The 230,658-nt window shown below is 41.8% G+C and overlaps 2 protein-coding genes across 2 annotated transcripts in view; both read left to right on the top strand.

The window, feature by feature from the left end:
* Window positions 1–44,568: 44,568 nt before the first annotated feature.
* LOC116519563 (solute carrier family 35 member F4-like) lies at window positions 44,569–208,619 on the top strand. The gene is given in 12 exon segments (XM_032233514.1): window positions 44,569–44,671; window positions 181,880–182,068; window positions 191,888–191,971; window positions 191,974–192,072; window positions 192,075–192,119; window positions 192,122–192,182; window positions 195,836–196,055; window positions 202,991–203,063; window positions 203,066–203,115; window positions 206,239–206,431; window positions 207,125–207,214; window positions 208,378–208,619. Coding segments are annotated over 12 exon segments (1,449 nt in total).
* Window positions 208,620–227,953: 19,334 nt separating this feature from the next.
* LOC116521658 (uncharacterized protein CCDC198-like) overlaps window positions 227,954–230,658 on the top strand; it is a 16,522-nt gene continuing 13,817 nt past the window's right edge. Inside the window, exon 1 of the mRNA XM_032236319.1 lies at window positions 227,954–228,604. Coding sequence (XP_032092210.1) covers window positions 228,394–228,604 — 211 coding nt within the window. The 5' untranslated portion in view covers window positions 227,954–228,393. The remainder of the gene's footprint in view (window positions 228,605–230,658) is intronic.

Genomic DNA, 230,658 nt, shown 5'->3' with positions numbered 1-230,658 from the left:
GGGCCAAACTAGATAGTTACATATCCAAGAGACATGTGCTTTGTTTTGTTCATTGTGAAACAAGTGGGAGTGGAAGAACAGTGGGGAGAGGGAAGGAGAGTGCTTTCATGAGCTCAGTGGGGGACCCATAAAGATCAAAGTACTAAGCAATTGTGACATATGCATGGCATACTTCACATGACTATTTACTCAGCTCCCAGCTAAAAGCCTCTCCACTGTCTGCAATGTTCCCAAAGTGATATGGAAGTGGTCCATGTACATTTGATATGGGAGAGATCATTACTTGGTGCTGTAGTCATCAAATGATGGCAATGAGCCAGTGGTAAATGCAGGTAAATGTGTGACAGTGGTGCCCAAATTCCTGACACCTTGAGGCAAAGCACTTTTTGATCTGGGTTAAAATTTAGAGTATACTTTTTGTGCACTCAGAGAAAAGCCAAGAGCTCGGGCGCATGTTCTTTTGCAGCTGCTTGAGTATTGAGCAAAGTTATTCAGCCCTATTTATTTATTTGGAAAATGTATATAGCTGCGTGGAGTCACCTGTGAGTGATTGGGTAGCAATATAAAATTTCCAAATAAAATAAATAAATAAATAAATAAGACTGACAGTTCCGTATACAACTTTGCTTCCATAAAGCACCCTGCCCAATTTCACTTCCTTTTCATTTAGCACTTCCAGTGAAGGCTGGCATTCTGTGGAACCACCCTCTAGCGTTCTATTTTTTTACAAAAATAACTCTAGATTCAATAGATATTTTCATTTCTGTTCTTGGAAAATAAACATGGTGGCCGCATGTCATTTCTTTTTCTTTCTTTTTTGGAAAAAAATGTATCTATTGGCTTAGGAAAGAAAAGATCCAATTGGGCACCACATTTTGTGGAGCATAATAAGAACTATCCTCATTGGCCGTGTCCACAGCAGAAGCTGTTTTGAAAATAGGCGAGCCTCTAGTAGCCATTTCAAGGGAGCTCCCTCCAAGATGTTCAGAATTCCAAATATGCAAACTAGCCAACGCATTGCCCAACCTAATCTGATTTATCGGATCCTCTCCACTTGAGTCAGATAATCATTCCCATTCTTCCTAGTCAATAGGGATGATAGGAATATTTCTATACAATCTGGAGGGAGTTAGAGGTGGGGAAGGCTGGTCTAATTAATTGTTCAACTTCCTTGGGAATAAAAATGTGCTTCTGACTTGGAGTTTTTCCAACACCAGTTAACTCAACTAGTAAAGAACTCTTGTCTTGCTTTTCATTAAAAGACAAGAGGCGTGTATTAAGCTAGACCTTTGGTTACTACTCCCAATTATTATCCACCCTGAGCTACTACAACTGTTAGGGGTTTCAGGAAGAGGTCACACTCAGCAATATTGGCTAAAGCCAGAATTTCTGCATACTAAACAAACAACCTTCTGCTGAGTTCTGGCCTTTTTTTCCCCCCAAAAGAGAGAGAATGAAATTAAAGCTATAACAAGAAATCTTTAGCTTTATTAACAATTAAGTGATTGCCGTTTCTGATATACTCTAACTTAATTTTACCAAAATGCTTTGCCTCTTTGGCTCCAATGTTTTGGGAATCATTGTCTCATCACTTTACCTGATGGAAGTATGTGTAAATACATCCTCTATGTAGGGTTTCAATTTGATCTTCCAAAACGTTTTGGAGGATATTTCTTTAATGACCCTCCTTAGGGTTATGTGAAGGTGATAAAAAAGGAGGGCAGTTCAGAGTAGCAGTACACCACAAAGTAAATAGCAGGTAAGCAGGAAAGAAGTACGAAAACAGTTGATATGTCTCTAATTTCAGGCTTCTAGTCCATAGAGAGTGATTTGTTATCTTAAGGATATTAAACACTATTTTTGTAGAAAACACACACACACACACACTACATAAACAAGAAATGTCTTAATAAGAATGGCTTCCTAGCATAGTATCCCAAAACTGTAGACAAGGGGGTCCTAAGACTTCCAGCCAATTGTAAACAAAGCAATATGGCTGCAAGGAACAGCAAACTGGGACCATGGATGCCCAAACCAGAAGCTCCCAAGACCAATGACTGCCAACAAGGGCTACAATGTGATGTGTAGCACATAATATGTTGGGCTGCCTTTTTTGATCTGGCAAGGGCTGAAGGCCATAGCATGAAGTTGAGATGATAGAGATGACAAAGATGATTCAGAAGCAACAGAATGGATGAGGTGCTCTAGACCAGGGGTGTCAAACTCAAAGCCAGTGGACTGGATCTGGCCTGTGGGGCGCTTAGATCTGGCCCACATGGCCACTCTGGAAACAGTGAAGGACCAGCCCGCGGTGCCTCTCCAGTGAAAATGGAGCTTAGGAGGGCCGCACACTCTTTCTGAGATCCAATTTTGCTGGCAGAGGGCTGCAGGAGGCTGTCGGAACTGAAAACAGAGCTCAGGGGGTGGCATGCAACCCTTATGAGCTCCTTTTTCGCTGGGAGAGGGCTGGAGGCAGACACGGCTAAAAACAGAGCTCAGGAGGCATGTGGCCCTTCTGAGCTCTGTTTTTACTGGCAGAGGGCGGCAGGAGGCCGTTGTCCCCCTAGTCTTGCCCAGGCCACCACAGGTGCCCCTGACATGAGTGACGTCAAGCTGGCCAGGCTCACCCGTTCCCTGAAGTCAAATATAACCCTGATGCAGCCCTCAGTAAAATTGAGTTTGACATCACTGCTCTAGACTAAAGATGAAAGATCATATTTTGGATGCTTCCAATTCTCCCCCTCCCCCCAACTCTAATAAAACCATAAATTCGCGGAATCGAAACTTCTATCCTCGATCTGTCAAGGTACCTTTTTTTCAAGAATGCCCATAAAATAAAATAGAGACACTCTTTGCCTCCTCCTCTTCATGCCTGCCAGTTCAGCCGTACGGAATAGCCAAGCCCTCTCTGTATCTTCTAGTGCATGTTCTCCTCCCACCCAATGGCTCACTACAGCAGAGTCGAAGCAGCCAGTCCAAGAAGAACAGTTCTGCCCCTTGCAGTTTCTCTAATGGCTCTTTTTGCTGGATCAGATATGGCAGGCCCCAAATGTCACAGGCCAGAGCTTGGGACTGATCCCTCTCTTCCTGATTCACCCCCAGAAAGGATAGAATGTCTCAAAATGCAGGGCATTCCAATAGGAAAGGGAGTGATACTAGATGCCAAGCGTAAGAGTTTAGATGTTTAACTCAGCTTTGATTGCTTTAGCCAGCAAGAGCCCTTAACTAGAGCCCAAGGATAGACGGGGCTTTAGTTAAGGCAGGGATAGAAACCGAGCCCCATTGCATGCCAGGCGATTCCTCTTCCATGCAGGCTCAGTCTTCCTGCATCTCACAACACAAAAAGCTGGCTAAAACTGGAATTGCTTTTGCATTTGGGAAAGATACCCCTGCAGATTTCAGGGCTCGAAGAGAAATATTTTGCGTTTGTCTTGTTAGCATTCTAACCTGTGTAGAACTGGATTCTGAAAAAAAGCAACTAGGAAGAGGAATATAGTGCAAAGTAGATAGAGGGTAGAGCTTGAGGTGCATCTCAGGACTCCTAGTCCTGCATTCTAGTTATAGACCAGCCTTCCACAACCTGGAACCCTCTGGATGTGTAAATGTGTTGGTTGGGATGAAGAGTGGTAGTCCAAAATCCGAGCTGTCCAGTGGAAGCTATGGCGATGTCATGATGTGCCTAAACAGTTGGAGTGTACCAGGTTGGGGAATGCCGCTTAGGGCCTTTGGTGAGTCACTTTGGTCAACCCAATTCTTCATCTTTTGGGTAGGAATAAGAGACCTACCTCACAGGGTTGTTGTGAGGGCAAGCCAATAAAGTTTTGAAGCACTTGGCCATTAAATGTGTCCTGTCAGAAATATGTGCGCATAAAGAAAACAAAACAGTGTTGCTTGTTAAAAAAAAAAACCTATCCAGCAGCCATGTGGGCATAAATGATTAGCGGCAGATAAAAAATGTAGGAAAGATTAAAAAAAATGGGCTTCTTTTCCTGGGAACATTTGATTTATCACGGCCTTGTCTGAGGAACACATTAATGAACAAGTGATTAGTTCTGGGTGATGATTTTCTGATTTTCTGCACTTTGGCTCTGCACTTTGGCTTGCTATGAAGTTCCCCTAATTGGAAGAAAAGATGTCTGGAAATACCTTTGCTTTTAACGACCAAAAGAGAATCAGGTTCCCTCCTGGCTACACTTAAAACACTGTGGTGCCATTTTTCGGCCCCTCTGGATGATGGACATCCAGGCTTTCATAATGACCACAGCTGGACTGTTTGGGGAAGAGGCAATCCCAGGGGATCAAACTTTGTTTTTGCTAGAGGTGGCTGGCAGAGCAAAGCTGAAAGCAGCAGGGAAAGGTATTCATCTTGGCTTCAGAGAGCAAGGAGTAAAGGATAAAGGAGGGAAGTTTTCAAGTGCAAGGAATGTTTGTTTAAGGAAAGCTGTGCTTAAACACATGCGGCATAAAATGCATCTTTAAATTTCATATATTGGCAGGATGCAGGTACAGTGATTAGCGTTGCAGCAGCAGAAAGCAAGGATGAAAATCTAATCTGAAATCACTGCCTGCTGTGAATATATGTCATTTAGAATTGAGCTGCAAGAGTCTTGGTGATCTGATCTTCTTTGTTTTCTTGCACACATTTCATTACCTGACTAGGTAACATTGTCGGTGCTAGTGAGTGTGGGTGGGTTTGCTCTTTGTTTCCGTACAGGAGCATGTCCTGATGTGGTCTTCTCCTTGGTAGTTCCTTGAATAGGATATTATTGTTTTCTGCGTAATACCTTAGAAAAGCCTAACAATAGTGCATCCTAACAATATTATAAATAGAGGAATTACTAAAGAGACAAATTAGTAGACAAACAAGCACAAAACAGTACCTTAATCAAGGAGCTACCAAAAAGAAGGGACACAATGGCTCAGTGGCTAAGATGCTGAGCTTGTCAATCAGAAAATCCCTAATGCACATAGCGGAGTGAGCTCCCTTCCTTGTCTCAGCTTCTGCCAGCCCAGCAGTTCGAAAGCATGTAAAAATGCAAATAGAAAAATAGCAACCACATTTGGCGGGAAGGTAACAGCGCTCCATGAGTCTTCAGCATGCCGGCCACATGAGCAGGCCACATGAGCACGGAGATGTCTTCGGGCAGTGCTGGCTCTTCGGTTTTGAAACAGAAATGAGCACCGCCCCCTAGAGTCGGGAATGACTAGTACATATGTGCTAGGGGAGTCTTTACCTTTACCAAGGAGAAAATCACACTCCCATCAACACTGGCAGGACAAGTTATAGTATAAAAACGGAGTAAACCCCATTCTCACTAATACTGATGATGTAAACTAGTTGGGTAATGAAACATTTGCAAGCAAACAACCAAGCTCAGAGAGCGCCAAGGATTCTCATTGCTACTTACACAATTAGATGTTGCTTTTTGGCACTAATGATTCTTTCCACCAGCGCAGTTAGAAAAATGTTTCTCAAACTTAGCAACTTCAAGATATGTGGACTTTAACTCCCAGAATTCTCCAGCCAGAATTCTGGGATTTGAAAATCCACCTGTTTTAAAGTTGCCATGTTTGAAAAACACTGGGTTAGAAAGAAAACAAGGAAAACAATTCTTCAGCAATAGGAGAAAAAGTTAGATTCATTTTTTTGCTCCAATCTCTAATTATCACCATTCCTCTTTTACTTGCATTTGCAAAAGGGTGCATTTAAATGCAAGAAGTCAAACTTCGCTTTCAATTTTCTTCTTGAACCTGGCATTTATACTCAGAGACATACAATGACCACAATTTCTTAGAAAAATAAAAATAAAGGACAAACCTGAAAAAGGGAAAATTTTGAAAGAGGTTCATAAAGATAGCATTGTTTATAATTTTGCTTCACAATAGAAAATTCAAGAGCAAAACCAAGAAAATAAATAAATAAAGGACATATGATAAGTGTAGCTGATGCATTGAGTTAGAGATCCATGTTTCAATACGAGTTATGAAATCCTGCTTTAATTTAATCTGGAAAAGGGAAGCCAAACTAACAGAGTGGGACAAAGGAGGATATTATCTAACATGAAACTGTCGGCTGTCTCAGACTTTAAGTGAAACAACATTTTCAACCTGTCTTTAGTCCAAGAAATTCTGGAAATGAATGCAGAATTGGTCCATCTGAAAAACCACATTCAGTGCAACCCTGTCAAGTGGACATAAGATACTGACTATCCTGGGAGTATCCAGTGTTTCCTGTAGCTCATTGGAGATTTCCCTCTTATTCCCAATCCTCAAACATTAATAACCCCAAATAAAACACTGATTTTTCTGTAAAATATGCTCCTGCTTTATTGTGCCCTTGCAGAGAAATCCAAGACTACTTTCAGTTTGGCAAGGCTAGGTCTAATCAAATAAAGTGAGGCGGATAATTAACTAACCTAAATTCTCCTGAGTGGGGGGAAGGGGGAGAAGAGTCATGAGATAAAAAAGATCAGATGGGAGAGGCATTAATTCTTCTAAAAGTGAAAAGGGCTGGCCACTTGCCAAGAAATAGCATTAAGACAGACTCTGCAATGCAGAGAACATGATATCCAAAACCCCACCGATCAATTGGAAGGAGATGTTCCATATTTTTTTAAGGTGGAATGGAGACAGAGGTGGGCTTTACATACTGTAGCAACCATTTCGCCCAGAACTGGAAAATGTGAATGAGTGCATGCGCACGCTCAATGAGTGAATGTGCATCTGCGCATTCAGGCAGCACCATGGCGATTATATAAGACAGGATAGTGCTGGGGTGGTGGTGGTGGTGGTCGGAACTACCAGTTTGCCCAAATTGGTCTGAACTGGCAGCAGCCCACCTCTGGATGGAGGCATCTCAAAGTATTGCTATTCACGGTATCTGTCCCTTTGTTGCCTCCAAAAAGCAAGTTTTATAGATGATGGAGATGATCACAAGGTTTCTAACCAGGCTCAGTCATCAAAAGCAACTGAGACTGGAGAAATGTCTTATCAAGCCACAAATGGTCGTAGAGTCTCTTCTATAGTTTTCCTTCAGGGCTTCTTAATGATTATCTTTTTGTACTAAAGACAAGGGCTGTTGGAAGATGGTTTTGATCAGTATGCTTCTGCACCCTCAATGCTAAAGAGGAAATGGAAGTGAGAGAATACTTATAATGTGAATTACCATTCTGTCCCATTACATCCTGATAGCAGCCAAGGTCTTAGAACTTAGACTTAGAATAACATATTGTCACTTTGAATGCACCCTAATTGGCATACATTAAAATGAAATTTTGTTGCATACAGCTCTCAAAGGGTCTCCACCTCCAATATACACTACATAAACATGACAAAATAAATACCATATTTTTCGGAGTATAAGACACACCATTCCCCCGCCAAAAAAGAGGGTGAAAACCAGGGTGCGTCTTATACACTGAATACAGCATTTTTAGCTTCCTGAAACCCCACCCCCTTTGCAAAAATGGTTGTGCATAGCCTTTAGGAGGCTTCCAGAGTGCTCCTGGGGGCTGGCGAGGGCAGAAATGAGTAAAAAATGGACCATTTTTGGCTCATTTTTGCCCCCCTTACCCCTAGGAGCACTCTATAAGCCTCCTAAAGGCTATGCATGCCATTTTTTTGATAAAAACATGCCCGTTTTGATGGAAAATCAGCCATTTTTCAGAGTGCAACTTTTTAAAAAAAATTTGCCTCTTCAAAATCTTGGTGAGTCTTATACTCCAGTGCGTCTTATACTCCGAAAAATACAGTAAATACAAAATTATGCATCTACTCACATATATGGCACAGAGAAATAATGCAGTCTAGATCAGATGTATATATGTACATGGTGAGAAAAACAAATCTTGCGAGTATACCAGACCCAATCCTTCTCTAAGGATTCTTCTTCCTAAGTGCTCTAGCCCAGTGTTTCTCAGCTTCAGTCAGGGTGGTAATGAGGGACTCTGGCCTTCCCCAGTTTCCTCCAAGGCCAATGGAGCTGCCTTTCAATCACTGTCAGTTCTTGTTCCAACTCATCTTTCCCCCCGAAGATTCAGATTCCGACGGGGCCATGACACCAATGGAACTAAGGATGATTTGTCCTCACATATGGAATAAGGATGATATGAAGCACAAGGAGGAAAAAATGTTTTCAATCCATGATCGTGATATGGATGGATCCAAGTGGGGACACATCCTCTGCTTTTGAGGAGCATCATTTGGGACAAGAGCTTCTCCCATACACATAAAAACCTTGCATGCAGTTTTCAATCCATTTGTTCACGGAGTAATGAATGAATTACTTTTCAGTCATACTGATTCCTACATTTGAGTGGTACAATCAAACAGGATGGTCCCTTCCATAAGAATAAGGCCTCCCATATTAGAACAAGAATACAATCTGAAATTTCATCAAAATTGCCTTCAGAGCGATGGAATCTTATTTTAAGAATTAAGTTATTTTGAGCTTGGTTTCAGTTGACTTTCTTCTTGTGGTGTTTTGCTAGACTACTTATCTATTTTCTAGGGTTCAAGCATAATAAATAAGGGTGACGATTAAGGGAGGGGGGTAGGCAAAAGAAGGAAGAACTTTTACCCAAGACTGGAAGGCCTTATGGAGCATCGTCCAGTTTGCAATTTCAGGATATTTATGGAAATTTACTTTAAGGCAAGATTTACATTCCGTTTCACATGCTCTGGCAAGAACTTTTGGATCAATTCTTTCCATGTGCAAGAAAGAAGGGATGGTAGACACAACTGGTAGCAGAGGTTAGAACAAAGCCATATAATTACCAAGGACAAGTCTGGTGGTTGGACTTTAAAAAAACAATTTTTGTAAATTTCAGTTATTTACTCATTTGAGTAAACATCTATAGATGACATAACTGTCACCCACCCCTCACACACAAACAAGTCCCCATTTTGCTATGCCCGGCTTCAAAGGCAGTTGATATATAGTGATAAAGGTCAGAATGATATCAAAGGATTGATTTATCTGAAATTTTACAACATCTCACAATATTTTTTTTAGTTTATAATTTTATTAGGATCAAACCAAAACAAAAGTGTACAAAATAATTCACATGTTTTGTAGGACTCCTGTTTGAACCCTTTATTGTAATAAATTAAAATAGCAAAAGGAAAACGCATTAAGGAACATTGAACATAACCTCAGGCTGTAATTTCAGAATAGGAGAATTAAAGAGGATTTTATTTTTCTTTCCTAAGTAATCAGATAGAAAATTGGAAGAATACATACACAAACTTCCCTTTGGGGGGCATCTGCAATAGGGGGCAAAAAAGTCAAGATCCTAACTATAGTGATGCGATTGAAGCCCTTTTTTAAGAGCACACAATCACACAATCGTGACTATGATTTTAGTCTTTCTTGATTCCCCCTGGCCCAGAAGCCCTGCTTTTCCCTAGACTCCCTGAAATCACTCTTTAGTTTTCCTTTCTCCATTCTTTGCTTAAAAAAAAAACATGTCACATGTCAAGTCCTGCATTTCAGAGGTGGGTTGCTCCCAGTTCAGCCCAGTTTGGGCAAACCAGTAGTGGCATTTAGGCCTGGGTCGCAGAACCGGCAGCGGCCCAGGCTGGCCATGCCCCAGAACCGGTTCCCTGGTTGCCGCTCCCATTGTTTAGTAGTGCGGATGTGTGCGCAGTTCAATGTAAATTGTTCTGCACATGTGTGAAGAACAATTTGCAGTGAACTGCGCACACGCACGCAATGCTCATCAGGCGTGCACACGAGAGAAGTGAACCGATAGTAAACCCGTAGCAATCCACCTTCACCTTGCTTCAAATCATGGCTTCCTGCAATTTAGGGAGGCACAGGGAAGTTTTTTATGTTCCAGGTCAGCTAGGCAGAGGCAGCCTTCTGTAGAGTCCTTTATTTCTCTGTTAAATTGTACATCAACCAGCTGGTAAAGCTTCACCCCAATCTTCCCTGAAGGCAGTCACTCACAGACCCACAAACAAAAGCTAGTATACAACAAGCCAATTTGCAAAGGCAGAGAGGAACAAGGTGTAAGTTCATGGGGTAAAGTCCAGAGTTAAGGTCCCCAGGGCAAGGCAAGTCCATGAAGCAAAGGCACACAAGGCAAGAAACATGAGTCAAGGCTGAGTTTTTCCCAAGGCTGGGGAGTGCATGCCAAAGGAAATAATTGTTCCTGGCAAAGACAACCTCTCCCCCAGCCTCTGCAACCTAAGCCAGGTGTTCCTTATGAGGAGGGGTGGAGCGACCTCCTCGCAGACCTCCTTTGAGGTTGCCTCCGCTCTACTCTCCATACCCTCCAATTGAGTAAGGGATGAAGCTGTTGCTCATCTGTGGGGATCTGTTGCCTCTCAACACCACTGCCTACCTGCAGCCGACTCTCCCCTGTGTCAGGCAGCTCCCCATCCAGTTGACCACCTCCGCCAATGCTTGAGGGACCTGGGACAGCATCGTCCTCAGCCCCTGGCCTCTCCAAACATTCCAAGGGAGATGTGTTATCCTTGTCAGGAGATCCTGGTTTCAACTCCTCCTCCTCCGAGCATCTGATAGGGCAGGGGTGAAATTCAGCAGGCTCTGACAGGTTCTGGAGAACCAATAGCGGAAATATTGAGTAGTTTGGAGAACTGGCAAATACCACCTCTGGCTGGCCCCAGAGTGGGGAGAGAGTGGAGATTTTGCAGTACCCTTCCCCTGCCATACCCACCAAGCCATGCCCATAGAACCGGTAGTAAAAAAAATGAATTTCACCACTGCGATGGGGCCATGACAGAAGTGTTGGATGGGAAAGATCAATGAGTCTCCTAACTTGCAATATACCCGCAAAGACAGCCTGTTGCCAGATTTAGAAGCCCGAAGAATGATTGCCCTGCCAAACTAGCTTCAGTATCTTTTGAGTAGTGAAAGGAGATAAAGGATGAGGGAGCTCACCTTGTCCTTGCAGGCAGCAAAGTGTTTCCAATTCCTCTGTGTAATTTGAAAGAACCTGCCAGCTGGATCAGAGCCTCGAGGGTTAGGGTTAGGGTTAGAAGTAGAAGGACTTGGAATCCTGAATGCCCAAGCTGAAGTTGGGGCTCCTTCCCCGTTGCCTGTTCACCAGGGGTGAAATGCTACCGGTTCGGACTGGTTCATCCGAACCGGTAGCAAAGATGCCAGCTGTTTGCCTGAACCAGGAGTAAAAAAAAATGCTATAGGTTCAGGTGAACCGATTTTTTCGATGATCAGCTGTGCCACGTGATTTAGATTAGCTAGAAAGCAGGAAATCCTGCTTTCTAGCTAATCTAAATCACGTGACACAGCTGATTCCCCCCTCACTGTTCACTTCCCTTGCTGTTTGTTTACTCGCTTGCCCAGCCCGCTGAGTAGCAGGCCCTGCCCACCCACCAGGACATCATTTTGATGCTCTGTGCAAACGCGGAAGGTTCTGCGCATGCACAGAGGTGCCATTGGTTACCGAACTGGTAGCAAAGGTAAGTGGATTTCACCCCTGCTGTCCACCTCTTTGTCTCCCCTCCACACTTTGGAATTTGATAGAAAGGGGCCCAAAGCAATATCCAATTAACACAGTTTTTTTCCTTTTGAAGGAAAGCTATGCCTGTTGAATTTCTGCCTGGTGAGATCTTGAGGGCCCTGCTGAAACAAACCCACAAGTGTTTGTGGTGGTGAGATGATTTTGTCTTGATGTATGTACCCCTTTCTCTTTCTTTTTTTAAAAGCTGCCCAGAGATATTTTTTTTATTTCAGTGACCTTCTAAATACTGTAAAAAGGATAAAATAAAATATCTGTCCTTCAGGAAGCCCTTGTTCCCTCATGCCCCTCCCCCTTGATGTATAATGGGCTGCATAAGAAAGGCAGGCACCCCCATCTGGCAGGAAAGTTTGGGGTGGGAATTAAGGCTAATTTGATATATTTCTTTGGTGCTCCTCTCACTCCAACTCTGCTGGTAAAAGTGGCATTTGGGAAACGCCTAATTGGGCTAATGCTGGGCCTAAATCCCAGGACTGAAAATGCATTTAAACTTCATAAAAGATTGAAAGACAAGCCACACATCACCATGACGGAAGGGTCACCTGCCTTAGCATCTTTCTTCAGTCTTCATGAATAAAGAGAATGGTTATGATTAAAGAGAATCTTGGGAATTGGTGCAATTCTAAAGCATCTGAACATGCCGGATTGGGGCAGGCTGGTTTTAGAAATTCTTGTTTCATTATTTTAAAAGTTTCTGACAACAAGGAAAGCATTCTCTCCACCCATCCCTGCATCTCTCCATCCATCCATCCATCCATCCATCCATCCATCCATCCATCCATCCATGTATTTCTCCTTTCCCCACAGCAATGTACCCATAGCACAATAAAAACAAATGGATCAGGTTTTTGCTTGTTGTTCTTTTATCTTAAAGTAAGCCAATAGAAATAGTGCTAAAAGAATTCAGTCAGCATTCATTTGAAGGAGGCAATCTAAACGTTGAATCTAAAAGTTCCGCTTTATTCTGTATTTCTCATACTGCCCATCTTGAGCATTGCTTCTAGTTCAGAGAATCGGAAAAACTGGAGCAAGGCTAAGAGAAGGGCAAAGAAGCCAACCAGAGAACTAGGAAGGAACTCCATTCTATGAAAGGAGAAATTCAAGTGATTGGGGATATTCAGTCTTGGGATAAGTGAAGTGTGATGGGGCATGAAAGCTCTCTTCAAATATCAGAAAAGGATCTCACTCAGCACCATGCCCAGAATATCCTTTTTCTAACATTTCAGAGGGACAGGATGCAGATTAGTCAATTGAAGTTGCAGGAAGGCAGATTCTAAGGGAGTATTTGATAAGGGAACCAATTCAGAGGTGGGTTCCTACTAGTTCACACTGGTTCAGCCAAGTAGGTAGTAACTCGGCTTGCCACGCCCCTGAACTGGTTCTCTTGGTGGCGCCATAGGCGCTGCCATCTTGTTTTTTGCTTCTGCGCATGCACAGAAGCCCTTTTCTTTAGTATTGTGCATGCACGCCTGTGCAGCATGTCCCTGAGTGAACTAGCAGCAACACCCCTGAACCAATTATCAAAAAAATGCTTGGCTGCCGTTGAATGGGTGTCTTCCAGAGGTGGTATTCAACCAGTTCTGACCAGTTCTGGAGAACCAATAGCAGAAATTTTGGGTGATTTGGAGAACTGGAAAATAAGCTGGCCCCTCCCCTGCTGTCTCCCAGCCTCTCAGCTGATCTTCTTTTGTTGATCTGAACAGGAGAACTGAGCGGGAAAGCAGGTTAGTGTGGTAGGGAGGGAATGGGGATGTTGCAGTAGCCTTCCCCGGCCACGCCCACAAAGCCATGCCCACAAAGCCACACCACACCCACAAAGCCACGCCCACAGACCTGGTAGTAAAAACTTTTGAATGCCACCACTGGTGTCTTCAGGCAGTGACTGGGCATCCATCTTTTGTGGGCACTGTCACTTGGATTCCACATTGAGCAGGGCATTGGACAAATGGCCTCTTGCCAGTGCTAGGATTCAAGAGTTCTGTAATTTAATACTTGTCTACCAGCCAAAGGGAAAAAAAAGGCTCAGTGGATTTGCACTGGTGGTGGGTGGGTGGGTGGATATTCTGCTCTCCAAGAGCCTCCATCCAAGCAATCTCCACTTAGGTTTAAAAACAACATCTCATAGTCATCCAGATTCCAGTCTGCTTTCCAAAGAGCAGTAATTGGTGGATGCTCACAATTGGTCCTATCAGAACCTATCCCGGGATCAGCCAACTGGAAGGGGGGGCTGATTCAGCAACTTGTGCCAAGCAGGCTGTCTATCTTGATCAACTTATTGATGATTCTCCCACCTCCCTGCCAGCAATGCAGTACGCTTGGAGTCTTGGTAGCTACAGTAGGCAGGAAAGTGGAGGATTTACAGTCCTGTTTTTTAAGAGGCAACTTAGTTGCTTTATATAATAGGGAATACGGGAGAGGATTTGGAAGGGAGCCTCTCGCTTCAATTCCAGTGGCCTCGCACACGTCCGCCTTCTGCATGATCAGACCTTCAAGTCAGGAGAATCCTAAGTGGAGAGAAGCCTCTTAGATGAGACTCTTTGTTCTCATGGCAGGGTCTTCAGAATGATTCTCTTCTCTGATTCTGCAAAATCTGCAGTGCAGGGAGCCCAGCAATTGAAGTCACAGGGTGAAATGGGGGAACCCTGGAATGCATCTGTCAGCAAGAAGCCTTTCTTCATCCATGCACAGAACAATTTACAGTGAACCGCGTATGCACAGTCACTGAAAAAACAAAATGGTGGTGGCCAGCAGTGGTGAGGGAATGGTTCAGGGGTGTGGCAGGCCTAGATCGCTGCCGGTTCTGCAACCCATGCCTGAATTCCACTACATGTTTGGCTGAACCGGGCCAAACAGGCAGCAACCCACCTCTGGCTCCTCCCCTCTCCCCCCAAAAAAAATCCCAGAAAAAAAGTTTAATTAGAGAAATGTAGGTATTTTGTGTTTTATGAATTTTCCCAGTGTCTTCCTATAATTCTGAGGCTATAAGATAATTTTCTCCAACCCTGTGCCCTCAAGGTATTTTGGACATAAATTCCCAGTCTCCCTAGCAGAACAAGAGGACCAGTTTGGGGAAGACTGTAATAAGGCTACTACCAAATACCATATTTTTTGGAGTATAAGTCATACCGGAGTATAAGATTCACCAAGATTTTGAAGAGACAAATTTAACAAAAGTTTTTTGCACTCTTCAGACCACCCCAAAACAGCCCATTTTTCATGAAAAAGGGCATGTATAGCCTTTAGGAGGCTTATAGAGGGCTCCTGGGGACTGAGGGGAGGGCAAAAACATTTTAGCTCTCCCCAGCCCCCAGGTGCACTCTGGAAGCCTCCTAAAGGCTATGCATAGCCATTTTTGCAAAGGGGGTGGGGTTTCGGCAGGCCTAAAATGCTGTATTCAGTGTATAAGATGCACCTAGATGCACCTCTTTTTTGAGGGAAAAAGGTGCGTCTTATACTTTGAAAAATACAGTAATTTGTAGCTAAAATTGCACATGAAATGGCATAGAAAAGGACCCACTTATCAACACAAGAGCTGTGTATTTATCATATTTTGTTAGAGATGGAGAGGAATCTCATTTATATAGATCATTATTTCTCATCCTTAGCAACTTTAACATAAATGGACTTCAACATCAAGAATTCCCCATGCCAGGAACTGGAAGACCAGGTGGCCAGTGTAGCATGCAGACTGGCCAGCTGGCCTTAGAGTTTCCAGGGCTCCGGCGTGCAAGCGCACACACATTTTGGTTTGGGCACTCAATGCCGAAAGTGATGCCGAAAAGGTTCGCCATCACTTTCCTAGAAGTTGAAAAAACTACGCAAAAAAAAAAAAAAAATTCAGAAGTTGATCTTGAATTATATAGTTCCTCAATTCTCCAAAATTGTAAATTGAACTTTTGGCTTTTAAATCTTCAAGAAAGACTTTCCCATGGTCTCACCTCTTTCCCCTTCAACTTCCCGGATTTACTACCCACATTTTAGCTCTAGCGATATCTGCCTTCGTGATATTATTTTGTTAGTATTTAAGGACTCAGAAGTTTGAATTTGAACAGTAAATTCACAGTCTCTCTGATTTTCTGACATCTGGATCTACATTCATATGTTGATGTTTATTATACTTGTATGCCGCCCTATTCCCGAGGGACTCAGGGCGGCTAACAAACAAGTGGGGAAGGGGGAAATACAAAAAACATTTCTTTCATTACTTTAGAAATGTAAAGATAAAGGTTCCCCTCACACATACAGTATGTGCTAGTCATTCCCGACTCTAGGGGGCGGTGCTCATCTCAATTTCAAAGCCGAAGAGACAGCACTGTCGGAAGATGTCTCCACAGTCATATGGTTGGCATGACTAACGCTGAAGGCACACAGAATGCTGCTACCTTCCCATCAAAGGTGATCCCTATTTTTCTACTTGCATTTTTACGTGCTTTCGAACTGCTGGGTTGGCAGAAGCTGGGACAAGTAATGGGAGCTCATTCCGTTATACAGTGCTAGGGATTCGATCCGCCGAACTGCTGACTTTTCTGATCAACAAGCTCAGCGTCTTAGCCACTGAGCCACCTTAGAAATGTAGTACTTCTCAAACTTTTGCCACTAAGAAATCTAAAAAAAAATGATACAGGTTCACAACTTCAGAATCTGCAAAATCAGAAAAAAAAAACCTGCTATTTTCTGAACATCTGTCTTGTCAGCCAACTGACTAGCTACTGAAAATATTTGCAATTCTTGCTTAAATCTTTCATGAGCGAGTGAAAGGCCAAGGAACCTTCACATATTCCATTTTATCTAGTTATATATTCACTTTCAACAGGATGTGCTAAATGTTATTAATGCTCTTGATTAATAAGTAATGAGGCAACTATTTTTAGTGGTTTGTCTTTGAAGTGTCAGTCATAGCCAGTGGCCCATTGCCAACAGACGGCTCCAACTCAAAATTCTGAATCCTCAAATAAATACTAACAAATCATAACACAGACACAGATATCACTACATAGACTCAAGAAGTTGAAGAGGAAAGATGTAAGACCACTGGGAATGCTTTCAATTATGCAGCCATTTATTTTAAATGATCAAAGGCAGAAGTACATATAAATGCTGCTACATGCACCTTAATCAGCCAGGATAGAGGTTCAAAGTTGGATTTTGTTCTTGGGCCTTCACATCAAGGAATATTTTTCATAGATATGGAGAGGTTGCTAAAATAAGACTCGATTGTCACTCTGGTTTAAGAAGGAATTTCTACTACTGGAAACCTTTTCCAAGAATCAGCAGGCTTGGCCTACGCTGCAGCTTCATCGTTGAAAAGCATAACAGCACTGCTGCTGAGATAATAGCTAAGCTACTTTCAAAACACTGTTTGTTGGTTTAAGATAGAAAATGGACTTATGCAAGATGGTGCCTCACTCCCAAAGGAAGGAAGATGCTTGCCTGGGTCAACTGTACCGACAAGAAAAGCTCTTCTTTGCTCTCTAGACCTCAGTTTTCAAAGCTTTCAAATGCCCAGATGCTTATTCCCCTGTTGGAAGAAATGTCCTTCTGGGTTCAGTTCCAAGTGAGGAAAAAGACATTGGAAATACAGATGCTGCTTGGAGAGATCGTTTAATGGCGGACAGGATCACATGGCTTGAGCTCCTGAACAGAAAAGAGGGATCATATGCTTCCAGATGTTGGGTGAAGAAGAAAAGAGGCAGAGATGCTGAAAGTCCCTGGTTTTATGCCCTCTCTGGCCTTTGATTTGATCTTGTATTCTGATTGGTTGTCAGACTCGCATGGGGTTCATGCAGGGGCAACTCTATTGGCTGTGCTTTGAGTCCAAGTTTGGTTGGCTTGCTGGCTGATGTAATTTTCCTAGGTGCCTTGTGGTGAGTTTCTGTGGAAGGCTAATCCTACCTTTGTTATGTAGAGTAGACTAGCTCGAGTTTTAATGGCTCATTAACAAAGGTTGGGGGGGAGGAAGCTGCAGAGAGCTACTTTAAGACATGTTCTCCTTTTTCACATCCAGGGAAATATAATATTCTGTCTTTTTAATATTTCCCAGGATATTTCATTTTCCTAGGAGAGGGGTGGGTTTTAACTTCCTACATCCCAAAGTCATCACCTTAGATCAGGGGTGGGGAACGATGGCCCTTTTATGACTTGTGGACTTCAACTCCCAGAATCCCTAAGCACCCAGGCTGGCTCAGGAATTCTGGGACTTCAAGTCCACAAGTCATAAAGGGGCCATTGTTCCCCACCTCTGCCTTGGATGGCTGTTCTTATAAATGGCAAGGCAGAATGTTTCCCCCTTTCTTGGTTTTAAAATCTAGATGACAATCATGTTGCAAAATCTATGGAAAGGATGGTAGTAATGCCATGTGGATAAACAGCTGGCTGTAAATCAATGGAATTACTAACCAATTTTTTTTTTTTTTGATGAGGGAAGCAAAAGACAATAGTTTGGAACAAAAAAAATGTCTCTAAAAGCACTAGAGTAAGGAAACTGGCTGAAAAACTGAGCAAAAACTGCTATAAGGGGAGAATAAAATATGACCAGGAAATGCTAGGTCATTTTTCTGGAGTTTTTTGTCAGAAAGTTTTCCAGCTCAGTCAGCCACAAATTAAACGCTTCTCTTCAATGCAGAGACTGAAGAACTGAGAAATATTCTTTTCAACTAATGATGTTTGCTTGAAAAAGCAGGACAGGTCTTTGGTGGGTCACTGGTCAGTTGTACAAATAGGGGATATTTTTTTTTGTTGCAAACGACGTCAACCTGAGCCTAGTGGAATCTGGCAAGCTTCCCTTCTAAAGCAGAAACCTGATTAAATACTTGCTGTTTTGTATGTGCTGTGTTTATCAGCATAACCTTCTGCTTTGATGGTGAGAGTTGGTTGCTAATGGGATTTTCATTTTGATGGAAGCATCAGCAAAACATGCTGAGGGCGCCTGGCTGGTGAGGAAAGATGTTGTTCTTCAGATCTTTGGCAAAACTCAGTTTTAAAAAGTTTGAACAGTCAAACCAAAAGAAACCATGTGCATCTTACTTTTACAATTCAAAGAAAATGGTAAGTGAAGAAAGGATCTTTACTCCTGGCCATGCCCTCCTGTGTTATTTTAATTATTTAGAGCCACATAAGTGTGACAGGCAGTATAAACATTGGATAAATTAACCTGTGTAAATTGATTTCACATAGGTAAACATTGATAGGTAAACATTGATAAATGTTTACCTATCTGGTGGCAGGACAAGGTGCCAGTCACAGAAATCCTGTCCAGAGTAGCTCCAAATTTTCAATTTTTTTTACTACCAGTTTGGTAGGCATGGCTAGATGGGGGGCATGTGACTGAGTGGGGCATGGCCAGCTTGATGTCACTCACGCACACTCAATCACATGACCCTCTCACCAAGCCATGCCCACCGAACGGGAGGGGGGGAGGGCTCCTCGCTGGAGCTAAGGGAGTGCCTGCAAACTACCCAGTAACAAAAACAAGTTTTTATCCTCACTGGCCCCCAGGAACACGCTGTAGGCTTCAGCAGGGCTTGGGGAAGGGAAAAACATCCCCGTTTTTGCAAAAAATGGCCCGTTTTTTGCTCGTTTTTTGCAAATGTTTTTGCGAAAAATGGCCCATCTCTGGGACCTCTCTGAGACTGGCATGTGCACATCATTGAAAAAGGAAAAAAATACATTTTTTTCAATGACGATTGTTCTGTGCATGTACAGAACAGAAAATAAAGATGGCGGCACCCAGGATAGAACTGGTACGATCACTTGTCCGACCGAGTTACTATCTATTCAGCCGAACTGGGCCAAACTGGTAGGAACCCACCTCTGATTAGCTCACACAATGCTGATGAAAGACCAGACACAATGGGCAGGCCATGTTGCAAGGATGCCAGACCACCACATCCCTAAACAGCTCCTCTATGGTGAGCTGTCTCAAGGAAAGCGATTGCACAGGGGACAAAGGAAGTGATACAAAGACACACTGAAAGCCTCTCTCAACTCCATGGATATCGACACCACCTCCTGGGAAACCCTGGCATAAGATCGACCAACATGGCGCAGGTGGATCCACCAAGGCTACCAAACATTTGAAGAAGGGCACCCATAGCACAAGAGAAGCGAGCACTCTTAAAAACCAGAGCTGCAAATCCTGCAGCAATGGTGCCCATGCATGTCTGCCCAACATGTGGCAGAAGAACATTCCATCCCTGCATAGGTCTTATCAGCCACCTGCGGACACACTGTGGACAGCCCACAACCCGTTAGATGTCAAGGTCCTCTTCAAATACGATTGACGAACAACATCAATTATTAGAGTCATATAAGTGTGATAGGCAGTATAAACATTGATAAATTTACTTATGTTTTACCACACTCGTATCCTGTAATTTATTCAACTACTCCAGGTTACATGCATCGTTCTCCTCTTTTCCTCCCAAAATAATCTTCCAAGGTAAGTTATTTTGAGATAAAACAATTGGCCCAAAGTATATTATCTTCCCTCTTGCATCTAATTTAAATGCAGAGAATCACAATGATCTGCTATATATCAAGGCAGACTTCTCCTTCTAGTGTTACATAATAATTCATTTAGTCAACACTCATTCCTGAAATACATTCAATTATGGATAATCTGATACAGTCCCAATAATGGGAATATAGTTAGATCGCACAACTCTTTAACATAACAGTCACATCCAGAGGTACATCACAATCCCACCAATTTCAGCTCAAAATGTAACAATAATTGGTTCTCCTCCCAGGAAAAAACCTGAAACGCACAGATAATTTCCAATTCCTCAATTGCATCTCCAACTGTAAGATGATTATTAAACATTCTTTGAAACGGCTAAGTCAATTGTTTCTAGTTGCATAACTTCATTTTAAGATAATTGGTAACCAATTTCAGGTTATTTAAAGTAATCCTCCATCTGTTTCCCTAGACCTCGCGTTCAGTCTCATTACAATTTCATTAACTTTCCTCAATTTCTTACAGAAAATATTGTTTCCACTATACAACTTTAGAAACAGTCTCTTCTTGCTGGAAAGAAAGTGACTCCATGAGATAACCAAATTCATAGGAATACAGCTCCAGTTTCTGTCTTTCTCTGCAGCAAGGTCACTCATGGCAAGAGCCATCTTCTGCCCATCCATCAGGAAGCAAGACAGCAACTTCTGGTTGAGCTCCCTCAGTGCATCTGCCCCCCAAACACAATACAACGTACAGTGAAGACAGAAAATCCCTAACCCATAAATCATATTACAATACCATGCAATACAATAGCAGAGTTGGAAGGGACCTTGGAGGTCTTCTAGTCCAACCCCCTGCCTAGGCAAGAAACCCTATACCGTTTCAGACAAATGGTTATCCAATCTCTTCTTAAAGACTTCCAGTGTTAAGGCATTCACAACTTCTGGAGGCAAGCTGTTCCCCTGATTGATTGTTCTAACTGTCAGGAAATTTCTCCTCAGTTCTAAGTTGCTTCTCTCCTTGATTAGTTTCCATCCATTGCTTTTTGTTCTGCCCTCAGGTGCTTTGGAGAATAGTTCGACTCCCTATTCTTTGTGGAAACCCCTGAAATATTGGAACATTGCTATCATGTCTACCCTAGTCCTTCTTTTCATTAAACTAGACATACCAAGTTCCTGCAACTGTTCTTCATATGTTTTAGTCTCCGGTCCCCTAATCATCTTTGTTGCTCTTCTCTGCACTCTTTCCAGAGTCTCCACATCTTTTTTACATCGTGGTGACCAAAATTGGATGCAGTATTCAAGTGTGGCCTTACCAAGGAATTCGAAAGTGGTATTAACACTTCACATGATCTTGATTCTATCCCTCTGTTTACATTAACAAACACCCAGTCCTATTTTCACCAGGGTGGACATGTTGCACATTGCACCAGCCCTGCAAGTCCATTGTATTAGATAGTTATGATGTTATTCTAATTCAGGAGTCTGACAGCCCACAGATAAAAACTGTTCTTCAGCCTGTTTGTGCGTCTGGCTATGCTTCTATATCTCCTTCCCGGTTCACCGACAAACGAGCGAATGACAAAACCGTGCCGGACTAAAGTGCGGTGACAAAACCACGTGTTCTAAAGCGCTCCGACGAATGAGCGCTGAATCGCGCCGACAACAGCGTGGCGACAGAAGTGCGCTGTAAAACTAAACCTAACCCTAAACCTAAACCTAACTCTAAACGTAACGCTAACCCTAACCCTAAACATAATGCTAAACCTAACCCTAAACCTAACCCTAAACCTAACCCTAAACGTAACGCTAAACCTAACCCTAAACGTAACCCTTACCTTAACTTAAATCGCCCCTCTGTCAACTGAAATCGCCCTTCTGTCTCCACGCTGTTGTCTCCGCGCTGTTGTCGCCGCATTGATGATGTTGCGGTTTAGCAATGCAGTTTAGTCGGGTGCGGTTTTGTCGTTCGCCGTTTGTCAGGTCACGCTCCTTCCCAATGGTAGAGGGTAAAGAAGTGCCAGGAATGTCTGCAATCTATAATCAGAGAAGGAATAAATGACAGCTTGCATTCAGGTTGCCCATACTGCCAGCTGGATGGTCACATTATAGGTAGTCCTTGACTTACAACCATTCATTTAGTGATGGTTCAAAGTTACAATGGCAGAAGCAAGGAATTATTGGACTAAAATAAGAACATGGTTAGAGAAATGTTACAATAAAAAATAGAATTAGACCAGAGACATTTTATTGGGTATCCTTCCAGAGAACACTACAGCAGCGAGAATTGTATTTGCCCAAAATTGGAAATCAAATAAGTTACCAACAGACGAAGAGATAATTTAAAAATTAGACCATGCAGAGATGAACAGGTTGACTTTGAAAATAAAGAGGAATCGGTGTACTTCAGACGTGGGAAGATTTTATGACTGGCTAGAGAAAGAAACTCAGAAAAGAAAGTAAGGGGAAGATATAGAACCTAGAGGACACACTATTAAATGGAAAATGGGGGGAAGGGAACAAAGTACCAATATACAAGTATATGTGAGATATAAAGGGAAAAAGCATAGTTAGGCAAGAATTAGCAAAGGAAAAGGAATAAGAAATGATACTAAATCATATTTGGATTTGCGTAAATACCACCCCAAGAAAACATAAATTGGGAGCCGAAAGAGACACCCACAACAACAGAAAAAGAAAGGGAGGTGGAGAAGAGATGAGAGGAAGAGGAGAGAAGGAAGAAAGAGGTAAGGAGAGGAGGGTTGGAAGGGAGAGAAAGAGAAGGAGAGAGAGTAGGAAGGGGAAGAGGAAGAGAAGGAATGGGGAGAGGTAATGGAGAAGGAAGGGAAAGGAGAGGAGGAAGGAAGAAAGTAGAGAAGGGAGGAAGGGAGGAAAGAAAGGGAAAATAAGGTAATGTTCAAACAGGTGGATGGGATGGTAAATAAAGCAACCCAAACTGTATATTATAACCTTTTAAATGGAATGTTCAAGAATGACAAATGTAAAAAAGAACTATGTGAATGTATACCTATAATTGTATGTAAAGAATAAAAAAATAAAAATAAAACTTTTCAAAAAAAAGTTACAATGGCACTGAAAAAAGTGACTTATGACCGGTTTCACATTTATGACTGTTGCAGCATCCCCATGGGTCACATGATCAAAAAATTGAGTGCTTCATAACTGGTCTATATTCATGATAGTTGCTCTGTCCCAGGGTTATGTGATCACCATTTGTAACCTTCCAAGCTAGCTTCCAGCAAGTAAAATGAAGGGGGGAAGCCAAATTTGCTTAACAACCACATGATTTGCTTAACAATGCAAAAAAAGATAGTAAAATGGGGTGGCAACTCACTTAACAACTATCTTGCTTAGCAATAGAAATTTCGGGTTCAGTTGTGATCACAGGTCAAGAACCACCCAAATAGTTCTTTTTTATCTTTTAGAAAAATCGAGGTTTTCCTTCTGGTGTATGGATGTTATCATTTTAGCTGATGCCCTTGGAGAATTGAAATCACTACTAGTATACATGATTTATAAGCAAGCTTTTTGAAAAATCCTATCAAATGATGCACAAAATTAAATGCATAAACATTTATCAATAATATTGCATTGTTTTTACAGTGGTTTTATGCCAGCCCAAATTTAAAACTCTGGGCAGAGGATCAAAGCAATAAAAACATCATAAAAATACCACGAAACCTAATATACATAACACATTCAAATAATTATAATAAAACATAATCACCAGAGGCGATAGATACTGGCCACATGACTATCGGTCTGCCTTCCACAGGCCAGCTGGTTTTTTATTTGTTTTATTAGCAAAAGCAAAGAGAGAATATTGCAATGTATGTAAGGCAAGGGTAGCCTTGGAAAAGACAGTAAATCACAAGACAGGAAGATTTTACTTGTAGAAAGTGGCTCTAAGTAAACAAGGATCCGCCCTATGAAGGATGGAGATGTTCTGCTGGGTATCCAAAGATTGGTGGTACTTCACCCGGAATGGATGGAAGATCTGTCCCAGAGATTTCATGTTAACTGTTGATGGGCAGGATGATAAAGCAAGGTCATGGCACACAACTTGAAAGTCAATCAGGAAGACTGTAATTGGGTTGTGTGTGTCTGTCTGGCAAGAACAAAGAATGCTTATCAACAGGAAATATGCATGTGTAAAGCTTGTAGCAATTATGGGTAGTTAGAAAGTTGATAAAAGTAATAAAAATTAGACAACTTGCAGTCCTCAGCTAAAAGTTAGAAACAGAGATGGCCGGCAGCAAATGAAGTGTCCTATTAGATAACTCCTGGGCATTCATTAGCCAAGGCTTAGGAATGGGGAGCTCTAGACCAATAGAACAAAAGGTAGAATTGTTGCTAAAATGTTTATTAGAGGATATTTCTTATTATTTCACCTTGTCCCGCCTTCTCCTTTAGTGAAAATGTATAAAGCTTTCTTAATCCTTTGTTCTTGGTTCTTGGCCTTTTGACCAGGAACCCTTTTCCTTGGAGTACTCCAATTAAAAAGCAATCAGAAAACCAGCACCTCATGTCTGGAGTCCATCATTGGCTTCGGCACCAGCTCAGACCCGAATTGGGGACAACACTGTTAAACAAAATGGGGAAAAGAGCTAAGCATTGGGGAATCCCATGTAGGAGTAGCCAAAGGTTTGGTTTTCATCCCCATTAACTTGATTGCACCCACTCACTCAGGAAGGAGTCAACTCCTGTAGGGCTTCCTAGATTTCAGAAATTGTTCCTGAATCATAGAATTTTTTAAGAATAAATTTTAATAAAAGATAAAATTGTGTTCCAGTCCAGACTCTACCCATTTATTTGTCCTAGATCTGCTCATTTTGGGAAGGGAGCATTAGTATGCCACCTTAAATGTCTATAAAAAAGTAGGATATCAGTCAAATTGTAAAAAAAAATGATTATCTCAGTTGGTGTCAATAGGATGCAATTATTTTGGCAACAAGTTGGAAATGGGCTACCATCTTGTTTTTAATTTTCTATCCTAAGAGCCATAGTGGAACAGTGGTTAGGATGCAGTACTGCAGGCTATTTCTTCTGAGTGCTGACTGCCTGCAATTTGGCAGTTTAAATTTCACCAGGCTCAAGGTTGACTCAGCCCTTCATCCTTCCGAGGTGGGTAATATGCTGACTCTGTAAACTGCTTATAGCGGGCTGCAAAGCACTGTAAAGCTGTATATAAATCTAAATGCTATTGCTATCCTGCTCCTCTTGGAACCAATGAAAGATAAATACATGCAAATAGATTTCTTACTCTATTAATAATGATTTTCCTAATAGATTACTTTCACTTGTACAAACATATTTAAAAATGTGTGTTTCTTCTCTATTTATTTATCCAATAATTGCATTTTTCTGTTCTTTTTCCCATTTGTTTTAATTGTATTCTTAATTCTATTTGTTTTAATTTCACTTTAATTTAGGAATATTTAGAGATGGAGAAGGTGCAGATCGTGTCAACTAATCTGATTAAAGAGCCAGAGCAGCTCCTGATCCTATAAGAGGTGGCACAAAGCTAAGATGCTTTTTTTAACCTGAGCAAAGTCAGGGAAAAGAAAATATTAAACTCAATAAACTCTTGAATAGTATGGAAAAATGTGGCTATGAAAAGTATTTTTCTGTTTCTCACAATATTAAAACTGGAAACATTCGCATTGTATGAGTATGCAAAATAATTTTCATAACACATTTAGTTGTGAGACTTATTTCTTATACTAATACAATGACTGGCAGTTAAGAAAAGAAAGATATAATGAATTAAGAAATAAGTTTTGTCCCCTTGATACTGAAGGGGCAAAATGAAAAGAGTTTTACCAACAGAATTGGCTACATATACAGTAGTGGGGTACCCAGCGGTTTGGTCTGGTTTGGCTGAACTGGTAGTGGTTTTGGCGGCCTGGATCACTGGAACTGGCAGTGACCAGGCCTGCCATGCCCCCAAATCGGTTCTCTGGGCACCGCCGTAGGCACTGCCATCTTGTTTTTTGCTTCTCAGAACAATTTTTATTGCAAATGCATATGTGCGTGCAGCGCACATAAGCGCATGCAGCACGCATCAAGCATGTATGCAGCGTGCTCACGAGCAAACCAGCAGTAGTGCCTGCCGAAACTCACCGCTGATATATATGCATATCTCATTTAAATATTGGGTTTAACCTTAACTTCCTTCTAATAAATACCATGAATCAGAGCTCGGATTCTTATTCCTTGGACTGATTTTTTACCGATTAGATTGCACAGAGGGAAGTCTGACATAGAGGGAGATTCAGGACCGTAACACAAAATACTTTTTAATATAATGCTCAGTTGGAATTTGCTGCCATCAGATGTGGTTCTAGCCACCAATGGAGACAATGTTCATTGTTCAAAGGAACTTGGGCAAACCACAGAGGATCAGGTTATTAATAACTATTAGTTTTAACAGCCCTGATTATTATTTCTAGAATCACAGGCAGCATGAATACTAACCCAATGGCCATCTGTTCATGCTTGTGAGTTGCTTGTCTCTGGTTGACACCATGTAACCCAAAATGCTGAGCTACCTGGGCTGTTTGCTTGTTCCACTGATTTCCTCATATATTTTTGTAGAAGCAATCCAATTCCCTGCTTTTTCTGCTGCATTATTCCAGCTGCTTTGCACAGGTTCTCTTATTAAATCCTTGAGGTAATGATTTATGTTATAATTAAATCCCCAGTAAGGTGCTAATTTATTATCGACTCTACTATGTCAACAATGGTATGATTGAGTTATTGCTCTGTGATTTATGGTAACAGAGTTAACACTTCAAAAATCAGGGAAAATGTATAGTGTAGAAAGGGCAGTAAAGAGAGTTTTGATTAAAATGTTCTGGAGGGAAAATAAGCCCACAGCCTCAGATAGTTTTTAAATCATCAAATTCCTTGAGGCCTGGTGGAGAAGGAAATTTATTCATTGATATCGTCTTCTCCCTTCCTCCTCTTCCTCTATTAGATTTATTGCATAGTCCCCTCATTTCAGAAGACTCTGGGCAACTGACAATATTGTGTAAATATAGCTTAAAAGTTTAAAAGCATAACAACTGCATATAATTGCCTAACTATATGGCTAAGATGCTAAGCTTGTCGATCAGAGAGGTCAGCAGTTCGGCGATTCGACTCCCTAGTGCCACATAACGAAGTGAGTTCCCGTTACTTGTCCCAGCTTCTGCCAACCTAACAATTCGAAAGTACATAAAAATGCAAGTAGAAAAATAGGAACCACCTTTGGTGGAAAGGTAACAATGCTCCATGTGCCTTCAGCATTTAGTTATGCTGGCCACATGACCACGGAGACATCTTTGGACAGCACTGGCTCTTCGGCTTTGAAATGAAGATGAGCACTGCCCCCTAGAGTCGGGAATGACTAGCACATATATGCAAGGGGAACCTTTATCTTTATGTAAGTGGGCTATGAGAATAACCTTTGAGGAACTGATGAAAGAATGTCCTTCTGGGTTCGGCTCCAAGTGGGGAAAAAGACACTGGAGACATGGAGGCTGCTTGAAAGATGGTTTATTGGTGGACAGGATCACATGGCTTGAGTCCTGAACAGAAAGGTGATCACATGCTTCAATGTTGGTGGAGAAGAAGAGAAGGGCTGAGGGAGGGGCTTGCTAGGCTTTTATAACCTGTTCAGTCCCACCTCTCTGTTTCCTGTTCCTGTGTAAGAAATGTATTCTGATTGGTTGTCAGACTCCCATGGGGCCATGCAGGGGCAACTCTCTAGGCTGTGTTTTCAATCCAGGTTTGGTTGAGTTCTCAGATGCCATGTGGTCAGTTGAGTAAAGGGCCAATATTATCATGCTTTTACTCCCATCCCCCTGCAGCTGCAGTGAAGAAGCCTTTATTATGTAAAGTGGACTAGCTTGCCTTCTTAATGGCCCATAGACAAAAGTGGGGGATGAGCAGGAAGCTACAGGCAGCTATTCTGTCTTTTAAAACATGTTTCTTTCTTTTCACATCCAGAGAAATATTCTGCCTTTTCAATATTTCCTTGGATATTTCATTTTTCTGGGAGAGGGCTGGGTGAGAACTTCCTACAGAACAAAGGGAAGACAACAATGAGATGGGAGGAATCTTGAGTTCGTCAGAAATGTAATTTTTTTAAAATAGTTTTTTTTAGGATAAAGGGGGGAGTGGGGTGAGGCACATTCAGAATGGTGAGATTTTGTTATTGTACCTGTGTAATATAGTAGCTTTAGTATTCATGACTTTGGTGTTCAAATCTGTTCTACCTTGAAGAGGTCTGGACTCTAGAACAACTTGAAGGGCTGACACCATAACAGTTAAAAAAACACATCAGGGACTCTACTAATACTTATTGTTATTAACTTTAGGCCTGGGAACAGACCAAGTTTAAAGGTTCTTTTGGAAAGTTTAAGAGAGTGACATCAAATGCATCCCTGGAGGGTTGCTACTCCAGAGGGCAGTGGATGTTACCACTTTCTTTGGTCTCTCAACATTTAATTGATGGGACCTGGAGCTCTGCCTGAACTTGCCAGACGAACAGAAATGGTTCAGTTCTCCAATGCATTTTCCTTGTTCCCAAGAAATCTGGCATGGCTACATGGCTACAAAGACCTGGATAGCAAATAGAATATAGCATTTCTGAATGTAGCTGAGTAAAATTAGGAACATGCAAAGTTTTCAAATTATAGCATGAATGGAATAATTCCCGCTGGCACCAGGAACAGATTCTTTCTTCATGCAAGTATATTCTTTGACTGGCTGTTTATTACTTAAAATGTGGAAAAAGGTAAATTTGTTCAATATTTCAAGGATTTCCTGCCTCTTATTAAGGATTAAATGTAATGTTTATTTTGAAGTAATAAGAATACCATCTTTTCCCACCCCTTTTCTCTCATACAAAACATAACGTAAATTTTAAAAAACTCCAGATTTAATTTAACCAAACATCTTTTTTATGAAGTACCATTTGCAGGGTGTTATTTCCTACGAGAAGCATGATTAAGAGAATTAGCCATAATGACTAACATGTCCATTAATTTTAAAGGGGTTAAATTAATTAACTGGTGTACAATATGAAGTTGTGCAAAAACCCTCCTAGCCACAACTGCCACTTGCCATCATTAATTTCATTTAGTTAATGTAAAGCAATATATTAACTAAATGAATGTAATATATTACAATATTTTCTACAAAGTACACTTAATACTTTATTAAGGCCTTATAACGGTGCAAATATTAAAAGGCATGAATTAATAAATCAGATTGTGTCTGTGAACAAAGAAATATGTCTTTTGTTCACATATTTGAAAAGAGAAAACTGTAACAAATTTGAAGAAGGCGGCTTGGTTTTGTGGAGTGAAGTCAAGAAATAGATGCATGGAAGAGACAATGCAGACTTCTGCACCCCAACAAGACAGACACAGACTTCAGAGGATAATTCGAATGGCAGAAGAAACAATTACTTCCATTGAGGACCTGTACACTGCATGAGTCAAAAAGAAGGCTGTGTAAATATATATAGGCCCTCTCACATCCTGGACATAACTGTTTCAACTCCTATCCTCAAAACAATGCTATAGAGCACTGTACATCAGAACAACTAGACACAAGAACAGTGTTGGGAATATAATTTAATGGTTGGGTTGGCAATATATAAATCATGTAACAATGTTGTACCTGTTTCCTTAAATCATGCTGTAAAATGTTATTGGTTGCTGTTTCCCCAATTGCCATAAGAGGGAGCCAGAATGACTGTTAGCTCTCTGTTTGTTAGATGCTGGGCTGATCTGATCTGAGTGTTTTGGAAGCTGGCTGTTAGAAAGTGCCATGAGCTATTGTAAGTTTTGCAACTGCTAGCAAACTTTGAGTACCAGACTGTTTGTATGATTATGGACTATGTTATTTGGATTATCCCTTAAACTGAAAGACATTGATGACTGACTGTCTTATCCGTGTATGACTTGGACTGTTTGATGGACTCTGATACCTCTATTTCCACGGAAAGTAAAAGCCTATTTAACTGCAGTGTCTCTGTATGCGTGGTTTGTGTGTTCTCCAACACAACTCTCACAATGCTTCTCTGAATGCACTCGTTCTCCCAACGGGGAACTTACCTAACACTGGTTAGGGCCCAGAGTGTACCAGACGTAGCTAAAGGGGAGTTGGTGTTGATACGCAATACCGTATACAGACAGCTGTTATTGTTACTATCCTGGAGAAGATGGCGAGTGACCCATCAACAAGTCTATCGATGATAACCTGGTTGGATGGAACAAACTATCTTTCCTGGTCTATGAAATGGAGTCTACTCCTGCATAGGGAAGGTTTAAGGGATGCTGTATGGAATCCACCAGATGTAACTGCTTGGAATCTAGATAACGATGATGATGCCAAGAAGATAGCAATTTTCAGCGATGCAACGAACGGGCATTGCGTATAATTGGTCTAACACTGAATGACCAACAGCTAGTACATATTCAGAGTACACATTTTTCTGAATGCCATCACTCTGCTAAACAAATAATTCCCTTACCACTGTCAAACTATTCACTAAGGCTGCACTACTATTAATCTTCTCATTGTTCCTATCACCCATCTCCTCCCACTTAGACTGCATGACTGTAACTTTGTTGATTGTATTCTTACGATTTATATTGATTATTTCCTATATGATTTGATTGCTTATTTGTACCCTATGACTATCATTAAGTGTTGTACGTTACGATTCTTGATAATGTATTTTTTCTTTTATATACACTGAGAGCTTATGTACCAAAGACAAATTCCTTGGTGTCCAATCACACTTGGCCAATAAAGAATTCTATTCTATTCTGTTCTGTTCGGTTCTATTCTATTCTATTCTTCTTGATGAATGAATGAACGAATGAATGAAAGAAAGACTGACGCTAATAAAAAAATGAATTTATGTCATCTAGATTAGCATTTCTCAATCTTGACAGTTTGAAGCTGTGTGGACTTCAAACTCTCAGAATTCTCCAGCCTGCTAGCTGAAGCCTACACATCTTCAGGTTGCAAAGATTGAGAAAAAAACTGATCTAGATTGTGGTGGTATGTATGAAATGGGAATCCATAGGTTGATAATAGTTGAGTGCTATATACCATTGAATTGTAAAAAGGGAAGAACTAAGGATGAGAATTGGGAAAACTGTAAAAGGTTGCAGTTTATCCAAGTCTGCTATTGTTACGGAAGCCTATTACTGAGGCTTCCTGAGTGTGAGTGGTATGCTATTATCTCCAGTATGGCCATCTTTATTATTGTTTAAACTGTTTATTTTACATTTTTATCCTTGCAAGCCTCCTGCATGTGTGAGGCGATAGAAGTTATACAATAACACAACTGCAAATGTATCTGATCCACGGAAAAAGGTTACTCTGTTGTGAGACAAGAAAAAACAATGATTGCAAAAAAGGGAATAAATGTTTTGACAGTGCTGAAAAATGGTACGGCTGTAGGTGTAGATGGGGTGAGTTGATGTGAGTCCTGGCATGAATATCAGTCTGTGAAATTTGCTAGATCAAATGGTCAACTGTTTCATTCTTATCTCTACAAAGGCAATATTTGCTGCCTTTGTCACATGCTGTATTTTCGCTTTCATGTAAGTGAAAGTTGGCAAAGCTTGTTCTTGAGCTGCTAAAATAAAGCCTTCAGTTTCTTTCCTTAACATTCCTGATCTTACCAACTCTAGGTGCATTATTACTGTCTTTCTCTCTATGTACTTCAAATACTGATTGTGCATTGGGTTGTTCTTTCAATTTACGAACCGGTTTCAATTGTGTTTTTTCCCCTATACTCAGTCTTCACATTTGCTGTTTTCAAGAACTATCTTTGATGGACTTCCTTCCTTTAGCAAGGCTTTGTTGGCTTTTCTTCATGTAGTCTTTCAAGCCATGTTTTCCTTCCACCATAGTTCATTTCACTTGTAGGAGCCCTCTGCTCCCTTCGGCTCTTGTAGGTACAGCCAATCATAGCACTTTTTGGGGTTTAAAGCATGGTGCAATTGTCACTAGTTTTCTTTTCTTTTTTTTTTCTGATTCAAGTTATCAAATTCCATCTTGGACCCAGTCACTATTTCTGTGCATATTAAATAATGGGTATTGAGATTGCTTTGATGATGTTCCCACCATTTTGTTATGATTTCAAAAGTTCCAAACTTATTGATCTATTTGGTAGAAGTATTTTCTTTGAATTTGTTTTACAGTAACCGGAAGCTTCCAAAACTGCCAAATATTTGCAGCCTTCGTTCTGGCACAACTGCTTTGATCAAATCTTCATAGTTAAGCTGGATTCCATCATTTTCAACAGTTTTGGCCTGCCTTTATGGCTATGCCTGCACACTTATTAATGCCAAATTGCATTGCAGATCTTGCTGAATTCTTCTCTGCTCTTTAGCAGGGAATCCATTCCAACCTGTGTTTTCCTAATATTTAAAATAATACACATGAGGTAGTGCAAAAGTTGTACTCTTTGTAAAGCCAAATCATATCCACAGGTTGTTTTGTTCAAATTTGTTATTGATGGGGCTATTGAAAACATAAAGAGTAAAGGCGATGAGTCACCTTGAAAAATTACTTTAAATTTTCTTCTCCTTCTCCTTTTCTTCCTCCTCCCCCTCCTCCTCTTCCTCCTCCTACCCTACCCCTATCCCTCCTCCTAACCCTACCCCTCCCTGAATTGTCTGGCCACCTATCTTGGGAGACTCATATTAAAGTTCCTTAGTTGTATGTTATGTGATTTATGCCGTTCCTATATTACATAGTACATCTATTATTTTTAAATTGAATAGCTTTTCATGGCAAAATGGTTCTTTCTGAAATATAGCACTCCCACAATAGCAATCTGAGCCCTTCAGTGCTGCTCTTCTTGGGCGTGCTGTTGCATTTTATGATGTATTCCTGAATATCGCTGTAAATAAATATCTATTATAGTTGTCTTGCTTCAGCCTGTAAATCTTAACTCTCCAGATTCTCAGTCTCTTATTATAGAATTGGCTGCCTTGGCAGTAGACCATCTGGATGTGACCGGCTAGCTTAGATCTTTTATTGTAGACAAGATCCATCTATTGTAAACTATAATTTTCCTATGTCCTACACACAGAAAAGTGCAACTCTACTTCCCCCTCCCCCCAACTCCAAGGCTTAAATTCTAGGCTTTCTCTTCTTGCCTTTCCAACAGTGGTGGGTTTCTAACCGGTTCTGACCAGTTCAGGCAAATGTTAGCTCTGACTTCAAGCTGAGAGTGAACCTGTTCTCTGTTTCCTTAAAAGTGGGGTTTGCCCGACTGCCCCCGGGTTATATTGACCTTTATGTCTGCTTTTGAAGCCCAGCTGATCAGTAGCGGCAGATTGAATTGCCACCCCTCAGCTGTTTTCCTTGCTCCTTTCCTTGTTTGCAATGTGGAAGTTCAATTTTTGTTAAACTGTGCATGTGCACGCAACACACATCTGGCATGCTTGCAATGTGAACCCATTGTTCAGCTGTTGGAACCCACCCTAACCCTAACCCTAACCCTTGCTTTCCAAGATATTGGATATTTGATTAGTATCTTCAAAGTAATAGAAGGCAGCTGGGTATTGCTGAAAATGGCTCTCACTAATTGGGAATTACTGATCCTTGCTGTGCCAGCTTCATTCTGTTGCCATCTTCCTTTTTTTTCCCCCACCCCAGGGCAAAAGAACTTCAAATAGTACAATCTTTCCTCCTAGGAGAATTTTTCTAGCCACACTCAAAAGATCATGTTATTGGATTGTATCTCTTCTTTTCCCAGTTCTATAATATCCTTTTTTCATCGATCATTTTGATTGATCAGAAGTATAGCCAATATTCCACACATGGGCACCTTGACACCTAGCGGGCCACATCTGGACACTAGCGGGCCATGTCTGGGCTTGGAAGCAAAGCAATGTCTATGTAGATTAGACATGCAAGAGGGAACCACTAAAGTATTCCGGGGCTGTAGGTTGAACTCAGAAAGTAAAAGAAGAACTAAGGCAATGCCAAACCAGTTCCAGGTATGAAAGTTCTGTGGATGTATCCATGCAACTATCAGGACAAACATTACTTTAATAGGGAATTGAGAATTTTTAATTTGCATTATTTTCCGCCATCTGACAGCTGATCAAATATCTAGCACTGCTACGGCAGATTTCTTTTCCCCATATAAACATATGGAGAATAAAACCCACAGTCTATTTTACCAAGCCAGAGCCTCTCACATGGAGGCCTAACAGGAAATAAAATGTTGCAGACGATGCAATGAAGATTGGAGCAATAAGAGATCTTTGTAGCAGACCCTTGCTGGGATAGTTGCCAGCAATGTTCAATTAATGACCCTTGTAGAAACCAAGCTGGTGTGGGCAATTATTCTTTATGAAGAAAACAGGAGATAAAAATTTATTAAGAGCTGTCTCATTTCTCAGAAAGCTAATAAAGTAACTACCAGCTTGCCCTGGATTCGTGTATAATTTACAGGCTTGCCAAATTCTGTACCCATTGGGTTCACTCCATTGTCCATTCACATTTAAAGAGGATAAACTAGATATCACTGCAGATCCCAGATTGAAGTCAATTAACTAGCCAAGCTAGTGTAATGTGATGGTAAAAGGTTAAAAGATCACGTGAAGTGGTTAATACCACTTTATAATGCCTTCCTTGGTAAGGCCATACTTGGAATACTGCATTTAGTTTTGGCTGCCCCAATGTAAAAAAAGATGTGGAGACTCTAGAAAGAGTGCGGAGAAGAGCAACAAAGATGAATTAGGAGACCGGAGACTAAAACATATGAAGAACGGTTGCAGGCACTGGGTATGTCTAGTTTAATGAAAAGAAGGACTAGGGGAGACATGATAGCAGTATTCCAATATCTCAGGGGTTGCCACAAAGAAGAGGGAGTTCAAGCTATTGTCCAAAGTACCTGAGAGTAGGACAAAAAGCAATGGGTGGAAACTAATCAAGGAGAGAAGCAACCTAGAACTGAGGAGAAATTTCCTGACAGAACAATTAATCAGTGGAACAACTTGCCTCCAGAAGTTGTGAATGTTCCAACACTGGAAGTTTTTAAGAAGAGCTTGGATAACCATTTGTCTGAAGTGGTGTAGGGTTTCCTGCCTGAGCAGGGGGTTGGACTAGAAGACCTCCAAGGTCTCTTCCAACTCTATTATTCTAAAGTACACCCTCCCTCTCCTGTATATGTGAAGCCCTCAAATATTGTAACTTTGCTATCATGTCTCCCCTGGTCCTTCTCTTCACTAGCCATGCCCAGTTCCTGCAACAGTTTTTCATATGTTTTAGTTTCCAGTCCCCTAATCATCCTGATTGCTCTTCTTTGCACTTTTTGTAGAGTCTCAACATTTTTTTTTGTAGTGGGGTGACCAAAAACTGGATGCAGTGCTCTAGGTGTGGTCTCCAATGGCCATTGGCGAATGTGGGAATGGAGGTATATTCCATGCTAAGACAGCAATACAAGTATCTCACAGTGGCTCCAAAAACTGTGGTTGCTAGAAAACCAGGAAACTGTGCTTAATTGCTCCATCAATCCAGTAATGTTGCCATATTGAGATTTCAAATATTCTTATAGGTCTCTTTGGAGATCCCCTATGCTTCTTAAAGGTACTATTTTAAAAGCAGGACATGCTCACGAGGAAAAAGAAGACGATCAGAATAGCAATCCAACTGTTCCTAGAAACAGGAAAAAGTATTGTATGTTCAGCCCCTTATGAAATAAGCAATTCAAACCCACTTAGAAACTATTTCTTACATTTAGAAAGTTACAACAATGGTTTTTGCCTCAATAGGCGTCACTGTACATTTATTTCCACCGAACAGCATCTGTCATTTTATTCATTATGTTCATCAGCACTGAACCTGTTCAGATATTTTACAACCTTTTAAAAAAAAAACCCAAAACCCGACTCTGTACAATTGGGTGTCATCAGCAACTTAGCTATTCCAAGGCACAGATAATTCTAGCTCATTTATGAAGAAGACAAAAAGTCTCACGTCAGACTTGATAACTATTAGCTCGTCTTTCTGTCTTCTAATAGATTATTCATGTCATCCTACCTCACGATTTACTCACTTTAGAGGTTACTAATTTATGTTTCAAGATGCTCACTGTGCCATTGAATTAGGAGTCTTTTTATGCAGCACTAAAGCACATAACAAAACACATGTAGGGGATATGGGCCTCAGACTGAAGGATACTTTTCTACTTGATCTTCTTTATTCACATGCATTGAGCACTCACGAAGAACTCTAAAAGATGAGTTCAGGGATAAATAACCATTTGCTAAATTCCTTGCCCCACCCTTAAATTCGCAGAATTAAAAGAAGGAGCAGAAACTTTACAGATACAGTTGAAGAGCAAACCACCAACATCAGATTATCTCATGTTCCCCAGCATCAGAAAGCCAGTTTGAAGTAGTGTTTAAGGCACTGAGTTAGACAACTGTGAGTTCTAGTCCCACTTTAGGCATGAAAACTGGCTGGGTGACTTTGGGCTACTTTCTCTCTCTCTCCCTGTCCAACCCACCTCGCAGGGTTGTTGTTGTGGGGAAAAACAGGAGGAGGAATGAACATTGTGTGTTTGTTGCCTCCAGTTACTTAAAATTTAATAAAGGCAGGATATAACTTTTTTCTTTTTTCTTGTATTTGGTTTGTCAAGCATGTAGGAGAAAACAAGTATAAGTATGAATATAACATATAAACATATATAGCAATAGCAGTTTAGACTTATATACTGCTTCATAGGGCTTTCAGCCCTCTCTAAGCAGTTTACAGAGCCAGCATATTGCCCCCAACAATCCGGGTCCTCATTATATGTATAAGCAGGTATAAGTATATACATAAGAAATGAGTACAAATAAATGGGGACAGAAGGACAGGGACGGCAGGCACACTGGTTGCACTTATGCATGGCCCCTTATAGACCTCTTAGGAATGGGGTGATGTCCACGCCAGACAGTTTAAGGTTGAAGCTGGGAGGGTTTGAGGATGTAACAATACAGGTAGAGTATTCTAGGCATTGACCACTCTGTTGCTGAAGTCGTGTTTTCTGCTATCGAGTTTGGAGCAGTTTACTTTGAGTTTGTATTTATTGTTTGCTCATGTATTATTGTGGTTGAAGCTGAAGTAGTCATTGATAGGTAGGATGTTTTAGCAGACAATTTTGTGTATTAAGCTTAGGTCAGACCGTAGGTGGCATAGTTTTAGGTTGTCCAGGTCCAAGATTTCGAGCCTAGTGGCATAAGGTATTCTATTGCGAGCAGAGGAGTACTCTTCTCACGAAATACCTCTGGACTCCTCAATTGTATTAATGTCCATTACACAGTGTGGATTCCAGGCAGATGAGCTGTATTTGAGAATTGGTCTGGCAAAGGTTTTGTATGCCCTGGTTTGCAGTGCAATGTTACTGGAGAGGAAGCTTCACAAAATTACATTAACAACTCTTAATGGCTTTTTTGCAATGCTGTTACAGTGAGCTCTGGGGCTTAGATCTTTTGAAATGATGTTATCTTGTGCATGTTTGACAAACAAACAAATAAATAAATCCCACCACTGGGTTTAGCCAATAAAGGAGTGGAGGCTTGAGGTGACATTCCTCCTGCTGGCAGATAAACATGAGAACAGCCCTAACGAACCTGTCCAAGATTCATCTTAGCCCAGTTATTTTATTTTCACAGTGGCCAACCAATGCCTCTGGAGAACTCACAAGGAAGATTTAAAAGATATCCTCTCATTACCATTGTGTTCCCTGTGACTGGCATCTGAAGGCATGGTCTATCCTAACCCTAAGTACTCAATATGGATTCTTCAAGACTAATAATGTTTGAACCTTCCTGAGGCTCCCCATTTTTCTTTAAGGCCATCCAAATAAGTGGGTCATCATCACATCAGGTGGCAACGAATTCCGTGGGTTAATTATGCACTGTGCAAAGAAGCATTTTCTTGGTTTTTTTAAAAAAAATGTCTTTCCAAACAGCTTTGCTGAATGACCTTGAACTTTGCGATTTTAAGAGAGGAACTTCAATTTCCTATTTTATGAAGTGCAGTTTTAATTACTATTCAGAACAAAAAAGAGACATGCAGCTAAGATCAAAAGACTTCTTAGAACCCTGAGTATTATCATTTAGTTCCAACTTATTTTGGATATTTAAAATCCCAACAGAATCAAAGGCTTGTAGAAATATTCTGTAATCTTTTTTAGTCAGATCTTTGAACAAGGCTGTCTATAGCCTGGAGATTACAGAAGTGATAGGGAAGTTTTTTTTATATAGCACCTTTCACTGATGTTACATTAATTACATTTAACACATTTTCATTTCACCTTAGTGTGTTACACACTAAACACTACTAACAGAGCCTTTAGTAAGATTTCAGAACTTGAAACAAGTTTTAAGGCTTAATTTATTAAAGCATCCTGAAGTCTAAAGAAAGAAGTGAGACTACATAAAAAAAAAATGATCCACACCCAGGTGCTGTGACCAAAAGGACCCTTTGTGTGGTTGGGTTCAGATTCCAACAGACTTGAGTGTTTTGGTAAAGGTAAAGGTTCGCCTAGTCATTCCGGACTCTAGCAGGTGGTGCTCATCTCTGAAGCTGAAGAGCCAGCGCTATCCGAAGAAGTCTCCGTGGTCATGTGGCCGGCATGACTAAATGCTGAAGGCACATGGAACGCTGTTACCTTCCCATTTTGGTTCCTATTTTTTTCTATTTGCATTTTTACATGCTTTCGAATGGCTAGGTTGGCAGAACCTGGGACAAGTAATGGGAGTTCACTCTGTTATAGCAGTTAGACTTATATACCGCTTCATAGGGCTTTCAGCCCACTCTAAGTGGTTTACAGAGTCAGCATATTGCCCCCAACAACAATCCGGGTCCTCATTTTACCCACCTCGGAAGGATGGAAGGCTGAGTCAACCCTGAGCCGGTGAGATTTGAACAGCCAAACTGCTGAACTGCAGTCAGCTGAGTAGCCTGCAGTGCTGCATTTAACCACTGTGCCACCTCGGCTCTCTTACACGTGCTAGGGATTCGAACCACCGAACTGCTGACCTTTCTGATCGACAAGCTCAGTGTCTTAGTCACTGAGCCACTGCATCCCCTTGGGTGTTTTTTTGGGGTGGGGGAGAGGGGAGGTTTCTTTATTGTGTGTCCAAGAGTTTACTTACTAACTCTGAGGTGGCCATTTAGATTAAACTGAACAGAATGCATCAACCTGATTTCACATGAAATATTCAAAGATTTGTGTTCATGTTTTTGCTTCCTTCCTGATCCTTTTTTGCTTTTATACCTTGACTTTTAGATTGTAAGAATGTATATTTTTAATTGATTATTGATTCTAACTGCTCTGAAGCCTTTTTTTTTAAACTGAAGAATGGAATGAAGATGTTAACATTTATCTATTAATTGCATTGAGTATTTTTGTATATCTGTGGATTTGGAGATAATCATGATTGATAATACAAATTACTATACATTCTTCTAATGGGAAACAAGGCGATCCATAGACATGTTGTGCTTTCCCCCCAGCTTCTGCTTCCTATTGATGGACAAGTTTTGAAACACCATTTTCTCCCTTCTGATGGCTCTTAATCTTGAATCAGATGTGGAGCTTACACCTTTCCAAAGAAAAGTCATGGATTGTATTGTAATACAGTAATAACCTACTAGAGACAGTTGTATTCTGGAAGACAGTCAAAGGCTTTTATTGGGTGTATGAGGTAGGAAAGGACAGTTGGAGAGGAAAGGCTACAACAGTTGTATATTTCTGTCAGCCCTGGAAGCGATCTTTTTCATTGGAGCTTGCCACATTTAGTGCCTGGGAAAATGGGAGGGGAGAATTGCAAGGAGTGGTAGATGAGCCATAACAACATTCCTTTCTCTGGGAGTCAAGGACATCAGGCCTGCACTTGGATGGGAGTGACCGGGGATTTGTCTCTAGTTGGGTCAGTGAATTGGTTGGACCATGTGATGAACTGGTGGGTGCAGGGGATGGATCTTTGACTTTCTTTTGGGTGGAGAAAACCTGGAACTCTCAGATTTGGGTTTCCCCAGATGTGCCAATATGACATCTATAATAAAATGGAACTTTGAGGAACCCCAAACCTCGGAGTCTTCTTTCATTGGGGGTGTTACTTGGAACCCTGACATGTGAAGCTGTTGATGTGATAAAGGGTACCATTGCCTGGAAAAAAAAAAGAACAAGTATAAAAGGAAACTAAGAATATATTTTATTTCCTTTCAGAATAGTATGCATGATGTTTCCGAACAACAAGAATGAGAACAAAATAGCAGTGAGATCAAACGTTTGAAAACACACCCACACCATTTCTTGACCAAGTGTGTGGGATGTTTCAGGGGCATTAGAAAGGACAAAAGAAGTTACCCACTTCTGTTGGTATTTTTCCAGATTCCTCATCTGTCCACCTGCATGTTTGCTGTTCTATCTACAAACTCTATTCCAGATTGGCTGATTATATAACCACGTAGTCTTTTTTAAAAAAAAATCAAAACTGCTGTTGCAGGAAGTCCTCGTGTTGTCACATAGGTGTATGTTAAAATCAAGATAGTTTTGTTTACATACATGAATACCTATCATTGACAGAATTTTGGTTTGACCTTATTTTCCCCCCAGAGATATTCATTCCAGCTTATATTTTGTAAATATGTATTTATTAAACAAAAATAATCACACATCTGAAAAGTTGTCAAGGTTACCAAATAATGTTTTAAAGGACTGGAGAATTCATAATTTAAGAGCCTAAGGAAAGGGTACTACTACTTCAGACTCAAATCCATCCAATCAGGCAGACAGATTTCATTAGTGATCGATTAGATACTTCTGGGAAATCTTCAAAGAGGGAGTGAAAGTAACAGGCTTCTAACTGCTTGCTCCTTTCAGTTAGTACTTGTTTGTTCAATCAATCAATATTTATACTGTAGCTGCCTACCTCACACAAAGCAAATTGTAGGGTAGTCTACAATTGCATTGTTCAATGTAATTTTAAAAATATACTTAAAAAAAATCTTGCTAACTTCTTGGCAAGGACTGAGTGGCTAAGATGCTGAGCTTGTTGATTAGAAAGGTGGGCAGTTCGGCAATTTGAATCCCTAGCGCCAGTAACGGAGTGAGCCCCTGTTACTTGTCCCAGCTTCTGCCAACCTAGCAGTTCAAAAGCATGTAAAAATGCAAATAGAAAAACAGGAATCACCTTTGGTGGGAAGGTAACAATGTTCCATGCGCCTTCGGCATTTAGTCATGCCGGCCACATGACCCCGGAGACGTCTTCGGATAGCGCTGGCTCTTCAGCTTTGAAACAGAGATGAGCATCACCCCCTAAAGTCAGGAATGACTAGCACATATGTGCGAGGGGAACCTTTACCTTTACCTTAACTTCTTGGCAGGGAGCATCATAATTACACATTTTTTTATAAAGGAGAACATTATGATATACAAATGGAAGGTCCCTCCTATCAATTTCAGTGGATGATTCATTATTTATTCCCAGATGTAGTTTAAGAAAAGCAGATGAAGTACCATAATGGTTGCATTTAGACAATATGGCTGACTGGCCAAATGTTATTTTTAAGCAACTGACTAATTCCTGACTAATTTTGGAGGACACAATTTGTTATTTTGGTCTCATGGTTAAGGTATTAGCTTAGAAATCAGGAGACTCTGAATTTTATTCCTGCCTTAGACATAGAAATTGGTTGGGTGACTTTGGGCCAATTTCTCCCTCCTAATGCACCTCACCTCACATGATTGTTGTTGTGAGGAAAAAGGGAAGGAGTATTAGGTATTTGCCATCTTGAGATTGATAAAATAATAAAAGTCAGGATAAAATTAATTAATTACATAAATATTAATTCAATAAATAAAGTACACTTAGGCAAAACTGTTAAACTGGAGCTACTTGATAACCCTGGAAGAAAAGAAGTGGGAAATAAAAATCAGGTTGTTGTTTGCGAAGTGTGAAGAAAATTAATATATGGGTACAATTTAAAAAGTTGTTTATGTTAGAAAATGCTACTATCAGTAGAAAGGGAGAGCTTGGAGGCAGAGGTGTCCGGTTCAGGCCAAAGTAAGGCCACCGCATGTTGTTATCAGGCTCTTCATTCCTATAAATAAAATTTATAGCATAAATTGCACAGCTCTTTAAAGACCCATGTATCATTTCCGAAGAGTATAATCTCCCATAACCTTGTGGGCCTGGGCACAGACAACACTGTAGTTGCAGAGGTTAGTTAGAAGTGACCACTTTTGGAACCTTTTAGGCTTTGCAAAGGAGGCAGTTACTTCCTTTGCTCTTTTCCTCCAGAGAAAAGAGAACCCATAGCAAAATTGTGTTTAATGAGAAGGATAGCAGTTGAGGGGATAGCAGTGTTCCAATATCTCAGGGACTGCCACAAAGAAGAGGGGGTGGGGTCAAATTATTCTCCAAAGCACTTGATGGTAGGACAAGAAGCAATGAGTGGAAACTAATCAGGGAGAGAAGCAACTTAGAACTAAGGAGAAATTTCCTGACAGTTAGAACAATTAACCAGTGGAACAACTTTCCTCCAGAAATTGTGAATGCTCCAACACTGGAAGTTTTAAAGAAGAGATTGGATAACCATTTGTCTGAAGTGGTATAGGGCTGGGGTGTCAAACTTAATTTCATTGAGGGCTACATCAGGGTTGTGTTTCACCTGGGGACCCGGGGTGAGTATGGCCAGGGTGGGCGTGGCCAGCTCGCTGTCACTCGTGTGGTGCCTGTGGTGGCCTGAGCTCTCTGCCCACAAAAATGGGCTCCTAAGCTCTGTTTTTGGCTGCCACAACCCTCTGCCAGAGAAAATGGACCTTGGGAGAGCCACACATGGCCCTCTGCAACTTTGTTTTCATTGGCAGAAGCACCACAGGCAGTTCTTCACTGTTTCCAAGATGGCTCCATGGGCTAGATCTTACTCCGAGGGCCAGATTTGGCCCCCGGGCCTTGAGCTTGGTATAGGGTCTCCTGCCTGTGCAGAGGGTTGGATTGAAGACCTTGAAGGTCCCTTCCAACTTTGTTATTCTATTATTCTTTGTGTGTCAGGGGCCTTTATCTTTTGTCCCTCCTCCTCACGTAGCTGCAGCAACTTTGCACGGAGTGTCAAATGGGAATACCATGGCTCAGCCTCAAATACCTCACATTGAATTGTAATTATTACAAGCATTCCTTGACTTACAACACTTCATTTAATGACCGTTCAAAGTTACAACTGAAAAAAGTGATTTATGACCGTTTTTCACAGTTATGACCTTTGCAGCATCCCCATGGTCACGTGATCAACTGTTTCACATTTATGAGGGTTGCACAGTCCCAAGATCATGGGATCCCCTTTTGCGAACTTCTGACAAGGAAAGCCAGTGGGAAAGTCACATTCACTCACTTAACAACTGCAGTGATGCACTTAACAACTGTGGCAAGAAATGTAAAATGGAGCAAAACTCACTTAATAAAGGTCTCACTTAACAACAGAAATTTGTGGCTCAATTGTGGCTGTAAATCGAGGACTACCTGTATATAGGATCAGATTGTTCATAAATATCTCACTTTCTCAATGTTTAACACATTCTTCCTTACCGTCCCAAAGGTGCTTTTTCAAGAGGCAACTGGACTTTCTGGTTTTTCTCATCCAAGAAACTTGGCTGAGAAGAGAAAGGTCTTCAAAGAAAAAAAGTCCAGAAAGTCCAGTTGTCTTTTGAAAAAGCATCTCTGGGACAACCATGACCTGGATGTCTGAGAATCTCCATAGACATCCTTCCTTACCCTTTCCCGGTTTCTCTGACCTCGTTTCATTAGGTTTTGATACAACCAGCTCCAGAGAGATTCTGTCACTTGGGCGCTTCCCAAACGCCCTGGACGGGAACTCCCATCCAGTATTATTATTATTAGCCATGTTGGCTGAGCGTGAGAGTTGTGGTCCATTGGCTGAGCGTGAGAGTTGTGGTCCAATATTATGGAGAGGAATCGAGGAGTTGAAAAGGGTCCGAAATCCCAAAGAATTTGGTATGGAACAGAACAAAATTCCCCTCACCTCTAACTGGGCGGGAATGATGGGGATTGTGTTCCGAAGTCTCTGCCGGGCTCCAGCTCTTCCCTCGTCTGGAGGGAGCGCGAATCCCGCTCGCGCCCCTTCCTCGCTTCGGTCCGCGCCCATCGACTTAAGTTTGGCCGCTCGCGGCGTGGAAGTACTGGCCGCGAAGGGACCGCGCGAAAACTTCGCGGAGGTGGGAGGGGGAGGAGGAGGAGGAGGCTGGCTCTGGGGAAGCCACACGGGGGGCGGCGGCGGCGGCGGCCTCGGCGATCATGCAGAGGAGCCGCTCTTTGCACCAAGCTGTGGAGAAGGTGCGCCGAGGAGCCGCCGTGCCACGGCCGCCACGAGCACAGCACACTGGCCCACGCTGCAACCGCAGGCGCGGCCAGCGACCCAGCCGAGCCCAGCGTCTGCCCAACGCTCCGCGGCCGGCTCCACCTCCTCCTCCTCTTCCTCCGCCGCCGCCTCGGCCGCTACCCCCCTGAGGAGCCCGGACGGGCGGTCCGAGCCCCTCTGCATGGATGTCAAGGCGGCGCCCAACGGGGTAGCCACCATCGAGGACCGAATCCTTCGAATCACCGGCTACTATGGCTACTACCCCGGCTACTCCGGCCAGAAAAGTAAGGAGAAAGCGGCGCCGTGGGCAATCCGCGTGTGGCTGCGCTGGGTTGCGGGATGGCTGGCTCCCCCCCCCCCCCTCTCCGTCTCCTCTAGCGGGAAGGTGTCGCTTCATCCAGGGGTCTCGCAGGAAACCTGCGCACAACTGAGCCGCTCGTTTGGGGAGCAAGGAAATGTCCTCGCTTCCTTTTTTAACCCCCTCGTGCCCTGCGCGACTTTGCTGTCGCTCCTCCGGAGATGAGTCTTTCAAAAAAAAAAAACCCCAAACCACCCCAAAAACCGGGTAGCAGCGGATAGGGCAAGGGGGAAAGGGGGAGAAGGGGGGATGCCGGAGAATGTGCGCTGGATTCCGGGGGTCGAGGGTTGGGGGGAGCGGAGGACGAAGAGAGGAAGAACATGCGCCCCCTTTCCACGCTCTGCATATTAGGCTGGGGAACGTCCACTTGCCTCGGGCTGTTTCGTGATTTGCCTGTGGATGGGCGGTTGTTTCTCCTCCCACCTCCTACGAAAATGGTGGGCTCGGCGAAGAAGGGGGTCTCGGGGCTTGCGTGGCGTGTGCGCGCGCGTTTGAAGGAGCAAAGGGGCGCCCGCGCGAAAGGAGCGCACTGGCTGCGCATCTGCACCTTGCAGCTGCGGGAGAGAGGGAGGGAGGGTGAGGGAGGGAGGGAGGGAAGGAGAGAGAGAGAGAAAGAGAGAAGGGGAGAGAGAGAAAGAGAGAAGGAGAGAGAGAGAGAAAGAGAGATGGGGCAAAAGAGAGAAAGAGAGGGGGGAAGAGAGAGAGAGAGGGAGTGAGGGAGAGAGAAAGAAAGAAAAAGGGGGCGGGAGGGGGGGAGAGAGAGAGGCAGAATCGCGCGCACGCTTTGAGGATTGCTGCATCGAGTCTTGCCCGGCCTGCCTGTTAAGGGGTGGGTAGGTTCGGCAGCGGGATAAAGCTGCAGTCATAAGCGTCCCGCGGCGTCGGCGCGTGTGGGAATCCGACTACGGGTTCGCTGCGGTTCAAAGACGACTAAGCAGAGAAGGTGTCGCAAGAGAGCCTTAAAACTACGAAGGCGCGGAGAGAGGGAGATGTTTCATATGATTAAAACTGGCTTTAAAAAAGGGGGGATTGCAGAGAGATTCCAAGTAATGGTTGAAGGAAGGTGTGGCTGCTGGACCTGCCTTCCTGGGGTGGATAACCTGTGTACCAGTTTCTGAAATAAACTTTTAATAACTTGTTTCCCATGTTCAGGCGAAGTGGTTAATAAAAGGAGAGAGGGCAAGGCCCATTGGCCCCTTTGTTTGAAAACCGGTCTGAGTTTCAAACACAAAATGAAGTTGTCCCTAACAAAGTATGCAAGCATGAGCAGCACTTGGAGCTATGGCCAGACACTGAGAGCATTTTATTTCTGACCATTTGCGGTGGCTATTAAGTGGAACAAATCATGTGCAGAGGCAATAAGAGCCTTGGTCCTCCTCCTTTCCCACTACCTCTGCAAAGCCTTTTCTTGGATAGTGGCCAAAGTATTCATCTTATGTGGCTTCTTAAGTTTGCAGCAATGCAGCTTTTCTGTGCATATCTCACATATTTCCAGGTGGTCTGTTTGATTTAAGCATTTATATCACCGCTTTGTAGAAAGAGAACAATTGTCTGTCAAGTGTAAGGAGAATGTTATTTCATGGTGACAAAGAACACATGAAAAGTTGTGTGGCAAGGACACATTGGCTTCCACAGCTGTGCTTCCTTCAGAGAAGCCCAGGACATCCTGATGGTGGATTTGCACAGTTAAAATTTAGAATTTAGAAGAACAGAGTTGAAAGGGACCTTGAAGGTCTTCTAGTCCAAGCCCCTGCTTAAGCAAGGAACCCTACAACACTTCAGACAAATGGATATCCAACATCATCTTTAAAACGTCCAGTGTTGGAGCATTCACAACTTCTGGAGGCAAGTTGTTCCACTGATTATTTGTTCTAACTGTCAGGAAATTTCTCCATAGCTCTAAGTTGCTTCTCTCCTTGATTAGTTTCCACCCATTGCTTCTTGTCCTACCCTCAGATGCTTTGGAGAATAGCTTGACTTCCTCTTCTTTGTGGCAACCCCTGAGATATTGGAACACTGCTATCATGTCTCCCCTAGTCCTTCTTTTCATTAAACTAGTATACCCAGTTCCTGGAACCTTCTTCATATGTTTTAGCCTCCAATCCCCTGATCATCTTTGTTGCTCTTCTCTGCACTCTTGCTAGAGACTCAACATCTACAAATACAATAGGCTTGGAAGGCATTGAATTGGTATCATACTTATACATATATTTTTTAAAAGTACAGCAGCAACTTGGTCTAGGAATATGAAGAATTGGTTTCTTCAGTCATGATTCTTTCATGGTCATATTATTTTAAGTCCTTGACAGTTTTTCACCCTACCACATATACATTATACATGGAAACTAATCAAGGAGAGAAGCAACTTAGAACTGAAATTTCCTGACAGTTAGAACAATTAATCAGTGGAACAGCTTGCCTCCAGAAGTTGTGAAAGCCCCAACACTGGAAGTCTTTAAGAAGATGTTGGATAGCCATTTGTCTGAAATGGTATAGGGCTTCCTGCCTAGGCAGCGGGTTGGACTAGAAGACCTCCAAAGTCCCTTCCAACTCTGCTATTGTATTATTGTACATTCTCCTGACAGATGCTGGAGACCATCTGGCTGTGATAAAGATAAGTTCTTCCTCACTTTGTAGGTGGGCGCTGAGAATGAACTGATCCAGCTTCTAGATCAACAAAGTAATGGGTAGTTCAGGAGCTCATTTAACATTTTAGAAACTTCCTTTGAGTTGGGATGGATAGGAGCAAGGTAGTGCTCGCTCCACAATTCTGGGATATTTGGTACATTCCTATATAGGGAGACTCCATGCATTCCCAATGGGCAGCTTCTATTATTGAAATGTATTAGAATATAAGCTCAGACCAACAGCCCAGCTTCTATTATGTTTTTTTTAATATAGTTCTCTTCTTCAAGCACCCTTTTATTTGGAAGTTACAGAGCTTTTACCTCTGTAGCCCAGAGCCAGTTCTGTGGACCCAAGGCCTTCATATCTTCTCTATAACACATCAGTGGCTGGGATTGAGCTGGGCTTCTTCTGCCTGCAGAGCATCTACTCTGCCATTGAGTGATGGTCCTTTCTTAGTTTTTAGTTTTTTAAAAAAAGTTTACTTTATTGTCATTACACCTTGTACAACAAAATTAAATGCCGTCTTTTTTATTTTATTTATTTTATTTTGTTAAGCATGAATTACACAACATATGTATAGATATGATTATGAATCTATGAAATGAATATGAATAAAAGGGAACATTAGGACAGGGCACACTGGTGAGCTTATGCATGCCCCTTAAAGACCTCTTAGGAACGGGGTGAGGTCAACAGTAGACAGTCTAAGGTTAAAATTTTGGTGGTTTGGGGAAGAAACCACAGAGTCAGGTAGAGCATTGACCACTCTGTTACTGAAGTCGTATTTTCTGCAATCGAGTTTTGAGTAGTTTACCTTAAGTTTGTATCTATTGTGTGCCCGTGTATTGTTGTGGTTGAAGTTGAAGTAGTCCTTGACAGGTAGGACATTGTAGCAGATAATTTTATGTACTAGGCTTAGGTTGGATCGAAGGCGGCAAAATTCTAAGTTGTCTAAGTCCCAAATTTCAAGTCTGGTGGCATAAAGTATTCTGTTGTGAGCAGAGGAGTGGAGGACTCTTCTCGTGAAATATCTTTGGACTCTTTCGATTGTATTTATGTCTGATACGCAGTGTGGGTTCCAGACAGATGAGCTGTATTCAAGAATTGGTCTAGGAAAAGTTTTTATGCCCTAGTTTGCAGTTCAATATTACTGGAGAAGAAGCTACACAAGAATAGATTAACAACTCTTCAGTGTACATTATAGCTATTATAAAAATAAAACACAAACACACGTCCTTCACATTCTATACAATTGAATTGAAAACCCCGGATATTGCATTAATATTGCACTATACAGTATAATTTAACATAGTTACTGCTCTGGGATAGAAGCTGTTTTTCAGCCTATTTGTCCTTGTTTTTATTATCTCACTTAGGACAGTGGTTGAGGGGTGTCTATTGCATTGCCTGACTTCATACCCTCAACATCATCTCTTCTGACTCTGCAAAAGGCAGACATGAAGCAAGAGATTTGCAGGGGTGTCTTGAGGATAGAGTTTTGGGGCAAAGGCCCAGACTCTGACATAATAGGAAACATTTTGAAGGAAGTGAACACACATTACTAGCTAAAAGTCCTTACTCATTAAAGTGGGATATACAGAATTTAAATAGCTTCACTGCAGTATTGGGTGGGGGTGGTGGTGTCTTTGTTTTGTGGCAGACTCTGATTTTCTCATTGCATTGACCAGGATGAATTGCATACAATTCAGGATTCAGCTAAGAGCAACACGAGATAAAAAGAAGTGATCTGGGAAGAGAAGCTTGGAAAATCAGTGCAGTCACTGCAAATTAAGAGTCAATCTGGTGCCCACAGATCCCTCTCTTGGTACTTGCCAGGTTCCTGTCCCACCCAAACCTCATTATTATTAATGTTATTATTATTATTTTGAATTTCTGAAGAGAAAACCCCATAACAGCATGGAGGGACCCCATTTTCCTGTGATTTTCTAAAGCTATGGAGGTTGCATGAGAGCAGACCTAATTCTTACATGGCCTCTGCAGCCTCTGAAAATTATGCCAAGTGTGCTTTTGAAAATAGTTGTTGTCAGGTATTGGTGTGTCATCCAAAACGTTGTGGCATGTCACTTTTGACAAATGGGTCATTGGTTTGCCATCAATGGTGTAAGCAGTACTGAGCTAAACAGTCCAAATAAAATATCTATTCTGCATAGAAGTTTTAGCCTAAGGCTTTTAGCCTTAGCAGGGGTGTCAAACTCGCAGCCCATGGGCTGGATGCATCATGCATTGGCCATGCCCACCCTCATTTTAGCCAAGGGGGAAAAATTGCGGTACGTCATGTGACAACAACGTGTTTGACACATGACGTACCACAGTAGGCTTATAGGGTTCAGTTTTCCATCCTGGATTTAGACTAGTGTTGGATCATTCATCAGCAAGTGAATGACTGGGGATTGTCTGTGTGTGTATATGTGTGTGTGTGTCTTCTCTTCTATGAGCCAGAAGGCAAGCAAATGGTTTTGTTGAAACAGAATATTTCTGCATTGGAAACTTTCAATTAATGCTGGCGCCCAGTGGCAATTGGAGCAGACCAATCTATTGAGGGCAGCAGCACTTTATCTGACTGGGATAGATCAGATGACCTGCTGCTGGTTGCTTTTTGGGGTTGTATTTTTAAAGACAGAAACAGCATGCGTCTAATGAAAAGAGATTTCTTTTTATACATGGTTGGGAAATGACCCAATGCCGTTTTTATTATTTCAGCATGATTTTTCTATTTAGCACAGACTGTGAGAGCCCTGGGCATTAACCTTAAACAGATGCTGATTTAAGTCACTTCCAGGGCAAAAACAGAACTTAATTTAGTCAGATGGGGGAAGGGAGAAGTGAGGAGTGGGAAATTGCAAAAGATTGGGCTTCTTTTGTTTTTGTTTTTCAATGAATATTTAAACTCTTTAGAAAGAAAAGACAGGAACAGAATAATAGAGTTGGAAGAGACCTTGGAGGCAGGGGTGAAATTCAGCAGGTTCTGAACTGGTAGAGGAAGTTTTGAGTAGTTCAGAGAACCGGCAAATACCACCTCTGGTTCCCCCAGAGTGGGGTGGGAAAGGAGATTTTGCAGTATCCTTCCCTGCTGTGCCCACCAAACCATGCCCACGGAACCGGTAGTAAAGCAATTTGAATTTCACCACTGCTTGGAGGTCTTCTAGTCAAAACCCCTGCTTAGGTAGGAAACCCCACACCACTTTAGACAGATGGTTGTCTAATCTCTTCTTAAAAACTTCCAGTGTTGGGGCATTCACAACTTCTGGAGGCAACTTCTGTTCCACTGCTTAATTGTTCTGACTGTCAGGAAATTTCTCCTCAGTTCTAAGTTGCTTCTCTCCTTGATTAGTTTCCACCCATTGCTTCTTGTTCTACCCTCAGGAGCCTTGGAAAACAGTTTGACTCCCTCTTCTTTGTGGCAACCCCTGAGATATTGGAACACTGCTATCATGTCTCCCCTAGTCCTTCTTTTCATTAAACTAGACTAGTGATGGTGAACCTTTTTTGTCGGGGATGCCAAAAGCAAGCACCCACGTCTGCTCGCGTGCCCACCCCCATATGTTATTGCCTCCCTGCATCGTACCCCCTGCATATGCATGTGTGACCCCCCCCCCGCTGCCTCGCACATGTGCACATGGCTTTTTTGGAGCCTGGGGAGGGCAAAATCGGCCCTCTGGAGACTGGAAATTGCACATTTTCCAACTTCCGGTGGGCCCAGTAGGCCTGTTTTTCACCCTCCCCAGGCTCCAGAGGCTTTCTAGGAGCCTGGGGAGGGTGAAAATGGCATCCTCTCATGGAGGCCTTCCGGAATGCGAAAAACAGCCAAAAATCAAGACCGAATAGCAAATGTCCAGGTTTCCGAGGAGAGGGGGAGAGACTGCCTCCTGCCACATACCTCCCAACGGCCGATAAGATCTCACAGGTTGGGCCTTCTCTGGGTGCCATTGACCGGACAGTGCCGGCTGGTGACCCCTCGGGGGAGGGCCTTCTCTGTAGCTGCTCCTGCCCTGTGGAACGATCTACCCGTAGAGATACGGACCCTTCCTACTCTCTCGGCCTTCCGAAAAGCCATTAAGAGCTGGCTGTTCCGGCAGGCCTGGGGCTGTTGACTTCATGAATGAGGTCCAGCCCCACTAAGATTGAGTGTATGGTGTGTTGTTTTAAACTTGTTGTTTTTTTCCCTATTTTTAACTTTTTATCTTTTAATCTTGTTCTTGTAAGCCGCCCGGATTGGGCGGCATATAAATTTATTAGATTACAATTAAATTACAATTGCACGCATGCATGCTGGAACTGACAGACAAAAATGGCTGTGCATGCCACCTGTGGCATGCATGCCATAGGTCCACCATCACGGAACTAGAAATACCCAATTCCAGCAATTGTTCTTTATATGTTCATATGTGTTTATATAAACATATATGTTTATATGTTCATCCAGTCCCCTAATACTTGTAATTGCTTATATCAGTGATGGCTAATCTTTTTGTCCTCGCGTTCCAAAATCGTGCCACATGCAACAATGAACTCACACCCATAATGCAATGTGCCCCACCCCTGCACATGTGCGCATGACCCCTCTGTGCTCCCTCAATGCATGTGTGTAACACACCCCTGTGCCCCATTTTGGGCTTAGCAGGCCTCCTTGGAGCCTCCTGGGACCAAAAACAGGGTGCGGGGATGCACCATATCCCCCCGCGCTCCCCCACCTCCTGCACATGTGTGCGTGACCCCCACCCCTGTGCATGCATTCCCCCCCAAACATGCACGCACGTCTCCCACATGCATGGCAGAGACCTGCAAATCAGCTGGCAAGTGGGAGACGTGCATGCATGTGCAATGGAGTTGAACTGGGGCGCCGGCTGGCATGCCTATAGAGAAGGCTCCATGTGCCACCTGTGGCACGTGTGCCATAGGTTTGCCATCGCGGGTCTATATGATCAGCAAAGTTCACTTTCAATAAATTAAGCAAGGATGATAAAAGGTAGTGTGGAAAGGGAACCAAATCCTTTCTGCCATTAAAATCTTCCCTTTGTTCCTTGTCATTCAATCTTGCTGCCATTTAGAAATGACATTTGTAGCAAAAGGTAACAGGCCTGACCCTTGATAAAAGACACCAGCCTACACAGGTAATCATTCCATTCAGAAGGCCAGAGATTCTCCCATTAATAAATAACAGATCTTTTCCTCCACAAGTTTGCTGCCTTCATCTGTAATGCTAATTAAGTGGGAGACTGCGGCTCAGTGGGATGCCTACTCCAGCATTCCCTTTAGGAGAACCGGTCAATTACACTTTCTAAGAATTTCTAGAAAGTAGGTTGTTTCTGCTTGCTTTCAAAGAGCAAAGGCAAAACATTTCCTCTAAAAGAAAATGCCAAGAGCCTCTTCAGACCTCCTCTGAACGTCTGATCTGATTCTTTGTTTGTACTGTTCAGGAATTATTGAGTCTGTCATCTGTACCTCTATAACTGTCTGGTTTGGCTCTGCAACCCAACAAGACAGACACAGACTTCAGAGAATAATCAGAACTGCAGAAAAAACAATTACTACCAACTTGCCTTCCATTGAGGACCTGTACACTGTATGAGTCAAAAAGAGGGGCTATGAAAACATCTACAGACCCCTCACACCCTGGACATAAATTGTTTCAACTCCTACCCTCAAAATGACACTATGACACCAGAACAACTAGATGACACCAGAACAACTAGACACAAGGACAGGTTTTTCCCAAATGCCATCACTCTGCTAAACAAATTCCCTCAACACTGTCAACACTGTTTACTAAGTCTGCATTACTATTACTATTAATCTTCTCATTGTTCCTATCACCCGTCTCCTCCCACTTATGACTGCATGGGTGTAACCTTGTTGCTTGTAGCCTTATGATTTATATTGATTGTTTCCTAGTATGGTTTGTTTGCTTATTTGTATCCTATGACCAGTGGTGGGTTACCACCGGTACACCCCGGTACGAGTCTACCGGTGCCTGCCGGGAGCACTGTGTACTGTTCCGGTATGGTGCTCCGGAGGGCCCACCCACCTGCCCGTGCTCCTTACCAGTATTTGAGCTCTTCGGGGCTTCCGTGCACGCACATGGAGCGTACGGCGCCTGCGTGATGCTCCGCCGAGCATCTGCAGCATAGTGGAGCGTCGCGGAGTGTTGCAGGCGGTAAGTACGCATGTGTGTGCTGCACGCATGTGCCCGCGCACTGAGCAGGTTCATATGGTGGACACTGGGCCCTGTTGCACTGTACTGGTTGCACTGGGATCCAGAACCCATCACTGCCTACGACTATCATTAAGTGTTGTACCTTATGATTCCTGATGAATGTATCTTTTCTTTTATGTATACTGAGAGCATATGAACCAAAGGCAAATTCCTTGTGTGTCCAATCCCATTTGGCCAATAAAGAATTCTATTCTATTCTATTCTATTCTATTCTATTCTATTCTATTCTATTCTATTCTATTCTATTCTATTCTATTCTAGTATTTGTCCTGCATTCTTTCAAACCTGGCTCCGAACGGACCTAATTTTCCTTCCAACAGTAGTTAAACTTTGATAACTTTTTCAGATGGTGAAGGTGGCATTGGATTGTTGTTGCAGCAAACAGGCAAAAATCTATAGGAAACAATTATCTAAGGCAATCTGAAAACCTCCCATTTTTTTTTCCTCTTCCTAACTTTGGGCCCTTAAAGCAGATTCTTGAAGCGCAAGATGATGTAATTTCTAAAAAAAGAAGTCTGCAGGAAAGGACACAAATCTAGCAGTCATTTCCCAAAAACCTCTTTTAAACTGGCCCAAATCTTTTAGATGTTCCACCTGAACAGAGACTTATCACCACCTCATCCCAAACGCTAGACAAATTTGAGAAGGAATGGGCATAGAATTTGCCGATGTGTAATTCATGAAAAAGCTACCCAAGCTTTTAAGCTTCCAGTTGCTGGGAAGATTGTCAACATTTCTCATTTGCTAGAAGTTAGGCGGGAGGATGGCAGCTTGGTAATAGCCCATCAATTTCAGACAGAAAGTTCAACCTTCCATCTTGGCAGTCTCCGAGCCGAATGGCTCTCAGTAGGGATGTGCATAAAACAGACAGTAGGTTTTGTTTGAAACCTGGAATAAACCAGCATGTCCTGAGAGTTTTGCTGCACCATCTGTTTGGCCCCAGTAGAGCAGAAACAAAACCATTTTAATTGTCCTCAGTTTTGAAAGAAAAACAAATCCAGAGGATTTTGAGCATGAAGGGTTGCTAGCACTGAAGAGGTTACCTAGTTTGGGTAATGAAATGTATGCAAGAAAACAACCAAGCTCAGGGAGAGCCAAGGATCCCTCATTTCAACCCCGAGCTATGAATATTATTTATTGATCTTAAGAGGTTTTTTTAGTTCTTTGGTCGGTTTCCTCCTCCTTCATTCTCCTCTCTTCCTCTTAACACTTCACTGTATGGAGTATCCCTCTGTCCTCATCTTCTCTGGGTCTTCCTTCCTTTCCCTTTTCTCCCTTCATCCCCCAATGTGGTTCGGGTTTTCTCTCCTTCCCATGGGCAACATTTTGTTCCAGAACAAAATCGCTCTGTTTGATGCTGTATACAGCAGTGTTTCTCAGCCTTGGCAGCTTGAAGATGTGTGGACTTCAGCTCCCAGAATTCCCCAGCCAATTTGCAATACATGCCAAAATATCTGAAGCCCTCATGTTTTACGTTGGGTATGAATCACCTGAAAGCAGTTGTTGCACACTCATCCTGACCAACAAAGAAGAGTATTTGTAGCTCAGAATTGAAATGATAGGTCTTTGCTGCTCTCAGAACTTAGTTGGTTTTTTTGGAGATGGTTCATTATCTGAATTAGCTAACATCTAGACAATTGTATCTGAAATACTTAACACGTCTCTTTCCTTAATCTGAGTCAAGTTCTACTGGAGATGTTGTTCTTTATATTCTATTAGTAAGAGATGTGTGTGTTTTTCATCTGCAGAAGAAAGGGTTTCCTTTATGGGGGCCCTCCTACCACTTGATATCTATTTATTTATTTTTAACAGGTTCTCTGTTATGATATAGTAATAGATAATATATCATGTCCATATTGCTGTAGACAGTTTAATCTTTTATTGAAATAACTTTCAAGGTTCTTGGCTTAAATAGAGAGATACTTTTAAATATTTTTTGATCGTTGAAGGTATCAACTTGAATTCATATTTGGGATATTTACATATTGTTAAAGCAAGTAAATAACTCAGTTGGTGGACCAGTTTTTTTTACTTCGTAGGTCATCTGTTTTTCTCATCCTTCCTACTTCACTGCCAATTTATACTTTAACACTGTGTCTGTCTGTGTTGTTAAATTCTGTTTTGGGTTTCAGATTTTTTGTTCCAGCGTGTCCTCCTTCTATATTTATACAGAATCTCATTTGTCATTTTGTCTCCTTTTTTCATATTTTAGATGAACTTGTTTATCAACATGCCCTGCTTGATTCTCATTATCTTATTGTTTGATGCCATCTTGCCATCACTTAAGTGCTCCTACCTGATTTCAAATCATTGATAAACCAGGAATAATAGATCAAAAAATTTGCAAATCTGACCAATACCTCCTAGTCCATATTCTGACAGCGTCAAGGATTGTTTACGCACAGTGCTGGAAGAGTGAAAATGCCCCCACCAACACTATGGTGATGAATAAAATTTTAGAACTAGCAGAAATGAACAGACTGACGATGCGAATTAATGACAAAGAAGACACAGACTTTTATACAGTCTGGGAGAAGCTATACAAATGGCTTGATGAGTCAGTGAAGACCTAGACATAAAAAGAGATAGCTAACTAACCTATCACGATTAAACCAATAACTCAAATGAACAATATACAACAACTGAGAGATAAACGAAAGGAGAAATGTATCAGGGGCGAGAACCCACCGTCGAGCAATTTTGTCACGCTACAATGCTGGGAAAACTTTAAAAAGCTGATAGGAAATTCGCTATAATTACCTGCATGAAATTAGTGATCAAACTTCATTTTAGATGAGGCGAGAAGACGTATAATCCTTGCCTCTTCAAGCAAGGAAAGGGAAAGAGAACCAGATTGTCCTCAGCAGAGGAAAATACGCAAATGTAACAAAGGTTAGAAGGGAGGGAAGGAGGATAGTAGGGAAGTCTGGATGGAGAGGAGAAAGGAGAGGAATAGGAAAGGCAGAAGAAGGGGGGAAGAAAGAGGAGGAAGAGAAAGAAGAGAAGGGAAAGAAGGTGGGAAGAAAGAAGGAGAGAAGAAAGAGAAGAAACTGGGGGAGGAAGGAGGGAGGGAAGAAGAGAGGGTAGTAAAGAGGGAAAGAGGGAGGGAAAGAAAGAGAGAAGGAGAGTTGAAAGGAAGGAGGGAAGGAGGGAGGAAAGGAGGGAGATTAAGAGAAAAGGAAGGAGGAGGGAAAGAGGCAGGGAAGGAGGGAAGGTATGTGTGAAGGAGGGGGGGAGCGAGGGAGGGAAAGGAGGGGGAAGGAAAGGAGAAAAGGAGAAAAGAAAGGAGGGAAGGCAGGGGAGAAGGAAGTAAGGGGGGAGGGAAGAAAAGAGGGAGGGAAAGATACCTAACCTTTGATGTTTATAATGATTTGATAGTATGGGAATATCTCGAAATGTAGTTGTATTGTTTTGTTACAAGTTATGGATGTTGTATTTTCTTTTTACCAATAAAATCTATATAAAAAAAAAAAAAAAAGATAAACCAATTAAGGTATTGATACAGGGAAAACCTCATTCAATCCAACTGCTGATTGTAATATTCTTGCTGGTCCGGTTTGAACTAGTTATGGATCAGTTTCTTTAGGAATTTTGCAAAGATGTACAAATTCTGCTATGATATGCAGAGTGAGTAGAATTGTAAGACAACTGGACTTTCTTGATATTTTCCCCTTGAAAATGTTTCGCTTCTCACCTAAGAAGCTTCTTCCATTCAGAACTGGGTGAGAGGTGAAACATTTTCAAGGAAAAAGCCAAGAAAGCCCACTTGCCTTGTGAAAAAGCACCTTTGGAATAATCATGACCTGCATGATTGAGAATCTCCATAGATTAAAGTAGCCAAATATTTTTCAAGAGGGACTTTTATACACTCAACAAGCAGAAATTGTGCTGATGGCATAACATGTGCACTAAAATATGATCTATTTATTTACTTTGTGCACTGCCAAATGCAGCTATAATTTAATAGACAAAGTAAAAATGGCAAAGAAAAGAAAGCAGAGACACCCGAACGATTGGATAATTTTGTTCTGGGAAGAAAGAAGTTCGGATGGAATTAATCTGAGCAGGAATAGGTTTGAGGTTTGAGGTTTGAGGTTTATTGGGATTTATATGCCGCCCTTTTCCCTGAGGGGACTCAGGGCGGCTTACAACCACAGGGGAGGGGAAGTGCAAGGTCAAAACAAACAATTAGTGAACAAAAGAAAAATGATAAAACACAACTTTCATTCAGCAATGAAACACTCGGGCGGGTGATTGGAAACCTATTCCCAGGCCTGCTGGGAGAGCCAGATCTTGAGGGCTGCGCGGAAGGTCTGGATCGTGGTGAGGGTGCGGATCTCCATGGGGAGCTCGTTCCATAGGGTCGGGGCAGCAGCAGAGAAGGCTCTCCTCCGTGTGGTCGCCAGTCGGCATTGACCAGCTGATGGAATTCGGAGGAGGCCTAGTCTGTGCGATCTAATTGGTCGGTTTAGGGAGGTAATCGGCAGAAGGCGGTCTCTCAAGTACCCAGATCCACTACCATGGAGTGCTTTAAAGGTGGTCATTAGTATCCTGAAGCGCACCCGGAGACCAACAGGTAGCCAGTGCAGCTCGCGGAGGACAGGTGTAACGTGGGCGAACCGAGGTGCGCCCACTATCACTCGCGCGGCTGCATTTTGGACTAGCTGTAGTCGCCGGATGCACTTCAGGGGCAGCCCCATGTAGAGCCCATTGCAGTATTCCAGTCTGGAGATCACAAGGGCTCGAGTGACTGTTGTGAGGGCCCCCCGATCTAGGTAGGGCCGCAACTGGCGGACCAGGCGAACCTGGGCAAATGCCCCCCTGGTCACAGCTGACAGCTGGTGGTCAAAAGTCAGCTGTGGATCCAGGAGGACTCCTAAGTTGCGGACCCTATCTGAGGGGTATAAAATTTGACCCCCCAGCCTAAGCGTTGGTGTATTAGCCAAATTATTGGGGGGGAAACACAACAGCCACTCGGTTTTATCCGGGTTGAGCACCAGTTTGTTAGCACTCATCCAGTCCTTAACGGCCTCCAGAATAAAGATGCTTTTGTCATCGCATATCTTCTGAGGCCACCAAAACAGAGTTTTCCAGGTGAAGTTTTTCTATCAGATGAGTGGAATATGGGGTTGGGTGGAAGAAGGTAACTTACTGTACTTTCAATGACACATCTAACTATGGACAGCATCAAAAGATTCTCACCATTAAAAAGTCTTTCTTCTGCACACTTTTTTTCCAAAGAAGCACCAGGTGATTATTTTCTAAATTATACCACCATGAAAAAACTTGTAAATATAGGTTTTTAGTCTCAAGGGATGAATAATTATGGCACAAAAAGCAAGGCATAATCTTAAATCAGAATTTCTTAACGTGGTACCCCTGGTTGGATTGTACTAAAGCTAACCATAGACCATGTGAACTGAGAATGATATACAATACAATACAATACAGTACAATAGCAGAGTTGGAAGGGACCTTGGAGGTCTTCTAGTCCAACCTCCTGCCTACGCGGGAAACCCTATACCATTTCAGACAAATGGCTATCCAACATCTTTTATGGTATGATTTGTAATCCTGGATATCTGGAGGACACGAGGCTGGGGAACCAACTTTCTATTTTAATTGGGGATAGATGATTGTCTTGCATACTATTTTGAGAGACCATGAGTGAGATTCAAATTTGCACATTGAAATTCCAGAAGGCAGTCACCAGAAACAAATAACAGTCTCAGAGAGAGAAAAAACAATGCACACAAAGAAGCATTTTTTCTATTTCATTCAAAAAATCCAGGATGTTTAGAGTCCTCGAGCGCCTTTAAATAATGTCAATATTACCCTTTCTGTGACATGCAGCTTTTCTCCTAATCTTTTATTCCAAGTATAAAATCTTTATTTTCCAGCAGTTTCATAAGAAGAGTCTCACTGTTTTGACAGATTTGTAACAAAGTGTTTCCTCTTCTTCTCACACTATATTTTCAAAATCTAGTAAATTCATTTGGTCAGTTCATTAATCAATTGAATTATTTTTAATGCACTGGAAAGCTCCAGTGATCGTATCTTTAAAACATGATTCTTAAAAGAAGCCAGTACTGTATTAAAAAATGAGGATGGGAGCTGTTCTTTTTGTAAAACATTGTCACGCACCATTGGAAAAAATGTGATTAGTTCCCTCAATTTATGTTGATTTGATTGAATTAAATTAGTTTATATACTGGATAATGTTTCAGTGATTAGTTGGAATTTTGATAGACTTCAGCTAGTCACTAGGATTTTGTCTTTTCTGTGTCCTATCATCGTGCATTGCTTCTCTGATCTTATGAAGCTGCTGAATTATTCAGTTCAGTGATGACTCTGTCTTGGATGCTTTGACTTTCTGGGGGAGGTGAGGTTAACTGGGGACATGACCATTTTAATGGGGGAGATCCAGGTATCAGAATACTCTTTGCCATACATGTTTCTTGGTCAAGAATGACCTGATTGTCTTTTAGATACTGGCTTAAAGAATCATGCAGGGTTCTTCAGGTTTTGGATGAAATTGTCTTCAGTATTTTGTTAGTCAATTGTCAATAAAGTAATTAGTTTTAAGGGATGCGGTGGCTCATTGGCTAAATGCTGAGCTTGTCGATCAGAAGATCAGCAGTTCAGTGATACAAATCTCTAGCACCGCGTAACAGAGGGAGCCCCCATTACTTTATCCCAGCTTCTGCCAACCTAGCAGTTCAAAAGCATATAAAAATGCAAGTAGAAAAATAGGAAATACCTTTGGTGGGAAGGTAACAGTGCTCTGTGCCCCTTTGGTGTTGAGTCATGCTGGCCACATGACCACAGAGACGTCTTTGGACAGTGCTGGCTCTTTGGCTTTGAAACGGAGATGAGCACTGCCCCCTAGAGTTGGGAACAACTGTGCAGGGAAACCTTTACCTTTACCTTAGCTTGTTACTATTTTGCCTTCCTATCTCCTGGATTCTTGTTGTTTTATGATATTGTGTTCCAATCACTTTTCTCTTCGGTCCACATTCATTACAGCATTCATCTATTCTTGACTCTGTATTTCTTGTTTTATCATATGTATTTCTTAACTACTTGATCGCCATTGCATACAGCTTGCTTTTATGGAAGAAATTGGGCCAGAGAGCACAGCCATTTTCATTTTTGAACAAGGCTTTATATCTCAAAATTGGAAATATTCAAGGCCAGCCAGTTTATCTTTTTGTTTCTACATTAATGAATGCAAAATCAATTTTCTTTCTTACCTTCATAATACAGCTAGTTCTTGATTTACAACAGTACATTTAGCGACCAAAATTACAATGGCACGACAGTGGAAAAAAGTGATTTATGACTATGGGGATGCTGCAGTGATCATAAATGTGAAAACTCTTCATGTCAAAATTTCCAGTGCCATTGTAACTTCGAATGGTCATTGAATGAAATGTTTTAAGTGGAGAACTACCTGTATTTATGTCTATCCAGCTTTAATATCCATTGAAAGAGAGCTGATCATTTTCTTAATTCATGCATGATGGAATTAGGTTTTATGCAGTGGTGGGTTTCAAAATTTTTTGGAACCTCTTCTGTAGGTGTGGCCTGCTTTCCGGGTCCACTGGTGGAACCTCTTCTAACCGGTTTGGTAGATTTGATGAACCGGTTCTACCGAACAGGTGCGAACAGGTAGGAACCCACCTCTGGTTTTATGTTAGGATTTTATTTCAAACCTTCGGCTGCAATCTGCTTTCCTAAAATTTAAAATGATTAATGCACATAAAAAAAAAAGAAAATAAAGCAGGAGGAGCTTCAATCATACTATCAGCACCAGAGGGCAGGACAAGAAATAATGGTTGGAAACTAATCAATGAGAGAAAAAACCTGGAATTAAGGAGAAACTTCCTAACAGTGAGGACAATTAACCAGTGGAACAGCTTTTGCCTTCAGAAGTTGTGACTGCTCCATCACTGGAGGTTTTTAAGAAAAGACTGGACAGCCACCTGTCTGAAATGGTATAGGTTCTCCTGCTTGAACAGGCGGTTGGACTAGAAGACCTTCAAGCAAACTCCCTTCCAACTCTCCTGTTCCTGTTCCTGTTCCTGTTCCTGTTCCTGTTCCTGTTCCTGATTCTGTTCCTGTTCCTGTTCCTGTTCCTACTCTACTCTACTCAACTCTACTCCCTGCTGACTACTAAATGACAGCAGAGTTTATGCTTTCCAATTTCTTTGCTACAGTTTTGTGCTCATTTGCATATTTGTAATTCAGGCCTCATATCCAAAATAAAGCAAATCTAACCAAGATTAAAACCAGCCATGTTTAGTATGTTGCATGAAAGCAACAGATAGACCTTGAACAAGCCAGTTAAGCATATTGAGTGAACCCAAGTTCAAAAGTTGGTGTCACTAATCTTTTATGTATAACATTACTTTTCAAAAATGGATGGAAGATTCAGGTTCGGTCAGTCACTTCCTGTTCTTGCTCTGAGAAGCTTTTAATACAAATTTCTTTCCACTGCTTTGCTTTTCCTTATCTCCTCTCTGCTTTGTATTGTGGGTGGTGGGCAAAGACTGTCCATGTATTTCATTTTGTCTTTCCTTCTCAGTAGAAGGCATTGGGAAGAAGAAGAAGAAATAGGAGATAGAAGTGAATTCCACAAACAGAATTCACAGGGAACTCAGCAGCATCTCAATAAACAAATGTTTTATAAGTTATTTTGGGAAGTTTTTCTTCTAAAGAGGGATTTTCTCCACATAGACAACTGCATGTTTAGCCTGGTTCCCAGAGATTCCATGCATTGTCTGAAATAAACTGGGATTTACAAAAGCTTTTTGTTGTTAGTTGCAAAGTCCTGTCCGACCCATCGTGACCTCATGAATAATGTTCCTTCATGCCTTCTTGTCCTCTACCATCCTCTGGAGTCCATTTAAGCTCAGGCCTACTGCTTCGGTGACTCCATCCAGCCACCTCATTCTCTGTTGTCCCCTTCTTCTTTTGCCCTCAATCTTTCCCAGCATGAGGCTCTTCTCCAGTGAGTCCTTCCTTCTCATTAGGTGGCCAAAGTATTTGAGTTTCATCTTCAGGATCTGACCTTCTAAAGAGCAGTCAGGGTTGATCTCCTCTAGGATTGACTGGTGCAGTCCAAGGGACTTGCACGAGTCTTCTTCTGCACCATAGTTCAAAGGCCTCAATTCTTTGGTGCTCAGCCTTTCTTATGGTCCAACTTTCCCAGCCATACATTGCAACTGGGGATTTGCAATGTATGGGAGTCTCCTGGGGAGGAAAGCTATGGCAAATCTAGACAGCATACTAAAAACCAGAGACACCACCCTGCCAACAAAAGCTTACATGATAACAAATTTGCTAATCTATGATATGTGGTAGTGCAGTCTGGTCACCAAAAAGCTAAGTGGCATGGACCTGACTAGTATTTCGGTGAGAAACCCCTTGGACGTTGTAGCTTTTAGGCTAAGAAGTGAAAAAAATATGTTCCCGAGAGCCTATATTTTGATACTGCTGCGAAGAAAACTATATGGATATATGCCTCAAAACACCAACAATTCTTTACTTCTTTGACGAGTACAGTGTCTCTTGATTTGCTGGCTTATACATCTAATACTTCTAAATAAACAAAGAGTGCCACATACTCTTATTATCCTTTGATTTATCTAGGATAGTAAGCGGCCTTCAAGTATCATGTTTGTTTGTCAAAGGCACTTATTGGCTAATGAAGCAACAACAACCACTAAGATTCCAGGACTAAGGTTATAGGATCTCTCTCTCTCTCTTTCTCTCCCTCTCCCCCGCTCTCACACACACTAGTTAAGCCACATTTTTTCCCATGATCTGGAGCATTTAGGTTTGAAGTAAACCATAACAAGCCTTTTGTTTTCTATTATTTAGCTTGCCACTTGCAGCTGGGACTTTTTGTGCTGATTTAGCAAATTGCTTGTGATAATGAGCCAAATGCATTTTTTAAAAAAAATATACAAAGTTTGCAGAAGGCGGCTTTTGGGACACAAACCTCACATGCACCAACCAGCAAATGCCAATGCAGAAAAATGGTATACAGTATAGCCCAAATAAAAGGGCGAATTTAAATCAGGAAGAATAAATTTTCTATTAGAGAGCCCGGGAAAAGTCTGATGAAAAAACCCTTATAAGGTACAGACCAGCTGAGAGGTTGCAGAATTGCCCACTCAGTTCTGAATTCAAGGCACTTGACTTAGGACCACAATTGGGGCAGGGATATCTATCCCTAAGCATGTGATTAAGTGATAGAATCTTCACCAATTTTATGACCTTTTTGCCATGGTCGTTAAGCAAATCACATATTTGCTTAGCAAATCTGATTTCTCCCATTGACGTTGCTTGTTGGAAGCCATTGCCAAGTGCTTAAATTTTGATGGTGTGACTACATATGAGATGTTGTCCATCTGAGGACTGGTGGTAAGTCACTTTTTCAGTACCTTTGTAATTTCAAATGGTTGTTAAAGGAATAACCGCAAATCAAGGATTACCTGTGGTTGTATAAGGCTCCTGTTGAGCCGGACCAAAGATCCACCACCCTACTTCTATTTAAATAGTTGTCAGCAGGACAATTCCAGCAAACCACAATAAAGTGTGATTGGTGGCACCTGAGGGTAGGATTTGGGAGCAGGTCTCCAGGATTCCTTTCTACAGAATAAATAGGAAGCACTTCAAAAGCAGCAGGACTGGCTTGCTATTTTGTAAAATAAGCCAAAAAGACTGTGTTACCATTTTACCAGTTCACTCAGTGAAGCCTAAGTTTAAAATTAAATGTAGATTCTTAAAACTACTCTAAAATGATGGTCTCAAAGGTGCTATTTCAAGAGGCAACTGGACGGTGGTGGGATCCTACTGGTTTAACAACCGTTTCAATGATCGCTCGTTTTGCGTGTGCACACGCATGTGCATGGTTTTGAGAAAACTTGCCATTACTGCTGGGGAGGAAAACAGCTGAGGTATGGCAATCCACTCTGCACGAGATATAGGTCAGTATAGCACAATGGGCAGGTGGGCCCACTTGATTGTTGGAGCTACCGGTTGACTCGAACTGGTCCGAACCGGTAGAATCCCACCCTTCAACTGGACTTCCTTTGTTTTGCATTGAAGACATTTTGCTTCTCATGCAAGAACCTTCTTCAGTTCTTGGATGAGAATTGAAGGAGAATTGAAAGAGTTTCTTGGATGAGAAGTGAAACCTCTTTAAGGAAAAACAAAAAAGTCCAGTTACCTCTTGAAAAAGCACCTTTGGGACAACCATGACCTGGGTCAGAGGTGGTGTTCAGCCAGTTCTGACAGGTTCTGGAGAACCAGTAGCAGAAATTTTGAGAATGGGGAGAGGAGGGAATTTTGCAGTATCCTTCCCCTGCCATACCCACAAAGCCATGCTCACAGAACCCGTAGTACAAATTTTTGAATCCCACCCCTGACCTGGATGACTGAGAGTCTCCATAGACACTCTAAAATGACCTGTCATTGACCTGAAAACAAGGGCTCTATTGACCCTTGAAGTCAGATATTCTGTTTAGCTAGTCCCCACTGATAGGCACAGTGATATAGTGAGTAGAATTAGACTTGGACCTAGAAGGTTCATACACGTTGTCCTTCATGTGCTGTTCAGCATTTTGGGGCCTCTACTTGTATGTCTTCATGGCAACTCTGTTTGAATACCTCCCTTCGAACCATGCATTAGATCATCTGTGTGATTTAATAGGGGAACCTGAAAAATGGTAGTGAATCTGTGACCATGTTCACTTTTGTTCCACTCTCCTTCTGAGCAACCAGGAAAGATATGGGAAAGGGCTTCAGAAGAAGGCGAGAATACTGAGGACTTTACCAAGACCTATACAAGTTTCATTGTGTGGTTGAACTCGGGAGCCTGGTGCTGATCTCAGATCTGGAGAGCCTTGGCATATGGAAAGGGGCCTCAACGCAAACCCCCACTTAAGCATTTTGAACTTGCTGAATGAAAATGGACCCTTGGCCCGGTCCAGTGTATCTCCTCTTTTTGTATTGCTATAAACTTCCCCATTTTTCACTGAAAATGATGGGGAATTCCACCACATCTGCAGATATGTTTATTTCGTCCTTCTTCCACTTGTAGCACCTGCATTTCCATTTTATTGTCTCTTCCCACATTTTCACTGTTTGGACTCGACAGGAAGCCCATCTTTCATCTACTCAGATTTGCTTATTTTCACTTTAGTTCTGTAGGCTGTTTTTCAGCTGCATTTCTGACCCTTCAAAGGTCAACTAAAAGCAAATGAAAGGAATCTTAAAAAAAGAAAAAAAATTGACAAAGAAAGGAAGAGATTCTTGGATTTGTTTGGAACCGTTCCATTGTAAATATATATATAATTTTTATTACTACATTGTAATAGTTATATTGTAAATCATGTTGAGATATGATTAACTGGGAAGGGAAATAGAAATGTATCAAGTAAATAAATCTTTCCATGAACAAGATGGGAGGATGTCTTGTTGGTCTTTGAAGAAGTGGGATAGAAATAAATAAATTTGATGTGTTTTGTTGTGAAAAGAGCTTTGCTGGACTCAATCCCTCTTTATTATAAGCAGTACATTATACGGACATAGAAGGTAAATTGGGGACTAAGACCACATGAAATGCAAGAAATAATGTATAGACTTTCTGTGCACAGTAAGCAGAAATTTCCATTTGCTACTCCAGTAATTAAAAGTTAATCTAATTCTCTAGCTGGCAAAGCAGAACTGAAGAAAAATGAGGCAAGAGGACTGTAAGTTGCATTGGGAATCTCTGTGCACAGCATCCTTGTTATGACAGGATGATGTTTGTTGTTCGAGAAAATTCTCTGTTCAAATAAGAACATTTTAATAGCTCTTCTTACCCATTGGCTGGCCTGGATTCTGCTTGAGTAAAAAACATTTTCATGTTAAAAATGCTGTACAAAATTCCACAATAGGCATGCAGAGAACTAGAGGTTATTTGTTCTAGAGGTTCTTAATCCTAATTATGCTCAATTAATTTGTAGTGGACAAGACCAGTTAATTTCTTTGAAGGTCTTCAGAAAAGATCCCCATTGAAAAAATTTAATAGAATAGATAGAATAGAATTCGTTATTGGCCAACTGTGATTGGACACACAAGTGCATATGCTCTCAGTGTACATAAAAAGACAAGATACATTCATCAAGAATCATAAGGTACAGCAATGATAGTCATAGGGTACAAATAAGCAATCAGGAAACAATCCATATCAATATAAATCGTAAGGATACAAGCACCAAAGTTACAGTCCTGCAGTCATAAGTGGGAGGAGATGGGGGATAGGAATGATGAGAAGACTAATAGTAATAGTAATGCAGTCTTAGTGAATGGTTTGATAGTGGTGAATTATTTGTTTAGCAGAGTGATGGCGTTTGGGAAAAAACTGTTCTTGTGTCTAGTACTGGTGTGCAGTACTATATAGTGTCTTTTTGAGGGTACAAATTTATGTCCAGGATGCGAGGGTCTATAAGGTAGGTTGATTTCTGATGAAAATCATGTCAGGTCTAGGCTGCTCTGCCTACAGTAGTCCCAGGAAAGACCCTAAGTTGCACTTAAGGAACATCCACCTGTCAACTCCTGGCCCAATAAAGAGAATCATAAGGCTAGAACCTTGTAGGTTTTCTAGTTCAACCTACTGCCTAAGGCAGAAGTCCTTATGTAGAAATAGAACTTAGACTTATATACCACTTCAGAGTGCTTTACAGCCCCCTCCAGGCGGTTTACAGAGTCAGCGTATTGCCCAGTGGTGCTATTCAGCCGGTTTTATCTGGTTCTGACGAACTGGTAGTGCCAACGGCGGGAGGCTCCGCCTACCCACCTGGACATCACATTGTTCCATTTTTGATGCTCTGCGCATGCACAGAGGTGGCGCGTGTGCTCACATTTGCGAACTGGTAGCGAAGGTAAGTGAATACCACCCCTGATATTTCTCCCCACAATCTGGGTCCTCGTTTTACTGACCTCGGAAAGATGGAAGGCTGAGTCAACCCTGAGCCTGGTGAGATTCGATCTGCCAAACTGCTGGCAGCCGGTGATCAGCAGAAGTATCCTGCAGTACTGCACTCTAACCACTGCACTATCGCGGCTCATCAAATGGTTGCCAATATTGCCCAAATCTCCAGATTTACCCACAACTGGGAGGCAAGCTGTTCCATTGGTTAATTGTTCTCATTGTCAGGAAATTCCTCCTTATTTCCAGGTTGGGTCTCCCTCTGATGAGCTTCCACCCATTACTTCTTGTCCTGGCCTCAGCTTCTATGGAGAGTAAATCAGCACCCTCTTCCCCTGTGACAGCCTTTCAGGTGTTAGAAGACTACAGTTATGTTTTCCCTAAGCTTTTTCTTTGTTAGGCTAAACATAACAGACCTCTTACTATTTTTGTTGCTCTTCTCTGCTCTCTTTCTAAGGTCTCAGCATCTTTTTTGCATCATGGTGAGACTGTATTCAGCTCAATAGACTGTAATCTATTAGAGTTTTTATGATGCTAAATGAGTTCACAGATAAGTAGGTCATGGTTTGTTTCAACCATGATTTACATAAGTTATTAACTGAATCACATGGTGGTTAAGTGAATCTGCCTCCCCCCCCCCATTGACTTTGCTTGTGGGAAGGTCACAAATGGCAATCAAGTGACGCAGGATACAGCAACCATCGTAAACACACGTTGGTTACCAAGTGCCTAATTTTGACCACATGATTGTGAGGGTCATTTGTTGTAAGTCACCTTTTTTAGTGCTGTTGTGACTTTAAATGGCTGCTAAATGAATGATTTTAAGACAAGAACTAAAGCAGTGTTTCTCAACCTTGGCAACTTGAAGATGTCCGGACTTCAACCCCCAGAATTCCCCAGCCAGCGAATGCTGGCTGGGGAATTCTGGGAGTTGAAGTCCGGACATCTTCAAGTTGCCAAGGTTGAGAAACACTGAACTAAAGTAAAGGTAAAAGTTCCCCTCAAACATATGTGCTAGTTGTTCCTGACTCTAGAGGGCGGTGCTCATCTCTGTTTCAAAGCCGAAGAGCCAGCACTGTCAGAAGACATCTCCATGGTCATGTGGCCAGCATTAAGCAAATGCCAAAGGCGCACGGAAGCTAGAGATTCGAACTGCCGAGCTGCCGGCCTTTCTGATCAACAAGCTCAGCGTCTTAGCCACTGAGCCAAGCCAGGTCCCTTAAGACAAGAACTATTTGTACATAATTGGGCATCATCAGCATATTGATGAAACCAAACCCCATACTGACAGATGACCTACCCTAGAGGTTTCATGTGGATATTAAAAAGGGGAAGAAGTAATTACGCTTTGCTGGCCTTTTCACCACAAGAGAAGTCCTAATATAGGCCCTCAGTGAATTTATCCTTCCTAGCTTCCTTTTTGAGAATAAGTTCTGATATTGTGCGTATTCTAGAATGCCTGACACTTTCCGGCAAGCTGTTCAAGTGTAAAAGAAAGTGAAAGGTTGAAATGATGGAAGAGAGCCGGATGGTTCAGCATGGTGGTTCCCTTAATGAGAGATATACTATATACTCTTTGCTCAGTCCTCGCTTAATCAGAAGCAGTCTGTCTTCCCAACCAACATGCTGAATCGTGGATCACCAGAGAGGTATCGCTCATGTTGCTTGTTTGCTGGCAACAACAAGGAGGAAAAAGGGCTGGGACGTGCAAGAGATATGCAATTAGTAGGTCCTTGCCATTCCCAAAAGGAAGGGAACGTAACTGCAAAAAGGCAGGTGTGCTACGGCTTTTCTTGCAGAATTTTCCAGATTCTTAAGCTTGAGAAACAGTACGCAACAGCAATCATCATTAGAGGAAAAAGTAGAGATAATCCGAGTGTACAGTTACTTCTGCTCTTGTTCTCGATCTCACCCTCTCTTTTCATCCATATTTCTATTCAGATCCATCTCCTGCATCCACCACTAGTAGATGCGATCTTTGGATTTGGCATGGCTACCTTCACTGTATTTGTTTTCAGATATGCTGGATCTGAAGCATCTTTGCCCATTTTGGATTAATATATTGCATATTGCACCCCTCTTCCACAAAATTAGTGATATATAGCCCTTGTTCCCATCCCCTCATTCCCTCCATTCCTCCACAAACAGAAAGCTTTTTAAAGATGCCATCAGAAAAGTCCCAAGATGGGCTTGATAATAGAGGGTGCCTGGATGGGAGAGGCATGAGATGGGAGGTTTAGAAATGTCAATAAAAAAATAAATACATCTACAATTTAGCAACCTTGTAATTTATTTGAAGAAGGGCTTTTTAGAAGTCTGTGAGTGCTTCTCAGATTAAAAATAGTGACTTCCAATTGGTCCATTCCCTGTACAAATGATTCACTCACAGTATGATATTTATCTCTTACATCTACTTCTACCTCTACCTGTCTGTCTATATCTATCTGTCTGTCTCTGTCTCTGTCTTTCTGTCTCTCTCAGTCTCTCTTTCTCCCTGTCTATCTATCTCTATCTGTCTCTCTATATTTTAATTATATAGAAAGTAAAGGATGTATGTTTGTGTTTTTATTTTTATAGTTATGGTGTAATCTGAAGACAGCATTTAATTTTGTTGTACCATGTGCAATGACAATAAACTAAACTAAACTAAACTAAACTAAACTAAACTAAACTAAACTAAACTAAACTAAACTAAACTAAACTAAACTAAACTAAACTAAACTAAACTAAACTGTATCTATCTGTCTGAATGTCTCTATCATCTACACTACATCATCATCTATAGTTCCCTTAATAGCTTCCAATAAAAACATTAAACATGGTCAAAACCAAAAATGTCAGTAAGAATTAAATCTTTGGTTTTTTTAAAAAAAATCCGAGAGCCTTTTAAAAAGGAGAAATCTCCTAAAGACACAGGGAGCCTGTTTCAGAGGCCTTGAGATACCTAGAAAACGCTTATGTCCTGAGTGGTGACTGGCAAGAGAAGTTATGGGGATGATAAGACAGGCGGACCCTCCTCTCGTGCCAGAGGAGGGATTCTCTCAGATGACTAGGAGGACTATCAAGGTCATAAAGTGTAGCAAAATACTTGGTGAGACAGGGAGAAGCATAGTGTTTTGCCTAATGAGGAGGTTTCTTGGAAATGCTGCACGAGAGAGACAATTTATGAGAAAGGCTAGCTCCAAACTAGCCACCACTGCTCAGGAATTGGTCTCCTTTCTCAAACTCCATCATCAAGCTCCAGGCTAGAAAAAGCTACTTCTTTCATCTGGCTTTAACGGGACCGCAAAAATCTCACTTATTACAAAGCTGAATTTTGTTTCTAATTCTGGGCAGTTCTATAGGATAAACTCCCAGTGTTAGTAGCTTGCATCTCAGCATTGAAGTGAGTCAGGCATTGCAGGGAAGAATTACAAAAATGCTGCATTCAAATATTCATGAGAATCACCAACGCTTATTTGAAACGATAAATCCCCACATTTCTTTTGTGCATACGTAACAGTTTCCTTACAGCATCTCTTCTTTTAATCTGGGCTTTATAAAGACAATAGCAGCTCACATTTATGCAAGGTTGGCATTACGTACACAAATGATGGTGGTGGTGGGGATGATGACAGTATGAGAACAAAGACAAAATGATCCCACTTCCCCAAGTTCTGACCTTGCACATATGCACCCTAGAGATTAGTTCATTTTGGACGGGAACCACAGATCATTCTGTCCTGATATTATTATTATGGTTTCCTCGATACAGTCTCACCATGCTGGCTGATCTTAAAAAAACTAAGCATGGTTGGGTATTGCTACTACTTGGATGGAAGACTGTTCTGACCCCACTCGTCCCACATCAACACACTCCGAGTCAAATATACTTTATGGAATTTATTAACAGACAGACAGGTCCTTGGCAGCAAACCGGCACAGATAAGCCTTAGCAGCAATCCAACACAGCAAAGCCGTGGCAGCAATCCAGCCCGCCAGGCTCACAATACTGTTCTCCAACATTTGTTAATGCGTTGACTTCTGCAAAAGGGGTGTGTGCACAAGCATTCCTTTTATAGTCTGGAGAGGAGCCTAATTACCAGCAGCTGAGTGCAATTTCCTCCTGTAACTGCGCAACTGTTCCTTACACCTATTAGCTCTCGGGTGCTGGGCATCCAGGAACAACTCTCTGCTGACATCAGGATCACACTCCCTTGTCTCCTCCCCACTGGTCCAAGGCTCATGCGCCTCCTGGTGGCCAACCAGCCTCTCTGCGCCCTGCTCAGAGTCGGAACCCTGTCCAGGGTCCTCCACATCCTCCAGAGCCGACTCATAGGGCCCCTCGCTGTCGGAATCTGGTGGCAGCTCCAACGGCTCCTGCTGGGCCACAACAGAAGACTACCAGAAATTCCCAGGACTATGTACTAGACCAGCGGCCCCCAACCGTTTGGGCACCAGGGACCAGTTCCATGGAGGAAGGTTTTCCTGTGGAGCAGAGGGGGCGTAGTTTTGCATACTGCCTGCATCCCATTGACGGGGCTTCGCTTGTTTGTGTGGTCTGGTTGTTGGCATGCCACGGACCGGTGCCAGTCCATGGACCAGGGGTTGGAGACCCCTGTACTAGACCAGAGCTCTCCAAACTTGGCAACTTTAAGAGTTGTGGGCTTCAATTCTCAGAATTCCTCAGTCAACCATGCTGGCTGGGGAATTCTGGCAACTCAAGTTCAATTTTGGAGACTGCTGTACTAGACTGGAAATATTCTAGATAGAAGAAAGCCATGGAAAACCACTTGGAGCCATGGAGGGCACACTAATTCCTCCTGAGAGTGATGAGTTTTAAAGGTTGGGGAATTTTCACATTAAGGGAGTGGAATACCTGTGTAGCAACCTTACCAATAGGGTGAAATCACTACTCCCTTTTGTCATTAATTCATTTCAGTGCAGATTCCCACTTCCCCCATAGCTTTGGTCTGATAGCTTATTCGTCTCTTTATTATTTATTTTCCTCCCACATCTCCAAACAAAACCCACATGCCTGCTGATTTGATTCTGCATCGCCACAAAACAACAGCAGGAGGCTTTTTAGTTGCCATTTGATGATGCCATATGAAGTCTGACATCTCTGAAGAAGGTTACTATTTTGGTTTAAGGAGGTTTTTCCTCTATTCTCACCCCCCCCCCCACTGCATTTCATTTTCAAGAAACCCAACGTTTGCTGAAATGTCTTTTGGGTGGGGTTATAGATGGTCAATCAAGGTCTTTATTGCAGCTTTTCTAGTAAATGTTCATTATACCAGTTCATTGATAAATTTGATTGTAAATAGCTTTAAAACACAAGACATTTTGCTAGCTTGAATATCTAGATGGGTTTCCTTGGATGCCTGGATTACCTCCCAACGACCAACAAGATCGCACAGGTTGGGCCTCCTCCGGGTGCTGTCAACTGGACAATGCCGGCTGGTGGCCCCCCGGGGGAGGACCTTCTCTGTAGCTGCGCCGGCCCTGTGGAACAATCTACCCGTAGAGATCCAGACCCTTACCATCCTCCCGGCCTTCCGTAAAGCCACCAAGACCTGGCTGTTCCAGCAGGCCTGGGGCTTTTGATCAATATCCAGCCCCACTTAGACAGAATGGATGGTGGAATTTTAATAATTGTATCTTTATCTTAAATTTTTAAATGCTTCTTTTGCCTGTAAGCTGCCCAGAGTCCCAAGGGAGTGGGCAGCATACAAATTTTATTAAATTGAATTGAAATTGAAATTGAGTGTTGCAAAAGGAAATACAGGTACCTAACTTATAACAGTTCATTTAGTGACTGTTCGAAGTTAAAAGCACCTGAAAAATGAGGCATATGACCATTTTCCCACAATGACAACTGTGGCAGCATCCCCATGGTCACATGTTCAAAATCCAGACACTTGGCCACTTACATGTTTTTATGACTGTTGCAGTGTCCTGGGGTAATGTGATCCCTCTTTGCAACCTTCTAACAAGCAAAATCAATGGGGAAGCCAGATTCACTAAACAACTCTGTTACTAACTGCAGTGATTCACTTACCAACCATGGAAAAAAGTCATAAAATGGGGCAAACTCATTTAACAGCTGTTTTGCTTAGCAACAGAAATTTGCAGCTCAATTGTGGTTGTAAGTGGAGGACTACCTCTATGCATTTTCTGTTGCAATTACTACTATTTTACTACTACAAGCAGTACAAGTAATCTCCAATTTACAACAGTTCACTTAGTGACTGTTTGAAGTTACAACAGCACTGAAAAAAAAGACATGACCATTTTTCAGACTTATGACTGTTGCAGCATCCCCATGTGTCACGTGATTTACATTCGGATGCTTGGCAATTGATTCACACTTATGAAAGTTGCAGTGTCCCGGGGTCATGTAATCATCTTTTGTGACCTCACAAGCAAAGTCAGTGGACAAACCACTTAACAATCGTGTTACTAATTTAACAACTGCAGTGATTCACTTAACAAATGTGGTAAGGAAAGCCATAAAATGGGGCAAAACGTACTAAGAAATATCTCACTTAGCAACATTAATTTCGGGCTCAATTGTGGTCGTAAATTGAGGATTACCTGCATTTACAACCTTCGCATATTATCTCCTGGACATGTTGTGAGGTCTCTTCCACTCCAACCAACAGTTTCTCTTCTGTTGGATAGAACGGCCTTCCCCAGTCCGGTCCCTCTGAAATATTTTTGAGCCCCAGATCCCATAAATCCTAATCATTATGTCCAATGGACATATTTCCCCTGCCTTATAGGAACTATGGCCTAGGTCAGTGATGGCTAACCTTTTTGTCCTCGCTTACCGAAACCCACACCCATAATGCAATGTGCAGGCTCTCCCCGCTCCCTCCAAACCCCTGCGCATGTGCATGTGCCTTATAGCAATAGCAATAGCAGTTAGACTTATATACCGCTTCATAGGGCTTTCAGCCCTCTCTAAGCGGTTTACAGAGTCAGCATATTGCCCCCAACAACAATCCGGGTCCTCATTGTACCCACCTCGGAAGGATGGAAGGCTGAGTCAACCCTGAGCCGGTGAGATTTGAGCAGCTGAACTGCAGAACTGCAGTCAGCTAAAGTAGCCTGCAGTGCTGCATTTAACCACTGCGCCACCTCGGCTTTTCCGCATGCGCCCTGCTCCACCATGCCTGTGTGGCAGAGACCCAAAAATCAGATGGCTGGCAGGAGTTGTGTCTTCATGCGTGGTGGAGATGAGCTGGGGCGACAGCTCGCGTGCCCACAGAGAGGGCTCTGTGTGCCACCTGTGGCCCACATGCCATGGGTTTGCCATCACAGGCCTAGGTGAAGAATGCAAGATTGGGGAAGATAGAAAGAAAAGGATTATAGCTCAGTTACGTAAAACAAATTGGGTGAAGTTTGGCAGTGAAAAGTGACGGGAGATGCTGTCAATGTCATGCAAATGTGTAAAAGCTGGATTTCCACTGGGTTTTTTTTAATTTGGGTTTTTAAAATACTTATTCATCTTAGAAGATGGTTGGAGGCTAAAACACATGAAGAACAGTTGCAGGGACGGGGTATGTCTAGTCTAGTGAAAAGAAGGGCTAGGGGTGACATGATAGCAGTCATCCAATATTTGAGAGGCTGCCAGAAAGCAAAACACCACAGTACCAGAAGGCAAAACAAGAAGCAATGGATGGAAACTAATCAAACTTCCTAACAGTGAAAACAATAAACTAGTGGGATGGCTTGCCTTCAGATGTTGTGGGTGCTTCATCACTGGAGGCTTTTTAGGAACAGACTGGACAGCCATTTCTCTGAAATGGTATAGGGCAGGGGCCTCCAACCTTAGCAACTTTAAGACTTGTGGACTTCAACTCCCAGAATTCCGAGAGTTGAAGTCCACAAGTCTTAAAGTTGCCAAGGTTGGAGACCCCTGGTATAGGGTATCCTGCTTGAGCAGAAGGTTGGAGCTAGAAGTTCTCCAACGTCCATTCCAACTCTATTCTTCTGTTAAAGGTGACTTTGCAAGAGTCTACATTTACATTCTGTTAGTTTGCTTGGGGGAATTGAGAGAAAACAGGGCCTTGGTTTTCTTGCGATTTCTTTGAGTTGCTGAGGACATGAGGCATGATTTCAGCCATTTGCTGAAGGTTAAGGTGACCAGACGTCCCGATTTTGGCGGGACAGTCACAATTTCGCACAATTTGTCCCGCGTCCCGCCGCGTTCTTAAAAAGTCCCGATTTTTTTAAAAAAAATATCTTTACCAATGTAAAGAGGCTGCAAGGCCATGGCAGATAGGGGCCGCCAGCAGGTCTTACTGATTTTCTAGGATACATACAAGTTGCCTACTATGTCCTCCATATTCGGGGAGAGACACTTGCTCCCGTGCAGCACGATCACGCTGTAGGTTTTCAAAGCCACACTCTTGATTGGCTTGCAAACGTCATGAGAGACGGCTTCCGAAGGAGGACAAAAAGCGCTGTAGCTTCGCCTAAAGAATACCCGTCTCTGTAGGAACGAGAATGTCACTCATCCCAATCTGTTGAGACAAATATTTAATCTCTCAGTTCGATGCTTTTGGAAAGCAGAAAGCCTAGATATTCAAGGGAAGACTTATCCTACTCGCGATAGCATCGGGATTCTGCATTATAGCTCACAACGTTGCTATGCAGTAGTAAATTGAAAAGATATAATATGGAAAAACCGACGTCATTAAGCTGTAAGTCCTGAATTAATATATTAAGGAGTAAGTCTTAATGAATTGCACATGGTTTTCTTGCCGCCTCACTTAGAACTACCCACCAGAAACAAAGCAGTCTTGCGGCCCCCAGTGGCCCCTTTGCTCGCGGGGTGCAACAGCCCACCCTTCGACTTGCTGTTTCCTTCCAGGTGGCTGGAGAGCCGCTTGTGACAAGGCGCGCCGCCTCGAGCTACCTGCAGCGACGCTTCCCTCCCTCTGCGCCCTGCCTGCCTGCCTGCCTGCTGGCACCGTTGCTCCAGGTGTCTTCTTCACCGGGCAAGCCCTCCGCAGGGTAAGAGGGTGTGACCGGGCAAGGTGGAGTCGGCGGGGCAGATAAACTCCATGCCCGCCTCTTTCTTCCAGCAGTGCCGAGAGTTGCTGGTGGCAAAGAGCTCGGTGGCATCGCCCGGCTGGAGGTGAGGGCATGGGGTGCGGGAGACCAGCCTCCGGGAAGCTCGCCTCTCCGGATAGCCCTGTAAGCCCCACACACCCCCTCCGGCTCGCTCCGTCCCATCTGCCAGAACTTCTTGCATGTGCAGTAGATCTCTGTAGATCTGCCTCTGAGGAGCTTTCCTTCCTTCCTTCCTTCCTTCCTTCCTTCCTTCCTTCCTTCCTTCCTTCCTTTCTCTGTCTCCTCCTCCTTCTCATCTTGTTCCTTCCTTTCCTTCCCTCTTTCCTTCTTATTCCTAACACCTTCCTTCTTTCCTTCTTTTCTTGCCTCCTTTCCTATCTCCATCCCTCTCTCGGTCTCCTTCTCCTCCCTCCTTCCTTCCTTCCTTTTTCAGGAGGGGACGAGTGGAGGGCGAAAGGGCGACAGGCTGTGGATAGCCAGGGACCCCTCTCCTTTGGACACAAGACGAGAGACCATGAGGGGAGGGCGAGAGGTTGGCAGAGCCACAAGCGGTGGTAGTTGTCCCAGGCAGGGGCGTGGCAGAGGTGGTGTGGGTAAAAGGGAAGCGGCGGGGGCTGCGGGGCCAGCGGGGATCGGGCAATGGAGGTGGCCAAACTCCATGCACGCCTCTTTCTTCCAGCAGCACCAAGAGTCGCTGGTGGCAAAGAGCTCGGCAGCGTCGCCCGGCTGGAGGGGAGGGCGTAGGGTGCGAGAGACCAGCCTCCGGGAAGCTTGCCTCTCCAGACGGCCCTGTAAGCCCCACACACACCCTCCGGCTCGCTCCGTCCCATCTGCCAGAACTTCTCCCATATAATATGCATAACTCTGCAGAGCATAATTGGATCCTACAGTAAATACATTCAGTAGTATCAATGCATTTTCCAACCTGGCAGAATGGAGACTACAACGCCCAGAATTCCTAAACAACAGATTTAAATGCCTGCGTGAGAATTTTTGGAATTGAAGTCTCAGTACAGAGGTGCAGATCTTAAGCAAATTGGCTTGAAGGAGGCTAGAAGACAACAGGAGCCTCACTGAATTTAATTTAATTTAATTTTGTTGCTGAATCAAGCAGACATGCTTCTGCTGATTAAACTATTTCAGTGTTTTCTCTATAATTCCTTTTACAAGATATAATCTTCCTTGAGTCTAGCTCGGTTCCTGGAGAAACCATAAACATATTCAAAAACTGCCAGGTTATTTTTGAAACTCTTGTTTTTCCCATTTAGCTTTCAATTTGTAGGGATGTAACCTGGCTGTTTTTGCCTGCTCTGAAAAAGATGAGCAGGGTTGAACCTGGCTAATAATTGGAGGGGAACCCACCTGGGAATCTCAGTACTGCATATTTAATAGGAAAATATTAAAAATTGTCCAAAAGCAACAATGACAATTTCCATACTACTGCTAAGAAAATTACGACACATCAATAAAATTATAGGAGCTGAGTTTAACTCAAGAGAAACTTTTCTAAAGGTAGACAGTTATATAACAATTCCACAATTCTGAAGGAACAAGCTTGTTCTATATGAAATTTAATGCTACAGCAGAATGAAGTAACACTGAAGATAAGTGCAGGTAGTCCTCAATGTACGACCACAATTGAGCCCAAAATTTATGCTGTTAAGTGAGAAATTTATTGAGTTTTGCCCCATTTTACAATTTTTCTTGCCACATTTGTTAAGTGAATCATTGCAGTTAAATTAGTAACATGGTTGTTGAGTGAATCTGCTTTCCCCATTCTTTGCTTGTCAGAAGGCCACGAACGGGAATCACATGACTCCGGAAAACTGCAACTGTCAGTTGCCAAGCATCCAAATGTAAATCTCGTGACCATGGGGATGCTGCAATGGTCATAAGTGTGAAAAACAGTAGAAGTAGAAGTCCTTTTTCTGTGCCGTTGTAACTTTGAACTGTCACTAAATGAACTGTTGTATATTGAGGACTGCCTATATTACATTTAATTTTTTAAAAATAGCCAATAATTTATATCCTTCAATAATACTGCATTTAATTCATATAATTATATTTTATGACTATTTACAGGAAGGTTCTTGGAGTGGGGATGAAAAGTCCCGATTTTTTTTAAAAAAAATTAATCAACCCCCCTCACCCCTGGTCAATGGTATCCCTCTTTACCAATGTTAAAATCTGGTCACCTTACTGAAGGTGCAATGTCAAAAGTTGTTCAGAAGGGGAGGTAGAAGCTACAAATGGTCTGTAAGCATGGATTGCCCACCCACAATATATACAAGGGGTCAGGGGTGAAATGCTACCGGTTCGGACCTATTCACCCGAACTGGTAGTAAAAATGCTACCTGTTCGCCCGAACTGGCAGTAAAAAAATGCTACCGGTTTGGGCAAACCGATTTTTCTGATGAACAGAAAACCATCCTTTCTAGCTAATATAAATTGCGTGGCACAGCATATTCTGCCCCCTTGCTGTTCACTTACCTTTTCAAGCATGCTTGGTAGAAAGCTCTGGCCACCTGCCCGGACCTCATCATGTCCATTTTTGATGATCTGCGCATGCACAGAATGCCTTGTGCTCTGCATGGAGGTGGAGCATGCGAGCAAATGTACACATGCGTGCTCACATTGTTACCGAACCAGCAGCAAAAGTAAGTGGATTTCACCCCTGCAAGGGGCACATTTTCAAACCACAGTTAGTTTATCTCCAATAAAAAGGCTCAAGCAACAGGCTGTTTTTTTTTAGCACTAATGGTCAAGAAACTTTGCATACTTTGGCGGGGCCTTTTGTAATCTTGATTTCCTGGTGAATTTACCTTCCCCTTGAGAGGGTGTCTACATTAGTGCTCTTCTCTCTAAAAAAAAAAAAAATCTGTTCCTCCATTCCATAGTTCCTCCTCAACTAGAATTTAATTAGCTGTTGTCCCTTGGACAAGACAAGAACTTTTGCAAGGAAAAGGATTTGGAAGGTCTGCCTTTTGTCTGCCCTGGCATTATTAAAATTGAGGGAGTCTTAAAAACTGGCCCCAAATATCATTTATTGAAAAACCAAGGAAGCCACTTTGTGAAAGCCCCCCCCCCCCCGGCAATTAACTGATGAATAAACTCTGTCTTTGTGAACTGTTTGCTCAGCTCTAATGAAAATTTCAGATTTCCGTTCTGATGCCAGCAATCCATTAAAGCAGGCTAAATTACGAGTCCTGTCCTGTCCACCATCCCTCCCTCCCCCCTTCCCCCCTTTTTTTGCTGTAATTTGTTGAGGTTGCTTTTTACTGGCGCATAAGGAGAATCTATTTTGAACTCATCTGGTTTGCAGGTATCTGTCAAAATTCTGGATTTAACTAATTATTTTTTATTTGTTCAGTCATTCTGCCAAGCTTCATTTGCAAAACTGAAAGCAGCAGAAGGGAACCAGGTCATTCATGTTTAGCCTTTCTTTAACTTGAGCTCTTTCTCTTTTGTTTCCCCCTCCTCCTCCCACCACCAGTGATGAGTGTTTATGATAAAAATGCCTCCTATATAAAACATAAATAAGGAGAGGAAACATTTAAATCCCTGGATGGAAGGGATGGGAATTCAACATGGGCTTGGCAGGACCTGGGCAGGAATCCTCATACCGTCCCAGAAAACAGCTATCTAGCATAACCTTCAGCATACTAAAAAGCAGAGACATCACCCTGCCAACAAAAGTGCGTACAGTCAAGGATATGGTTTTCCCAGTTGCAATGGATGGGTGTGAAGGTTGGACCAGAAGAAAGTTTGAGCGTCAAAGAATTGAGGCCTTTGAACTATGGAGAAGATTCCTGGAAGTCCCTTGGACTGCAAGGCGATCAAACTGGTCAGTCCTAGAGGAGATCAACCCTGACTGCTCTGTAGAAGGCCAGATCCTGAAGAGGAAACTCAAATACTTTGGCCACCTAATGAGAAGGAAGCTCTGTCAACGAAAGCTAAGTTTTCATTGATGGCTGCAGGAGGCCGTCACAACCAAAAATGGAGCTCGGGAGCCCGTTTTTGCTGGCAGAGCACTCGAGCCACCACAGGCATCCCCGACATGACTGATGTTGAGCTAGCCATGCACACCCTGGCCACACCTCCTGATGCAGCCCTCAATGAAATCGTGTTTGACACCCCTGAGGTAAGTGGACAGAGATGGCGAAGAGCAAGCAAAACTTTTGCTGCAAAGCTTAAGGTCATACCCTATCCTTTCAATATGTGGGCTAGGCTTTGCCCTGAATTTTACTTCAGCACTGCTACAGGTAGTCCTCAAATTACAACCAGAGGTGGGTTCCTACTGGTTCGGACCAGCTCGGCTGAGTAGATTGTAACTCGGCTTGCCACGCTGCCGAACCAGTTCTCTCCCCGGCACCATAGGTACCGCCATCTTGTTTTTTGCTTCTGCGCATGCCTGAGTGAACCGGCATTAGCAGCAACCAGAATGCACCCCTGATTACAACCATTTCTTTAAAGTTGTGATGGCACTGAAAAAAGTGACTAAAGTGGAATAAAAACCTCTCTGCACATAAAGAATTCGCTGCAGAGAACAGAAGATGTTATCCGGTCCCTTCTTTAATAATATGTGTATAGGGTCCTTTTAGTTTGTTTGAACATGGAGAAGCATTTCAAACCATCACATCACACACTTTTGGTCTTAACTAGTGCAGATTTTCCATTCCTCATTCTGCATGACACTTGAAAAGCTCACATACAAATGGTAATGAGCAGCTGAAATACATGAAAGGGGAAGGAACTGAAAATAAAACTGACAGAATCATCACTGGGCCTTTATACAAACCGGTGGTACAAACGGTTGTTGCAGTAACACTAGAAATACTATGTACAGTTCTGGTTTTGACACTTCAGAGAAGATACCGCAGGGCTGGGAAGGATGCAGCAAAGGAAATCAAATGATAAGAGCAAATAAACCAACCATTTCAGACAAATGACTCTCCAGTCCCTTTTAAAAAGCCTCCTGTGATGGAGCATCCCCATTTTCTGGAGGCAAGCTGTTCCACTGGTTTATTGTTCTCACTGGCAGGAAATTTCTCCTTAGTTCTTGGTTGCTATTCTCCTTTATTAGTTTACGTCCATTGCTTTTTGTCCTGCCCTCAGGTGCTTTTGAGAATAGCTTGACTCCCTCTTTTTTGTGGCAGCCCCTTAGATATTGGAACATGGCTATCATGTCACTCCAAGTCCTCCTCACATACTACATGATCAGAATCCACCTCTTTTTAATGGGTGTTCATAAGGCTGAAACTAATGTCTTGGGGTTTTCTTTGGAGCTCCTCTATAGATGCCTCTAAGTAAGAGAACAGGGACGCTGTGGCTCAGTGGCTAAGACACTGAGCTTGTTGATCAGAAAGATTGGCAGTTAAGTGGTTCGAATCCCTAGCACTGTGTAACAGAGTGAGCTCCCATTACTTGTCCCAGCTTCTGCCAACCTAGCAGTTCGAAAGCATGTAAAAATGCGAGTAGATAAATAGGGACCACCTTTGGTGGGAAGGTAACAGTGTTCCAATCACCTTCGGCATTTAGTCATGCCGGCCACATGATCACAGAGACAGTCTTTGGACAGAGCTGGCTCTTTGGCTTTGAAACGGAGATGAGCACCAACCCCTAGAGTCAGGAACGACTAGCACATATGTGCGAGGGGAACTTTTACCTTAAGTAAGAAAACAACCATATTTAGTACCTGGATAGAAGAGAGGTGTGTATGAGAAAGAGAAAAGGTTATGTTGGCATGAATATCAGTATATTTTGTCATCTTTACTACCTGCCAGCTTCCCAGAATAAAGAAGAGAAATATTTTTTTAATAATATCTTTATTTCATTTAGCTGGGCCTCTTGTATGGTTCAAAGTTCAGAAATCTATTCGTTTTAATCCTGTTTTCCCATACAGACCCATTGTTTCGGTTTCAAATTTGTGATGCTGATGATACCAGCAGTGCTAAAAATACAATCCTCCACGGAACTTACTTATTTCATGCTCTGAAGCGCCAATCATGTTTGTTTGAAGCAAGAAAACATTATGAAGTTAGCACTTAGGGCTGCTCAGGCACACTTTGGAAATAATTTACCGCAGGAAGACAAATAATACTCACGAGAGATTGTGGGCTCCTGGCATGAGCAGTAATATTTATCAGCTTGCATTCTTTAAATATCCAGGTGTTGCTGGCTGCCTTCGGTAATTGCTTCCTCACCTACATCTTAAAAAAAGATTTCAAAAGGAACCACTTCAGGAAATTGGTGCCCTATGACATTTTTAGATGGGCTGTAGGAGGTTAGTGGTCTTCCTTTTTAAAAGCAGGATCCTGTAATTTTAAATGTCCCACCTTGTTCCCAGTGTTATGCAGACCAGGAAGATTATTTAATGTATATCTTCACAAGGAAGGGCACCATGTCTTTGCCCCATGATGCTCCACTTAGATTGTGTTACTGTTGTTCAGAGGGCCACTTCAGCCTTTCTTTGGAGGAAATTTCTCTTTTTTTCTCCTGATATTTAGTATTTGATCTAAAGCTCTTGCTTACTTGTACTGAGATGCAGAGGTATAGATATTTCTGTCCAAACAATAAAAGCAGCACCCTATCATTGTGGTGCAAGATCTTCCCCTTTTCTATGCATGTGATGTCATAGCACACATTAAAAGGTGAGGTGCTTTAGTTTGGTGTTGCTTTCCTTATTCCTATCACCCCCCCTCCTCTGGATGTGACGATATAGACCATGGCAGAGGTGGGTTGCTCCCAGTTCGGCCAGGATTGGGCAGACCGGTAGTAGGGATGGTGGGAGGTTATGCCCACCCACCCAGACATGCATGCATGCATGCACAAGCGAACTGGTCATAAAAAAATGGAAACCCACCACCACCGGACCATGGAGTGGGAGCAACTTTCAATTCGCTATCAGCTTTCCCTTTGAGTTTGTGAGAATCTGCTAGGGAACTTTGGAAATCCCTTCCTTCTTCCCTCCTTCCCTCCTCCCGTTCCCAAATGACTGCTGTTGGATGGGGGAGGGAGCAAAGGATTATGAGATTGGCTGGGAAACTGTCACAGAATGTTGAAAATGAAGATCGCGGCATCTCATCAGTGTAGCAGAAGCCAATAGCACTGAAGCAGCCACAACTTTCCCTTGAGAGTTATTGGTCCTGTATTTTGAACACATTCTGTAAGTTAGTTCATCTGAGGTATCTTGATTCAAAAAATGTTGCCCCTATGATGCACCATTTCACCCATTTAAGGGTAATGACAATGAGAGTTTTAGTAGCATATAGATAATCTGAATTGGTGTTATTAAAATTCACTTCTTTTTACATCTTATCTGTTGTTCACATCTTCCTCTGCTGGCTGGCTGAACATCTTCCTCTTCTGGCTGGCTTAAGTGACCTTGGGATAGAGACTGCAAGTCTGCTCAGTGCAAACTAAACTGAACGATACCAACGATAGTTTCCCACTGTTTAGGGTTCCTTCTGTATTGAGGAAATTCTGTAGCCTTGCAACTGAAGATGAAATCACACTCTGAAAAAAAAAATCATACAAAAGTGTATTGTACTAAATCAGGTAATCTCCTTATGTAATTCAGTATTTTCAGCTCTGCATTGATATGCTGCAGTTCTGCATGCATTGTTGTGAGATGCTGGAAAATGAACTTAGCTTTTATGCAAGGAGCATAAACCGTACCGTTTCTCTGATTCCCTTCTCCATGTGAAAGTGAGCAGTGATGGAAATGAATACAAACACAGCGTGTGTTGCTTTCCTTCCCAGCAGTAGTCGTGGGGGGTAAAGAGTGGATACAGGAAGCACAGCTATATAAAGCATATCTGGCTGCATTCAGTGATGGCTGGGTTCATATAACACGCTAAAGCTCATTTGCTTGATTATGTGCCATCAAATTGTTGTTGACTCCTAGCGGCCACATATTCCCCCCAGGATGATCTATCCCTCACCTGCTCCTACAACTCTTCCAGTGACGGCCCCATTGTCATTGAATGTATCCAACTCCTACCATCTTCTGTCCATTCTGTGGTTTCCTGACCTGTATAAAAGTTTATCACAAGGACAATGAGATGTTCTGGGACTCACATTTTTTCTGAACACTTTCCAAAGCTCGACGTGATCGACACAACCAAAGGCTTTTATATAATCAATGGAGCATATAAGGACTTCTTTTTGATATTCTTCGGCTTTCTCAAATATAGAAATAATGTCTTTTGTCCCTTGGCCTTTTCTAAAGACAGACTGAACATCTGGCATCTCTTTTTTCATATAGGGCTCTAATCTGTGTGGATGATCCCAAGCATTATTTTGCTAGCATGTGGAATTAAGGACATTTTGGAATAGTTTGCACATTCTGTTAACTCTCCTCTTTTGGTAATGGGATGTACATTGACCTTTTCCAACCTATTGACCACTGTATCATTCTTCAGATTTGTTAGCAAAGCTCAGTTAGAACCTTGACTGTTTTCTTTTCTTTTGTGGCTTGCTACATTTTAGTGGGTATTCCATCAGTTCCCACTGTTTTTCAACTTGGTAATGACCAGAGTTCTGATCTAACTTCATCTTCTAGTAGTAGAAGTGTAAGTAGGGAATATCTTCTAAGGTATCTTAGATATTGACATCTCTACCATACAGTATTTCAGTATATTCCTTCCATGTTTGATCTCCTTTGAATTGATCACTATCCATTCATTGGAGTACTTTAGCATAACATTTTGGGGTTAGACTGTACTTCTGGGTTCATATACCTTATTAACTATAATTTTAGCCCCTCACCTCATATTGTCTGATGTCTCCATTCAATGCTTGAAGAACCAAACTAAACAACAAAGGGGACAAAGGACTACCTTTTCTTGTCCCATTCTGAATTTTAGGTGATTTAGTTGGACCATCATTAACCATAATTCAAGCCTTCTGAGATGTATATATCAGCATGATCTAATGGTCTGGTCTCCTTGCAATGGATGGTAGCATCAGATAATCTCATGTTAATCAAAGTGTAATCTGACCATGACAAGGAGGACATCATAAGATCTCCCAATTTTGGATCATATAGCCACTGCTCCAATAGAAACACCAGACCCAGTATATGACCATTGTCCCATCTCATGTTTTGGATGACATGGAAAGGGGCCATGAACTTCAGAGCCCCCTCAGTCCCCATCCATAGAGAAGGCAGAACAGGATAACGAACAAGATTTCACATCTGGTAACCTTTGGATGACTATTGCCACACCTCCACCCTTGCCCCAAAGTCTTGACTGGTGCTACATTTGAAATCCAGCAGGGCATATTTTAAAAAGGGCCACCCCACCACTTTCAGCTCAGTCCAGGTCCTGGTGAAACATGCCAGGTAACCCCTATCATCAAGGCTTAAATTGCAGATAAGGGTGGCCTTATTACAGACTCACCTGACATTTGGAAGCAGTAGCTGAAAGCCAGGGCCTCTGAAGGGGCTGAGATCAAGGGCTTCAGATGTTCCTTAATATTCTCCTTGAAAATATTGGGTGTATGTTCAAGGACTCACTGGAGAAGAGCCTAATGCTGGGAAAGATTGAGGGCAAAAGAAGAATGGGACAACAGAGAATGAGGTGGCTGAATAGAGTCACCGAAGCAGTAGGCCTGAGCTTAAATGGACTCTAGAGGATGGTAGAGGACAGGAAGGCCTGGAGGAATGTTGTCCATGGGGTCACGATGGGTTGGACACAACTTCGCAACTCAACCACAACACGTTCAAGTTCAGATTTTGGAAACTCAATGGCTTTCTTCTTTAACATAGCCTGGAGCATACACATGTGCAGTTTGTGATTTGTTCCACAGTTAGCATCTGTCTGTTTCTTTGATACTATAATTGAGCTTCTCCACCTCCTTTTAGTAATGTTAAACCTTAATCATGATTTAATAAAATATCACCATATTCATATATTCATGTGTCCAAATATTCCAATAAAGTAATCATATCACAGCTTCATGTGATGTATGGGTTTACATAACATGCTGAGACATTATAATACACTGTACCACAAGCTACCTAATCCTATTTTAGCCTAGTATGTGTGCTAATTTCTTCTATGATTCCTTCCTGGATAAGAAGAAACAGAACTAATCACTCTGTTTAATTGCTTTGCTTGCAAAGATGAAACAATCTTTGCCTTTTGTTGTACAAAACTGTCTGGGGAGGATAAATACCAGAAGATTAAAAGAATGTTTTCAGTGATATTAGGAAGGAAGCTTGTAAGGCACATCTAAACATTATGAAAGGAAGCAAATCTAACCCATTTGCGTGGAGAAAGAAACTGTTTATTTCCTGCTGCCTTAAACCTTCCTTCCCTTTGTGTCTGATATAATAAATATATAAATCAAGAGAGTTGGAAGACTTTCAAAAGATTTTCCTCATTCATTCTTTCTCTATTTTTAACGGTCATTCTTATTCATTATTCATCCTTATTCATTCTTTCTCTAACTTTCTAAAGTTCGGTTTCATTTTGACAACAAAATTTAGGAAGCCCTTGACGACTCTTATTCAGGTAACCACTGTGGCTGAGTAATAAAAAGAGTTATTTTCTTTGATACAAAAAACTTTTTTTTTTTTAAAAAAAGTTTATTTTTATATATTTATATAGTGTGGCATCTGGGCTCCATAAATTCCAACACAAACAAAACTGATAAGGTTTATTATTAAATTCAATCAATTTATGAACTTCCCATTACAATACACATCTATATTAGCTTACAATCTATCATTATTCAATTATTCCACCTATTTCTCTTAGTACTTCCATTTTATCAACTAAAAGTGTAATACATTAATATTCCCTTTATTTCTATCTCTTACTCCAGCTTTTAATCATATAATCCTATATTCAGAACTTTTTTTCTTTCCTGTCTAACTTGTAATCAAATCATCTGCCTACAAGAAAAGAAAAAGAGAAAGAGAGCAAAGAGGGAGAGGTAGGGAAAGACAGTTCAAAACAGCAACCAGGAGCAGGAATCATCCCTCCATCATCTCTTGCCCGCTTTATATTTTAATTGCTATTCTTTAGAAAAAGAGGGCTGAAAGGAAAAACAAGTCAAAGCAGCCATAAAGAAAAAGAAGTCCTCTACCCATCATCTTTTGCCCGCTTCAATACTTCAATTGCTATGCTTTTAATTGTAACTTCTAATTGTTCACATATCACTTTCAGTACGGTAATACTCAGATGGTGGTCCCAAATCCCAGAGCTACTGGTTCGCTCATGCTCGTGAAGCGTCCGGGGATCCGGGGGGGGGGGGGGCAGAGCCTCCCACCACCACTACCGGTTTGGCAAATCCAGGCCGAACCGAACCGGGAGCAACCCACCTCCGGTAATACTTAGTTATTGGTTGAGTATATGTACCGTATTTTTCGGAGTATAAGATGCACCGGAGTATAAGACACACCAAGGTTTTGAAGAGGCAAATTAAAAAAAAGGTTTTTGCACTCTACAAACCTCCCAAAAACAGCCCGTTTTTTTTGTGAAAACGGGTCTGTTTCCCCCTCCAAAAAGCCATGAATAGCCTTCAGGGGGCTTGTAGAGTGCTCCTGGGGGGGGTGCCCCCCCCAAATGAGCAAAAATGACCCATTTTTTGTGAAAACGAGCCCGTTTTTTTGTCAACAAAATTGCATGCATAGCCTTTAGGAGGCTTATAGAGTACTCCTGGGGGTTGGGGGGCAGAATTGAGCAAAAAAACGGTCCATTTTTCACTCATTTCTGCTCTCTCCAACCCCCAGGAGCTCGCTGAAAGCCTTCTACAGGCTATGCCTTCTACATGGCCATTTCTGTAAAGGGAGCGGGGCTTTGGAAGGCAAAAAATGCTGTATTCAGTGTATAAGATGCACCCAGATCTTCAGCCTCTTTTTTGAGGGAAAACAGTGCATCTTTTACTCTGAAAAATATGGTAATTATTTCCATAGAACTGTGATCATATAATCATGAGAAAAAATGCCCTGATAAAACTCATCAGATTGAGCAATGATCAACTGTAGCAGAGTTTGGAACAATCTGAAACCATTTTACCTTCCAGAACATTTCTAGTAGGTTTTATGTACCCAAACTGCATAATTTGTCCTTTGAATATTAATTACTTTATAGCTCCAAGAGCCAGAGTTTCGTTCTATAGAACTAAATCCAACATCCGCTTATGACAGCCTACTAAAGACTCCATAAATGTCATGGATTGGATCCAGAAGGGTTATTTCAGAATAAAATGGGCTTCCGTGATCAGGAGTTTTTAAAATTATTTTCATGAAAAACAGGCTGTTTTTTTGCTCGTTTTTGCCCTCCCCAGGCTCCAGGAGCACTCTACAGTCCTCCCACACCCCCTGCATGCCCCGTTTTTGTGACAAATGGGCCTGTTTTTCACCTCCCAAACTCCCCATGCAACATGTTTTTGCCCTCCCCGGCCCCCAGGAGCACTTTGCAGGGCTCCCAAACTCTCTGCCTCCCCCATTTTTAGTGAAGTGTGCAGAGGGTTTGGGAGGCCTGCAGACTGTTCCTGGGGACCAGGGAGGGCAAAAACCTTTTTTTTTAAAAAAAAGTTACCTCTTCCAAATCTTGGTGCATCTTATACTCCGGTGCGTCTTATAGTCTGAAAAATACAGTAATCTCATTGCAGGAAATATTGTATTTATTTTCTCTGTCTAAAATGGAGAAACATTTTAGAAGCTGTGCTCTTTCATACTTGCATCATGATGTCACATTGCAAGTACATAAAGGATGGAATTTGCATTGCAGTGCTGTGACCCGTTTTGAACTTCCCTCCTTGTCCCACTGCAGACACTTGTCTATTTGTCTACTCTGGATCTGCCTTTTTAATAAGGAAGACCTTCCCTTTTAATAAAAATAAAGTTGCTGGGCTAGCTCCCCTGGGGAATCTTTCTAGAAAGGCACCACTGGAGACTGAAAGCTGCTCCCTAACTGTATAATATTTACATAATGAGCAGCATTTTCAGCAAAAGTCAAAAAGGGCCAAATGTCTTTGAAGGCCTGCTTACAATTGCTGAAAATGTGAGGCAGTCAATTATATACCATGCCTTCCCAGTATATTCATGGGAGCATGATTTCAGATGACAGCAGAATCAACCTTTCCCATACTATTCTAAATAAAGAGTCTAGTGTTTGTATGAACACACAAACATAAAAAGGAGGTCAGTTGACCCAGTCAGCCTCATCCCTGGGTCCTAAGCACATTTCAGTAATGCAGCGGCATCCACATCATTCTACCCAGCAGTTGTAATGTTGGCCTATATACAATGATATTGTGGGAAGCCACCCACTCTCAGAAGAATGAAATATTTTGAGAAATATTTCAAAAGGCAGAATATTATATTTCCTGTTAAAAGAGAAATGGAAATCTTAAGGGAGACAGAAACTCAGCCTCAGCTCCCTGTCCCCAGCAGATATTTGGTGCCCATTAAGAAAGACTGTTAAAAGTCAGTTCAGTAAGAAGAAGCTAAGGTCAATCTAGAATGTCATTAATTTCTTTATTTCTTTTTTCTCAATAGATTTTAGACTGTGTTAGTTAAAAATCCATACCGTGTACGGGTTCTGGGAAGTCGGGGGGGGGGAAGGAGGAGGGGGGTGGGGGGGTGGAGGGAGGGAGGGGTACACATAACAACAACAAAAAAATTGTACTTCAATGTCTTAATGATTGACAAATGATGACATATTTGTGTTTTTTTTAAAGAAAAATAAAAAAGTTCTGTTCAAAAAAAAAAAAAAAAGAAAGACTGGACCAGCCTATCTACAAGACAAAAGACTTTCAGCTCCAGGGTGATGGGTTTAAGACATTACCCTCCAGGACATTATAGGATTACCATATTTTTCGAAGTATAAGACGCACCTTTTTCCCTCAAAAAAGAGAGTGAAAATTCAGGTGCGTCTTATACACTGAATACAGCATTTTTGGCCTACTGAAACCTTACCCCCTTTGCAAAAATGGATGTGCAGAGGGTTTGGGTGGCTTGCAAAATGCTTCTGAGGGTTGGGGAAGGCCGTTTTTGCTTGTTTTTGCCCCCAGCCCCCAGGAGCACTCTTAAGAGCCTCCCAAAGCTCTGCACACCCTTTTTCTTTGCAAAAAACGAGGCATGCAGAGGGTCTGGGAGGCCTGCAGAGTGGAAAATCTTTTTTTAAAAAAATTACCTCTTCAAAATCAGGGTGCGTCTTATACTCCAGTGCGTCTTATAGTCTGAAAAATGCGGTATCTACCAGCAGAGCTCACCACATGGCACAATCACCTGGAGACATTGCATCACTCTCCAGGCTTCAACCAAACTTGATTCATACAAACATGACCCTACATGGTCCCGTGGGAGTCTGACTATAGCCAATAGAATACATTTCTTGCACAGGAACAGGAAGCTCAAGGGCAAGGCCCAAGAGAAGGTATAAATAACCCTCACTCTCCACTCCTTATGCCCAGCTGCCCAAGACCTCAAACCCATGTGCTCCTATTCATCAATAAATCATCTTTCCAATCAGCCTCCATGTTTCCAGTGTCTTTCTCCCTGCTTGTAACTGAGCCAGATGGATATTTCTTCCAACAATACCACAGGCATGTATTCTGATCCCTGATACAAGCCTGTTAATTGCAGCATTTGTATGAGGGGGTCAGAGAACATAGAATAACAGAGTTGGAAGAGACTTGGAGCTCTTCTAGTCCAATCCCCTGCTTGACCAGGAGGCCCTATAACAGTGATGGCGAACCTTTTAGATACTGAGTGCCTAAACTGTGCATGCATGCATGCATGCATGCCCAAACTGAAAGGCACATGCATGTGCATGCACGCATGCTTGAATGCACACATGCACAGACATGCATGGACTCATGCATGCATGGACATGCACCGACTCACACATGCATAGACATGCACACATGCATGGACATGCATAAATGCATGCATGCACAGCAGAAACCCGAAGACCAGCCAGACGGTGGGAGGCAGGGCATCCCAACACCCGCAGTGTGGCAAGAGGTAAGATTATCTAGATCCCTTTCAGTCGGGATTTAGGCCTGGCTATAGCACGGAAACCGCCTTGGTCGCACTGACCGATGATCTCCGGAGAGCCAGGGATGGGGGTCATGCCTCCGTCCTAGTGCTCCTTGATCTCTCAGCGGCCTTCGATACCATCGACCATGGTATCCTTCTGCGACAACTGTGGGAGGTGGGGGTGGGAGGCACCGTTCTACGGTGGTTCTCCTCTTACCTCTCGGACAGGTCGCAGTTGGTGTTGGTCGGAGGGCAGAGATCGACCCCTAGGCCCCTGAATTATGGGGTGCCACAAGGTTCAGTCCTGTCCCCCCTCCTGTTTAATATCTACATGAAGCCGCTGGGTGAGATCATTCGACGGCACGGGATAAAATACCATCAGTATGCGGACGATACACAGCTGTATCTGTTCGCCCCGTGCCAACTCAGTGAAGGGGTTGACATGATGGGTCAGTGCCTCGAGGCTGTTAGGGTCTGGATGGGGGTTAACAAGCTTGCACTCAATCTGGAAAAGACCGAGTGGCTGGTGTGTTTCCCTCCCACTAATTCACCAAGTTTGCATCTCTCAGGCTGGGGGGGGGGGTCAAACAGTATGCCCCTCAGACAGGGTTCGCAATTTGGGAGTCCTCCTGGACCCACAGCTGACTTTTGAACACCACTTGTCAGCTGTGACCAGGGGGGCATTTGCCCAGGTTCGCCTGGTGCGCCAGTTGCGTCCCTACCTGAACCGGGAGGCTCTCACAACAGTCACTCGTGCCCGTGTGACCTCTAGACTGGACTACTGCAACGTGCTCTTCATGGGGCAGCCCTTGAAGAGCATTCGGAGACTTCAGCTTGTCCAGAATGCAGCCGCGCGAGCGATTGTGGGTGCACCTCGGTACACCCATGTTACACCTATCCTCCGCAAGCTGCACTGGCTGCCTATTGGTCTTTGGATACGCTTCAAGGCACTAGTCATCACTTATAAAGCCCTTCATGGTATTGGACCTGGGTACTTGAGAGATCGCCTGCTGCCATTTACCTCCAATAGACCGATTAGATCCCACAGATTAGGCCTCCTCCGAATTCCATCCACTGGCCAATGCCGACTGGCGACCACCCGGAGGAGGGCCTTCTCTGTGGCTGCTCCGGCCCTCTGGAACGAGCTCCCCATGGAGATTCAGACCCTCACCATCCTCCAGGCTTTCCGCAAAGCCCTCAAAACCTGGCTGTTCTGACAGGCCTGGGGCTGATGAGTTCCTGTCCCAGCTCGAATGGTGTGTCTGTTGAGTTGCTTTTAAATTGTGGTATTGTCTGTCCATGTCTTTTTCTTCCTATTTGTATCCCCTACCCCCCCTGACTTGGGTTGTGAGCCGCCCTGAGTCCCCTCGGGGAAAAGGGCGGCATAGAAATATAATAAATTCAATTCAATTCAATTCAACACCCGCAGTGTGGCAAGAGGTAAGATCTTTTTCTCTCGTGAGCTTCTGTTTCGTTGTTTGCAGGGAAACAGAAGCTCACGAAAGAAAAGCCACGGAGATCTGACCTGGGGCGACATTGTGCATTCCAGCAGAGAGGGCTCTGCATGCCACCTTTGACATGTGTGCCATAGGTCTGCCATCACAGCCCTATACCATCCTGGACAAATGGATGCCCGTCCATTCTCTTCTTTAAAACCTCCAGTGATGGAGCACCCACAACTTCTGGAGGCAAGCCATTCCACCTCATACATGTGCCATCATTTGCCTTCTCATGGATTGCCATGCTGAGTAATGTCCTTTTAATGTCCAGTTAATTCTACCAGGTTAATTGCATAGTGGGGATGCCAAAATGCTAAAGTACTGTTATAACTCTTAAGTCATTAAAACGATTACTAATAATTTAGAAAGCCAAAGATCCAGGATTCAGAGGTCTCCTTCCATTTCTGAGGGAAAAATATCCTTGCTACATAAATCTAATCATATCCTTATTTTTAGAATTTTCATTTTCTTTTTAAACCAATGACAGTTGTTATAATTTTGGTGTTGCTAGAACCAGTGAAATACAGATTCTAATTTTCTTAAAGGTTGCCTTTCAAAACTTATAGGTACGATCTGATCTTACTTTCCGGAATGTTCCAACATAAACTGAAGAGCAGAAACTTTTTGATTTTTTTTTTTTTTTTTTTTTGCTGGGTTGATGTATTATACCAACAAGATACAGTATTCATTTCAGTAAATTTCCCCTAATTCTACAGGAACACATCTTAATGGTTTCTGTTGCCACAAGGAATTCACTTGATCTTTGTAACAAGTTCCTATTCACATAATTTGGGAAAATAATTTGAAGTTGCATTCTAGAATCCTTTAATAATATAGTTCAATATCACATTCAGATCTTTAACTGCACATAGTTCTTATTATGTAATTGAGCCTGCCCATTGCAGTTATTTCAATAGTTGTATACAATTGTAGAATAGGTCAGTTACATGACTGACCTGATTTTACCACTTTTTTGCAGCAATTGTTATGTGAATGCAATGGTCGTAAGTGTGAATGTGGCAATTGTAAGTGTGAAGGCTGCTTTGGCTAAGCAAATCTAGTGTGATTTTGCTGGAAACCAGAAGTTCTGGGTTTTGGAAAACCATAATGAAATGCTTTCGGGGGACCATGGATGCTGTAAACAGCTGGTCATGTGGTCATGTGACTGTGGTGGGGAAGCAACCATTGGACATCTGATACATGAATGCTAACTTTCCTTTAATTTTTTAAAGTCATAAAAATGAATTGTTAATTTTGGTTTTAAAGGCTGCATCTCTGAAAGATCCTAAAATTGCAGGTCACCAAGGAACATGCTAGAGCTGTGATGGAGGACCTACGGCACGCGTGTTGGAAGTGGCATGCAGAGCCATCTCTTTGAGCACGCCAGCTGTCGCCTATTGCTTTTCTGGGTTCCAGTGCACACATTGCGCCTGCCAGCTGGTGCCAGAAATCAGAATATCAGGTGATTGGTCTTCTGGTTTCTGGTGCTCCCATGCACGCGTGCCGGGGAGCTGCTCTTTTGGTTTCCGGCGCTCCCTCGGGCCCGCTTGCTTACTCCCGTTTCAGCAACACTGTGCTAGAGTATCAAGACCATACTGTAAGTGATGGCCAGACTGAGCCTGAGGGTGGAGTCAAACACATCATCAGTCTGGAGTCCCAATGACCTCGAAAGAGACCTAAATCTGGTCCTCTTTGAAGTCTGTTGATTTTTATCTGGCGCCAATTCGCCTTGATCATTAGTAGAACAGATTCTTGTACAGGTAGTCCTCAACTTACAACTGTTCATTTAGTGTTAGAAGTTTGACAGTTTGAAGTTGCAACGGCACTGAAAAAAAAGTGTCTTGTGACCCCTTTTCACATTTACGATGGTTGCAAGCATCCCCACGGTCACATGATCAAAATTCATATGCTTTGGCAACTGACTCATATGGATGACGGTTGCAGTGTCCCGGAGTCATATAATCCCCTTTTGTGACATTCTGACAAGCAAGGTCAATGGGAAAGTCAGGTTCATAACAACTGTGTTACTAAATTAACTGCAGTGATTTACTTAGCAATTGTGGCAAGAAAAATCATAAAGTGGGGCAAAGTTAACATTTAACAACTGTCTCGCTTGGCAACAGAAATTTCGGGCTCAATTGTGGTCATAAGTCGAGGAATACCCGTACAGAGGTTGCATAGAGTATATTCACAGTGCATGTCTTAGTTGTGTATATTTCCAAACAGATATTATAGGTAAGTCAAACTCAACAGATCATCTCTGAAAGCTTTAAAGTAACCATTAGAAAGTAAGTGACTGAAAGTGTCGATCCCTTTTTCGCCCAAACTTTCCAGTAAAATAATCTTCCTTGCTATTTTCAAATTTGGGTTATTCCATAGCAACATTTTCTCATGTGATGAGGCATCAAAATGTAATCACTTACCTATTAATAACAAAATATGCCTGCTCGCTTTTAAAGCTACAAAGATCCCTATAGTATTTGGAATAGATCGATCCTAAAACTTGCAAAAAACTCTGAAGTGTTATATACTTGCTGTTCAAATAGATCCAAAGAGGGGACTAATCATGAAATGTTTGCAGTTTGTTTTTTTACAAGTATGCCAGAACTACAGTCTACTGATTACCTTCCATATGGGGTAAGATCCTGGGATTCAAACAGAGGTGGTATTCAGCAGATTCTGACCAGTTCTGGAGAACCAGTAAATACCACCTCTGACTGGCCCCACCCCCATCTATTCTCTGCCTCCCGAGTCCCAGCTGATCAAGAGGAAATAGGGATTTTGCAGTAACCTTCCCCTGCTATACCACTAAGCCACGCCCACAGAACTGGTAGTAAAAGGTTTTGAATCCCACAATACTACCAAACAAGTTTATGACTCCAGCCTTCCTTAGCTTTTCTTCCCTTTTTATTATTTTGTTTTATTTTAATACATCTTTTAAAAAACATCCAAGAAAGAAGGCTAGAAAGGAGAAACCGAAATAAAAAGAGATGTACAAGTCATGTGAAACTGAGCAAGAATGTTCAAAGTCACCTTAGATTAATATTATATAAAATGCATTCATAACTGTTAGTGGAATCAATTCAGTGACAAATATCATCAATATGTTAAGAATTGCAAATCAGACTAATTAAGTAATAAAAATGTCTGTCTTTAAGAAGAATTTTTGTTATAAGAAAATATGCAAGATACAATGTTTTAAAACCTTTTTTTATGAGTAACTCACTTTTCAGATGTGATGCAAATCCATGTTCAGAATTACTATTAATTATTACCATAGATATTTATCCTGCCTTTATCACTTTATAGGTGGTGCACTGACTCAGTGGTTAAGATGCTGGGCTTGTGTGCTTAAAAATCCAGCAGCCCAGGTTCGAGACCCAAACACCATGTTGACAGGGTGAGCTCCCATCCTCTCCCCAGCCAACTTAAAATTTCGACAGCACACAAATGCAAGTAGATAAATAGGTACCATTTTGGTGGTAAGGTAACAGCGCTCCATGACATAATGCTGGCCACATAAGCATGTAATGTCTACAGAATGCACTGCTCAATTACCTTGCAAATGATGTGCACCTTCCCCTGTAGTTAGCAGTGTCTAGCAGAGTAAAATCCACAGAACTCCTTTACCTATTTTTAAACATTACTTTATAAGTAACTCAAGGTGGTGAGATAGTTAACACTCCTTTCACTCATAATTTTCCCAACATCAACAATCCTGTGAAGTAACTTGGGCTGAAAGAGACTGACTGGCCTAAAGCCACTCAACTGGAGATGATGGCTGGATAGATAGATAGATAGATAGATAGATAGATAGATAGATAGATAGATAGATGGATGGATGGATGGATGGATGGATGGATGGATGGATGGATGGATGGATGGATGGACGGACAGACGCTAACCGTTTCGAGGTTAAATTAAGTTCGATATCAAACTTTTAAAAAATACAGTTATTTTTGATATTGATGTGTACTCTTCCACCTTAATCTCTTATTCCTCTAAAGAAACAATTCACAGGTCTGCGACTAAAAATCTCTTTGATTATTTTCATCTAATTTCCATGTATTTTGGTGTGCTGAAAACAAATAAAACATTGAAAAAACTCCTAGACGTCATGATTTGCCACAACATGCAAAATTGTCTTCAAATTTATCATTTTTTTCAATTTTTGGCATTTTTTTTATATTATAGGTTTTTAACCAAATTTAAAGTCCAAATTACTATTAATTAATTCACATAAGTGCATTTAAGAAATAAAATGCCAAAAAACCCTTAAAGGATTTGTCCGAGTTATGTAAAAAAAATATAGCACTGTAAATCTGATGGTCAGCAATATATACATAAGCTAAGCAAGTTTTAAGTCTGTGCTTCTAATGGTAGAAGGGGTTAATCTTTCCTGAAGAATCCAGTGGGAGGGAAACACAGGGCAGATAGCAGCATCTCCGGTCAGTGCAGGGAGTGTGGCCAGCACTGTGACGTCTCGTATCGTGTACAGACACAGAGCTACTCTCTCCTGCATGAATACACTTGTGCATGAATCATCATCAGGTTCTTGGTTCTAGGCTGTTCACACTTTTTCATCGCAATTCATGTTAGTTCATCATTCTTCAACCGTTGTGTTATGGCTCCATGAAAGGGTATTAATTCGCCAGACAGTTTCTGTTTCATCTGTGGTGAATATACGGTGTTGAAGCAACAGCAGAATATTACAGACTTTGTGAAAAAAGTATACTTTGCATACTTTGGACTAAAAATTGGAGATCAAGATAAAGTTTGGCCACCTCATAAAGTGTGCAAATAGTGTGTTGAGGACCTCCGAAACTGGTTCAAGGGTGAGATAAAATCTTTCCGTTATGGGATTCCTATGGTATGGCGAGACCAAAAGAACCATAGTGATGACTGTTACTTTTGTTCATGCGATGTGAAAGGGTTTAATTCCAAATGGAAGCATTCCATTTCATACCCCAATCTTCACTCAGCAATTTGTCCCATCCCCCATAGCACAGATATACCAGTACCCAAGCCCCCTGCTACCTTGGAAGAGATACCTAGCTCCGATGAAGGTGAAGTCATATCTGAACCAGATGACGAATCAGGTTCTGACTTTGAAGATGATACAAGACCAAAATTGTTTTCTCAGGAGGAGATGAATGATTTGGTAAGAGACTTGAATCTTCCCAAAGATGCCACTGAGTTACTCAGATCAAGGCTGAAAAGCAGGAATTTATTGTTGCCAGGAGTGTCATCTTCATGGTTCAGACATTGTGAAAAGGAGTTCGTTCCTTACTTCGCCCAGGAAGACAAGTTGGTTTATTGCATTGATGTCGAAGGTCTGATGGGTCAATTTAAAATCCAATATGATTCAGAGCAATGGCGTCTCTTTATAGATTCTTCAAAAAGAAGTCTCAAAGCAGTTTTACTCCACAATGGTTTTTACGCTTCCATACCTGTAGGTCATTCTGTACACTTGAAGGAAACCTACGAGAACTTGGAATTGGTTCTTCGTAAACTTAAATATGAAGACCATGGTTGGCAAGTGTGTGGGGACTTGAAGGTCTTTGCATGCTGCTCGGGCAACAAGCTGGGTATACCAAATATCCTTGTTTTCTGTGTCTATGGGACAGTCGAGACCGACAAAATCACTGGACCAAGAAGAGTTGGCAGCTGAGGGTGCTAACAGTTGGTGAAAAAAATGTCCTCCGAGAAACTTTGGTACCTTCCCATAAAGTTCTTCTACCACCTCTCCACATAAAATTGGGATTGATGACGCAATTCGTAAAATCACTTCCAAGAGATGGAGAATGCTTCAAATACTTGGTCACCAAGTTTTCATGCCTGTCGGAGGCAAAATTGGAGGAAGGTGTGTTCGTCGGATCAGACATTAGAAGGCTTATAGTTGATCAAGAGTTTGTCAATACCATGATGGATCCTCAAAAAGAAGGGTGGATTGCATTTAAAGAAGTCGTACAGAAACTTTTAGCCAATAACAAAAATCCTCACTACAAAAAGATTGTTGGAAGAATGCTGAAAGCATTTCAAGCTTTAGGTTGCCTGATGAGTTTGAAAGTGCATTTCTTCCAGTCCCACCTTGACTACTTTCCTGAAAATTTGGGAGCTGTGAGTGAGGAACAAGGTGAACGATTCCACCAAGACATTAAAGAGATGGAAAGGAGATACCAGGGAAAATGGAGCATTACAATGATGGCAGACTACTGTTGTATGCTTCAGAGAGACATTCCAGATGCTACTCACAAGCATAAATGCACCAAGAGGAGCATCACAAGGAAGAAGAATCGAGTTTAGTGTGTGTAGGTGAGCTCATTTCAGTTCAAAAAAGGATTTTCATGAAAATATTGTAATAAAACTTTAATTTTATAAGTCTATTTCCATTTATTTTGAGGTATTGCCTTATTTAACATACCGTATATACTCGAGTATAAGCCGACCCGAATATAAGCCGAGGCACCTAATTTTACCCCAAAAAGCTGGAAAAGTTATTGACTCGAGTATAAGCCTAGGGTGGGAAATGCAGCAGCTACCGGTAAATTTCAAAAATAAAAATAGATACCAATAATGTTTTTGAATAAATAAATAAATATTATTTATTTATAAATAAATAACTAGCTCTGTAAGTGGAAAAGAGGGTCAATAAAAACAATATGGTATCAACAATAACTTTAAATGTACAAAAACCTTAGCTCATTCAGCAACCAAGCTAAAACATAAGAGTTAAAATCCTTCAAAACTGGATTCCTCCCCATCATCTGTATGTCCAAACAGAGCTTCAGCATTAGCTAGTGTGAGGTTATCAGCATAGACATTGTCATCATCACTGAGTTCACAGTCATCACCATCAGAGCTGTCGTTTCTCTCTTCCCTCCTCTGGATTCAATGGGATTTTTAGAAAATCCACACTCCTGTGCACACACTTCTTCTTTCTTTCTTTCTTCCCTCCTCTGGATTCAATGGGGTTTAGGAAATCTCCCACCCTCATACACTCCTTCTTTCTTTCTCTCTTCCCTCCTCTGGATTCAATGGGATTTTTAGAAAATCCACACTCCTGTGCACACACTTCTTCTTTCTTTCTTTCTTCCCTCCTCTGGATTCAATGGGGTTTAGGAAATCTCCCACCCTCATACACTCCTTCTTTCTTTCTCTCTTCCCTCCTCTGGATTCAATGGGATTTTTAGAAAATCCACACTCCTGTGCACACACTTCTTCTTTCTTTCTTTCTTCCCTCCTCTGGATTCAATGGGGTTTTTAGAAAATCCACACTCCTGTGCACACACTCCCTCTTTCTTTCTCTCTTCTTTATAGCTAAATTTGATACCATTAAAAATTAAATAGGATTAAAATCTGTGGTTTATAATTTACCAGTTGTGTCCACCCCACTCCTTTCACCAGCGTTAGCCCGCTGCACCAAGGAGGGCACGTAAGAGGAAGGGGAAAATACAAGAGTGCAAGCAGCACTGAGACAGGGCATAAAAAGGGGGGAAAAGGCTGATTGGACCCAGCTCTGTTTGGGGCGCAGGCGTGGCGCGGCAGCAGTTTTTCAGGCTGCTCCCAGATGGGAAGGGAGGGGGATTGTAAACCCCTTCTACACCCTGGCTCCTCCTCTTCCAGAGTTCAGGCTCTCTTTCTTTCTTTCTTTTTTTCTTTCTTTGAAAGAGAAGCCCAAATTAGCCAAAGGGGGGAAAGCGAGCGAGCAAGGGACCCCAGGAAACTAGACTCGCTTGGCTGGACTACGTACGCTCCTTGGCTTAGTTGCTTTCCGCGCGCCTGTTAATATATTCAAGGAAACAAACCGCGGCAGTTTTCCCCAAGGGCAATGCCGAAGAGCAGAGCCCGGAGAAAAACCAAGGAAGTCACGGAGGGCATTTGCCACTTTCTCTAGAAGGTGATACGAGCTTCCCTTTCGAATGGGAAGGGACGGGGGGGTTGGCTGGGCTCTTCCCAGCAGGAAAGGGGGTTGTTTGAAACATTGGGACCGGGGGAGGGGTTGGTTTTGTTTTGTTTTGAAAGGAAATCTCAACCTGTTACAATCGTCCTTCCCAAATGAGCTGAGGAGGACAGCGGTGAAAAGTTTTCTCCAACATTTAGGGGAAAGTCGCGAGCAGCATTGCCCTCACAACTGAGGGGAAAAAACCCGCCCTCTTCCCCTTCCAGGTTTTCTTTAAAAGCAGGCAGCGCTCCTTGGCCGCAGGGCTTCACAGGGACCTTTCCCCCTCCCACTGCTTCGCTCGCTCGCTCGCTTTCCCCCCTTTGGCTAATTTGGGCTTCTCTTTCAAAGAAAGAAAGAAAGAGAGCCCGAACTCTGGAGGAAAGAAAAGGAGCCAGAGTGTGGAAGGGGTTTACAATCCCCCTCCCTTCCCATCTGGGAGCAGCCTGAAAAAACTGCTGGTATGCGGTTCCTAGGTCAGCGGCCCCAAGGAAAGGAGAGGCTGAGCCACGGGAATGAAAAGAAAAAGGGAGGGGGGAAAAAACCCGCCCTCTTCCCCTTCCAGGTTTTCTTTAAAAGCAGGCAGCGCAGGGCTTCACAGGGATCCTTTCCCCCTCCCACTGCTTCGCTCGCTCGCTCGCTTTCCCCCCTTTGGCTAATACAATCCCCCTCCCGTCCCATCTGGGAGCAGCCTGAAAAAACTGCTGGGAGGTATGCGGTTCCTAGGTCAGCGGCGCGTGGGATCAAACTAGGAAGAAACTGGAGGTGGGGGGGAGCAGTTCGAGAGACTATGGAGAATATGGACTTCAGAGGCGGACCAGAAAGAGGTCCGGACAAAGATCCAAGGCTGAATTCGGCAGTGTTTATGGATCAGGGTCAGCCCCACCAGCTGGCGACAGGAGAGCAGAGAGGAGCGGACGGAGCAGAAGCAGCCCCAGGGCTCCGCTGTCGCTCCCCGCATTTTCTGGACAGGGATCCCTTGGAGAGGGGATTCCTTCCTGCGAGACCCCGTCCACAAAATGCAGGGAGCGGCAGCGGAGCCCCGGGGCTGCTTCTGCTGCGTCCGCTGGACTGTGGGGCTTGGAAGGGGGCGGGAAGAGCGGCGGGGTGGCGGTGGCCGGCGGTGGCAGGCTGGTTCGCCTCCTCCTCCTCCAACAGGCAACAGCACTGCCGGATCCAGTTGTAGACTCGAGTATAAGCCGAGGCGGCTTTTTTCAGCCCAAAAAGTGGGCTGAAAAACTCGGCTTATACTCGAGTATATACGGTAGTTATCTAAATTGTCAGGAAATGTGATGCCCTATGACAAAATGGAGGTCATTTTCGGATTCAGCGCACTAAAAAACATAAAGATTACGTGGAATAGCCAAAACAGCTCTCAAAATTTTTTTTTTTGTAGACCTGTGTTATGTGTAATTTCCAGTAAAAATCATAGTATCCTGGCAGCTGTTATATACAAAGCCATATACCACAAAAGGCTTTTCAATTGCAAAAATTGCTTCAACATTCATACAATGCCCTAGAGTAGGCTAAAAATATGTTGGGTGGTTTTTAATTCAATGTATTATGGGAAACATAGCCATGCGTTGGCGGATAAAACCGACTATCTCAGTAATTTGTAATACATTTTGCTTAATACAGCATATAGTGTTAACACAGCCATTACATTTGGTAACTCAGTTTAGGATTCATCCGTTGTACAAGCAGCCAGTGTAAAGAAATGTTTTTATAAATCTCATTATACTGTTTTACATTCCTTCTGATCAATGGACTGAAATTTGTAAAAATGCTGGATGTTTTACTGGAACAAGTATTGCTCCCCCACCCCTAAAATCTTCTCCATGGCATTTTAGATTGGAAGCAGGGCATTTTGTTCTCTGATTGCATTTTTAAATAGCTTTGCATGGTACTGGCATCAATTAAACATTTCTGTCAATAAATGCCTTCCACATCTTAAATTCTGCCCTGAGGTTGCCCACAGTTTTTTTCTGCCAGGCTTCTGTATCTTTATCAACTTTGGCTGTAGGACGAATTCACCCGATGCAGTAAGGCCCAGATTAATTAAAAAAAAAATACCTCTATGTATTTTGCCCTGTTTGTCGGCTTTTGTTAAGGATCAAATCATGCATCATTTCAAACATTTGCTCTCCTAAAGCATCTCATGAGTTACATTGAAGAAAATTTTATTCAAAACAATGACCCGTGTGCTGCCCCAGCAGTATATAGATAGTGTAGGAATTAAGAGCTCTCTCCTTTAAGAAACTACCTCCTGGGAAATGTAGGCAGAGACTGCCTTATGGGAAATATAGTTCCATGACATATGATCATATCTGTGTTTCTGATTGGCCACTGGGCATTCTTCCTGCGCGCAGAACAAGCCGGTCATTTTAAATGCCATTGTGAACCAGAGAAGCAATGCACATGCCTCCTCTCAACATGGGAGCCAATTCATCATCTTTTTACACCACATGATGGGACAGATTATGGAAAGTCAGAAGTAATGTTTATTGTTTGAAATATTTATTCCATTTGTATGCCGCCCTATTCCCGAGAGACTCAGGGCGGCTAACAAGCAGGGGGGAAGGGGAATACAAGTATCTTAACACTGAACTGTAAGTTTTGTTATTAAGAATGCCTGATAATAACCTTGATCTGAATGAGATTCCTACGCATGGAGTTAATTGCATGCCCTGAATGAGCCTACCGTGCTTGAGGCAGAGCAACCCATATGCTTGGAAAGCAAAACCTAAAAGTTCAGCTTTTATATTTCTGGAATCTGAAAATTTTACAGAGAAGGCATATCAGAAGGAAAGATAAATATCCCTTAGCTCTTAGCAATAGCAGACTTATATATTGCAGCATAGTGCTTGTACAGCCCTCTCTAAGCGGTTTACAGAGTCAGTGTATTGCCCCCAACAATCTGAATACTCATTTTACCCATCTCGGAAGGATGGAAGGCTGAGTCAACCTTGAGCCTGGTGGGATTTGAACTGCCAAACTGCTTGCAGCTGGTGAACAGCAGAAGTAGCCTGCAGTACTGCACACTAACCACTGCGCCACCAAGGCTCCCTGCGGCTCCTACCAAGGATCAGATTTAGCATTCTGTATTAAAAATTAAACCTTTTGAAATATGACTGGGCAGGGATCTATAGGAACTTTATCCCACTGAGCAAAATGTCCCTCTGACAGTTTGCAAAGTTTGAGTGGTTGGGAGCAGTTTCAAAGCAAGAGTTTATGGTGAGCCTGATGATGCCGGCCAACTTCCACCAACATGAAGATTTGCATTTTTAGGGTGATTTGGAAGAAGAAGGCAGTGTTGTCATAAATTTCTCTCAACATATCCACCATTGAATTCATTTCCTTCTGATGCCCTCTAGTGACTAACCTTCAAAGTCATCTTATCAGTTCAGATACAAACATAGAAAGTTTCCTATGGGAAGGATTCTTGCAATTAATTTCAAAATCTTGATTCAAGTCCTGAATCTTTAATTCATTTAAAACTTTCTAAAATCAGTACTTTAATCATCCTTTTGCAGTATAGTCACAAAATCTTAAACTCAGATTGAAGAAAAACATATCCAGTGTATAAAATAAAACTTGCAGTTCTGAAGGTTCTCAATTTTTAAAAAGCAGTAAAAAAAAAATCCAAAGTAATTAAGAAGTGAAATTTGAACTTTGCGTCCATAAAGGCTATGTTTATGGAAGTTCAGTTCAAGTTCAGTGGAATCCCATAACTTCTAGTTGTTTGCAAATCGACAACAAAAACCTCAGCTCCTGCTGTCTACTTCATAAAAAGCATCTGTCCAGAGTGCTGATGGGTAATCTAAAAATGTTCTTCTTTCTCCAGAGAGATTTCAATGTTCTGAATCCAACATCCAGTTGCTGTTTTCAGCCATGATGTCTTCTGCTCTCCATTTCCTAACCAGAAGCCTCCTAACCTATGACCTCCCTCAGAGCTCTGTCTTGTTTTCTATGTCTTGTAATATCAAAACGAAAATACTTGTAGCCTCCAGAGCATTAGAACTGGGTGCCATCTAGCTTTACTACTCTGTAGTTACTAATTCAGGGGAATAATCAGCAATCTTGAACAGTGCTAAACCCAAATAATGAGCTGAAGAAGCTGAAATTGAATCCAGACAGGATGGGATATTGTTAACAAGAAAAACAGTTGGAGTTGGGATTTAATTGATGCCTGTTCTATAAGGAATGTTATTTCCACAGAAAGATCAGATTTTCAGTTTGGAAGGACTCCTTGATCCCTTACCTTCACTGTGCAAGGAGTCCTCGACATACAGGAGTTCATTTAGTGACCATTCAAACGTTAAAACAGCACTGAGAAAAGTTACAATCTTTGCAGCACCCCCATGATTGTGTGATCAAAATTCGGATACTCAGCAACTGGTTCATATTTGATCATCTTTTGTGACCTTCTGACAAGGAAAGTCAATAGAGAAGCCAGATTCACTTAACAACTGAGTTACTAACTTATCAACTGCAGTGATTCACTTAACAATTGAGGCAAGGAAGGCCATAAAATGGGGCAAAACTCACTTAACAAATGCCCCACTTAACAACAGAAATTTTGGGCTCAATTGTGGTTGTAAGTTGAGGATTACTTGTACTTGCATGTCTGGCTGTTGCAAGGAGTATGTTTGTACATTACAGTTAGTAATCCCTACTGAACTAGCCAGACTTTATCCACACCTTGATTGCAACTTGTCTTGTGTCTGGAAGCTGCAGTTGGTTCTCTGACTAGTGTAATTTACAGGCATCATGTGGTTCCCACACTGAAACATCTGCACAAATGTCCAGTAGTATACTGGACACAATTCAGAGTGTTCATACTGACCTTTAAAACCATACATAGCTTAGGGCCCAACTCTCTGTGGGACTGTTTCTCCTATTAGTAACCTGCCTCCCAACTTAGATCAGCAGGAAAGCCTTTGGAAGTAATACCAGTACCATATTTTCCCGAAAATAAGACAGGGTCTTATTTTCTTTGACCCCCCCAAATAAATGCTTGGCCTTATTTTCGGGGAGGTCTTATTATTTTTGAGGTGCAGTAGGTGGCAAGCGTGGTCACCTCATGGTTGTTGCTGTGTTTCAATATTTTTGGGGAGGGTTTATTTTTGGGGAGGGCTTATTTTAGCACATGCGCTCAAAAGCTCTATTGGGCCTATTATCCAGGGAGGTCTTATTTTTGGAGAAACAGGGTACCTATTGGCTGGTATGCTAGGAAAGGTCTATTCTTATGTTCTCCCAGTACTCTGCAGGGAGATTTATTTGCTGAATAGAGAGACAATATGTATAGACAATATATATAGGGACATAATTTCCATAAAAAAGAAGTATCAAACAAACAAACTCCAGTTAGCTTAGGATATTTAGCACATTGTACAAACAAAACCAACAAATAGAAATTATTTTATAGGCTTATTACAACTTTCCTCCTTCTGTTCAGGGAATTAATATTCCAAGAAAAGTCTGCATTGCTGCTCTCTTGGGTAAATGAACAAGTACCATTCTCTCCCCCCACCCCAAACCTTCTTTCTTTGCAGTTTAGCTTGGAAGTCTGCCAGTTTGTTCTCTGACTACATTTTTAAAACAGCTTTCAGCAGAACTGGCAACAACTAAGCTCTTCTGTCAATAAATACTTTTCACATTTAAAACTCCGCCTGGAGATTGCCAATTTCATTTTTGGGCAGGACCTCAGCATCTTCATAAATTCTGAGCAGAGGAAAAAGTTACTTGACCAATAAGGCCCCAAATAAGTTCGAAAACCCTCTGGGCATTTGGCCCCATTTGTCGGCTTTTGCCACAGATTAAGTCATACTTCGTTTGGAATGTTTCCATCCCCCACCTCAAACCAGTGGTGGGTTTCTACCGGTTCGGACTGGTTTGGCTGAACAGGTAGTGGCTTGGCGGCCTAGATTGCTGGAACCGGCAGTGACCCAGGCCTGCCGCACCAGTTCTCCGGGTGGCGCTGTAGGCACCGCCATCTTGTTTTTAGGTTCTGTGCAAGCGCATCATGCACGCGCAGTGTGCATCAAGTGCGTGCGCATGCAGGGCGCATCTACGAGCGAACTGGCAGTAGCAGCTGCTGGAACCCAACCCTGCCTCAAACTGATTAGGTCCCTTAAATTACGTGTATCTCAGGTAGAAGAAAACTTTATTCAGAAAGATGCCATTTATGTCTGAGAAGAAAAACAGGAAGGTTATGCTTTTGTCCCTGGTGCTTTTCTCCAAATAGTCTGAAAATCTGGCAGAGAGGTCTCAGCACAAGGAAAGTTGAATTTACTTAGAATTGTTTATTTTATACCAGTACTGAAGATTGAACTTTTCAAAATAACTTTTAAAAGAGATAAAGGTAGGCTGCATCTCTGATAAAACTTATTCCAGTTTCTTAAATCCCCTACCAATGCCCTTACAGATGTTGAACTCCAGCTAATATTCTTTTCATCACGGCTAGCCAGCTTGTTCCTTCAGATGTGTGGGCAGTCTGCAGAATAGCTTCATTTTTTTTCCTTGTCAGAGGATCTGTGTGCCATTAACTATTCCGTTACAGATGGAAATTTACAAAGGTGGTTTAAAGAGTCCTTGGGGCTCTCTAAGCTTGGTTGTTTTCTTGCAGATGTTTCATTACCGAAACTAGGTAACATCATCAGTGCTTGTAAATCAGTGCATCACCTTCTGTACAAAAATTAAAAGAAGTGCAAGCAAGGCAAACAGATAAAAGCACTGTTGAAAAACTGAATTTAACCAGTGGTGGGATTCAAATAAGCTCTATGGTGGACGCGGCACCGGGACTTTAAAGTCCTGCCGCCGGGGCCCTGCCTCCACTTTAAAGCCCTGACGCTGGGGCCTGAGTGGCCATGATTCCCCCCTCCCCAGCCAGCCAGCCCACCCAGCCCGCCCACCCAGCCCATTCCTCCCCCCGCCACCGCTGTGTCCAACAAGCCAGGCGTCTCGCGTTTATGGTGGACATAAACGCAAGATGCCTGGCCTGTTGGACACAGCGGCAAGAATGACCCTGCCGCTGCTGCACTCCACCGCCTTGCCCCCCCGAAACACACGCACACATGCACAAACACACACATACACACAAATTCCTCACAATAAAAAATACAAATTAAATTACAATCATTTTGAATCCCCCCTCCCTCCATCCGATCCACATACCTTTTCCAGCTGTGATTTCAACTCTCCTCTTGTCCACCCGCCATGATGAAAATATAAAAAAATAAGTAAAAAAGCAACTTACTTATGCAAGGCATGATTTGCTGCTCCCAGATCAGGAGGCGGGAGAATCACGTGCCTCCTTAACTCTGAGCAAGGGTTAAAAGGCGAAAAATTCCTTATGCAAAGGAGGCCCATAGTTCTCTTGCCTCCCCCTACAGTTAGCACTAAGCAGACTCAGAGTCACTGTGACTCTGGAGTCTGGCAGCAACTACCTTAGCCTTTTTAATTATTTTAAAAATTCTTTCCTTTTCCTCATGAGACTGGTGAGGCCCCTGACTGCACGTCCCTGCCACTGAGTTTAACTAAGCTTCTTCAACTAGTTGTGTGGCCCCATCCATCACCACCAGATTATGTTTGCTATTGATTAAGGGTGCTGTTATTCAATAGCTTCTGTCTAAACTACGATGGAAAAGCATGACTGAAAATATTAAAGACAGTGACTAAATGGCTAAAAAGAACAAATATGATGTAAAGGTAAATGTGTTGCACTAAGTGTAGGGAAACCTTAGACAGAGGTATCCAGATGTGGTTTCAAGGGGGCCAATAAAGCAGAAATTGTACATCATTGCAAACAAACAGCACTTTTCTGTACATACATTATGATATTGCATGTGCACCTCCAAATGACAGAGTTTATGTTATGACAGGGTGACATTGTTTTCATCATTGTGAGAAAAGTCTGCAATCTTGTAACTACGTCTAGTCCTATTTTCTGCTACAGAAGCTCCCAGGTGACTTAGATTTGGTGACTTTCACTGAGCCAAATTTATCTTATAAGATTACTTCGGAAGGATAATATTGGAGAAAGAAATATCATTTTCTTGGCAATTATAGACAGAGGGGACTTGGAGGGCTTCATAAACCCTACAGATTAATATGACCCCTTGAAACTCTAAAGTTTTTTTTTTATCAATAAAAATGTGTTCTGGATATAAGTCATTTCTTTGTTTAGCTTACATTTGACTTGAAACATATTTAATTTTGGAGTTCTTAGTGCTCTCATAGTTTGATTGTTTGATTGTAAATGTTTTATTACCTAACTAGGTAATACCACTAGTGTGAGTATGTAGTTTGCTGCCTGTTTATATGCAGTAGATTGCCCTGCCAGTTTTGGTGAGGATATGATTTCCTTCTTGGTGGAACCCTGAATATTTTCTGCCTGATTATTTATCTGTTGCTTATTCCTGAATGTGGGTTGCTCTCTGTGTGTGTGTGTGTGTGTGTGTGTGTGTGTGTGTGGGAGAGAGAGAGAGAGAGAGAGAGAGAGAGAGAGAGAGAGAATCTTTTTGTTTCCTTCCTAGATTTTTTAATTGTCTCTTTTAATTGGTATGTAAATGTGGTTTATCTCTATGTGTCTGTTGATGGCTGATTTCTCTGAATGCTAGTTCCAGGAATTCTCTAGCTGCTTTGGCTCAGTCTAAGATGTTAATAGTTTCCCAGTTGTTCATCTGTGGTTAAATCTGTCCATGTGTTGTTTTATTTTGCATTTTTGAAGAAATATACCATTCAAAGCTGTTATCTTTTAAAAAGAGAACATCTCCAAATGTCATCAGAAAAATATGACCCCTTTGTATTGGAGGAACTTTCCTTCAAGTGCATATAGACATAACAGTATTTAAAAACATGTGTATTCATAGAAATTAAAATACATATTTGCAGGCAAAATTGCAACAGTAATGGATATGTTTTTGGAAATGCAAATGGGAGCTTTTCTCCCCCCTCCCCAAAATTCTCCAATTAATACAGAAACGGGGTGACTCAAACTTAAGGATGGAAAAATAAAAACTGAATTTGACAGATTCACAATGAATGAGAAATTGAAATAGACAGATTCCTCCATTTCTAGTTTAGCTTTCATACTTTATGCACGATTCTGTGCAAGTCTGTCAAAAGTACGAGCTGCCAAATTCACTTAAGTATATTCTTAAGTAGGTGATTTTAATATTAGACTTTTAGTGCTTCCCAACCTTGGGCCCCATTGACTCCCATTATTTCAAGCAGCAGGGCAATGACATTTCTGGTTGGAGGTGTGGGATTGTAGTCACAAATGAAGACCATGGTTATTATCTCTGTATTATATATAAGAAAGACTCCAGAACAAAGAGCCTCTGCTTTGGGTTCAGTGACGTCCCAGCTGAGAAACAGTTTGATCCAGAACCGCTTACTCTTTAAATTCATCACACTGGGTCTTGTATAAACAATTGTTTCCTCCAGCAGAGCTGCTGGTTTACCTTAGAAATCATATTTCAAAAATGTTTTGGCCAGACTCTGCGCAGCTTCCTTGGTGTGAACTAACTTGACAGCTGGAGACGGTCATGTTGTGAGAAATGGCCAAAGCTGTTCTGCTTCAGGTCCCACGGCTATCAAGTTGGAATTCTTTTATTGATGTTCTCTCTCTCGTTCAGAGTAAAAAATTATATCTTTACAACGAAAGGGGAAAATATACTGGAAATCTTTGCAACGTCTCTAAATTTCTTGCGGTTGGAATCTTCTTTTTTTTTTTTTAAAGAAACCAACGAATATATCAATGATGCATTCTATTAAATTTGATGCCTAATAATAAATTGCATCCTGGTTAAATTGCATCCTGTATTATATAGAGAACTGAGGTGGTGCAGTGGTTAGAGTGCAGTACTGCAGGCTACTTCTGCTGCCTGCCGGCTGCCTGCAATTTGGCAGATCAAATCTCACCAGGCTCAAGGTTGATTCAGCTTTCCATCCTTCCGAGGTGGGTAAAATGAGGATCCAGATTGTTGGGGGCAATAGGCTGACTCTGTAAACTGCTTAGAGAGGGCTGTAAAGCATTGTGAAGCCATATATAGGTCTAAGTGCTGTTGCTATTATTGTGGGAAAAACCTTTCTTCCTTTGTTATTAGATTATGAGAAATAATATTTCTGTCGCTCTTAAATTTTCATTATTTACTTTTTTATCAAATTTATTTGCTGTCCATCTTGTGAGTCAGTTAACTCTAAGAGAAAGGACATGCAGTGATGTTAATCTGGATTGTAGTCATATTGATTTTTTCCCCTAGCAGTTTTTCTACAAATGCAGGATTCACTTTTTTTTTCAGATCAACCAAGTGTTGATCCACTGATTGCAACAAAAATTGATCTACTGGCTCATTGCTCAGATTTGATGTCCAGGACTGAGAGAGTGACTGGCCCAAAGTCACCCAATCAGCTTTCACGCCGAAGGCTGGACTAGAATTCACAGTCTCCTGATTTCTATCCTGGTGCTTTTACCACGAAACCAAATTAGCTCTCAAAATTGATAGTAATGTGTTGTGGCCCGGCAGGAGCTGTTGACCACCAGGTGGCGGCAGAGCCTTGGATTGGGGTGTGTGTTCAGGGAAACACTTGGGAGTTGTTGCAGGATGCACCCTGTCGAAGGGTTACTCGGCGGAAGGAACAACTGAGTACTTACAGGAGATGATTGCGAGCAGCTGTTGCTCATTGGGATCCTCTCCTGAGTATAAAGGGAACTGTTTGTGCCACACCCTGGTTGCAGGAGTCAACGATCTCATTCACATTCTCATTCGTGTTCACAAATCGAGAGAAACCAACTTGGATAAGTGGTTTGCTGTGAGAAGCCTGTTTGCAGTGCTGCGTGAGTTTATAGGACTTTTTGCCAGAGCGATTATCTATTTGTTTATTTTGGGCTCGCAGCCAACAATAGTCTGGACTGATTAAAACATTCTTTTGTACATCTGTTTTGGCTTTCGTTCCTGGACAGAGAAGGGAGGGAGGTCAGAACAGTAATGTATAATTTAGTAAAATATATATTGCAGAATACAAATAGTCTCCAACTTTATGACCACAAATGAGCCTAAAACCTCTGTTGTTAAATGAGAGATGTTAAGTGAATTTTGCCTGTTTTACAATCTTCCTTGCCACACTTGTTAAATAAATCACTGCAGCTGTCAAGGTAATAACATGCTTGTTAAGTGAATTTGGCTTCTCCATTGACTTTGCTTGTCAGAAGGTCGCAAAAGGTTATCGCATGACCCCAGGACATAGCAATCATCCTAAATATAAACCAGTTGCCAAGCATCTGAATTTTCATCATGTGACTATGGGGATGCTGTAATGATCCTAAGAATGAAAAACAGCCATAAGTCACTTTTTCCAGTGCTGTTGTAATTTTGAATGGTCACTAAATGAATTGTTGTAAGTGGAGGACTATCTATACAGACATTTCTCCTTACCCCTACCAATATGAAATGGAAGATTCTGATAAAGGCAGCCTTTAAAACAGATACAAGTGTTGCACCACAGTCTCGATTATCCTTGTGTGGAAACTTTCCTTTGAAACTTAGACATCAGGAGTCCTTGGAGTAGAACAGCTTCTTAGTAAAATACGCCTACGGTTGTTTCATGGTTCACTCAACTTATATTTCCAAGTGCTGCATTTTTAGCAATTTATTCGTCACATGTGAAGTTCCAAAAAGGCCCAGTTACCTTTTGTGGCATTCTGTTCCCCAAAATAGTCTCCAAAGTAGTCACATTCTGGGAAGCAGGGCAGTATAAGAATAGCTACTTCCTCCTGTTTGGGCAATTTCAAAGGTACACTGCTTCTGACTCTGGAAGCTATTTCAAAACTATTTAAAATGATCTGGGTGGAACAGATACAAGAAGACTTGGGTGGTAGAATCAAGGAAATATAATAGATGAGAATTAGCAAGTTTAACTACAGCTATTTATCTCAATTGTTTTTTAAATGTCACATTCTGTACATTTTAATCCATAGTCACGTACAGTCTGATATTAATATTGCTTACGGTAATGTACGGTAACGGTAAGAGGGACGGGGTGCCTTAGTGGCAAAGATGCTAAGCTTGTCGATCAGAAAGGTCAGCAGATCAGCGGTTCGAATCCCTAGTGCCGCGTAATGGAGTGAGCTCCCGTTACTTGTCCCAGCTTCTGCCAACTTAGCAGTTCGAAAGCATGTAAAAATGCAAGTAGAAAAATAGGAACCACCTTTGGTGAGAAGATAATAGCGTTCTGTGTGCCTTCAGCGTTTAATCATGCTGACCACATGACCATGGAGACATCTTCGGACAGTGCAGGCTCTTTGGCTTCGAAACGGAGATGACCACCGCCCCCTAAAGTCAGGAACGGCTAGCACATTATGTGGAGGGGAACCTTTACCTTACAGTACATATTCTTATATATCTATATACCTGTACTTATTTCTAGTTTGTTGATCTCTTTTCATTATGAAGTTCTAATCTCTGCACCTGCTATCTAACCATTTATACAATGTCCCATGTTGAGTAATACTCTGTTCCTCTTTATCTTTAAGTTCCATCATTAACCTATCCAGTTCGGCACATTCTAATATTTTCTTTATTATCATTTCATCTGTAGGTATACTTCTGTTTTTCCAATTTTGTGCCTATGTAATCCTAGCTGCTGTTATTATATATAACATTAAGTATATGATTCTTTTATTGTATTTCCCTGGTAGTATACCTAATAAAAATAGGTGTAGTATTTTTATTATATAAAAAAAGGTTTATCTCAATTTTAGAATGCATTAGTTTGCATTAGAGAACCTTCACCAGTCAGGGATAAAACATGTGTGAATATTATTGGCAGTGGTGGGATTCAGCTGGTTCGCACCTATTTGGGAGAACTGGTTGGTAACTTTCTAAGCAGTTCGGAAAACCGATTGTTGGAAGAAATCTCCTTTTGTTTTTTCCCACTTTACAGGGCTAATCCTGTAAGGAAGGCAGGAAGGAAACATTTTGGTGTTGTTTCTAGCCTAATCTTCATTGCCCTGCTTACAGAAACTGCCTCTCTGGTTAACCCTTATTACATTGTAATAGCTAAGGTGAAGCGCCCATCGACCTGAGTGATCTTGAGTTGGCCACCCCCACCCAGTCACATGACCACCGAGCCCCACCTACCCAGATGGTCATTAGGGCAGAGAACCGGTTGTTAAATTATTTGAATCCCACCACTGATTATTGGAAATGGGCAATTGCAATTACTATTGGGTACATTCCCTCATTCAGCTTTGAGCCATATCAGGACAAAATTTGCAGACAGGAGTCCCCTAATGCCAAATTGTTTTTTTCTGAAAAATTTAAGTTGTTGTTGTTGGGGGGGCAAATGTGGAAAAGCAGAGTTTGAGAAGCTGTAATAATAGTTAAGGCAAGTGAACCATGGGCCAGATAGCAATGCAGCCTTTTCTGTTGCTTTTCCTTCTGTACGTATCAGCTTTTTGTGTGTGAAATGGAGTAGAGCTACAGACTTTGCAAATGAGCCTATTTTAATCCCAAACGGTTTCATAATTTAGAAATGAAAAAGAGACATTCTCAGAGATTATGGGTGAGTTGTCAACCCTCACTGCCTATTGTAACTTAAAGGATATAGATGTATTTTACATAGGTAACAGTACTATTTTTTTTTTTGCATGCTGAGGCTAAAAAAGGTTTTGTTGTCTTTGTAGCATTGCTGATAAACTGTTTTGCTTAATTGCACTGAAGTTTAGAGCTGTCACTGGAATGGCGATTTCATCCTAGAAGTGTCTCTCTCGGTTTAAATCTTTTCAGAATTTCCTTTGGTCTGGTCAGTGAACAAAATAATATGTATAAATCTAAAATCAGGCTCATCTAAAAACTGGAAAAATAGCCCATGATCAGACTGCTTGTTCTTATAGGACAATAATTGCAGGCTGGATCCAGCCCATGGGGTACTTAGATTTGGCCCACGGACCAATCTGGAAACAGTGAGGGACCAGCCCATGGTGCCTTTGCCAGTGAAAACAGGTTGCTGAGCTCCATTTCCAGCTGCAATGGCCTCCTGCAATCCTCTGCCAGTGAAAACAGAGTTCTGGTGGGGGGGCAGCCCCGTTTTCATATTGTTATTAAAACAGATGGTAGCATGACATGGGGAGTTAAGCCATTATTTAGCAAACCCTTCTTCCCCAGTAGAAATGGGAAAATTACATAATAATTTGGTGCAAAACCAAAAAAGACTCTTGAGATCATCTTCTAGATCAACAAATTCTTGGCATGCCACACTTTCTATTATTCTACTATGCATTTTCTATTGTGGGAAAACGGGAGGAGGGATTGTATGGAGTTAGATGATATGTAGCCATAACAAAATTCTTTCTAGAAAGCCAAGGTCATCCTTTCTTTTTGCACCTCTGTACCTGACCAGAACTGGATGGATGGAACTGCCAGCATGGCAGTGGAAGATTGGACCATTGATTGGCTTGTGGGTGTGGGGGCAAGATCTTTAATTTTCAACTGGCTGGGAAAACTGGGAAGCCTACAGATTCGGGTTTTCCCAGATGTGCCAACATGGCTCTCTTAATAAATTGGAACTTTGAAGAATGCTTTGCCTCAGACTCGGATTTAATTTTGGATGCTATTTGGAACCCTGACATTCTATTTTATAACATAAGCTTTATCAAATATGCATCTTAATGGAGAAGTATAACCCCTGGGTGAGTAAAACAATAAGGAATAAAAGAGAAATGAAATTTGGAGCTGCAGTTAATATTAATTACCTACTGGGGTGGCTACTCACACATGTTTAAAGGCTAAAATAGACATTTTTACATAATGTAATTGTGGCTGAATTGCAGCCCATGATTGTTTTATTAAATGTCACTATCAATTGATAATTATCAATATTCTTATTCTCTTTCTCACAGCCATGTAATTAAATATATTACTCTGTTAGACTAGTCCCATGCACCTGGTAAAATGGACAGTAATCATGAAAACACATGCTTTGTAAACACATTTGTTTGATTTTAAAGGATCATCAGATTATTAAAGAGCTTTTGCTGCAATTTTCCTGTGGAATCCTATACAGGTTTACACTGAATTAAGATTTATAATATTCAGCAGGATTTATTCTTTGGTAAATCTGCTATATTTATTTCTAAAGCAACAGAATATTGGCTTACAAAGTGATCACTAGATTTAGAAATCCTAGTTTGCACAGAATAGCTGCAGGAGAGGTGGGGGCAGAATTAAATACGTCATCAGCTAAGAGTCATTGCATTCTTACCAGTGCTCCAAGCCCAACCCCTCCTAAATTTTGTTGACCCTTATCTGGAGCCAATTTAGTATTGAACTTTAGTTGACTAGATATTTGTATAGAGACTTGACTAAATTTTCTATGCTGCAACCTAAACTGGTGCTCTTTATTTTTTATACCTGACAATAGCATGAGCATACCTGATAATGGCACTGGCTAAGGTTTAGCCTGTCTGGCATGTGTTAAGATTGTGATTTGCAGTGTATTGACAGCAGGAACATAATTAGGAACACTTGCAAAACACTTTCAGTCAATACCAAGATACTCAAGAATGGAATTTAAATCTATGCTCTAAAGTTAGAGTCCAAGAGGAAAAACAGGGGTAGAAATGAAGTAAAAAATGCTTGAAAAATGTTTGAAAAATGGCAAGGCTGCAAACAGAGATGGTGAAATTGGAAGCATTTGAAAATAAGTATGTGGTTTGCTTGTAAGTTGCTGTGTGGCTTGTTTAATGTGTGTGAAGATGTCCCCTGACCCTCATGAAGTGTTGGCTTGTGCAAAGGGAAAAGTAATAAGTGTGAACGCAAAATCTACAGGGGTGATTCATTTATAAAAGATGCTTGGCACAATTCTTCTTGAAAAGGAAGAAGGGGTGATTAAATATGGGAGTCTCAACTTGGTTTTGAAGGAACATGTTTACTTGAACGAAACAGAAATTCAGTGACAACAGCTAGAATTTAAATCTAACTGATGTGCTCCAGAATTATTGGATTATTGAATTCCATTCCTCCCAGCCTGCCCCACATGTCTGAAGAATACCAGACCTAGATGTGTCTGTTTTATATCCATGCAAGCTTCTTTCAGGCATGACTTGAGTGTTATGGAAAAATAATAAAAGTAATTTATTTGTCCAACAGGTATAGTTTTTATTAAACAGTCTTCAATTATTCTGGTATTGGAAATGCTAAACAGCGGTGGTGTCAAACTGGATTTCTTCGAGGGCTGGATCAGCTTTGTAGTTCTCCTTTGCAGGCTGGTGGGGGAGACAATGGGCAATGGTGGGGGAAAGATGGGATGGACACCTCTTACAGCACCCTACCGGCCAAAACGGGGCAGGGGGTGGCCTGCACGCAGCCCCCTCTCCTGTTTTCAGCCTGAATGGCCTCCTGCAGCATTTTACTGGCCCCCATGCATCTCATTTTCACCCTCCATGGCCTTCTGCAGCATCAAAAATGGGCCAAGAACATTTTTGGCTGGAAGAGTGCTGCAGGAGGCCATGGAGGCAAAAAATGGGCTGCAGGGGGCTGCATGCGGCCTGTTTTACCTGGCAGAGGCACCTTGGGCCGGTCCTTTGATATTCCCAGGCCAGCCCCTGGGCCTTGAGTTTGACACCGCTGATGTAGGGATTTCAGGCTGATCCAGTGGTGGGTTATGACAGGTACGCCCCAGTACGGGCGTACCAGTGCCTGCTGGGAGCATCAGGTACTGTTCCGGTATGATGCTCTGGAGGTCCCACCCACTTGCCCTCCTTACATGTATTTGAGCTGTTTGGGCTTCCGCGCATGTGAATGGAGTGTATGGTGTCTGTGCGATGCTCTGCTGAGCAGCTGGAGCATCACGGAGCATCGTGGGTGGACACCTGGCCCCGTTGCACCGTACCGGTTGCACCGGGATCCAGAACCCACCACTGGGCTGATCCCTCTTTTAACTTCACCCCCAGGTTAACCCAGGTTGACCATTCCTAGTGTAAATGCAGTTTTCTCCCCTTATTCCTGTGAAACCTAAATTGGCTTCTGTCTTGCATGCCAGCTGGGGAGCTTTCCAACATAAGCAGCTCCTTGACGAGAGAAAGGGAGCTGCTAAAACAAGGATGTAAGCTTTAGGAACTGCTGTGCCAGCAATCTGATCATATATGAACAACTTATGGTTGACTTGGCTGTTCCTTTTGCTTCTGCAGCTCTATTCTGCTTTCTTATCTGGAGCAGACATTCATTCTTTTCTTCTCCATTTGAGTAGGGATAAAGGATGGGAAGTTTTAGCATTGCCAAATGAATCTAGCATCTTCAAGCATGGGCTTTGGTACAAATGTGCCAAAGTCTATTCTTCTTTGCTCTATAAAAAATACTGGTGTAAGAAATTTAGAAGTAGATGTGTATGTTTCCCACCATGAATATGAAATCCTCCTGTTTTTGCAGTCTCCAGAGCAGAGGTGGTATTCAGATGGTTCTCTCCAGTTTGGGTGAACCGGTAGGGGTGGCTGCAGGTGACTCCGCCCCCCTGATGTAATGTGAGATCACTGCGCATGCGCAGAAGGTGGTGCACATGCGCAGATGAGGTATGTGTGCTCACATTTGCGAACCAGTAAGGAAGGTAGCTGAATCCCACCTCTGCTCCAGAACCTTTTAAGCTGTCCACCAAGGTATCAATGGTCTTGACTAAGCTAGGAACTTGCACATGGAAGAGGAGGAGGAAGCTAAAATCTGACTCCATATAGTAGAGGGAGTATGGGTCCAAAAGAATGCTGATGGACAACATGGTTACACATTTTGCATTCCTGTCCTAAAATGATGAATCTTAAAGTCTATCTGACAGGCATTGATGAACTTCTTAGTTTTCCTTTCCTTTTTTTTTTGCAGTTTCAGATGAGAATCTTACAATAATTTGTAGACATGCAAATACAAATTTCCCATGACATTTTAATTCAGTTTACAATCCATTAAAAGAGAAGCATGGCAGCCTCATTAGCAAGAACACAGGACATATGTTTTCAAAACTCAGACATATGGCAGGTTTCATAAAGGAAGAAAAGTCCCTCTTTGCCCATTTGAAGACAAATGTTTTTCTCCTTAAATAGCCATTGAGACTATTTAAGGTCATTGAGACTATTTATCTTACCAATTCATGGTAAAATAAATTCACACAGTGTGTGTGTGTGTGTGTGTGTGTGTATGTATGTATGTATGTATGGATAGATAGATAGATAGATAGATAGATAGATAGATAGATAGATAGATATAGATTAGATATAGATATAGATGATATAGATATAGATATAGATATAGATATAGATATAGAGATAGAGATAGAGATAGAGATAGAGATAGAGATAGAGATAGAGATAGAGATATAGATATAGATATAGATATAGATATAGAGATAGAGATATAGATATAGATATAGATATAGATATAGATATAGATATAGATATAGATATAGATATAGATATAGATATAGATATAGATATAGATATAGATATAGATATAGATATAGATATAGATAGAATTAGGATTGGAATTAATGTCTCCAAGTGAGATGGTTGTTAAGTAAATCACTCTTGATTTTACAACTTTTTGCTGTGGTTGTTAAGCAAATTGTACAGTTGTTAAATGAATCTGGCTTCCCCCACTCACTTTGCTTGTTGGAAGCCAGTTGGGATGGTCGCAGATGGCGATCACATGACCGTGAGATTCTGTAGCTGACCATTAGTGCAAAGATCAGTCATAGGTATCCAGTATCATCATGATTTCAAACGATTGCTAAATGAATGACCACAAGTCAAGGACTACTTGTACTGTGTGATTTAGACTCAGTTTGTGGGAGTTGAGGATGTTGTGCAGAAACTTAGGGTGAGACTAGAGTGACTTGTGGTCATATTGAACGGCACGAAATGGAGAAGGATAGAAATACACAGATACAAATCATCAAATGCAACAACTGAATTCACACATTACCTATGCTCGTGATGGCGAACCTATGGCACACATGCCAGAGGTGGCATGCAGAGCCCTCTCTGCTGGCAGGCACACTGTCATCCCAGATCAGATCCCTGTGGCGTTTCTTTCATGAGCTTCTGTTTTCCTGCAAACAACGAAACAGAAGCTTACAAAACAAAAAGATCTTACCTCTTTCTGTGCTGCTGGTGTTGGGATGCCCCGCCTCCTGCCGGCCAGCTGGTCTTTGGGTCTCTGCTGTGCATATGTGCATGTTCACGGATTTCCAAGCATGGGTATGGACATGCATGTCCAGGCATGCATGCGCACACCTGTGCCAAAATTTGGGTACTCAGTGTCTAAAAGGTACGCCATTACTGACCTAACCTTAATGAGATTTGCTTCATTTTGGCTCAGTTTATTGAAAGAAAGGATCAATTATGGCTTAGGAGACACGGTGTATATATATATATATATATATATGTATGTATGTATGTATGTATGTATGTATGTATGTATGTATGTATGTATATATTTATATGTATATATGTTGTATTTGTGCTGATAAATAAATAAAGGGAGCACAAATACAACACAAATATAACAGAGGCAACAGTAAAAATATTGGGTTTCTGTCTGGATGGACTCTTATGATGAGCCAATGGACAGAGAATGGAAGTAGTGAACTTCCTCCTATATTTGGGCATACCAGAGGTTGTGACTTTAAATATATATGTATATATGTGTATGTGTGTATGTGTGTATGTGTGTATGTGTGTATGTGTGTATGTGTGTATGTGTGTATGTGTGTATGTGTGTATGTGTGTATGTATTATGTATGTATGTATGTATGTATGTATGTATATTTTACAATTTAGCTCATTAAATAAACACAGGGAGTTGTGCTTTTTGGTAAATCCTGGTTAAATTGGCTGAGCACATCATATGACCCAAGTCAGTTCAAATGAATCTATTTATCTGATTTATGCACTGCCTTGGTATATATCAAGACAGGTAACAAAGTCAAATCAAGTCAGAATATACCAAGTAGAGTGGAGTGGAATGGAACAGGTAAACAGATTCTCAATTCAGCTGTTTAAAAACCAGCTCTTTGATAGCTCTACTAAGACAGTGGAGAGCAACTGTGGACCTCTCTATGAAGAGCATTACAGAGTGTTAGCATCTCAGAACCTCCTTGGGCCTTTCTTACTCTCATTAGCAAAAAGAACAGAATCACCTTGATTTAGGAGACCATGATCCAATAAAGTAATGAAAGATATCTTGCTGATGTTCTCATGCCAAAATCTGTTCAACTATTTTAAAAACTATTGTTCCCCCTTAAGTTGAGAATTCTTTAAACCAAATGTTAGAAACAGTGTCAAAGTAGCTTGTCATTGCCTTGCAGATGTTTTTAGACTTCCCAGTCAAGTCTACAGCAGTGGTATCCCCTGGAGTATTTCACCCAAGTATTAACAGAGCTTAATATTTCTTAGCTTCCTAAATCAGCCAGGTGCTGCCATCTGCTGATACCTCTTTGTCCTTTTTCTTCTCAAGTGGAAATCAAAACGATCACAAAGGCAGGTGTGACACTGCAGTGTGTGTGGCTAATAAGTCATCTTAGTCCAAAAGGATTCGATATTAAAAGATTTTTACATCTGTGGCCTGTGTCTTAGAGTTTGTTCTTTATGATTGGTTAAGAAGCAGAAATTTGAAATAAGAATAAATGGACAATTCTTTTAAGGAAAGGTAAAAAATCAGATAATCTATTACAGCATTCCTTGTTGTGATCTGTGTTTTTAAATTTGTTCATAAATGGCAAAGGATTCGTGGTGAGCAGTGAGGTAAACACATTTGCTTGTTACACAGAATTATTTAAAATCACAGCAAGGAACCTAGGAATGGTTTCTTCAAAATGTGTCAGTAGGAAAATATATTTCAGCATTAAAACATTAGGTGCCATGAGTCAGGTTAGATTCCTACGGTTGCAGGGTCAAATGATCGTCATTTTGACTTGTCTACGGTAGTAATAACTTGCAAGTCTCTTTCAAAGACTTGCAAGTCTCTTTCAAAGACATTCCAGCAATCTGTTCAATTCAGCCACTGATTTTACCCATTGTCTCCTCTTGCATTTGTCTCAATATTGTCCAATGTTGTTGTTGTTGTTTCTTGTTAGTTGCAAAATTGTGTCCAACCCATCATGACCCCATGGACAACATTCCTCCAGGCCTTCCTGTCTTCTATCATCCTCTGGAGTCCATTTAAGCTCACACATACTGCTTCGGTGACTCCATCCAGCCACTTCCTTCTCTGTCGTCCCCTTCTTCTTTTGCCCTCCATCTTTCCCAGCATGAAGCTCTTCTCCAGGGAGTCCTTCCTTCTCATTAGGTGTCCAAAGTATTTGAATTTCATCTTCAGGATTGTCCAATACTATCACTTTAAAAAAAATCCCACTCATATTACACAATGGAAGTGCGTGTGTTTCTGCTTGTTGATCATGGCCTCAAGGAAACATTCATTCCTTACTTGTTGTGGGACTAATTGGTTCTCTTTGCAGACACAACCACAACTCAGAAGTATCTGTCTTCTTTTATTTTTCTGTGTTCAGCTTCCACAATTTTATAAAAGTGCTGGGAAAACCATATTTTAATTTTTCTGATCTTTGTTGTCACTCAGATGTCCCTAACTTCATGACCTCTTCTAAATTCCTGACAGACTTCTTTTGAATTAATATTTAGTTCTCCGCACATTATCTGTTTTTATTGATTCTTGAGCCCAAGAAAAGAAAGCTATCAATCAGCTTCATTTCTCTTCTATTAGGTCAATAAAGTCTTGATAATGTATAATATAAGTCAGTCAACAGGAATGCTGATTTACCACTAGCTTATCAAGTACTTAGGTTGCTGAGCGCTTGGGAACATAAGGAAACAACAGCCAATGACTTAATAGCCTGTCATCAATGTGCCAATCAACAACTAAAAAGCCACCTACAACAGGCATCATATAAACTCCACACGCAGACTAGCCCAAAGCACACATTCTGCTATAGAGAAGGTCTCTGAGGATGGACTTCAGCATGAGTCCGAAAGCTTGGAAGACTAAACCTCTGGTTCAACCCAGGTTGGATCCAATAATATAAGTGTTTAACCCTAAACTGGATTTTTCACTTTCCATTTTTGTCTCCTTAATTAGTTCAGCTAAAAATACACACAGTGGTATCATCTGCATATCTCATGCTTCAGTTTCTCATTTGCGGTCTAGTTCTCATGCGTCCCATTGCTGCCATACTTACCAGTCCTATACATTTTATTAGAAACAATAGTAAAGCAATGCCTATGCAATGCCTATTGGGCAAAAAGGGAGGTGGTTGAAGCCAGAGCCAGGGTGGTGCAGTGGTTAGAATCAGTGGTGGGTTTCAAAAAAATTTGGAACCTCTTCTGTAGGTGTGGCCTGCTTTCTGGGTCCACTGGTGGAACCTCTTCTAACCTGTTTGGTAGATTTGACGAACCGGTTCTACCGAACCAGTGCGAACCAGTAGGAACCCACCTCTGGTTAGAATGCAGTACTGCAGGTTACTTCTGCTGACTACCGGTTGCAGTTTGGCAGTTCAATTTTCACCGGGCTCAAGGTTGACTCAGCCTTCCATCCTTCTGAGGTGGGTAAAAGGAGGACCCAGATTGTTGGGGGCAACATGCTGACTCTGTAAATGGCTTAGAGAGGGCTATAAAGCACTGATTTATAAGTCTATGTGCTATTGCTGTTCCTAACTTCATTGATATGCTGACAATGGCTGATAAAGAAAGGGGACTTGCAATACAGCAGAGAGATATATGAAAGAGCAAACCTGTGTGCATTTGCTAGAAGAAAATTACAAGCTATGGGTCATTTAGTAAGAAATAAAAATTTAAACTGTACAATTTGTAACATACTTACTCAAATTTATGCTGATGCAACATCAGTTGGAACATTAGTTCTGGTTGCTGCTCATAAAAGTTACTGTAAATTGGGGGGGGAGGGGAATGACAGAAAAGAGCAAGCAAAACTAAATTAAAAGAAACTAGTTATGAGTTACGATAAAGCCTTTTAAGATAGGATAGAATCTTCTAATTTGCCTAATGGGGATGAGACAAGTAGACATCATACAAAGGGAGCCAATTCTGCATTGTGTGGAGAAAATAGATGAAAATTGGAAAGATTTACATAGCTGTCTTTCCTCCAGTTTTCTTTTTTACATTAATAGTCCGATGGGGTATATTGGGCTCAAAGGGGGAATGATTGGTTCAAAGACTTCTGAAGAATTTCCAAGAGGAAAACTTTGACTCTTCCAAGTCTTCGCCCAACTTTTAGTCACCACATCTCACAGGTGCCAATCATTTTCTCTATCAAGCTTCTTCTGTTTTTTCAAACCAACTTATTAGTTTATTTTTCAGGATGGGAAAAACAAATATTTTAGTAATCTAAAGGGACACCTAGGATTGGCTAGACTTGTCTTTTAATTTTCTGTAATGGCAGCAATTAAATGGCTTTAGCTGAGCTCTCTAGATGAGGTCTACATTTTCTTCAGAAAATACTCCTGCAATTATATTATAATGTGATATTATATTATTCCAAAATGAAGGGAAACATTGTTGGTGTTAAGCAAAGCTTCAGAAAGGCAGGGTGATGTGTGTGAGAGAGGCTTTGATGCTGCTCCCCCACCAATAGCGTGTGTCAGGCGTGCCTCCTTCAGTAACCAAGAAAGAAAACTCCCAACTCCATTGTTTGTGGAATTAAAAAGTACTTTTACTGGTTATGAAAAGAAAGCAGTGAAAGTAAAGCAAGATCTGAGCCAGAAAGGCACGAACACATATATATCAAACGATTACCCAATCCCCTCCCTCCAATGACCCCCACCCCAGTGTCCAATCTGCAACTACCTAAGGTGTCATGTGGGTGGCATCTCCAAACAACATCATTATGTTAGTATGGAGGACGGTTGGCCTTGACCAGGTCCAAACACCGGCCATCAGCATGCGCAGAAGATGGTGAGAAAAAACCTCTCTTTGCCACATCACCTCCAACACCATTTATTCCCATCCCAAATACCATGCCCCCATCCTCCCCGTTTCTCTGGCAGCCGATAGCAAGTAAGCAAAGCAGAGGCTGACAGTGTGCTTCTAAAATTACCTCTTTCCCCAAATTGTCTTTCCTTCCCTTTCTGCCTACCTTTGTTAATCCCTTTAAACACCTTTTAGCCTAAAAGTTAAAGCTGTGAACCTGTAGCACTACTCTTTTCCTTCTCAACCATTCATACGTTGCAGAATCACTTACTGGAGATCCTGTGTTGCGGCTTTCTGGAGCATCTGCAATGGAGTGGTTCCCCCCCCCCCAAACAAAGTTTTTTATTTATTTATTGTTACATATTTTAATTTCTTTTATGAACCAAGTGTTGTCCTGGTTCCCCCCACCCACTTTACATCTTCTAATATGCACATTACATTTTACATCGTATTTCCATTTTACATTTCAGTCATCTTATTTTTATTCCATATTCCATATATTTTTCTTAATATATAAACAATATCCTTTTGCCTCTCAAAGTTAATCAAAATTAACATATCATTTCCATCTATTATTTTGTTTTACTATTAATAACACATATCCTCTGGATTGTGCTGAAATGGACAAACTAATTAAAGAAATCCAGGGAAAAGAAGAATCAGAATTCTACCAGATATGGGATAAATGGTATAGGTGGATGGAGGAAAGAAACAAGAATCAATAAAGGAACATAACAAAACTCAAAAATAATAGCTATGAGTAAAATAAAAGGGTTAAGAATGGTGAAATCCAAATGAAATACAATAGAAGGGGAAATAATATAAGGTGAGCGGTATCGATTGATAATTGCTATTAGAAAGAACAGGGAGCTCCTGTTCGTATTGTATTGTGTAAATGTGGTGTACGTCTAAGTTTTGTGTTTGTGTATTTTACATGTTTGTTAATAATTTTTTAAAAAAAATAATACATATCCTCAAGTTTAATTTTATATAGTAAACATTTCATTTAATTAGTTATCCACAAGTAGCAATTTTAATCTGTATCCCACACATTTTATTGAATATATACTGTTGGCTATATTTAGTAAGTTTCATTCTATTCTACTAGTAAATCATTTTCTTTCTTTCCTTCTTTCAACTATTTTCTCTTAGTCTCTCAGGAATTTCATTTCTCTCATATTCTCTTCTCTCCACCCATTTGTCTAGTTTTTTTTCTTTTTCTTGATCTTAAAATTCCTGTATTTTCCCTTTCCAATCTTTTTTCTCCTTTTTAATTTTTTTGTTTCAGTATCCCCCTTCTTTTCCCATTGATCCCACCTTTGCTATTTCCCTTTTTTGGGGCCACTTCTCCCTTATCTCCTTTGGGTATATAACTGTATATCCCAGTATAATCATCTAAGTTCTATTCTTTTTCAATCTCTTTTTCTTTTATAATATCTTCCTGATCTTCATACAATCCCTTTTCTTTCTCCTTTTCTGGGATGGAGTGTTTTGTTAAGATGTTGCCTATAATCCTTTTCCTCCATCCTCCTTTTACATCATCATAAGAGACATTAAAAAAACAGCAAAGTTTTGATTGCCTAGTTGTGGCCAACATCTTGACTGATTCTGCTGTCAGATTTTTCTACCTTGCAATCAGAATCTGGTTGATTACACTACTACCTATAGTGAACTATGATTTTCAAGGGTTAGGAAGGGCATCTTCTCAATCAGTGCAGCAAAAATTCCATCTTCCCTGCATCATGTTTAAGGACTAGTCATTTCTGATCACCAGAGGAAGCATAGAACTACAGTTACTGGGTTAACTAATGTGCCATGCTTGTTTTAATTTGAGTTTGTATGAAACTACCATTGTGTTTTTAACAGTGACTTAAGGCTCAGTGCAAGATGCGATGGGTATTCGATAATTGATAACCGGGAAGGCAAGACATTCAGGAGATAGGGTAAATTCACTTGTAGGCTTCTTTGAAACTGTGAGTGTGATTTTATTTATCTATTTATATTTTATCACATTTTCAAGATGGTAAACATACCTAATACTCCTTCCTCTTCCTATTTTCACCACCACAACAACCCTTTGAGATAATTTGGGCTGAGAGAGAGTGACTGGCCCAAAATCACCCAGTCAGCTTTCACGACTACAGGGGGATTAGGACTCATGAACTCCTGTTTTCTAGCCTAGTACCTTAACCCTACATCAAACTGGCTAAATTAAACAATTCATTCATTCATTCATTCATTCATTCATTCATTCATTCATTCATTCATTCATTCATTTATTTTCTTGCTCTCTCTGGCATTTTCCTTCTGTTTCATCTGAAAATACTTAATGTGTATGTTCCTTGTGGGGATGCAGTGGCTCAGTGGCTAAGATGTTGATCACAAATGTTGGCAGTTTGGTGGTTCAAATCCCTAGTGCCGCATAACAGGGTGAGCTCCCGTTACTTGCCCCAGCTTCTGCCAACCTAGCAATTTGAAAGCATATAAAAATGCAAGTAGAAAAATAGGAACCACCTTTGGTGGGAAGGTAACAGCGTTCCGTGCGCCTTTGGTGTTTAGTCATGCCGGCCACATGACCACGGAGACGTCTTCGGCCAGCGCTGGCTCTTTGGCTTTGAAACAGAGATGAGCACTGCCCTCTAGAGTTGGGAATGACTAGCACAGATGTGTGAGAGGAACCTTTATCTATGTTCCTTGAGCAATAACTGATCAGTTCCCTATGCACATATCATGGTTGTTATAATTTCAAACTTATAAACATTCTGTTTCCTTTAAAAAAAATATCAACCTCATATATAATGCCTGTAACAATCTCAGTTGACTAACTGGTGCTGGATTTGAAATCTTCCATATGCTCTGTTTGAAAGACATTTTTTTTTTTTAAAAAAAAATTAAAGTCTTTACCAATCTTTGGTGGTATACTTGCTTTGAAGGGCCAGACATTTCCATTGTGAAGTGTTGTCCAAAGGGGATGGTCATTAACCAAAGTGTAATTCCACAGTCAAGTCCCAGTTTCACTAAAATGCATTAACTTTTGCATGCTAAAGAACTCTATCACTCAAGTAAGCTAAATGTTTGGGTTAAATGTTCTTAAGTGCTCGCAGCAAAGAGGTGATCATGGCAGATCATTTTCCTAGATTGAAATATTTCCAAAGGCAGCAGTGAATTATTTTCAGGGGGGAAAATGTGAATATCTGGAAAAGCTAAATGGTTACTGGCAATACCAGCACTATCAATTGCTTTGTATCCTGTCATTAATCTTTTAAAATGGATTTCTTTGGCCAGCTATCTTGTGCACACTTATAATAAGCTTCATTAAGAGTTGCTGTAATCCACACAGGGATTTAATTAGGAGTAGAAGGGCATAGGATTGCATTACTATTAATTTAAACTGCCATTTGTTTATTGTTTGCCATGCAAAAGAGCTCAAAGAGAGGTCTGTACAATGATACACTCACACACACCTGTAAGCAATAAAAGGATTAAAAATCTTGTGGTGCAGTATTCATCCTTACACTATACAGAGGAAGGAGATAGCTGACTATTGCATTGCTGGACTTTAGACATTTTATTTCAATATGGGATTGTTCACCTGTAGTTTTTTTTTTAGAAATATTTGGTCAATAGTGGAGCAGCAGGTGAGTGACTGAACAATAAGCAGAGTTAGACAGAGAAGCTGCTCAGTCAGGCTTAAGGATTCAGGACGCAGCCCAGTGGAGGCTGTTACTTTTATATTGCCGGACCCCTGGAATAGCATATCATTCCCCCTGAAGATCCGGGCTTCTCCCATCCTGATGTTGTTCAGGAAAACTTGGCAGTTCTCCCAGATCTTGGAGGAGGGTAAGTGTTGAGCCCTGTAAGATGTTTTGTAATGCATGGATTTTCTTCTGGAGTTTTATAACCTGTACCTTTCATTGCTTGTTACTTTAAAAAGTAAAGTGTAGACAGTCATTTGAGGTTGGGGTGGCCTCTAAGTCACATTACTAAAATGAATAAATATAATGTAAGAAGCTCCACATTTTGAAAATGGGCAAATTTAAAGTTGTGAGTACATTCCACTCATAAAATACTGTAGGTATTTTGGCCCAGTTTAGCCAAACAGGTAGTGGAATTCAGGCCTGGGTCACTGCTGGTTCTGCGACCCAGGCCTGCCCCACCCCTGAACTGGTTCCCTCGCCGCCGCTGGGCCGCTGCCATCTTGGATTTTAGTGACTGCATGTATGCAGTTCACTGTAAAATGTTTTGCGCATGCACAAAGAACAATTTACAGTGCCTGATGCACGCGAGTTGCGAACTGGTAGTAAAACCAGCAGTAACCCACCCCTGATCTATATACTGTAGGGAAGGTGTGTATTGGGTTACTGTAGGGAAGGTAGGACCTTGGGTTGAGCCATAATAACTGAGGCGGAGATGGGAATAAAGAGGCTAACAAGTTTATTCCCTAAACAGTAACAAGCTAACAGAATGGAACCAGCTTCAGACAGGAACGACAGCTGTTCGTTTGACAGCTCCCTTTTTATACTCTGAGCTGTCAAACGACCAGCCAATCAGCTGTCGAGTAACTCCCGCTTAAATGCAACTTTATTGAGCATGCTCAGAACGTGACAGTGTGCTATTCTTAAAATAGCTGCCACAGTAGGCATGGCTAATCAACAAACATCCATTTGCCAGACACATGGTTCTGACAAATGAAGGTAAATACATGTGTCCCGGGATAATGTCCCAGGATCAGTCTGGGTTGATCATTGGGACCAGAAGTTTAGTCTTCTGAGTTTTTGGACTTGTGCTGGAGCCCATCCTCAGGAATCTCTTTTCTCAATAGAATATGCGAGAGAGAAGTTCCCTGGGGATGGAAGCTTTGAAGACTAATCTGTTCTGTCCCACTCTCCAAACACGAGAAACCCTCTGAAGTTAACTCAAAGATTCCTTTAATTAAGAGTGCCGGCAGCTCCAGCAAAATGCTTCTCTCTGACTGCTAACAAGTCCGTCCGTCCGGAAGATGAATAATTGTCTGCCACATCTATTCATCTCCGCCCCCTGCCTTTTATTCCCAGAGTTAGGGTGGAGCTTTGCTCTTCTGTCCCAGGGATCGGCCCACAGATTTCCACTGCTCTGCTCTCCTCTGCCTTCTGTGTATCAGGCACTGGGCCCAGCTGTTTGTCCTCTTCCTCATCAGCCAGTTCCAGACCTGGAGGCTGTTGACTCTCCATCTGAGGGCTGACAGACAGCCCAGGCTCCACCTTTGTCTCTCTCTGACAGCTCCATTCCTTCTTCCCCCTCAGAGCTCCCAGGTTGCTTTGATGCTGACCCTGACTCCCACACCTCTTCCTCCTCTGATTCGGCCGCTGGAGGGGCCGACAGGCCACAACAAAATCTTTGGTTCTGGTGATCAACCTAGATTGGATCCTGCAACATAGCTCTGAGGTTGATCCTCATCTTCCAAGATGCTTCCTACTGCCCCTGTTTTGCTCTGCTTTGTTTTGCATTGCTTTGCTTCTGGGTGGATGGACCAGAAATCTTCTGAGAAGTAAAAATGACCCTGCAGGCTGCTGTTCTGCTTTGCAACCTTTTGGCTTTCCTTTTAATTATAGCATCTATAATTAAAACCATCTTGAATAAGTCATGAAGTCAGGCATGCAGGGAGCCTACTAATGCCAAACCTTACATGTTGGAGATCATAGATAAAATGTGTTAGGAAGCAGGCAAAAAAAATAATCTCAGAATCTCAGATGCTGCTGCAAAGTTATCAAGCACCAGCTGATCTACTTGAAGCAGAATGAAGATCACTTCAGAATTTTCTCTAGCCAGGGGGGTCTCTGCTCTGTCTGTCTCTGCTCTGCTCTGTATGTTCCCCCTCCCCTCCCAGGAGGACATAGACAAGGCCCAACTGCACAAGACTAGAGATAATAAGATTCCACCACCTCTTCCATAGGAGGCTGGTTTTATTTTCTTGTTGACTTTGATATGGTGACTACTTTTTTTTTTTTTAGTATTAACCTGCTAAATTGTCAAAAATAATGTCTTAATGTTGAAGTCAGCTTCCTTCTAGTCAAGAAGCAGAATGCAGATCTGAGGATATCTAGGAAATGTAAATCTAGTAGAATGTTGTAAATCTCACAAGCAACACTGTGCCACAAGATTTGCCTATGCAAATATTGGGTCTGAAGGCAGTTTTTACTCCCTGTCTTTGGTCCCTTCTACATTGCCAAGAAATAGAAATAGCTTTAAATGGTCACGATAACCCTCCATATTGCCAACTGCACGAAGCTGCCCCCAAGGTATATAGATTGTTAAATAATCACTGTCCTGCCTTCACCTCACCCGCCACAGGTCCTCACGTGAAATATATTTTTTGCATTCCTACACATAGACACTGCATTCGTCTAAATGCAGACAAATATCTGAGCAGTTGATTTTTAAAGCCATCAAGCCAAATTCCATGGGAAGTATTTCCTAGAGCAGTCAAAGCACAGGAATCCAGGAGGGGGAGGCAAGAACCCTCTAAGGGTGAAAATGAACTCTATGGAGTGACAGCATTAATTTTTTTTACACTGCTGTTTCAACTAAACTGCAGCTGTACAGTACTAGAAATAAATTGGCTTAGCTCTACACTGCTTCTAACATCAACCAAAGCTGCTTTCAGATCAGGGCAAAATCTGGGTATAGAGATGCTGTCTGTTTTAAATATGAACTTGGTAGCCAAATATCTTACCCAAAGTGTTTTGGGGTGTGGGAGAGTGTGGCTATGCATTGCAATCAGCTTGGGATGTTCACCAAATCAAATACATACTACCAGAAGCTCAGTCCCTCCCAGCACTTAAAGTTTTCTTGCCTCTTTATATTATCTCTATTTCAGTTAAAATATATAAATAAAGATGTGGAGACTCTGGAAAGAGTGCAGAGAAAAGCAACAAAAATGATTAGAGGTCTGGAGGCTAAAACATATGAAGAACAATTGCAGGAATCGAGTATGTCTAATCTAATGAAAAGAAGGACTAGGAATGACATGATACAGTAGTAATGTTCCAATATCTAAGAGGCTGCCACAAAGAAGAGGGAGTCAACCTATTCTCCAGAGCACCTGAAGGCAGGATAAGAAACAATGGATTGAAACTAATCAAGGAGAGAAGCAACGTAGAACTAAGGAGAAATGTCCTGACAGTTAGAACAAGCAGTCAGTGGAATGATTTGCCTTCAGAAGTTGTGGTGCTCTAACACCAGAGGTTTTTAAGAAGAGATTGGACAACCACTTGTCTGAAATTGTATAAGATCTACAATTTGAGAAACTAGTTGGATTAGAGGTCCTCTAAGGTCCCTTCTAACTCTATTATTTATTGGTTTCTTTGTTCCCTCTCCAAAACAAATGAAAACAATGAAGCCTAATGTTAACACTATTTTGCATGTATAACAGTGGTTAAATTCAATTTTTTTTACTACTGGTTCTGTGGGCGTGACTTGGTGGCAGGGGAAGGATATTGCAAAATCCTCATTCCCTCCCCACTCCTGGGGAAAGGATATTGCAAAATCTTCATTCACACTCATTCTGGGGCCAGCCAGAGGTGATATCTGCCGGTTCTCCGAACTACTCAAAATTTCCACTATCAGTTCTCCAGAACCTGTCAGAACCTGCTGAATTTCATCCCTGATGGATAATAATAATTACCTGGAACCACAGTGCTCAACAACAGCATGCTTCTAAATACTAAAAATAGAGTTTGCAAACTGTGAAAAAAGAGTGTTACTATCATGTCTTAAGTTTGGGATCCAATCCTTCATGTATCCATCAGATCTAATAACTTGGCAATCCCTTAGTTATAATACAATAATACAATAGCAGAGTTGGAAGGGACCTTGGAGGTCTTCTAGTCCAACCCCCTGCCTAGACAGGAAACCCTACACCAGGGATGGCGCACCTTTTTCGCCTTGGGTGCCAAAAGCACACACGTGCTATTGCACTCACTATTGCGTGCGTTCCCATGCTCACCTCCATAATTTAATGCCCCCTTTGCCGTGCCCCCCCTGTGCATGCATGTGGATGTGTGGATGGCTTTCTTGGAGCTTAGGGAGAGCAAAAACGGCCTCCCCACCGGAGGCCCCCCAGAGGCCGGAAACAGCCCGTTTTCTGACTTCCAGTGGGCCTGGCAGGTCGATTTTTCCCCTCCCTAGGCTCCAGAGGCCTGGGGAGGGCAAAAAACAGCCCAACACACAAACCGGAAGTCCATTCCCAAACTTACAGTTTGCGCATTGGACAGTTTTCTGCTCTCCAGAGGGTGAAAAACAGCTGAAAATCAGCTAGCCAGCACCTGCATGTGCACTGGAGCTGACAGAACAAGGCCTCACATGCCCTCAGAAATGGCTCCTCATGCCACCTCTGGCATGTGTGCCATAGGTTCGCCATCAAGGCCCTACACCTTTTCAGACAAATGGTTGTCCAACATCTTCTTAAAAACTTCCAATGTTGGGCATTCACAACTTCTGGAGGCAAGTTGTTCCACTGATTGATTGTTCTAAATGTCATTTCTCCTCAGTTCTAAGTTGCTTCTCTCCTTGATTAGTTTCCATCTATTGCTGCTTGTTCTACCCTCAGGTGCTTTGGAGAATAGTTTGACTCCCTCTTCTTTGTGGCAGTCCCTGAGATATTGGAACATTGCTATCATGTCTCCCCTAGTCCTTATTTTCATTAAACTAGACATACCCATTTCCTGCAACCGTTCTTCATGTTTTAGCCTCCAGTTCTCGTCCGTGAATGAAACTCATCCTGAGTATGTTGTGCAAGAGTTTGCTCTTGCCTCTGTTGCCTTTCTCAACTATTAAACAATAGCTTGTAAGTTGTTTTGGGAAGGCCCATCTCTGTTTTGCTTTTAATATTACTTTGGTGCATGTCGTAATCAAATACCTGGGACAAGTAAAAGATAACTTATTAATAATAAATACTAGAGTTGTGCACACAACTGGGAATATGTGTCGTGTTTTAAGCATACAACGTTTGTGGTTCTGAAGCTTGATTGGCCTCTTCCAGGCAGGTTTCAATCCAGCTGAAGTGAAACTTGGGGCATTTTGGTTGTTTCAGGTTTCATTTGAGAAAAATCTGGAGAGGGTCTTATGGTTGTGTAAAGCAGGATTGGTATGCTTTGCCCCACTGCTGTTTTGTTCTTCTCTTCATGGTTAGGGCGCCAGCCTCCTGCAGTTCAATTCAGTCCAATATACCTCAACACCTCAGTCTGATCTTCCTTCCCTGTAGACCATAGTCTTATCTGGCTGGTCCACTCATTCTTTTCTCTGATTTACCTGTCCTTTCCCTGGCTTCATAGAGCCTTGATGGCGCAGTGGTTAGAGTGCAGTACTGCAGGCTATTTCTGCTGATTGCTGGCTGCCTGCAATTTGGCAGTTCAATTCTCACCAGGCTCAAGCTTGACTCAGCCTTCCATTCTTCAGAGGTGGGTAAAATGAGGACCCAAATTGTTGGGAGCATTAGGGTGACTCTGTAACCTACTTTGAGAGGGCTGTAAAGCATTATAAAACAGTATATAAGTGCTATTGCTATTAACTTCCCTTACTTTTCCCAGTTCTCTCCTTCCCCTTAGTTCCTCATAGTCACCAGTGCTACTGTCCTTAAAAGAGAATTATACTCAAGCAATTTCTTCCCCCACATTTTCCTTTCCCTCATCTACACTTAGCTGCTCCCATCATCCTGTGTCACCACTTAAGGCTTTGAATTTCCCTTGATCTTTCAATCCTGGAACATTTTTTGCTTGGAACGAAACCAAAAACACATGCTTCAGGTTTGCATTCAGGACTCTGTAGGCTATCCAAGCTAGGTCTACTACTGAACGTCACCAAGAATGTTCTTAAAATTTCCAAACCTAAACAGAAGGGGAAAACCCATTGTCAATACAAGAATGAATCTAAAAGTTGGTTTCTTGTTGTGAGATGATAAATATTCTTTAGACACAAATGCTTAATAAGCCATCCCAAAGGTCCTTTTCCAAAAGCAACTAGACTTGCTTGGTTTCCCTCCCCCCCCCCGAAAATGTTTCGCTGAACTGAAGAACTTTCTTGGGTGAGAAGCAAAACATTTTCAAGGGAAAAAACCTTAGTCATCCCAGTTGCATTTTGGAAAAACACCTTTGGGACAGCCATGACCTGGATGATTGAGAATCTCTGTAGGACCTTTGTGTAATAAGTCATTTGAAATGGGTCAGTTTGAGGTCTCCATCAAATGACCATTTGATGTTTGCCAGAAAAAATTCTCTTTGAGCACAGATATTGTCCACTCTTCTTAGTATTGCATGTTACCGATGAGCGTCATTCATTTAAAAAGATGGTAATGGTGCTTGGTGTATGTTGAGAGAGTTGATCTACCCATCTTAGAGATTGGCTTGAAAAAGAAAGAAATCTAAACCAGATATTAAAGAAGCTACCCAAGTATCCAAATATCCCTTTAGATCAGGGGTGTCAAACTTGAGGCCCGTGGGCCAGATTTGGTCTATGGGCTGCTTAGATCTGGCCTGCAGGACCACCCTAGAAACAGTGAAGGATTGGCCCACGGTGCTTCTGCCAATGAAAATGGAGCTTGGTAGGGCCATGTGCAGCCCTACTCAGCTTCGTTTTCGGCTGCGATGGCCTCCTGTAGCCAAAAATGGAGCCTGGGAGGGGTTCCCCTGACATGAATGAGGTTGAGCTCACCACGTCCACACTGGCCACATCCACCCAGCTCCCTAGGTCAAACACGATGCAGCCCTCATTGAAATCGAGTTCGACGCCCCTGCTTTAGATATTTTGGACTAAAGCCTCCACAACCCTTTTCATTTACTGTATCGATAAGGGTTGAAAAGAGTTGGTCCCACATAGTGCGTTGCCTACTTATGACCTAGAAAAGGAATTGATGTATGGATATGCTTGTCAAATTGTACATGATTCAGCTAATCTTGTTCACTAAGAAAAGCTCTGCTTTTCTGATACTTCTACTTGGCCTCTTTAAATAGGTGATCAGCACAGTTTTTGTCTGAAATAAAAGAAATGCTATGTGTTGTATTCCAATGCCGAGCTCACCAAATGAATGGCTTATTTCCAGTAAAAGGCGATCTTCTGTTTTCTTGTGTAAGGCAAGCTACATTGGATACATCCAGTAAATCATCCACAGACCAGAATTTCAACTAACTTTGGAAGGGCAGCTTTGCTGCTAAAATAAAAAAGGGAAAAGACAGTGTGGAGGTCATTAAATCCAACCCCTGCCTAGTGCATAGATCAAATTAAAGTATCCCTGGCAGTTAAAAACTATTAGGAAAGATTGTGAAACATACAACACTACTACCAGGCAAGCTACCCTACCTATTGTGTCTGGACTTAAGTTAAAATGCTTAAACTCCTTTAAACATCCTATAAAGTTCAGGACCATGTTACTTGAAGGGTAGTCACAGCTGAGAAGTTGATGAGCAGTTTTCTCTTGTTCCAGAGTATGGGGCACAACATAATAATTGCTAAATGAGGGGGCAAGTCCTTGCTATCATATGATTAAGCCATTTTATTAGATCTTTGGCAGAAATGTTTAATGCAATTTCCAACGAAGGAGAGCAGGAAAGATCAAAACAGTTCTCCTTTGCATTTTTGCAAGGAGCATAAATAATTATTTAAACTCTGGAGAATTTGCCAAGAGAAGCAGCTTTCATTAAAAAGAAAGTGGGTTTTTTTCTAATCCCCTTGAATTCCCTAATGTTGTGTTAATTCAAAGCCAAAGCATTGATTTTAATTGCAAGCAAGCCAGGATGTCCTCCCCAAAGCAGGTTTTAACTGCATGTCTGGGTCAAGGTTTTTCCAACCTTAATTACAAAGCAAAGCATTGAAGTGCTGAACTAAAACACTCCCATGATTGCTGCCATAAGAAAGTAAAGAAAAAAAAGAGGGGGGGGAGATTCAATTGGCTGTCGGCTAGAGTTCAATGAATCACAGCCCTGCTAGAATTTATTCAGAAGAGAATGGTTCTTCTACCTGTGTTCCTTTCTAGTAATTGAGTTCAAAAAGCTAATAGTGAGCACTAACTGTACAACTTCTTGAACTTCTTTGCCCATTTACTAATATCTTCACATCATTTTTTTCTTTTTATCACTTGTTCATTTTCTTTCTCTTTTAATACAGTTGATCGAAAATGATTTTTAAAAACCCACACAAATACTCTACCGGTCTCTAACCAGCATCACAGGCTTGGAAGATCTTGTGTTTCAAGGAGGCTGGAAATCAAAGTATGGCTTGGTAATTTGAACTCAAGCAAATGGAGTTTTCTGCACTCTTTATGAACTTTAGTTCTGTGATGCCCCCAAAAACTGCTATTTCTAAACTTGTCTTCAGTCTGTTAAATCCTTGCTGATTTTCCCTTTCATAGAGAGGTTTTCTCCTTATCCGCCTGTTCTTCCACATTAAGGTCAACTAAACAAAATTCACAATCAGAAGAAACAGTAATGGCCATGGCCTTGGATGACTTTTAAATCATGCTAAGCCCATTCACAGAGGGCAGATTTATCAAAGGCACCTGTGTGAAACATCCATTGTTCAGCCACTGTATATCACACACAGTGTACAAGGTAGAACATACATTGTATTGGAGGCATTGGTGGGACAGTAAATGAAAGATGGATGTAGGAGATGACCAGGTTGAGCCCAAGGAAGGGGTCAAAGGCAGTTATAAGTTATGAATCCCTTTGCACCCACAAGAGATCAAAGTTCAGCCCACCTTGAATTCCTTTGACTCTTCCACCACTAATTGGCTTCAATCGGTTAGTAGTTCAGATTCTTATAGGGAGCTTAAGCTTGCAATAAATCTTTATATCCATTTGAACTGCCTGGATCTTCTGATTTCCCTGGGCTTGACATTGGACCTATAACTTCCTCATGACAAGAATGCAGAGTTTGTGACCCCCACATTGCACGGGTCTCTCCAAGCTTTGGATATGACATCTCAAACCTCTCCAAAACTTGCATGAAGATAATAAAAAGAGAACTTACTGAGTGTGTGAGCTTAATCATAACATTTAATTTGTTAATAGGAATATGAAATTAATATAGATATTTTCCATGCACACATCTCTGCTTCAGAGTTCAGATTTTATGTATGTTTTGGAGGGAAATCCCCTGGGACTGGACTGCAAGGCTAAGGGTAATCCACAGGCTAAGAAATTGTATGTGCCTTGCTGTATGGACCTGAGGAAAAGAACAGTAGCTCTAACTTAAACTAAAATAATTGGGTGACTAATCATTTTTTCCCAAGACTCTAGGAAGCTGGTGTGAAAAGAAAGTGCTGTTAAAAGACAGCCATGGGCTAGAGAGATTTGCAGTCCAAAGAATGGTAGCATTTTGTTTATGCCATACTATATCTTCTAAGCTGGAAGGGCTTACAGGGCAGGTTATACGATCAGTTTAATAAGAATGTCCCTGCTTTTAGGGTTATACTATAAAATGGATGCAGAAGAGGGGAAAGGGGGCATGGAGATAAAATGGAAAAAAGAACATCCAAGAAGCACTTTTCAAGTTAAACGGATGACCAGAAGCAAGGTGGATGGACTTGATTACTGCTGTTAGAAGATCTGAAAGGCTCAAGTGAGGACGGATCATCCTGGGGAAGACCTACACCAAGGATGCCAACCTTGACAATTTTTAAGACTTGCAGACTTCCACTCCCAGAATTCTCCAGCCAGCCATGCTAGCTGGGGAATTCTGGGAATGGAAGTCCACAAGTCTTAAAAGTTGCCAAGGTTGGCATTCATGGTCTATATAGCTGCTTAAGAATAGTCACTGACTTGCTAGCATATGTTCAGTCATTCAAATATTCTAACTGATCATCAAAACATCTCAGAGAGAGGAAGAGTCTGAATGGAGACAAGGAATCTGATGGAGGTGGTGAGCAGAACAGATATCATCATTCTGCTTCCTGGCCAAATTGGGATTTGGGAAATATATGTTTAATATTGACTACAAACATGAAGTTTTCGCCCTCTCAGAGGCTTGAAGAAGGTGAAAATGCCCCCCCTGCCATAGTGCAGGAAGCAGACTAGGCCACGCCCACCATGGCCATGCCTACCCAGCAACCGGGCAGAGAACCCATTGCTGAAATTTTGAAGCCCACCCCTGGATTCACTTAACAACTGTGGGCAGAAAAGGTCATAATATAAGGCATGGCTCATTTAGCAATGGAAAGTCTGGACCCAATTGTGGTCATAAATCAAGGATTACCTGTTAATCTAAGCAGTTACTCTATAACAGAGAGTTGGGGTTGTGGAGGGATAATTGCTCCCCTGCGTTTCAAGATGATGTCGAATCAAATGGCATTACCTGGACGTGCTTCTTGCATATGCAGGAAGCAAGCATATTTATAACAGGCAGAGTGTTAAATGCATCATCAGGGGAGAAATGCATTGTCTGTATGTAAATGCAGCTGAAACAAATGTCAGCTCTACTTAAAACCGAGGAATGTAAAACCTTTTTCACATCATTCTTCATTCTACTCTAAATCAGCCTGTTTGATGATAGACTGTCACTCCGCTGGGATATTCCCTCTCCAGTGCTAACAAACAGGGTGTGGGGGGCGGGAATAGTCTCACATGCAAACACTGATGTGGTCCTTCCAGCCAGATGTTTTGACTTCCTCAGAACACTAAAAGCTTGTCAGGCCTGGGAATTGTGGTTCTCCATCACAGCCTTGTCTGCATGGAAATTTATTCCAGGATTAAAATATGCACATGTCAGAGAATTTTCATGAAACCGACTTTTTTCCTAGTTTGGTGCCAACTGTGAAGGCAGCCCTGAGGCATTAAGAATTTTAACCATGCAAATGTATAAAAAACATCTCACATGAAGAGGGGGAAAGTAGTTTTTTTTTAAAAAAAAATGTAGTTCTGGTGTCTTGCTGATACTTTCTGAGGTGAAAGGTTTATGCTTATATTTTAGAGGCCCCGATAATGCACAACTAACTATATTTGTAAAGGCTTAAGAATTTTAAAAAAATATTTCTGAGTGATTGCAAAATCTGTATAACTGACGAACTAAAAGAACATTCAAGCAGTTTTAGCAGCAAGAAAGTGAGCATTCAACAATCTAGCCTGCCCAAATTCCTTGAGGGAAACAGAGGTTGTCAGTTTGGCTGGCATTAAAATCCTAAATGCAGGGAAACTTTGCAGAGCATGTGCTGAAGGGAGTAAGGTATCTATATACAGCTTGACTTAATGACAGTAATTCTAGAGGCAGGACAGTTGAAGGAAGAGGACAGAGGAGGCATTTGCAGAGAGGGGGAAGTGGGGGAAGCAGAAGATGAAATATAAAAAGGTTCAGATTTAAGGGCAGGTAAACATCAAAAGTAAAGTGTATTCAGATGACAGCAGGAATCAAGAGGTATGGGGTTGATTGCTATGAAATGTAGACCATGATAGGAGAAGAAAGAATAGGATGATAATGATAGTTATTGCTTCTTTGTCAGTGCAACCTTGTGAACAAGCAAATGGATCAAAATGATAGTGAGACTGAACTTTACAGATTTAACCAAATAGACCAATTCTTTTTCTGTGGAATTCTACTGTTGCTGAATGTTGTTTACTATACATAATCAAACATAGTCTTTTCATTTAGAATGATAGAGTATTATGCTTATTTGAAAGGCTGGGCTATTTTTTTTTTTGAGGGAAAATCTTTTCAAATAGAGTCAGTTTGGCCTAGTAGTTTTGGCACCAGGTAGAATCTAGTCCTGCCTTAGGCATGAAAGCTGCAAAAAATGACCCTATAAGCAAACCGGAAGTCCGTTACCGAACTTCCGGTTTGTCTGTAGGGTGAAAAATGGCCTCAAAAGAAGGCTGAAGTCAGCTGGCCAGTGTGCGCATGTGTGCTGGAGCTGACAGGGCAATGCCTTGTGTGCCCTAACAAATGGCTCCATGTGCCACCTGTGGCATGTGTGCCATAGGTTCGCCATCACAGCCCTATACCATTTCAGACAAATGGCTATCCAATATCTTCTTAAAGACTTCCAGTGTTGGGGCATTCACAACTTCTGGAGCCAAGTTGTTCCACTGATTAATTGTTCTAACTGTCAGGAAATTTCTCCTTAATTCTAAGTTGCTTCTCTCCTTGATTAGTTTCCACCCATTGCTTCTTGTTCTACCCTCAGGTGCTTTGGAGAAGAGTTTGACTCCCTCTTCTTTGTGGCAACCCCTGAGATATTGGAAGACTGCTATCATGTCTGCCCTGGTCCTTCTTTTCATAAGACTAGACAAATCCAGTCAGTGGTGGGTTCCTAATAGTTCAGACTAGTTTGGCGGCTTGGGTCACTGGAACTAGCAGCAACCCAGGCCTGCCACGCCACCGAACTGGTTCTCTGGGTGGCACCATCTTTTTTTAAAATTGCACTGTGCATGCGCGTGCACGAGCAAACCGGCAGTAGTGCCTACCAGAACCCATCCCCGTATCCAGTTCCAGCAACCGTTCTTTATATGTTTTATCCTGGAGTCCCCTAATTATCTTTGTTGCTCTTTTCTGCACTCTTTTTAGATTCACAACATGTTTTTTACAACGTGGCAACCAAAATTGGATGAGTATTTCAAGTGTGGCCTTTTCTGTTGAGAGGGAACTAGGAGATAGTTGTATCTTTAAATAGTCATCATGTTTAAACTTATTTTGGTTTCATTAGAAAGGAGCTAAATGTCTGATCTAAATTAATAAGATGCAAATGTATTTAGTTAACTCATTTTCTGTTTGAGAACAAACTGCTGGGGATAAGAAACACTGTGAGGTTTTAGATTTCTCACAAATAGCCATATTTTTTGGGGGTGAGAAAGAAAATGTTCAATCTGCCGATTGATGTCCACTGAAGTGCAAGAACAAGTGAGTGACATCAGGTTCATAATGAGCTTCTGGTAAATTACATCTTATTTATCATTTCTCTCATTAACAAGCACAAGATACCTGTGAACTCATAATCCTGATTACTTCTGATCTTCCTGGTACAAATAGGAGCCTCTTCCCATGGACATGAAGGATTGGTACCTTCATAAAATGTGCATGCCTGTCACATTCTGGTTACACTTTCATGAAATCTTAGGTACCATAACATCCATGTGCTTTTCTTGTGATCAGCCTTTCACAGAAGACAATGTGCTTGAAGCCAGTAACACTGTACAGTGGACAGCTAGGAAAAAATAGCTTCAAGTAACATGACCTTGAAAAACATCTTACCACAAATAATGACAAATAAGGAGAAAATTGACCTAAACAACACATGATGTGTTTGGAAGTAAATATAGATGCTACAAAAGGCCTGGAACTCAGACAAATTGGCCATCAATAGGCACATAGGGACAAACAACATCTACATACCACTCAAAAGAGACAATCAAAAAGCCCAAAATGAAATAAAAAGACCAAATAAAAAGGCCCGCTATCTACCCACCAGAAATCAACACCCATATGAGCAGAGTTTAACACCAAGATTAACACAAGACTAATAAGTAAACAATACCCTAATCAAGGAATTGCCAATGCAGACAAAGAAGCTAACAGTAGACAACAACCTAATTAACGAATCACCAAGAACATTCCCACCAACACTGACAGGGCAAGCTACTAATATATAAAATTAAGAGCAAAGCTCACTCCCTTCTAGCACTGATGATGTTACCTAGGTAATAAAATATCTGCAAAAAACACCACTAACTTCAGAGAACGAAGGACCCCACAGTTCAATCCTGAGCTACAAACAATCTCTTCTATTGGCAATTGGAGTGTGTTTACTTAATTTTGAGCATATGTCTGATGGTAAGACTTACAACAGCAGCTGATCAAGTGATTAGCTAATGAATATAGTTACACTCCTGTCCCCAAATCTCAGTTCCAGTTTGCACTTTTTGAAAAGAGAGGCGCCTGAGAATCTGCAAGTACAGTGAATAAACAGGTGGGCAAACAAGCAATGCAATGCTGGTGCAGGAAAATCAGAGACAAACCGAATAAGTGGCTTTTTATTGCAGATCCTAAGTAGCCCTAGTGGCTATGCTAATTAGAATTCAGCTCTAGATATCTTTAAATGTTTACATTCTAATGGTTTTCTTGTACCCATTTGCCAGAATGGCTTGCTTGCAGCCCGTTTTGCAATCTGCTCTTGAGGCCACACCAAGATTGGGTTGACTTTCCTTACTTTTGTTTCTATTTGTATTTTTATAATAAAGTTTAATTTAAAAAAAAACCCAAGCATGAATGATTGGAAGCTGTTCATAGAGAAAAATTAGAGCGTTGAATTTGTGTATCTTGCTGAAACATTAATGGAAGTGGGGCGATGGATGTAGATATCTGAAATCTGAAGACATGCCAATAGCAGGAGAAATATAATGAATACGAATAGTATAAATCAGTGTTTCTCAACCTTGGCAACTTGAAGATGTCCGTACTTCAACTCCCAGAATTCCCCAGCCAGCGAATGCTGGCTGGGGAATTCTGGGAGTTGAAGTCCGGTCATCTTCAAGTTGCCAAGGTTGAGAAATACTGGTATAAATGTTGAAAAAAGAAATGGATAATAAGAATATGCTTTGGCCCAATTTCTTATATACATATGAGAGCTGGATAGATCAGGAGATATTGAATGCAGTGGGAATGAAGTACAGGTAATCCTCGCTTTACAACTGTTGACTTAGTGCCCACTCGAAGTTACAAGGGCACTGAAAAAAGTGACTTATGACCATTTTTCACACTTATGAACGTTGCAGCATCCCCATGGTTGCATGATTTGCGGATGATTGACAACTGACACACATTTATGATGGTAGCGGTGTCCCGGGGTCATGTGATCAACTTTTGTAACCTTCTGACAAGCAAAGTCAATGGAGAAAACCAGATTCACTTTACAACCGTGCTACTAATATAACAACTGCAGAGATTCACTTAACAAATGTGGCAAGAAAAGTCATAAAATGGGGCAAAACTCACTTAACAAGTTTCTCACTTAGCAACATAAATTTGGGGCTCAATTGTTGTCGTAAGTTGAGGTCTACCTGTACTTGAGAATTTGTGTTATAAAAAGAGAAGAGAGAGTCAAGAATGAATGGTTGAATATGGCAGAGCAATGAAAACAATCAGTATATTTATTTAATAAACAAACAAATAAATAAAAAGTACAGTAAGATGGTTTGATTATATAGAGAAACCAATTAGCTTCCCATTTCAAATGACTCAAGAGGAGGGAGAAGACTGAGAAATTGTGATTGGTGAAATCCTGAAAAAGAGAGATGAGAAGTTTAATGAACAAAAAGCAATGTGTAGATGTGATAGCAGCAATGATGATTTGGAAGGATAAAAAAATGTGAAGAGTTAGTATAAACTAGTTTTAGCTAATTTCCTTTAAGTTCTTTAAGCTGAAAATTTAAACTCCTTTAATTGAATATTTTAAGTCCTCTTCTGTGCTTGGCATAGCACTATTTATTTAGAAAGGGGATAGAATAATAGGTATGTGTGTGTGTGTGTGTGTGTGTGTGTGTGTGCCTCCAACTAGAGTGGATCTTCCTTGCTAAAAGTTTAAAGTATTACTTAATAAATCAATACTAGGACTATGCTTCAAAAATAATTTAACTCAAATGCTCAGTAAAAAAACTTCACTCATTAAAGTTAATGTAACTCTTAAAACAGCCGAACTTGGTTTTCTGGCCCACAAGGAAGGCTAAAAATGTCAGGCTGCTTTAATTAATAGAAGAGAGATGCTGAAATCCAAATCATTCAAATCCTGAATGATTTTTTTAAAGTGTGGCATCACTCTAATTGAAACATCCAAAGGATTTAAATGTTGCCTTACGCAATTGGCTGGGGAGAGTAGATGGCCACTCAGTGAGAACTTCCAGCCAGGAGGAATACAATAAAGCATTGCCTATCCCAGTTCAGCATACTCCTATAAATAAACATGATATAAATAGAAAGCATATAAATGGAGGAATGCAGCAGCTCATGCTCCACTGATTGAATTCCTCTGCCTTACACGTATCACAAGGGCAAAGGGTTGGTGAGGTTTTTTTTTTTTTGCGTGTGTACCAGCCTGTTAAAAATGCTAGTGGCATAGCTTATGTCTGGCCAGAAGAAATGTTCCCTGTTGTTTTTGTATGTTGATTATATAACAAATAAGCAGCTGGCACAATGCTGCTTTTATCACTCCATTCAGGAAATCCCTTGTAGGTCAAGATCTTTTTAGACCAAGATGTGTTCTTCATACTCATATCCTGGATCTTCTTTATATTTAAAGAGGTAATAAACCCTCCTCTCCCCAGGCCAAATTTAGGTCCCCCCCCAACATTGGTCTCTATACTTCCAGAGCTAAGTCACCAGCATTCACCCCACTAAATGCAAAGCAGCAACACACCTCTGGGCATCGCCCAATGATTGCTAACATGTACGCAAAACTAAACCATTTCTGTTAAAGTATAATGGGGTAGATTGAAATATATAGTAACTGTGCCACTCCTTGAGCTTTGAAAACTTGGAGTGCCTGGGTGGATAAATTGTCTCATGCCTGTCCTACCTGCCTGTTTTTGGAGGCATCAGTGGCACTCATTGTGTTTTCAAGTGAATATTTAAAGTATTCATTGCATATGTTCATAGATTGGAAAATAGCTCCAATGTACTGTATGATCTAAGCTGATTGCCATCTGTTTACCAGCTTGGCATATGTTTTGGTTCGCCTTGTAAAGACGGCAACTTTCATGTTCTGATAATTAATTGTGAAGCCCTGTTTTTAGTAGACGTTAAGTGCATGTAAATCCCTTCTCAACGAATAAAACTATTGTTAAATCAACTGAGTATCGATGTAGAGCAAGAGATAATTTAGCTGAAGTAGGAGGCTGGAAAAGCAGTTCATTGAGGATTTCAGTTGCAAAATTATTATAAAGTAGCAGCCGAGAACACTCATTTAACAAAACCATAACCAAGAAATAGGCTCACCCATATATAGTTTGATGGCACCCAGGCTTGATGGCAAAACCATTTTTAATGTTTTACAAAAGGATTGATTGATCAGTGGGATTGTGCAAATCTAATTTCTGGATGAAGTTCCACAGGCGGGCACAATGGAAGAAAAAGCTGTTTTCCTTGTTATTGTTGTTAGTTACGAAGTTGTGTCTGACCCATTGTGACACTATGGACAACATTCCTCTAGGCCCTCCTGTCCTCTACCATCCTCTAGAGTTCATTTAAGCTCAGGCCTACTGCTTTGATAATTCCATCCAGCTACCTCATTCTCTGTCGTCCCCTTCTTCTTTTGCCCTCAATCTTTCCCAGCATTAAGCTCTTCTCCAGTGAGTCTTCCTATGCCCTGTCAAATGACAGTCACTCATAGGGCCTGGAGCAATTTTAAGGTGACCCATAATGGGTCACGCTACTGCATTCTAGACCAGCTGTAGCTTTTGAATGGCTGTCAAGGGCAGGACTATGCAGAGCGCGTGGTGATAACCCAGACAAGAGATCACCCAGGCATGAGTGAATAAGTGTAGGGTCTCTCCATCTAGAAATGGGTGCAGTTAGTATACAAAATAGTTTTGAATAGACATTCAGAACCATGGCTTTCTTTAAGTAGGAATCATTCATTTGGGACAACTCTCAAATTGCACACTGGGTCTGTCTGGGGCAGTGTGTCTCTTTGCATACCATATCTGCCAAGGCAGGGGTATCAAACTCAAGGCCCGGGGTGCTTAGATGTCACCTGTGAGGCCACCCTGGAAACAGCAAAGGACCGGCCTGTGGTACCTCTGCCAATGACAATGGAGCTTGGGAGCTCAGTTTTCGCTGGCAGAGGGCTGCAGGAGACCATTGCAGTCAAAAAGGGTGCCCCAAAACAGAGCTCTCCCTGGTTTCACCTTTGTCTGTTGGAGACAATGGATCCCCCAGCCCTGCCCAGGCCACCACAGGTGCCCCCAACATGAGTGACATCGAGCTGGTCACACCTACCCTGGCCATGACCACCTGCCCCCCCCAAGGTCAAACATAACCTTGATACGTCCCTCAATGAAATTAAGTTTGATACCCCTGGCCTACGGCAATGTAATCCTAATCAGAACCAAAGTTGGAAAATTTCTAGGTGTGTGGCACCGCAGAAGCCATAAGCACTTGTTCTTGGTAAAGTTGCACCATCCAGACTCCCATGGTCTGAGAAGGAAACCTAGAATAGATGTATAGTGAGATTAATGGTCTTATAAAAAGATCCTAGACCAACTGTCCCCCCTTAAGGATCTATATCCATGATTGCAAACATATGGCCCACGTGCCTGAAGGGGCACATGGATGGAGCCATATCAGCTGGAGTGCACAGCATTGTCTGTTTCTCTTCTGGGTTTCTGGCACGCATGCACACGTGACGATCAGCTATTTTTTGCGTGTTCCACAGTGCTGGAAACCAGAAGAGCTAATCTTCCAGTTTCCATTGTGTGCATGGGTGCCAGCCAGCTGATCGTCATGCGTGCATGCATACCAGTAACCAGAAGACAAGCTGGCCGGGGCGCCTGTGCATGCCGGTAACTGGAAGTTCATTTTTCAGGGTGCGCATGCCCATTAGGCAGCTTCTCTTCCAGGAGATGTTCTTGATGTGCACTCGGTGCCAAAGAGGTTCGCCATCACTGATCTATATCGATACCTTAAATTACGCCTGGCAAGAAACTGGCAACCAGCGTAGGTCTTTCAGCACAGGCATCATATAATTCCCTCGCTTGCACTGATTAGCAGTCTGGCTGCCACGTGTTACCAACCAGTCACTTTCAAAGGCTAGCCCATACATGTTATATTTGTCAAGATGGAATGACAATCCCCAAATCAGATAATTTCAGGAAAGGACGCAGCTGACATACCGAATGTGCAGTCTTTTGAGGTGCAAGAACTAACTTTTTTTGTGCAATCTAAACCAATATTTTCCAAACTTCACTTCCTGATGCATTCTGAATGCCAGGCCATGTTAAACCAGCAGTTCCTTCCCAGCCTTGCCCTGGAAAGATAAAAGCGATTCTTTTAAAGTCCCAGGAAGCAATCACAGTTATGCATATCTGCCTTTTGCTGGGAGCATTACAGGCCAAGGTTTTATACTGCCAGAAAGCAGGTTTCTACAGGCGGCACCAAACGATGCAGTGCTATCTATTTGGAAGAAGTGGCAATCTTCTTCACAGCCTCTATTTTTCATATGGTAAGTGAAAGTTGTATGCACTTACAAATGAACATTCAGCAGCACTGCCCAAAGTACCAAGAGTTGCATTAGCACTTTGTAAATCAGCTTCTTTAAGCTCAAAAGTTTGAAAAAAAATAGAGAGGGGTTGCTTTAGTGAATAAAAAGAGGCGCTGTGTCCCTGCAAGGTCTACTTTTTTCATAGCTTTTGTTGGTGTACCAAATTGAAGACTTCTCTAATGTTGATGAAGACCAATATCTAAAGCTTCTTGCATCTAAGATGTTACCTAATTGGATACAGCTTAGATAGAGATTTGCTGCGTCAGTATGAGCTGGTCTCAGATCTTCTGCCATGTTCAGGTTCTGTCTCCATCTAAGATTTTGCTATGGTCTCTCCAGTCTGCTAACCTCCAAATTTGATTTCAATTTCCATTATTCCCAGCCACCATAGCATGGAAGATCAAAGCAAATGAGTTAGTGGGATTATGCATAAACAGATTGTTTCAGGGTTTGATTCCCCCCCCCCAAAAAACCCCAAGACAATGCTGGGCTGAAATGGAAATATATATATATAGTATAAACACCACTTCTTTAGTCCCCAGAAATAAAATCTCCTGCGTGCACATGCAGTGTTATCTGTACAGTGTGCATATGTAAATGCATGGCTACGGCTGTCATATATCATGTGCAGCCAGGCATAATGCAGCTGGCAAGATTTATTTCCAAGTATTAAATAATATTTAATCAGTTTTCTGGCACATTTGTAACCACGCATCCAGCAGCTTCTTTGTTTTTCAAAAGGTGAGGAGGAGGTTTTCTGCATCGTAAATGAACTGGTATGCAGTAGAGGGGAAAGGATCTATTACTGGGAAGAGATTATCGAAGCCAAAACGTTTAGCATTATGCAGGACTGCCTCTGTTTTTATGCAACGCAGCATGGTGATGGTGTGTGCGTTTCAGTTGCTCACCACAAAGCGGCAGAGAACAACGTCCTAGCTGTTGTGTTTGCCTGTGCCTTGAACTGTTCACCGTTTCATCAGCAGTCAAGTCACAGCCATGCATGTCTAAGTTTGTTCCAGAGGCAGGCTCCGTAGCCCATCCAGCATCTTTGCTGGAGGCGGTTTATACTGAGATGCAGGGATGATGTGTCAAGAGGAGCAGATACTCTCAGCCAGCAGCATCTCATTGTCTTCGCTCAGCCATACAACGGCCAGCTTATCAGCCTAGGCAACTATCAGACTTAGTACAAGGTCAACATGGGCAAGGAGACATTTCTGCTCAACTGTGCTGGGTGCAAAAAGGATTTCTGTAGCTGCCTCTCTGTGATCCCGTTTTCCAGGCTTGTTGGGTTTCCAGTTGACCCAAAGTCTGCATTGGACATGCAGTTGGTTAACAAAACATCTGTAGGAAAATGATCAAACTTAAGATAGTGCCAAGGATCCCACAATTTATTTGGTTTTTTTTTTGTTTATTTAAACATTTTATACATTTATATAGGTGCTCATCTTATATCAAATTCTGGGTGGCTCCCTATTTGCAAATCATATGAATAATAAAATACATAAATGTCTCGAAGGTGCTTTTTCAGGAGGCAACTGGAATGTCAGGGTTCCAAGTAACATCCCCAACAGACGGGAATTCCATTCTCCACTATCCTGTCAGAGCTGAAGAAGCTTCTTGGAAGAGAAGCAAAACGTCTTTAAAAAAAAAGAACAAGAAAGTCCAGTTGCCTCCTGAAAAAGCACCTATGGGAAGACCTGGATGACTGAAAATCTTTACCGATACATAAATCTTGAGCTATATATGTCCTCTTCTGTTATCATTTACTTTTACACAAAATTAGTGTCCAGAATGGTGGGGAGGGACAGATTTTCAGAAGGTAGCCAGTCTTGCAAGATGATCTGGGTGTTTAGCTTGAATCCTTGGGGGCATTTCTCTATTTGTGTAGATCGTCATTTCACTAAATTTCTTTCTGGATTTTTCGACTGCAAAATGAAAACTTCATGTGCAAGAACAACTGAGGTTGGAAGTTTTATTTTCTTGTGGTGACGAAGATTGATTTCCTTTTTTATTTTATCCAATTCATTTTCAAAAACATTCTAGGGATAGCAAATCTGATAAACCAATGAAAGCCTCCAACTTCGCACTTTGTGGAGGGGAAAAAAATTATATAGGGCAGCATATTCAGTTGAACCTGTGAAGGGATCCATGGATTAGATTTTTGGATTGATGAACAGCGTTGGAAATACTATTCTTTCTATCATGATTAAAAATGGAAAATATATTCCTTCTTCTTCTTTAGGAGAATAAAGCATCATTTTCAAATATTGATCGATCAAGAGAGATTGAACTCTGAACACCGAGACAGGAAAATTCATATCACTTCCCAATATTTGGGAAGTGTTGCTGTTAAGAAAGGCTGGTCTTTTAACAAAGTAGGCTCTGCTGATTTAATCGAATGAAACCTTGCGGACTATCCCTGATTTATGGCTGTAGATCCAAGAATCATCCATTCAATTTCATGCCTTGTCCAACAAAATTGACCATGAACTCCTTGAGGTGAAAAGTTGATCTTTAAACAAACTCACAGACTCTGACCAACGTTTGAGAGAAAAAAATGGCATGGGAGAAGAAGCAGTAGTAAAACTGATTGAGAACATCAATAAGTTTGTGTATGCGTGTGTGTGATAACCTCGATTAAACAGGGAAATAGAGCCGAAGATTTTGGATTGTACATCTCCATTCTGACAGGGAGAATACTCCTTTCATTCTGTCTAAGACATCAGACAGAAAATATATATGATTGCTTCTGCCAAAGTTAAAGCCTATATCTGCCCTTCAGCTGTGCTATAAATGTCTGGGCAAGATAATTAATACATTTTGAAAGGGGAACATAGATTAGTATTAACATAGGGCTTTGCAGAAAAGAATCTTTTGATATTTTCCTCTATCATTTTGAAATGTGTTCCAGAGAGAATTAGAATTTTGATGACATTCTGATCAAGAGATTTTTTTGTTTTGTTTTCATCAGTGGATTATTTTATGCCCTTACTCTCAAATTCGCAGCTGCTCATGTGGTGGCTGTGAGTGTCCTTTCTTTCTTTCTTTCTTTCTTTCTTTCTTTCTTTCTTTCTTTCTTTCTTTCTTTCTTTCTTTCTTTCTTTCTTTCTTTCTTTCTTTCTACAATCATCGCTTACCAGTTTGTGGCTTTCATATTTTCTTGTGTTCTTATTAAATATTGACTCCTTCCATGAAAGTTTTTCAATAGTCTATTGAGATTCTCAATCATTCAGATCATGGTTGTTCCAAAAAATGCTTTTTTTAAAAAACCGGCAACTGGACCTTCTTGGTTTTTTTCTTAAAGACATTTCACTTCTCATCCAAGAAGCTTCTTCAGTTCAGAACTGAAGCTTCTTCACAACTGAGGAAGCTTCTTGAATGAGAAATGAAATGTCTTCAAGGAAAAACAAAGAAAGTCCAGTTGCCTTTTGAAAGCAGAGGAGAAAAGGTAACCTTTGGGGGTTTTCAGTAGGGGTGGTATTCTCACTAATAAGGGTAAACTTTATCCTGAGAATTTGCTTGAGAATTTCTCCTTCCCCATGGAAAAAAATCAGAAAAAACTAAACCCACGATTTGGGAGAAAATTTCAAAAAGCCATTGTGTGCTGTTCCAATTTTGGCTGCCCTTGAGACCTTGGAAACTCGTCATTTTAGAGTTCATCTGTTCCACAGCAAGAAAACATGTATAATACTGTTTGTGTGCATGCATATGTGTGTTTTAAATGGAAAAAGATGTCATCTGCAAAGCTACATGAACGGAGCAGGGTGATTGCATAATATAATCCCAATCCGATCTTTTTAGTGGTAGATGAAGATGTTTTTATTCTCTCGGGCCCTTTCTTTTTAATTTTATCATTCAGCTAAAATCAGTTTTGCTGCCTCACTCTTGGGATTTGGGAAGCTGCTGCTACAGTTTTATTGGGCTGCTTTTTCATCTTGAGGTTTTTGCGTCATTTTGTAATGTATCCTCTGTGTTCACAACAGATTATCCTGGTTTGGTAGTCCCTTTGGGAAACTAGTCAGAACCTGGGTTCTTACTATTTTACAAGGAATGGAAGCACAAATCAAAGCAGGAGGCCATTGCTGCTAATATGCCTCTTTCTACCCTGCATGTATTAATGGAAACTCTGAATGATTGTAGAGATTAAAGTATTTGGTCTGCCAAATGAAAGCCAAGGGATTCCATTAAAATCAGGACTATATCCAGTCAAGTTCAAACATGCATATGACTTGGGTAGAACAGCCAAAGGGAAACCAAGGGGCGAGGGGAGGGCGGAGACAGGCAGACTTCTTAGAGCAGTTTCTCATATGAGTGTTAGGTAAAAACTACAACGATATCTGCACATCAGGACAACAATGTACAAATTATTGTAATTATGCATTTTTTATATAATTACTAGTTTGCATCATGTGCATGGCAACATCATGACACAGGACATCATTCTTTCCTTCTCCTTGGTTACTTGCAGAAGTTTATGATAAAACTTCATATAATTGATTTGATTTGGGCTTAGTATGTGTGAAGCCTGCCGTTGTAGATTGCAAAGAATTGTTTATCATTTAAGTTATCCGTGAACCCAGGTCTTGGGGCTTTGTCAACAAAATATGGTTAAGTACACCATCATTATAGGACGTGAGTGAGCTCCTGTTACTTGTCCCAGTTTCTGCCAACCTAGCAGTTTGAAAGCATGTAAAAATGCAAGTAGAAAAATAGGGATCACTTTGGTGGGAAGGTAACAGTGTTCTGTGTGCCTTCGGCGTTTAGTCATTTGGGCCACATGACCACGGAGACCTCTTTGGATAGTGCTGGCTCTTCGGCTTTGAAACGGAGATGAGCACCGCCTCCTAGAGTTGGGAATGACTAGCACATATGTGTAAGGGGAATCTTTACCTTTACACCATCATTTAGTTTGGTTTGTGAAGATGTATTTGAGGGTTAAAACATGGTTTCTTGACGCAACCATAGTCTGCATAAGTGTTTGCATGTGAGGGCACTGAAAAACTAAAGAGAATTAAATGAAATGCCAGTATGTGGTTATGTATTAAATTTTGGTATATTTTATGATGAAGGACGTTTAAATAATTACAGTCAAATATAAATGGAGGTACAAGGGTAACATGTATAAATATTTGAGTTAAAATACTTGAGTTACTATGAATTATGTTTGATGATTGCGGAAGAGATGCACAAAAACCTTTTGTAGCCAACTGATACACTTTCTACAGTATGTAAGGAAGGAAGATTTTATGTGTTGTGTTTCTTTTGAAAAAAAAAATATTAAAAAAAGAGAAATCTTTTTCGTAAAGATCTAAAAAGACTTTTAAAATTAAAATTTAGGGAAAGGAGGAAAATGTTAGAGGTACAGCCTATACCCCACATTGGTTTCAAGTCAGTGGTGGGTTCTGGATCCCATTGCAACCGGTACACTGCAATGGGGCTGGGGGTCTACCACGTGCACATGCACAGCACACGTATATGTACTTACCGCCCGCGATGCTCCAGCTGCTCGGCGGAGCGTTGCATAGGTGCCGTACACTCTGTGTGCATACACAAATGCCCCAATTAGCTCAAATAGAGGTAAGGAGGTCGGGCGGGCGGGCGGGTCCTCTGGAGCACTGTACCACAATAGTACCTGGTGCTCCAGCAGGCATCGGTATGCCCGTCCCGGGGCGTACCAGTTGTATCCCACCACTGTTTCAAGTGTACCTAATTTATGGCTATTGATGCTCCTCATTCTGTCTTCCACACCGCCTGCTCATAACAGAGAATTTGTGGAATAGAAAAGAGAAATTTGTTCCTATCTTTAGGAGCAGGGAGCTTCTCAAACTGCTAGTCCCTCATCTCCAAGTGGGAAGAGAAGATGTCTCTAATAAAAAGCTGATAAAAATCACTTTTCCTTTGATGGCTCTTCCTTTTATACAGAGATAGCAGAAATTTAGCAACCCATGCAAGAAAACAGGTATTGCCTGAGAAGGTTGAGACAACTGCTGGTCTCCTCTTCCTTCCCTCCTCCTCTAAATTTTATTTCTTAGATATTGCAACTCCTTTTTCTCAAAAGCGATACTATACTTTGACTGAATATCAGCTTACACCATGATTCTAACTCCATTATCCTAGTGAATGGTGCTTTACTAATTATCTGATAGCATCTCTACAGGGAGACATGTGGCTCCATTTTAAAGGAGTAAGAACCAGACCATCAGAGAGCATTTAACCAAGTTAGAGTACCGTAGTGCTTTTGAAATGCAGGAAAAAGCGTGTAAATAATAGAATTCTTTATTGTGTGATTGGACACACAAGGAGTTTGTCTTCGGTGTATAAGCTCTCAGTGTACATAAAAGATATAACCGATTAATCATGATCATAGTCACCATAAATACATTCATCGTGAATCATAAGATTCATAACACTTGGTGATAGTTATAGGATATTAAGTAAGCAATCAAAATCATACTAGGAAACTAAATAAAACAATATAAATTGTAAGATACAAGCAACAAGGTTATAGTCATAAGTAGAAAAGGAGATATGTAAGAGGAAGGATGAGAAGAAGAATAGTACGGTAATACAGTCTTACTTAATAGTTTGACAGTGTTGTGGGAATTAGTGGTTTAGCAGAGTGATGTCATGTGGAAAGATACTGTCCTTGTGTCTAGTTTTCTGATGTACAGTGTCCTATAGCGTCGTTTTGAGGGTAGAAGTTGAAACAATTTATGTCCAGGATGTGAGGGGTCTGAGGATATTTTCACAGCCCTCTTTTTGACTCATGCAGTATACAGGTCCTCAATGGAAGGCAGGTTGGTAGCAATTCTGCAGTTCTAATTATTCATTGAAGTCCGTGTCTGTCTTGTTTGATTGCAGAGCCAAACCAGACAGTTATAGAGGTGCAGATGACAGACTCAATAATTCCCAAATGGACATAGTACACACAGTTATTTAAATTGGAAATATGGTTACTCGCACGGTAGGATACAGCATGCCCATCTCGTCTACTGTTTTGTGTCACACAGAGCCCAACTACTTATATTTAGAAAGCTCATCAAATGGATTGGAAGTTGATAATCCTATTCAACTCTTGTTCCCAGCAGCTGGAATGTGGATTAACCTGCCTATGATTCAGGGGGTAGCATATAATCAATAAAAACAGATGAACTCCTACATGAACTTGTCAAATCACCTTCTAGAGCTACCTAAATTGATGGCTACTACCATATCTAATGAGAGCGAATTGCACAATTTAAGTGTAGGAGCATTCAGTTGTTTGGCTGATTTGGGCCCTGGTTAATATTTAAATGGGAAATGACCTAAGACCCCCAATACTACACCACAAAGTTGAAAAATCATCTTTTAAGAAGGCAGCGGCAAGCTATTTCCATAATATTGCTAAGAAAATTGCATGAAGGCAGACCTCGGGAACTGAGTTTAATTTGATGATATATTAATCTTTAGTGTTATGTAAATTCTCAGTGAGTGACCCTAACAATAGAAAAACAAAGAATGAAAAATGTTTTCCTCACCATCAAAATACTAGGCAGTTCTGTTTGGCCTCACTTCAATTGCTTTCAATTGATATGAAAAAGCAACAATCACTGTAATTTTCTCTAGAAAAGGAATTGCTTTAGCATCTCAACTATTTTGCCCAGTCTTTCTTGCAAAACTGCAATGGATCTACAGTAAGCTTTTTGAGATGTGGTCAATCACAACATGGCACAGCATTTCAAGGATTTTCTTTTATAATATAAAGGAATTATTATTTAAACCTGCCTCATAGCCCCTAAAAAGTTAAGCATCCATGCCTTGCACAACCATCGTACTGGGTCTTATTACAGGATTTGATGAATTAGCATACAGGAAAGAGATCCAGGAGTTACCCACATGGTGCTCAGAAAACAACTTGCACCTAAACATCAGCAAGACCAAGGAGATGGTGCTAGACCTCTGGAAGAAGATAGAGGAACTTGCCCCACGTTACATCAATGGGGGGGGGCTGTGTGGAGAAGGTCTCTTCTTTCAAATTCATGGGAGTCCATCTTAGTGGAGATCTCACACAGAAAAATAATACGATCCAGGTGGTCAGGAAGATTCAACGGAGACTCCATGTTCTCAGGATCTCCCAGAAAAACAAGGTGGAACAATGACTGATGACCTCCTTCTACCAGTCTATGATAGAAAGCGTCCTCATATATTGCGTTGCGGTATGATATGCTGGTTTGACAGCCGCGGATAGAAAAACATTACAAAGGGTGATGAGTACAGCACAAAATATCATGGGCTGTCCCCTGACCTCACTAGATGAAATTGCTAGGACTGGATGTCTTAACAGGGTGAGGAAAATCCTTAGGGATGATTCACACCCTTCGTAATTCATAATTTAATAAGCTTATATGCCGCCCAATCCTGTAGGACTCCGGGCGGCTTACAAATACGAGATAAAAATAAAAATAACAAATAGGGGAGAAAAATGAAAACAGTTTAAAAACACAACATAAATTTGGCTTAGCTGGGGGTTGGACCTAATTCATAGATCAACAGCCCCAGGCCTGCTGGAACAGCCAGGTTTTGGTGGCTTTTTTGAAGGCCGCGAGAGTGGGAAGGGTTCGGATCTCTGCGGGCAGATCATTCCACAGAGCCGAAGCAGTTACAGAAAAGGCTCTCCCCCGAGTGGTCTCCAGTCAGCATTGTCCGGTCAACGGCACCCGGAGGAGGCCTAGCCTGTGGGTTCTTATCAGCTGTTGGGAGGTATGTAGCAGGAGGCAGTCTCTCAGATATCCAGGTCCAAGGCCATGTAGGGCTCTAAAGGTAATCACCAACACCTTGTAGCGCACCCGGAGACCAATCGGGAGCTAGTGCAGCTCACGGAGGATAGGTGTAACATGGGTGTACTGAAGCCTCCAGGCACTGGCACATCACTTCCACTGCTTTGCTGAGTTGGCACGGGGCGGACAGATACAGTTGAGTATCATCCGCATATTGGTGGTATTTAATCCTGTGCCGGCGAATGATCTTTAACATGTAGATGTTAAATAGGAGGGGGGAGAAGACCGAGCCCTGCAGCACCCCATATGTAAGGGGCCTGGGGGTCGACCTCTGTCCTCCAACCAACACCGACTGCGACCTGTCATCGCAGAAGGATACCATTATCAGCACTTCTTTACTCTCCTACCATCGGGCAGGAGATACAGAAGCACAAGCTAGTTGAATGAACAGGCTGAAAAATAGCTTCTATCCATGGGCTGTCAGACTTCTGAATGCAGCATAACACCATAACTATTTAGCATGATAGCCTTGCAGGGCCAGCTCAACGTGCAACATGTCTACTGGTGCAAAATAATATAATGTTATGTTATGCACCAGTGGTGGGTTTTAATTTATTTTACTACTAGCTCACTCACGCAACACTTCTGTGCAAGTACAGAAGCATCTGGGCAGAGCCTTCCGCCGCTGCTATTACCAGTTCACCCGATTCGGGGCGAACCGGCAGAAACCCACCTCTGTTATGCACACAAACACACACACACACACACACACACACGATTGTGTGTCTGTTAGCATGATCTATTGGGCTACATTTTTTTTTCTTTCACTTATGAGATATTGAGATGTATTTTGTGTTTGGGGAGCTGCACTAAGAGGCTCATCCAATCTCATTGAACACAGGTTGTGCATTGACAATAAAGGTTTGAATTTGGATTTGAGATGAGATGATGGTATTGATTAATGATGCAATTAAACAGAGGCAAAAGCTGTAATAAGGTCAGCATGTACCATGCCTTAGGCAAATTTGGGAGGAGTTGGGAAAATGAAAACCCTTAATACAGTACAGCAGTTTCCCTTTGGAAAGTTTCTGAGATGGTTTCAAATTGCAGAATGAGAGGAGATGATGGAAGAATCCCAATGAAAACAAATTGATACTGTTTCGCCCCTTCTTTATAAGGGACTTTTCTTTCAACGTTTTCCTTTTTTCCACCTCATGACTGTGGTTACTTGGGCTCTCATCTTGAAGTGAAGTGTAGCGAAGGATCATTTCAAATTCATTTAAGGATCCCATCTCTATGGGACAAAGACAACACTGCTTTGATCTCCTAAGCCACTTCAGGTGGAGTGGTAATTCTTACATAATTCAACTCCAGCCAGCCAGATTGGTTTCAGTCAATTTCTCCAGCCTCCTCTTCTGATTTTACATTGTAGCTAACATATAATCTGGTTCTTTTCCTTTGATAAAGCCCACTTGGCTTTGCTGTGTTATCTGCAATGTGGCAAGAGAAAGGAAGATTTCAAGTGAAAAGTATTAGGGAGGATTAGACAGAGATTAAACAGGAATTAGAATCAGAAAGCAAGAGGAAAGGAAGGGAAGACAAAACAGCCCTAGATGTAGTTTCCAGGAAAAATTAGTGCTAGCACTAACCTTTAGGTTAGTGTTTCTCAACCTTGGCAACTTGAAGATGTCTGGACTTCAACTCCCAGAATTCCCCAGCCAGCGAATGCTGGCTGGGGAGTTCTGGGAGTTGAAGTCCAGACATCTTCAAGTTGCCAAGGTTGAGAAACACTGCTTTAGGTTATCTTTGATGTTGGATATAAGGATAAAAATATCATAAAATTAGAAAAGGCCATATGTTGTTTTTAATTTTTTCCCCTTTTATGATTCTTTTTATATTATACATATTGGGCTATGCCATAATGAAGTTTGTTTCCTTATTTTGGCCTAGCATGTTACCTCAATCAAGGAATTGTTTTGTAAAATGTGTAAAACCTTCTAGCAAGGATGCATAAAGTGCAACCCACCAGCGTTCCTTTTGTGGACTTAGTGCAGGAATGTCAAACTGGCGGCCCCTGGGCTGGATGCGTCACGCACAGGCCACGCCCACTCCAGCTCCACGCATGGGGAAAGTGTTGCGAAACATCACGTGACGGCAACATGATGCCGCGAGTTTGAAACCTGTATCTTAGTGGATAGGTTCAAAACAGAGGTCCTTTGTTTCCAAATAAAGGGGGTCTTGAAACTTGTAGATGTTTCAGCTAGCCATTTCAGTTTTGGGATTCCTGAACTTCCTTCCTCAAATGGGTCCTCCTAGCCTTTTCTGCTATTAGTCCATAGCCCTTAAATTGATGGAAATTAGGCAGTCTTATTATGACAGGGAATTCCTTTTTTTTCTGATGCAAAGGCTGTTTTTGTCCTTCCATGGCCTTTCACCTAGGGCTGAGAGAGAGTGAATGTCAGTCATGGAAGCAATCTTGGGGATGGTGGTGTATGGAATCGGGGACCTATCTAGCCATAATAACATTCTTTTTTCTGAGAGTCAAGGAATCCTGCCCTGCACCTGGAGTGGCGCGACTGGGAGGCATCTCCAGTTGGGACTGTCCTTTGATTTGGCCATGTGATGGACATGTGGGTGCAGGGGAAGGGACTTGGTCTTTCCTTTTGGTGGGGGAAACCTGGAAGCTTCAGATTCGGGTTTTCCCAGATGTGCTAATAAGACATCTCTAATGAAATGGAACTTTGAGGAACTTCTAGCCTTGGAGTCTTCTTTCGTTGGAGGTGTTACTTGGAATCCTGTCAGTGACTGGCCATAAAATCCACCAACTGGCGTTGTGCCTAAAGCAGGGCAAGAACTCAGAGTCTCCCTTTTTTTCTAGCCCAGTCCCTACCAGCAAGATCAAGACTTATGAAGAGCCAAGGTGGCGCAGTGGTTAAATGCAGCACTGCAGGCTACTGCTAGATCAGCAGTTCAGCGGTTCAAATCTCACCGGCTCAGGGTTGACTCAGCCTTCCATCCTTCCGAGGTGGGTAAAATGAGGACCCAGATTGTTGGGGGCAATATGCTGACTCTCTGTAAACCGCTTAGAGAGGGCTGAAAGGCCTATGAAGCGGTATATAAGTCTACTGCTATTGCTATTGTAGGCGATATCAAAATTATGGAGGTAGTTCTACTTCATCTGCAGTGATCAGGGATTCAGTCAGAGTCTATATAGAAAAGAAGCAGCATTTTCTATTTACAGAATAGGCAGATGACAGTAGGAAAGAAAATTCATGGCGATCCCGGTCTATGGTTTCCCCTTTCCAATTGGAATGATGGCTAACCATTTAGGGTTAGCATGATGGGCATAATAGTCTATTGCAGTGTTAAGGTCAGTGGTGGTTTCCTACCGTTTCGGACCATTTCGGCCAAACTGGTAGTGGTATGGAGGCCTGGGTCGCTGGAACTGGCAGTGACCCAGGCCTGCCACACCCCTGAACTGCTTCTCCGGGCAGTGTCATAGGTGCCACCATCTTGCTTTCTGCTTCTGCACATGCATGCCAGAACCCAACCCTGGTTAAGGTGTTGTCCTAGGACTGAAGAGACCTGGGTTCTAGACTATCCTCAGCTATGAAATCTGACTGAGTTACTTTGAGCCAGTTGGTCCAAACTACTTCACAGGGGGATGGGATGGAGGAAGAGGAGGAGGAGGAGAAGTATAATAACACTGGAAGACAGGTAGCATAGATATTTAATAATTCATTACTATTGATATTATTCTGGGCTGTCTTGAGCATCTGGGAATAAGATGATAACAAGCAAGCAATGCACCTCAATGGAAATGAAATTAAAGATGAGTTTATAGCATGGAATTGACTCTTCTTTAAAAAGGGAAACAAATCATTTGAACAATATCCAATAAGAACAGCTATGTGATTTTTGCCATTCAAAAGTATATTACTTTGTCTAAGCTTGAACTTTTAGTCAAACATACAGTATAATAAAAAGTAATATGTCTCTAATGAGGGGTACTGAATTTCTGAAATATATTTAAAATATAATTGCATATTGTACAGTTTTCACTGTTCTTATTAAACTTTGGTTCTGAGAAATTACTTCTCCATAGACATCTGGAGATAAGACACTTCATAAGTACAGAATTGGAAAAATTTAAGTGGTTTTGTCATTTGCCCCAGATTAGTTCATTAATTATTTGACATTCAATTACAACTAAATTATGCCTGCTCACACATTCCTCCTCTACAGCTAATAATAATAGAAACTCAACTATTCTTTATTATGTCCAGCAGTGCAATGCTGCAAACTTGAAAGTAATAATATAGATTTCTGCTTTGTTGATGCTGCAAACTGTCTTTCCACTCAGTTTATTCACACCATGCACTATTGTCAGTGAACAGCTAAATTACTCTTTGGAGGAAGTTCAGAACCAGAGAACAGCCCTGCTGGAGAAGGAGAAACCCCATCTTAGTTTAGCATTTTGTTTCTCACATTTTGTCAGTTGTCTTTGGGCTACTCAAAAGCAAGACGTGAAGGCATCTTTCCACCTCGTCCTGCTGCCCCAATCTGGAAGAAACTTTGAGTCTTTCAAGACCAATAGCCCTTGTAGACATGCTCTCCATAAATTCACCCAATTCCATTTTAAAAACTGTTCAAATTACTGGCCCTGTGTTAATGAATGTCACAAGTTAATTATATGGTATGTGAAGAGCATATTATGAGTGTATTAAGAACCTTAAAATCTCTGTTTAAACAAAAGAGTCCTATGAGATAACCTTCCACTTAAAATAAATGGCATATTAAAGAGTTCTGTTCATCAAAGACTGCTGGGAGGCTAATATTTATATTACTCAGAGTTTTAAAGGAAGAGGCTGCAGTCACCCAGTAGAGTTTTTGTACTGTATTCAGAAGTTGTAGGTTCAAACCTTGACCAATCCAAATTAGGGGACTGGAGGCTAAAACATATGGAGAATGGTTGTTGGAATTGGCTATGTCTAGTTTAATAAAAAGAAAAACTAGGAGTGACATGATAGCAGTGTTGTAATATCTCAAGGACTACCACAAAGAACAGGGAGTCAAGCTATTCTCCAAAACACCTGAGGGCAGGACAAGAAGCAATGGGTGGAAACTAATCAAGGAGAGAGGCAACTTAGAAGTGAGGAGAAATTTCCTGACAGTTAGAACAATTGATCAATGGAACAACTTGCCTCGAGAAGTTGTGAATGCTCCAATACTGGAAGATTTTAAGAAGAGATTGGAAAACTATTTGTCTGAAAAGGTGTAGGGTTTTCTGTCTAAGCAGGGGGTTTTGACTAGAAGACCTCCAAGGCCCCTTCCAACTCTATTATTCTAAGGCTGAAATGACTTAGTACAAGCTGGTGCTATTGTCAACATAAAGTAAATTTCTACATTTCTCTCCCAAATGTATAGAAGGAAGAAAAGGGGCAAAGACCTTTCTGCATTGTGTTTTAATTGTTTAATCATTTTTATGATTGCTCATCACCAACAATCACTGCTTCAAGTTGAGCAGTTATACAAATTAAATGAATTAATTAGAAATAAATAAACCATGTTCTACCAAAAGGAGCCATAGTTGAGAAGGCGTATTTCCATGATCCCTGTGGGTGACATTCCCTGAAAGAAAGCATGCAGAGGCTGCCTATTCTACCAAATCTTCTTGAACTGGAAAGAAGCCGTGGTCCCATAGATTTCCACGATCTAGAAATGATTGTATAATGAATACACACATGCACCTTATGCACCTCAAAGCTGAAGTGCAACAACTCTACACTCAATTTTTAATTTGAAAGCATTGCCAAGAAAAGATCCTCTTTAATCAGATTGAATTAGAAACTGTAGAACGTTTTAGATGAGAGGAAAGAATTTTGATAAGGAAAAAAGCCAATTCTGTGATCCAGAGCTGATGAGAGAAGCCCGCCGTTTTACTTTCTCACTTTATTTCTGATGGAGACCTTGGGGAAAAGAGGAAGCTGCTGCTGGCAATAGGAATTTCACTTCCGATATCCAAATCTGTAGTGGCCAACTACTGAATTTGTCAGGGTTCCAAGTAATAGATCCATTGCAAGCAAAAACTCCGAGGCAAGTGGATTCCTCAAAAACAGCTTTATTGGAAATATCAAATTGACACATGTCTGGTGAAAACCAATTCTGAAAGCCACTTGGTCTTCACCTATTGTAATTAAAAGTAAAAGTTTTTCCCCAACCCCAAACAATCAGTAACATGGCCCAATCAATGCAGTGTCCACTGGTCTAGTGACATCACTCCTCCTTCCCCCGGCCAGGTGTGAAAACGTCCTTGGTTCCCAAGAGAAAGCATTTTATTTGGACTACACAACTCCAGCTCTCTCTACTCCCCCATCCCTATCCCTCACTCCAGTGTGGTGGCACTGAAGCTCCAAGACGGCTTCGGCCAGGCCAGCTTCAGGGTTGACAGAATTTTTTACCACTCCCAAAATGGATAGAAATGGGGAAGAGTGTGTGAATTGCATAGTCACTGGAACAATCTGCAAATTATGCAGGCTTAATTTCAAAAACCAGTTGGACCTTATTCAAACAATCTGGATAAAGATGTGAATAGCTTAAAACTACTTGCATTTGTTTTCTAATACTGCAGGAAAGTTGACTTGGATTCCCTAAAGTGTAACTTTCCTGCCTGCCTGTAATCATTGGGGCTCATTGGAGTACTCTAACTTAGGAGCACCCTGACAGAAGATATAATTGCTTTGTTAATTTAGTAATGAATTTTTAATGCTTTTTTTCCTCTTTGTTTCTGTAAGCTTTCTGGAAAACTATGCTGAGTGGTGGCATAGAATGTTCAAAAATAAATGGCTTCATAGTACTAAATTGTTATTAATATAGAAGAAGGTCAAATGGCATTAAAGTTGTTGGAGGAAAGCTGTCTGGAATTTGAATCTTCTTTAGTTATTATTTAGTGCAGGATCTGCTGGATGAGGGAATAAATGGGGAACTCATCAAATTTGCAGATGACACCAAGCTGGAAGGAATAGCCAACACTCCAGAAGACAGGCTTAAGATACAGAAGGATCTTGACAAACTTGAACATTGGCACTATCTAATAAAATGAAATTCAATGGTGAAAAGAGTAAGGTTCTACATTTAGGCTAGAAAAATGAAATGCACAGATACAGTATAGGTGGTACCTTGCTTAATAGTAGTAACTGTGAGAGGGATCTTGGAGTCTTAGTGGACAACTATTTAAATATGAGCCAGCATTGTATAGCAGCTGCCAAAAAAGCCAACACAGTTCTAGGCTACATAAACAGAGGGATAAAATCAAGATCACATGACGTGTTAATACCAGTTTATAATGCCTTGGTAAGGCCACACTTGGAATACTGCATTCAGTTTTGGTTGCCACAATGTAGAAAAGATGTGGAGACTCTGGAAAGAGTGCAGAGAAGAGCAACAAAGACGATTAGGGGACTGGAGGCTAAACATATGAAGAACGGTTGCAGGAACTGAGTATGTCTAGTTTAATGAAAAGAAGGACTAGGGGAGACATGATAGCAGTGTTCCAATATCTCAGGGGTTGCCACAAAGAAGAGGGAGTCAAAATATTCTCTAGGACACCTGAGTGTAGAAGAAGAAGCAATGGGTGGAAACTAATCAAGGAGAGAAGCAACTTAGAACTGCAGAGAAACTTCCTGACAGTTAGAACAATTAATCAGTGGAACAGCTTGCCTCCAGAAGTTGTGAATGCCCCAACACTGGAAGTCTTTAAGAAGATGTTGGATAGCCATTTGTCTGAAATGGTATAGGGTTTCCTGCCTAGGCAGAGGGTTGGACTAGAAGATCTCCAAGATCCCTTCCAACCCTGCTATTGTATTGTATTGTATTGGATTGCTGAAGCATTTTGGACAGAGGACTATTAAATCTCTGTTTGAAGACCACCAGTGAAGGGGAACATACCACTTCATGAGGGAATCTAATCTATTGGTTGACTTCCCCTTAGCATCAAGAGATCCTTCATTAATGTCTTTCCCTAATGTTTCAATTCATTGGTTCTGAATCTGCTATTCAGGACAAGAGAACATGAAGAAGAATTAACTCCTCCTTTGTGTAAGAACACACAGTGCTCCAAGCAGGGCCAGATTTTCCTATAGGCTAACTAGGCTTCAGCCTAGGGCCTCAAGATCAAGAGGGGCCTACATTCAAATGGTTAGCAAAATTAAAATTACACTATTCTAAAAACAGTGAACACTAAAACACTGAACCGAAAATAAGGAGAACTTCTACGCATATGACTAATAAACAAACATAGAAATGTATTGGTTAAGATCGTTCCAGTGCTGCGGCAGTTGGGGAGCCCGCCCACGTTCCCGACTGCCGGAATCCACCCTTGGTGCAGGACTTTACATTTGAACCATTGTTCCAACTTATCTCGCTGTTTTGAAATCATCTATTTGTCTTCTAATGTGTTTAACCACTTTGTTGGGTCAAGCAAAACAGCCAGTTGGAAGATGTCCTAAATTAGGATGGAAAGCAAGAAATTAGCATAAGAGGGAAGAAAAGAAGGAGGACATAGGAACCTGGTGTTTAATTTTACATTTGTTCCAGATAACCTCAATATGCTTTTTTCATTTTTGATGTTCTCTGGCTAACTGAATGGGTTTAAGATTTAACCCTTTGATTAATATACCAAAATGCTACAGTGGTTTAATATATGAAAGATATGTGGTTTGCTTTTAATTTCTTGCCTTATTCTTGAGTTGTTTTGTGTGTCCCCAAAATTCTAACTTCTAAAAAAATGAGATAAAACAAAACCGGGAACTAGACAACTGAACTTCAGAAAAAAAATATAGTACTATTTCTTTGCTTTCAACTGAATGTAGTTAGTTATGGTTTGTGAAACATGGCCTAGAACTTACTGGTCTGGGAGGACAAAGCATCCTTGCATGATGTGGAAACATTGTGTTGTATTTGTGCCGATAAATAAATAAAGGGAGACTAGTATAGATCTATTTCAAGCTATTTAGCTCTCATCAGCTAGCCATACCCTTACTGGGATTCGAACCTGTGCTGTATTGCATCTTAGGCAGACGTCTTAACCATTAAGCCACAGGTCCTCCTCCTTATCAGCTGAAGCCATGATTGTGCATACATTTTTCCCATTTGGGACTTGGAAGTGTGTGTGTGTGTGGGGGGGGCAAGATCATGAACTTTCAACTGGGTGGGAAACCCCGGAAGCTTTCAGATTCGGGTTTCCACAGATGTGCCAACATATCTCTCTTAATAAATTGGAAGTTTGAGGAAAGTTCTGCTTTGGACTCTGATTTAATTTTGGATGATATTTGGAACACTGACAAATGATAGAGGACCCCAAAAGAGCTTTGATTTATATAAGTTATGTTTACTATATTAAAAATTAAGTAAATTTTCTCATTTTTCTGATGTCCAACTATCATTTACTCTCTTTTAACTTACAATGCAACTGTTGTACACAACACAATTTTCTAATTTTTCTGGTGAAAGTGCCTTGGAAGGTGTTAAATAGAGGCTAGATGGCTCTTGTTGTGATTGTATTTTCTGTATAGTAAAGATAGAAGGATGAGATGATCTAGTGAACTCTTAGCATGCCTTACCTTCCAGAAGAAGAGGAAGAGGAGGAGGAGGAGTGGAGGAGGAGGAGAAGGGGAAGACAACTTGTAAATGTATACATAAAACTAGTAATGAAGTTGGTAGTGTGGAAAAAGTGTGGGAGGATTGTAAATGTAAAGTAGAAACCTGACCTAAAACTAGCCAGAAACTAGCCAGAAATACTTGAAGTAATTTTTTCCTTTTCTTTTCTTTTGTATATTTTATTGAATGGTATGTTTGCTAGAATCTTTAAGGCCATTGTTAATTGGCCTCTCCCAATTCATACATGAATCCTCTCTGTCTCTGTCTCTCTCTCCCCCTTCCCTTTCTCTGTCTCCTCTCTCTTCATCCTCTTTCTTTCTTTCTTTCTTTCTTTCTTTCTTTCTTTCTTTTTTCTTTCTTCTCTTTCTCTGTCGCTCTCTCTCTCCTCTCTCTGCTTCCCCCCTCTCTTTACACCCCCTCTCACACCTCCAGAGACCTATGAACTTATCCAATTAAGGCTTAGGACAATGCATCTGATAAAATGGATTTTAGTTTATAAAGTTAACCAGTTAGTCTTAGTTGCTCTAAATATGATTGGTAGTTACATTGTATGAAGTTGACACAGAGTGGCACATTTTGTTGCATTGGTGGGGTGGGGAGGACACAAGAAAAGTCTCTTTCACCTGCCCTAGTCAGGAGGTGCAAAACCAATCTGGTTATTTTGACACAAAGCAGAAAATCCCTCAGACCTCTTCCCTATCATTAACTGTAACACACAGCAACATGAGTTGACATAAATAACACTTTGGGGTGGCTGACTCAATATCGCTCTTAAGAAGGGCAGTTTAGATTTATCTAAAATCAATCCCATTATTTTCTCCTGAAATACAGAGTCTTGTATGAACTTTCTTAGAAAAGGCATGCCATTGGAAACTACTTCCTGATAGATATAGAACCACTCTTTCTATATAGGGAAGATTCTATGGTTGGTCTGAGGAAGGAAACTAGAAAAGAAAATAGGGAGAAGATATAGAACACAGATGAGGCACTGTTAATGGAAAGGGTGGGGGAGAAGGAGAAAACAGAAAAGAAAATATTAAATATATAAGTATATAGCCAAAAGCGAGAGATAAAGGGGAGGAAAATATAGCTAGGATAAATTAGCGAAGGTAAGGGAATAAGAAATGATATCAAATTATATTTGGGTCTGTGGAAATACCATCCCAAGGAAATATAAACTGAGGCCGAAAAGAGACACCTACAATAATAGAAAAGAAGAGGGAACGAAGAGAACATGAAAGGAAGATGGGGGAAAGAAGAAAGAGGCAAGGAGAGGAGGATGGAAGGAAGAGGAAGAGAAGGAGAGAGGGTAGGAAGGGGAAGAGGAAGAGGAGGAGCGGGAGAAAGGCAAGGGAAGAAGGAAGGGGAAGGAGAGGAAGAAGGAAGAAAGTAGAGAAGGGAGGGAGGGAGAAAAGAAAGGGAAAATGAGGTGGTGTTACAACAGGAAGAAGGGATGGTAAATAAAGGAACCCAAATTGTATATTATAGCCCATTAAATGAAATAATAAATGTATAAGAATGATAAATGTATAGAAGAATAACAACTATGTGAATGTATACTTAAAATGTTATTTAAGAGAATAAAAGATTAAAAAAATTCTCAAAAAAAATAATAGAACCACTGTTTCCAATTTAGTGCCCTTCAGATAGTTTGAACCATATATTTCATGTTAGCCTGGCCTTGGACCATATTGCTGGGAGATTATTTAATTTGATGCCTAACTCATGTAGGTGGACCCCAAAATGGAGAAGGCTTCTCCAACCTCATACCCTCCAGATATTTTAAACCATAATTCTCATAATCTTGGAACTCTGTTAGATGTAGTGCCGTAAACCTCTGGAGGATCCCCAATTGGAATATAAGAAATGGATGTGTGAAATGTGCAATTCAACACCAATAACTATGACTAAACAAAAAGGACATATGACTGGGAAGTTTGATGTGTGTGGAGCAGGGGTGTCAAACTTGATTTCAGTGAGGGCTGCATCAGAGTTGTGTTTGACCTTGGGGGCCCGGAGTGGGCATGGTAGGTGTGGCCAGCTCAACGTCACTCGTATCGGGGGGCACCTGCAGTGCCCCAAGTGCTCTGCCAGAGAAATGGGCTCCTGAGCTCCATTTTCAGCTGTGACGGCCTCCTGCAACCCTCTGCCAGCGTAAACAGAGCTTGGGAGGGGTGCATGTGGCCCTCCCGAGCTCCATTTTCACTGGCAGAGTCACTGCGAGCTAATCCTTTGCTGTTTCCAGGGCAGCCCCGCGGGCCAGACCTAAGCACCCTATGGGCCAGTTCCGGCCCTCGGGCCTTGAGTTTGACACCTCTGGTGTAGAGTGTTCATATTGTCCATCTTACCATTGCAGCAGGCTCAGTTGTGTATTACAGAACCTTGGCAGATGTGGATATAGTTCAATAGTATTTTCTTCCAAGAAATTGATCATTGGTTGTCTTTGTAGGGTTTTTAACAAGGCATGGAAACTTGAGTTTAAATTTCTGTTCAGGTGTATTTGTAATGTTGAAGGTATTTTACAGCCCTAAATTATGGCCATGGCAAGCATGAACAAATTATGAGTTTTCTCTGCTCTAATTTCCCAGGTTGCTTTTTACCATCTCAGCTAATGTTTGCCTTTATCCAGAACATATGGACTCATTTCCAAACAAAAACTAGACAGCAGTTATTCTTTTTTCCCCTAAGAGTATGTGGGATTTATGTGGGCCTGGAAACATTTTACGGCTAATCTTGAAATAGTATGCTAATTTCCCATATCATGAATTATGAATAAAAGACTAAGTATGGGTAATCCTCGACTTATGACCTCGACAGAGCCCAAACTTTCTATTGTTAAGCGAGACATTTTTATTAAGTGAATTTTGTCTCATTTTATGGCCTTTCTGGCCGCAGTTGTTAAATGCCTCACTGCAGTTGCTAAGACTATAACACGGTTGTTAACTGAATCTGGCTTCCTCGTTGATTTTGCACATCAAAAGGTCACAAATCTGATCACATGTCCCCGGGACATTGCAATCGTCATAAATATGAGTCAGTTGCCAAGCGCCCAATTTTTGATCATGTGATCAGGGGATGCTGCAACAGCCATTAGGGTGAAAAACTGTCACAAGTCATTTTTTCAGTGCCATTGTAACTTCAAACAGTCACTGAATGAAGTGTTGTAAGTCGAGGATTACCTGTACTTAAAAGAGGGGTTGCTGAGCTGGTACCATGTTGGATATGCAGACATGTAAAACCTTGCTTGCTTGATGACCTTGATTCAGTACTGACCATCACTGACCTACCTGACAGTATTGTAAGAGCTGTGGTGGCACAGTGGTTAGAAGGCAGTATTGCTGGCTAACTCTGCTCGTACAGTGTCAGGAGTTCGATTCCTTCAAACCTGACCGACTCAAGGTTGACTCAGCCTCCCATCCTTCCAAGGTTGGTAAAATGAGGACCCAGATGGTTGGGGGAAATATGCTGACTCTATAAATCGCTTAGAGAGGGTTGTAAAGCACTGTGAAGCGATGTATAAGTCTACGTGCTATTGCTATTGTTGTAAAGGTAATATTGCAGGAGAATAGCTGTGGTGGTGAGACTCATACGTGGTTCCTGAACTCCCTGTTGGAAAGAAACAGTGTGCTCTTTTTTCCCCTTACACATTTTTACCTTTGCTAGTGGTCATTTTTATTCGTACAATTGAGAGAATCAGAAACTCATCTACTCCTTTGTACCTAATCATACTTTTTATGATTATTTAGTCCCCCCCTTTTTTTTAAATAATGGGGGCTTGTTTTGGCTTCCCCTGAGAAAAAAATTCTGCTAAGCTGAAAACGTAGAGGGGTTTATTTCATGTTATGAGATCCCTCTCAGTACCCAGTTAGCTGATTTTTGATGCAGTGCTGGTTTTCAAGATTTCCCTCCCATCCCATTATATTTGACTAAGCAGCAGGGAGCCTTCCCCACTTTCCCTCCCCCACCACCAGTATTAGACCAGAGAAAGGTTTACAAGTTTAGTAGATGCAGCCCACATAACCTCTCATACGTTTCCGTAGCACGAAGTACCAGTAAATTGTACTGTATTTCATCTTTCCCTGCTGTTGTTGCCAAAGGATCGCGTGCCTGGTTTGTGGGCATAGAGAGGAACACTGTTTCATGCCAAAAGGTGCTGTCTTTCAGGAGGAGTTTACTCCGTCTTAGAAGTTGAAGGAAGGTGTATTTGGCAATACATGTAGGGTATTGTTTTCTGAACTGCCGGCCGTGTCAGACCGACACCGAATGCAAGAGAAAAGTATTGGCTTTTGAGGTCAAGCCTTGTTTGCATGTGTTGCAAATGGTTTCCCCGGGAAACAGCAGATCTGCCCTCCAAGCTTGCTGCAGCATCTTCCGAACAGCATCTTGTCTCTAGACACAACAGAGAGGTACCTTTTGATATTGGGGGGGAGGGGGGGGCAACAAAAAACAATGTGGAGGGAAAATGCGGAGAAGAGACCATAACATCTGCGAGCGGACGTTTCCAGAGAATGAAGAAACATACATCGAGAGTGGCACCGTTAGAACCTTTCAGTCTTTCCACATTAAATTCACCTAGATCAGACGGTAAATGCAATTTTATTTTCCTCCTGTGTTATCTTACCCAAAGAAAGGAATTAGCTGCCGTTCTGTTCTTCTCTCTCTCTCTCTCTCTTTCCATTTTTTCTTTTTGAGCCCATCTCTCCTTTGAAAGATGACCATTTGTAAAATGTTTGAAAATGTAACTAAAAGATTTTTTAAAAGATTGGAATTAACAGCCCCCTAATGTCTGGTTTTTACGGTGTATAAAAACTGTTTATGGGGAGGGGGAGGAAAGAGATTCAGCTGAGGGAGGAAAAGTTGGTTGCCTTTCATTGTTAGTTTGCAAAGTGCTAAACCAGCTCACCCAGTCTGCCTGTGTCATCCAATAGTATTTCAGTATAAAATCTTTCCATTTTTCTCTCTTTGAAATGCTGGATTGTGTCACGACAGTCTCCGAAGATTAGCTGCTTATTTGGAGGGTCGTAGTTTAAAATAGCATGAATGTGCAGGAGGCGGGGGGGGGGGGGGGGAACCAAGACGTCTTCCTTCAACAATACAGCAATCAATGACTTTAATGCGGTTCTAAATATGAAGGCAGGCAATTACTCAGGGAGGAGATTTCATCCTTCAGGTACTTTCTGTTCCACCTGTTTGCAGGGTGTGTCGTTGGTTATACATATTACTCCTCTCACTGCTCTTTTTACCACAGAGTTGCAGACTTCTCTGAAGGAGGAATGTCCTCCAATTCCAGCTACCCAGAGATCTGAGCAATTTTGACAGCAAGAGAGGCAGTCAAATATCACTTAAAGCAGTGTTGGTAATTACTGACGATGGGTTTGTCTTCATAGATGGCTTTTGGTATAGGATCAAGTTGGTATTGGTTTTTGCTCAGGGATCCATTTTCCCCTTTAAAGTTGCCTCCCTATCCGTGGCAAGGTCCCTTGACTGTAATTGCTACAACAGTGAGTACCAACTGCAATTTTCTAGAGAGCCTAAATATAAGATGACTTGGTGGATTTACATAAATGTAGTACAGAACTCATAATCCATGGGATTCCCTGGTGGCTGAAGTTAAAACTGATTTCCCAGAGGATGTGAAGTGGGGCTGAAAGCAAATATATCAAAGATGCTTGGATCAGGGAGGTCTGTATTCAAATTTAGTGAGAGAAGCTTATGTAAACTTTGTTTTTTAATGCTAACATTCAGGAAAGCAAAGAAAGTCTAGCACATAGGAAGGAACTTGAGCTAGTTCTTCACCAGGATAAACACATACATGCAGAATTATTTATCAAGCAGGGAACAAAGTTTTGCTAAAGTCCGGGAAGGTAAATATATAAATTTTGAGTCATCAGCACACAAGTAATCGTGATAATTAAAACCGAACTTGTTCACCAGCATTGGTGCCACAGAGTCCATTCAGGATACTTCCCGTTCAACTAGAAACAGAGTCTGGTTTACAGCATTGGTTTTATTATTTTTGGTGACAAGCACAACTCCTAGCTAGTTCATTTGTATGGCAAGCAATGATTTGCTGAAAGCAAAGAGATAACCGAGTAATCTGTATTGTTCATAGAAGGTGAAAAAAAGAAGCATAGTTCCAACATTCTTCCAGAATAATAATTATTGTAGGGGTTCCATGTTATGTTTGATTAAACAAATGAGCATCCTACTTACACTAGATATGAAAGGTTTCAGGTTCGTTTTGGTCTTGAGTTTTAAGATGGGGTTTGATTTTTAAAGTTCATGACGGTTGTGATTTAATTCTTCCTTCTTATGTTGCATTATTATATGGGGTCCTGCTTTATTTAAGGCCAGGACCACTTAGTAAATGCAGGCAGGGCCTTGCTTGCTGTGCTCCAATGGTTGTGATTTCTCAGAAGAGGGCACAAGCTTGGTCAGGACTTAGAAGAAGAAATAATAGCAATAGCACTAAACACATAGACTTATATACCACTTCACAGTGCTTTACAGCCCTCTCTAAGTGGTTTACAGAGGTCAGCATATTTCCCCCAATAATCTGGGTCCTCATTTTACCCACCTCGAAAAGATGGAAGGCTGAATCAACCTAAATAACTTTATTAGCTGAACCTTTTGGTCTGGTAACATTTGATAGCTTCCAAGTAAATGTTAAGACTTTTAAAGGATAAATGGCATTAAAAAATGTTAGACTTCTTAAATAGAGTAGTCTTAAAGTTGTTAAATAAATGGCCCTCATAGCATCTCTGCAATATAACCCAGATTGTGTAATGTAAAGATTTTATGTAGAAATAAAAAAAAACAGAAGCACAATTGTGTGCTGCAAGGATCCTCAGTCTTTTCTCCATTGAACTGTGCTGTTTTATGTCTGACTCTGCTAATTTCTTGGTCTGATGGGCAGACTAGCAAGAATTAGCACAGTGATGCCAGCAATTGCTTGCTAGATCAGACTTAGCCTATACTCATTTAGATGAGTGTACTGTTTCAACAGTGGTCATCCAGGCATCGGAGCAGGAGAAATAGAAAAAAAAAGTAAGGGCAGGCCATAAGGACAATAAACACAGCTGCATATCTTTTTCAACTGCACCCATAACTCAAGGAATTACTTGTCATAAAAAGAGTAATAGAATTGGATGGGACATTGGAGGTCTTCTGCTCAAACAGGAGACCATCTAAACTGATTCATGATTATCCTGTTAGGGTGGATCTTACGAAATTTGTTTAAAGACAAGTTGTACTGGAATCTGTGGCAAGGTAGGGGACTATAATACCAAGGACCACGGAAACTTCTTTTGCTTTTGCCATCAAAATCTGCAGGGAACTACAAAATACATTACTGTACAAATACACCAATGGTTAATTCGCAAAACAAAGGTCTTCTTTAAGTATGCAGCATCCAGAAAGGAGGGATGGATGGCAAGGCAGAAATGTGCTGACAGAAATGGGAGCTTTTTGGCCAAGAAGTCACCTTTAAATTGGGAAATGGTTTTTAACATCAGATAAATTTGAAAGACGCTGCATTTTGATGAAAGTACAGTAGAATCATAGTGCTGGAAATGGCCCTGTGTCAGGCCTGGAAGCCATCTTTTACATTGGTCTCCTGGTCCATTCCCCCTGTCTAGGCATTCTCTGGCTGTCTTGGAAAAAATGACTAACCAATCTTTGAAAACCGCTAGTGACAGAGCCCTTATATTTTCAGAAGGTAGCTATTCCACTACTGAATAATTCTCACAGTCATGAAATTATTTCTTATTTTGAATTTAGATCTCTCTTTGTAAAGCTTCTGTGTTTCTTTCCTACCCCTTAGCCTTCCCTTTTGTAGGTTAAACAATCACAACTTTAAAAACCATTATTTACAGATTTAACCTCCAAGCCCATTATCATCTGTTGTTGCTCTTGGCATTCTTCACAGTTCTTTAACATCCTTCTTGTGGACACAGTATTCCAGGTACAACTCAACCAAAATAGAACTATTACTTCCCATGATCTCAACATGAAATTTTTATTGACGCAGCCTACTGATTCAAAGGATTTTTTTTGGGAAGCTATAAGCACACTATTGGTTCATGCTTGACTTGTGCTGTACCAGGACAACCAACCATTCTCCTCAACATACGTAGCTTGATTATGTTCTGATTTAGAACTCAATGTGCTTGCCCTTTAGGAATTATTTTTCCAAGTACTTGACTCAAACTTATAATTAGTTAAAGTAGGGAGTAAAAAGGATCTAGAAAAAGACCATGAAAACTACTTACATACTGTTTCCAAGAAACTACATGAATTGTATGTTCATGAAGCAACTGGCACTAAGTCTAGGCAAAAAAGACCTTCTTTTCCCATTGTTGTATACACACACACTAGCTGAATACCCATCCTTAGTGATGAAATTATGCGATCAGGCAATGCAGGAGAAATCCGGTCACTCCTGTTCAATCTGTTGCTCAGTGGTGGTCGGTGATTGAAACACATAAGGGAATATCATTCCCACCACCTTGAGTTTGGAAGCAGTTCCATAGTGGGAAGGTGTAGACATTTGGTGAGGTACTGACGTTTAGTACTGTAAGGAGCTCTAGCTCGCTCCTGAATGAAGGAGTGGAATGTCTGCCAGCTTGAACTGAGGTAATGGAATGTGAGGCAACTGGCAGTTGGAACAGAGGCCTTTTCAGATGGGGAGAGGGAGTAGAATGTCTAAACTCCTTAGCATCAGAGTGTTTTAATATAAGGCAACTGGCAGTTGGAACAGAGTTCTTTGCAGGTGGGGAGGGGGGGAGGAGAACTCCTTAGCATCAGAGCATGTTAATTACTGTATAAAAATAGTAATGATCTGATGGTCATTTTGACAAATCCTTTCTTAGCGAGCACCTAGACGCCAAGAGGAACATATGTGCCAAATTTCAAGTTTGTAGGCTTTACGGTTCTGGAGATTTGTGATGATATGAGTAGTATTTGCCTTTAAATATATAAATATGTAGCCACAAAAAAGCCAGGCTCAAAATTCATCCAGTAAATTGAAACAGGGCAAAGACATTCTCTTTTACCGATAGTCCTTGACTTACAACAGTTCATTTAGTGACCATTCAAAGTTGCAATGGCACTGAAAAAAGAGACTTATGAAAATTTTTCACACTTACGGCCATCACAGCACCCCATAGTCACATGATTAAAATCAGATACATTGGTCAACTGGCATGTATTTATGATGGGTGCAGTGTCCCGAGGTCAGGTGATTCTCTTTGTGAGTTTCTGACAACAAAGTCATGGGGAGCCCATGAGGGGAAGCCCAAATTCACTTAACAGCCGACTTATGGACTACAATTAAGCTCAAATTTCTGTTGCTAAATGAGATAGTTCTTAAGTGGGTTTGCCACTAACTTAACAACTGCAGTGATTCACTTAACAAACTGTGGCAAGAAAGGTCATATAATGGAGCCAAACTCACTTAACAGCTGTCTTGGTTAACAACACTAATGTTGGGCTCAACTGCAGCTGTAAATTGAGGATTATCTGGTAGACACTTTGTGAAAGCTTCTCCGTCTGTCCATAGATTGGCTGCTTCAGTAGCTGAAATTTACACTCTACTATGCCATCATGTAGTTTGCTTGTTTATGGTTTTCCGAGTGGCATGAAACCAATCTATTTATGTTCTTCAGCAAAATGAGGTTAAGCAAATCAAGAGTTACCTGTTATAGCAGAAACCCCAGAGAATTTCAAGATGAATGGCTTAAGCAGAGAGAACATAACGTGTTTTTCATGCAGAAGCTCCCCCATTTCAACTGTTTGTGAACAATCAGGTAGCAAATTTGTCCATGTCAGTTTTCTATGCTCTGGTGGTGACTAAAAAAGTCACTGTCTTTCTGGCCTTGGTGACACTTTCATTGTCAGTACAAACTGCCAGGTGACTCCCAGAGGGCCCAGTGTAATAGAGGACATAGGACTAAGAAAAGTTAGAAAAATGTGCTGGAATATGGTAGTTTACCTTGATGGTGAGAGCACATCCCTGCAATGGGCTTAGAGATTAGAGTAGTTTGAAAGAGTTTTCTTGGGTTTTCTAGGAGCTATGATGAAATATTCATAACCACTTGCTCTTCAAACATGAAGGAAGAAGGTTGCTAGAGAAATCAGAATCTCTAAAGTAATGACAGTCTCCTAAGAGCAGTCCTGAGGCCCTTTGCTGTTTTGGACATAGAAGACAAGGCGGGGGGGATTGGCAACAGTTGTCCCTCGATTTGTAAACATCTAGGATTGTTCTGTATATGAAAGGAGGGGGAAGGAGCTACTACACAGCTCAGACAACTGGTTCAATGTCTGTTAATCTTGCATTTCCTCATTCCTTCCAGTTCCTCCTGAGTTGAATTCCCACAACACATATCACTATCTTTGCAATTCTCAGTGTAAATGCAAACTGTCTCTTTAATTATGGTGAACATTCTTTACAGATCAACTTTAAATTTGCCTTACTTGCTTTTGTTTTTTTAAAATGAAAGTAAGAAAAACCCAAGTTTCTTTAGAATTCACCTGTGTGGTCAGTTATGAATATATTTTGTTGCATCGGGAATTATGATGCGGAGGGTTTGCAATACACTCTTTACAGTGGCAAACAATGGCACACGCAATGCTCATACAACAGGACCGTTTTCTTAGTAGTAACTATTTATTCTAAAGATAAAGTCCCAGGAAGTGATTTTGCTATCATGTCTTCATTTTCCAGTCTAGCCTACTGAATAGCTGTTGTGTGTCTTGTGGTAATGAATTCCACAGGTTAATTACATGCTGTGTGAAGAACTGTTTCCTTATGTCTTTTCTAAATCTCCTCTTAATCAGCTTGTAGGCTATTATCTGGTAGTGTCCATCTAGAATGGAATAGAATTTGATTGGACACACAAGGAATTTGTCTTTGGTGCATATCATGCTCTCAGTGTACATAAAAATACAAGATACATTCATCAGGAATCATAAGGTGCAACACTTAATGATAGTCATAGGGTACAAATAAGCAACCAGGAAACAATCAATATCAATATAAATCATAAGGATAAGCAACAAAGTTACAGTCCTGCAGTCATAAATGGGAGGAGATGGGTGATAGGAATGATGAGAAGACTAATAGTAATAGTAATGCAGCCTTAGTTTGACAGTGGTGAGGGAATTATTTGTTTAGCAGAGTGATGGCCTTTGGGAGGAAAAACTGTTCTTGTGTCTAGTTGTCTTGGTGTGCGTGCCTATAGCATCGTTTTGAGGATAGGAGTTGAAACAATTTATGTCCCAGATGCGAGGGGTCTGTAAATATTTTCATGGCCCTCTACTGGACTCGTGAAGTGTACAGGTCCTCATCTAGCCATGTCCAATTCTATGTACCTTTTCAAGAACCATTTGTTCTCTATCTTCTATTTAAATTCCACCATCTTTTAGGATATTCATGGTAGAAAACATTGGTTTTCTCCTTTTAGTCTCACCATCACACTAACTTTACACCAGTCCTGTAAAGTGCATTATTCAAAGCCAGAGGTAGATAATTTTTTACATGTTGTGTTTCCTTTAATTTTTTTCAGCCTGCAGAGGCTGTCGGTGAGCCAAAATGTTCAACCTGTTTTTAGACTTATTTTTGGAAGTTTGGTACATTAACATACTGTAAAACAGATATGTGTATTGCTCTGGAAGCTTAGGGATATTTAAAAAAAAAACCTTACAATGTCAAAGGCAAAAATCCCACTCTTTCTTTTGAAAGAAAACTAGAACAAGGTGGTATTAAAACTCCGCAGCATTGCACTGCGAAAAATGCTAACTTGCTACCAAATTGCTGAAATGCAATCTAGAGATGTTTGGGAGAAATGCAAAATGAGGCTGGGGTATTGTGTGAGATCCAAGCACAGCTAAGCTACATTAAGCTATATTACCTAAAAAAACAATAGTGTTGAAGAGGAAGCAGCATTATTTTGAATTGCAGAGAGGTAGCTGTCTTAGTCTGTAGCAGGAAAAAAAAACATAAAATTTTCATAGTACATTAACAGCCCAAGATGTACGTAGGTTATAAACCTTTGTAGTCCAGATTCCAGTTTTATGACAGGCATGAGATCGTATGCCTTCAATGTACTCAGTATCTGAAAAATGAATGCTTTTGGTATCATTTTGGTGAGGATTTGCCTGGCAAGCATTTCCAATAATATTAGCTGGAAGAGGTAACTTTGGTTTTGCCATTCCCTTTTTAAAAATTAAAGCTTTTGAATGAAAAAAGGGAGATACTCACTAGTCTCTGTATGACTCTGCTTTCTCACTTTTTCTCCTTTTAGTCAGCCTTTACTAAGAATAGCTGTTTTTACCCTGTTTCTAAGTTAAGTAAGATTGAAAGATTTGCTCAGACTGGATAGAGCAGAATTAGTCAGAGGAGGAGTAATTTCTGTTTTGCTTTTCTACGGGACATACTGCAGATAGTCCTTGACTTATGACTACAATTAAGCTCAAATTTCTGTTGCTAAGTGAGATGGTTATTAAGTGGGTTTTGCCACATTTTACAACTTTTCTGGTTGACTTTCACAGTTGTTAAGTGAATTGCTGCAGTTGTTAAGTTAGTAACACAATTGTTAATAAATCTGGCTTCCCCATTGACTTTGCTTGTCAGAAGGTCTCCAAATGTGATTCTATGACCCCTGAACACTGCAACAATCATGAATAAAGCCAGTTGCCAAGTATCCAAATTTTGATCACATGACCACTGGGATCCTGCAAACAGTTGTAAGTGTGAAAATGGTCATAAGTCAATTGCATTGTAGCTTTGAATGGTCACTACATGAATGGTTGTAAGCTGAGGACTGCTTGCACTGTGGTCTTCAAACACTGAGAAGGAATAATGTGAACAAGGGATTCATACTATGAGAGGAGAGGGGAAGGTTATGTTTTTAGCCATCAGAAGTCAGGATTGAACTAGCATTAGGGAATACAACTAGATTTTAGTCCAAATTCATCATTTGCATTAAAAAGTTAGAATTCACTGAGTTAAGTGAAGTATTTTACCTGGCAGGAATAGCTGAATCCCAGCAATATGATTGTGACATTTGCCAACATCAAATATATGACTAGTATATACTATTACTACTGTGCTCTCTATTGGTCCTGTAACATCATGCCTTGGAACATGACAAACCCTTCTATAGAATGAGGCTTTCAATTTCAGTATGAAAGTGATTCTGATGGCCGTATCCAAATGAGCTAATCATTCATATAAGCCACAGCCTCAAAACATATTTGTTAAGATGAGAAGATGTAGCTATCTTCCTTGAAATAGGGAGATAGGTTGTCCTGTAACAATTCTCTAAGATATTTCATTTTTCAAGAGAAGAAAACAATCTGGTCATTTTCAGAGTGTAATCAGATCTTCACAGAAACTTCTATGAGACACTTTTACAACGTGGAACCGGGAAATACTATCTTCAAGATTACCATTATCAGGAAACTATAAGATACTCGTTAATTAAATCTCCATGGAATGCTGGCTCACAGTGTTTCATTAATTTAATTGATTATCATGATGCTGATCAAGGCCAGTGTGGTTCTGAGATATCGGCCTAAACATTTTTTTAAAAATTATCAATTGTTAGCAAATTAAAGATGTTGCAGCTGAAACCCAGGGGTGGTTTCAACCGGTTCGCGACAGTCCCCGCGAACCGGTGGTCGGCGAACCCAGAAGTAAGTAATTTCCGGGAACGGCGAAGGGCCCATCCGCCCGCCCGCGCTCCTTACTGGTCTTTGAAGGCTTCTGCGCTTCCATGCAGGCGCATGGCACATACAGCACCTGTGCGATTCTCCACGAGCAGCTGGAGCATCACGCAGGCGCTAAGACGCATGCGTGAACTGCGCATGTGCATGAGGACGCCACCGGCCCTGTTCCAACCAAACCGGTTGGAACGGGATTAGCAACCCACCACTGCTGAAACCCTAACTTCTACCATGGAATCCCTGCTACTAACCTTAACTGTGTGTGCCTCCACAATTGCTCACACATTTTTAAAAAAGCATATTGCATGTCTTGTGTTCCAAGACTGATTCCTGATACTGTCTATGGAGTTTCTTGGTCATCCAGGTCATGGTTGTCCCAAAGGTGCTTAGTCAAGAGGCAACTGGACTTTCTGGGTTTTCTCTTTGAAGAAAAACATTCCCTTCCCTTCTATTTCCCACCATCCAGTCAGAGCTTCTTGGATGAGAAGCAAAACGTCTAAAAAGAAAAACAAAGAAAGTCCACTTGCCTCTTGAAAAAGCACTTTTGAGATTCCTGCTACTGGTGGTCCTTGACATACCACAGTTCATTTAGAGACCATTCAAAGTTACAATGGAACTGAAAAAAATGTCTTATGGCCATTTATCATACTTACTGTTGCAGGCATTTTCCATGGTCATGTGATCAAACTTGGATGCTTGGCAACTGGCTCGTGTTTATGACGGTTGCAGTGATCTACAGTCATGTGATCACTTTTTGAGACCTTCCTGGCAAGCCAGGAACGAGGAAAGGAGGAAACCAGATTCACTTTACAATCATGTTAACCACTGCAGTGATTCACTTAACAACGGTGGCGAGAAAATTTGTAAAATAAGGCAAATTTCACTTAACAACTGTCTCACTTAGCAAGAGAAATTTTGTGGTCGTAAGGACCTGAGATTTTATTGCGAGGCTACTATGAAGATGGAGTAACTGCAGCTGTAAATACATCAGAAAACCTCATCTGAACATCCACTTGGAGTCTTAACTGCCACAGTGGAAAGAAATCAAGTCGGTTAGGATGATATACTTCTTTACCAGCTGTGCATGCGCAACACTCTATAATGCATGGACCGTCATGTATATAATAATTGCATGCATTTGTGGAATGCTCCTCTAATTGGTTCTTATCTACAGAAGCAAATAACACTGTTGCATCTGAGAACCCTTTTCTAATTCTTCCATTAACTTAACCATTTAACCGCATTTATAGACAGGCAGGAAAAAAAAATAATTTTTGGCTTTCCATTGCTCCAAAATGCATTTTCTTTCATCCAAGCAGCAAGTAGTTTATTTTTCAGTTGTACATAACTTTTAATGCTTCAAGATGTTTTTATAGAACAAATTGTGAGTCAGTTGCCCATCTCTTGCTTCTAGGAAGTTTACCCACCAAACTGATGCAAACTCTTTCTTCTCAGGTGCCTCCCGATCCTCTGTCGTCCGATGCAAGCCGGGAGCCAACTGCCCCAGCACGCAGACTGGCCTCCGCAGGCAGCATTCCCCTTTATCCGCTGCTGAAGATTCTGCTGCTCCCATTCTAGAGCTGCAGAGTCGGAGTCCTTCTGGATTTTGCCGGCACGGCAGAGGAGAGAGGCAGGACAGATCAGGTAGGCTAACAATAGACTTGTTCTGACCTAGGCTTCCCCAGAAGGTATGAAGCAGATTCCTGGTCCCAACAAAATTCCTTTTATTAAACTAATGTTAATTCCTCTCATTCATATTCACAAAGGCTTGGTAAACAATCTTTCAAAAGTGAAGTTATGACCACAGACCTTAGCTAGCTTGGAAGGCTGCTATGTAAATATTTTCCAAATGCAGTGCTGCTAAAGGACAAACTCGGCACAGAGTCTCTGAGATTCATGGACAGATCTTTACACTCCTGAAATGAACGAACAAATTGTTTCCTGCAAAAGCCCATTCCCTTTTTGCTTCTCTTTTATTTCCTATGGGAGGGGCCATTCACTGTCCACTGTGGCTTCACTCCCAAATCAACCCTGATTCCTCAGCTGTTCTTTGCTTCTGGCAGCTCTGCGCATGTGCCTCTGGGATCAGGTTCCAGTTGTTCCTCTGGCTCACTGCTGTTTAGCTCCGAAGGCAGCTGAGAACTGCCAGATGGCCTTGGCCCCATCTCTGCCTCCATGCAGAGCCCTCATCTGAGCCTTCCGCAGCGTCCAGGACTGTCCCATGTTCCTCCCCAACCTACTCACTGTCTGACTCTGCTGCCAGCTCTGCTGGCCACTGGCAGGCCACAACAAGACTTGAGTAAAATGAAAATGAAATTTAATGGGGGGGGAAAAGCAAGGTTTTACACTCAGGCAAATAAAGAAACCAACAATGAACGGTATAAGTACAGATTAGGTGAACCTTGGAGTCCTAGTAGATGAGCACTTAAAGAATGAGCCAACAGTATGTGGTGGCAACCCAATAAGCCAATACAACAATTGTATAGGGTTTTAGGTTGTTTTTTTTAGGGTTTTATTAACACTTATAGGCTGCCCTTTTCCCTGAGGGGACTCAGGGCGGCTTACCTAAAATCAAGGGAGGGATATACAAACAATAACACAGACAAACATAGAATAAAATAATGAGCAACATTCATTCATCATTCGGGTGGGGGCAATTATCTTTGTCCCCAGGCCTGACGGGCTAGCCAGGTCTTAGGGCTGTGCGGAAGGCCTGGACGGTGGTGAGGGTACGAATCTCCACGGGGAGATCGTTCCAAAGGGTCGAGCTACTACTGAGAAGGCTCCTCTCCTTGTAGTTGCCAGCCGCACTTGGCTGGCAAGATGGAACTCGGAGGAGGCCTAGTCTATGGCCTAGTATAAACGGAGGCATAGAATCACAAAACACGTGAAGTATTACTACCGATTATAAATCCTTAGTAAGACCACACCTGGAATACTGCATCCAGTTTTGGTCACAACATTACAAAAAAGAGTTTGAGACTTTGGAAAAAATGGAGAGAAGAGCAACTAAGGCGATTAAAGGCTTGGAGACTAAAACATAGGGAGAATGGTGGCAGGAATTGAGTATGTCTAGTCTCGAGAAAAGAGGGTTTAGGGTGACATGATACAATAATTCCGTATTTGAGGGGCTGTCCAAAGAGGAGGGGGTCAGCTTATTTTCCAAAGCACCAGAAGGCAAGAAAAGAAACACAATGGGTAGAAACTAATCGAGGAAAGAAGCAACCTGAAATTAAGGAAAACCTTCCCTAACAGTGAGGACAATTAATCAGTGGAACAGCTTGCTTTCAGAAGTTGCAGGTGCTTCACCACTGGAGTTTTTAAAGAGAAGATTGGACAGCCAGTTGTCTGAAATGGTATAGGGTCTGAGCAGGGGGTTGGACTAGAAAACCTCCAAGATCCCTTCCAGCTCTATTCTGATTGATTGTATCACAACTCCATTTGTGTCTTGGGTGCAAACTTCCTGTGCCCTACTAAATAAATGGTTTCTTGAATTGTCTACTTTGCCCAGAGTTTCTATGCTGGCATTTTATAGACAAGAACTAATGGGCAAAAGGGGTGTGCACTATGTGACCTTGCACAGATGTTTGTAGCAAATTAGTTGCACAAAGAATATCCAGCAGGATGAAACCTCTCCAGGATAAAACATTAATTCCACACCATCATTATGGCAAGAGGCACATTAGAATCAAACAGATCAACTAAAAAGATATTGGACAACTAATTGTCTGAAATGGTATAGGGTTTCCTGCCTGAACAGTGGGTTGGATTAGAAGACCTCCAAGGTCAGTTTGTTCTGTTCTCTTCTCTTCTCTCTCTTCTCTACCTCCAGACTAACCTTGATTCTACCACACAACACTAATTTTATCTATCTTGGTCATGATGGGAAGAGGAAGAATAGGATGGAGGAGAAGGCTTTTCTTTGATCCTAGTGAAAGATCAGTCTTAAATCACCAGGAATCTGTATGTCAGAGAAGGAAGATTTCCCCCTCAAATATAGCTTTCCCCATTGTTGACTTTGGCTTAAAAAACATAATGATCAGAGAGAAAGCTGTAGAAATGTGATTCCTTTGCCGTGTCACTCTCTTATCTCATGATTCCTCTTTTGCTAATCTCTGAATTTATTTTGACTGACTAAGAGCAGCCACAAAAAAATGCAAATGTATTATTTTTTTCCCATGTCTTTCAATTTGCAGAGTAAAAAACATGATGAGGATAATGTACAAAATGCTACAATGAAAGTATTAAGATAAATACAGTTATATTATTAAAAATAATATATCCAAAAGATATAGATTAAAATATCGATATATTTCAATTATTAATATCCCATACAGATTGAAAAGCTATTCAGCGGACCGTCAGAATATCACTGTAACTGTTGCAAGGTCTGGATAAGAATATATTATTGTGAATTGGGCATTGTTATGAAGAAATTGGTAGAAATGTGTGATTGCTGGAATTTGGATACAATGTAGTAGCCATTGTGTTATCTGTCTATCTAGACCAGCAGTGTCAAACTCAATTTCATTGAGGGCTGCATCAGGGTTGTGTTTGACCTTGGGGCGGGTGGAGGTGGGGGCGTGCCATAATGGGAATGGCCAACTCAACGTCACTGGTGTTGGGGGCGTCTGTAGTGGCCCAAGCGCTCTGCCAGCAAAACGGAGTTCGAGAGGGCCTGGCAGAGTCATCATGTTCCCAGACAGCCCCGCAGGCCCGATCTAAGCACCCATGGGCCGCATCCAGCCTCTGGGCCTTCAGTTTGACATCCCTGATCTAGACACTAGGATTTGAAAACAATTTGATGGAACATAATCAATTAATAATCAATGTTATTTATTGAACATCTGCCAGTGCTGGAATGCTTAGTAGGATGGTTACATGTAGAAATGTCTAGAACAATATGCTGCTTCCTTGAAATTGACAAAAAAACATTGTTTGTGTGTTTATTTAATTTATAAGCTGCCCAAAGCGACTCTTAAAAGTGTTCCCCAGTTGCAAACTCTGCCCCTTCCATTTTTGCATTTGTGTGATATCACACAAAAGGGGCAGAGATCTCTCCACCTCTGGTTGCATCCTCTATCATTTGGGGAGGGGAGGCAAATGATATTTGGCGTTCAGATTTGTATTTTGAAAAAGAAACAAGTTGCTTTCCTTTCCAGTAACAGAGGGCTGCATACTGACAATTACTGTTTTCTCTGATTGGCACTGAGTCTCCAGGATCTCAGATAGATGGACAGTGGATTTCCACAACACTTCTGATTGATTGTTTTCCAGCAGACTTCCTTGGAGCCGAACCTTGGAACATCTGCATACAAAGTCTGCACCATTGGCTTTCTTAAGGTGCAACAGTGCCCTCTCTGTGCAGGTTTTATTGCACAGTTGATTTGTATGCGTAGTTGTAATGGAAGTAGTAGCAGCATGCAGGAACCAGCCCCAAACACAAAGGTTGAAGCATAAATTGAATTTATTTTTACTGACAAAGAAATAAAGAGAGACTAGTATAGATCTATTTCAAGCTATTTAGCTCTCATCAGCTAGTCATAAGCCTTTCTGGGATTCGGACCCAGGCTACTTGCATATTAGGTAGATGTATTAACCTCTAAACCACGGGCTCTCCTCGCTTTGTCGGCTATACCAGGGGAAAGATTAAGTGTTTTTTTCAAGTGAGACCGGTCTATCAGGGCAACCTTGTCTGCCCAATTATGGGATGGATCCTATTTCTTCCACTTTCACCTTTCAGCCCCAATCCAGGAGTCTTTGCAGGCAGTCACTTTTGCGACAAACTATTTTTGTGTTGAATCTATGGTACCAACAAAGAAAGAAAGGGAGAACTAATATAGATATATTTCAAGCTATTAAGAGGTTAAGGGTATGACTAGCTGATGAGAGCTAAATAGCTTGAAATAGATCTATAGTAGTCTCCCTTTATTTCTCTGTCGGTAAACATAAATTCAACACAAACATAGTTTGTCGCGAAAGCAACTGCATGTGAAGGCACCTGGATTGGGGCTGAAAAGTGAAAGAGGAAGCAGCATGATCCACCCATAATTGGGTACACCCGGTTACCCTGATAGACTGGTTTCACTGGAAAAAACATTCATGTTTTGAAATGTTCCTTTGTAAACTAATTATTACAACCAATCCTAATCAAAAACTTAACAATTGCAGAAAACTAAATCGTTTCTCATTCTTTTAGTAATTAGCTAGTCAAGTAGCTGTTTAGGAATTTTTTTGTGCATGCACAGAACATAAATTCATTAGACTGGAGTGAAGAAGTTGACGATCAAGATAACAAAACAAATCCAATTAGTCAAGGAAGATAGGGAAAAAGAAAGCAATGCTCTAAAAATAAAGAGATCATAAAGACCTTAATAAGTTTTCAGCCTAAAGGAAGTCAGACAGCTGGGAAATGGAATCTTGTTTCCCATATTTGGGATAGCTCAGAACCAGACAAAGAGGAGGGTACCCATGAAAATAGTATTTTAATTTTAAAAATTTAATGTCTGGTAAATTAATCCTTTGCTTTGTGGAATGATCAGAAAGCAAACAATTTGTCATGAGCTATGAGAAGAAAATTAATCTAAATTTCAGTGTTTGCTGGCACCCAGGTTTTTCTGATGGAAGAACTCTTCCCCTTTATCTATGTACCAGTCAATTATTTATTTATTAAATGTATATGGCTGCTCATCACATAAGTATGACTCTGGGCAGCGAGAGGACAAAACCAGAATTAAAAACACAAATAACATAAAAATAGCAGCCAGGAACACTCTCAGCATGTCACATTTAATATAGCCAAGAAATGGGCTCAATACAATAACAGAGCTCTAAGCTTATGACAAAGCCAAGTTTTTAATGAGTGGAGAAGGCCAGTAGTGTTGGGGCAACTCTGATCTCGGAGAGGGTGATGTACCAAAGGGCAGGTGCCAAGGCAGAAAAGGCCCTCCTCCTGGGTCCTGCCAATGTTATTATCTTGCAGATGGGACCTAGAGCATGCCTCTCCTGCGGGATTTAATGGGGTTGCTTTTACTGTTTATACAAGGTTACAGATACAAAATTCCTTTGTAGTTGAATGGTCCTAAGTAATTTATTGTAGCAATCTCTAAATATATACCATTATACTATGTCACTGTGCTCATTTATCTTCTTCTATTCTGTCCCAATTCTTCTTTTCTGCTCCCTATCCCTCTATCTCTTTCTCTCGTTTTGCTTCCCCACTCTCTCCATTCTCTCTCTCCTTTCTCTATTCCTTTCTCTCTTTCTCTCTCCCCCTTCTTCTGTCTCTCTCTTCTCTCTGTCTTGGTCACCATCACTCTCTCTTCTCTCTCTTTGTCTCTTTTCTTTCTCTCTCTCTTTCTCTCTCTCTTTCTGTCCCCACTCTCCTTTTCTCTCTCTCTCCCCTCTCTTCTCTCTCTCTCTTTCTCCCCCCTCTCCCTCTGTCTCTCTCTCTTTCTTTCTCCCTCTCTCTTTTTCTTTTCTCTTCCCTCTCTTTCTTTCTCTCTCCCCTCTTTCTCTCTTTCTTTCTCTCTCTCACCCTCTCTCTTTCTCTCTCTCTTTCTCTTTATGCCTCTCTGCCCCCCCTCTCTTTATCTTCTAGAGACAGGGGAGGTGAAAAATGGGCTATTTTAACCCATTTTGATCTCCTGGGGTGTCTGTGCACCCTTTTTACCACCCACCTCCAGAAGCATTCTGCAGGCCAAAACCATGCAAAAACAGCTAGGTTTTTTGGCTAAAATGGGCTGTTTGCCCATTTTTTCACCTGCTGGGGCATCTGTGTGTCCCATTTTCATCCCCCCACCCCCAGAAGCATTCTGCAGGCCAAAAACAGGCAAAACAGTGTTTTTGGTCTCTGCAAGCCAAAATTGTTGGCCTTACCTTTCAGTTCCAGCTTGCTTGGCTGCGGATTGTAAGTCCTGCGCCCAGCCAAAGGGTGGGCGTGGCAATGTGGTCCTGCATGGGCCGGATTAATGACTTCAGCAGCCCGCAGGCCATAACTTGAGGACCCATGTACTATACCTTCTTAACAATTGGAATAACCTCAGCAGCTACTGACCTTTCTCCTTGGTTTGCTATTCCTTCTTTGCTTCTACTTGTCATGTAGTATCCTTTTTGCAATTGTAAGGAAGAGTATTATTGAAAAGGCAACCAGTGTGAGGTGCTGAGTATGGCAAGTTTATCCACCTTGGAAGAATGGAAAGGTGAGTCAAACTTGAGCCGGTTAGAATCGAACTGCTGGCAATTGGCAGAATTAGCCTACAATACTGCATTCTAACAACTGTGTTGCTACAGCTCTTATTCAGGAAAGATGGACATCAGCATAGGGTGTCTTATTTAAGGGCCCACTAAATATAAGAATTGACTTCATAGATGGAAGCAGAGAAGAGAAATAGTTGCTGCAAACTGTGATATCAAAAGATGCATTCAAGGTATGAAGTTCTCCCCCTCCACCCAAAAAGATTCATATCAATTCTGTGCCCCTTTTTGTGATAATATGGAAAACTTGTATGAAGGCTGCTCAGATACTAGTGATGTGAAAATCCCATAAATGTGATATGATGTTCCTCTAGTCTATCAACATTTACAAGACTACCTAATTCCTTCTCTTCTTTTTTTTTTAAAAAGATTTTTTTTATTTTTGGTTAAACAGACAAACACAACACAATAAAATAAAATAAAATCATTTTTCGTTACATATTGTAGAAGTGTGTCGATTGGTTACAAATAACTTTCGTGCATCTCTTCCACAGTCATTACTTATAATTCATATCACATTGTATATTTTAAATCAAAAATCTTTATATATCTTACTATCAACATCCCACAATTCTCATTTGATTATACTTGTTTTAACGTCCTTTTGCTTAAAATAATCCAAAATTGAAAAACACAACCACATAATGACATTTCATTAATTATTTCAAATATCATCCATAACATTACACCTTTATAACATGTTCAAATAAGAATTAATTATGATTGATAACAAAATTTCTAATTCTCTTTTCCAAGTCGCTGTTTACTATTTGTATCCAATACCTTTATTGAGCCAGTGCTATATATATTGTTAATTATATCCCTTGTCATTTCATTGTTATTATTATTGTTATTTATTAATAGAAATTCATTTGCTAATTATATCAGGTTTCCTCTCTTCAAACCAGCACATGTGTGCACCTGTTATTATTATCAATTATTTATTTAACATATCACTCTAAAGATTACTAAATTACTAATCACTAATCATATTGTAGGGGTGTGTCGATTGGTTACAAATAACTTTCATGCATCTCTTCCACAGTCATTGCTTATAATTCAAATCAATTATGTATTTAAATAAAAAATCTTTATATATCTTACTATAAACATACCATGCTTCTCATTTGACTGTGGTTGTTTTAACATCCTTTTACATGAAATAGTCCAAAATTAACAAATACAAGCGCATAGTAGCATTTCATTAATTATTTCTAATGTCATCTAATAACATTACCCCTTTATAGCATGTTCTAAGTAAAAATTAATTATGTTTGATAACAAGGTTTCTGATCCTCCTTTCCAAATCGCTGTTTACAATTTATCCTTTGTCATTTCATTGTTATTGTTATAGATATTATTTATTAACAAAAATTCATTTGCTAATTATATCAAAGTTCCTCTCATCAAACCAACACATGTATGTACCTATTATCCTTATCAATTATATTTAACATAGCACTCTAGAAATTACTAAATTACTAATCACTAATTACTAAAATTAACTAATTTTTTATTATCAATTTTCATATATCAGCCTGTATCCTTCCAGTAATAATACAGTCTTATTTCTTTGTCATTTTTGGAATTGATCTTCTATTTATTTCCTTAATAAAATTTTTGTGGACTTCTCTCTGCAGCTTGTTGCTTGTAGCATCACTTAAGTAATCTCGATGCCCTCCATCTGCTATTTTAATCAGGTTATCTTTGGTTATTAATCTTGCTTCTGAGAAGTTCTCTCTCCTTAAATCCATCGTCTTTCCTCTTTTTTCTTCTTCTATGCCTTGAAATCTGGGTATAGTTCCTGTCAATCTAATTCCCTTTTCCATATTCCCCTTTTCCCACTTTCACTCCACTGATAAAGTAATCAGTTATCTTGTTTTATAATCATTTTCCCCTTCAATTTTTGGGACTCTGACCCCATCATTTTTTTGCTGTTATAAACTCTATTTTTTCCATCTTTTTCTCAATTCTCTCTGTTATTTCTAATAAATTTGAATTCCAGCCAAGATGTTTTGCAAAGTTATTGTTTCTTTTGAAAGTTGTGCCATTTTGACAAGCTAGTAGATACTGCCACTCTGGCTTTCAAGGCTTCTTATATTAAATTAGCTTAAACACAAGTTCATTTATAATCTTCAAAAAAGAAAGTTCTGTTTCCTTTCCTCTCCACTGCCAGTAAGACTCTCAAAGTGCAACTGTAAAAACAATTTGTGCCCTTGCTTCTTATCATTTTCTATAAACAAGTTGCCAAGCCTCGAGATACAAAGTCAGTGAGATCAAAAGGAAAAGGGAAAGTGCATTGTTTCAAAACTCAAGCCTCCAGCCTCCAAGTGGTAGTATTGCTTTCCACTCTCTAATGTTATTTCAAACTTAAAAGAAACAGAGTTCTCAAATAGAATTAATAGCAAGTAATAAAAGTCCTTGTTGAAATAAGGAGAAGACTTTAATCCATAGGTTAAAAAATAAAAATAAAAAATAGAAGAAGAAAAACTGATCCTTTCTCTTTAAGAAAACAGTTGTGAGCACTTCAATCCACAAAGTAAAATTAAACACACTATTCAAATCAATCCAATAGGTTAATTTCACCGCTTATTTTTTCTGCTTTTGGATTTAGTTTAACTTAAAAAATATTTTTTGGCAGTCTTTTCCAAAATAAAGTTTCCTCACCAGATGGACACACTTTCTCTTTCTCCCTTTCATTCCGGAGCAGTCCCAACTTCATCAGCCTGGGGCTGGACTTTTTGTTGCCGGCTTGAAGAACTTCTCTTGGATCGATCAGGGACTTGTGGTGTCCCTGAGATCAGCAAGATGTATTCTTCCTGTTCACCATCTCTATGGGACGGTTTAAGTCCGATTGGACCACATAGCAGCAAAAGTATCGGCAGCGGTCTCAGAGCATTGAGACCGCACATCCATATCATTGCGATGTTGGCTCCTCCTTCTCCTAATTCCTTCTCTTCTTGAAATCTTGGTCAGCATTTCCCATCTTGGCATCTTCCAGTTGTGCTGAAACAGAAGCTCCCCAAACTCATGCAAACAGAAGCCACTGTTTCTGGCAACACGAACCATGCATTTTGTCTGGATGTTAACAGTAGTTTGAAATGTTACGGTTTCTTGTGATTCCTCCTTTTTCATTAACCAGGACAATGCACTGGTCTCCAATGTAACCTTCATTTCTTTAATTATCTTCATTGCCTTTGTTTGTAGGAGAAGAAGGGACACAAACTCAAGCTGAAAACATCAGCCAGGAGAGCCACGCACAGACCCGCTGTGAGTCTTGTACATCTACTTTCTCAAGATCCTCTGGGGATTTCTAATTATTTTGTCAGTCTCATCCTCTTGGATTGGAACAACACAGATTGTCAAAATCACATACAAGCACTTTGATTATCCATTTTCATGACTTGGTTTTCTACAAATTGGAATATTATGTTTTTCCCGTTTATTATTCTGGACATTTTGCAACTTCCCAGGAAAAGCAGTCTCCAATCAAAAAATTCAGGTAGGTTTCTAGCCACTATTTGGTTAGACTTCAGTCTTGTCACTTAAAAGATTTTGACATCTTTTCTTCATTCAAGTGGGGAAGCAATTGGGGAAAAGTTTTGTAGCCATGTCAAGTTCTTCAACAGTTCTTCAAAAAGTATTCTCATTTTTCTTTCTTGTACATATCTAATAAATTCTTCTTTTTATTTTATTTTTTTAGAATGTATTAAGAACCCCAATACAAGGCTGACTGAATTTTCCAGAACTCTTCATGAAATAAAATGTTACAAAAAATAGAATAGGAATCCAAAAGGAAATCCAAAATCTAGACATTCAGATGATTTATATTATTTGATGAATCCACACAATTATATTACCTTTTTGAAAAAAAATGTTCGTATGTACATTAGAGACTATGTCAGCTGCCACTTTGTGCTTGCTTCTGCTTTGCTGCTATGCAGTGAGAGCCTGTCATAAACTGTGGAGAAGGGGAATGAAGGGGGAAATGAAAGTAAGTGCTGTATCTCCTTGAGATGCTGCCTCAAGGTGATCCAGCTGGAAAAAGGAGAGAGCCACATACCAAAATGCGCTTGGACTGATCATCATGAAACATCTTGACTGAACCTGATTGGTTACATTGGGGTGATCAATGAGAGATAGTTAAGGGAGAGAAAAGTAGCAATAGCAATAGCAGTTAGACTTATATACCGCTTCATAGGGCTTTCAGCCCTCTCTAAGCGGTTTACAGAGTCAGCATATTGCCCCCAACAATCCGGGTCCTCATTTTACCCACCTCAGAAGGATGGAAGGCTGAGTCAACCCTGAGCCAGTGAGATTTGAACAGCCGAACTGCCAAACTAGCAGTCAGCTGAAGTAGCCTGCAGTACTGCACTCTAACCACTGCACCACCTCGGCTCTCCTTTGGCACGTAATTCTCAGTTCTGGCTTTCCAATACTGCAATACACTTGATTTCTAATAAACTATACCCTTCTCAACAAACGGAGCCAAGGATCATTTCTATTTAGAGGTTTAGATTCTGGCAGGTCTGACAGACTGCAAGTTTTAGCCTTTTCTTATTCTGGCATCTGGAAACCAAAGCTCTGAAGGAAGAGGGGAATCATTGTTCAGAGATAAAATAACACTTGCAAGCAGAAGATCTCTATAGTCCAGGGACTGGTGTTCTTGTATAAAAGTAGCAGGTGACAAAGATATGAATCTTCATCAGGTACTTTGAAGGATTGTATCTACTTAATACTATTTAGTGCTGAATTTTAATTTTATAACTAATAATAAAGTCCATGAAATATTTTAACTAGGATTAAGTAGGGAATCAGCTAAGAGGGATCAATTGCTTGCTTTTTTTTTCCCATTCAGAGCAAATTATCATCAACAGCTGTATCTTGAGTGGGAAATTGAATGGTAAATTCTCAAGCTAGGGAGATATTATCCTGGATTAATGCTTCTCAACCTTGGCAACTTCTGACTTCAACTCCCATAATTCCCCAGCTAGCAAATTTTGGGAGGAAACCCACACTTCCTTAGGTTGCCAAGATTGAGAAACTCAGTCCTAGATTTTTCCCTTGAACCTGATCCCATGTCATAAGAGCTCCACTCCACTCCAAATAGGCTGCCAAAATCACCACCCTGTCTAGATAGGATTCCATGAAGTCTATTTTCTTATCAATATTCTCCCAGACCATGCTGGCACAGGCAAGCTTTTAATGATGATGCCTTGGGCCACTGTTGAATAGACAAGCCTTTAAATGCCAAAATCCATCTTGGTTCACTGCTCATTTCTCTCTTTCTGAAGAGTAGCCATATTCCTCACTTCCTTCCTATTGGAAGTGCTTATTTCCTTAGCCCAGCATTTTTTTTTCAAATCAGTTTCCTAGCCTTCTTCTCTGAATGCCAGAACAATATGTATGTTCGGGAGAACAAACGGCAGGATACCCAACCATGCAGGAAGCCCTTGACTTAGCACCAGAATCGGGGCCAGAATTTCCATTGCTAAGCAAGATGGTTAGTGAGACAGATCTGATGTTATGTCAATTTTTGGCATGGTTGTTAAAGAAATCACTGCAGTTGTTAAGTGAATCCAGCTTCCTCCATTGACTTTGCTTGTGGGAAGCCAGCTGGAACAGTTGCAAATGGTGATCATAGCAGTAGACTTAGCAGTAGACTTATATACCGCTTCATAGGCCTTTCAGGCCTCTCTAAGCGGTTTACAGAGAGTCAGCATATTGCCCCCAACAATCTGGGTCCTCATTTACCCACCTCGGAAGGATGGAAGGCTGAGTCAACCCTGAGCCGGTGAGATTTGAACCGCTGACCTGCTGATCTAGCAGTAGCCTGCAGTGCTGCATTTAACCACTGCGCCACCTTGGCTCATCATGTGACCATGAGATGATCATGTGACTATGGGGATGCTGCAGCGGTGCAAGGACCCATCCTAAGTCACATTTTCCAATACTAATAAATCAGTCGCTAAACAATTGGTTATAAGTTGAGGACTACCTATATTCTATTTACTTTTTCCATTCTCCCACATGGAAATACTGTGGTCCCAAGTCAAATCTGTCAATTCAGATTAAAAAAAAAATCCATGGGATTGCAAACCTAAAAACATTTCTAGAGAGTAAGCCTAACCGAATTCTGACAAAGCATGATCCTTCTCTCACATTTGAAACCCTCTACATCAAATGTCAAGTTTGCCTCCATATTTAGATGTGAATTGTTATTATTCAGATAGCTCTATTTTAAATTCTATTAATATCCCTTCTTGAATCCATTTCTTTCACTTAGATCATAACTGCAAGCAAAATGCTGGCTAAAAGTAAATAATGATTGATGCCGTATTCATAGATCCTAGCTGGAAACCCCTTTGCCATATTCTGTACATATATGCTTTGCCCTTTCAGATCAAACTCTGGAAATTAATCTAAACATTTTCAGGGGGGAAAAACACATCCTTTCTTGGCCCAAAGTCATAGAGCTGGATTTCATGCCTAAAGTGGGACTAGAACTCACAATTTCCTGGTAATTAGCCCAAACTCACCCAGCCAGCTTTCATGTCTCAGGTGGGACTAGAACTCACTGTCTCCTGGTGATTGGCCCAATTTCACCCAGCTGGCATTCATGCCTCAGGTGGGACTAGAACTCACCATCTCCTAGTGTTTGGCCCACAGTCACCCAGACGGCTTTCATGCCTTGGGTAGGACTAGAACTCACCGTCTCCTGGTGATTGGCCCAATTTCACCCAGCTGACTTTTATTTCTAAGGCAGGACTAGAACTCTCTCCCACCCTCTCTCACCTGTTGCTTTGACCACTAGACCACCTGGCCATCAACACCTTTTCACTAGCCTTTTCACTACAGATTGGGGGGGGGATTTGCGTAGAGGTGGTTCAGAGCAGGTTGGCAAGCATGAGGCTGCCCCGGTCGCCATTTGAGAGGCTTTCTATTGTAAGTTCTGATGTAGAAGAGGCTACCCCAGAGCACCATTCTATTAAAACATGTGAACAGGTCACCATGATTTAAAATAATTGGCCAGCCACTCTGAAGCATGGCTGAAGAACAAGCTTAAAACATTAAAGTTATCATGCTGTGAAATGGCAAAATTGAGAGGAGATTTGTATCCCCTAAAAGAGGAATCTTTTTTTTTTATGTCTCTAGGGAATGTAGTCGGATCTTTGGCGAAGATGGTCTGACGCTGAAACTCTTTCTTAAAAGAACCGCTCCCTTTTCTATTTTGTGGACTTTGACTAACTACCTATACCTGCTGGCTCTGAAGAAGCTGACCGCCACAGACGTCTCGGCCCTCTTCTGTTGTAACAAAGCCTTTGTCTTCCTGCTCTCGTGGATTGTCCTGAAAGACAGGTTCATGGGTGTCAGGGTAATGGTCTAGACAGCTTTTGTTAATGATAGTTTCCATTGCCCAAACTTTACTTTGAAGATCTAAGACAACTACAGTGTTTTCCCGAAAATAAGACAGGGTCTTATTTTCTTTTGACCCCAAAATAAGCACTTGGTCTTATTTTCAGGGAGGCAGTAGTGGGTTTCAAAAATTTTTGAACCTATTCTGTGGTCATGGCCTCCTTTGTGGGAGTGGGAGTGGCTTGCCGGCCATGTGACCTGGTGGGAGTGGCTTGCTAGCCATGTATTTTCTCTTCTCTCTCTCTCTCTCTCATTCCTTCCTTTTGTCTCTGTCTCTTTTTCCTTTTTTTCTTTCACCTCTCTTTCACTTTTTCTTTCTTTTTTCTTTTTCCTTATTTCTTTCTTCCTTCTTTCTCTTTCTCTTCGTCTTTGTCTTTGTGTGTGTGTGTGTGTGTGTGTGTGTGTGTCAGTGGTGGGTTTCAAAAAAATTTGGAACCTCTTCTGTAGGTGTGGCCTGCTTTCTGGGTCCACTGGTGGAACCTCTTCTAACCGGTTCAGTAGATTTGACGAACTGGTTCTACCAAACTGGTGCAAACTGGTAGGAACCCATCTCTGCAGGGAGGTCTTATTATTTTTGAGGTGCAGGAGGCGTTGAGCGTGGTCACCTCATGGCTGCTGCTGTGTTGCAATATTTTGGGGAGGGCTTATTTTCAGGGGAGGGCTTTTTAGCGCATGCGCTCAAAAGCCCGATTGAGCTTATTATCTGGGGAGGTCTTATTTTCAGGGAAACTGGGTACTATGCTCCAAAAAACGCATGTGGGTTTATCCATTTTTTGGTTAAGTGTCCAGTGAGTATTATAAATGGGAGGGAATTATAAGATTAGCAGAAATGGTTCCGGGCAATGAAGAATTTGGAAGTGGCTACAATATTTTCTTGAGTACATGTCCAGAAAAACCGTCATTATGAGGTTACCTTTTCATATGGCTGCTTCTCAATTTTCTCAGTTCTCTTAAATGCTGCCCTCAGATGGTGATAGTGAAATACAACCACAAGCAATTAATCCATTAAGAATTAATGCATAATTCCATGCAGTGTCTTGCTTTGGAATGCATGTGGGAGACATTATTATAGAAGAATTATGGGGAAACATTAAGACTCGTATAATCTCATATTCTTATTCTTTGCCAATATAATAGGAGGATGTCGAATAACGGTGCTTAATTTTATTATTTTTAATTATGCTCCAAATTTAGAAACTACTTTTCAGCTTGCATTCCCAAACATAGCATTTTACTTTTCCCGTAAGAGCAGCAATCCCATTCACTTATCTGAAACAAAGAAAAGAGTGGATTTGCAATACTGTTCTGGTGGGAAATAGATTAGCTCTTGGCTTCTAATCTCAGAGTCAAGGCAAGCTTTGCCCTCTTTCATTTGCATCCCAGATGTCAGTCTGTTTACTTAATTTCATAGAATTGAATGAAAGTGATTAAGGATGGCAGTTTATTCTTTTCTTTGTTTGCAAATTCCATCCTTGTTCCTACTACCATGCGACAGAATTTAGGCAGCTGGCTTCACCACAATCTGGAGAAATAGTTGGAATTTCAACTATGTTACATTTTTAAAAAATATTTTTTAATAAATAACTAAAGGTGATGAACATACCTAATATTTCTTTCTCCTCTTATTTTCCCCATGACAACAGTCCTATGAGGTTGGTTGGGCTGAGAGTGACTAACCCAAAGTCACCCAGCTGGCTTTCATGCCTAAGGTGAAAGTAGAACTTCTAATCTCCTGTTTTCTAGCCTGGTACTTTAATCGCTAGATGGTGATCCTCAAACTTTTTAAACAGGGGGCCAATTCATGGTCCCTCAGACTGTTGAGGGTGGGCGTGGCTAGGTGTTCATGTGACTGGGTGGGCATGGCTAGGTCATGTGAATGGGTAAGCATGGCCAATTTAACAGTCCATTGAACAATGCACACAAATTAAACTTTAATTTGTTTTGCTCCTGGGGGTGTTTTATTTGCTTTTGTTGGCATGTTGCTCTTTTAGTTGCCTTTTCTTTTTACTAGATCATTTTTCCAGAACAAACTTCTGGTTGGCCTGTTGGGCCATTTTTCACCCTCCCCAGGCTTCAAGAAAGCTTCCAGAGCCTGGAGAGAGTGAAAAACGGCCCAACGGCCCAACCAGTAGTTTGAAAATGAACTTCCAGTTGGCCCATTGGGGCATTTTTTCCACTCCCTAGCTTCAGGAAAGCGTCCGGAGCCTGGGGTGGGTGAAAAACAGGCCCAACGGGCCAACTGGAAATTCATTCTCAAACTTCCGGTTGGGCCATGGGGCCCATTTCACTCTCTCTATACTTTCCTGAAGTCTGGGGAGGATGAAAACGGCCTCCTTGGCCCTCCGGAAGGCCGAAAATGTCCACCTGTGCCATAGATTTGCCATCAAGGATCTAGTGGATAAGGCATCAGGCTAGAAAGCAAGAGACTATGAGTTTAATCCTACCTTAGCCATGAAAGACCTCACTCTCTGTCTCACTTCACAGGGTGGTGGTTGAGAAAGGAGGAGGAAGGTGTGTTGGATAGGTTTGCCATTTTGAGTTGTTTGTGAACATAATAACAGCAGAATATAAATAAATGAATGAATGAATAAATGTATCTATGCTACTTCCATTAATTGATTTCTGGGCAATTAGGGACAGACAAGAGAGACAATTTGGTATAGTGGTTAAGGCTACAGATTGTAGCTACTGGGCTACAAACCTCACCTTACGCATAAACCCAGCTGTGAGGGGCCAGATACTTTCTCGCAGTCCTAGCAAGGAGGCAATGGTAAACCACTTCCGTATAATCTTGCCAAGAAAACTGCAGAGACTAGGACAGACAGTAAATATAACAAAGGGGAAGTGCTTAGGGGTGTATGTGAAAAATATCAATTAAATGAACACATAAAGCCCCAAGGAGTATTATGGACACACATTATTACATTTTTTAGTGATCGGGGCAGCTCATAAGGCCAATAAATAAATGCACCCCACATTTTCAAATGAGAAAGTTGCCTCAACTTCCTCACATGTAGAAGCAACTGAAGAGGCAATTTTCTATATGAAGTCAACCCATGCCTCCTATGCTATCACTTTGTATAGCCCACATCGCAATGAATTACAAACCCAGGGCAGTATTTGCCATTTTCAGGAAAGTGCCCACAGGTTGTGCTCAGAGGACTTCCCCAAATAAACCTGCCAATCTGTTTGATGGATTTCCCTTCCGGAAACTAGCCAGGTGGGGGGGTTATAAACTAGCATTGAGGCCAACATTCTTACACAAGAACTTGTAACTGACATTGAAAGTAACATGCTTTGCATTCTTCAGAGTTGAAGCATTGTAGGGTACAAAGTGCTTCAAGGTTCATGGAACATGATTTACAGGATGGTGACAGTAGCAGCAAGGATTCTTTAAATTGAAAACAGCAGTTTAACTTTGTTGGCTCCACTGAAATGAGTTATTTCTGACTGTTTTAGTTCCATTTTCTTAACCCACCTGAGACATGTAGCAGCTTTCAAGAACTGCTACATTTTTCTCACTTTGCCCTTTAGATGTGACACTCTGTGGTTTGGATTATTAACTTAATCTATTCCATGTTTTGTATGAGGGAAATCTGATTGTGGAAGAAGAGAGTCAAACTTAAAGGTCCTGCTTTCATCCCAGCAGCTCCATTGTTTTTTCGTGACCCGTCAAAACCGCGGTCCACAAAAGCGTGATCGACGAAAGCGCGCATTTGACGTCATCACAGCACGACGAAAAAAATTAAAAATTGAAATAAAATAAAATTAAAGCAAGCCGATTCACATAAAGGTAAGGGTTAGGTTTAGGTTTAGGGTTAGGGTTAGGTTTAGGTTTAGGTTTAGGGTTAGGGTTAGGGTTAGGGTTAGGGTTAGGGTTAGGATTAGGTTTAGGGTTAGGGTTAGGGTTAGAGTTAGGTTTAGCGTTAGGTTAAGGGTTAGGTTTAGGGTTAGATTTAGGGTTAGGTTTAGGGTTTAGGTTTAGGGTTAGGTTTGGGGGGGTTAGGGTAAGGTTTTCGCTTTATTTTTACATTTTTCGATCACAGCGCGATGTTTTCGTCATGCTGTGATGACGTCAAATGCGCGCTTTCGTCGACCGCGATTTTGTCGTCCGCGGTTTTGTGGTGGAACCGGTTTTTTTATTAGAATTCAATAAAATATGCTCCTTCTACGTATGAAATACATTCCTTCAGTTCATAGTGCAAACCCTATATTCTGTATCTCCTTCATCTAATTCATAGGAGTGTTCATTAAAGAGAAAGTAATTGGACAAGCTTGAATTGGTTTCATCCGTGGATTAATCAACAAAACCTGCAGGTTAATTAATTAATAGAGACAAACTCTAATTCGATGTATAAATTTTAATAACTAGTGCTGGGAGGTAAAATGCATAGCAGTTCTTAAAGTTTATTTTAGTGCTAATGTGCAAGTATCTAAAGCTAGATCTTTCTTTTAAAGACTGAAAATAATATTTGCTTCTCAATTCATAAGCTGTTTCATACATTCTTCAATATCTCCAAAATGTGATCTATTGTACAGAATACAAAGGTTTTTGTAAAGCTGAAAAATGATTTAAGTGTGCCTGATAGGTTTGATAGATAAAAGGCAGGTAAATAGCACTAACAGCTCTAATATCTTCATTCCCAAACATTTCCTAGGTGATATGATCAGTGTTTGACACCAAATTGGGGTATTAAAGTATTACTTTTGAGATTACAGAAGCATTGTATCAGGCAGTATGCAGCAAAATTTTATAAAATAGAAGCTGGGAGAAAATATATGTGTTTGAGAGAGGGGGGGAATAAAGGTGGCAAGTGAGGTTTTCTAGAGATTTTTAAAAAACCTTCCTTATGATTTTTCCCCCCTTGTGGGTTTATGCCAGAAACAAATGATGACAGATAGTAAGAGCTTGAATCAGGAAAGGGAAGTAGGGACAGGCTGCCATTTCGGCTCTCTGCAGTAACTTATCCAAGCTTTGTTTTAAAGATCATTGCCCTCACTACTGGGTTTAATTGAGGGTTAGCATTTGAATTAATGACGCTGAGCACTATTATATTGAACTTGACCAACTGGTCAGTACTCTTTGGGTGAATTCACAGAATATATTGAATTGTAAAACTGGGTTAATAGAACACAGTTGCTTCGTTTGCATAAATATGCTATATATAGAATCACATAACATGCTAAAATTATAACTCAATCCTCATCACATACTGAGCTACTGTATACAGTACAAATTACTCAAATTCATTTTAGCATCCTCCAGTGTGCTGTAGGGTCCCTGCATGTAAGCAATAGCACTAGACTATATCCTGCTTCATAATGCTTTACAGCCATCTCTCAGTGGTTTACAGAGTCATCATATTGCCCCAACAATCGGAGTCCTCATTTTACCATTTTACATCAGAAGGATGGAAAGCTGAGTCAACCTTGAGCCAGTCAGGATTGAACCCCTGGCAGTGCTGCATTCTAACCACTGCGCCACCACGGCTCCATGATATAAACACATTGAGTTGAGGAAATAGAATTGGCTGTGGAGTTCTTGACGCTCTCTGAGTTTGGTTATTTGCTTGCAGATGTTGCGTCATCTAAGTAGTAACATCACCAGTGGCCACAATTAGCTGAAGTTTGGTCACTCGTATACTATTAAATGGTGGTTTCATGCAGGCTTTCCCAAACTGAATATTTCTCCAAATGACTAATCCCAGAATTCTCAGCCTACACAGATAATGTTCAGAATTCTAGGAGTGTTTCTCAACCTTAGCAACTTTAAGATGTGTGGATTTCAACTCCCAGAATTTCCCAGCCAACAATAAAGGCTGGGGAATTCTAGGAGTTGAAATCCATACATCCTAAAGTTGCCAAGGTTGAGAAAGACTGTCCCAAAATATTTGGAGAAACCAGACTGGGAGAAGTCATTTAACTAACACTACCATGTTTTCCCAAAATAAGACAGGGTCTTATTTTCTTTTGACCCCCCCCCCAAAAAGCGCTTGGCCTTATTTTTGGGGAGGTCTTATTATTTTTGAGCTGCAGGAGATCCCTTAACCTCAGCCTGTGGCCTGTGGATCAGCTGATTCAGAGAGGACAGGAAGTTCAGTCTCTCGTTTCTGGAACACTCCTGCCAGCCCTAGCATTGCTGGGCCTGCTGCTCTTTTTGCGGCTGTCACTAACAGAAGGGGAGTGGTAGCTAGGGTTTGCGGGAGCAGCCTCTATGAGGCCATTCCTGGTAGATGGAAGGTGCATGTGGGACGTGTGGTCCATGTTCCGCCCTCCCCCCCAGGAAATGGCGAGGACCAGCTGTGTATGCCTTTAAGTATTTTAGGGGAGGGCTTATTTTTGGAGAAGGGCTTACTTTAGTGCATGCATTCAAAAGCCCGATTGGGTTTATTATCCAGGGAGGTCTTATTTTCTGAGAAACAGGGTAGAACCATTGGAATTTGATACTTTTTTCAGTCTGCTTGTACTCACCTCGAGAAACAAGCTGAAGTTATTCCACTGTTGCATTTTGCTGATGAATGAACCTGCCCGTTTTGTGTTTTGAATCTTACTCCCTAGAGCTATAATTTCTCTGACTACACAACAGTGGCCAAGCTAGGTTTATGGCTGTCAACCTGTGAAACAAACTAATCTGATCTTGAAGCAATTCTGCCTGAATGGGCTTCAGTCTAAAGTAATCTACGAAATAATCCTTTTGATTTTCAAGAAAAGAGAACAAGGTTATTGTACAGTCTCTCTCTGGGAGGTACATAACCTGCACGGCTGTTGTAGTGTTATCTTCCCATTCCATGTCCGCAAGTCATTTTAATGTCTCTCACGCGCAACACTCATCTTATCGTGGTTCTTTCCAGATAATAAACTCTTTCTACATGTCTTTCCTTTTGGATTGCACAGATAGTTGCCGCAATAATGGCCATCACTGGAATTGTTATGATGGCCTATGCAGATGGTTTCCATGGCGATTCAATTATGGTGTTGCATATGCAGTTGGATCTGCTTCGACCTCTGCGCTATATAAGGTAGGTCATTTTCTTACCATTTTCATCCTTTTAAATGAATGCATAGACAAACAAACAAGGTGGGTTTAAAACAGTGCTCACGGTTGCTTAATTCACATTCTGAGCAATGTGCACTGGAAGAAAGTTGCAGCTAGGTAATTACATGGTGGCCTCCAAGGATTTGGTTTGGATTCCCTTATCAAGTCTTAATGAAACCTCTATTATTCCACAACAGCAAGATTAGCATCCATGAGTTTCCTCTTATCTTATATGCCAGTATTTTATGACATTCAACTGTGACACACAAGCAAAAGAAAATGTTGAAAGCTAAGGATGATATTTTCAATGAAGTGGGGAAATATTCCTTTCAGGAATGATCTACCTGTCACTCTGCTGAGATTCCCAGGAGATCTTGGGATTTCTTAATAATTCTATGTTTTACTAATCTCTCCAATTATATTTTAGTTTAAATCAGAATGTCTTCTAAAATAAAGGTGAGTTAACTCAGCCTATAGAAGTTCAGCTCCATTCTTGGGCTCCCCAGAAACTCATTTGATTTCAGGGAACAACTGTCCAAAATTGACATTATAGTTTTCTACCAATTTAAACCAGTGTACACACAAAACTTGAATTATAAACTCTAAAATTGTTCTCTTAAAAGAAAGGGGAAAAAATTCCCTTCACCAAATAAAAATTTGTGATGTAGTGCTCCCAACTGTTTTACATCAATGCCCAAATAGTGACAAATAATTTCCGTACTGCTTCTCTACTGGGTTATACTAATTGATTTGTCATTGATTTTAAAATTGTAAATAAAAGCAATGCACAGCCAATTAATTCATTGAAAACAAAAATATGAAACAAATGACTGCATCAAAACATTGCAGGAATCAGGAATGTATTTGAAAGCAGTAAGATCTAAAAGTCAATAAAATGTAAAATATTTCCTGAAGGAGAAAAGGTAGTTAATTCAGATTTGATTGTGGCTTCCAATGATTTCCTGTTCTAACTCCTGTCACAATATCTGTAGATGAGAATGTATGTTGCTCAGGACTGAACTATGGAGTCCTAGATGGCCTCTAAGTTTGGTTGTTTGCTTGCAGATGTTTCTTTACTTTCTTTCTATGGTCATAAATCGAGGGCTAAAGGTAAAGGTAAAGGTTCCCCTTGCACATATGTGCTAGTCATTCCTGACACTAGGGGGTGGTGCTCATCTCCATTTCAAAGCCAAAGAGCCAGCACTGTCCGAAGACGTCTCCATGGTCATGGGGCCGGCATGACTAAATGCTGAAAGCACACGGAACACTGTTACCTTCTCACCAAAGGTGGTTCCTATTTTCCGACTTGCATTTTTACGTGCTTTTGAACTGCTAGGTTGGCAGTAGCTGGGACAAGTAATGGGAGCTCACTCAGTTACATGGCACTAGGGATTTGAACCACCAAACTGCCGACCTTTCTGATCAACAACCTCAGCATCTTAGCCACTGAGCCACCCTGTCCCTTGTCGCAATGGTTCAGGGCTACCTGCACTCTAATCAAGGAACTGCCCAATAGAAAACGACACTCCCATGAACACTGGCAGGGCAAGCATATATATGTATATAAACAGAGAACAAACCCTACTCCCTTTTAGCACTAGTACCTGGTCTGGTAATAAAATGTGCACAAATGATCAAGTTCAGAGAACACCAAGGACTCCACAGCCCTGCCACAATCTTATAACCATTTGAAAACTCAGAAGGCTTTTCAGAGGCAACTCATGAAAAGCACTCGGCAGTGAGCAATCATTGAGATTAGCAAGCTATAAATAACAGTTGCCAAAACCCTGCTCTTCTGACAAATTGTATGTGTGTCCCTTTTGCACACAGCCCAGAGTACTCTACATCAGGAAAGATAAATACATCAAATCAAACCTTCAGCCCTCTTAGAGAGAGACGGATGTAAATATAAATAATACAGCAGCATGTGTTGATCACATTTCAGTAGGCCCATCGCCAACTGAATAAACTGCATAAGAGAGATGCTCTTGGCTGTTGCCAACCCTGAGGGCCAGACTAGAGGCTATATATAAGCATATTTAATTGATATACTAAAGATTTAATTACTCCAGTGACCAGTTATAATGAGAACAACTCACTTCAAGTCGAGGTGGTTGGAGGAAAACATTGTTTTGGCATTATTATGTGCATGCCATATAATTCTTTAGCTGACTTTTGCTGGGTTTTCAAAGTGGATTGGACTAAATCTTCAATAACTCCCAGCTGGCAAAGTCTTTGGTGTCAGGTTGGAGATGATAAAAGTAATTTGTTTACTTTTATCTTGTCTTTGTCCCAGGCAAATGATCTCTGAACCCTGGACTTCAGTATGACATACCTAAGCATATGTCAGGGATTCAAGTAACACCCCCAACGAAAGAAGACTCCGAGGCTTGAGTTTCTTCAAAGTTCAATTTTATTAGAGATGTCATATTGGCACATCTGGGAAAACCCGAATCTGAAAATTTCCAGGTTTTCCCCACCCAGTTCAAACCCCTGCCCAGCACCCACACGTCCATCACATGATCCAATCAGGCACCATCCAAAACTGGAGATGCCTCCCAGTCACATCATCGCAGCTGCAGGGCCAGGTGTCCTTGACTCTCTGAGAAAAGAGTGTTATTTTGACTATGTTTTTCACACATGCTCTATATAACCCCCCTCCCATTTTCCCACAGTAGAAAATGTGGCAGGCCTGAAGGCCCAGTGTAAAAGATGGCTTCCAGGTCTGACAGCATATCACTTTTCTTAACTCCCTAAGAACTAGTGATTGTGGAAAGAAGTGAGGAAAGTGAAGGGCCAAAGATGAATCTGAAGATCAGTTTTTGTAAACGCAAACAATTCAGAGAGACACAGAAAGCCTTAGTCAAAATGGACTTTCCAACAATGGATCCCTGCCATGTGATTCCACTGAGACCATTTCTGAATATATTTCATGGCATTGTCCCAAGGGTGCTTTTTCAAGAGAAAGAAAAACAGTTGCCTCTTGAAAAAGCACCTTTGGGACAACTATGACCTGGATGACTGATCTCCAGAGATTCTCACCTGGATGGGAATCCCCAGAGACCCTTCATGGTATGTATGCTCAATTGTTTTCCTTTCTTTTTAGGTTTTGTTTAAGATGTTTCTTGGAACTGCCAACTTCGGTGAAGCTGCTCACTTCATCTCTACCCTTGGCTTCTTCAACTTGATTTTCCTTTCCATCACTCCCATCATCTTGTACTTTACCAAAGTGGAATACTGGTCACCCTTTTCAGCTGTGCCATGGGGCTTTCTGTGTGGAATTGCAGGCCTCTGGCTGGGTACGTGTCTGAGCAAATGTTTCCGTATCCCAGTGCTTCTTTCAACTTTACTTGCAGCAGAATCTTTGGGTCATTTTGGTTTACTCTTTGTCAGTTTATAAGAAAATCTGGCCTTTTCATTCTGCAGCTGCATAAATTTCTGGGCATCTTTTTAGATAGAAGAGAATCCTTAGAGGAGGAAAGTTTATTTATTTATCAAATTTGTTTGCTGCCCATCTCATGATTCAAGATGCTTCTGAATGGTACACACAGAGAGAGAGAGAGAGAGAGAGGGAGGGAGGGAGGGAGGGAGGGAGGGAGGGAGGGAGGGAGGGAGAGAGAGAGAGATTAAAATTAGAAAAATTAAAAGAAATTAAAAAACAAGGGTTTGGAGGGGGAGAGCTGGGTTACCATCTCTGTTAGTGCACCAACCACCTCCAATCAACAGTTTCTCCTAACTTGTTTAGTACTAAAATGCCACTTTTTAACGTAGAAGTTACAAATTTAGTAGCATTGTGTAATTCAGCATTTTGTAATACATACACACACATATACATACATACACCGGACGATCAGATGCTGGGTACTGCAAAAAGAGGATGGTTTAGATAAGTTTATCGGGATTTAAATGAGTTAATTTCAGTCTTGCAGGTTGAAATCTAGTTATTGTGTGAGAGAGGTCTTCACTTTCTCCTTTTCTTTTTTCTTTCATAGCTTTCAACATTTTGGTGAATGTTGGTGTTGTGCTTACATATCCAATCTTAATATCTATTGGGACAGTACTCAGTGTTCCTGGCAATGCAGGTACAAATGATGGATGGCAATGATTTTTTTTTTTTTTAAAGTATAGCGATAAATTCATTTTATTAGTTTCTTCTGTACTGTTGGAATAGATCTCCAGTACTTCTATAGAGGAAACACCAGATTCTTCATAAAAAATTTCCAAGGAATAGCACAGAGAAGGGAATGCCATCCTAGTGCAAAAGGATGCGAGATTAATCAGGGCAAGCAGAGAACATTCTGAGAGATGCTAAGAGTGAATTTAACTAGATATACACCTCTTCAGCATATATGCAAATTCTAGTGGAGACAGAAATCCAGCTTTAACTAATTACTCCCAAGCACTACATAAAATGCATGTGCCTGTGTGCTTCTTTGACTTTGATCCATGGCCCATTAGCCTCTAAAGTTCTTGGAAGATGTAACAGCCTCTCATCACCTTAGGCCCTGACTGAGATGTGTTTTGCCTGCTCCTCAGCCAAACTGATTTTCATAGCCTGCTTAGCTATTAAACTGTCTCCTGATCTTCATACACTGAAGCTCCAAGAAATCAGGATGCCTATGAATGTTCCACAGTGGTCACCCCAAATCAGCTGGTGGGAGGAACACATTTCTGCAAGACAGGCAGACCTTTATCCTAACTCTAATATAATATAACTCCTGTCATATTCTATCATTGCTGTGATTTCAGGTGAACAAAACTGATGATACCAGTGTGTCCTATTACACTAGGGGTCTCCAACCTTGGCAACTTTAAGACTTGTGGACTTCAGCTCCCAGAATCCCAGAACTCTCAGATTTGAAGTCCACAAGACTTAAAGTTGCCAAGGTTGGAGACCCCTGTCCTATACTATAGATTCAGTGGTGAGAGAGCGAAAGGGTTGTTTTAGCAAACTGAATTAGGGACCCCAAAGTCAGTGAAAGATTCTTCTGCTGAATTCCAATTCTTGGGGAAATCCTTATGTTCAAGATGGGCAGCCATGCAGTCTGTTTTTCTGGTGATTGATGGTGGCCAGAAAAAATTGTGGGCACCATCCAAAATAACATAACTAGGTTGAAAACGTTTCCTCCTTTACACTGAAAAATTATTAAAATGGTTGTCTCCTTTTGTCTCCCTTCCCCGTCATTGAGTTGACAAATAGAGAAGGGATATTTTGATTCATTCTTTTTGCATCCCCATCCCCCAGCTGTTGATCTCCTCAAACGTGAGGTGATTTTTAGTGTCGTCCGATTGGGAGCCACCATCTTCATCTGCCTTGGGTTCCTGCTAATGCTTCTTCCTGAGGAATGGGATGAAATTACACTGAGATTTATCAACAATTTAAAAGAGAAGAAAAGTGAAGAGCATGCTGAAGACGTGACTGATTCAAACATTCACTTCAGGAGCAGGAGTAGAGCGAATGGGACGGTGTCTATACCGCTGGCTTAGAGCTGGTGATTGCACGACCATGTATATTCTGTGAATATGATTTAATAATTTTTTTCTCACCCACCTGTACACTAAAAAGGACAGTGATGTTAAAGACCAGGGATGGATTATAAATTTAATGCTCAACACATTGGTATGTAAATGATTTACATTTGTACACTTGTCCAGCAGTAGGTGAAAATAACCACAATAAATTCCTTTTAAAAAAAATAAAAACAAAAGAAAATGTTTTTTGTACTTTGTTAGATGGTTCACAGAAAAAAAAAAACATCTTTAAATCAAATCCAGAACTCAGTTTAAGAATTAGGCAGATGGATATTGACCGGTGGCAGCAGTTTTGTTATTCTTGGGTGATTCAGTCATTGAGTCTTATTAAAATTCCCTCTGGTATATCATGTGCTGAATTGTGTGTAGCGTGTGCAAATGCCATAGCAGGTTTATCCAGCCTATTTAGCCTTCAGCATTTCTGGAAGATGCAATCACAGCAGATCTAAATGGGTGTAAAATCAGGAAAGGCTGTACTGAGAAAGTACAAGATCCAAATCATTACTTTTCCAGTTCCGGTTGCTTCATTCTACTATCATCACAAACATTCCAGCTAGTCCAATTACTAGCCATAGGTGTGTGCAGGGAGGGTCAGGTAACAAAATGTGTGTTGTAATATCATTTGGCCTTTTGTTTTGTTGTTCTGGTTAGTAGCAGATGTTTGTGGACTAATTAAGCTAAGTTTCAGACACTGCAATTTTGACACATAGCACAGATAAAATCCCAGGGGGTGAAATTCAGCATGTTCTGACAGGTTCTGGAGAACCAGTAGCAGAAATTTTGAGTAGTTCAGAGAACTGGCAGATACCACCTCAGAGTGGAGTGGGAATGGAGATTTTGCAATATCCTTCCCCTGCCATGCCCACCAAGCCATGCCCACAGAACCGGTAGTAAAAAAATTGAATTTCACCACTGACATATCCCAACACCGGCATATAGCATGTGTTCATGCTTTCTAGGTTATCATGCCATCCAAAATGAAATTGTAGCAATTCCAAGTCATTGTAACGACTTGTAAGTTTCTTGTAACCTAGATTTCCAGTTTGACAGTTCTTTCATTTTTGGATGTCACATTCTAAGCCATAAAACTTACTAAACCTTACTGTGTACAATATAGAATGAAATGGCAATAGCAACAGCAACTTAGACTTATATACCACTTCACAGTGCTCTACAGCCCCCTCTAAGCAGTTTACAGAGTCAATAACACATTGCCACCAACAATCTGGGTCCTCATTTTACTGACCTGGGAAGGATGGAAGGCTAAGTGAACCCTAAGCCTGGTGAGATTTTTTAGGATTTTTTTAGGATTTTATTGGAAATTTATATGCCGCCCTTTTCCCTGAGGGGACTCAGGGCGGCTTACAACAGTGAAGGGAAGGGAGTGCAAGACAAGACTTAAAAAGAAAAGAATTGTGATTAAAAGAAAATTGATCATAAAAACACAACATTCACTCAACATTCGGGCGGGGTGAGAGTAATCCTATCCCCAGGCCTGACGGGATAGCCAGTTCTTAAGGGCTGTGCGGAAGGCCTGGACTGTGGTGAGGGTACGGATCTCCACGGGGAGGTTGTTCCATAATGTCGGAGCAGCAACTGAGAAGGCTCTCCTCCGCGTAGTCGCCAGTCGGCACTGACTGGCGGATGGAATTCGGAGGAGGCCTACTCTGTGCGATCTGATGGGACGCAGGGAGGTAATTGGCAGGAGGCGGTCTCTCAAATAGTCAGATCCACTACCATGGAGCGCTTTATAGGTGGTAAGTAAGACCTTGAAGTGCACCCGACGATCAACAGGTAGCCAGCGCAGCTCACGGAGGATTGGTGTTATATGGGCGAACCGTGGTGCACCCATGATCACTCGCGCGGCCGCGTTCTGGACTAGCTGAAGTCGCCGGATGCTCTTCAAGGGCAGCCCCATGTAGAGCACATTGCAGTATTCCAGCCTAGAGATCACAAGGGCTCGAGTGACTGTTGTGAGAGCCTCCCGGTTCAGGTAGGGCCGCAACTGGCGCACCAGGCGAACCTGGGCAAATGCCCCCCTGGTCACAGCCGACAAGTGGTGGTCAAAACTCAGCTGTGGATCCAGGAGGACTCCCAAGTTGCGGACCCTATCTGAGGGGAATAAATTTTGCCCCCCCCAGCCTGATAGGTGGAACGTTAGCCAAATTTTTGGGAGGAAAACACAACAGCCACTCGGTCTTGTCTGGGTTGAGTACCAGTTTGTTAGCTCTCATCCAGTCTTTAACAGCCTCAAGGCCCCGGTTCATCACGTCCGCCGCTTCATTGAGTTGGCACGGGGCGGACAGATACAACTGAGTATCGTCCGCATACTGGTGGTATTTTATCCCGTGCCTTCGAATGATCTCGCCCAGCGGTTTCATGTATATGTTAAATAGCAGGGGGGACAGAACCGAACCCTGCGGCACCCCATAGGTTAGGGGCCTCGGGGACGATCTCTCCCTCCCCACCAACACCGACTGCGACCTGTCCGAGAGGTAGGAGGAGAACCACTGTAAAACAGTGCCGCCCCACCCCCACCTCCCGCAGTCGTCGCAGAAGGATACCATGGTCGATGGTATCGAAAGCCGCTGAGAGGTCGAGGAGAACCAGGATGGACGCATAGCCTCCATCTCTGGCTCTCCAGAGATCATCGGTCAATGCGACCAAAGCGGTTTCAGTGCTGTAACCGGGCCTGAAGCCAGACTGGAAGGGGTCAAGGTAGTTAGCTTCCTCCAAGGTATGCTGAAGCTGTAAGGCCACCACCTTCTCAACAACCTTCCCCAGAAAGGGGAGGTTGGAGACTGGGCGATAGTTGTTAAGAACTGCTGGATCCAAGGACGGTTTCTTCAGGAGGGGCCTCACCACCGCCGCCTTAAGCGCGGTGGGGAGGTGTCCCTCCCGAAGAGAGGCGGTAACAACCGCCTGGATCCAGCCTCGTGTCACCTCTCTGCTGTTGGCAGTCAGCCAAGAGGGACACGGGTCCAGTATGCAGGTGGAGATTCATACTTTACAGGCTGGGCAATGGCATTTTGAACTAAAAATGTCAAAACAAATCTGGTCATCCGTAGATCTGTCAATAATTCTAGACTCCTGGAGTTAAAAGGGCCATTTAGATTACTGAGGCTGACTCACTGCTCTGAGCAGGAATGCAAATTAAAGCATGGCCAATGGTCATCCAGCCTCTGCTTGAACAGGAATGCAGCAGGAGACTCCACCATGTCTTTCAATCAGTTCCATTGTCAAATTGCTCTTAAGAGCCGCGGTGGCGCAGTGGTTAGAGTGCAGTACTGCAGGCTACTTCTGCTGATCACCTGCTGTCTGCAATTTGGCAGTTCAAATCTCACCAGGCTCAAGGTTGACTCAGCCTTCCATCCTTTTGAGGTTGGTAAAATGAGGACCCAGAATGTCGTGGGCAATATGCTGACTCTGTAAACTGCTTAGAGTGGGCTATAAAGCACTGGGAAGCGGTATATAAGTCTAACTGCTATTGCTTAACTGCTTGAAAATACAATCTTTATTTAACTGGAATTTGCCTTCCTGTAATTTAAAATATCTTTCCAAGTTCTCTATTTTGGAATGATTAAAAAACCCAGGCTATTCTAATTTGTTTGAATCCTTCTTAAGGCATAATATCCAGAACTGATCATAGTACTCAAAGCAGGTTTTAACCAAGATTGAATAAATTGTCAAGGTGATTTGAAACTGAGTTGATGCAGCCTAAAATTGCCTTTGTCAATTCATACTTCAGCACTACTTCATTCTTGAAATAATCCTTTTCTTATGGCCTTTTGCCAACTCCAGATATCATAGTCCTTCAATCACTAATATGAATGGGTTTTTTTGTTACTTTCCTTCTATACCTACCATGGGCCAATGCTCTATCCCAGGATTCCTATTTAATTAAAAATCCACATTTGATACAAACAATTTCACATCTCATTTGGACCACTGTCTGAAAAAGCTTAAGGTTGCACAATTATTAGGTTCAAAATCACCTGCCCAAAGAAGAAGGGGGAAGAAAACCTACTTCTAACTCCTTAATGACAGGTTGCATTAAGCATTCTCAAATATTATAAATTATTAATCCAGCCTAATCTGTGGAAACTCACTGGGTGACCTTGGGCAGTCCCTCTCAATTCAACTTGCAAGGGTGGCTGAGGAATTTTGGGAGTTGCAATTCACACAGCTTAAAATTGCTAAGGTTGAGAAACACTGATCTATGTACCCAATGCCATGCCATCTGATGGCAGTCAAAAGACTCTCTTATGTATTCATTGGGTGGGATGCTAAAGCTTGTGCTGACAACATCACCTAAATGGTCAGGGCTCCACAAGGGGAGTGTTAGAATTTTGGGGCAAGCAGCAAATCTTGTTTTGTTTTCATTTTCTTTCTTTTTGCTAATACCTTAGGGCCAGTAGTGGTTAAGGCATCAGGCAAGAATTTGGAAGTCTTTGAATTCTAGCCCCACCTTAAGCACAAAGCCAGCTGGGTGATCTTGGACCAGTCAGTTTCTTCCAGCCCTAGAAAAGAGACAATGGCAAACTTCTTCTGAAAAGCTTGCCAAGAAAACTTCAGGGACTTGTCTGAGCCTCTCGGAATCAGAGATGATTGAACAGAAGGAAGAAAAAAACCCCTAAAGAAATAAATGTAACCTTTTCTTCTTTCCCCCAAACAATTGGAAATCAGACCTTGTTTCTCAGTGGTTTATTGCTGACACATGTTACAATTTCCTAGGTTCTGAAGGAATCCACAGAAATGGGGGTTGCGATGAAACACATCCTGGAAGTCAGGGCTTGTCAATTCCTGCGGCATTTTGTGCACCAGAAGGCGCCTGCCAGTGTCTCCAGAAACTGACTCTTGGCTGCAGTTCTGGTTACCGTCTTAAAAGGCTGAGCTCAGAGAGAGGGAGAGAGAGAGGCTGATTTGCCCCATATGTGAGAAAAGAACCAGACAGCTTCTCTTGTGCAGGCAAAACTCAATCATCTAGAAGTGCAGAAATCTGCTAACTTAATTTTTGTTAGACAAAACTGCCTCTGGGCTCTAAGAATAGGAAGAGGAGAGAGAGAAAAATGCAGTTTGACAAATGAGGCAGCTGCGAGATTACATTCTTCGGCACGTAAGGGACGATCTCAGCCTCTCCCTGAAAGCAAAACAAAACGTGTCGTGAATAATGCAAGCTGCAGAACTATCCCAGGACTTAATGCATTTCTGAAAAGGCAGGAAAGAAGCCATCGCAACAGTAACTCTCTTGCACAGGGATGAACATGGCAAGCTTTTATTGCTGTTGAAACAAATCTTCCCTTGAAGCACATGATGGATGAGACTGAACTTAAAACAGAAGACCCAATGAACTCTATGGTGCCTCACAATCATCATCATCATCTTTTAATGACCTGATAATCCCTCGCGGGGTGGAGTCTGGGCAACTGAATAGAGCTAGCAGAGTGTTTAATGGCTGGATGCCCTCCCTATCGCTATGATGCATTCTTATAAATTGAAATGAACACTGAAGAAAGCACTCTCAATAGCTTGCAAAACCAACCATTCATTCATCTTCCTTTGATCGCAACACAGAGATGGAGTAACTTAGGAAATACACAAGTAGTGCTATGTGTGCAACTCCCATGCCCTGGTCCTCCAGGGGAGGCTGTGGCAGGTAAGGAAAATTAAAGGTAAAGGTTCCCCTCGCACATATGTGCTAGTCGTTCCCAATTCTAGGGGGCGGTGCACATCTCCGTTTCAAAGCCAAAAAGCCAGCGCTGTCCAAAAATGTCTCCGTGATCATGTGGCCGGCATGACTAAATGCCAAAGGTGCACAGAACACTGTTACCTTCTCACCAAGGTGGTCCCTATTTTTCTACTTGCATTTTTACATGCTTTCGAACTCTAAGCTGGCAGAAGCTGGGACAAGTAATGGGAACTTACTCCGTTACGTGGCACTAGGGGTTCGAACTGCTGAATTGCTAACCTTCCGATCGACAAGCTCAGCATCTTAGCCACTGACCCACCAGAATCCTGTAAATAAATCTGGTGCCTTTTGCTCTGATACCGATCAGACAACCAACTCCTGAAATTCAAGATTGTGCCCTGTCTTGGATCACTTTCCATTTTTTCACTTTTTAAAACCACCCCAGTACAGGAAGTCCTTGAATTAAAACCACAACTGGGATCAGCATTTCTATTTCATAGCAAGGTGGTTGTTAATAATTCACACCCGGTTTTATGATATAAAATTTTGGCCACAGTTATTAAGCAAGTCACTGCAATTTTAAATGAATCATACAGTTGTTAAGTGAATCCAGCTTCCCTCATTTATCTTGCTTGTTGGAAGCTGGCTGGGAAGATCAGAAATTGTAACCACATGATCTCGTGATGCTTCATCTTTTGAACATACATGCTGGTTGCCAAGTGCCCAAATTTTGATTCTGTCATAATATGGATGCTGTGATAATCATAAATATAAGAGTCATGGGGGTGCAGTGATTAGAATGCAGTATTGCAGGGCTAACTCACTGCTCACTCCAGGAGTTCAATTCTGAGTGGATCCAGGTTCACCCAGCCTTCCATCCTTCCGAGGTCAGTAAAACGAGGACCGAGATTGTTGGGGGCAAGAGGCTGACTCTGTAATCCACTTAGAGAGGGCTGTAAAGCACTGTGAAGTGGTATATAAGTCTAAGTGCTGTTGCTACAAGGACTGATTGTAATCCACATTTTTTCAGTGTTGTTATAACTTTGAACAATTGCTAAACAAACAGTGGTAAGTCAGGGACTAACTGTAATAGATAATAGCACATTTAAGTATATTTTGATAGTTGAAACAATCTGTTATTATCTCTGATGATTAGTTTTTGTTATGACTAAGAGCTCATCAGGGAATTGCATGGCTGTGTAGAAAGTTAGCACCTACCCCTCTTCTTAATGAATATTAAAAAGACAGAATATTATACCTCCCTGGATGAGAAAAGGAGAAACATGCTCTTGGAAAGCAGCTCCCACCTTTCTTAATAGCCCCCAAAAGGCTGGGCCACCTTATTTACAACACAAAAGACCTTCCCCCTCAGGACATAATAGGATTAGCCCTCTACCCATCTCATCACATGACACCTGAGAAGATTACATCACCCAGCAAGATTCAACCAAACCTGGGACTCAAGACAATCTACAAAGTTACCCCTGTATGACCTCATGGGAGTCTGACAACCAATCAGGATACAATTCTTGCCTCAGGAACAGGAAGCAAGTTCAAAGCCCAACAGAGGGTATAAACCTCTCTCCCTCTCTCACCCATGTGTTTTTTTTGCCCAGGACCTCAAACCATGTGGTCCTGTCCACCATTAAACCATCTTTCCAAGCAGTCTCCATGGTTCCAGTGCCTTTCTTCCCACTTGGAACTGAACCCAGATGGGCATTTCTTCCAACAGCTGAATAAAGGTTTGGACTTGAGTCCTAAATCCTCTTGTTTCCAGTGCATCACTTATCACAAACCATGATGTGGTTTGCTAGTATATGGTAGGCTGTTGTTGTGATCCAGCCCAGTGGTGGGTTTCAAAAATTGTTCGAACCTACTTTGTGGGTGTGGCCTCCTTTGTGGGAGTGGCTTGCCACCCATGTGACCGGATACGAAGATGCCGACAACACTTGTCAGAACCACCTTAAATTACCTCACACACAGCACTGGCATGCATAAGAATATGATGTAAACTTGTTTTTTAAAAGGCATCTTTGGTTTGCGTTAAAACAACTTCAACACATGCAATGTTCTGATTGTACCACAAATGCAGTAGTCATCCTTACCTTTCACAGAGGCACAGAGTTTTATAAATATGAGCATGATAGTGTAGAATAATCATATTCAAGGACTAATGGTGGGTTTAAAAATTTTTTGGAACCTCTTCTGGGTCCACTGGTGGAACCGCTTCTAACCGGTTCGGTAGATTTGATGAACCGGTTCTACTGAATAGGTGTGAACTGGCAGGAACCCACCGTTGATCCAGTCATTAAGGTACAATCATGGCTTATGTTGTAGGTAAACCTAGCTAAATGTGTTTGTTCAGCAAGCCATGATTCAATAGGCTGTGGTTTAACATTGTACACCCGAAAGATGAATGAGAGAATTTCAGCATTTAAATGGAAAGGGCAGAGGGAAGGATGCACATATAATATATAGGCTGTTGGATCAGAAAGATTCTATCTTCACTTTTACATCATCCCTACATAATCCAGCAGGACATAATTTAAAACAGATACAGGATCAAACTTTCAGCCGTGAATTGTCAATTTTAAACCCTTATTTAGCTTGCTGCATTGTAGGAGGAGTTTGCTTATTTTTTCTGACTAACAAATATTATTCAAAGGCAAAACCTATTATGAATCATGGAAGCCTTTTAATAAAATTAGTTGGAAAAGATTAACTTCCTGGCTCTTTCTAATTTTGGACTGTAAAGAGAACAATCTTTTATGAACGATCAAGCAGCAAAAGAAAAGGCATTGCTTTTATGTCAAACACATTTGAGAGAAAATAACTTAGTCCTTCACAATGAAATCCTTGAAAATAACGACGTAAAGCTGAGTATTTTAAGCTCTAACTCACTGATTAAAGCACACTGAAAGCTCCTGATCTTATGGCAAAAACATTCAATTTTGGAGCCCGGCACACTGTGAAAGGACTAGGAGGCTGTAGTCTTTTCCTCTCCCTTTTCCCACCTGCAAGAAGTCCCCCCTTTTTTGCCCTCACTACCCAGCAATAATCTCCATTCAGTCAGGAAAGGAGAGTTATCCACGCAGTGACTACTCTGCAGTATAACTATGAAGTCGGTGAAGCGTGAAGAGAGTTTTTATGTGGGTGAGTAACCTATATTGGGGAAAGTCAGTAAGAGTGGTGCAGTTCATTCTTGCGCTTTGCAGAAGGACTAAAGGCATCATTTCAGGCCCTCCCTAACCATCAGCACCGGAACTGTGGGGGAGTAACAAAAATGCCAGAGAAAACAATCCATCCAATGCAGATTTATGATGGGGACAGGGGCCAATGGAACAGAGGAAGCATCCTGAGACTAGAACTGATTGTTTATTCATCTAGTTCTGTGATGGCAAACCAGAGGTGGGCACGCAGTACCCTCTCTGTGGGCACGCAAGCTGTCATCCCAGTTCAGCTCTGCTGCAGTTGCACGCGTGCATCCCGCCAGCCAGCTGGGCTTCGGGTCTCTGCTGCTCATGCATGGGGGCAGGGCACATGCATTGGGTGCATGCATGCACGGAAGGGAGGAGAGTATGCGGGGGGCTGTGTGTGCATGTGCGGGGCATGGCATGTACAGTGGGCACACACATGCACAGAGAGATGGGGAGCATACAGAGGCATGCATGCATGTGCAAGGGAGGGGTGTATGTGTGGGGGCATGCACATACATAGGGGTGGGGCACATGGGTGGGGGGCATAAGCGCATTGCATTTTGGGGGTTCGGGCGCGTGCTTTGGGCACTCTGTCTGGAAAAAGTTAGCCAACACTGATCTACTTCATAGGCAAGGCCTCTCTAATATACTGTTAACTCCCTTAGTGCCCACCAAACTCCCTGTGCAATCTGACTCTTAAAAAGATTTAACCTTTTATTTCTGAAAGCGATAGTACTGCTCTGTGGAAGTGACAGGACCATCCCATATTGGGCTAGGGAGGCCTCACCCGAAAACTGCATCTACTTCTGGTCACCATGATAAAAAAAAGATGCTGAAGCCCTAGAAAGAGTGCAGAGAAGAGTGACAAAAATAATAAGGGGTCTGGAGGCTAAATCGTATAATGAATCATACAAGGGAACTAGGTAAACAGTGGAGGGGGGAGGTGAGTAAGGGGGCTGGGAACATTTTTGGCTAGAGTTACTCATGTTACTCTTCTCTCCCCCCCCCCCGCCCACTGCAATGTATGTTTATTCTAATGAAAAGAAGGCTCAGGGGAAACAGTTGCAGAGAAGAGGGTGTCAATTTCCTCTCCATAGCACCTGAGGGCAGAACAAGAAGTAATGGGTGGAAGCCCATCAGATGGAAATTCAAATTGGAAATAAGGAAGAATGTCCTGACAATGAGAACAATTAGTCAATAGAAAAGGTTGCTGGAGGTTTTCAAGAAAAGATTGAACAACCATTTGTCTGGGATGATATAAGCTCATGATGGCGAATCTAACGCATGTGTGCCACAGGTGACATGCAGAGGCCTCTCTGGCACGGGAGCCCCAGCTGCGATCCACCAAGCATGTGCTGCTGGCAAGTTGATTTTCGGGTCTCTGCAAAATCCTTGTGTTGTATAGTAAAAGTTAGTCCTCGCTGTTACGAATGACAGCTCGGCAGCAGCCAGGCGCGTCTTAGCCAATCAGACGCGCCTGTCAGTTGCCGGGCTGTCAGGCGCGCGAGTCTGCGGAACTATAAAAGGCAGACTCGTTCAAACTGTCAGTTGTTCAGCACCAGAGCAAACGAACACTCCAGTCCAGCTGGAGCTGCTTCTCTGCCTCTTTCTACACAGATCATCCTTCTGTTGCTACATTGTTAAACCAGCACCCTGCCTGGTTGTTTTCTGTTACTGTTACAAGTTGTGTTAAAATAAATTGGTTACAGAGTTACTGGACACGAGCCTCTGTCTCATTCCTGAAGATATAATACTGGCGACGAGGACTGGGGACCTGTAACCAGAAGAAAAAGGAACCAACTGCCACTTCTAGTCACATCGTCTACACTCCAACCAACTGCTATGGCCGGAATGCCAATGTTTGCCCCTTTTGGGGTTGGAGGTGAAACCTGGGAGGCATTTCTTGAACGGTTTGAATGCTTTTTAATCGCTAACAACCGTCAAGGTCAGTCTCAAGCGAGGAAATGTGGGTTCTTCCTTACGGCTTGTGGCCCAGAAATGTTTGCCACCGCAAGGTCCTTTGCCGCCCCTAGAGCGGTGTACGACCTCACCTGGCAAGAACTAACAGACGGATTGCAGGCATACTACGCACCTACTCCATCTCAAATAGCCAGACGCTTCGCTTACCGCAGGTGAGTCCAAAAGCCTGCAGAAATGGTAAATCAATTTTTGCAAGCCTTGAGAGTTGCTGCAGCGCAGTGTGAGTTCCCAGATCTTGAGGCAAATCTCGCAGAGCAATTCGTCTGTGGCCTAAAGGATATTTTTCTCAGGCGTAGACTTTTGGGCAAGCCTAAGGTCACATTAGCTTATGCCATAGACGAGGCTCGCGCTGCGGAGTTGGCAGATTCATCCTCCAACGAAATAGAACGCTACCTCGCGCAGATGACGGTTGCTGGAGGGTTACCTGCCACTCAAGCCTCAACCGTTCCAACTCCTCCTCCGCTCCAGCAGCCAACGTACATTGCAAATCTAATTGATGAGCTAGCCCCCCTGCCTGACTATCTACAACAACTTCAGGTAGATAGACTTGGAGCACAACCCTGCCGTCAGCAGCCTCGACAGAGTCAAGCCATCAGCCGTTTCCCTTCAAACTCCTCTGCTTGCATTGGCTGTGGCGGAGCGCACGCCCGGGCTAATTGCCCCTTCAAGGCAGCGGTTTGCCGCCGCTGCGGGAAGAAAGGACATTTAGCCCATGTCTGCAAGGCTTCACTTCCTACTCCTTCTGCAGCAATCGAGCCACCTCCTCCATATGGTCCTCCTCCACCCCCGCCGAAGAGCTCGCAGCAGCGGAAACCTGCTCAGCGTCAAGACAAATGCTTTAACATCAATCAAGCTTCTTCGTCCCTGCATGACACCTCCATCAACTCATCCTCACAGGGTATGGACAAAATCAATATTAAAATACTGATTGAAGGGAAGCCGTGTCAGATGGAAGTGGACTCCGGCTCATCAAAATCCCTTCTTTCTTGGGACACTTTTTCTATGCTGTGCCCCCACGTGAAACGTTGTCACTTGTCACCCCTTAACGCAATTTTAACAGACTATCAAGGCTCCCATATCTCTATCCTTAGTTCATATGCCTTGAAGGTTTCTTATGGCAAGTTTTGCGCTGTTTTACCTGCTTTAATTGTTCAGAAACCCTTACCAGCAATTCTGGGGTTAGAATGGTTTTCTCCCTTGGGTATCTCCCTTCAGGGGATTCATTCTACTGCGGACACGCCCCCAGACATAGCAGCAGTCTTGTCAGACTATGCTGATATCTTTGATGGCCAGCTAGGCCATTACAAAGGCAGCCCTATATCCCTTAGCTTGGACCCCCAGGTTGCACCAATCAGACTGAAGGCCCGCAGGGTGCCCTTTGCATTAAGGCCAAAGGTTGAAGCTGAGCTCGATAAGCTCGTGGCGCAGGGCATACTGGAGCCCGTCGACCACTCACCTTGGGAGACCCCCATTGTGATTGCGGTGAAGGCCGACGGCTCCATTAGGATCTGCGCTGACTATAAGTCGACCATCAACCTTGGCCTTCAGGCAAACCCCTATCCAGTCCCTGTTGTACAGCACCTGCTCCATTCCTTGGGGCAGGGCCGTATTTTCGCTAAACTGGATATGGCGCAGGCCTACCAGCAACTCCCTGTGGATGACGATGCGGTGGCTGCCCAAACCATCATCACCCACCGGGGGGCTTTCCGTTGTCGCCGCCTTCAATTCGGCGTTTCCGTTGCCCCGGGGATTTTCCAGAGCCTCATGGAACGTCTGCTCCATGGGCTCCCTGGAGTGGTACCTTACTTTGATGACGTCCTGATCGCTGCTGACAGCCGCTCAGACCTCATCAAAGTACTGAGGAAAGTCCTCGACCATTTCAGGGGCGCGGGTCTTAAATTTAAACGCAGCAAATGTTTCTTTGCTGTGCCCCAAGTGGATTTCCTGGGCTTCACAATTGATGCCCAGGGAATTCATCCTACCCCTTCTAAATTGGCAGCTATCAGGAACGCTCCCACTCCTACTACAAAGGCGCAGCTCCAATCGTTCCTGGGGCTTCTAAATTTCTATGCGCCTTTCATCCCTCACAAGGCATCACTAGCCGAGCCGCTACATCGGTTGCTCGACCGATCCGCGCCTTGGCAATGGGGCAGCCGCGAAGCGCATGCGTTCGCGGCTGTCAAATCCCTGCTGACGTCAGAGGCAGTCTTAGTGCAATATAGCGACAAGATGCCCCTGACTCTAGCATGTGATGCCTCCCCCGTCGGTTTGGGGGCTGTTCTGAGTCACGTCCTGCCCAACGGCTCAGAAGCCCCCATAGCTTTTTATTCCAGAACACTGTCCTCAGCTGAGAGGAACTACAGCCAGATTGACAAGGAGGCTCTGGCTGCAGTGTCTGGAATCAAAAAGTTTCACGACTACCTATACGGGCGGCACTTCACCCTATTCACAGACCATAAGCCACTCCTTGGGCTACTGGCTGGTGATAGACCGACCCCTCCTATCCTGTCCCCAAGGATGACCCGCTGGACGGAGTTCTTAGCGGCGTATTCTTACGCCCTGTGCTACCGTCCGGGCAAGCAAATAGGGCATGCAGATGCCCTTAGTCGCTGCCCTCTTCCGGACACGGAAGATCAAGCGGTTCCTTGCCGTTCTGTTCTGGCAATTGCTCAGTTAGAATTGCCATTGACTTCTACCGATGTGGCCGCCTACTCTCGGTCTGACCCCACACTGTCACAGCTGTTGAACTGGGTCCTGAGAGGCTGGCCTGCGGGTGAGTTACCACCTCAGTTCAAGCACTTCAAGAACAGACAGTGGGAGCTTTCTATACATTCAGGCTGCCTACTGTGGGGCGACCGTGTGGTCATCCCAACGGTCCTCCGACAACAGATTCTGCAACGCCTCCATGAAAGTCACCCCGGAGTAAGCAGAATGAAGGCCCTTGCTCGCAGTTTCGTTTGGTGGCCAGGGTTAGATGCAGAGATCGAAGCCTGGGTCGCCAAATGCGAAACCTGCCAGCAGTCCCGACCATTTCCTCCTTCCTCTCCCTCCCGGGAATGGGAGATGCCTCGGGGTCCCTGGTCTAGAATACATATAGATTTCGCTGGCCCCTTTCACGGCCAGACTTTCCTTATAGTTGTGGATGCGTACTCTCGATGGGTGGAAGTATTGCTCATGCACTCCACCACATCTGACAGTACTGTGCGAGCCTTGCGACGATTGTTCGCAACCCACGGGTTGCCGGACACAGTAGTGTCCGACAACGGCCCGCAATTCACGTCTACAACGTTCCAGACATACCTGGCCGAGCAAGGGGTCCGCCACACGCTGGTTGCCCCTTACCACCCGGCCAGCAATGGCCGAGCGGAAAGGGCGGTTAGATCTGCCAAGGAGGCTTTGGGCCGTCTAAACCGTGGAGACTGGCAGGCAAGGGTGGATGCTTACTTATTGGCACAGCACTCCACACCTTGCCCCCTGACACAGAAAAGCCCCGCGGAGATGTTGATGGGCAGGCGCCTGCGGACCACCCTGGATAGATTGCATCCCGTCTATTCAGGAATTCAGTCTGGCAACCTGGGGCTTCCAACCCCCTCCCGCACTTTTAAGCCTGGGGACCTGGTTTGGGCTAGAAACTATGGAGGAGAGACGAGATGGGTGCCCGCAATTATAACCGAAATAACAGGGCCCGTTTCCTACAGGATTCGAGTTTCAGATGGATCAACCTGGAGAAGACACCTGGATCAATTGAGACAACGACGGTCATCAGAAAATGATTCTCAAGCCGACATGCAAGGTCCTGGCTTAACCGTTTCTCAGCCAGACCTGAATCTGCAACCGCAGTTAAATAACCACAACTCTCCAGCCTTCTCCAATCCAGGCCAGCCTAGCTCAGTATCACAGCCCAGCAGTGCTTCTCAATCCGGAGTCGAAAACCCCAACCCATTACGTTTAGGCCAACATAGACCTAGCCTTTCCCTTCCAGAGGCCGCCTACTGGCCTAGTCACAAGCCGTCAACATCCTCGGCCGCGCCCCCTTCGCCCAGCTTACCATTCAGTGGGAGTCATCCATTCAGGGTTCCTCTGCCTTCAGACGTCACCTGGAGCTTCACTCCCCAAGGGGAGGAGCTCAGGCAGGGACATCACTGCGATGATCCGCCTGCAATGCAATTGCGGCGTTCGGGGCGTGTCCGCCGTTCTCCTGTATACTTACAAGACTACGCGTGCGCAAACATCACGCATGCGCACAGCTGGGGGGGAAGAAGTGTTGTATAGTAAAAGTTAGTCCTCGCTGTTACGAATGACAGCTCAGCAGCAGCCAGGCGCGTCTTAGCCAATCAGACGCGCCTGTCAGTTGCCGGGCTGTCAGGCGCGCGAGTCTGCGGAACTATAAAAGGCAGACTCGTTCAAACTGTCAGTTGTTCAGCACCAGAGCAAACGAACACTCCAGTCCAGCTGGAGCTGCTTCTCTGCCTCTTTCTACACAGATCATCCTTCTGTTGCTACATTGTTAAACCAGCACCCTGCCTGGTTGTTTTCTGTTACTGTTACAAGTTGTGTTAAAATAAATTGGTTACAGAGTTACCGGACACGAGCCTCTGTCTCATTCCTGAAGATATAATACCTTGTGTGCCGAGCAATATAGAAGTCATCCATATACATCCAACTGTACAAGTCATCCATATACATCCAACAGGAACAGGAAGTGCCTCACAGGAGCAGATAGAGGTAAATCCTAGAGAGGCAGGAAATGCATCACTGAACAATGGAGATGAATGCTAGAGAGGAATAAAGCTGTATACAAAGTCAAGATAACTGCTGTGGTAGCGTAGCATCGTGCACGTGCTTTCGGCACGTGAGGATCAAAAGTTAGCCATCACTAGTATAAGCAGTCCTATTTTAAGCAAGGGGATTTGGATTAGAAGACCTCCAAGGTCCTTTCCAGCCCTGTGATTCTATTAGAGATTCCCAGTCATCCAGGTCATGGTTTGTCCCAAAGGTGTTTTTTTCAGGGGGCAACTGGACTTTCTTGTTTTTTCTTTGAAGACGTTTTGCTTCTCATCCAAGAAGCTTCTTCAGCTCTGACAGGATAGTGGGGAACGGAAAATCCTTCCATTACTATGATTCTATGATTCCTTAAGAATAAAAAAGAACTTAAAGAGAAAACTGGCATATGTAAAACTGTGCACCAGACATTAGTACCTCCTATTATTTAGTAACACCACAGACTTCACAAAGGTTAATAGAGATTTGGAGTTCATTCATAACCAGTAAATAGGTGCTTTGTAAAGAATCAGCCCTCAAGGCAGGTTCTTTGTCACATTTGCTCATAATTCAAAACGTGTCCCCAACTGAAAAAGGATACTTGTTCCCAATCTAATGCAATACTTGGGATGTACTGCCAATTTTACTTTTTATTTAGCTCCTGGAAAAAGCAAAGAATGATGTATTCTAGCCCACATTTTTGAAAGATTATGCATTTGGAAATGTTACAGGGGTTCTTCAATTTAATTTTAACCAACATGAAAGTTGGGCAACTTTGGGGTTACATAGGCTCCAGAATTCTATTTTTGCATCCCCCAGAACAAACCCAGATTATGTCAGTTAAATTCAGTGGCAACCAATGATTTTCAGCCGTGTGATTTTTTTTCTCTTGTTTTGGGAACAAAGTAAGAACAGCAGGACTCTATGAGGCTTGGCAAACTTTGCAGATCATTTAATACCTGCTGGAAAGCTGGCACAAGACACAGAACTAGTGGACTTTGGCTTGAAACAGCAAGGCGCTTCAAATGTTCTTCAGCTGAAGTGCATCATTCCAGACAGGTTTCTAGCTCATAGGATTTGGTTTTTAGTTTCACTAGAATAAAAAAAAAATCCATGTACCAGAACCCAGACCAAAAGGGTACCATATCACGCCATTTTGAGCTCAGCGATGAGTGCTATATATATTGGGATGCAGCGGCTCAGTGGCTAAGACGCTGAGCTTGTGGATCAGAAAGGTCATCAGTTTGGCGGTTCAAATCCCTAGCGCCGCTTAACAGAGTGAGCTCCCTTTACTTGTCCCAGCTTCTGCCAACCTAGCAATTCGGAAGCATGTAAAAATGCAAGTAGAAAAATAGAAACCACCTTTGGTGGGAAGGTAACAACGTTCTGTGTGCCTTCGGTGTTTAGTCATGCCGGCCACATGACCCCGGAGACATCTTTGGACAGTGCCGGCTCTTCAGCTTTGAAATGGAGATGAGCACTGCTCCCTAGAGTCGGGAATGACTAGCACATGTGTGAGGGAAACCTTTGCCTTTACCTAATGAGTGCTATTAGTATCATGTACCATGGGGATACAGCTCCAATTGCCAAAGACACCTCTGTAAAGGTAGCCGTGCCATGATCTCCTTGCCAGAGTTCCTGAGTGGCTGAAATGGAGATTCACCTTTCCTGTTTCAAGAGCAGTGAGATTACAAAGCAGCAGAAACAGTCAGGCATCAGTAAGCTATATAAACGGGGGGCAAACACCCCCTTCCCCAGCTCTGATGATGTTATCTAATTATGTAATGAAACATCTGCATGTAAACAACAAAACTCAGAGAACACAAAGGACTTCACTGTTCAATCTTGAGTTACAGATATTCTCTTCTATTGAAACAGTAAGCTGACAGGGTTCCAAGTAACACCCCTAACGAAAGAAGACTCAGAGGCTTGAGGTTCCTCAAAGTTCCATTTTATTAGAGATGTCATATTGGCACATCTGGGAAAACCAAAATCTGAAAGTTTCCAGGTTTTCCCCATGAAAGTGAAAGTTCAAGTCCCTGCCCAGCACACACATGTCCATCACATGGCCCAATCAGGCACCATCCAAAACTGGAGATGCCTCCCAGTCACCTCATTGCAGCTGCAGGGAAAGATAGCCTTGACTTTCTGAGAAAGAATGTTATTATGGCTACATATCACCCAGACTCTGTATAACCCCCCCTCCCATTTTCCTACATTAGAGAGTGTGGCAGGCCTGAAGTCCCAAAGGTAAAAGATGGCTTCCAGGCCTGACATAAGCTAGATCAAGAGCCACATATTCCCAATTCATTGTAAGCATGATCAGAGGTCACGCCAGGAGTCAAGTGAGAAATGAACCATCAAGCGGTATAAAAATCCAGGGCTGACAACTGAACCAGACCATCAAGAGGAAGAGATCTAGCAATATAGAAATAAGTGAGGGACATGGGTGGTTTTAAAATTTGATAATAAATACATGTAGTCAATATAGCACATAAGAGCATGACATTTTTATGTCAGCTATTAGAATCTGAAACAAAACTCTTGAAAGTCCCAAATTTTAATCACTAGAATAATGTTTTTCCACCTTCGCAACTTTTTTGTTATTAGTTGCAAAGTCGTGCCCGACCCATTGCGACCCCATGGACAATGTACCTCCAGGCCTTCCTGTCCTCTACCATCCTCTGGAGTCCATTTAAGCTCACACCTACTGCTTCAGTGACTCCATCTAGCCACCTCATTCTCTGTCGTCCTTTTCTTCTTTTGCCCTTAGTCTTTCCCAGCATTAGGCTCTTCTCCAGTGGGTCCTTCCTTCTCATTAGGTGGCCACAGTATTTGAGTTTCATCTTCAGGATCCGGCCTTCTAAAGAGCAGTCAGGGTTGATCTTCTCTAGGACTGACCAGTTTGATCACCTTGAAGTCCAACGGACTCACAGAAGTCATCTCCATAGTACAAAGGCCTCGATTCTTTGTCACTCAGCCTTTCTTATGGTCCAACTTTCACAGCCACACATTGCAATTGGAAAAACCATAGCCTTGACAATATGCACTTTTGTTGGCAGGGTGATGTCTCTGCTTTTGGCAACTTTAAGATGTGTCAATTTCAGCTCCCAGAATTCCTCAGCCAGCTTTAGAAGGTGTAACTTGAAATGTTGACTGGGGAATTCGGGATTTAACATCCATACATTTTAAAGTTGCTAAATTGAGAAACACCACACCAGAGTATCTATGAAGCAGCTCTTCTTTTGAGTAAGACCTTACTTCTAAAGTCTTTTCCAAGAAAACCTGTTTCCAAGGCACACTGTTTGGATTTCTCATTTTTAAAGTGTGGAAAATAAATACAGCATTCCAAATAGAAGGAGCATGCCAGAAGCAACCACCATATCTGACGGTTTGGGATTAACTATTCTTTGGTGAATAAAAAGAAGGGTATGTTCTCAAATTCCTGTTCTGTAATTTTTTTTTTACACTGGATTCCCAGAATGCTTGGGGCTAATTTAATATTCCGGTTGAGTAAGCCAGATACCCATTCTCTCCTTTGAGGAAGCTCCCAGACCAGGTCAATGTTTAACTGGACTCACCAAGTGTGGTAATGGGAAGAGTTTATAAAGGAGTTTCCATAGCAACACATGGCCTTTGGCTCTTGATAAATGTGTGTTTTGGCACATGCGCACATACACATATGGGGATATTCTGCAAGAAAAATGCCCTTGGAGAACTATATTAGGATACGTTAGGAATCCAGATTCTTCTCGAGAAGCTGCTGAAGAAATCAACAAGACAAAATACCAAAGCTGGTTTCTCCTCTTCTATGCACCTGTCTTCCTAAGGAAATATCTTGAACTTCATTTTGTGTTTTATATTTCTCCTGATTTAAATAAAGCAAAGCCCTTGAGACCTGATGCCTGCATGACAAAATGTTCTCCAGCTTTGAGGTTGGTCTTTCTCAGTGCTACCTTATTATGAGGACTGCATTGTACTATTTTTGAGGCTGGGAATGAGGTGCTCTATCTCTTTCTATGTTTAATAACGCCAAGACTGGGCTTCATCTTCCTTCCTTCTTTTTCTTGTGGTGCAAAGCAGCTCACCCGAACTCCGAAACATGGGCTTGATTTCATCCAAGACCCATAGGAAGGTCACCAAAGTGACACCAATGCCGTGCAAAGAAAGAGAACCAAAACAGCCTAGTAGTGTGACAGTTTATTCCTTCCAGACCTTGCCAAGCTCATTTGTTTCCTCATCAGGGAGAAATCCAGTTCTGGAAAGACAACTTCCACCTTTGAGAGAGACATGCTACGGAAGATATCCCACAGGTAACCTAACCTTTCCTTTTTATCTTTTTTAAAAATGGAACACAATTGACTTCTTAAAAAAAAAATCCACTAACTTCAAGGCCTTCTTTGTTTTTGTTTTCTTCTCTCTTCCCCTGTATCTAAACTGTGACATGGTATTTTTGGAGTTTGGAGTTTATTCAATTTGTAGGCCGCCCTATTCCCCAAAGGGACTCAGGGCGGCTGAAGAAAAGCCAAGGGAGGGGAAATTACAATAGCAATAGCAATAGCAATAGCAGTAGACTTATATACCGCTTCATAGGCCTTTCAGGCCTCTCTAAGCGGTTTACAGAGAGTCAGCATATTGCCCCCAACAATCTGGGTCCTCATTTTACCCACCTCGGAAGGATGGAAGGCTGAGTCAACCCTGAGCCGGTGAGATTTGAACCGCTGACCTGCTGATCTAGCAGTAGCCTGCAGTGCTGCATTTAACCACTGCGCCACCTTGGCTCTTACAAAAAGTAAGACAAAGACAATCAGACAATATGAACAATTTAAAAGCACAACAGACACAGCAATTTGAGTGGGGGGGGGGGAACTCAACCCCAGGCTTGCTGGGACAGCCAGGTCTTCACGGCCGTCCGGAAGGCCTGAAGGGTGGAGAGGGTCCGAATCTCCATGGGGAGCTCGTTCCAAAGGGCCGGGGCAGCCACAGAGAAGGCCCTCCTCCGAGTAGTCGCCAGCCGACATTGGCTGGCAGATGGAATATGGAGGAGGCCTAATCTGTGGGATCAAATGGGTCTGTGGGAGGTAATCGGCAGAAGGCGGTCTCTCAAGTACCCAGGTCTTGGACTCGAAAGTAGACTTGAAATGAAATTTTTGGACTCGAAAGTAGAACTTGAAATGTTTGAAGAAGTTTGGATTGTAGTACCACTTTTTATCTTCATTCTTCCAGGTGGCATTAGCAGGGGTGGGCTTCAACAATTTTAGCAAGGGGTTCTGTGCCTGGTTGCTGAGTGGGCGTAGCCATGGTGGGCATGGCTTAGTCAGTTTCCTGCACTATGGCAGGGGGGGGGGCATTTTTGTCCTCCCCAGGCTCCAGAGGCCTTCCTCAAGCCTCTGTGAGGGTGAAAACAGCCTCCCCAGGCTCCAAAGGCCCTGAAACAAGCCCATTTCCAAACATCACAAACTTCCGGTAAGCCCGTTTTTTGCCTTCTTCAAGCCTCCACGCCAGGGGTGGGTTCCAGCCACCATTACTACTGGTTCGGTGCCCCAAAAAATTTGCGTGCATGCATGAGCGAAGCCAGGACACACACCAGACACGCGCTTCACGCACATGCGCATTTGCACTTAAAACGATCTGTACATACAGATCATTGAAAAAGGAATAAAATTACATTTTTTCAATGAAGATTGTTCCGCACATGTGCAGAACAGAAAATCAAGATGGCACCGTTGAGGGTAGAACCAGTACGGTCACGTGTCCACCGAAGTTACTACCCATTTGGCCAAACCAGACCGAATAGGTAGGAACCACCTCCGCTCCACAAGTGCCTTGCACTTACCTGCATCCCAAACAGGCTGCATGGAGACTCCTGGGAGGGGAGGGGCAGGGTGAGTGGGGCCAGCCAGGAGTGGGATTTGGGGGTTCTCCGAACTGCACAGAATCTTAGCTAGAGGTTCTCCCAAACCCCCAGCAGCCCATCTCTGATTAGCACATATAGATAATTCTCAATTTACAATAATTCATTTTGCAACTGTTCAAATTTCGATCAACATTGAAAAAACCCTGACTTTAGCTGGTCCTCACACTAATTACTGCCACAGCATCCCCATGATCACATGATCAAAATTCAGGTCACATGATTGAAATTCCAGTAACAAAAGAAGATCAGCTGGGAGGCTGGGAGGCAGTGGGGGCGGGGCCAGCCTATTTGGCGGTTCTCCGAACTACTCAAAATTTCTGATACTGGTTTTCCAGAACCTATCAGAACTGGCTGAATACCACCTCTGGAATGGGTCCTTTAGACAGACTTATTACACAGCAAGACAATTCAGACCTTTGAAATACAGTTTTTAAGGAAAAGAATCAAGAG

The sequence above is a fragment of the Thamnophis elegans genome, chromosome 1, assembly GCF_009769535.1.
Source record: "Thamnophis elegans isolate rThaEle1 chromosome 1, rThaEle1.pri, whole genome shotgun sequence".
Taxonomy (NCBI): domain Eukaryota; kingdom Metazoa; phylum Chordata; class Lepidosauria; order Squamata; family Colubridae; genus Thamnophis; species Thamnophis elegans.
The sequence above is the reverse complement of the archived record's forward strand: the minus strand, read 5'-3'. Positions and strand labels throughout refer to the sequence as shown.